General features: G+C 40.6%; 3 protein-coding genes and 1 long non-coding RNA gene across 12 annotated transcripts; 3 read left to right on the top strand and 1 right to left on the bottom strand.

Moving 5' to 3' along the window:
• The first annotated feature begins 7,753 nt into the window (after positions 1 to 7,753).
• On the top strand, positions 7,754 to 76,993 carry ipo7 (importin 7). Of its 4 annotated transcripts, none has more exons than XR_013577575.1 (26): positions 7,754 to 8,146; positions 11,792 to 11,873; positions 23,754 to 23,907; positions 25,782 to 25,940; positions 26,460 to 26,616; positions 28,830 to 28,919; positions 30,214 to 30,308; positions 30,937 to 31,021; positions 31,507 to 31,641; positions 39,499 to 39,598; positions 42,428 to 42,504; positions 43,557 to 43,673; positions 45,125 to 45,214; positions 51,223 to 51,388; positions 52,250 to 52,410; positions 52,671 to 52,799; positions 53,901 to 53,967; positions 54,051 to 54,176; positions 55,733 to 55,830; positions 64,643 to 64,738; positions 65,720 to 65,940; positions 68,207 to 68,412; positions 70,545 to 70,748; positions 74,641 to 74,757; positions 75,092 to 75,507; positions 76,682 to 76,993. XR_013577575.1 is itself a non-coding variant. In XM_078549169.1 (26 exons), the coding sequence occupies exons 1-26, from the start codon at positions 8,063 to 8,065 to the stop codon at positions 76,786 to 76,788; spliced, it is 3,147 nt and encodes a 1,048-aa protein (XP_078405295.1). In that variant the 5' UTR covers positions 7,754 to 8,062; the 3' UTR covers positions 76,789 to 76,993. The 4 variants fall into 4 exon arrangements, 3 of the variants coding, with proteins under 3 accessions (XP_078405295.1, XP_078405297.1, XP_078405296.1); XM_078549169.1 differs by having other exon boundaries at positions 75,092 to 75,115; XM_078549171.1 differs by having other exon boundaries at positions 75,092 to 75,138.
• A 13,701-nt stretch (positions 76,994 to 90,694) lies between these two features.
• Positions 90,695 to 185,282, top strand: znf143b (zinc finger protein 143b). Of its 4 annotated transcripts, none has more exons than XM_078549176.1 (16): positions 90,695 to 90,847; positions 125,452 to 125,562; positions 127,884 to 127,991; positions 128,652 to 128,735; positions 130,318 to 130,398; positions 130,485 to 130,681; positions 131,021 to 131,095; positions 148,512 to 148,634; positions 150,731 to 150,806; positions 162,323 to 162,448; positions 169,315 to 169,494; positions 171,060 to 171,284; positions 174,123 to 174,277; positions 179,318 to 179,479; positions 181,119 to 181,301; positions 184,264 to 185,282. In XM_078549176.1, exons 1-16 carry the CDS (start codon positions 90,718 to 90,720, stop codon positions 184,351 to 184,353), a joined length of 2,106 nt encoding a protein of 701 aa, XP_078405302.1. In that variant the 5' UTR covers positions 90,695 to 90,717; the 3' UTR covers positions 184,354 to 185,282. The 4 variants fall into 4 exon arrangements, with proteins under 4 accessions (XP_078405302.1, XP_078405298.1, XP_078405300.1 ...); XM_078549172.1 differs by having other exon boundaries at positions 90,696 to 90,847; positions 127,884 to 127,976; XM_078549174.1 differs by having other exon boundaries at positions 90,776 to 90,847; positions 125,469 to 125,562; positions 127,884 to 127,976.
• On the bottom strand, positions 182,830 to 196,885 carry LOC144684857 (uncharacterized). Its single transcript, XR_013577576.1, has 2 exons — positions 196,761 to 196,885; positions 182,830 to 183,618 (listed from the first exon to the last, which is right to left on the bottom strand). It is a non-coding gene; the product is annotated as an uncharacterized LOC144684857 (long non-coding RNA).
• On the top strand, positions 196,548 to 219,033 carry wee1 (WEE1 G2 checkpoint kinase). Of its 3 annotated transcripts, none has more exons than XM_078549178.1 (12): positions 196,548 to 197,145; positions 201,479 to 201,702; positions 206,676 to 206,745; positions 208,701 to 208,873; positions 209,335 to 209,456; positions 209,623 to 209,769; positions 212,470 to 212,568; positions 215,233 to 215,318; positions 216,636 to 216,806; positions 216,956 to 217,101; positions 218,171 to 218,334; positions 218,505 to 219,033. In XM_078549178.1, the coding sequence occupies exons 1-11, from the start codon at positions 196,684 to 196,686 to the stop codon at positions 218,322 to 218,324; spliced, it is 1,854 nt and encodes a 617-aa protein (XP_078405304.1). In that variant the 5' UTR covers positions 196,548 to 196,683; the 3' UTR covers positions 218,325 to 218,334; positions 218,505 to 219,033. The 3 variants fall into 3 exon arrangements, with proteins under 3 accessions (XP_078405304.1, XP_078405303.1, XP_078405305.1); XM_078549179.1 differs by having other exon boundaries at positions 196,549 to 197,145; positions 206,688 to 206,745; XM_078549177.1 differs by having other exon boundaries at positions 218,171 to 219,033.
• The last annotated feature ends 850 nt before the right edge of the window (positions 219,034 to 219,883 follow it).

Here is a 219,883-nt window from a genome sequence, read left to right as displayed (position 1 = left end):
TATCTGCCACTCTGATGTATTATTGCTTATTATGTTAAACTGATTCTTCTAGTGTTTTCCCATCCATATACCCTTATGCATTTTCTTCTCTCTTCCTCACAATTCAACAATAACTTACATTTATATATCATTTTAACATAAAATGTCCCAAGGTGCTTCACATGAGCATTATAAAACAAAATAGGACACTGAGCAACATAAAAAGATACGAGGTCAGATAACCAAAAGCTTAAGGAGTGTCTTAAAAGAGAAAAGCAAGGTTGGGAGCAGGAGAGCTTAGAGCCTAGACAGTTGAAGCCACCAATGGTGGAGCAATTAAAATCAGGGATGCTCAGGAGACCAGAATTAGATGAGTGCAGATATCTCAGAGGGATGTGGGAGTGGAATAGATTACCAAACCATACCAAACCATGATAGGGATGGGTGAGGGCATGGAAATATTTGTAAACAAGGTTAAGAATTTTCAAATCAAGACTGTGTTTGACTGGGAACCAATGTAGGTCACAAACAAGGGATTGATAGGTGAATGGGATTTGGTGTAAGGGCATGGGCAGCAGAGTTTAGGATGACCTTAAGTTTAAGGAAGGAAGAATGTGAGAGACTAACCATGAGTGTGTTGGAATAGTGAAATTTAGAGGTAACAAAGAATGAATGTTTCAGCAGCAGATGAGAGAGGCAGGGTGAAGTCAGGCAATGTTACAGAGGTTGAAATAGTTGGTCTTAGTGATGGCACATCTATATGGTCAGAAGCTAGCCTCAGGGTCAAATATAACACCAAGACTACAAACAGTCTGGTTTAATCACAGATAGTTGTCAGGGAGAGGGGTGGAGTCAGTGGTTAGGGAACAGAGTTTGAAGCAGATTCAAAAGACAGTGGCTTCAGTCTGCCCAATACTTAACTGGAGAAGATTTATTCTCATCCAGCTCTAGATGTCAGATAAGTAGTCTGATAATTTAGCAATAGTGGAGGAATTGAGTGAGGTTGTGGTAAGGTAGAGCTGGGTGTCATCAGTGTACGTGTGAAACTAACGCTGTACTTTCGGATTGTGTCACCAATGGGCAGCATATAGATGAGAAATCGGAAGGTCTGTGGATAGATTCTTGGGGAACACTAGAGGTAAACAATGCAGGAGGAAGAGAAGCCATTGCAAATGACACTCAGGCTACGATTAGATAGGTAAGAATGGAACCAAGCGAGAGCGGTCACACCCAGCTGGATGGCGGTGGAGAGGCATTGGAGAAGGATGGTGTGGTGAACTGAGTCAAAGACCGCAGACAGGTTGAGAAGGACAAGGAGAGATAGTTTACCTTTGTTACAGTCACATAAAATGTAATTTGTGACTTTGAATGGAGCCACTTAGGTGATGAAGTGATGTGGATATGGTGGAGTCAAAGGTTGGCTTTTTGAGGAGGAGTGATGATAGCAAATTTAAAGGAGTGCGGGACAGCACATGAAGAGAGGCAAGCATTAATAATTCCAGCTAACATGGGGTCCAGTAGGGTAGTCAGCAGTTTAGTGGGAAAAGGTTTGAGGGAGCAGGAGATAGATCTCTTGGACAATATGATCTTGAGAGGATATGAAGGGAGATAGGAGAGAAACTAGAGAAAGATTCTGATTCAGGGCGAGGGCAGGGGATCTTTAGAGTTTGCCCTGCTAGGTTATACTACACTATACCTATATCTTCTATAATAATATCTGAAAATTTGGATAAAATCTGTTATTTCCAAATCATGGTCATTTGTATATGGAGAAGAAATTGTGGGGCATACAATCAATCCCTAAGAGACACCACTATTCATTGTCCATAATTCTGTTGACTTTATCCCAACTTTCCATCTCCCACCTTCCAAGCAAATTCCTTTCAACGATACTAGATTGCATCCAACTTTGTGTAAATTAATTTTAGCCAGTAACTTCATGAAATGCTATCTAAAAATGCAGTAACTCACTAATGTTACTTCAACAGCACCTCTCCTTACAAACATCTACCACAAAGAAGGACAAGACAGTAATGATGTGGAAATGTCATCACATTCAATCTCCCTTCCAAGTAACATATCATCCTATCTTGGACATATGCTGCCCATCCTACATCATTGCTGGGTTGATATCCTGGAATTCCTTAGTTAACACCATTTTGAAAACAAACATAATCAAAGGACTATGGTCGTTCAAGGAGAAGACCCACCACCACCACCACTTTTTGAAGGCAATTAAGGATTGTTTAAAAAATGTAAGATGCCAGGAAGAAAACAAAAATGTTTCTGGCATTGATTGATCCTTCTTTATTCACCATGTCAGTGGCTCATCAAAGAACTCTGTTATGTTAGGCATGACCTGCCTTTCACAAAACCATGCTGATTTCTTCCTAATAGTATACTTCTCCAAGTGCTGACTTATTCTTAGTTAATTCTAGCAATTTCCCTATTGCTGATATTAAACTCACTAGTCTGTAGTTACTGAACTTGGCCTTCTTTCCTTTATGAGTAGTAGTCTAGTGCATCTTGTTTCCCAATCTCCACTAGCCGAAGTCCAGAGATTGGAGTATAACTAATGCATCTCCAATTTCCTTGCCTATTTTTGGAAATTTCGCTTCATCTCCACTAATTTATCCATTGCAACTTTTCCCTTTATGTTAAAGTTGTTCTCTTAAAAACCTAGTCCCTCCAGTAGCTCTAATACAGTGTCATCATTTTTTATTGTGAAAACTGAAGCAAAATATTCATTTAGAAGTTACTTAATTCCTTATTTCTGCTACTGTAAGATCCAAATATGTCCTTCTTGAGGACACCTGCTCCATTCTGCAACAATGTGAAACACTCTGTGGTATGTCATTAATGTTAAGGTCAAATCATAATGTTTTAAAATAGTTATGTTATTCAGGTTATTTTAACTAACATAGATTTTCTTCTCTGGGTTCACAGTACATTGCGTCTGAGAGGAGACACGTTTTTCTTCAAAGGTACAGACTCCTAGTACTGAATCATCTAAGTATTGGGAGGAAATCAGCTGGAGAGCTCCAAGACCAGCACATTCTGGCTGCTTATGGAGGCCTAGACCTAGAAGGCTACAGTGCCTCCAATTATCCTTGGAGGGAGCATACAAAGAAAATTTCACCTGACTTTAGTTTCTAGCCTGCCCCCTGGATTGCCACAAATAATACTCTTACCACTGAGCTAATACTACTGAACCACAGTCGACAATTAAAATCGCAGTTTCACTTCACATTTTTGAGAATGAATACCTCTTAAGTAAAAACTTAAAGGAAAACATTGATATTAGAACTGAATGTCTTCTTTTAACATTTAACAATGATGAAAATCCTCATATTGTTACTTTAAAATTAAATGTTATATAAATGAAGGCAGTATAGAATACTAAAGAGGAGCTTGGATACACGTTGTGCAAAATTAATCACGTATTGTTGAGGTAGAAGGGGGGCATTCCTGACTTCCTAGTTCATCCTTCAATGGATCTATTCTATAAGTATCCCAGACCTAAATGATAACCCCACCTGATTAGTGCCCCTCTCTGAGAAACAAACCGAAGCATGTACAACTCAAATGATGACCCTAACTGAATGCCCCCCTTTTACCTCAATAACATGTGTTTGCCATTTATTTATGGACAATGTCTATCCAAGCTCCTCTTTAGTATTCTATACTGCTTTCATTAATATAAGATTTAATTTTAAAGTAACATTATGAGGATTTGTTAAATGTTAATAGTATTGTGCTTTGATAATCAATTCTAATATCAGTGTTTTCTTTTAAATGTTTACTTAAAAGGTAATCATGCTCAAAGGTGAAGTAAAACTGTGATTTTAGGTATTGGCTGAGGCTCAGTGTAGTACCTTTGAGTAAGAAGGATGAGTGTTCAAATCCCACTCCAGAGACTTCAGCATACAATGTAGGCTGACACTCCAGTACAAGACTGCGCTGTAGGAGGTGCTGTTTTTTTGGATGAGACATTAAACTGAGGTCACATCCTGTCAGGCGGACAGGAAACATCTCACATCACTTAGGGTAGGACTCCCCAAAGTCCTGGCCAATATTTATCCCTCTACCAACATCACCAATAGAATAGATTATCTGGTCAGAGATGCCCATCCCATCACCTCACCTCTCCTCACTATGCTTTGTTTCCACTTGACCACATAGCATTTTCACTGCTTTGTTTGTGATGCTCTTAAAATGCAAAATGTATTGAAAATTATTCCATCCAGATTATTTCTTTTTAATGAAGCACAACCATTGCTGTTTGCAATACAGTGTAAAGACACGTGTAACATTCTGGCACCCCACGAAGTGTATCATTTTAACTGCAACTGTAGAGATTAAATTGCAATGCAAGGATGTCTAACTTCAATACATAAGTTTGTAAACTTACTCACAGAATACATAAAAACATGTTATCCCTTGATGCAATCATCTTGAACCTTCAGGCAGTGATTAGCAATTTTGAGGAAATTAAGAGCTCACTGAGGCTGAACCACAAATATTAGCTTATTCATAATTATTTTGCATGTTCTTTCGTGCTTAAGTAAATATTATAGCAATTTTAACCTATACACTGTGAGAACTTGTGTCATTCAAGATAAAAAATCCTTCAAGTACTACAGGACAGGATAAACAGGGTTGCATTTTAATGTTTTGTCTGAAAAACTAACGCCTCAGATACTGCAGTTCTACCTACACACTCCATTGAAGTGTCAGCCTAAATTATGTGCTTGAGTCCTGATGTAAGGCTTAAACACATAAATTGTCTGATTCAGGGTCTAGAGTGTTACCACTGAACCAAGGCTGATACAAATGGATCTGGAAACATAGGACATACATGTAATGAAAGCAATTTTCATCCAATATGAAATGGACAAATATCTGTATTTTATATTACTTTAGGTAAACAGGATAAATGTAATTTAAAAAATGGTTTTAGCTTGCTGTGATTTTAAAATAGTTCTTTGTTTCTGTATTGGGTATATAACCAATACAGACAATCGTCAAGCCATTTTTATGGTTTCAATAAGAAGCAGCTGGTTTGACTTATTAATTCCGCTGCTTTTACTCAGAAACAGATCATTCGATGTATCAAACCCTAAAAAGTCATTCCCTCCACTACTGATAGCCAATGGTTGCAGTGTGTCCCATCTACATGTTGCAAGCAGCAACGCACCAAGACTTCTTTGGCAGCACCTCTCAAACCCGCAATCTCTACTACTTAGAAAGGAAGTAGGCACATCAGGACACCACCACCTCCAAGTCCATCTCCAATATCCTAACTTTATATACTAAATGTATTGTCCTATTCCTTCATCGTTGCTAGATCAAAATCTTGAGACTCCACATTTGACAACACTTCTTATGTACCTTCAGCACATGCACTGCAGTGGTTCAAGGGGGTGGCTCACCACCTCCTTCTCAGGGGCAACTGGGGATAGATTGTGGATGCTGGCCTTGCCAGCAATGCCTGTATTCCATGACTGAATAAAATAAATCTATGTCAGTTTATTTGACTATAAAGCTGACCAATGGGTGAATCTGATCCTGTCCTCAGTTAATATCAATATTTTCCAGCAAGAGTCACTTGACTTGACAGAGGCACTGAGGCCAATTGTACCAGTCCATTTGTTTTTTTTATTCTTTCCATGGGCATCACTGGCTAGGCCAGTATTTTTATTGCCCATCCCCAATTGCCCTTGAGAAGTGGTGGTGAGCTGCCTTCCTGAACCACTTGATATGACCACAGCTAGTATTAATTGCTGCACAAACCAAATCCCAGAGGGAAACTTGGCTTACGGGCCACAACCTCATTTTTTGTATTCTGAAACCGAGAAGAAAACGTACTGATCTCAGCATAAGAGGTCCAATAACACTTATAGGATTTTAAAAATTAAAAGTAAAAGTTTTATTAACAAAAAATAAAAGAAAACTTAAGCACACAAGATTACAGTTACATGCTTAAGGTTAGCCTTACAAACGTTCCCCATAACTCTCTACTTGGTCAAACCCACAAGTAAACACTTTCCGGGCAACACTCCTTTATAAATGTTAACTATAAAAGAAATCCAGTAATATTACACAGGGCAAACTGCTGTAGTTTCAATAAAGGTGTACCACATGACCTTTACCCTCTTCCACTCTGCAGTGGAATTCACTTAAGAATAAAGCTGCTTGCTGCAGCCCAAGACTTTTCTGGCTTGACTGGATGGGTGATTCAAACTGCATCCTCCTCCAGCCCAGCACTCCAGCTATCTCAACAGCTCAAACAGCTCCTGCTACCTCCAGCCATCTCTAGCTATCCATAGGAACTCTAATATACCTTTTTTTCTTTTTCATCTTCAGTCCATTGTTCTCACACCCCTTTTAAACTCAAACCCTTCCAAATATAAGATCTTTCATCTTGTCTTTGCTTTTGGGTCAATAAAATATCATATCCCCACTACTTGTTTACTTATGGATGTAAACATGTTTCTTTGTACCTTTGACTCTCTTTTGACATTCAAACAAACTCTCAACATTCAAAAGTGTAAATGTTAGATCTAATCTATTTACTTGTATCCCAACTTAACACCTCTATCCTTTTCATGTTTCCAAACCCCCAGATAACCTGACTCCTATCAAACTCTTGCCCAGTTTACTCAAATCACGTGCGCACACACCCAGCCTTCTTTACAGAATAACACAATATGCCCCAAAATATTTAAAAATAACACCCATTTCACATGCTGCAGTCCATGTGGTGTCGGAATACCCACAGTGCTGTTGGGGGGGGGGTGAGTTCCAGAATTTTGACCCAGCGACAGTGAAGGAATGGCGATATAGTTCCAAATCAGGATGGTGTGTAGCTTGGAGGGGAACTTGCACGTGGTGGTGTTCCCATGCACCTGCTGCACTTGTCATTCCAGGTGGTAGAAGGTTGTCAAAGGAGTCTTGGTGAGTTGTTGCAGTGCATCTTGTAGATGGTACATACTGCTGCCACTGTGCATCAGTGATGGAGGGAGTGAATGTTGAAGGTGGTGGATGGAGTGCCAATCAAGCCGGCTGCTTTGTCCCGGATGGTGTTGAGCTTCTTGAGTGTTGTTGGAGCTGCACTCATCCAAGCTAATAGAGAGTATTCCATCACATCCCTGACCTGTGCCTTGTAGATGGACAGGCGTTGGGGAGTCAGGAGGGGAGTTACTCACTGCAGAATTCCCAGTATCTGACTTGCTCTTGTTACCACAGTATTTATATGGCAGGTCCAGTTCAGTTTCTGACTAACTGTAACCCCAGAATGTTGATAGAGGGGAATTCAGCAATGATAATGCCATTCAATGCTAAGGGGAGATGGTTAAATTATCTCTTATTGGAGATGGCCATTACCTGGCACTTGTGTGCTATGAATGTTACTTGACACATCAGCCCAGGCCTAGCTGAACAGGTCTTGCTGCATATGGGCACGGACTGCTTCACTATCTGAGGAGTCACGAATGCTACAGAACATTGTTCAATCATCAGCGAACATCCCCACTTCTGACCTTATGCTGGAGGGAAGGTCATCCAAATGGGCACTCATGAGAAATTGAACTAAGTAGTTCTGGCCGGTGTGCACAGCAGTCCAGACAGTGATTCTACATACTAAGCCAATTAAAATAAAAAGTCACAAGTCCAGGGGACAACCACCAGTTGCAGCCACACACTTGGGTATCTGCGCTCCGAGGAAATGGTGGGGGAACTACATTTCCCAGCTGCCCGCGCAGGCAGCGGCGGCGGCAGCGGCAGGATGTGGGTTGGGGAAGCGGAAGGTGGTGAGTGGGCCGGCTGATGACGGGTGGTCTCGCGCCCCTGTATCCGGGCTCGGCGCGCGACGCTCTTCCTTTGGCGCCGGCGGCTGTTGAAGCGCAGCTTCCATGTGCGCATCGGCCGCTCGCTGAGAGGCCGAGTGAGCGGCAGGAGCGGCCCAGCAGCCACAACAACCGGTTATATAATTAAAAAAATAAAGGAAGGAGAAAAGACGCGACTTAAAAAAATAAACTATTGAACGTCGAATCTCCTCCAGAGTGCGGCAGAGAAACTTCCAATGGATCCGAGTAAAATTATCGAGGCCCTGAGGGGGACCATGGATCCTGCGCTAAGGGAGGCGGCCGAGCGACAGCTCAACGAGGTAACAGCGGCCAAGGCCCCAGCTCCTTGCAGGTGTCGGTGTGTGTCGAGTTGTGAAATGCCAAGGCTTGCGGCCAGGCCTCGGCCCGAGCGCCAGTGCTGCGTCCGCTCTATGGCCGCCTGCTGCCGGCAGACATGTTACAATGTTTTGCGTTTCTCACGCCTAAAATCGCACGTAACGGTTCGCGATGTTCTTGGAGCCAGTTTAATGACTTCTAAACTGCAGATTATTGCTTTCTCTTTGCTAATCACGATAAACTGAATGAATAGTTAAGGCGTCTGTTGAGTTTGTGTTTACGCCGGGCTCGTGATGTCGAGCTTTTCTTCATGCATCAAGTGGATTGCCAACTTTATCATGTGTATATCGTGGGAATGTGGCTACAGCATTGGTCCCTGGGCCGTAGAAACACAGTCCTCATCTTCCTAATTTGTTAAGCAAATAAAATTGTGGCTGAAACGTTCAAGTACAGAGTTCTTTTGTCAAGGTTCAGAGCCAGCTTTTTTTTTGCGTTTTAGCCTAGTCTGTCTTCACCCTTCCACCTCCACACCACCCCCCATTTATTTTTTTCACTTTTAACTAATGCCACATGTGGCTTTTGCCCTTTGACACTGCATGTTTGAGAGGGGACTGTAGAGCTGGATGCTTTCCTCCACTTTGCGAATGAGTGAAGAATGGAACCTACACTGACCTCTGTAGCACTGATTTACAAGTGCTCGCCCTCAACTATAATGTTGACCTGAGTGTTGCAGACTTTATGGCAGGGGATGGGGGAAATAAAGAGAAGTCTCATAGTTTACATGCAGACTTGGGTTGATAATGCAACCATTAGCTTGGCACAAAACAAATTCGTGCATGCTTTGCTGTAACATTTGAGCAAGCTGAACTTAAATATTAAATCAATTTATTTGTAAACTACAGCTTGAAGTTAACCAAGCCAGTGGATATATGTAGTGTGCTGACTGCCTGATAGTATTTCCTATATAAGGAAGGACAGCATTGATCTGATATCTATTTTGTTATCAATACACTGTGTTCTAATAAATTGTTAAGAAAGCTGGAGCATTTTGAGATAATGTATTTGTTTCCTCTTTGTTACTTTTCTCCCTTCCATTCCTGAAGACACTTTATCCTTTCTTTGGGTTATGACTTATAGATGCCATCTCCCACTGGTACTTGTCCAAGTTTTACGTATATATGCCTCCATGTTACAATAATCTATCATCTGCTGCCTACATACCTCTTTTCAATAGGGACCAGCTATCAGGTGTGAGAAACTTGACTAGTATTTTTTAAGTCTTGGCAGTGACTGCTAGGTTATTGGACCATAGGAAACATCACCTGATGCTTGTACACGCTCAGTAAACAGCGATCAGGGTAGGAGTCCTGCATAGTTTTATTTCTTTCCTCTCGGCTTCTCTTTGTCCTCCAGCCTTCCACAATTGATTCACTTTACATCTCGATTCAGGTTTTGCATCTAGTTTACGCAGAATTAGATGAGTATTTTTAATTTATGATATCAAACTAGGCCCTAGAATATGTTGTTTCACTTTTGAATGAAGTATTTGCTGAAGTCTGTTGGGAAGCACACTTAGTTGGTGTAACTGCTATTAGTGTTTAGTTTTGATTCACTCAACATAGAAACACTTGAGTTCTGCTTTTGGAATTTATGTGCATTTCAAATCTGTTTGGATATTCGGAGCAGATATGATTTCAGGCCAGACTTGCAATAACCATCTAACCTGTGTTTCAGACAACTGAATGTCTTTTACAGAAACCTGTTTTCTGTTGTCACTGATTTCAGAAAATATTTTCATATTATATGGCTACACTGACAGCTCCATGAGCAAGTTAAATCAAAACATAATGGAAAGCTTTTTTTTAAAAAATGCATAAAATGTAAATTGGGAATCAGTCACTGGAAATGACTTTGTTTTATGCCAAAATTTCAATTAGTAGAAATATTAGTCAAAATATGTATGATGCAACAAAATGCTTTTCTGCCTTTGCTGTAAGGAAGGCGGTGATATATGATTGACAAACTTTTTCATCTCTTTCTAAGTACCGTTTAACTTAGTCAACGCAGGATCCTCATGGTGGCTGCAGATTATCTCTGACAGTAATTTTAACTTTTCAATTAAAGATTAAATATTTTGGCCAATTGCACTCATGATTGCTGCACCTATATGGGGCTGAGGTGGAACTGGCTACCCTAGAAACCAGATGTAGTGAAGTTGCACCTTGGGTTGAAATGACAAACCCCTCCCCACCCTATACTTCCTAATTTAAATTAAGTTAGTAATCCAACAGTACTATATTCTGTAATATGAAGTTGACAATTGTGTTATCTAGGACCTTTGGATCTATTGAAAAAGCATTTTGCAAGAAATATGTTATTAAGGATTAGACTTTACCAGTTTCTTTATAAAGAACATGTTTAGTATGAACATTGATTTCAGTAGCTTCACACTTAATGCTGGTTTGTAAATGAAGACTCAGCTAAAGTCCAACATGACTTTCAGGTTTTCCATGTCTCTCATTTCTCCAAGATCCACATATCCATGGCTATTTGCTCATCCTTTGTCTCTTCCATATTTTTCAATTTGTATTAATATGCTTGTCCATGTCTCAGTTTCATAGAGGGTCTGCGCCTGAAATGTTAACTTGCACACATCCTGGTTGATGTGTGATTCTAGCTTTTTCTGTTTTGTTTCATTTCCAAACTGTATCATATTTTGCTATTTACTTGGTCTGTTTTGGTCCTGGGTTTGTGCTGATATAGCTTCCCTCAAACAAAATGAAAGTTGCAATGACTACTGACGACCTTGTCCCTGATTGCTGTCCAGTAAACCCCTACTGAAAAGTATAGGTAGCATGTGAGGACAGGTTTAGACTTAACTAGAATGTTGTCCAATGTTGAGTATTAGTGAACTATTCACACAACTAATGACCACTTGACAGTGCACAAGATTTGATTGTTATAACTATCCTCTAGCGAGAGTTAGCACCCATTTAGGAAAGAAAATTGGAAATGTGACAATGAATGCTCTGAGGATTTTGTTTCTAACATTTTGTACAGGATAATGTTACCATTGCATTGAGAGAAATCAGGAATTTGAATTTGAATTGGAAGATTGTGTTGCGTACTGTTCTTTCATCCCTTGTTAGGCCCACATCAAGATAAACTGATGGAATGGAAGTAACTTTTTCTTGGCTGTAGAAGTTCTGCATGAACTGTGTTTGAGCAATATCAGTCTGGTCCTTGGGAAGGAATTTGCAGCATAAAGCAACATTCAGCAGTAAACTGCCTCAATCGTACTAACTAAAATGATAACTAGTTGGAAGTTCGAGAGAAAAGAATCATACAGGTATTGTAGGGGCTGCATATCTAAGATTAGAGTTAATGTGTATTAAGATTATGACATATTGTAGGATGGGCTACAATAGAGGTAGCTTTGCATTGCATCTTGGCATGATGGAAACACTTGACATCAAATGATCAAACTACAAATGCTTCTCAGCACTGACTCCTTTTGGCTTAATATGAAATTGTAATCTGCACTTAAGTTTTTTTTAAATAGCTTTTTTAGAATAGTTGTATCACTTGAATATATGTGTTTAATAAATTTTCATCTTTGTATATTACAGGCCAACAAAGCTGTTACCTTTGTATCAACTCTGCTTCAAATTACAATGTCAGACCAACTGGATTTGCCTGTGAGGCAAGCAGGTAAGTGATTAACTGTCTAGAAACAATGTGCAACAGGCCCAAGGCAGCTCTGAGTTAGACATTCCATATTACTGCGTATATGTTTTCCAGATGCTGGTATATTACTTCGGGGTAATTTTTTTTTGATCTAGTGTGATTATTCACTGCATTTAGTTTTGCATGTTGCATCACAGAATGGTCAATAGCAAGAAATATTTTGGAAATATAAAAATACAGGTATAGTGCTTTAAATGTCCTGCATATTCAAAATATGCCCAAACAAGTGCATAGGGAAGAGAAGAGATAGTTGGTTCTAAACCATTCCATGCCCTAATACTTGTAAGGTTTTGCTCTTTATCCATCAGCTTGCAAGCCAGGGAAATAGTCTCAAAAATCAGACAGCTTTGTAAGTTAAAATAAGCATAGATACAGTAATTCAGTCAGTAAATATCAGTTATAGCCTTGTTTTAATATAGCCATTTAACTGCAAAAATAATACCATAATATTTTAAGTATTGTAATTTGCCCCCTCTTCCCCAGCCCATTTTCTTTCAGTTCCTATTCTAATTACTTTTTACTTTTACTTTTTTCTTCTTTAATCTGTCTTTTCTAATTTTTCACTTTGAAAATAATTGGTTGCTTTATTTAAGTTTCTTGCTGATTCGCAGTGTCCACTTTGGAGGTGGAATCTACTTTCAAAATAAGTATTCTGGGTGGGAAAAGCTCTTAAACATTTTAGCTTATTAAAGGGATGTCATTGACATTTTTTTCTGAAAGGTTCAAACAGGAAGGGGAACAACTTATTTGAGCAGCTGTGACTGGGTATGGACGGTGCATTGAATGACACAAACCAAGTTTGGTTCCCAGCCTCTAAGTTGGCGGGTTTCAACTGGTGTTTAAATTTGGCAGCTGCAAGTGCATTCAACCCACCGGGTCCAAACTGGTACAAAAACAAAAATACCTGGAAAAACTCAGCAGGTCTGACAGCATCTGTGGAGAGGGATACAGTTAACGTTTCGAGTCCGAATGAGTTCTGATGAAAAGTCATTTGGACTCGAAACATTAACTGTATCCCTCTCCGCAGATGCTGTCAGACCTGCTGAGTTTTTCCAGGTATTTTTGTTTTTGTTCTAGATTTCCAGCATCCGCAGTATTTCGCTTTTATCTTAGGGTCCAAACTGGTGTTTGTTCCCCAAGAGCCTCCTCAGATCCTTCTTCATCTAACATATTATAAGATTCCCTTTTCCCTCGTGTTTATTTGGCTTCCCCTTAAATGCATCTATGCTAGTTGCCTACCCATTGTGATACCATGTTCCCCATTCTAACCTATGTCTGGGTACAGAAGTTCACCTGAACGACCTAATTGGATTTATTAGTGACTACCTTATGTTAATTTCCCCACAAGTCCACCCTATCAAACCCTTTCATAATCTTGAAAATAAATATTAAATATTAGCTCACCCCTCAGTCTTTTTCTAGAGAAAAGAACCCCAGCCTCTTCACCTTCCCTGGCATAACCCCACAGTTCTGGTACCATTTCCATAAATCCTTTTTGTACCTTCTACAGTACCTCTTTTTATGATATGAAGACCAAAAGTGTTCCCAATGCTCCAACTGTGGTTTTCTACCCAAGATTCTGTACAAGTTTAATGTAACGTCTCTGCTTTTCAGTTCAATCCCTCTAGAAATGAACCCAATGCTTTGTTTTTTTATGACCTTATTAATCTGCATCACTGCTTTGTGATTTGATTATCTGCACTCCCAAGAACCCTCTGCTCCTCAATCCTATTTAGACACTTATTTTCCAAGGAATAAACAGCCTCGGTGCCCTTTGGTGAAAGTGTACTTAGCTATTTTGAGCTCCAGGTGCTCTTTCTGCAAAGTCATTTATGTTTTCCTGAATTTTGTCATTCCCTTCTGTATCAACTACACCCCCTAATTTAGTGTCATTATCAAATTTTGAAATTATACATTGGATTCCCAAGTCCAAATCATTTACAGGTCCAGTGTCCAAAATCAGGTACCTTTGGGACTGAGACTGTGCCGGATTTTGGTTTTTATTGGATTTTGGACAAGGGACTTGTAATCAGACCAGCAAACTGCACATGCCTGCTCAGTATCCCTAGGCAGCTGGACGAAGACCATTTTAATTTCAGGCCACTATGACTCTCAGATCGGTGTTGGAAGAAAGTGGTTTTATATTAAACTTCATACTGACTCTCTTATATCTAAGCACATTTAGGTTGTAAACTTGTACGACTTAACTGAAAATAAAATACAATATAATACATAAATGGTGGCCTGGAAATGGGTGTCATTGACCAGGAAGGAGGAAAACGTAGTGATCAGAAATGGGCATGACCAGTAGCCAACAACAGCCTGTGTTAATTCATTCCTTCACTTCCTGGCTTTGTGTTCAGGCACATATTTTTACCTTTTCTGGTAGAGGCTGGCAGTGGCCCGTTTAAAGATTGTTGCTTAAGCTGTGTGTCATCCTTGGTGGCTACATTAAGGGAAAACCAATTGTGTAAAGGGAGCATAAAATAGGCATTAGGCCTCTTGTTGGTAAATGCAGAAACGCTATGTCTGTCTGAGACACAGGCCTTGGGTGCCTCTCTTGATACCTATACCAACATTACATACTGAAATCTACCTCAATGTGTGTGCACTGCTTGCCATATTGGACATCTGCAAAACAGGCGAGCCATCACCCATTTAACTGAATATCAAAAATGTCTGGTTTTCGGGTAGCCAGATTTTGGATCAAGTACCTATATCTATCAATCCCTGTGTGCCACCCCTTTCCACCTTTTGTCTTTTAAACCATGAACCTTGAAAGTTTGCCTTGTGCTGTTGCGAATCTATATTGTGCATGTCTCTGTTGTGGGTACAGAATTTAGTTAACCTTTTAATTTTCCTTTTTCTGGGGCATTGACGGTAAAGTTTAGTCTCCAGATTGAGTTTGTAGACAAAATCAGAAACATCCGAGTAAACTTACTTAATTTACTCTGGAAAGAAAGTGCATGCTATATTAAACTTCATACTGACTCTCTTATATCTAAGCACATTTAGGTTGTAAACTTGTATTTTATTTTCAGTTAAGTCATACAATATAATATATAAATGGTGCATGGGTGCCACCTATAATCATTCCTGTGAGAGCCAAATGGTTGCAGCCTTTAAAACCAGGTGTGCCTCTGCAGATTGATGCCATTGACTAGCGTTGGTGGTAATGAATGTAAAAATAATGTGGACAGAAATTGCTTGCTGGCAGACTACCTCTGATTTATGTAATCTGACTTTTCCGATGTTTTTAGGCTGTAAAATTTAGAACGTCAGTAACTTGTGAAGCATTAGGTCTGATTATAATACTATTTTTAATTGGTTGCCCTTTTAATAATGGAACGCAGCAAATTTGGTTCATATTGTGTCTATTTGCTAAAGTTTATTTATTGGAAAAGGTATGCAGTTTTAGTTCTTTCTAGTTTTTGATGCATTGGTAATGTAGCAACGGATGCTTCAGTGTTACGATGAGTAAATTGGGCCAGGCTTTTTACTTCTGTTCAAATTTTTGCTGCTGCCATCATTTTTTTCTCCTTCCCTAATTTATGGGAGCTGAGCTGAGGTCATTTGAATCATCATTACTGCCACCTTATCTGAAGCCAGCTAACTGCACAGATAATTAGAAGGGCATAGCACAACTTGCATTTATATAGCATCTTTTAAAGTAGTAAATCATCTCAAAATGCTTCACAGGAGAGTTATCAAATAAAATTTGACATTGAGCCACATAAGGAGATATTAGGGCAGATGACCAAAAGCTTGGCAAAGACAGAAGCTTTAAGGAGTGTCCTGAAGGAGGAAAGAAACTTGGAGAGGTTTAGGGGGGGAACCCAAGAGCTTGGGACATAGCCAGAAGGCATGGCTGCCAATGTTGGAGATCTGAAGCTTGTACGGCAAGAAGGGGGAGGTTACAGAGATAGGGAAGGGTTAGGCAATGGAGAGATTTGAAAACAAGGATGAGAATTTTAAAATTGATGCTGGGCTTGGGAGCCAGTGTCGTTCAATGAGCACAGGGGTGGTGGGTGAGCAGGACTTGGTGTGTATTAGGATGTGGGTCATAAAGTTTTGAGTGTGCCTGAATTGGAGGGAGGAAGGGAGGCTGATCAGATGACTAATGGAACAGTCGAATCTGGAGGTAAAAAGTCATGGGTGAGGGTTTCAGCAGCAAATGAACTGAGGCATAGATGGAAGTAAGCTGACTTGGTGATGGAGTGAATATGTGATCAGAAGCCCATTTCATGGTCAGATATAACACCAAGATTGCGATGGCCTGGTTCAGCTTCAGATAGTTGCCAGGGCAAAGGATGGAGCCAGTGGCTGGGGAACAGAGTTTGTGGCAGGGAAACTCTGAAGACCCCAGTAGGTTGTGCCTTTGCAATATTTAAGTGGAAGAAATTTCTGCTTATCAAGTCCTGGATGTCACTTAATTAGTATGACAAATCAGGAACAGTGGAAGGATCGAGCCTAGGATTTCCTTGGTCTGTTTAGCCTAGCTACTCATCTAATAAATTCTAAGGCATTAAAGCAGTTTCTCTTGTTTTGTTTTTATGGATGTAGCTCCTTAGTCAACGTACTTAAATTGGCCTGAAATGCCAGATAATTTATTCCATAGTTTCATGCTGGATTCAACAGTTAGAATAGTGCTAAGCATTGAAAAATAGTTCCTCATTTTGATGAGATTATTACATAGGTTTCATCAAAAGGAAGAGGGGAAGTTATGTTTTACCATATGTGGTTTTAATGGGACATGATGTTTAGCTCTATTTTGCTTGAGAAAAGAGAGATTGAAAGTGAGTTTTGTTAAAACTTAAAAGGGAGTGGATAGGAGGCAGACTGTTTGCAACCACACAACTACAAGTTTAAGCCTGCTGATATAATGGGACCGGTTTTGTATTTTAAGATATTTTGAATAAACTGTTTACTTACAACTAATTGAATTTATGCCTGACGTAATAAAGTAGCACTTTTCATATTTTTAAAGCCTCTGCTTTAAAAGGCATAGATGGTAGATACCAAGAAGAAAAACAGAGGGGGAAGTGTGATGAGTGAATGGGGAGGCTTGATACAAAGTCAAACAGAAAAGCCCTTTGAAGATAGGATGTGGGTATCAAGGTCAAGTTGTTTGAGGAATAAGTCCACAGGGCAGTGCAGGGAGCATTAGCAAAGTGCAGTCTGTCAAAGAAGTGAGGATGTGAGATGGGTGGACTGCTGAAAAGAAATAGCTTTGATAATGTGGAGCAGTGACATGACATGTTGATTTCTTAAAATATTGGGGTCCACTTGAGCTGGGTAAGGGTAGGGATGATCTGGAAGAGATCAAAATTTCAGTTTTAAGTTGTAGCTTGTGAAAGGTGGATTCTAAAGCAGAGAACATTGAGATAGTGAAAGATTTGGTTAGGATTTGAGCACTAGTGGAGGTGCAGTTGGGGTGTGCGTGGACAGTATGAAAAAGAGCAGTCTTGGCAGCCAACAAGGTGTGCAGTTGGCAGGTCAGAACTGGGTTAAACAAGCCCCCAAAGTTGTATATATCTGCAGGGAAAACTGGAGAGGTTGATGCGATCCAAGACCAGAGGCAAACACCAGCAGAGAAAGGGAGCTTCTGGTTTTGCTAAGGCTGAACTTTAAGAAATTTTGGTTCCAGTTTCATTATTGCAGTGTTTGTATTTGCAGAGGTCACCGTCTACCTCCAGAAATGTAGCTGTTTTCTGCATTGAAACAGTATGGTATTTTTAGCAGGCATGATGTGTTGTTTTAAAATTATTTTCTCCCTTTACTCTCCTAAGGATGTCAACTCTTGCAGAGGTGCAGTTTGTTGCACTGGCATTCCTTGATACCTCACCTACGTGTCCATTATTCTTGCATGAGCTTAGTCCTTAATTGTCAGCACACTATTTGATTATAGGGTAGTAAACTCGCCTGATACCGCCCTTGCCCATTGTCCAATGTTCACTTTCCAGTAGAGCTGCCTGGGCAGTGATCAGGAGTGTTACCTTAACTGATTTTTTTTTTATTCTCTAGCCCAAATTGGTTCCATCTTGAGGTTACTGAAAAAGATGTGTGACTGTATATTGTGGATAGTTTATATTTCCCCATTGAATGCAGTTTGAAAATACATGAGGCAGACATGGGTGCTTAAATTACCTAAACTGTGTTGCACCACATTTAACTTCTGGGGATCTGGAAGTGACCAGGTTTATCAAGAGAATTTCTGGAGATAACTCGAAATTAGAAATTTCATTTTGGGTGCAAACTGTTGTATTCAGCCACCTTTTGGTTTCTGCTTTGGCCAAGGAAATGATGTGCAAGCACTTCCAGCTTTGCAGTTTCTTGTTTGTTCATGCATAGTGAGAAAATTGGACAGTAGCATCTACTTAATATCCATTGTCATTTGTCTACCAGTTTCAGTCCCTTGTTACAAATTCAGATCTACATGCCTTCTCTGATTTAGTGGTGTCATTCATTCCCACAAGCAATGGGAGATCTCACACTGCCTAACATCCATTTGCATGATTGCATAACCTAGGGCATAACAATAGTATCCCCCAGTGAACTGAACAATTATGTCTTTAGCATAGCTGCTTCCTCAATCTCTTTGAAGATAGACTGAATAACTACCTTGTGAAATGAAACAATATAAATTGAGCTGCTTTGATTCGCAGTAAGATGAGTATACAGAACAGCAATTATGATGGGACTTGTTTGCTTTCAAAGTACACTTCACAAAACACTAAATAGACCCAAAACTTTCCCACATTAGTGGTTTGTCGTCTTTGATTTAAACATGATAATTTCTGACTGCTTTCTTGCACTCTAAACTTCTTAGAATGAATCATAGAAATTTTAAGACTGAAGAAGGCCATTTGGCCTAATGTGCACGTGCTGACTCTTTTGAAACAGCAGTCTTGCTTAATCCAAGATTCCTACTTTTTGACTGTGACCCTGTAAGTTCCCCATCCTCAAGTCCCTGCCTGATCCCCATTTAAAATTATGTATGAAATCATCTCCCGCTAAAGTTTCAAGTCAGGCATTCCAGATTCCAACTACTCTAAACGGAAAAAAATTCTCTTATCTCCTCTGTAGATCTTTTATGAATGATTTTGAATACATGACTGCTTGTCAGAGGGGATAATTTTTCCCAGTACTCTATTAAAGCCTCTTATCTTGAAAATATCTCCTTTGCAATGATAACAGTCCTACCTTTTCTGTCTGCACCTTTTCTTATGCCTTTACATCTTTCCGGAAGTGTGGTGCCCATGTTTGTACACATTATTCCTGCTGAGGCATAACCAATAGTTTTGGCATGGTCTCTTCGCTTTTGTATTCCTGTAGTCATTGCTTCCTGCCTCTATATGTGTGTTATATTTCTTGCTGCCTGCAACCATTAAGGAGATTGAGGGCTTTCCATCACAATACAAGAGGTGGTTTTCGATTGCTGAGACAGTCCAATAATTTATGTATTATTAAAAATCTATGGGGATATGTAAATGCTAACATCTTAAATATTACCTTTGCCCATTTTTTAAAACCTGAGTGAATGCACTATGCTTTTGTGAACCCAGTGTTAAAAGTAACTTTTCCAAATCCTCTCTTGAAATCAAATGATCAAACCGTGCCTTAATGTGATGCCATAAGAATAAGTAGGATGGACATTTGTACATATGTCACACCTGTTTTGAAATTAATTTGGTTCTGTTTTGTTGAGGAAAATACTTTGTATGCGTGGAAGATTAATCAGACTTCAGAATTCCTTTTTGAAAAAGAAGGTATTAATCATCCAATCCTATCCTTAGCCTGTGCTGCGATGGATGCTCTTGGCCATGGTGATGGTACTAGTGATACAATTTCACTCGGTGCCCTTGGTTAGGAAGGTGGAAATTGGCACATGGTTTCTATCCTGTCAGTTCCTGTTGGGATTGTATTTGTGTGCATTGGGTGAAAATGTGATTGGGCTTGCTGTGATACCCTGACTTTGATTAGTCAGGGTAATCATATTGCAAGTGAATAATCAATACTTGAACAAGGCACTGAAAGGTGACAACCGTTATTGGAAATATATCTAATTAGCAACAAAGGAAAAAAATCAATTTGAAGGAATCTCCTTACTACCAATTGTGTGTTTCCAAGCCAGAGAAGGCTTTTTAATTTTTTTTTCACTGTTATGGCAATTTACTGTTGACACACTCTAACTTATTCCTTTGCAGTTAATGCCTTCTATAAAAAGAGTAGATTGAGTTTTTGCTGTGACTAGTTTAGTTCCTGTTTAATAAAGATATGCACAGACAGAAATATCTCAATTTTCAAATAGTTTCAAAACATTATTGTGTTGGAAAGCTGGGGTTTGCTACTTCAAAGCTACCATGGCCGGAGATGAAATTCATAACTTTTTGTCCTTTTGTGCCAGTTTTGTCTAGTGCTTGACCAAGTGATCATTATGGCTGCATGAGTCTTGGTGGTGAGTGTCAGTGGGGAAATTTGAGGGTGATTATAGCTGAAGCTCTCCTGCCACCTCTCTCTGTTAGGGGTGGAAACCCAGGCTTTGTTCCCTCTACCCTAAACATGAGGCATCACAGCCCATTATTGCACCTCTGCTGTCGCCTCAGCTTAAAGCTGATTCAATACAAATGGAAGATCAAACCTTGCACCTTCCTAGTTTGTGTGTGTCTTGGTGATCATTGCATAAAATTCGGTAGTACAATAAATGCTTATCCTTACCTTGATGTGATGCTGAGTCATATAAAACAGGCATTCCTCTGGTTTAATCTGATCTCTGCTGTATTGGTTGATTTGGTGGGACAATGGCCTGGATTTTGTGGTGGTAATGGTGGTGAAAATGTCAGTATTCATCATCATTACTCCTCTGAAATTGAAGTTTGTTTATCGTCTAGCTTCAGTCTTCAAGTTTATTTTGCTATCTGAAAATGTAAATTAAAAGGATATTAAGTGCTTTTAACTTCTGGCTTGCTATGTGTGAATACTTCATTGTGATTGGCTGCTTACTTGTTTGATGACATCACTTACTGCACACCTGGTGATTTCCTTGACTTGACGCCAGAATTAAACTGACTTCAGGAAAGGGGAATTCTGCATCACAAAGATTCCTAGATCTTTGTGGGTAGCTTTTTTCAAGGCTGGCAGCGAGCACAGTTGCTTCCCTGCTGACTGCAAAATCCAGGCCACTACAACTGATCTCAGCACTTGTGGATTTGAGAGTAATTATCTTTATTATCTGAAAAGGAAAAAAGTGCAGTTCTATGGAGAGAAGGCCAGGGAGTGACACTAGATAAATTGCTTCTTCGGAGAGCCAGCAGACATGACGGGCTGTGTGCCTGCCTCCTGTGCTGTCACTATAGTGATTCTGTATTGATCCTTACGAAAGTGTGTGTGTGTGTGTTTGGTAAAACTGAATTGGCCTGAGCTATGATGTCCCCATTGTTGTGTAACCTGCTGACCTGTCTTGAGTCACATGAATCAGCAAGTTACTAGAAAGCTGCCATTGCCCATGGAGCTGGAACTCAACGTGAATCATTGCTGCTTTCAGGGAAAGGAAATAAAACTTGTATGGTGGGGGAAAGAGAATGTTTTAAAGACATTCAAATTTCAGTGCAGTTTGTAGTAACCTTCACACACAGCGGTTTTAGAGAGCAGTGCTCTCATTTAAAGAGTCTCTTGCAAATTTTACTTTGATAGCTATAGTCTTGTTTTCAACACAGCGGATGTTGGTTATCACATTCATTCATCTTAACATTCTGACCTGGCTGTGTTAAGTTTATCTTGAAGGCTAACTGGCCTCCAAAATAGTCACTCAGGATTGGACTAGTCACTGACAACTGATAAATTGTTCCTGTTGGTTGGCTTTTAAATTTAAAAAAAAAGTTCAATTCTTCCTGCTCAACTGCAGAGGGGCCAGATGTTGCCTGATATTTTGAATGAGTTAATATTTCAAGTCAGTTACTACCTAGATTATTAAATTATTTGATTAAGGATTTTTAGTGGACTGCAGCTGAGTAATTTTAGTTATGTAGAATTTCATAGAATTTTACAGTGGAGAAACAAACTTATTCAGTTGGGGAATGTTTTGAGATTCTTCCTCCTTCCTTATTTATCGTAAATTGTAAATAAGCTCATCCAAACTTCAAGTACTGTGAATACCAAAAATGAAATTTGATTTGAGGAAGGGAAGTGGAGGCCTTAACATATTTCTTTTGCTGCTGCTAGCAAGGGCCAAGTATATTTTCCTGTTGTGAGCTTCATGTGATAACTTTTAGTAGTTTGATACAGAATACCTGTTGTTTAGAATACTGGCTCATGATGCACAGGACTGGACTTTGCTGTAAAATTAATGGTGGAACTAACAGCATTCACTTATCAGGAAACACCATCGACCACACATGCGTGGTTAATGGCAGAAGTCAGGAAGTTGCCCTGTTCTTCCAGAAGCTTTGCAATAATGTTAACTGATGGATACACTTGGTATTGAAGTCTGTAGAATGGCATGAAGTTTCTGTTCTTGCATGATAGATCCATTAAGCACTCAAGAAAAGATTAGGGTTCGTCCATGCCAGTTTAAGTAAATTCTTAATAATGTGACTAGTTTTGATTACTGCGAAACAACCTCCCTGGCACTGGAAATTAATTTTTGAGGGTGGAATCTCATTCCTTCAGATTTTAAATGTTGGAGATTTGCAAAAGTAAAAACGAACTTTTTCTAACTTTTCCTTTCTGGTTGTTTTATTTTGCTCTTAATCTGATAGATCTTTCACTCTTTATTTCTTTACCTGATATAAAATTGAATTCTGTTTGACAATTCCTGTTTCAGATTCTGCATTCTTGACCGTGAGGTTGAAGAATTGTTTAAGGGCTCACACAGTTGCTTGTCTTGTTCAGATAGGTCCCACATACCCTGTAGAGGACACTCCCCTGAAATAGTTCTCTAATCAGAGTGAGTTCCAATGCAAAATTCCATAGCAGTCAGTGGATAAGTGTAATGAATGGCTGGCAACATTCATTTGCTACTCAGTAAATAACTTCAGATGAAGTGCAACTACTTCATTTAAATTTGTACATGTGTTTCACCATGTGCCTGCGCACACACCTCCATCAATTCTGGTGTCAGCCGTGTCTCAGTAGTGGCACTCTTGCCTTGGAGTTGGCAGATTGAGGTTTCAAGCCCCACTCCAAAGATTTGACCGTTTAATCTAGGCTGGCACTTCAGTACTGCGCTGTGAAGAGCTGTCCTTTGGATGAGATACTAAATTGTGTTCTCAGGTAGATGTAAAGATCTCTTGGCATTATTTAAAAAGAGCAGGGAAGTGGTCCTGACTGACATTTATCCCTCATTAGAGACTAAAAATAAATGATCTGGTAATTTTGCAACGCTGAGACCATTTGGCCCAACAAATTTATGCTCCACATGAGCCTCCTTTTAACCTTATTTAAGTCCTATCAACATATCCTTCTATAACTTTTTCCATTATGGAGCCTTGCTGTGCACAAATTGGCTGCTGCTTTTCCTACATTCCAACGGTGACTGTTTCAAAAGTAGTTAATTTGCTGTAAAATGTTTTGGAACATCCTGAGGTTGTGAAACATGCTATATAAATGCAAGTCTTTTTAACTCTGAAAATCAATTAAATTGAACGGTGATTTCAATTCATACTTAAAGTACAGTTTCTTTACAGAAACTGAAAGGTCTGCTTGTGCTAATCAAATGCAAATATTTAGTAACACAAAAATCAGTAAATCTTTCCCAAATTATATATTTAAATCCAGAATTGGGAAGCATCAATAATGTTGGTAACTAATTTGATGCAGTTTCTAATGATTTAATTCTTTTCTTAGGTGTAATTTACTTGAAAAATACAATCACACAGTTCTGGGCTGAGCGTGAAGCTGCTTCAAGTGATGTACCACCATTTACTGTTCCAGAGGAAGATCAACAGTTCATCCGTGACAACATAATAGAGGCTATTATTCAGTCACCCGAGTTGATAAGGTTTGTAATAGGAAAGGCTTTTTTGCTGATAAATGGTTCTGCAGAAAATGGTAAATACCATACGCAAATTAACACAATGACTGGCAGCATTTGCTCTTCACAGACATTGTGAATTTGCTGTAATGTTCTCTAAATGCTTGAATTTTACAATCTTTGACCTCTATTGTTGAGGTCCTTTTCACCTAAGCCTATATCTGGATGCCCTCCCAAATTTTTGCTAATGCTTTGTAACCAGCTGCAAGATGGCCTACAAAAGCAGCTAGGATCAACTTGCATGTGTTCTTTTTCCTTCCTTAGAGAAAACCTTGAGTTTTCTGTTGCTGCTAAACCTAATGACTGTTTTACCAGTGCCTGTCCTTCAGTTTTCTCCCATTGGAGAGGATCAGTGATGCTGAATCCTGGTTCTGCATATATAAGATACTTCAAGTACCTTGTTCAAATAGCCACTCTTTAATATGAGCTTACATAGTATGCGATGGTAGCAAGTCAAGGTAAGGAATTTTACTTTGGTATGGGGCAAGCTGAATCCCACACTGTTGACATGCACACTCTTGAAGTCACTGGATGGTGATCGTGGCCAGGAGTCTGAGTTCTCTCTCCTCCATGTCACTGCTCTCCTCCACTTTCAAGATCCTACTGCACAAGTATGTAAAATTTAGGCCAGTTTTAGTTCCATTACCATTAAATTGCTCAGTGCATTCAGATAATCGAAAGTGGGACTCCGGTTTTGTGTGGTTCTGTCACATACAGGCTTTACTAACTGCTGGCAGTTAAGTTTGTACTAATAGTCTACCATCTAACTTTTTTTATGGTAGTTTTCTTTCTTGTCCTCCTCATATAGTGCCCCTTTTGGCTTAACTGTTCAAATATTTGTAGCTGCTTTACGTTGTATTTTAGTGCTCTTGCTGCCCTGACCCTTCCTGGATGTGGGCCTTGTAAACAGCAGTGTTGGGGATAAGATATTTTCCCCTGTTGATTAATAACCTGTTGGATGCATTAAGTTGATGCCCTCAATGGAAGGAAGAAAATCTGCCTAGCGAGTAGCTGAGCTTTACAGACAAGGAGATTTGATCCTTGGTCTGTGATATGTTAGCTGATCTTTACAAAGTTGGTGGAAAGCTGTATAAATAAAAGCTATTGTTAAAGTTGCACTCAGTAACCCTGGATGAGGAGAGGGGATGAATCACTTTGGGATTCACACACTCCTGATTACTGTGCAGTAACCCATACTGGATGAAAGTGTAAATTTCTCAGGTGCTCATTAAGCTTGGCTGTGAGAACTCATGATAGAACGTTCAGCTAACATAGTGAGGCTTGCGCATGCATAGTGCTTTTTTGAATCGGGTAATTGAGGACAACATGTACGAGAAGAGGCAGAAACTTTTGAGGGGAACATAGGCCATATATGAAGTGTGTAACGTTATGAAAAAAATTCTTACAGGAGTAACGGGAGAAGGAGGATGCATATAAAGTGCTACATTGTCCACCAGCTAAATGCAGATTATATCAAGTGCAGTAGCAAAGCTGCTACTAAAGAGTCATACGGACTCAATGTTAACTCTATTTCTCTCTCCACAAATGTTGTCAGAGCTTCTGAGTTTTTCCAGCATTTTCTGTTTATATTTCAGGTTTCCGGCATCTGCAGTATTTTGCTTTCATGCAGTAGAAAAGTTATTGTACTTGTGTTTGGCATTGTGGCTGTACTGAGTTTAACACTTGAGTGTAACTTGTAACTCTTTTTAAGTTTTAGACATTTGAGTTCAGTAGCATCTGTGATATTTTGTTGCATATTCATTTATAGAACTGTGATAGAGTTTGTTCTGGTGAGTAGTTGCTACCTCAACATCTTGAATTAATACTTTTCTTTTTTTTAGGGTGCAACTTACCACTTGCATTCACCAAATAATCAAGCACGACTATCCTGGTAGGTGGCCAGCAGTTGTCGATAAAATTGGATTCTACCTGCAGTCTGATAACAGTGCCTATTGGCTCGGAATCCTCCTCTGTCTCTATCAGCTGGTGAAGAACTATGAGTAAGCACTTCATATTTTTGGTTTTGAATCGTTTCCTAACTGCCTTTTGGCCTTCTCAGCCTAAGTAAGCCAAATATTTTAAAATCTGCATACTTAAGATGTACTTAAGACTCCACTGCCTCCACCAACACCTCCCCACTTTTCCCCACAAACCTTTTGAGAGTGGCATTTTGATCCAGGGTAGTAATTATTCATGCCTATGTAAAGATTTACTAGGGAAGGAATGTATATGGGAGTATTTTTGTATTGAACGTAAAAGCACAAAAATATTTCTAATATTTAAAAAAAGATGCAAGTGTTCAAACTTAGTTCACTGATGTTACTGATGGGGTAGAGCACTGTGTCCTGAAGTGGCTTGGGCAATTGTAAGGAGGACTGCAACTTGAGAATTGTCTAGAAAAGTCTTAGTAAGGAAACTGATATGAATGTGCCTAACACATGCCACAATGAAAGAACGTGCAATTCAAATGTAGGAAGATTTTTATTTTGACCGGTAGGCTTCATGTTTTATGTACACAGGTACAAGAAACCAGAGGAACGGAGTCCATTGGTGGCAGCTATGCAGCACTTTTTGCCTATGATGAAAGACCGTTTTGTTCAACTTCTCTCTGATCCTTCAGACCACTCTGTCCTAATCCAAAAACAGATCTTCAAAATTTTCTATGCACTTGTTCAGGTATTATAATGCAAAAAGAAGTGTTGTCTGTACTCCAATACTGTATGCACTGGTTCCCTAGTCACTAAGACTGTCTTTGAACATGTCTGTGCTATCCCTAAGCTTGAAGCTTATATATTGCCTAAAAACAAGCTCCGTGTCAACCACATGGAGGCCAACTCTCCATGTCTTGCGAATATCTGCTAGTTGTTGATGAAGTTCAAATTATTCTTGCAGAAATTCTGAAGCCAAGTGTCAAGTCCAGTGATCTCCTGTTCCCTTCTGGTGGACATAACTGCTTATGACCATGACACGAGTATCCTTGCACCCTTGTTCTGCAAGTCAAGTACATGACTCTTGTAGAAGTTCTGCAATGCAGAAGACTTTTAATCATGTCACTAGCACCAATATATCAACCAGTCAGTACACCTTACCTTGTATCAGGTTGCCAAACAATTCTGGAGATCTGAAACTCTGTTCCCTGGAAACAAAGGACTGCTTTGAATTGAGCCTTGCATCAGCACAGGCTGTCTGTATGTTGCATGATGGAGTCTTCTACAAGCATCTCCAGTGTTCTTTGTGAATGTTAATTGTTGCCTTCCTCTTGCCTTACCTGTTCCTTTTTTGGGAGGTTGATGTGAGCAGTGAAGGTTGTCAGTCTAGGTGGTGCTGATGCCAATGCATCTAGAATCCCCTTAATCACAGAAGGGGAAAGCTGTTTGGAGATGCAATGGAATCTGAAATTGAGAATGATCCATTTAACTTCAAAGGAAGGTTAAATTTGATTTAATAAATCATGTAAGTCGGTGTTGTGTGATAAATTAACCACTAACTGCTGGTGACTAATTGGAATTCGGGTGTGGCTGATTGCATTTTTGATTAGAAAATTTAAAAATGATCCATAGACACTGTGTGATCTCATTGTTCGCATTCACATAGCCCATGCATGTTTGCTTTAACCATATTGCTCATTTGTTGATAAAATTGTAAGTCGAAAAGCATGCAGATTTTTGAATTGTGTGCTTGAAACAATTAGCATTAGATGCATTTAAGGGGAAGCTAAATAAGTACATGAGTGAGATGAAATAAGGTTGGAGAGTCTCATGTGATGCATAAATATCAACATAGACTTTTTGGACTGAATTACCTTGCTCTGTGCTTTAAAATTCTATGTAATATGCACTTCATTGATTCCTGCTCATTGGCTGTCTGCTAACATGGTATGACTGGTAACTGAAAATGCTGGACTTTGGCACCAGTGGAAAACCAGCAGCATTGAATGATGGGGGAGCTGTCATCGTGGTCAGCTTGATCCATCATAATTGCTCTAGTCCAGCAGAGGAAAGATCAACTTATAACCAGCGTCTTCAACAGGACATGTCATGTAAAAGGGAAGCAACATCCCAGATGTATTCTACATAGAGAATAGGGCTGTGTCTGGCATGCCTCGCTGAATGAGTCAACGTTCTTGACAATTTCTCTGGACAGCAGTTAGACAAGAGCCAAGAAGCTGGATTAAGATGTGCTGTGTCTTATAAGTTCATCCCAGAATTCCAAGCTTTTGTGAAAGCAACTGTACTGAATGGTGCTAGATATTTAAGTAAATATATCTGTGAAGTAATTTTGTCTCCATGTATTTTTAGTAGTAAAATGGACTGCCATAGTTAAGTCTGTGGCTTGTCAGTAATTTCTATTGAACAGCAATGATATAGTCTCAACCCACTTCTTCTATCTCACTGTGCCAGTTATCTTCCACATATAATGCATCATTCTGTGTCTCAAGGTGTCACGCTTCTTCCACTGCTGTTCAGAAAAATTCTTTGCAGTACTTATGCAGGTTGACTTGCCTCAACTGTTCATTCTGTACCTGTTTTGAAATGCCAGTCCACTTGATTGTACCTTCATGATGTCATGGCTAAAACTGGGGAATCTGCTATGTGAAGAATAGCGTGTGTGTGTTGTTCATATATTAACCTGCTATTAACATGGCTCCATACATCTGAGTGCACCAAGGTCAAGTTCCTGTCCCACTTACTAGTGTTTGCAGTTATTATGTTATACTTGATGGTAACTGCAGTTAGAATTGGTCAATCTTAATTATTGCATGAAATAATTGACTGAATTCTTGTTTAATTTTTGCTAAATTATAACGGCAGATTTTAATTTGAATGAAATGGGCAGTGTAGGCTGAACTTTGTATTTTTTGTTTAATGAATTTTGTTTCCTGCCTGCAGTACACTCTACCATTGGAGCTGATAAGCCAGCAAAACCTTACGGAATGGATGGAAATACTCAAAACTGTTGTTGATAGGGATGTTCCTCCTGTAAGTTTTTCTCTTCTTTTGTCTCCTCCCTTTCTAGTGCTAATTGCCTAAATATATGAGCTGGAAGTTTGCATCCTCTTAACCAATGAAAGTGGTAATAAGTAAATAAGGAAATAAGTAAAGATCAAGTACAATTAAAAGTGCATGTGTTTCTGCTTCACTTCAAGGACACAAGGAATTAGGTTTTAAAGAAACTTGGAAATTCCTTGGAAGGACTTCCGTGAAGTGGATAAATTGGAGAAGTTTGGGTTGTTCTCCTTAGAGAAGGTTGAGTGGAGATTTGAGAGGTGTACAAAATCATGAAGGATCTAGACAGTAGCTAGAGAGAAACTGTTCCCATTGATTGATTGGCAAAAGAACCAATGGATGAACTTCTGGATGGATGAAGATGAACTTTTGTGTAGCGAGTGGTTAGGATCTGAAATGCACTACCCAATGGTGTGGTAGAGGCAGATTCAATTTTGGCTTTTAAAAGAGAATTGGATAAGCCCCTGAAGAGAAGATTTGGAGGACTACGGGGGAGAAGGCAAGGGAATGGAACTAGCTGAGTTGCTCTTGGCAGGGGGCCGGCATGGACATGACCACCGTCTGTGTTTTAACCGTTCTGTGATTCAATGATTCCTTTAATAGGTGCAAGTTGAATTGTGATGTTTTGGGAGGTGATGTTGCAATAGTTTAAAAATCCAACTTGAAATACTGCCAGAAAACTAAAATATTAATTTTAATAGTCTATATGGTAGCTATTTGCTTCCCAGAAAAGTTTCTGCAATGTTACTATTTCTAGAGTAGCCTTTTTATTTAGCCTTATACTCATAAAATGTAGCAATTTTAAATGTTTTAACTTGTTCTTTTTCTGCTCATTTGCATCTCTTATGTACTGAACAATTTTTTAAGTGCTGTTTTTACTTCAAAGTGTTCCTAACCTGCATTTGCTTATCTCTGCCATTCACTGAAAATTAGTTGGTGCATATGTAATGAGCTTGTTGTTCTTAATTGGTTTTAAGTTTCCAAAGCTTTATTGCATAACCCAGTCAAGAGACTGAGCATCTCAATAGACTTGCATCGTGGTGATGACCAGGCCAATGTATGCAAGTCAGACCATTTGCCAGTCCCTTAGTTTGAGAACCTGATAAAAACTGTGTGCATGTTTTGTGTCTGTGTGCATTTCTTGCAAGATATTTCCATTTGTCCACATTTATAATGGAAGTTGTGTAAACCCATAATGCTGTAAGTATGCACTCCTGCTGGTGTGTGTTCACCAAATTTTCACTATTGAATTTGTGCTGTTTTCAAGGAAACTCTTCAAGTTGATGAAGACGATCGACCTGAGCTCCCTTGGTGGAAATGCAAAAAATGGGCTTTGCATATCTTGGCCAGATTGTTCGAAAGGTGAGCGTTTTTCAGTGGTTTGTCATTGGAATTGAGGAACTTCAATTTTCTCTATCTTTCTCCTCTTCTTGAAAGTGTTACTCCTAGGTGATGTTTTGTTCCACAGGTGTCACCTTGCTCAACTGTCCATTTTTCATATGAGACTTGGCATTGGATGTTGACTAGCTGTTGAAGCATGAGAGTGTTACAGCTGAAACAATTCTTACCTTGCGTAGTGCCCATACTTAAGCACGCCCTGCAGGAGTCACTAGATAGTAATCAACAGCCAAAATTCTGAGGCTACCCTTACACATTTACTATCTCTAAAAAATACCTGGAAAAACTCAAGTCTGACAGCATCTGCGGAGAGGAACACAGTTAACGTTTCGAGTCCATATGACTCTTCAACAGAACTAAGGAAAAATAGAAAAGAGGTGAAATATAAGCTGGTTTAAGGAAAAACGTTTTTCCAGGTATTTTTATTTTTGTTTTGGATTTCCAGCATCCGCAGTTTTTTGCTTTTATTTTACATTTACTATCTCTACTCACTTATCCATTTGGGGAGCCACAATTATGAAATTTTCAAAATGTATAACTAAAACTTCAAATGTTCCAATAAATGACTATGAAATATATTTGTATCTACCAGGTACGGAAGTCCGGGTAATGTTTCCAAAGAATACAATGAATTTGCTGATGTATTCCTCAAAGGTTACGCTGTCAGTATCCAGCAGGTACAGTATCATTCTAAGCTCTGGCATTAATGATATGCTTTTGTCGCTGAGCTTTATTGCCCTGTCACCTGTGCTTTCGCTTTTAGCTGAGAAAGTGGGGAGGAGTGGCTTGTCTGGTATGTAGAGTTTTCATATTTCCATTGCAAATGACAACTAATGAATGGAAAAATCATTTCCACAGCATTAGCTATAACTTTGTCCAAAGCATGTGTCTTTGGAGTAAAACTGGATATGGGATTGAGACTTCTTCCAGGTTACTGCTACACTTAACTGTTATAATTTAATACAAATTTATGTAAGATGTATAAAGTCCTGATTATTGCCAGCAGATCATAGAGGTAATGAGTTGACTGTAGTAACACTATAAAACTGTGCTGCAACATCTTTACATTGTGTGTAGGTTTTATATTTCAAATCTTTGGACTAGATATTTTCGTAAGTGCACATATGTAAACTAGCCCTTAATTCAGTATATCTTGTTACAGGTGCTTTTGAAAGTTTTGTATCAATACAAAGAAAAACAATATGTGGCTCCTCGAGTATTGCAGCAAACACTGAACTACATTAACCAGGGTGTTGCTCATGCTGTCACCTGGAAAAATCTAAAACCTCATATTCAGGTGAGGCTGCTTGTAATGCTGATCTAAACATGTTTCGCCAAAAAATTAAGCAGTGTTATATAGAATACATAAAGAGATGAGTTTGTTGCCGTTAACCGTTCTGCCTTTCTGTGGTTTAGTTAGTTTAACAATGCTGTTATCAATATCTGTCCAGGACTCTTCAGTCATATTTATCCAGGTTATCTGCGATCTTATCAGTTGACCTAAACTCAGGCTACTTAATCAATTCAACTGCCTGGTCCTTTACCCATTTTGAAGCGGTTGATACCGTGCAAACGTACTGTTCCGTGGACACTGGTTGCCATCTGATGCTTCACTTGAATGACTGTTACTGATGTGTCCAGAGAGTGATTATTAGTCAGATTTTTAACTGGTTGGGGCAATGCTGTTGAGCCAAGACATATCTTTACAGATATCATTGGATATTTTTCACTGTTTCTTAACTGATGTGGAATCAACAACACACAAGGAGGTCAGTTGTTAAACAGGAATGAGATGCTGGGCTGCTGTCCTCCTTCCCGCTTCTTCTCTCCCTCCTCTTCTCTTTCCCAACCCCGTCCCATAAAAACGCACTGACAGTGATACTAATTGTCGTTTCCGTATTGTCAGCTAATTTGATAAAATCTGAGAATTGTTCAGGTACCCATTGCTTTAACCAGTCAAGCAATCTGGAAACTTTAGAAAAGTTTCAATTCAACCACTTCACATTTTGAGTATAGCAATAGAATACATGAAGGATTTTGATTAACCCTGAGTTGAATGATATAGTTCATAGCTGCTTCTCCATATGACATTCTTGTGTATTTGGAAAATTAGAAAACTGTAACTGATTTTTGAATAAATATTGCCAAGACATTTTTGAACTGAAGCAATAAATAGCTGTGGGGGGGAAGAAATCTGGGCTCCTCTGGGGTTTCAGGTAGTTATACCGCTTTCCCATCTGCCCTTCTCTACCTGCCTGCAGCTTCAACACGGTTAACCACACCATCCTCCTCCAATGCCTCTCCACTGTCATCCAGATGGGTGGGACTGCTCTCATGTGGCTCTATTCTTATCTTCCTAATTGTAGCCAGAAGATTACTTGCAATGGTCTCTCTTCCAGCTACTGCCATTGTGACATCCGGTGACCCCCAAGGCCTTATCCTTGGTCGCCCCCCTGTTTGTCATCTATATGCTGCTCCTTGGCGGCATCATCCGAAGGTACAGCATTAGTTTTTACACGTATGCTGACAACACGCAGCTCTACCTCACCGCCACCTTTCTCGACTCTTCCACTGTTGCTAAGTTATCAGACTAGTTATCCGACATCTTGTACTGGCTAAGCAGAAATGTCCCCCCAATTAAATATTGCGAAGACTAAAGCCATTGTTTGTGATCCTGGCTCCAAATTCCATTCTTTAGCTACTAGTACCTGGAGACAGTCTGAGATAGAAAGGTAGGAGCAGGATTAGGCGACTGAGTCTGCTCTGCCATTCAATACGATCATGACTCGTCATCCACTTCAATGCCTTTTCCCCACACTATCCCCATATCCATTTATGTCATTGGCAGGTTTCTAAATGCCAATCTGCTTTAAACATGCTCAATAACTGAGCTTTCACAGCTCCCTGGGGTAGAGAATTCCAAAGATTCACACCCTGTAAAGTCAAAAAATTTCTCCTCATCTCTGTTCTAAGTGGCTTCCTCCTTATTTTGAAATTGTCCCATTAGCCTAGGCTCCCCAACCAGGGGAAAGATCTTAACGGAATCTACCCTGTCTATCCCTTTAAGCATTTTGTAGGCTTCAATGAGATCACTTCTCGTTATTCGAAACTCTAGAGAATACAGGCCCAATTTCCCTAATCTCTCCATGGGACAGTCCCGCCATCCCAGGAACAAGTCTGGTGAACCCTCGTTGTACTCCACTTATGGCAATAATATCCTTCCTAAGTAAAGGGATCAAAACTGCTCACAGTACTCCAGGTGTGGCCTAACCAAGGTTCTGTACAGTTGAAGCAAGACTTCACTACTCCTGTACTCAAATCCTGCTGCACCTGCATGTTAGCTTTCAATGACTTATCGACAAGGACACCCAAGTCCTTTTGTATATCTACACTTTCTAATCTCTCACCATTTAAGAAATACTCTGCATATCTGTTCCTCCTGCCAAAATGGATAACCTCACATTTTTCCATGTTAAATTCCATCTGCCATGTTCTTGCCCACTCACTCAGTTGTCCAAATCCCCATGAGCTGCTTTGCATCTTCCTTACAACACACATTCCCGCTTAGCTTTGTGTTATCCGTGAACTTGGAAATATAACATTTGACCCCCATATCCAAATCATTGATATATATTGTGAACAGTTGGGGCCCAAGTACTGGTCCTTCTGGTACCCCACTAGTCACAGCCTGTCAACGTGAGAATGACTCATTTATTCCTCCTTTGTTAGCTGTCTGGTAGCCAATCCTTAATTGATACCAGTATATTACCTTCTATCCCATTTGCTTTAATTTTGCCAACCAACCTGTGTGGGGACTTCGTCGAAAATTTTCTGAAAATCCAAGAATATTACATCCACTGACTCCCCTTTATCAATTCTGTTAGTAACATCCTCAAAAAAACTCCAACAGGTTCATCAAACATGATTTCCCATTGATAAATCCATGCTGACTGTGCCTAATCAGATCATTATTATTGAAGCGTCCATTTATCACACCCTTTATAACAGATTCCAGCATTTTCCTTACTACTGATGTAAGGCTAACAGGTCTGCAGTTCCCTGTTTTCTCTCTCCCTTCTTAAATAGTGGAATGACATTTGCTACCTTCCAATCTGCAGGAACCATTCCAGAATCTTGGAAGACTCACCAATGCATCCACCATCTCCATAGTTACCTCTTTTAACACCCTGGAATGTAGGATATCAGATCCAGGGGACTTATCCACCTTCAGTCTCATTAATTTCTTCAGTACAACTTTCGTAGTAATATTAATTTCCTTCAATTCCTCGATTCTCCCTAGTCCCTTGGATCTCTAATTCTGGGAGATTTCTTGTCCTTTCCTCAATGAAGACAGACACAAAGTAATCATTTAGCTTCTCTGCCATTTCTCTATTCCCCATTATAAATTCTCGTGTCTGTCTGTAATGGACCCATATTTGTCTCAAGCCAAACCTTTCCTTTTTACACACCTATAGAAGTTTTTACAGTCCGTTTCTATGCTTTATTCTAGTTTACATTCTAGTTGACTGACTTTCCATTTAGGGTTTTTGTGCCTTAAAGGAATGTATAATTGCTGTGAACTGCAATAATTCTTTAAAGACTATCCATGGGTTGTGTACTGTGGTACCTTTTAATATATTTTCCCAATCATATTATGGTCGCTTATCCCTAAAGGTTCTTTTACAATAAGATTATTAATTAGCCCTTTCTTGTTACATAATACTTGATCTAAAATGCCTGTCCTCAAGTCGGTCCCTTAATGTACTGCTCTAGAAAACCATCCCTAACGCATTCCAGAAACTCGCCCTCCATGGCAATAGTGCTCATTAGATTTACCCAGTCTAAATGCAGATTGAAGTCACCCATAATTACTGTGTTACCCATGCTACATGCTTCTCTAATGCCCTGATTAATACCATGCCCTACGGTACCACTACTGTTTGGTGGCATGCAAACAACTGTCATGGTTGCTGCCCCTTGCTATTTCCTAGCTCCACCCAAACAGATTGCACATTTTGTTTTTCTGATCTGAGACCCTCCCTTACTGATCTACTGATACCATCCCTTTATTATCAGCGCAATGCCACCTCCTTTTCCTTTTTTCCTTTCCTTCCTAAATGTCGAATATCATTGAATATTCAGTTCCCAGGTTCAGTCACCCTGTAAACATGTTTCTATAATAGCAATTGCATCATACCTGTTTATCTCTATTTATACCTTTAAATCATCTACCTTGTTGCGAATGCTGCATGCATTCAGGTAGAGTGCCCTTAACTTTGTCTTTAGATTATTCTGTATTCTAAACCTAGTTGATGCTCACGTTAGTTTTGCCTGCCTTCTAATTTTGCTTGCTTCTTTTCTACTTCCTGTTACCAGCTTTACTTCCTTCCACTTTGGGCTGCCCCTCTGGTTCCCACCCCCCAGCAATCTAGTTGAACCCTACCCAACAGCACTAGCAAATTTCCCTGCTAGAATATTAGTTCCGGTCCTGTTAAGGTGTAACCTGTCCATCTTGTACAGTTCCCAATGCCTCATAAATCTGATATTCTCCCTCCTACACCAATTCTCCAGCCATGAGTTCAATTGCTTAATCCTCCTGTTCCTATGTTCACTAGCACAGTGTCACTGTGATTACTGCTTTTGAGGTCCTACTTTTTAATTTCCTTCCTAAATCCCTAAAATCTGCTTTCAGGACCTTTATTCCTCTTCCTACCTATGTCATTGGTACCAATCTGGACCACAACTTCTGAAGGTTCACCCTCCCTAGCACTCCATGATATCCTTGATCCTGGCACCAGTGTTAGGAAATAGAGATAGTTTAAGTAAGTTTTATATTTGTATTTGTGGGTGTTAGGAATGAAGTTTAATATGTGTTTCTGTATTGGTGTGTTAAGAAAAGGGGAAACTTAAGTTTTTAGTCTCATTTTAAATGATGCCTGCATTCTAATGAGATTTTATGACTCTTGAAGGGGAGTTAAAACAAGCAAGGTAGAAAAAACTGTGCTGTTACTTAGCAACAGTGGTCCAGAGAGGGAGGCCATGCACACACACAAATCGAAAACAGTTTGAGTTCAGTTGGTCATTGTGCTCTAAAGTTGAAAGGAGTTGCCAGCAGAAGCAGCATAAGAGAGGGACAGATAGCAAGTCCCAAATTAAAGTTGAAGCCAGGATTCTAGAGAGACTGGACCCAGGAGAGTGAACTGCAAGGAGCAGGTTCCAAAAACTAAAAGTCCCCAAATCCAGGGGAGTGTAACAGAAAAGGTCCCAAGAGGACAGTTAAGTCAAAGAACAAGGGCTGGAAAAGGTCCTGTTAAGTGAAGTTAAAAGTAGGGGACAGAGAGAAAGGCTCCAAGCTTAAAGGAAGAAAGCTGCAGGAAGCAGTCTTAAAGCAATATAGGCTTGCGAGAAGCCAGAAAATCCAAGGAGACACCTGAAGGCCTGTAACTCTTTACTATGGGCATGTGAAGCAGTGGTGTTCTGTTGACACGACTGAGCATTTGAGAGCGAGTGGGGTGTAGAAGGAAGCTTGAATGCATGTGGCGATCCAGGGGGAGGAACATGAGAAGGAGAACTCGAAACCCTGGAGATGGACCCTTGTGGAAGACGTCTGAGAGAAAGCGTCAGTTTGGGAGAAGATTCTAAAATGAATTCTTTGGGAATGAAGATTGGAAACCCTAGTGTGAAAGGAGTGCAGTGAGACCGGTTGGCTCATGGTGTGACAATCATCTGGTGGGGATAGTTGAGGGAGAGATCCATAGCATCTGTTTGGGGTGACATCTGTCACTTGGTTTCAGAGTGTGGTGTGCCTGACCACAGGTTGCCTATTGGTTTACATGGACTGTGAACATTAGAGTATAAGATAGCTTTTGTAGCTTGTGTTACCATTACAAATCTTTATACATTTGTAAAGGGTATGGGGTGAAGGAGTATTGTAATATCGTTCATCTTTTCTTGTTGAATAAATGTTTTATTCTTTTGCTAAAAATTCATCAGCTGACCCTGTGCCTCTGTTCAGTAGCCACTCCACATATCTAAACAAATAATAAAAGTTAGGATCTATCAAACTGGGTTGCACCCTGGGGTCTGGCTTGTCCAGTAGTAACATCAGCTGGGATTATAACACCAGGGAGGCAACATACCATCTTGGAGTCACGTTTACTGCCACAAACGCCTGTCTGATCCCTTGACTATGAAGCCCATGTCACTATTGCTCTTCCACTCTTCGTTCTCCCCTCCTGTGTTGCCATGGGCTTGCTTCTGCTGCACTCCTGAGGAATCATTGCCCTCACCTATATCCAAAATTTAAAACCAATTAGCAAGCAAGATAAGATAGACTCAGGGGACTCCTGCACTACTTGCCTGGTTCGCTTAGACTGCCACTCCCCCTCTGCCTGTACGCTCCACACCTGTGGTGTGACCACCTCCCTAAATGTGCTATCCATGTAGTTCTTTGTCTCTTGGATGTACCACAGTGATTCCAGTCACCACTTGAGTTCCAAAACCCAGCCAGTGACACTTCCTGCAAATGTGTTCATCTAGGACACATGTTGTGCCCATGACTTCCCAGATACCGCAGGATGTATATTTCACCCGGCTGAGTTGACCTGCCATACCAGAACTTTAAAAACTATTTATTACAATTGAAATAAGTAGAATAAGTTATCAGTTACTCATCAATCAGCTCCTCCTTCATATTGAAATAAGAGCCAACAACTGGAGGCTGAAAAAGGCAGAAAAAGAAAGGGGCACTTCCCTCACTCACTCACTAAACTCCCAGCTTGACACATTGCATGCAAAGCAGCACTCAAGAACCCTGTTTTTATACTTTCTGAAAACCAGTTTAACCTAATTAACTAGCTGCAGCTGCTCAGCTTGTATACCCCTGTTTAAGGCTGGAATAAACTTAATTTTGCTTAGCTTAAGGAGTAATGTTTAGTTGATTGCTAAATGTAAAAAAAAACTAGACTTTAGATAGAAATTAACCCATAAAACTCCTTAACCCCATAACCCCTAAAACACCTTAACCCAGTGTGTTTGCAACCTTGGTGTCACATTTGATCCAGAGATGAATTTCCAACAGTCATGTTTGTGTCATTCCTAAGGTTGCCTATTTTACCTTCGTAACATCACCCAACTTCGCCCCTGGCTCAACTCATCTGTTGCTGAAACCCTCATTCATGCCGTTGTTACCTCTAGACTTGACTATTTCAATGCATTCCTGTCTGATCTCCCACATTCAACCCTCCATTAAGTTTGAGGTCATCCAAAACTCTGCTGCCCATATCTTAACTTGCAGCAAGTCCTGCTCCCCTATCACCCCTGTGCTTGCTGACCCACATTTGCTCCTGGTGAATCAACATCTTGACTTTAAAATTCTCCTCCTTGTTTTCAGTTCCCTCCATGGCCTTGACTCTCCCTTTCTCTGCAATCTCCTCCAGTCCCACAACCCTCTGAGATATCTGCGCTTCTCTAATTCTGGCCTCTTGTGCACCCCCAATTTTAATTGCTCCACCACGTGCCTTTATGTGCTGAGGCTCCAAGCTCTGGAATGTTCCTACACTCTTCTACCTCACTTTCTACCTTTAAGGCACACTTCTTAAACGTACTACTTTGAACAAGCTTTTGGTGAACTGATCTAATACCTCTGTGTTCGGTGTCTGTCTTTGTTTTATGTTCCTGTGAAAAGCCTTGGAACATTTAGTTAGAGGCGCTGTATAAGTACGCTATTGTTAATTGGGAAGGCCTGAGATTGAGTTAGCAAATTATCATCGTTTGGGGTGGAGTGTAGGAACTGCTCCATTGGCTATGGTATCTCTGAGCTAAGGAAGTGGAAGACTAAAGGATGGCTCAAGTTCCTACTCCTAATCCAGTCATTCATGATGGAAAATACATTGTGAGAACAGTGAGTATGATGCCACCCCAGGTTGGAAAGCCTGTAGACGTTCACTGCCTTGGTTCACATGAATGATCACTTGGGTAAAATATCAAAGGGCTGCAACACTTTTGGAAATGCACCCAACAAGAATCAATATCTTTAAGTAAAAAGGATTAATGAAGTTGATAACTGTCCTGAACCAGATATTTTTGAGTCTGAGGCAAATTAGTTTGTTTTGATGAATTATTTCTGTAAACAGATTTTGTTTGCTGTTCCTAGGGCATTATCCAAGATGTTGTCTTCCCCTTGATGTGCTACACAGATGCAGATGAGGAACTCTGGCAGGAAGATCCCTATGAATATATTCGTATGAAATTTGGTAAGAGATGTTATTTTGGCTCGTAGGTAGGATTGTTAATTTAAAAACTCATGTTGTTTCATTTATAAGATACAGCAACCTCATTAAAAGGTAATTTTTTTTAAGTAAAAAAATCAATCCTTGATTTTTTTTTCCCACCAAATCTGAGATTAGTTTTTGATTATGCTAACATAAAGCTGATGCTGACATTGTTGCCTCTGAACCTCTGTGGTTGTTCTTTCTTCCTGCCCACTTCTGTATTAATTCCATTCTGTGCTATGATTCCGCATGCACTGTACTGGTCATGGATATTTCATCCAAGTAGGCATTGTTCGTGTTGAGCATGGACAATGCGTTTTATTTGATTTCAGAGCATTGCAGCTGAATCCAGCCCCATTGGTCACAAGCTTATTTATAGCAGGAGTTATTGGATGTAGATTTTTAAGAGCAAGAGTGGGGACCATGATATATTTTATTTCTTTTCCTTCCAATACCCCCCCACCCAATCAAGCAAGTGCATCACCCTTTAGATTCTCATGGATTACTTAGTACATGAAACTTCTAGTTACAGTAGCAATTAACAATCAATGGTAAAAATGTTTAGCTGAAGTGCTGACATGTTAACTGATGGTTTATGATGGTGTCCTGACTAAAAGTTAGCTACCACGTGAATTACCTAAATGTTTGTTTTGTGTTCAACCATGTGATTTTGTTTCTCTTTCACAGGATGTGGGCATCGCTGGATAGGCCAGCAATTGTTATACATCCCTAAATACCCTTGAGAAGGTGGCGGTGAACCACCACCTTCAACTGCTGCACTCCATATGGTGTAGATATAGACACAGAACTGTTAGGGAGTTCCAGGATTTTTATCCAAGTTGCAAGTCAGGATGGTGTGTGGCTTGGAGGGAAACTTGCAGGTAGTGGTGCTCCCATGTATCTGCTGGCTTTGTCCTCTTTGGTGGTGGGGGTCGTGGGTTTGGAAGGAGCTGTCAAAGGAGCCTTGACGAGTTGCTGCAGTGCATCTTGTAGATGATACACACTGCTGCCACTGTGCTTCAGTGGTGGAGGGAGTGAAGGTGGTGGATGGGGTGCAAACCAAATGGGCTACTTTGTCATGGATGGTGTCAAGCTTCTTGAGTGAAGTTGGAGCTGCACTCATCCAGGCAAGTGGAGGTGTTTCCATCACCCTCCTGACTTCCACCTTGTAGATGGTAGACAGTTTTTGGGGTGTTAGGAGATGAGTTCCTCACTGCAAAATTCCCAGCCTTTGACCTGCTCTTGTAGCACAGTATTTATGTGGCTGGCTCAGTTTCTGGTCAGTGCTACCCCCCAGGATGTTGATGGTAGGTGACTCAGCGATGGTAATGCCATTGAATTTCATGGGGAGGTGGTTAGATTATCTCTTGTTGGGAATGGTCATTGCCTGACAGTCGTTACTTGCCACTTATCAGCCCAAGCCTGAATGTCATCCAAGTCTTACTGCATACGGACACAGACTCCTTCGGTGTCTGGGGAGTCAGGAATGGCGCTGAACATTGTGCAGTCATTAATGAACATCCCCATTTCTGAACTTATGATGTAGGGAGGTCATTGATGACGCAGGTGAAGATAGTTGGGCCTTTGACACTTCCATGAGGAACTCCTGCAGCAATGTACCAGGACTGACATGATTGACCTCCAACAACCACAACCATCTTCCCTTGCGCTCGGCGTGACTCCAACCAGTGGAGTGTTTTCCCCTTGATTCCCATTAACTTCGATTTTGCCGGGGCTCCTTGATGCCACATTCGGTCAAATACTGCCTTGATGTTGTGGGCAGTCAGTCTCATCTCACCTCTGAGTTCAGCTCTTTTGTTCATGTTTAGACCTAGATTTGGTTTTGGACCAAGGATGTAATGAGGTCAGGAGCCAAATGACCCTGGTGGAGCCCAAAACTGAGCATCACTGAGCAGGTTATTTCTGAGTAAGCGCCGTTTGATAGCACTGTTGACAACATGTTCCATCACTTTGATGATTGAGACTAGACTGATAGGGTGGTAATTGGCCAGGTTGTATTTGCCCTGCTTTTTTTGGACAGGACATACCTGGGCAATTTTCCACATTGTTAAATAGATGCCAGTGTTGTAGCTGTACTGGGACAGATTGGCTAGGGGCATGGATTATTTTGAGCACAAGTCGTCAGTACTCCTGCCAGAATATTGTTAGGCCCCATAGCCTTTGCAGTATCCAGTGTCTTCAGCTGGTTCTTGATAGCACATGGAGTGAATTGCATTGGCTGAAGACTGACATCTGTGATGTTGGGGACCACAGGAGGAGGTTGAGGTGGATCATCCACTTGGCACTTCTGTCCAAAGGCTGTTGCAGATGCTCCAGCCTTGTCTTTTGCACTGATGTGCTGCGCTCCCCCATCATTGAGGATGGGGATATTTGTGGAGCCGCCTCCTCCAGTGAATTGTTTAATTGTCCATCAACATTCACACCTGAATGTGGCAGCACTGTATGCTTATAATCTGAACCTTCTAATCTTAGCTGATTTTTAAAAAAGTTTTTCCCCTGTGTATTTGAACTGTAGGTGAACATAGGCTGATATGATTAACTATTGAATGTTTTCTGTAATAAATCTGTAAAAGAAAGCCAAGATGTACAAATTGTAAGGTTATTACAGTTCAGAATGAATTTGAATAATCTATTAATGGCTTTTGAGATACCTTGAGGTTAAATTTTATGTGGGGAGATCAGTACAAATTTGATTTAAATATAAGTATTTAAAGTTCAACTTGCACTTGGGGGGGATTTAGTCATCACTATTGCGATTTATAACACTTGATTCATGGATTTTATGTATAGATGTATTTGAAGACTTCATCTCTCCAACAACAGCAGCTCAGACGTTATTATACACGGCCTGCAGCAAGAGAAAAGAAGTGAGTATTTCACTGTGATCGTCAGATGCTGCTATTAGCCGAGCTTTTGTCTTACAGTTTACAAATGTCCAAACAAAGTGCTGTAATTATTTACTTGCTACTAATTAAAAATATTAGTGTGGAGCTTTTTCTGGTGGCTTAGGTCTTGGCCATGGACCCTGTACAAAATGTGCTGTTTTCTAAGCATTGCAACTGACTACTGTTGGTCACAGGGGAACTTCAGATCATAATACGGTCTTGCAGTGTTGCAAGGCCATTTCAATGGTTGACCAGCCTCCAATTCAATTCAAAGGAACTATGATCCGTGTACTCTAATTGTGTGCCCATGTAATATAAGTGAAATGGCCTGTACAATTCATTTTGCCTGGCTGCACATACTAGGTGGGTTAATTTATATGCAGCCTGCGCAGGAACTTGAGGAAACATTGGTGACCACCTAAATGTCTTGTTGGCGTTTCAGGCATTCTGTGTGTCCAGTAACATGCCTTGTGATGGTGAATTGCCAGAATAACTGTCGTTTTCAAAAATTGAATAGATATAAAAATTGAAGTGGTATGTGGCTTAATTTTAGTTGTTTGGTAGTACAGAACTTGAGTATTGCTGAAAAAAGACATGCCTAAGCTTTTCATCTTGCACTCTCATCAGGACACTTGCAAGAATGCCAATATAAGGGGGTTAACAACAATTTATACTGTATGTGGAGGGAGTACTGATTGGTTGGCAAGCGGCATTGCCATGGAGAATGCACCAATGATGGTGACTGACAGTTAACTGCCAAGCATTGTTTGAAATTTAAACCCGGCAGCTTGACCTTGATTGGTTAAGGCATTGCCCTTAGGGATGAGTCAGTGAATGACTGTCACTTATTTTGTTTAGCTGAAACAGGCTCTCAGTGTATGTATGTGCTTATTCTGTCTGCTTTATTGTTTGAATAAATTAAATGTATGCATTTGTTTATCTAATTACCACTATGTTTTGTGTGCTGCAATGTTGTGAACAATATTGGAGGCTTTGGTATAAGTCTTAATCCACACAAATGTTTCTTTTTTCAGGTGTTGCAAAAAACAATGGGATTCTGTTACCAGATACTCACAGAACCAGCAGTTGATCCCCGGAAGAAAGATGGAGCTTTGCATATGATTGGTTCCCTAGCCGAAGTATTATTGAAGGTGATTATTATAGTGGTACTTAAAGGAACCTGCTTAATTGCATATTTGCACTACACTATATCTTCCCTGACAGGGAATTAGCTTCAATGCTCAACATTAGAAATGTGAGCCTGTGTTTTGCAGTATGTTGTAACCCCAAACTTCACAGCGGAATAGGTTTGTACCCACGGCCCCCTTCCATCTTCCCGGATTAAATGATCTTGGTTAATGCTCTGTGGTGAAGAGGCAAGTTAATATCAGATGTTCGTCCAATCATTTGGGTAAAGTTGACTTATAACAGCCTCTCGGAAGTGGAAAATCTATTAATTGTAGTTGGTGGGTTGCTAAAGAGACAGTTGGAGAGGGAACACACAATTTAAAGAATACATAGGTTCACAAAAAAAAGTTTCTTCCTTTCATGTTTGTTGTTATGACAGAGTTGTTAAAGGCTGAGTTGTTTAAACCTGAGGGAAACTTGAACAACTGTCATAACCTATATTTTCAATTGTTATGTTTGAGATGCAGCTCTGAATTCAGGAATAAGACCACCAAGCCCCAAGAGGTTCTTTATATAAAACTAAATTAAACATTTGTTAATTTAACAAATTAAACACTTACACATGTCTACAAATTACTACCATAATAACTTGTAAACAAGTCCCCAAATTAATCCCCTTCCTAACAGCACTGTGGGTGTACCTACACCACATGGACTGCAGCGGTTCAAGAAGGCAGCTCCCCACCACCTTCTCAAGGGGAACTAGGGATGGGCAATAAATGCTGGCCCAGTCAGTGAAGCCCACATCCCATAAATGAATAAAATAAAATCACTCCCAAGTAAATCTCCACCAAGGCAACAGTAACCCATAGACTTCAAATAGACACCAGGTAAAGCACATTTGACCGTACAAATTAAAAATGAGGTTCCTTGCAATTTGGCTCCTTTGTAGACACATTTGTAGGCTTATAGGCTGGTTATATCTTAAATGCCTCTGCCTTACATACAGTCTCCTTTCTGTTTATACCTAACTTTTCCTTTGAATGTAAATTTTCCATTGTATCATTAGGCTTTTAACGTTACACCTCTTATCCTTTCATTCCACCAATTTTATCAGTAAGCTGAAAAATAAACACATTGCTTGGCGCCTTCAAGCTAGGTGCAAGATTTTACTCCTGCTCTTGAATGCTTTATTCAACAAATGCAAATTTACATTTTAACTTGTATCCTCCTTACGTTTTATCTAATTAACATCTCAAAACTGCTATACATCAAAACACCCAAACTAGCTGGCTTTAATCCAACTAAGAGACACACAGTCAAACACATAGACACAGACCCCACCACAATTCCATTTTAAAAATAATTTCCAGTAACATTATAGACATTAATATCTCTTCATAACATTGTAAGTTGATCTATTGCATGCTCAATTTTAAATCTGTTTAACCAGCTATGTTTGTTCCTCCAACAGAAAAAAATCTACAAGGATCAGATGGAATTCATGTTGCAGAACCATGTCTTCCCACTGTTCAGCAGTGAGCTGGGCTACATGAGAGCAAGGGTGAGTGTGTGTACATATGTTCGCGATTTCATCCCTTTGCAATTGACCTAAAACATTCAGACTAATATAGGTTTAATCTGCCCCCTTTTACTTCCATGTAATGCTTCATCAAATTGTTAATGTGAGAACTGACTAAGGTTACTGACTGAAGCAAACAAGCAATGATAGAGATTGAGTAAATTAGTATTTTACAGAAACTGAAGTCAGTCCAGTTTTATTATTGCTGGGTATTCTGCAAATTTTACCAAAATTTTTGGGATGAACCTACATGATTGTCAGTTTTTATGAAAACAGTTAATTGCGGCCTCTGTTCTATTTTCCTTTGAAAATTGGCAAATGTTGCTGATTTGAGGTAGGTGTTTTGGTGTAGGGGAGTTTTGAAGCAGGGTTCCTGGAGTTAAGCAGTCTTGTAGTGTGTGAAGAACTTGGATGGAGTGGGGAGGAAGATCTTGATCTTTAGTTGGGAGAGGAATGGTGCCCTGGGGTTTAGAAGTAATGAAAAGAAGTCCAAAGGTGTTGGGGATGCTATCTGTTGGTATTGGGAGGGAACGTGTCATGGGTCCAGTGGTACCAGGACAAGGCAGGCCAACAACATTTTACCTGTTAGTAGTTCTTGCTGCCCAGAGTTTCTCAGCCCTTGAATCATTGCTAGCTTATAGCTGGTTTTCATCACTGAACAATGATTGTGTAAACTGCATTAGGGGGCTGGCTTGATAGGCAGAGAACATAAAGTATTGTGTTGACACAGAACATTCAATGTAGGTCAGGAATAATAAGTACAGCTATATGAATTGATGAAAAGCAACCTTGAGGAGCAAAATTGTATAAATTTTACAACAGTTAATTTTTAATAATGTAAAGGGTAACAAGAGGGAAAGAGTTTCTGAAGTGTGCTCAGGAGAACTTTGTCTTGATAAATATGTTTCCAACCAACGAGAAAGAACATAAGAAATAGGAGCAGGAATTGGCCATTTGGCCCCTCAAGCCTGCCCTGACATTCAATAAGATCATAGCTGATCTGCCCCAGGCCTCAATTCCTCTTTCATGCCAGCCCCTCAAAGCCCTCGATTCCCTGATACTTAAAAATCCATCTATCTCCTCTTTAAATACTTTCAGTGATCTTGCCTCCACAACTCTGGGGTAGAGAATTCCAGACATTCACTAAAATTCCTTTGCATCTCAATTTTAAATAAGTGTCCCCTTATTCTGTAACTATGCCCCCTAGTTGGAGATTCCTCCACTAGTGGAAACATCATCTCAACATTTACCCTGTCAAGCCCCCTCAGAATCTTGTACGTTTCAATAAGATCACCCCTTATTCTTCTAAAATCTAATGAATAAAGGCCTATCCTGTTTAGCCATTCTTGATAAGTCAACCCCTTCATCCCATGAATTAGCCTAGTGAATCTCTTTTGAACTGCCTCCAATGCCAGTATATCCTTTCATAAATACGGGGACCAAAACTGTACACACTGCTCCATGTGCAGCCTCACCAACACCCTGTACAGTTGTAACAAGACTTCCCTATTTTTAAACTCCATCACCCTAACAACACAGGCCAAAATTTCATTTGCTTTCTTAATTACTTGCTGCACCTGCATGTTAACTTTGTGTTTTATTCATAAGAGCACCCAGATCCCTCTATGCTGCACTTCTCTGGAGTCCCTCTCCAATTAAATAATCTGCCTATTGATTCTTCCGACCAAAGTGCATGACCTCACACTTCCCTACATTAAACTCCTTCTGCCAAGTTTTTGCCCACTCACTCAATCTATCTATATCCCCATGCAGATTCCTTATGTCCTCATCACAACATGCCCTCCCACCTATTTTTGTATCATCAGTAAATTTGGATACTTTACACTCTGCCCCCTCCTTCAAGTCATTTAATATAGATATAAATAATTGAGGCCCTAGGACTGATCCTTGTGGCACTCCACTAGTTACGTTTTTCCAACTTGAAAAAGACCCATTAATCCCGCCCTTCTGTGTGTTAACCAATCCTCAATCCATGCTAATCTATTACCCCCAATACTGTGAGCTCCTATCTTGTGCAATAACCTTTTATGTGGCACCTTATTGAATGCCTTCTGGAAATCCAAATACACAGCGTCTACCGGTTCCCCTTTATCAATTCTGGCTTGTTATATCCTCAAAGAACTCTAGCAAATTTGTCAAACATGATTTCCCTTTCACAAAACCATGTTGACTCTGTTTGATTGCATTAAGTTTTGCTAAATATCCTGCTATTTCTTCCTTAATAATGGACTCTAGCATTTTCCCAATGATAGATGTTAGGCTGACTGGCCTATAGTTTTCAGCTTTTTGTCTCCCTCTCTTCTTGAACAAGGGCATCACATCAGTGGTTTTCCAATAGGCTGGGACCCTACTGGAATCCAGTGAGTTCTGGAATATTTCTACCAATGCCTCCACTGTCTCTGCAGCCACTTCCTTTAAAACCCTTGGATGCGGGCCATCAGGTCCTGGCGACTTGTCTGCCTTTCGTCCCAATAGTTTGTCAAATACTTTGTCCCTCATGATAGAGACTGTTACAAGACCTTTCCTCCCTTTAGCTCCTTGCTTATCTGATATCTTTGGGATGTTCCACTGTGAAGACCGTTGCAAAATATTGGTTTAAATTATCTGCCATTCTCCAGTCATGTCCTCCAAGGGTCTCATGCTCACTTTTAGCCACCCTCTTTTTATATACCCATAGAAGCTCTTGCTGTTTTGTTTTTTATATTTCTTGCCAATTTACTTTCGTAAGCAATTTTCTCCTTCTTTATTAGCTTTTTAATCATCTGTTGGTTAAAAAATTCCCAATCCTCTGGCCTACCACTAGTTTTTGCCGCTTTGTATGCCTTTGTTTTTGATTGTATTCTCACCTTGACCATCTTTGTTAACTACGTGTGGTTCATTCTTCTCATTGAGTCCTCCTTTTTGACCGGGATAAATTTTTTGCTGAGCATTATGAAATATCTGCTTAAATGTCTGCCACTGCTCATCCACTGACCTTCCCCTTAGTCTATTTTCCTAGCCCGCTTTAGACAACTCTTTCTTTTTTTCATACCTCTGCAATTACCTTTATTTAAGTTGAGGACACTGTTTTGAGACCCGAGTTGCTCGTGCTCAAACTGAATTTAAAATTCTATCATGATGTGATCGCTACCCCCTAGAGGATCCTTAACTACAAGATCTCTTAATAATCCTACCTCATTACGCATTACTATACCTAAAATAGCCTGCTCCCGAGTAGGTTCTGCAATGTATTGCTCTAAGAAACAATCCCTGATGCACTCTACAAATTCGCCTCCCATGTTACCCCTGCCAATCTGATTTGCCCAGTCAATATGCAGCTTAAAATCACCCATGACAATTGTAGCATCCTTACACGCCTCCATTATTTTGCGATTGATAATATCCTACAGTGAGGCAACTGTCCGGGGACTCCCACTTGCGATTTCTTCCCCTTCATAATCCTTATTTCCACTCAAAACTGATTCCACATCACGATCTATTGCATCTATATCACTATTCACCACTGCACTGATACATTCCTTTATTAACAAAGCTACCCCACCTCTTTTTCCTTTTTGCCTAATTTTCCGGAACATCAAATACCCTTGAATATTGAGTTCCCAGTCTTGGTTACCCTGCAATCACATCTCTGTAATCGATATCAAGTCATATTCATTTATTTCTATTTGTGCCGTCAGCTCATCTATCTTGTTACAAATGCTGCAAGCATTCAGATAAAGAGCCTTAAGACTTTTTAGCATTATTGCTCATTCTGGTTCTAATTTCTGCTGCACTCTTCTGCTTATATTTTCTGCCTCTTCCTGTCACACTTTGATTATCATTCGCCTCTTCACTACCCTGTACCTCTGCTCTCTCATTTTTTTGGATTTTTTAAACTTCCCTTCAATTGAACCCCGCTTCTCTCTTTCCACCCCCCCCCCCCCCCCCCCCCTCCAATTAAAGTCCAATTTACAACTCTAGATATACAATTCACCAGCCCACTGGTCCCAGCATGGTTTAAATGATGCCTGTCCCAATAGAACAACTCTGGTGCCTGTGCCCCATGAATCGGAACCCATTTCTCCACACCCATCTTTGAGCCATGCATTTACCCTATGCCAACTTGCTCGTGGCTCAGGTAGTAATCCTGAGATTATTACCTTCATGGTTCTGCTTTTTAATTTAGCCCTGAGCTGCTCATAGTCCCTCAGCAGAACCTCTTTCCTATTCCTACCTATGTTGTTGGTACCAAAGTGGACCACGACAACTGGACCCTTCCCCTCCCACTCTCCCAAGTTTCTCTCCAACCCTGGAGAGATGTGCTTAACCTTGGCACCAGGTAGGCAACACAGCCTTCGGGACTCTGTCTTCACTGCATATGGCCTTATCTATTACCCTAACTATGCTATCCCCTATTACTACTACATTTCTCTTTTCTCCCCCCACTTGAATGGGGCTCTGTACCACAGTGCTGTGGTCAGTTCACTCATCCTCCCTGTGGTCCACACTGACAAAACCAGTGCTAAATCAGGTTCTGGAGAATGAGGTAGGTCAAGTGGATCAAGTGTTAGTGGGGCTGCATTGAGAGAACAGTAATCATAGCATCATAGCAATGTTTAGATTAGCTGTGGAAAAGGACATAGAGTAATCTAAAGTAAAAACACTTAATTGAAAGGGACCAATTTTACATGAGAAGATACCTGTCCCGGGTAAATTTGAATAAAAGAATTAGTGGGGAAAACCGTGCTCAAGCAATAGACTTTTAAAGAGGAAATGATTTGGATACAGTTGAGATGAATTCCCGCAAGGGAAAAAGATTGGGCAACCAAAGCCAGATCTCCCAGGATGACAAAAGTGATAGAAAGTAAGATGAAACAGGAAAAGAGGGTGTATGACAGATGTCAGATTGATAGTACAAGTGAGAGTCAGGCTGAATACAACTTCAGAGTAGAAGTGAAAAAGCAAACTAGAGGCAAAGAGAGAGAGTATGAGAAGAGACTGGCAGCTAATGTAAAAATAAATCTAAAAGTCTTTTATAGATATATGAATAGTAAAAGGGTAGGTGCAAGAGGAGTGGGGCTGGTTAGAGACCAAAAAGGAGACCTACCTGTGGAAACAGAGCATGGTTGAGTTGCTAAGTGAGTAATTGGCATGTGTCTTTACCAAGGAAGAGGATGCAGAGCTTATAAATAGAGGCAGAGCACAAAAACAAGGAAATTATAGTGAATCTTTATAAAATGCGGGTTTGACCACAACTGGAGTATTATGTCCAATTCTGGACACTACACTTTATGATGTTTTGAAGGCATTGGAAAGGCACAGAAAAGATTTATGAGAATGCTTCTGGGATGCGTGACTTCAGTTGCATGGATAGATTGGAGAAGTTGGAGCTTTTTTCTTTGACAGAAGATCTGATAGAGGTGTTCAAAATCATGAAGGGTTGAGACAGATAGATAAAGAAAAACTTCCCATTGGAGGAAGGTTCAAGAACCATTGAACAATGTTTTACGGTGAATAGCAAAAGAACCAAGGGTAATATAATGAAAAGCTATGCAGTGAGAGGGTTGGATCTGGAAAGCACTACCTGGGATTGGTGGAGGCAGACTCAATAGTAGTTTTCAAAAGGGAATTGGATAATTATCTGAAGAGGAACAAAATTGTAAGGCTATAGGGAAAGGGTTAGGAGAGTGGGACTAGGTGAGTTGCTCTTGCAGAAAGCCGTCATGGACATGACAGGCCGCCACCTGTAATGTAACCTATACTATGATTCTATCTTGTCAGGGCTAATTGTCCTGGTAGTCGCACTTTAACAAGATTTGAACAGCAGAGTCTACCTGACATAGGCATGGTGCCTCATACCGCCTTATCATTAATGTAAATAGCTAATGTTGGTTGCCTATTTTAAACGGCTGGCCACGTTAACCATGGGTAATATAAGAGATGAGGACTATAACACTGACTGTAAAACCATTTGACTTTTATCATTTCAGGCTTGTTGGGTCCTTCATTATTTCTGTGAGGTTAAGTTCAAGAATGACCAGAACCTGCAAACTGCACTGGAGCTGACCCGAAGATGCCTGATTGAAGATAAAGAAATGCCTGTGAAAGTGGAGGCTGCTATAGCTCTTCAGGTCCTCATCAGTAACCAGGAAAAAGGTAACAAAAGCCCGTTCGCAGCTTTAAGACAAATGGTATATTGGAGGAGGCATTTAGCTCTTTTATATTTGACTTTGAAAGAAATATTTTTTTCAAGGTGAAATGTTGTGAATTCCCAATATAGGTAAATATCCTTAAAATTGTTGTCCTTAAATATTTCTAAATTAACTCAACACTAAACTGAATTTTTACTGTGCCAGAAATGCTGACGTGGTTGGCTCAAGTGCAAGTTTTCCATCCAGAGTTTTGCACTTGCTCATCACCAAATGAGCTGGACATTTATCTCATTTTCTGTTCATGAAACCTTGCTGTGAGAAATTTGGCTGCTCCCTGCTTAAGTGATTGCATCTGTGAGGACTTTGGGATATTCTGAGGATGTTGAAGATGCTGTAAAAATGCAACTTTGTCTTCTTGGCTAAGGAAAGTAAAAGGAAGGGCCTAACCTGTCAGGCAGGAAATAGACTTCAATGGAGAGTACAATCTTGTAGGGTATAAAACAGGCGGTTGACCTGAACCCGTCTCTTTCTCACCATGTAGGCTGGGTTAACATTACTCCCCGTCTGTTTGGGGAAATCCTGTGACCCTAGCCCATAGTGACAGAGAATTTTCCCTAATTATATAGTTTGAAGCAATCAGATAGTCAGACATTATATTGTTGGAGAATTTTGGGGCTTTACGATAGGTTGTTTAAGGAGTTAAAACCAGCTTGCCACCTTTCCTTTCGTCTGGTGTGTGTGTGTGTGTCAGTCATAGGGAAAGATTAAGTAAAATAATGGAAATGTCTAAGTCTTTGACCTCCAGTGTAACAGATAACAGATCATTCTGAGAAAAACTAACTTGTACATTCCTTTTACTTTGTAGCCAAGGAGTACATCAAGCCTTTTATTAGACCTGTGATGCAGGCCTTACTGCACATTGTGAGAGAGACTGAGAATGATGACTTAACTAATGTGATTCAGAAAATGATTTGTGAATATAGTGAAGAGGTGACTCCCATCGCAGTAGAAATGACTCAACATTTGGTGAGTAGTTTGATTGTTATGTTAGATAAGCTTGCAGATGAAATAACATTATTGTGCCTATGACATCTGCATCATTTCAGATAACTCTACCTATGTTGCATTTCCTTGTGTGCATTACTCCATATTTAACTCACTATTTGTTCTGTGCAATTGGACCATTGCTTATTTTAATTGTGATAACACTAAACTGAAAACAGGCAGTTCATTAAGTTGATGTAAAGAAATTTGTAGTAAGATTAGAGCCTTTGTTTTTATTCTAGGCAATGACCTTTAACCAAGTCATACAGACGGGTCCAGATGAAGAGGGCAGTGATGATAAGGCGGTAACTGCGATGGGAATTCTTAATACTATTGATACTCTCCTTAGTGTTGTGGAAGATCACAAGGAGGTTAGTTCTTCAGGTGGTCAATTTCTGTTTGAACCTCTAATATTTGTTAGTTAACTGGATTGTTCATACTGTTATGACGTGGCAGGTGATGTATGCCAGGCAGACCAAATTCACAAGGGAAGTTTGGCCACGCTATGACAACATTTTTGCAATTTGTATTTACTACGAGAAGATTTGTGCACTGAATTCAGAAGTAATACGTCCACTAACACCTTTGGAAATTTTAAAAATTAAATTAAAACGTTTATTAACAAAAGAAAGGATTTCAATCAGGTACGTAAGATTACAGTTACTTAACACAGTAACAAATCTCAAAATTCCTAATTAACCCAACTACACACCCACTTTTAAGATGGCAGTCCAAAATAGATTTTAAGTTTGAATAGTAAGCCAGCAAGTTTACTACAGCACCCACTCGACAGTGGAATTCCAAAGGCTTTCCTCCACCTTTGGTTACTGGACACAGCAAACTTCTGCTAAAATAGCTGAAGGCTTCCCCAAGGCTGTTTTACACGTCCTCTTAGATCTTACATGGCCCTCAGCATAACCTTCCATTCCTCTTTATATATGTTTTCTCTTTAATTTGTAAATTCCATTGTTCTATTTGTCTTTGGAAATTTACTTTTCCCATAATATAAAAATCTTTCATGTTGCCAATACTGTCAATACCTTTGGGGAAAAATAAACACACTGCTTGGCCTTGCTTATCTTGTTAGTTATAAACATCTTATCATCCCTTTGAAACCTAAACAACCTCTTCACTTATCTAAAAATGCAAATTTCCTTCACAACCTACAACCTAAGCCCTCATCCATGTTTACTCATTAGCTTTTCAAAGATTTTTTTACCCCTAACTTCTTTTGATAGATTGCAGGCTTGAAATTATCTGACTCTAATTCAATTAAATCATACAGACAGACCCATCTACACTCACCCCCATAAATCTACTTTACAATAGTATAATGAAAAAATGTTAGTTTCATGACAATATGGTATTTAACCCTCAAAGGAGAGTTTTGCACCCTTATCTAGTTTTGCCCCTATTGAAATCTATTACTAAACCAAGCTAATTGGATTTCAAACTTTTACCTTCAACTTTAGATCACACAGCAGCTGGAAGGCATCTGTTTGCAGGTTATTGGAACAGTTTTGCAGCAGCATGTGTTGGGTATGTAATGACTTGTTTCTTCAATGGTAGCACAGTTAGATTGTGCATTAGTGAATTACTGATTCCTTGCTCTTTTATTTCAGAATTTTATGAGGAAATCTTGTCTTTGGCACATAGTCTGACTTGTCAGCAAGTCTCACTACAGATGTGGCAGCTCTTGCCTCTTGTGTTTGAGGTCTTCCAACAAGATGGTTTTGACTATTATACTGGTAAGAAAAAGACACAGCTCAAATTTATAATGCATACAAGACATCGAGAGACTTGCAAAGTAAGTTTGCTAAAAATAAAATGTGAATAGCAAATAGCTATGCATATCTACACAATTATCATGAGTTCAAGTAAGTAAAAATAGCCCAATAACTTGAAACAGTTGACATCTAATCAAGGGAGTTAAGTTCATATTCCTGTTGTCAATTGTTCTTGTCTACCTTCGTTTGCAAATTCTTGATCATGATGTTCAATTACAGAAGCCTGCAACATGGAATTGTGTGTTGTTAGCTGATTGTAGCTATGGAGATGTTTATAGCCTTAACGGTCTCACCTGGATGAAGTTGATTCTACTGAACTTTTCAGAAGAAGGCGGTCATATCATCAGCCCCTTATTTGTGTTGAGCTAGTTGTTTTGGTAAGATGGCTAGAATTGGCGGAAAATCAGGCAGGCTGCTTCTAGTAGCTGTCAAGTCATCTCTTGTGGAAAGTACATTCATGTGAAAATTAAGGGACAGGTAGATTGGCTGTGATAGAGCCTGCTGTCATGAATACATAACATGCTCATTTAAGTGTAAGTAGCTGTGGAATTGTACTTTGGCATAATCCAAAGTTTAAAATGTTGAGAGGGAAAATAGTGAGTGGGGAATAAAGAATAAAAGGTTGGAGGAAAATGCACATTGCCAGTGAAAGTGGGTGTAATAAAGATGTTTCCAGTATTGGGTAATAAAATTTGTTAGTTTTTAATTTAGAAGTCAGTCGTTGTGTTATCTTTGGATCAGTAGTCATTTTCGTTACTCCCTGGTCTGTGTAGCTCACTACTACATGAGGGGGATGTTTGCTTGCAGCCTTTGGGAGTTTTGAAGTTAAATAATCCTGCAAGCATACTCTTCTATTACAAGATACTTCAGTTGCTTGGGGAAGGGAATAGAATTGAGAGGTGGGATTGTTAGCTATTAGAGCAGTATGTCTATTTGTACTCGAGTACTTTCACAATCCTATATTATTTTGTCTTAAAATTCTATTATTCAAAAATCATATTATTCAGAATTGTTGCGAATTAAACGTAAGTCAAGTACAACTTAACGTTTGATAATAAAAACAGAAAATGCTGGAAAAACTCAGCAGGCCTGGCAGCATGTGTGGAGAGTGAAACAGAGTTAATGCTTCAAGTCTGTATGACTCTTCAGAGCCCTGAAGAAGTCATATGGACTCAATGTTAACTTTGTTCTTCTCTCCACAGATGCTGCCGGGCCTGTTAAATTTTTCCGGCATTTTCTGTTCTTATTTCAGATTTCCAGCATCTGCAGTATTTTGCTTTTACAACTTCTAGTTTCTTGATTCAAAGATAACTAACATTTTAGAATTCTGCTATTTTTGAACTTAAAAGTAGATAATAGAAATAATCAAATAATGTCAAATGTATTAGTCACTTTCAGATAATGATCAAACTGCTCTGCATTTACAGAATTTTCTGTTTGATTTTGTACATCAAGGAGATGAAAAAACTCATGAACTTCATAAATTTGATTGTTCAAAGGATTTTTTAAATTTGCAGATATGATGCCTCTCTTACATAATTATATAACAGTGGACACAGATACGCTATTGTCTGACACCAAATACTTGGAAATGATTTACAGTATGTGTAAAAAGGTGAGTCACTTTGTCATACATTAATTGTGTAATGCTTTTTCCTAACACAGAAACACACAGAATTTACAACATGGAAACAAGCCATTCAGCACAAATAGTCCACGGTAGTGTTTACCTTGCACGTGAGCAATAGGTTGAATCACATTAACCCACTCTGCACCCTTTTTCCTTCATCCACCTATCCAATTTGTTAATGGGGTCTGAGCATTACTGGCGGGGCCAACATTTGTTACCCAGTCATAAGTGAGTTTGAGAAGGTAATGGTGAGCTGTCGTCTTAAACCTCTGCAGTCTTTGTAGTAAAGATACACCCACAGTGTTGTTAGGGAGGCAGTTCCAGGATTTTGACCCAGCAATAGTAAAAGAACGGTGATATAGTTCCAAGTGAGGATGATGACTGACTTGCAGGCAGTGGTATTCCCATGCGTCTGTGTCCCTTGTCCTTCTAGATAGTAGAAATCATAAGTTGGAAGATTCTGTCAAAGGAGGCTTGGCAAGTTGCAGCATTGCATCTTGTAAATAGTACACACTGCTGCTACTGTGTACTGGTTTTAGAGGGAGTGAGAGTTTTAAGGTTGTGGATTGGGTGCCGATCAAGCGGCTCCTTTGCTTGGATGGTGTTGAATGTCTCGAGTGTTGTTAAAACCACACTCATCCAGGTAAACGGCGTATTCTATCACACTCCTGACTTGTGCCTTCTCGATAATGCACAGGCTTTGGGGAGTCAGGTGGTGAGTTGCTCACTGCACAGTTCCCAGCCTCTAACCTGCTCTGAGCCACAGTATTTATAGCTTCTGCTGTGGCAGTGTCTAGGGATGATGACTTGATTGTCCTCCAACAACCACAAATATCTTCCTTTGTGCTCTGTATAATTCCAAACAGTGGAGAGTTTTCCCCTGATTCTCATTACTTCAATTTTTCTAGGACTCCTTGATGAGTTGATATGTTAGATGAGATGAGGAGGGAAATCATTTCAAAAAATTCATGTGGAAAGCTGGTTGCTTGTTGATGTGATATGATGTAACTAAATATTGGAGTAACTGACATTCAATCTTGATTGTAGGATGAAAGCCATTCAGTAGCCTAATCCTATACCTAAACAGGTATTCACCTGTGCATTTTTCAGGTCAAAAGGGAGGAATGGAGGATGAAGTATGGCCAATTGGGAGGGAAGTGATGATTGGAGAGACTGAGGATGGGTGAAAAGGCACCTCAGAGTTCAAGGAGCTGGGGGTGGGGAGGGTGTGTCGAGAATGGAAAGGGGCAACAGGGTAGGTTAGAGGCCTGATCATTATAGACTCTTAATCAGTTCTTCATAGCTCTACCACATTTCTAGACTGAGCTGGGAGAACTTCTTATTTATTCTTTTTTGGGATGTCACACTCAAGTCAAATGTTGCCTTGATGTCAACAACAATCACTGTCCACTCAACTCTTGAATTCAGCTCTTTTGTCCATGTTTGGACTGAGGCTATAATAAGGCCTGGAGCTAAGTGACCCTGGCAGATCCAAACAGCATCGGTGAGCAGGTTATTGCTGATTCAATGCCACCTTCTGTCACTTTGGTGATGATGAGAGTAGACTGGGGTGATAACTGGCAGGATTAGATTTGTCCTGCTTTTTGTGCACAGGATATACTTGGGCAACTTTCCATATTGTCAGGTAGATACTAGTGTTGTAACTATACTGGAACATCTGGCTTTGGGTGCAGTTAGTTCAGGAGCACAAATCTTCAGTACTGCTACTGGGAATTTGTCAGGGCCCATGGCCTTTGCAGTATCTGGTGCCTTCAACCATTTTTTATCAAATGGCATGAATTAAATTGGCTGAAGACTGGCATCTGTGATGTTGGGGAACTTGGGAGGAGGCAAAGATGGACCATCCAATTGGCACTTCTGGCTGAAGATGGTTTAAGTGGATTGACAGGACTTCAGAGCTTTGATCTGATCCATCATTTGTGGGATTGCTTTGCTTTGTCTAATGCATGCTGCTTCTGCTATTGGCATGCAAGTCACCCTTCACCAGGTTGACACTTCATTTTTGGGTGTGCTTGGTGCTCCTGGCTCTCCTCACCCCTCAGTTGATCACCTGTTTTGATGGTCATGCTGGAACAAGAGATATTCTGGGCCATGAGTTTACAGATTGTGGTTGAATACAATTCTACTGCTGATGGCCAACAGTGTCTCATGGATGGCCAGTTTTGGGCTACAAGATCTTTTCTGAATCTATTCCATTTTGCATGATGGAGAGTATCGTCAGTATGAAGATGGAATTTTGTCTCAAAGGACTTGTGAGGTGGTCACTCCTATGATACTTTGAGTTTTGAATGTTGATATGGTTTCTGCTTCCATAATTAACGCTGGAAGTGAATTTCAGATCCTTTCTTGTCTCTGTAAAGGAGTTTCTATTGCTGTCTTCTAAATCCCTTGCATTTAACTGTATATCTATAGTACCTCAATCCTGACCTCTGAACTACTAAGAACTTTTTTCTACTTTGCTTTTTTTTTTGAGAAGCTGAGAGCCTCTTTCTCCCCTGTCATACCCTTTTAAAGTTGACAATACTTTTTTATCATATCACAGAATATTCTACATTGTAATATAAAAGGCCATAATTTTTAAAGCCTACATTCCTCTTTCTATTTCATACCAGCAGCAATCAAGTGAATCTATGCTACGCTCTCTAGTTTCAATATTCTCCCTATCAGGAATGTGAAATTTCTGCCATTTGGCAGAATTCCAACGATGGGATCATGAAATTCTGCCCTTTAAATTTTTTTCCAACCTTTGCTTCCACAGAGATGTATTTGAAATATATTGCGCTGTAAATATTTTAAAAGAAGACTCTGGTTCTGAGCTTACAAATGCAACAACAGAAAGGGAGCACACTTGCTGTTAATTTTGGCAGAGGGGGGATGTGTGTACAGTGTGCCTGTCCCTGGCCGCCTGTGCAATATATTGACTGTGTGGTTTTGCAGTTATGGTGCCGAGCACGAGCTGCTGGGTGAAGAGGGAAGGTTTGAATGCAGCGTGTGAACGTCACCAAGTGTGGGGACAGTTTAGAGATCAAGTGTGGCCCGTGTTCCACGAGGCAGTCAGACGGGTGCGACATGCCTAAGCATGCCTGCTGATTGGGGGAAATCAGGCGATAGGCAGCTGACTTGCAGAAAGTGCAGTTCGCAAGCATTGTGCAGCAGTACAACTGTGCAGTTTTATTTCCCATTTCCCCTTGCCAAAGGCACCTACTTTAAGATAACCAATGCATTAAAATATTTTTGAGTTATATATATTTAACAATAACACACCATAACATCAAAAAAAAATTCTACTACTTTGACTCTCTTCAATAAAATTTTATACAGAAGATTCATCTCCTTCCAAAGCCTGTACATTTCAGATTAACAGGTTAATTCAGAAATCCTAAAGCAATGCTCAAGTAAAAACCTGAATGATCAAGTATTTCTGAGCAAATTCTGGAGATCAAGAGGTTCTCAGGTTCAACAAATGGACTCTACTCATTTATGTCATTTGAGGTTCAGTGTCCCCAGGCTTGAGTGAGCAGAGTTCCCAGTCTTGATCATTATCCACTGTCAACTTCCAGGTCACACCTGCCCTGGGCAAACTTTTTTTCTCCCCAGTAACCCCAGCCCCTCTGTAGGCAACTATTGGCAAGAGCTCTCTTTCAGACTGTTGTGCACCCTTAGCCTGAAGGCATATCTCTCAGACCAGTATGAGCGTTCAGGGGTAGGGAGTGGTTTTGCTGAACTTTGTATGCCAGACTTTTTTTTTTGGTTATAAAACTGAGTAGCAGGCCGTTCTTCTCCTTGTGCTCTAACATTTGTATTCTCTAAAGCTGCTTTGCTTTATTGATCAGGGAAAGTTGAACACAATCGCAAGATTGAAAATCAGCATATACAATTGCGTTGACAGAAAATATAGAGCGTTCAGTTTGTAATTTTATTTTAGCAAACCTTGTAAAACAAGTCCAAAATATGAATTTTAGAAACTTAGCCTAAATTAGTTTGGAGATTTTGGCTGCCAACATGTGCAGATAAATCAGAAAGTGATTCAAAGTTCTTATGTGCACAACAACAATTTGTATTTAGAAAGGGACTTTAATGTCATAAAACGTCCCAAGGTGCTTCACAGGAGATTTATAAAACAAAGTATGACACTGAGCCAAAGGAGATATTTGGTCGGATGACCAAAAGCTTGGTCAAAGCAGTAGGTTTTAAGGCATGTCTTAAAGGAGGAAAAGTGAAGTAGAAAGGCAGAGAGATTTAGGGAGTAAATTCCTGAGCTTGAGGCCTTGGCAGCTGAAGGCACAGCTACCAATGGTGGAGCAATTAAAATTGGGGCCGCTGAAGAGGCTGGAATTTTAGGAGTGCAGATATCTCGGAGGGTTGTGGAGCTGGTGCAGATTATAGAAATAGGGAAGGGTGAGGAGGCGAGAGATTTGAAAACAAGGATGAGAATTTTAAATTGGAGGCACCGTTTAACCAGGACCAGTGTAGGTCAGCAAGGGGTGATAGGTGAACTGGACTTGATATGGTTATGGATACAGGCAGTAGAGTTTTGGTTGACCTCAAGTTTACAGAGGAAAGGATTTGGGAGATCAGCCAAGTATCCATTAGAATAATTGAGTCTATAGGTAACAGACGTAGGTGAAGTTTTCAGCAACAGATGAGCTGAGGCAGGGGTGGAGACGGACACTGTTACAGAGGTGGAAATAGGTGATCTTAGTGATGTGTGGTTAGAAGCATATTTTGGGGTCAGAACCATCTGGTTCAGCCTCAGAGAGGGATGAAATTGGTGGCTAGGGAATGGAGTTTGTCATGTTTATTGAAAACAATGGCTATAGTATTCCCAATATTTAATTGGAAGAAATTTCTGCACATTCAATACTGGTTGTCGAACAAGCAGCCTGAGTTTAGAGACCATGGAGGGATTGAGAGAAGTGATGGTGAAGTAGAACTGGGTGTCATCAGCGTACATGTAAAAACTGACATGTTTAAAATATAATTGATGTAAAACCTCATTTAAGCTTGCAATTTACAGCATCTGCCTTTGGAACAGGAGCATGTTTGACTGTCTAAGCTAATCTATAAAGTAAATCAAATTCAGTGCGTTAGATCATGGCCTGGAGCTTCCTCCATGGACACAATTGGAAAGTTAGATCCAAAAATGCCCCTACTGCCACCCATTTTGCCAATGTCAAGTTACTACCAAGTATCCTCCCAGTCTTATTAGACCATGGCAGAATTTAAAATAAACATAAATCAGGTTAAACAACTGGATCCCAAGGTAAGCCCCAAATCTGCACCGTATATTTTATATTTCTTTAATTGAAAATGTAAGTATCAACTCCTTTAATCATCATTTATGTAGAAGATGGAGAGATGGAAATAGGTATGTCCTGGTGTTAGTACATGTATTGCAGGTTGAAGTAAATACTAACTGCATTAAACACCTAAAATGATGAAATTTTATACAAATGCACTGGTCCAGAGTCTTGACAGTAATAGAAGGTAAACAAAAGGAAAACTAATGTTTCTACCCACTTGTAAGTCTAATAATTCCACCCATTTGAAGTGACCTAGGAGCATTTGCATTCACTACAGATCATAAGTGCTATAATTACATGAAACACTGTCACAAATTTCCAGACGTTTTTGTCTTTAGCCACTTATTCTGTCGATATAATGTGGATCTCAATACTCTGTACACTACCTCAGCTGACATCTTATTGGCCTAGATCTTCCGTTCCCTGGATACGCTGGGGGACCCCCTCGGAAGACCCCATGCAAGGATTGCATGGAAATTTCCCAGAAGTTTCAACTTCCGTTGGATAATTACCCTGCACCTGGAACTCTCCAAAACTCCGATTTTAAAGTCTGAGACTTCGGATGGCTCCAAATCTCTTAGCAGAATAGTTACCTGGGAAAAATTAGGATTAAAGCCAGTTCGAATTCCTGGGTAACTATACGACTGACACCCACCTGACTACCTCCCAACCCCTGACCTATCCTATGCTGACCTGCCTATGCCTTCACCCACTTATCTACACTTAGCTTCTCTCTTAGCTTGTCAAAATGGCTAGGATGTTTAAACCTACCGGTTTATGGCTGCTAATGCCATAAAGGGGGGGCATGGCTTTGTTCTCCCCTGATGATCATGCACTGCACTGAAGGCCTCCTTGAGCAGCTGAGCTCCACATTTTTCAGCATGCGTGGTTCAGATGTCTGGGCAAGAAATGTGGAGTTCCAGATTAACGTATGAAAATAGAAGCGAAGTAGCAATCAGACACTGCCACTCTATGGAAAATTCAGCCCAAGGTTTCATAAAGGCTCAGAATAACATCCCTTTGTACTCTTCATTTCATAATAAAACCTAGAATTCCATTAGTTTTGCTTAATCTTATTTAATCTTGTCAACCTGAGGAATATGTTTAATGCCCTGAGAGCCTGTATGTCCAAGTTCTTCTGGTGAGCCACAACAAAACACCTACTTTTGTTCAGAGTATTTTTTTTTTTAAAGCCCATTTCACCATCTATTAATAATCATTTGCGATTCCATTAGTCTTCTAATATAGACTAAGTCGTATTTTGGTGTTGCACTCTAACCCCTCAGTCCAGAATGCCTGGGACCAAGGCATTTCTGGACTATGGAATTTTCTGGATTTCAGAATAATGTTAGAATGCCCAACCACGAGTGTGTGAACCAGATATAAATATGTACCTGAAACATAAAACGGTGACCAAATGTTATAAAGAAGTAATAAAAATTGTTTTATTTATCCAAATACTGTATTTTATATCTTTCCAAAGTACTGTACTCTTTAGCATTAGAAAACACATATATCAGTGAATGCTGTGTGTGGTGGGAAAGGGACAGGGGCTGATTACTAAACCTATCTCTGCCTGTCCTCAAAAACTTCTTTGGAACATACGGTCTTTGACTGCATCCTCTTCTATCCCCACTCCTCCTCCTGCTTGGATATGTTAGAGGCATTTGTACTTGACAAAGGCCATTAAAGTAGTGCCTTAACAACCATTAGGGCCATAACGTTTATTCTGTTGCAGCACTGTAAGTGACTATTTCTGGTGTTGCCTGTGTGCTCAAAAAAAAATTTCAGACCGCTAGTGTTTCTGGTTTTCAGAGTTATGGATTTGAGAGGTTACAGCGTATCCTCAAACTTCAGCTCTCAGAAACTGCCATGGCTCCTACTTCCAAACTAATTTTTAATTCAATGTGCTAGCTTCGCCAGTTTCATTGTCCTTAATTTAATTTTGTACATTGTATCCAGTGAATTCCACCCCCAACCCCACCATGTCTGTTACCACCTCAAGTAATTGGGGTTTGACGAGCACATTTGCCTCTTTTGAACTGCATGCTTATAGCTTCTGTTTTCTCTTTATCTAGATAATTGGTGATTTCATTTTTTAATTAACTAAAAAAAAATTTCCTTCCATAAATGTTAACTAGCCTGTATACCTTGAATGGCTGTGTCTCCCTTTTTAAAAATGGGTATTACATTGGCTACTGTCCAGTTCTCAACATGCATCCACAATCAATAGAACAACAACAGTATACATAGCACTTTTGACATAATAAAACTATTAAGGTTTTGCAATGTCAGAGCCTGGATCTTTTAGTCCCAATAGCGGTGAATGTTGACAAGTTAGCTGCTACTGAGTGCTGCAACAGCACTGCAACTTCTGGGGAGCCCACTTAAGCTCGAATCCGAGTGACTGAAAGGATTCGGTTTGAGGAGGGTGGGAGGACCCTAAGCTGAGGGTCCTATCGGGACCTGTCAATGTATAAACTTGGGCTGATTGCCCTGGACTTGCCCAATGGCTGCTCCTAGCTCATGGAGGCCACTAAGAAGCACAGACCTTTGAATCAGCAAGAGTGTCAAAACACTCCCTCACCCTGGCACCTTAGTCCTGGCTGATTTGACAGCTTCTTTTGATTGTCTGTGCCCTGGCTCTGATGCTTGTTTCTTCAGTCAATTGAATGGCATGGATTGAAGGTAGATATGACCACCAGTGCCAAAGAAGTGCCTTGGGGATGGGTGTGGTGGGGCAGATTGTAGGTTAATTTTGGTTTGGGGGGGGGGGGGCCTTTTAATGTTATCTTACTCAAGAAGCCTTATTTGTGTAATACTGCAGATGTTTCTTTCAGATGTAATCAAACCATGATTGATAACAAGAATGGAGTTGAAATTGATCTTGAGCAGTAGTGAAAAGTGAAGAATATTGAATTAGAAGCCCATGTACATCTTAGCTTATTTTCTATTCCATTGAAATCAGTGAGGAAATAGATATCTGGCGAGTCTAAAATAGGCTACTGTTTCATATTTCCCTATTTTATACTACATTTTGAAGACGGTTTCACCCCTGATATGTCGGGTTCTTAATTGGTTGTGCCACAGAGCAGTGTGACAGATTGTACCCTGAAAGTTGAGTTTGCAGTTCTATCTGTGTCATCAGAGGAAGGTAGCATTAAGGCATTTTTTTTAAGAAGAGGACCATCCTCTTCTGTAGTTGTGAACTTACTAGAGTTTAAAAGCAATTTTTGCAAATTTTTGGAGCGAGTTGCCTGGCTGCACACTTAGGAGAGGAATGGTATGCAGACTGGGATATATGGTGTGGAAGACAAAAATTGAAGATGATGTTGACTGTCTTGAAGCTTCAGGGATTCTGCCAGGTAGCAACCATTCTGGTGCCTTGTCATTTTTAAAGCACTAATTCTTGAACATATCACTTCCCTTATGCTATTTTATATAGAGAAAAGTTCAATTTATTTTGTTTTTAGGTATTAACAGGGGATGCAGGAGAGGATGCAGAATGCCATGCAGCTAAGCTGCTAGAAGTGATTATTCTACAGTGCAAAGGGCGTGGAATTGACCAGGTTAGTGAAGTACAGTTTTGATTGAATTTAGTGTTCAATAAATTTGGCTTCATACATTGAAGACTATTTCCATCTCCCAAAATGAAATGCTCAGAAGGCATTTTTCACTTAAAATGTTCTGTGTTGTAGCATCTGGTTAAATATTTTTTTAGAAATATGATTTGTGGTCATTCGTTTTGCTTTAACACTAATGTACTAATACTTTTGAACAATATAAACTGAATATGAGCCTTATAGTTACTTTGTTGCAGAAGTGCTCTTGAGTTTATATTTAAAAAGCAAACAGCTAATGGTGGCAAAATCAAAAAGTTTTATCAATCCTTAAATGAATGCAACACTTCTTTGAATAGCCATTTTGATTTTTTTCCAATTGAAAATAAACAGATTCAGCTCCCTGCTGATCTATTGGGTAAAAGCATTACCTGGTGTAGAAGACGTAAGGCCCCAGGTTTGTTTCCTGTGCTGTGTTAATGATGTTGGGGCAGCTTTGCTGTCAATACAGTTGGTTATCTCCCATTGCTACCACGGATGACTGTTGGAAAGACAGGCAGATGTTTAGTGAAAACATAATTGAGCTTGCCTATGATGCCTTTCACAGTCTGAATACTTCCTAACACTTGGTGTCAAGGTGTCCATATAAAGAGCAACCACTTGGGCAAGATACCAGAGTTATTTGCATCTCTGGTAGGGTGGTGTGGGGGAGACTTAAACAAAAATACAACTTATTGTCCACATGTTTGACTGTAAGTAGTCACCGAGTAACTTAATATTTTGGTAATTGCCCAAATCTCAGTTAATTTACTTAACACTAAGAGTGCCTGTTTTGCACCACATCTGCAAGCTCTCAGTACAGATAATTGTTGCCCAAAAACTTGCTATTTTGGAGGACAAGTTGTAGGACATTCTCTTAAATTTTGTTCCTTTCCTTTAAATATACTTCACCTTTGAGGTTTGCAAAGTGTATTTTATTTTTTATTCTAGTGTATACCTCTGTTTGTGGAAGCAGCACTTGAGAGGCTGACCAGAGAAGTCAAGACCAGTGAACTAAGAACTATGTGTCTGCAAGTTGCCATTGCTGCTTTGTACTACAACCCACTCCTGTTACTGAATACCTTGGAAAACCTCCACTTTCCCAACAACACGGAGCCAATCACCACACAGTTCGTTAACCAGTGGCTGAATGATGTAGACTGCTTTTTAGGGTAAGGCTTGCTGTACCACAAAATTTAGAGAAAATAGAATGGGTGTCCAATGTTTTGTTGAAGCTGTTAAAAGTTGTGAAAATATTGCACCATAGTGTACTATTTGAGATTTAATTGCCTGTGTGCAACTTGGTCACAGTGAGTTAGAGCATTAGATAAGCATCCTGGGATGACAAACTAGCTGAGTTTTCAACATTTGCTTGAGTAGTCGGGGAATGCACTGCTTTTATGTGAAAGAGAGGCTTTGTTACAATTACTTATGAGTAATATTTAATTGATTAGTGGGGCGAGGCATAGGTAGAATGCAGGACAGAGGATTGTGTTATTGGCTGCCACAAATGAGAGATGTCTTTTGGAGGTAAATATTAAGAAGCCTGCAAATTGGTGGAACATAGATCTTGTAGATCTACATTTTTCAATTAACGTGTATTTTCTTTTCCCCTTCTAAAACAAGAGTTTATGTACAGCAATAACTTAGAAACAGCCAGAGGGACTGATCACACACCAAGTGGGAACTGGGAGGTTAGTCTAATTGTTCAGCTTTTGAGATTGGGAGGAGAGCAGGATGGAGTGGAGGTGGAAGGTGGTGGTGGGGGAGAAGAGGACATTCGGAAGAGAGTTCCAAATAGCAGAGCTGAAGGTTTTGATGTGAGTGGACTATATAGAAGACATGCAGTGGTCCAGAATCCAAACACCACAAGGTGAGACATTAGAGGAGGTTTCAAAAACAGGAAGCTGTAAATTTGCGGAGGGAATTATACATCAAATGAAACACTGGAGTTAATAAGCCAGTGTATCTGGAGCATGGATGACAAGAGCTTGACAAGACATAGGTGCCAGCCTCCTTGATGACCTAGAGTTCCTCTAAAGCAGAGACCAAAAGAATGCTGCTAAAGTCACGTAGAATAGTGTGCATGAAAGTTTCAGCAGTGGACGGAAGAGTTTCCAGAAGTGAAGTAGGTAACCATAGTGTTGTTCAGCTGAGGGTTTCAAACTTAATTCAGGATTAAGTGGATATTGAAGTTGTGCTTGGTTAGATTCAACCATGGGGAGCAACCTGAGGAAGTGGGTGGAATTAGGCTGTGGTAGAGCTTTTCATGATATTTAGGTGGGGAAGGAGGAGGAAGAGAGATTGCAGCCCTTAGCTCCATTTCTCTGAACCTGAGGGCGCTGACAAAAGATTGATTGTGCCCCAGTTGATATGACTAGCTGAGCATGTAGCTGGGATAGTCTTCAGAAACTGTGTCCAGGCTTTCACTTGAGCATATGGAACAAGTTTGAGTGCCTGTATACTTTTGATCCAAAATTTATAGTTTAAGACTTTGTTCTTGATATTGCAAAATATAATGCAACAGCAATATGCAATAAAAATGAGTCTAAGACTAATGATGAATTGGACAGCAGAACAGTAATGGTACTTTTTACACTGATCATTTACTTCAAAATGATACTTGTGCAGATATGGCAATTTTTTTATTCTACTAAGTCCTGTATGGTTTTTTTGGCAGTGCCACCCTGAGCACTCTATTGGTGTGGATCTCTGCCAGTATATTTCTCCTGCTCCACAGCAGCACATTGACCAAGAACCTCAGTGGAAGGAGCTGAACCATCTTCACCACCTCCTGCATCCCGTTGCATTGATGCTACAGTTGACCAAAAAGGCACCATAGCAAAGAACAATTCTGTTCATGCACATATAAAAATAATACCAGGATCACTTAATATTGATTAGAATGGTAACCTTGTCTTTTTTCCTCCTCCGGCCATAGCCCAAATTCTAGAACCTGAGCTGAGGTGTGATCCAGGATAAACCTGAGAACTTCAGCTGGTATGACTTTATACTGCTCTTGCCATTTGGAGCCATAGTTTCTAATTAGTTCAGAGAAATAAAGGTCAGTGCTAATGGAGGCATGGTTTTTGGGGTATGACAACTTTCCTGAATAGTGGAAGATCACATGGATTGGAGGCAGAAAGTTGACATTTTGAACTTCAACAGGTGGAGTTGCATTACTTGCCTAAGTCACTTCCTCACATTTCACTACTATAATGGGTTATAGTGCTTTTGATCTACATTTGGAATGTGTAATGGTTTAGATCTATACACTCCATTGATTAATTTAGTTGTAGGTGAAGTCAATGTTTCATCTGATTATAACACTTGTTTGAGGAGTTGCAACTCCCTGACCCCTATTTAATTTTGAAATAATGAACTAATTATCTTCTATTTTTAATAGAGATTCAACAATCTCTTTTCCCTTTTATCCAGTTTACATGACCGGAAAATGTGTGTCCTCGGTCTCTGTGCATTGATTGAACTCGAACAGAGACCACAAATTGTGAACCAGGTTGCAGGACAGATTTTACCAGCTCTCACTCTTCTCTTTGGTGGACTGAAGAGAGCCTATGCTTGCCGTGCAGAGCATGAAAACGACAGTGATGATGATGATGATGGAGAAGATGAGGATGAAAATGGTATGACCATAATTTGCGATTGAATTTATAGTTTCTGTCAGAATTTTCACATCTATTTGGAATAATGAATACCTGGGAATGAGTTATAAGACTAATCAGTGATTCTGACATTATTAAGAACTGTGGCAGCTTCATGCTGATGATCCGTTGTTATCCTTGAAATTCTGGGATTGGTTTAATTAAGTCCAACTCCATGTATTTTTCAAGAGCTGTACATTAAAGAAGGCTCATATCTTGATTAGGCAATGGCCTTCGTCTAATAACAATGCATTAACGGGAGGATTATAGAAAAGCTAAATCCGGCCTTTGGAAATCAAATGACTTGGCATGTGTTTAAAGATGGTGTCATAAACCAAGAAAGCTAAGCTTGAGAAATCTTATGAACAGCAAAATGTTCGTGGTGATTCAGCACTTTATGCCCAGACTTGCAGGCTAATATTTGCCAATAAATTTATTAATATTTTTCCCCCTCATTGTAGCTTTAGAACTGTGTTTTGAGTTACATGATGGCCAGTTGTGAGGGTTGTAACATACTTAGTTGATGGGAAGCATTTCACTGGAAAGAACTATAGGTGAATATTACTGTCTTGGTATTATTCAGTGTATTTTTGCAAATATATTTTTTAATTCTCCATTAATTTTTCTCCCCTGCTTTATGAACATGGATCCAAAGGAACTGAGTTTTCCTTGGCACTTTGACCAAATGGCTATTGAGATACAAATGTGATTGACTATTTTTCTGTGGCTGGTATGCATTTCAACTGATTTGGTAGGCCTCATCATAGCATGTAGCTAGCACGGATAGTCAGCCAATGTTTTTTCTTTTCTACATTTCCCACCCTCTTTGAGGACACTGAGCTCAGTTCTGGTGTGTCCGTTCTTGTCTTCACTAAATCAGCTTAGGTGAAGGATTGAACTTGAGATCTTCCTGGCTTGTATGGCTCATAATGCTCATTGAATAAACTTGCTTAACCAGCTGGAAAACAACCTGACATTCTTCAATATATCACTATATACCTTATTACTCCTAACATTACTCGGTATATAAATATGCATCTTATTACTCCTACCAGTACTTTACTTGAAAAATTGGTATACAGATGCAAGCAAGTTACAAAATCTTTAAATTGTAGAATTACTTCACCCTTTTGACCCGGTTGACTTGGGTAACCTTTCTATTGTCTCAATCACAGACAAGCTTATCATTGATCACTTCCTTATTCTTTCCCATTGACATCCCACTTCTCCCTTCAACCCCACTCTCTGCATCTGTCCCTGAAAAAAAAAGTCAATCGATGTGCTGAATAACCCCGTATTCCCCTAAAGCCCATACTCTCTCCCTAATTCTGCTCTGGGGTGAGGAGGTGCTTTTTTTGTAATGTGTTGCTTAAGGCAAAGGTGTGATATTCAAAATGATTTAACAGGAAGAACCCCATTGAAATAAGATGTTCATATTGTAAGGGTTGAGCACCCCTTTTACTGGCTACAGTAAGTTCTGGAACAATCTTGTGGGTTGATCTTCCTCTTGCTGTATTGCATTTGCAACATCAATGATTACAAGTATTCTCTATTAGTGGTAAGAACAGTTCATTACTAAAAGTTAATGGTGAACAAAGGCAAAATAGAGAATGAGATTGTGTGAGCATATTCAAGCATGTATTTGTAGTTAACAGTAAGCAAGCATCTACTGCTTCAGCAAATATTTGTTCAAAATGGAGATGGGGGAAGAAAATGAAATAAAAGGTTGTTCAAACAATTTAAATTGACAAAGCAGTCTCCAAATTCCTAATGCTGTGTAATGGACTCGCTGAAAGAATTCCCTTAAACTATCATCTTAGTGGCTTTGTCTTCTTTGGGGGATTTTACGGGGGACTCCACCAAATGCACTAGTTATGATTATACCTCTTCAAAAAAAGTTGTTAAAAGAAAATGCAACTGGCACATAAAATCAGTGAACCTCATTCACTTTGCTATAAACAGAAACTAATACTGATGTGTAGTGAGTTTCAGCTGCACTGATCAAAATCTACAACTGAACCTTATTACTGAGCAAACCAATTAAATTGGTTTTTAATTGTGTGAATGTTCTTGATCTCATATGTTGGAGAAACCGCAATTTTTATTTTTGACAGAGCTGGGCAGTGATGAAGATGATATTGATGAAGATGGACAAGAGTATCTAGAAATGTTGGCGAAGCAAGCTGGGGAGGATGGTGATGATGAAGAATGGGAAGATGATGATGCAGAAGAGACTGCTCTTGAAGGATACTGCACCATTGTTGATAATGAAGACAGCAATATTGATGAATATCAGATATTCAAAAGTGTACTGCAAAGTATGAATAGGTTTTGCTTTTGATTTTATTCTATTTCATTTGGTCATTTTCCATGTGTGAGCCTTGATGGTAAATGTTAGCAAGCAATTGGACCAACGAGCATTATAGTGAGAGACTGGTTCTGCCATCAGTCAAAGCTCACAAACTCGCTTTCCAGTATGAGATGGTTGATCAGGAGCAGAACTACTGACTGGGTCTATCATTCCATATCTATGGACATTAAAACCAGTTGTAGTACCCTAATTGGTGACTCTTTTGGTATATATAAATATAATTTAGTCTTAATTCAAACTTGCTAAGTCTGCTTTTTATTGAGACTATTGATTATCTGTCCTAAATATAGGAATTGATCAAAGTCACAGCTTAAAAATATCAAATGTGCAAGAACGCATTTTAATTGTTAATTAATTGGAGTTTTATGCTGTTTTAGTTTTCACAAAAATCTGCAACTAGAAAAGTCAAACCTGTGGCCTTCAAGTACGAGCAACCTGGTCATTGAAGCTCAAGCAACTTGGTCCTAAATGCACATATTTCTTGCTGATTTACCTTGTCTTCATTTTGTGCATCTAGAGATAGGAAATGGCTGTAATGTATCTGTTGCCTTGATAAATACTCATTTACAATTTCAAGTAATAGCAGTAACTTGAGAGATATGTAAATTAATGGGGGACACTGAAATAAACTGTGACACCTGAGGTTCCTCTGTAATCACTGGCCCACAAAGACAAACCAGAACATTCTGGTTTAAACAACTCAAGAGCACTTCAGTGATGTGTTGGCCCACTAACCCTCTGCACAAGAGGCTGTTCGGACATGTGGGCACACTCTCAACTGGTAATGTGGAGAAAGAAAATGTCTTATCAATTTGTGACACCAACATAGTATATTCAGTGTTGTGGAGGCTTAGGAACAGAATGGTTCCATATTGTGCTGTGACCTTCATGATTTATTTTTTAGTGACAGGTACTCCAGGGATGTATTTAGATATTCCATTTTGAATATTTATCACCTGACTACTTATTATAACTGTTACAGACAGGAGGGGTTTAATTTAAACAGTCCTGACTCCTCTCTCCACCTGTCCATAAACAAAGGTACTTTGATTTTGATTCCCCCCCCCCACCTGCAACCAAACCCCTTTTATAAGCAGTGGCTTATTTACCAACTCCTCAGTTTTGGTGTGATCCAGTTTCTATTAATAACCCCACAGCAATCTCAAGATAGGGTAAACTCAGAGGGGTAGTTTATTCACACGCACGCTCAAAATGCAGGAGGGGTTGTCTCTATGTAGCCCTCTGTGTATTCATGCATTAAACGAGGGATTAAGAAAGAGAGATTTTCAGGGCAAAGACCACAGAGCAAAGAATTATTGTTTCACGTGAGTCCAGAATCAAAGTCCAATAGTGTATTCCTTCAGATGTTGACAGGCTGAAAACTGACATTGGATAATTCAATGGAAGATGACTTCCACGATGAGAGGGGCACACAGGGATAAATTAGTCTTGTAGGCAATGGTATAGAAGCTCCAGTAGAAACAATATTGATGGGGGCCAGGCATTCAAACCTGGATAGAGCCCCTTTTCTGTGCTCCTGCTTGGTAGATGGAAGATGCAGACTGATTTGCTCAGCAAGACCATATAACTGGTTCTCCCAGCTGGGAGGGGGGGTGTCATGTCAAGTGACTTCCACCTCTCCTCTTTGGCTTTGACTAAATCCCTTGGTCTGGGTTCCTGACATTTTAATGTTCCAAACATTAAGAACTTGAAAGGAAGGTTGAAGGGCTCTTTGTCCTCGCAGACTAGTAGACTCCGATGGTCAGGCCTGGCTTATGAAGTGTAGATGACCATTGTATGATTCAGTTTGAATTTGGTCTCTGCAGCTCACAGGGGTTGTTAGCGTCTCTTCAGAGATCACAAGGCACAAATTTCTTTGATACTGCCGGATTAGCCCCTGTTGTTTGAAGGTCACAGCCAGTCATGGCTTTAGTCATTTTAAAAGGTCATTATCCAATTTTAAACTTTTAGGAATTAGCCATGATGATTGATGTACATATTTCATAAAAATATGGTGTAAGATCTTAGCCCCACCACAATAACCAAGAATACTAATGGAGTTTATAGACTTTTCAATTGCACTTAGACCATAAGACATAGAAGTAGACCATTTGGCCCATTGAGTCTGCTCTGCCTTTCCCCATAATCCTTGATTCCCTTGCTGATTAAAAATCTGTTTATCTCAGCCTTGAATATACCTAACGGCCCAGCCTCTACAGCCCTCTGTGGTAAAGAATTCCACAGATTCACTACCCTCAGAGAAGAAATTCCTCCTTACCTCTGTTTTAAGTGGGTGTGACCCCTTACTCTGAGATTATGCCCTCTGGTCAGAGACTCTCTCAAAAGGGGAAACAACCTCTCAGCATCTACCCTGTCAAGCTCCCTAAGAATCTTATATGTTTCAATAAGGTTGCCTCTCACTCTTAACTCCAACAAGTACAGGCCCAACCTACTCGACCTCTCCTCATAAGAAAATCCCACCATACCCAGGATCAACCTAGTGAACCGTCTCTAGACTGCCTCCAACACCAGTATATCTTTCTTTAGTTAAGGGGACCAAATACTGTTCACAGTATTCTAGGTGTGGTCTAACTAGTGCCTTGTATAGCTTTAGTAAGACTTCCCTAATTTTATACTCCATTCCCTTTGAAGTAAAGGCCATCATTCCATTACCTGCTCAACTTGTATGCTAGTTTTTTGTGATTCATGCATGAGGACCCCCAAATCCCTCTGTGCTGCAGCTTTCTGCAGTCTTTCTCTATTTAAATAATATTCAGCTTCTCTATTCTTCCTGTCAAAGTGCATAACCTCACATTTTCCCACATTATATTCTATCTGCCAAGTTGTTGTCCACTCACTTAACCTGTCTATATCCCTCTGTCAACTTTGTGTCATTCTCACTGCTTTTCTTCCCACCTATTTTTGTGTCATCTGCAAACTTGGCGATAGTACATTCACTTCCCTCATCCAAGTCATTAATATATATTGTAAATAATTGGCATCAGCACTGATCCCTGTGGCACTCCACTAGTTACAGGTTGCCATCCAGAAAATTCCCCCCTTATCCCAACTCTGTCTTCTATTAGTTAGCCAATTCTCTATCCGTGCTAATATACTACTACCCCCAACACCATGGACTCTTTTGTTATTAAGTAGCCTTATGTGCAGTACCTTATTGAATGCTTTTTGGAAATCCAAATATATTACATGTACTGGGACCCTTTTATCTCTTCTAATAAATTTGTCAGACATGATTTCCCCTTCATAAAGTCACGCTGACTCTGCTTGATTAGATTATGAAGATTAAAATCACCCATGATACTGCCTTTTTTAAATGCCCTCATTCTGATTTATCCTCTGTCCTATAGTATAGCTACTGTTAGACTACTCCCGCCAGTGTTGTCTTCCCCTTGTTATTTCTTACCTCCACCCATACACACTCACACCCACTACATCCTCCGATCCAAGATCATTTCTTGCTATCATACTTATTCCATCTCGTGCTAACAAAGCTACCCCACCACCTTTTCCTTCCTGCCTGTCCTTTCGAAAAGTCTCAAACCCCTGAATATTTAGTTCCCAGCTTTGATCTCCTTGTACCCATGCCTCAATAATGGCTATAAGATTATACCCATCAACCTTTATTAGTGCCATTAATTCATTTATTTTGTTACGAATACTATGTACTTCTGTTTATTTCATTGAGAATAGGACTGACTGCAGCTAGGATTTAAACCGTATTATTTAATCTTTCATTACTGTTGGTAATCACTGCAACCGTATTAGTACAGTTCAAATGCCATTGTAGCTGTTATCAATCTGATTTTTTTCCTTTCCAGCTATTCAAAACTGTGATCCAACCTGGTACCAAGCCCTAACCTGTAATCTTACTGATGAGCATAGGAAGCAGTTGCAAGACATTGGAACTCTTGCAGATCAGAGACGAGCTGCTCTAGGTACTTAAGTAATCTGATCTTCTTAAGGGGGTTCTGCACTCATTTGAATATTGCCTATTATTTTACCACTGAAATATGTTGGAAATCTTTGGTCCTTGTTCATAAAATCACCGTTCCACAGTGATGGCCATTCAATTTGGAAATGTTGTGATATAATTGAACAATATAGAATTGTAGAACTTTTTGTACTTTTAATTCCTGAGCATTGGAATTTTTAAAAATCAAATATCTGATACTTATTCCCACTTCGAGTGCACTTACATTTTAAAACATTGGGGCCAATTAATTCCAACGGAAAACTTATTTGATTTTTCTCTTCTTCCTCTTATTGCAGAGTCCAAAATGATTGAAAAACATGGTGGATACAAGTTCAATGCTCCAGTAGTGCCAGCTTCATTTAATTTTGGTGGTTCTGCCCCGGGAATGAATTGAGTTCGCTTTTGATTCATTTGTACTGTGTGACTGGTTGTAGTGAAAGCTTGTGTTGTTCCTTCCAGTAGTGGTTCCAAACAAAAAAAAAATCAGTTCTCATCATCCACAAAATCCACTCAACTTCCTACTACATGGAATGGACAAAATGACCAGAGAAGTGAGAATTTGATCATGAGAGCCCTCTGGAAAAGAAAAACAAAAGTTTCAGAGGAACATCGGCCTGAGAGAGAGACTAGTGTTAACAAAAAATAAACCATAGGAACCTGAAAAGCGAGGGGAAATGTCATGTTGACAGCTTATTCCTTGATTTGATTTCAGGCAAGGAAATCATTGGCTTCTGGGATAATTTCAGCACATCTGTAGTTTAGGCTAGCAGGCGCCTCCAGTGTTTACATCCATGATAGTGTTAGTATTAGTCTGGTTTTCCACATTTCAAGTTCATTTTTAATGTAAATAAGACACAGCAGGTGGGTAACTCACAAAAATCGTCTCCAAATTTTCCTGTTCATGCCAATATTAAAAATGATTGTATTCAGATGTAGACTATCAGACACAGAACATAACACTACATAATGGCAGATGTGTATTTGTAAATGCATAAATAGCACTTTGATATTATGAAAACCTTCTAGCCTTCTGTATTGAATAGCAAGTTTATATGCTGTTCTACAAATTCAAGGGATTTGTGATCTAAATATAAGTGGAGACATTAAGTTTAAAAATTGAGGTGTCTTGCCTGTAGCCACCACCTCTGGTTTTGATTGGGATTTTGGCTATAAAAGAGTCAATGATATTCCATTGCTGCTGAAAATGGCAATGCCCTCAGTGCCCTTTTTTAAGCTCTCTATGTACAAGTCTTTTTTAAAAAATAATAAATTTGGATACAGTGAAATTGTAAGCACTGGTGAGACTAATTCAGTAAGAACAAAAACCTAATAGCATGTAAAATTGGACTTTAACATAAAGCTCTAATATCCAAGCAGAAAAAACAAAGTACTGTAATTGGTTGAGTGTATGGATGAGCCATCTGTATATGCAACAAACTATTAAAAAGAAAAAAATGGGTTGAACTTTGCTGTAAAAAATGGTCTTTGTTTAACTTGTGCAACGTTAAGCTTTCTCTTGAAAAGGGCCTTCGAGGTTAGGAGTAAAATACACTGGTTATCCTTTTCCAGGCAGTTGTTTTCTCATGAGTAACCAGTTCATCATTCTCAACACAATTTAAATTGCAATGTGCACTGTTACAATGCAGATCATTGCAGATCATAGTTGTACTTGTGCTAATAAAATGCACAGTGTGACTTATATGTAAAATGTGTTAAAAATGAATGATCATCTATTCACTTGGGTTGCAAAACAGTTGTGGCTGCTCTATTTAGTTAACCTTTTAATGTGCTTCAACAAAAATCAATATTGCATTATGCTGCACTTTTTTTAACAGCTTGTGATCAAAGGTGTCATGGTTGAGCAATGGTGATTTTGTACTTTGCAGTAGTGTGGCAGATGACGACAAAGATGGGAAATGAAGGAGCGGTGTTTGGAGTGCAGAAAATCACACTGGAAAGCTGGGGAACTGGATGGAAACACCAAACTGGCTGAAATTGACACAGAAGCTATTGTAAAAAAAAAATCTGGAAAAATTCAGAACCAAGGATGATGAAGTTGGGACCTTGAGTATCTACCAATAAAAACCACGTGGTGGTCTGGCAGAAGAACATTAATATTTTTTGCAAATTCCTGTAACCCTGTGGTGATATTCTGTTACAGAACTTTAATAAAAAAGAATTGAGGACTCAGTACCAAAGTTGAAAGTTAATTCTACTTTATATGCAATCAGGAGTTGGCTGAATTCTGAATGATGCCTGAATACACTACGAGTGTATCTTGAATGTAACTATTACAAATATGCATTAAATTGAACAGTTTCACTTTTTGAACCTCCACTTGACTTTTAAACAGAAGGTAATTGATGTATTATATAGCAAAGCAAGACGCAGGAGAATATTTTGGGTCAGGAGTGATTAGCTTATTTAACTATTAGAGCCTTAACCTACATTTTATATGCTGACAATAATGCATAAAGTTGTGGGAACTGGTTGGTTTATGGCATTTAGTGGTTTATTTCAGTCTTTCCTCTACCCTCTCCTTGATGATTGAGATTAAAATCATTATAAATCACCAATATTGAACAACTAAAAGTACTCTGAGGCATAATAAAGGCATTATTCATTGAGCACTATGAAAAAAAGCTAATGTACTTATATTCTGAGAAATTAACTAATTTTTAAATGGGTAAATATTGAAAGGCATTTTGTACAAAGTCGGATTCGATAGAACTACAAAGTATTTTAAGCTAAAGCAAAATGAGGGAGCTGTTTTAATAACTTAATCTAATGATGAGGAATTGAGTTTTGCAGATCAGTGGTCTAAGCTGTTCACATAACTGCTGTATAATTGACTTTGATGCTTTTCAGTTTGGCAAAGAGGGTTAAAATTGACCATGGTTCTACCATATGATTACTACCCAATAACTGCTGGAAGTCTTTGGAATGCTGTGATGTATTCCAGACAATAAGTATGTATTCCAGGTTCTCATGAGTAATCACTATCTCCACAAGATATCAAAACATGCCTTATGGATATCTACCCCAAATCAACTGCCCCCTTGCCCTACAAATGAAGGATTGCCTTCCTGAAAGGAACGAAAGCAAGCAAATTGGTAAGGAAGGTATTTTAAAAGTAAAATGCAACTACCATTGGAAACTGAGTAATGTAAATAAGCACATCATCCATTCCACCTCTGAGCTCAAATCTACCCCATACAGAAAATAAGCAAATCTTCCTCCTCAAACATTTCATTCCTGATGACAATGATGCATTTCCAAGTGAGATCCTAGAAAACCATTGTTCATGTCAGCCTGCATAATTAATGTTGGTATATTCTCTTGATTATTAAAACCATTCAACCAAACATTGATTCTATCTTTATATATCCAGAAGGGTTCAGTGCATAGTGACTTGCAGCAGATTCTTCCATTTTTGTCCCTTTATGGACATATTTAAGTACATTCTTAATTCTATATAATTTAATATAAATTGCTTCTATAGGGCTACACTATTGTAGTCTTAAGTAGTGCTGTCCAGTTCTCTGTATTTTTTTGTAGGTGGTTGTGATGGGGGATGGGGAAAAGAGACCATCATTTATCTAATCAGCCTCCAGGATTAGGGAGCTACCAAATGGAATATTCTGCTTTTTTAGAAAAAATCTTTAGAGGAAATTAGAATGTTGGCTGAAACAAGTGCTGAGCCACCTTGAGCGTATAATACATATTCCAATTTGTGTAAATGGTGTAAACATGTAACTGGTTTTCAAGCCTGTCTTGAGGTGCTTCACGAGTTAGAAGGAAGGTAACCAAAATTTGGTTGAATTTGTGGAATTTGCAACTTAGTGCCAGCTGGCATGACAGTTGTGGAATTGAGGGGTGGTAGTACAGCAATAAAACTAAACATGTTTATGGGCAGTATTGAGATGCAGTCTGTGAAGGTGAGTACAAGAATGGAAATTTGGAGCATGGGAGGAAATCATTGTTGGAGATACGCTGGTTATATCGGGGTATCTGCAAATAGAACACTGAAAAGACAGTACTATGGAGAAGTGGTACTAGAGAGGAAGACAGTGGTCAGCTGTATCAAATGCCTGCAGAGATGAGCAAGAACATGACATGGTTGCAGTCACAGGATTGATTTTTAACCAGGGTTCAGTGCTACTAAAACCAGATTGATCACCAGTCTGGGTGCTCAACTGGCAGCAGAGATGCAGTTTTCCCGACTTAAGTTTATATTTGGTTGTTTTAAGTAGCACAAGATTTTCATGTCGTGAATCAGCAGCACCACTGTAAAGTAAAAGTTACTGAAAAGTCCTTCAGGGGAAGTCAGCACTTCATGAATCACTGTTAATTATGAAAATTATTTTTGGCTATGGCTTTATAATGTAGAAAAATATCCCAATTTTTACAGGTAAAAGTAAAATTTAAGAAACCACAAAAAGTAAATAATTTGGCTAAAATACATATTTGTACTGCTAAAGTTATTTGTATCCCTTGCAATTTTAAAGGGGCTGCAAGAGCAGAGGGACCAGGGGTATATGCACACATCATTGAAGGTGTCAATGCAGGTTGAGAAAGCTCCATAAGACATGGGAACCTGGGTTTGATCAATAGAGGCATAGAGTACAAAAACAACATTGAACCAGAATTGGATGATTATCTGCAGAGAAAAGATTTGCACAACTACAGGGAAAAGGGAGATGGAGTGAGATTTGGGTGATTTGCTCTCAGAGAACTGGTATGGAGTAAATGGCCTCCTATGTTGTAACCATTTTGTGATTCTAATCTATGATTTTTTATTATTTTGAGTTTTGCTGCCCATTTATACAGTCAAAAGGTGTCCAAAAATTGCAAGTGCTTGCTATCTGAGCAAGCTAGATGTCCCCCTATTTCCTTTGAGGTTGATTTTATGGTTCTTTTATCCTTCAGTAAGTTTGATTCTTTTTAATTGCTCTTCTATATTGATGCTATCATGTATGTTCAGCTGTAGTGTATGCATTTGTACGATTTGCTTGCTATTTTCCTTAAGATGTATTTTCATTTCCTTTTGGCTCTTTGATAGATTTGAATGAAAAATCTATTGTTTTTTTTATCTAATTCATTGTACATTTTATCTCTACTGATGAAATGATGTGCAACATTTTGGAGCTGGAGACTGGGTACAAGTCAAAGACAGAAGTGAGCTGATGAATAGTAGCTAGTTGATCAGCTGCTGCACAGCCTAAACTCCTCTGTTCCCAGGATTTTTGGAGGTAATATGTTATTGCATTATTTTTACAGAAAAAAGGATAGGCATATTTAGATTATTAACTAAATTAGCTGGTAAAAGTTAATTATGTTATTAGGCTTTTGTTCACCATGTTAGGGTGTGCAAGGAAAAGTCTGCATCAATTTAAAAAGGTTAAGTATAGGGCATACATCAAATGTTTTGCACAGCAAAGCTATGGTTTGGAAAAAGCAATGATGGGAAGTAACACCATGGTATGAAAATATGTTACGTCATCATTTAATGTTCCCACTTAGCTGTGTGTAACAGCCAAGAAGGTACTGCACAGTCCTTGTTCGAGTTAAACACTGCAGAAAAAAAATTAAAAGTATGGCATATTGTTTGCGGTCAATTTTCTCAATTCAATTTTGAAAGAAACATTGCCCTCATCCCTATCTGGCAATCTGCTCATAAGAACTGAGGGGTCATAAAACACCCAATAGGTTGGATGCAGCAGGAATTAGAAAACAGTTTGAGGTACAAAACTTGACTCAGTTTGGTTTGGATAATGAATTTACTCCTAGAAGTTCTGTGCACAAATGCTTTCAGATATGGGGCTAACGTGAGATCTATACCGAATGAAATGTTAAATGATCAATGTTTTAAAACAGGAATTAATAAGTTAATTCTCAGACATATTACTCAACAAACAGCATCTTGATGGTTGTGGATTGGGCAATGCTCAAACCTAACATTCTGCAGAATAAAACTATATAATTATATGACATGGCATATGCTTGCCAACAGCCATGATGGAAACCAACTTACCAGGAATTTTTTAAAGACCCTATTAAAAATGTTTCGATGTCATCAAATTGAAATTAAGATAAATTGAAATTAGGAGAAACAATTACTTTTTTGGGAATGATTGATAGGTTTACCGTACAGAGAGGCTGTTAAATCCACCAAGTTTGTGCCAGTTTTTTGCTACAGTAACCCAAAAATAATTGCATTGTCCTCTTCCTCTGCTTCAAATATTTATCTGATTTTCCCTTTAAAAGTGCAATGGTCTCTGTCTCAACTCCTCCCTGTAGCAACCATTCCATGCTCTAACAATTCTATGTTAACAACCTTTAGTGTCTTTCCATTCCTTTTATAGTCCATTCCTTGTTATTTTTTCTTCCAAAATGTATATTCTCCCTCTTATTCACATTAAATTGCCTCTGTCAGTGTCTGCTAATCTGCCTACGTATTGCTGAAGATCTTGAATGTATGCTCACTATTTGCCAAACAGTATGATTTTATGATATCTGAAAATTTCAGGATAGTGATCTGTGTACTCGAGTCTCAATCATTTAGTAAATGCTGACCTGTGGCATTCACCTTTTCCAATCCTCTGGTGCAAGTAACATGCAGTTATTAAAACGCTTCATTTTAGTCATTTAACTATTTTCTACCCTAATTCCTCTTTGGTCACCTCCGTCCAAGAGTGCAGCCTCCAACCATGCTGCTGTAGTGCTGGCTGCAGGCAGTTGCACAATTGCCAAGATGATAGGCAGTCTGATTACTTTTCCTTTCCCACTGGGAACGCACTTTTAGTCCCTTCCTATTATATAATAGTTGAGATGTGCATCTTGCTGTGAGATTGAATTCTTATCTCACCATTCTGTGGTCAAATTATTGGCAAATTCATTGGTAATAGCTCCATATGATACAGCCTACACTGGCATCCTTTACAGTTCCAGATGCTGTTCATACAGCATCCAAGCTTAGAAAATTACTCTAGCCTTAATTTTCTCCAGTTTGAACAAGTTTGCTGATTTGAATTGGATGTTGTTATTTCTGATGATTATGGCAATGTAGCAAAACCAGAAAAGCTCCTTCATTGGCTTTAACAGCCATAAAACAACTTGCATTTAGCACCTTAAGCATCTTGGAATGTTTATTATGCTATACATGAGTGAAAGGGGCACCAAGGAGTAAATAGATCAATCGTAGAAGAGGTGACTAAAGACATAATTAATGGGATAGGTTTTGATGAGGTATCAAGGGATTAGAAGCAAGTCCAAGAGTCTAGAGCAGAGGTAACTAAAGATTCTGCCACCACAGATGGAATGTTGGGAAGAGAGATTGCAAAGGAGGTTGAAGATGGAGGGCATGCGTTGGCATACTGAGCTGGAGATAACAGTGTGTTGAGGCAGATCATGGAGGGATTTACAAATATTATTAAGGATTTTGAATTCAACGGTTTGGTTGCTGTAGAGTCGATAGGAAATTGTGGCTAGGGGCGAAATGGCAGTAAGACTTAAGTGCGTGAAGATTAGAGTGGAAGGATTTTGAATGACATTTATGTAGGGTGATTATGGAAGACAAGTAAGAATTTTAGAGAAGTCAAGCCTGTAGGTAACAAAAGCAACAATGGTTTCTTAGTGGTGACATAGAAGTAGGAAGTGTTGATACTGGATGAAGTCTGAAGCTCAGATCAGGACACTGAGATGGATTCAATTTGAACTAGCAGCTGGGGAGGAGGTTGGAATAGAATGGCTAGCATGTGAAGTTTTTGAAGGTGCTGAATGGCAAGACCAAGCCACCTCACTCAAACCGAGGAAAGTTCTGGTTCATAGACAATGATGTTGAACAAGCAATCAACAATACAATGGTGGTCGTGGACTTGACACTAATGGCTAGGTGTTAGTGTACCTGTCTCCATGTCTAAGAATGATGTCACTAACGGTGCAGTATACACAGAAATTAGAAGTGGATCAGGATGTACCTCGGTGCACTCCTGAGGTAACTAAGTTTTGTAGGAGAAGCCATTGATGGAGACATGCTGGCTATGCTGTGAAAGAAAGAAATTGAACCAAGCAAGAATGGTGCTCTGAAAGTAGGCAACAGCAGATATTTTGGAGGAGCATGGTGTGATTGAACATTTTCAATAGCAGTGAGGAGAATTAAAAAGTTAAAGCATGTCACCATAGCATTTACAAAGGATGATATTGGGGATTTCAATCAGTCAAATTTGGACAAAATATTGGTCAGTCAAATCTCCTCAAATGGATGAGTATGTTTTTTCAGTAGCAGGCAGTATAGATAGATATGAGTTTTGATCCTTGGTCTGTGTTGAGATGGCTGATCTGAGCAAAGTCAGAGATAATTAGAAAGGTGTAGAACTTGGAGGGAAATTTGTAGGTGAATGTGTTCCCAAGTGCCTTCTGCTTTTGTCCTTCTAGGTCAGGCTTGCCCAACCTTTTCATGTGGGGGTCCACATTTCAATTTTTCTCACATTCGGTGGGGTGAGGTGCGATGAGCAAATTTCAGAAAGATAAGGTTTCGCACAACTTTAAAGTTAAATTTCAAAAAAGAAGCTGGTGTCTGAAAAGAAACAACCTACTGAGCAAAAAAAGTCCCAACAATAAATTGACAATTTTTTAAAAATGTGAAATAAAGATGATAATTAGAATGTGAAAGGGCGAGTGTGTGTCCAGCTCACTCCCAGTCTCAGGGTGCTCATTCATTCACCCTTACCCACTGTGTGTGGGGATGAGGAGTGAATGAGAGCCCGGAGAGTGGGAGTGAGCCAATCTCACAATCTCCCATCCTTCTTACCCCCATCGCTTTCTCACACACACAAAACCATTTGCCCTTCACTCACACACAAAACTATGTTCCCCTCACATACACCCACTCTCCCTACCCACTAACACATAGCATTTTCCATAATTGCTTTGTGGGCCGCATAGTGGGGCTTTGTGGGCCGTGAGGTGGACAAGCCTATTCTAGGTGATAGAAGTTGTGGATTGGGAGGTACTATTGAAGAATCCTTGGCAAATTGTTGCCATGCTTCTTGTATATTATGTACACTGTAGCCACAGTGAGTTGGTGATGGAGGGGGCAAATATTTAAGGTGGTGGATGGGCTGTCAATCAAGTGGGTTGCTTTGTCCTGGATACCGTTGAGTTTCTTGAGTGTTGTTGGGGCCGCACTCATCCAGGCAAGTGGAGGGTATTCGAACACACTCCTGACTTGTGCCTTGTAGGTAGTGGAAAGGCTTTGGGGAATGGGGAGGTGAGTCTCTTGCCACAGTATACCCAGCTTCTGATCCACCCACAGTATATCTATAACTGGTCCCGTTAAGTTTCTGGTCAATGGTAACCCCAGAATTTTGATGGGGATTCGCTGATGGTAATGGCTTTGAATGTCAAGGGGATGTTGTTAGATTCTCTTTTTGGAGATGGTCAATACCTGGCACTTGTGTGGCACAATTTTTACTTGCCACTTATCAGCCCAAGCCTGAATGTTGTCTTACTGCATTCAGGCAGGGTCTGCTTCATTATTTGAGGAGCCTAGAATGGTACTGATCACTGTGCAATCATCAGTAAGCGTCCTCATTTCTATCCTTATGTTGGAAATCATTAATGAAGTAGCTGAAGATGGTTGGGCTGAGGACACTCCCCTTCTGCAGCAGTGTCCTGGGCAAAGATGATTGCCCTTCAACAGCCACAAACATTTTCCTTTAAGTTAGGCATGACTCCAACAAATAGAGATTCCCATTGACTTCAATTTTATTCGGGCACTTCGGTGCCATACTCGGTCAAATGCTGCTTTAATGTCAATGACAGTCACTCTCACCTCACCTCTGGAAGTCAGCTCTTTTCTCCAGGTTAGGACCAAGGTTGTGATGAGCTCTGGAGTGAGGTGGTATTGGGGTAACCCAAAAAAGCATTGATGATTAAGTGACATGTTAGTACTAACGATGTTCCATCCCATCACTTTGCTTATAACTGAGAGTAAACTAGATTGGATTTGCCTTGTGTTTTGTGGACAGTACATATCCCAGGGCAATTTTGGCTAGAGGCATGGCTAGATGTGGAACACAAGCCTTTAGCATTATAGCCAGGATGTTATTGGGGCTTGTAGCCTTAACTTAGCTGTTTCTGGATATCACATAGAGTGAATTGAATTAGATGAAGACTGGCTTTTGTGATGTTGAGGACCTCAAAAGGAGGCCAAGATAGACCATATACTCAGGATTTCTAGCCGAGGAAGCTTGCAACTGCTTCAGCTTTGTCTTTTGCACTCATGCTGGCCTCGACCATCATTGAGGTTGGGGTTGTTCATGGACCCTCCTCTTCCTGTTAGTTATTTAATTGCCTCCTGTCATTCACAGGATATAGCAGGATCGCAAAGCTTTGATCTGATCCAGTAGTTGTGTAACTGCTTAGCTTTATCTATAGCACGTTGCTTCCTCTGTTTAGCATGCAAGTAGTCCTGTGTTGCAGTTTCATCAGATTGGCACCTGATTTTTAAGTCAGTTACTCTTTTCATGCTGATCTAATTCTTGTTGAACCAAGGTTGGTCTCCTGGTTTGATGGTAATTGTAGTGTGAGGGATATGCCATGCCATGAGGTTACAGAATGGTATTGTGGAATACTATTCCACTTATGATGGCTTACAGTGCCTCATAGATGCCCAGTTTTGAGCTGATAGAACTGTTCTGAATCTGTCCCATTAAGCACAGTGGTGGAATGCAACGAAGAGTCTTCTCAGTGAGAAGATGGGACCCTGTTCCTGCAAGAACTGTGCGGTGGTCATTCATGCTAATCTTGTCATGGACAGTTAGATGCATCTGTAACACGTAGATTGGTGAAGATGAGGTCAAGTAGGTCTTTCCTTTCTGTTGGCTCTCTCACCACCTGCTGCAGGCCCCATCTGGCAGCTATGTCCTTTAGGACACAGACAGCAGTGGTGCTACTGAGCCACTCTTGGTGATGGACAAAGTATATTCTGTGCCCATTACCTTCAGTGCTTCTTGCAAGTGGTGCTTAACATGGAAGAGTACTGATTCAGTCACTGGGGCAGTGACAGTATGTGGTAATCAGCAGGTTTTCTCGCCCATGTTTGGCCTGATGCCATAAGACTTCATGGCATCTGGAGTCAATGTTGCGGCCTCCCAGGGTCACTCCCTCCTGACTGTATACCAGCACCTCTGGTGTGTCTGTTGAACATAACCAGGTTTGGTGATGGAGGAGTCTTATATGTTGACAGAAAGGTACAAATCTGTGACTATGAATTTGTCAGGCTGTTACCAATCTGTGGTACAGCTGTCTCAATTTTGGTACTTCCTCCATTGACAAGGAGGACTTTGCAGGATCGATTGAGCTAGGATTGCCTTTATTGTATCCAAATCTGGTGGCTGCTCAAAGTCAACTTTTATTCTCATTGTACCTTTTCCATAGTGTTTTGATACTACTGGATGGTTTGCTCTGCCATTTCAGAGGACAGTTGAGAATGAAACACATTGCTATGGGTCTGGATTCAGATAGAGGCCAAAAGGAGTAAGAGCAGCAGATTTTCTTCTCTAAAAGACACTGGTGAACTGGATGGGTTTTATGACACTGGTCACTGTTGTTGCTCCTCACTTGTTCTAGGTTTATTTATAACTGAATTTAAATTCTCCAGCTGTCCTGGTGGAATCTGAATTCTTGTCTCTGGACCATTAACCAGGTCTCTGGATAACAAATACAAAACTAAAGCACTGTGGATGTGAAAATGTGAGTTAAAAATAAACACAACAAGTCAGGCATCATATGTGGAGAAAGAAACAGAGTTAATGTCTTAAGTTAATGATCTTTCATCAGAACAGGGAAAACACAGTAATGGAGCAGGTTTTAAGCAAGTTGGGAGAGGAAGGTGGAAAATAATAAAAGGGAAGGTCTGTGATAGGATGGAAGACAGGATAGATTAAATGACAAAAGAGTCAGTGGTGCAGGGCGTGGGATAAATAAGAAAAAAGATGTCTTGTGGAGGTGACATGGCAGATTGATGAATGGCTCAGGGCCAAAAGCAAAAGCAGGAGCAAAACTGAAATCTGCAAAGAAAAAGGAAGCTAACTGGGGAAGAGATTCTGGTCTGAAATTGTTGAACTCGGGGTCCAGACGGCTGTCGACTGCCTAATGGAAAGATGAGGATCTGTTCTCGAGTTTATGTTGAGTTTCACCAGAAGACTACAAGAGGCCCTCCTTTTTCTGGTCACAATTATGGCATATTGGACATCCCCTGGCATGCTCTCCTCCTTCCAGATGAGGGAAATGAGGTCATGTATTCATGTCAAGAGTACTTCTCCTCCATATTTTCGTATTTTGGTGGGGATTCAGTCTGCGCCGGTGGCCTTGTTGGTTCTTAGCTGTCGAATGGCCTTTTCAACCTACTGTCGGGCTGGGATTGTGCTGAGGTGGTGGTGGATAGCATGCTGTGGGACGTGGTCAAGGGCACTCACGTCAAAGACTGAGTGTCAGTTGAAATCCTCAAAGTGCTCCTTCCAACAGGTGCCGATTGCCTCTCTGTCCTTGATGAGTGCTGCCACTCCGTTCTTAGTTCTCATTGGGGTAGGTCCTTGGTTGCTTGAGCTGTAAATGGTTTTGACTGCACTGAAGAATCCACACGTGTCATGGCTGTCAGCGAGTTGCTGTACTTCCTGCACTCTTTCCACCCATCTGTTCTTTGTCACGAGTTTTTTGTTGGACTTCAGCCTTCATTTTTCTGTAAACCTGCTTTCTTTCTCTCAAATTTTGGCAGTATTTTCAGTTCAGGAATGCCTTGCACTTGCGATTTAGTAGCTCATGGACCTCCTGGTCGTTCTCTTCAAACCAGTCTTGATGTTTCCTGGTGGAAAAACCAAAAGTATCCTTGCAGTTGCTGATTATGGTTGATTTAAGGGCTGACGAGGCACTCTGGATATTCTGTGGTTCCTGTTCGTTGAGTGTCGCGAGGTTATTTATGAGGCGCTGTCTGAGGTGAACTGCTGCTGCCGTTTTTGGGCCAGGCTGATGGAGATAGTAGCCTGAATAGGACGATGGTCAGTCCAGCAGTCGTCAGCTCCTGCTATGGTATGGGTGGTGCAAACATCCTTGCAGTCTCTCGCTCGGATGAAGATGTAGTCAAGCAGGTGTCAATGTTTGGAGTGAGGGTGTTGCCATGAGGTCTTGTATTTGTTTCTCTGACGGAAAAGGGTGCTCGTTATGATCAGACCATGTGCTAGGCATTTCATCAGAAGGAGAACTCCTTAGGCGTTAGCAGCAACCTCTATTCATGGCCTTCTTTAACCTCACAAAGGCTTTCGACTCTATCAACCAGGAGTGACTGTGGAGCATCCTCCTCAAATTTGGCTGCCTGCAGAAGTTTGTCACCATTCTCCAACTGCTGCATGATGTCATGCAAGCCATGATCCTTACCAATGGATCTGCCACAGAACCAATACAGGTGCAAACTTGGGTCAAGCAAGGCTGTGTCATCGCACCAACACTCTTTTTCATTTTCCTCACCGCAACACTCCACCCCATCTCCATGAAGCTCCCCGCCGGACTGCAGTTACTCTACAGGACGAGCGGGAAACTACTCAACTTACGAAGCCTCCATTCCAGAACCAAAATCACCCCAACCTCTGTCATCAGGCTGCAGTACGCTGACGACACTTGCATATGAGCACACTCAGAGACCGAGCTCTAAACTATCATCATGCACAGAGGTGTATGGAAAGAATGGGCATTAAGCTAAACTTCCGGACAACAAAAATCTTCTACTAGTCTGCTCCTGCTACCCCCTATCAAGATAAAAGCAAAATACTGCGGATGCTGGAAATCTAGACAAAAACAAAAATACCTGGAAAAACTCAACAGGCCTGACAGCATCTGCGGAGAGGAATAGAGTTGACATTTCGAGTCCGTATGACTCTTCATCAGAACTCCTGAAGTTTTGATGAAGAGTCATACAGACTTGAAACATCAACTGTATTCCTCTCCACAGATGCTGTCAGACTCCCTATCAAGATCCATGATGAACCACTGAACAACACTGATTATTTCTCTTACTTTGGGGGCATCCTCTCAGCGAGGACAGATATCAACAATGGAATTCAACATCACCTCCAGCATGCCAGCGCAGCCTCTGGCCGTCTGAGGAAAAGAGTATTTGATGGCAAAGACCTCAGAACTGGCACCAAGCTCATGGTCTGCAGTGCTATCTGCCTCCCTGTATGCGTGAGAGATGTGGACAACGTATAGCAGGCACCTTAAATGCCTGGAGAAATATCACCAGTGATGCAACCACAAAATCCTGCAAATTCAATGGCAGAATAGGTGCTCCAATATCAGTGTCTTCTCTCAGGTCAACATCCCCAGTATTGAAGCACTGATTGATTATGGTTAATCAGTTACATTGGGTAGGCCACATTGTCTGCATGCCTGAGACAAGACTCCCAAAACAAGCTCTCTAATCTGAGCTTCATCACGGCAAGTGGTTACCAGGAGGGCAGAGCAAACATTACAGGGCCGTCCTAAAGCCTCCCTGAGAAAATGCAACATCCTCACCGGTTTATGGGAATCTTCTGCTAAAGACCTCCTAAACTGGAGAAGCATCGGCGAAGGTGCCAACCATTTCAAACATCTCCGATAGGCCCAGGTAGAGGCCAAATGCAAACAGCAGAAGGAGCGTAACAAAATCCGAGCATCTCACCCATCCACCTCATCAAACACTACCTGCCCCACCTGTAGGCAGAGTGTGCAGACCTAGCATTGGTCTTTTTAGTCACTTCAGGACCCACAACCCCCGATGGACTGCCTAAGAAGAAGCAGGAGCCTGAGGACAGAGAGCTCAGCATGAGAGCAAGGTGGAGAATTAAAATGTAATGGTAGCTCATGGTCATGTTTCTGGACTGAACAGAGATAATCTGCAAATAGGCCACCCGATCTTTGTTCAGTCTCCCCAGGGTAGAGACTGCATTGTGAGCAGCAAATGCAGTATCCAACATTAAAAGTGCCTGCTTTAAATTTAATCTTTTTCCCATTCATTAACACCTTTGTGCGTTATTGCTGTAACATGTCAGCTATAGCCCAGTTGGTTGCATTCATAACTATGAGTTAGAGGTTTGTGTGTTTAAGTCCCACTCCGTTTTCCTCCAGACACTGACCGACCTGCTGAGTTATATCCAGCTGTTTTTATGTTCGGATTACTGGTCCAGTAATAAAACCACAATGGTTTAATTTCGCCTAGATTGTATTTCAGTTTTAACCTTTTTAAAGTATCTTTAACATTTTTTGGAATAAAAAGTCCTATTTCAAGGATAGTTCTAATTCAGAATAATTTTTAAAGATGAATGGTTTATGATTTTGCTTCATTTTGTATATTCTCAAGCTGTTAGTTGGTGCAGTGCAGCCTGTAGATAAGCAGTCACTAGGGGGCGCAGTACTCCCCCTACTGCAGCGCGGTCTGCGCATGACGTCACGGACAGAGGCGGTGCTCGTGCTCTGTGACCGGGAACCCCGGCAAGAAACACATTGGTGCCGTAGCTTTTTCTTCCCATTGAATGTTCCCCTAAGCCACAGACACAGCCTCCAGAGGCTTTAAATACGACGAATGTGAATCAAAATCAACCGTTCCCAACCCTGTAACGTTAAAAACAATGGCGTCGGGAGGTACCCGGGAACATGAATAATTCTCAATAGCCATGTCGTCGCTTCCTGCGGCGACCGTCAGGGGGGGGGAAGGGCAGAAAACAAAACCTCAGTGACGTTTGGGCGATTGACGCGGAGGCTGAGCAATGAAAAGTGCGAACGGTTGGCCGAGGGGTGTGGGTTTCGGTCGAATGGGAGCACGGGAGAGGCGGGACTGGCCGGGTGGGACTTGTGCTGTCAATCAGGAGGCACTGACCAATGGGAGGAGATGAGGGGGGCGGTGCTGGCGGACAGGGTGATGCGGGGATTCAGAGTGCGGGGCCGGCACCGAGCGGCCGCCCTATGTTTCCGCTCCTGGTGCATGGTGGGCGAAGGGAGGAATTGTTGGAAAAAAAGAGGTTAGTAATTTTTTTTTACCCAGTATGCCCTATTTCTTTTACCCAGATCAGCCAAGGTTTTAGTTGTGATGAGCTGGGGTGGAGGGGACTAGTGTCGGTCAGGCAAAACATCGACTTGTTGGTAGTTTACTAACCATTTGGAAGTTAGTTTCTTCTGGTAGATAATTAAGAGTCGCTTCCCTCCCTCTCTCTCTTCCCCCCTCCCCTCTCTCTGTTGTTTGGTGCTCGGTACATGTTCAGTTTTGTCATACGTTACCAACCGCAGGAGCTGAGCGGGTGTTGCTGTGGGCCACCGACCCTTCTCGTTTATTGTATATTTATCTCTTTTCCTTACATAAAAGGATTATCTGGCTTTTGTTGCCTGACCTTTACCCACATCGTCAGTAAAAACAGTTCAACCGTGACATATGGTTTTGTGTTCTGTTACCTATTGGGTCTTAATGAGCCTGGCTCTCCTTTGCAGAGTTAGGCACTGCTAATATTGTTGATGTGAAATAATAGGAAACGTTGATAATATACATTTGGGGAATCCTATGAACATATGAAAGAGGTTGTTCGGAAGAAGGGTTCTGAATCCGAAACGTTAGCCCTTTTTTTCCAGATGCTGGTTGATCTGTGATGTTTTTCTATCAATTACTGCTGTCATTCTATTGTATTCTTAGTAAACTCCCTTTTTCATTTAAAAACGACAGTGTGGCTGGTGTAACTGTAAACTGTGTGAAAGTAGGCCCTGATCACTAAACCCTTTACATTGGAATGTATGATTTATTAGTAACAGTTTTGATACGCTTAAAAATGCAGGGTGAAGCATTGACAGTTGTTCTTCCTTTACCATAATTGGCCTTATATTGATATTACTTAAATTGCATCCATCTTTGTGCATGTTAACACTTTTCATTTGTTTGTCATCTGAATCTATTCTATTATGGGTTTGTTAATAGTTACATAATATTGCCTTCAAGATCACAATATAGCAAAGAACTGTCCAAACTTTTTATTGCATAGCATCTGTCTTGCAGTCTACATTTACAAATAAAAGAGAAAGTTCAAGGACTAATATGTATTAAAACATTCGTCACAAGCTAAATACAAACCAAAGCTTACTCATGTTGCCAGCCTTTCTCAGTTACAAACTATCTTTAGGAGAGTAAGACATGCTGTCTTAAGAGTCTGTAGTTTAGAGACCTTTCTCTTGGTACTATCAGTAAAGATATATGTATGGCTAGAGGGATGTTTTTTTCTCTCTGGGCTGATTACTGGGGTTTCTGTATGAGGAGACTTGACAACTCGTGCTGTTTTCTAGTATCAAACGGACATAGCAAGCCTATGAGCCATATTCCTTGTACTGTTTATTGCCAGTCAACCATACTCACATAGAAGTAGAAAATGCTGGAAGGACACAGGTCATCTATAAAGATTTTTTAAAAATTAATGTTTTGTGTATAATCCCGGTCTACTTATACCAAAGTACCCTGTTGCGATTATATATTTTTTAAAAGTTGCAATTTTCACCTTATTGTGGCAGGGTCCCCAAGGTAGACTCTATGGATTCTGTAAGGTGGTCCTCTATTTGTTGTTAGATTTCATTTTTTTATTGACTTATTATTTTTGGTATGTATTTGTGTTTTTTATATTATATTTGTTCTTGCATGATATTACTTTGGATAGCTGTCACTGTCCAATGTTTACAGTAGTCTTGTCTGAACAAACAGCAGGAGGCTTGCTGGTGCTCTGCTCTGGTATGCTATATAGTTTTAACTAGTTAAACTCCACTTTTACTCCTATGCACCGCATAGTTGTGGGGTCTATAAGCCTTGCCAAACTCTGCTTAAGCTCTGTTGATTTTAGTAAAGGTGTAATCCTACAGGGAGATTGTGCTTTGCACAGCAGGAAACAGAAGCTCTTGGTAGTTGTGCAGATTTATTGGTAACTTGGTTTCAGAATTTTAAATAATGTGAGTTTCCATGCATTTCAGATCTCTGGTTCACCATGGAGAAATAGCTGATATTTCTCCTGGACGTCAGGATGGAGTACCTGAGATAGTATTTTTTAAAATTTGTTTCTGCCAGCTCCAGCATGACACCGAACACATTTTTCTCTCCCTTTCAGCCTTCCGAAGAGACCATTTCCTCAACTACAACTTGGTCCTTCCTCGATCACCTCCAACACCTTTTCTCCTTCTCAAGGCAACTTCCCATGGAACATTTAAATTAGGACTGACAAATGGCAACTAAGATTTGTGCTATGAAAGTCAGGCTCAAACAAAAAAAAAGCCCAACAATCTCCCCCTGACATTCAATAACACCACCATGGTAGAGTCTTTCATCATCAATGTCTTTGGGGGTCACTTTGACCCTAAATTTAACTAGACCTGCCATCACATTTTTAGTTATAAGGGCAGGACCAAAGCAGGGTGTTTTGATGAGTGGCCAAACCTCCTGAGCTTTACCATGATTTATGAAACGTAAGTCCTGAGTTTGATGGCATATTCACCACATACTTGGATTCGTGACAGCAGTGTTCTAGATTGGCACCCCTCCTGCTGCACTGAATATCCACCATCAGCACACTGCTCTTATGGCATGTATTATCTAGATGATGCATTGCAGCAATTTACCAGACTCACTTCAACAGCACTGTCCAATCTCCTGTGATCTCGATCACTGGGAAGACGGGCAGCAATGTCACAGGAACATCATCACCCCTTAAGTTCTACTCTCAATATTCTGATTTGTACATATATCACTTCCTTCATTGTTTCTGTTTGAAAATCTTGAAATACTGTACCTGACCTCATAATAGGATCATTGTCACAAGGACTGTAGAAGATAGCTCGAATCGATGGTTCATCTACTCAAGCAACTGGGATGGTCAATAATTTGTTGTTCTCTTTGCAGCATACATCCTAAGAACAAGTATAATTCTCAGTAGCTTCATTCGATGCTACTTTATACCTTGCTGGCAGAAAAGAGCTACCTTCGGCTAAAATACGTTGAAAAACTATGACTCTATTTCCCCCAACTTAATTATTTGTAGAATAGTTTTTTTTGAAGATATTGGTACTGGAGGTATTAGCTTCAATTGGGCAAGGGTTACTTAACTACAGAGTCAGCTTGGTTCAATAGATAGCACTGGTCTCGGAGTTAGGAGGCCGTGGGTTCAAACTCAACTCCAAGTCCTGAGCATATAATATAGGCTGATATGTTAGTGTAATACTAAAGGAATCTTGATTAAAGACTCGGCCGTTTGAAGCTGAACCATGCATGTAAAGGTCCTAAGTTCAATTCCCCATTTTTGCAGAGTTAATTGATCTCAACCACGACGGACACTGGAACCAGCTCATTGGTTAAGGAGTGGAAAATTAGCTCAAAATTGAAGTCAAGTGACCTCAGCTGAAAAACTTGAATGTCTGAATAATTGGAGACTCAGAATCGGGTTCAGATAATAGAAAAAAACCCCAGAACCTCTGGAATCATACACCAATGAGTCAAGCCTTTCAGGAGAAGAGGAGGATGGGTAGGAATAGTTTTGCCAAAATAGAGGAAAATAATTTTTAAAAATTGTTGAAACCTGGAAAGTATTAAATGTATTTATAGACACTCTGGTAATTTGGTATTTCCATGAATATGTATTTTCTCTCTTCTGCTCCCAGTGGGTTGGATTGATTGGTGTATTGGGATTTCCTCTAGGCCCTGGTGTAAATCTAGCCCTGAATGATTGGTTGAATGTCCCTTCTGCTGCTAACATGGGACTGTGTGAAATAAATTTGAGCAAAATCAATGAAGTTCCTTTTGGAGATATAACTGCAGTACAAATCTGCCATTAATTTAACTAAATGTCTTTAGGATTATGAAAAGATTAAATGTAGCGAAGATGTTTCCACTTGTGGGAAGACCAAAAGTTGGGGCCATAACTAAGACAGTCAGTAATAAATGCTTAAAGATGTAATAAAACATCTAGAAACCAAAAATGTAAAGAATAATCGGCAAGGATTTCATAAGGGAAGGTCATGCTTGAACAACCTTATTGAATTCTTTGAAATAGTAACAGAAGGTTAGATAAGGACAATGCAGCAAATGTAACACATTTGAATTTTCAAAAGAACTTTGGTAAGGCCGTCATAAAAGGAAATCAAACATTGGGGTTCATTTCTATAGGGGTAGAATTGAAAAGCAGTGAGGTTATATTGTTAAACTTGTATCAATCCTTGATTAGACCATACTTTGAATACGGTGCCGAGTTCTGATCTCCATATTATAAAAGGATATAGAGGGTTTGGTGAAGGTGCAAAGAAAATCACAAAGATTCTACTAAAACTGAGGATACACTTATTAGGAAAGGCTGAAGTATATAGATAGTCACTACCAATCCAATACAGAATTCAGGAGAAACCTCTTTCTCAAAGAGTGGGAATGTGAAATGTGCTACCAAAAGGAATAGTTGAGGTGAAAACCATAGATGCATTTAAGGCAAAGCTAGATAATTACTTGAGGAAGAAAGGAATAGAAGGATATGCTGACATGGTTTGATGATGTCAGATGGAAGGTGGCTCATGTGAAGCATAAATAGCTTATCCACATATACACTCTATATACTAGCTGCTCTACAGAACTGTCCTTGGCTTAATTCACTCTTATACATCCTATTCCTAGTGATCTCCAGCATTGGTTTCAACACTCCTTGTCATCTCTGGAGTGGGATTGAGTAAAATATGTTTACATCTTGACAGCTGTTATTCTCCCATTGCAGTTCGTTGAGGCGAGACTTAATCTGACAACATGCATTAAGACCACAATAGAAGATGTAGATGTAGACATTGGCATAAACAACCCTCATCAGACCAGGTGGTTTGGAGCGACAAGCAATGATTTCAAGAAACCATTCTTGACACCTTGTCTTCCTCATCCACATCCTGTTCTTTGGTGACATCATCAATAGGACGGGGTCATTATCCATACTGATCACCCCCCATGGGAGTATATTTTTTATTCTTTCATAGGACGTGAGCATCACTAGCAGGGCCAGCAATTGTTGATCATCCTTATTTGCCCTTGAGAAAGTGGTGGTGAGCCGCTGCCTTGAACCACTGTAGTCCATCTGGTGTCGGTACTCCTACAGTGCTGTTAGTGAAGTAATGGCGATATAGGCTCAAGTCAGTGTCGTGTGTGCCTTGGAGTGGAACTTGCAGGTGGTGATGTTCCTGTGCATCCGCTGCCCTTGTCCTTCTTAGTGGAAGAAGTTGATGATTTGGAAGGTGCTGCAGTACATCCTGTAGGTGGTACACACTGCTGCCACAGTTCTTTGGTGGTCGAGGGAGTGAATGTTTAAGGTGGTGGACGGGGTGCCGATCAGGCATGCTGCTTTGCCCAGGATGGTTTGAGCTTTTTGAGTGTTGTTGGAACTGCACTTATCCATCAAACCCCTGACTTGTACCTTGCAGATGGCAGACAGGCTTTGGGGAGTCAGGAGGTGAGTTACTCTCTGCAGAATTCCCAGCTTCTAACTTGCACTTGTAGCCACAGTATTTATATGGCTGGTCCAGTTCAGTTTCTGGCCATCCTGGTAACCCCCAGGATGTTGATGGTGGGGGATTCAGCAATGGTAATGACATTTGAATGTCATGGGAAGATGGTTAGATTCTTCCTGGTTGGAGATTGCTATTGCCTTACATTTGTGTGGCATGAATGTTACTTGCCTGAATGTTGTCCAGGTGTCCCTGCTAATGGACACGGACTTTTTCAGCATCTGAGTCCTGAATTGTTCTGAACACTGTGCAATCATCAGCGAGCATCCCCATTTCTGACCTTATAATGGCGGATGGTCATTGAAGCAGCTGAAGGTGGTTGGGTCTAGGACACTACCCAGAGGAACGCTTGCAGTGATGTCCTGGGGCTGGGATGATTGGCCTCCAACAACCACAGCTGTATTCCCTTGTGCTAGGTATGATTCCCAACCAGTGGAGAGTTTCCCCCCCTGATTCCCATTGACTTCATTTTTGTTAGAACTCCTTGATGTCACACTTGATCAACTGCTGTCTTGATGTCAAAGGCAGTCGCTCTCATCTCACCTCTGGAGTTCAATTCTTTTGTCCATGATTGGACCAAGGCCATAATGAGGTCAGGAGCTGAGTGGCCCTGGCGGATTGGCCGGATTGGATTTGCCCTGCTATTTGTGGACAGGACATACCTGGACAATTTTCACATTGTTAGATGCATCTGTACCGAATCGGCTTGGTTAAAGGCGTGGCTAGTTCTGGAGCACAAATCTTCAGTGCTATTGCTGGGTTGTTGTCAAGCTCCATAGCCTTTGTTGTATACAGTGCCGTCGTTTCTTGATATCACCCGGAATAATTGGCTGAAGATCGGCATCTATGATGCCAGGGACCCCGAGGAGTGTGAGATGGATCAAACCCTCAGCACTTTGGGCTAAAGATGGTTGCAAATGCCTCAGCTTTGTCTTTTGCACTGATGTGCTGGCCTTCTCCATCGTTGAGGATGGGGATATTTGTGGAATGACCTCCATTCAGTTGTTTAATTGTCTCTGCCACCATTTCATGACTGGGTGTGGAAGGACTGCAGAGCTTAGATCTGATCTGTTGGTTGTGGATTGCTTAGCTCTGTCTATTGCATGCTGCTTCTGCTGTTTGGCATGTATGTAGTCCTGTGTTGCAGCTTCACCAGGTTGGCACCTAATTTTTAGATGTGGCTATGCAGCTCCTGGAATTCCCCATTGCACTCCTCATTGAACCAAGGTTGATCCCCTAGCTTGAAGGTAATGGTAGAGTAAGGGATATGCTAGGCATTGAGTTACAGATTGCAACTGAATACAATTCTGGTGCTGCTGATGGCCCACAGTGCCTCATGGATGCCCAGTTTTGAATTGCTGGATCTGTTCTGAATCTATCTGTTTAATAAGGTGGTAGTGCCACACAACAAGTTGGACGATATCCTCATCGTGAAGATGGGTTTTCATCTCCACAAGGACTGTGTGCTGCCAATAGTGTCATGGACAGATGCATCTGCAACAGGTAGAATGGTGAGGAAAAGGTCAAGTAGTTTTTTTCCCTCTTGTTGGCTCCCTCAACACCCGCTGCAGACCCAGTCTGGCAGCTATGTCCTTTAGGACTCAGCCAACTCAGTCAGTAGTGGTGCTACCAAGCCACTCTTGGTGACGGGCATTGAAGTCCCCCACCCAGAGTACGTTCTGTGTCCTTGCTACCATCAGTGCTTCTTCCCAGCGATGTTCAGTATGGAGGAGTGCTGATTCATTAGCATAGGTGGTAAACAGCAGGAGGTTTTCTTGCCCATGTTTAACCTTTCAAGTGATGAAACTTCATGGGGTCTGAAGTCAATGTTGAGGACTCCCAGGCTACCACCCTGCCAACTGGGCCGCTGCCTCTGGTGGTTCTGTCTTGCTGGTGGGATAGGACATAGCCCGGGATGGAGGTTTTTGGGACAGTGGCTGGAAGGGGTGATTCAGCGAGTCTGTCAGACTGTTGCCTGACTAGTCTGTGGGACAGCTCTCCCAATTTTGGCACAAGCCCCCAGATGTTAATAAGAAGGTCTTTGCAGGGTTGATAATGTGCTGTTGTCATTTCCAGTGCCTAGGTTAATGTTGAGTGGTTTGTCTGGTTTTGGACTTTTTTGACTTTTAAATAGCAGTTAGACACAATTGAGTGACTTGCTAGGCCATTTCAGAAGGCAATTAAGAGTCAGCCACATTGTACGGTTCTGGTGTCATATGTAGGCCGGACTGGGTAACGATGGCAGATTTTTCTTCCTGAAGGACATTAGTGAACCAGATAGTTTCATGGTCACTATTATTGAGACTAGCTTTTAATTCCAAATTTATACACAAAATGGAAAGATACTGAATGTGATAGATGACAGAAACCTCGGGTTTCAGATAAATAACTCCCTGAAAGTGCGAATACAAGAGGATAAAATCATTAAAAAGCCAATTGAAATTTGGATTTTATAAATAAGGTCATTGAGTATTAAAGAAAAGAAGTAGTGAGAAATTTAATAAAACACATTAAATAAACCGCAGTTGGAGTACCGTGTGGGGCAGCTTTTGCAGTCCCAGTATACAAAGGAAATCAAAGTTTTGAAGAGCATACAGCTTCGGTTCACCAGGATGATGCCAGGGATGAGGAAATTATAGTTGTAATAGGGGGTGTGTGATTGTGGGTTGATTTCCACTGGAGCACTGAAAACTGAGATTGAATATCACATGAAATAGGAGTAAGAGTAGATCATGTAGAACCTGCTCCGCGATTCAATACCTTCATGGCTGATCTTGGGCTTCAATTCCACTTTCCCACCCGCTTCCCATATCCTTTGATTCCCTGAGATACAAATAATCAATCTATCTCAGCCTTGAATATATTCAGTGATGGAACACCCACAACCCTCTGGGGTAGACAATTCCAAAGACTCACAACCCTTTGAATGATGTAATTTTTTTCCTCACCTCAATCCTAAATGATCAACCCCTTATCCTGAGACTGTGTGTTCTAGATTCCCTAGCCAGGGGAAATAACCTCTCGTGTCTACCTTGTCGAACCTTTTCAGAGTCTTGTATGTTTCAATGAGATCACCTCTCATTCTTCTCAACATCAAAGAATATAGACCCAATTTACTAGGCTCTCATCACAGGACAACTCTTTCATCCCAGAGACCAATCTATTGAACCTTAGCTGTACAAGGGATGAGAAATTTTCACCATTTGGCAGAATTCTGACTTTTGGATTATGGAATTTTGTCCTTTAAATTTTTTTCCAACTTCTGCCTGGCCCAGGAGATCCGTCACAGCATTTATCTCTTTAATCTGCTGCTAATTCTGAACTGGCTTTGACTTGCTTGCTGTACCCCCAGTAGCTGTTGCTGACATGTGCAGCCTGCAGAGCATCTTCCTGCACTGAGCCCTCTTACAGGCGCTGGCTCCGCTGCGGGAACTGCTGCCACTGGCAGAGGCTGGCTGGATCATCCTGTCCAATCAGAGCCCCCATTACCCCATAAAACCCCCATAGGGCAACTCGGCCCCAACTTAACTGCAACCTGCTGTTCGGCTTCAAGCTCCGGCCCTGGGAGGGAGAGAGATACCAGCTAGCCACAGTCTCGTCCATACCCATCCTCAGCAGTTGCCACTTTCTGCCGCCTCTGGCTCGGCCTACTCGGGACCCCAGCGCTACCCAAACACCAGTGATGGAAAAGACAGTGTCCTGCCAGAGAATGAGCCCCCGGGCCTGAGCTCATCTGTCCCGGAAGGCAGCTTGCCCTTCCCCCAGCACTACGGATCCAAGTGGTGCTGGCCAAGCAAGAGCCACAACTGCCCACTGACGGGCAGTGATAAGTAGCCGAGTCCGAGCAAGGTAGAGAAATCTAGATGGGGGAAAGAAGGGTTGAGTTGGTTAGGGGCTGAGTGGGGAGGGGCATGAGTGAGGGGCTGTGTGGTGATTGGGCATGAATTGGGGGACTAAGTGGGGAGAGGGGGCATGAGTGAAGACGGGGGTTTGGGAAAAAGGGAGACGGATTGGGAAGATTGGGTGTGTGTGGTGAGGGGTGAGGGGAGAGGGGCTGATTAAAGACTTTGTTTAATGATCAATTTCAGCACTTTCTCACCGACTGATGTCTGGCTAACTGGCCTGTAATTCCAGAAAATGCTGGAAAACTCAGCAGGTCTAACAGCATCTGTGGAGAGAAAAAAAAAGTTAACGTTTCAAGTCCGTATGACTCTTCTTTAGAGCTCGTACGGACTCAAAACGTTAACCCTGTCTGTTTTCTCTCCACAGATGCTGTTAGACCTGAGTTTTTCCAGCATTTTCTGTTTTTGTTTCAGATTTCCAGCATCCTGGAATGTTTGTTTCCCAACCTTGGTCACCATAAAGCCATGTCTCTGTAATGGTGATTAGATCTAAGCCATTTATTTCTATTTGTGCCACTAGTTTATCTATCTTATTGCGGATGCTTCATGCATTCCGATAAATGAAGAGCCTTTAATTTTCTTTTCTTACTACTATTCTTTGCATGGACTTTATTCACTGATGCGCTGATGAATGAAGGATTAGTAAAATTCGGAAGGGTTTTACTGCTTAGTAAGGAAAGACTTGTATTGACTCTCCAACTAATTGAAATTCTAGATCTAACCGTCACTGTGATGATGAGGAAGGAGGTTAAGAGAAAGTTATTGTCACAAAGTTCTTGAGAGAATGCAATGCTTTGAAGCAGACATTATTGTATCCTTTTAGATAATCATGTGATGCAAATGAAGGAAAATGGTTAAGGGGAGAGAATAGGGCAGTGGAATTAGTAGATAACTGTAGCAAAAAGGTTGGCAAGTATGAAAGGTTGGATGGTCTCCTTTGCTGCTATCAACATTCTTTCTGTGGTTCCCTTTTTAAATTTGATCTTGCGATGCGGGTGACATTGGCAAGGCCACTTTATAACCCATTTTTAGTTGCCCTGAACTCGAACAGCTGTAATCTTTGTGACATTCTCACAATCGTGTTAAGTATGGAAGGGGTGGCATTATGCATCTAGTCAGAATGGCATGAGACTTGGTGGTGACAAGGTTCCCATGGCCCTCCTGTTGTGATCTCCTTTGAGGTAACTGTTTTAGGGGAGGGAGGTGCTGTAAAACTAACATTGGTAACTTGCTGCAGTGCATCCTATAGCTTGTACATGGGTGGATGTTGAGTTCTGGAGCAGGGATGCTGATCACTTGAACTATTTTGACCTGATTTATTTTGAAATTCTTAAATACTGCTATAGATACACTTATCCAGGTAAAGGGTGATTATTGCACCCTAGATATTCTGCATTACACCCTTGTCTTGCAGAAGCTAGAGAGGTCAGGAGGTGACTCAGTCACCAGAAAGTATCCACCCTCTGCCCTGAATTGTAACCACAGTGTTGATATGGTTCATCTTGTTAAGCCTCTGGTCAAAGCTGATCCTCAGGTATTGATGTGGTGCTATTGAAGATGAAGGAGAGCTGACTTGACTCTCTTGTTTGAGATGGTCATTACCTGACACTTATGAAGGGAAGCACCTGGCTCTCAATTTACCATGATAATATGTCTAAAATCAGGATTTTGTTTATGAGGAATCTGTAATTTACAGACTTTTGATTAGGTAGATGAATTTGTGGTTCCTTTTAGAAACTGAAGTACATTTTTAAATTGTTTTTTGGAATACAGCGGGGTGTGAAAATAATAAGAATGTTCGTCTGTAGAGTTATAAGAGCAATAGTTACATTTTATTGTAGTTTAATTTAAAAATGCTCCAAGCTAAATACAAACCATCAAAAAAGCGCAGATGTTCCTGCAACAGGAACCAATTACAATTTGTGACTCAGGTGCAGCCATATACACAAACAGAATAGCTTTTAAAAGACCAGCTGCATTATTGTTTTCTCATGTTTCAGACAAGCACTCCCAACTACAGTAGATTTGATGGTGTTCTTTGGGATGTAACATTAACACTTAACCTGCTGAAGTAAGTGGCACAGCATTTAGTCAGTCAGCAAAATGCCATGTCAAGTATTTTTAAGTCAGTGCGAATAATGAAGACAGGTGATTATTAACTTTTTCTGGTTTGTTGCTCACAGTGGAATGAATCTACAATTAGAAGAGGCAAAAGGTTTACCATAAAGGGATAAATTTTCAGCTTAGTCTGTTTTGAAACACCTTTCTTGTCAAGGATTTGCTGAGTTGTCTGTAAATTAATAGCACTCGCTGATGCCATGTCTATATTTAAGAAAACCCTGAAGTTGTATCAGAATATATATTTTGTGAATTTTTGTCTAAATTCAGTCTTACTCTATTTTGTGTGTTTTCAGAGAGGGTACTGAGTTACAACAATTTTGCAGTTACACGAATATAGCTCTGAGAAGCAGAGTACAATCTTAGCAGTGATAATTGGAATGTATGAAAATTTGAGCTGAAGTGGTGAGGTAATCTTGTCACTTTGTAGATAATTAGTGCAATTGCACTTAGAATGCTGTGTACAGTCTTGGTCAATATAGTTGACAAAAGATATTGCAGCTCTTGAATAAGGTACAGTGGAGAGCTGACAAACTGATGCAAGGATTGGATTAGGAGGACCAACTGTGTAAATTAACCAGGTTCTCACAAAAAAAAGAGAAGATCGACTGGGGATGTGATAGCTCTTTGTTTAGGGTTCTAAAGGAACAAGATAATGTAGACCATGGCAAGCTGTTTCATTTTGTCCAAGAACAGTACAATTAGAGGACATGGTTTGCACTTGAAGTGGCAGGGAGGGTGGGGGGTGGAAATTCAAAACTAATCTGCGGCAGCATTATTTCAGTGAACTAGAAGTAAATCTATGGAATATGCTTTCTAGGGGGACAGAAGTAGATAGTATTGATTTCTTCAAATGTAAATTAATTTCTTTCAGAAAATAATATTTTGGGATCTCTGAGTAATTTGCAACATTACATTCCTTAAATGTGCCATGCTTGGGAGGAAAAGGATGACTTTTGGATCCATGGTTCCCAAAAGTGTTCCACCATAGGAGCTTTCCTCACTTCATGTTTGGGCTTGTTGTAGACTAATTAATAGGGATTCATTGTTACAATTAGTTGATAACATAATTATTGTATTATGTGACTACTTGGATTGTATCAGGTGAGTAGGATGAACCTAGGTCTTTTTTTTGTCAAACAGTTCCTTTGAGCTATTGATTTGTGCTATAGTACATACAAAAATCAAAATCAATAAACATAGTGCTGAAGCAAGCCGTGCCATATCGTCATACAAATTGCCTAACCTAGTATCATGTCATTAAATCACAAACTTATGTAATTAAGAAAATCTTTTGTTCACATTCAGCCATATTTCAGTGTGGCGTCTGCCATTAACTAGACTTGTCTTGGGAAGTTTAGGTTTTGCATTTTTTTGTGTGGCAAGTGCTAAAAGTATGAGAGCTGTTAACGTTGCAGCAATGGAAACGGGGCAAACAGCAGTAGCTGTCTAACCAATCAGATTGAAGGATTGTGAAATTAACTGTGCAAGAACTGAGAAGAACATGTAAATTAGAATGGATGAATTCAATGTCAAATTGGATACAGAAAGAGAAATAAGAAGAAGGAAAGAAAAATTGGTTAAGAGAGAGAGAATAAAGTAAGAAATGGAATATAAAATGACTTTTAAATGTCAAGAAATGTGAACTTACCTTGTTCCAGGTGGAGGCTGGGAGCTCCATTTCCCACTATGCCCAAAAGACCTGGTGCATGCACGGACTGTGACAGGTGACAGGCCGAATATGCTTGGTTTTCAGTGTTCTTTGGACAGCTGCAGGGATTGGGTAATGCGTCTGCTTGGCACGAAAAAAATAACAAGACCCAGTTTTGAGGGCCATGCAAAGGGAGTCCCAGGTCCCAGAGATGGAACCCAGGGAAAGAACTCAGTGAGAGGACCCAGAGAGGGCGAGAGTCTAGAGAGGGAGAGCTCCAGGAGGAGCACAGAAGAGGCTCTAGGCAGCAAAAACTTTGCTGTTGGCAGGCTCTAGGTACTGAGGGCTTGGGGGAAGCCCGGGGAAGGTCAGTGACTCCGTGCTGCTGGCCATTGGTGCTAAGGCGTTCTGCTTGGCGTGGCTGAAGAGCTGGAGTTGTGCCTGTGAGTTGGTGCTGGAGTGCAGCCTCTGGAAGCCAGTGAGACGTAGTGTCAGGAGAAGAGGTTAAGCCATCAGGAAGTGAACAGTCGTTGAGGCAGTCTGAGTTGGTGTGACTTTTGGAGGAAATTCAGAAGCTAGACCTTTGAAAGTGGCAATCCCTTGTGAGGGAGTCAGTGTTTTAACAAGATTGTGTAACTTACAGTGGACGCTGACATCTGATGGGTTGCTGAGAAATTGGTGCAATCTGTCTTGTTTACTTCTACCATTTGTGCAGTGTAGTGTGTTTGATCACAGTTTGCCTGTTAATTCATGTGTACCTCAAGCTAATTCTGAAAATTAAAGTATAAGATCAATTTTGTAAATTGTTTTACTTTTCTGACTTTGTATAGTAAAGTTTATTTTTTCTGTTTAAAAACTATGGAATCTTGTGGCTTTTTTCTCTTAGTAAATATCTGGGATCTCAAACTTTGTTTACTTTAAACAATAAGTTACTGGCCCCTAATTGAATCATAACATAAGCTTGACATTTTAAATTCTCCTAAGACCAATTAAAACCTGAAGGGATGAGACTACATATTTGTAATAGTAAATTTGCAGTGCTGGAGAGGTTGTTTTACAGTATTTTATACTTACCTCATTGTCAAAAGGATGCTTAGGCAGGAACAGGCAAGACTTAAATTCCTGTGGTGAGTTGGTTTGTACCTACTGCACTAATCCAGCAACTTCACACCATTCAATGCATTTTAGTGGTGGGTTAGACAGCAATATGCATTTTTTTGCAAAGGTGCAGGAATGGTGCAGCTTGGCAGCAACTTTTGGATATTGGCAAAATACTGTGGATGCTAGAAATCTGAAACAAAAACAAAAAATGCTGGAAAAACTCAGCAAGTCTGACTCGAGTCATACAGACTCAAAATGTTAACTTTGTCTTTCCCTCCATAGATGCTGTTAAACCTGCTGAGTTTTTCCAGCATTTTTTGTTTTTGTGTGTGAACATTTGGATATTGAAGTTTAAACATGTAGCAGTATTATTTATGCATAAATAACAGTGAGCACCATTATCCTCAGCATTATTTTGACAGCAAAATCTGGACCATCACCGTAGGTCCCTACCATAAATTCAGTTCCCTAACCACGATCTCTATCCCTCCCCCTGGCAACTATCTGAGGCTTAACCAGACCGTTTGCAACCTTGGTGTTGTATTTGACCATGAGATGAGCTTTCGACCACACATCTGCTCCACAACTAAGACTGCCACCTACTTGCACCTCTGAAGCATCTTCCCACGCCACCCCGCTCAGCTCATCTGTTACTGAAAAGCTCATCCAGGCCTTTGTTACCTCTGGACTTGTCTTGCCATCTTGGTCAGCCTCCCATCTTCCACCCTACATAAACATGAGCTTATCCAAAATTCTGCCGTATTCTAATTTGCACCTAATTCTTGTTCACCAATCACCCACTATGTTCACTGGCTTCTGGTCAATAATGCCTCAATTTAAAAATTGTCATTCTTGTTTACAAGTCCCTCCATAGTCTCACCATTCACTTTCTTTATAACTTCTCCCAGCTCTGTAAGCCTCTGAAATGCAATTATGTGGGATTCCATAGTCAGGGTACAGACAGACATTTCTATAATTGTCATTGTGGTTTGTTGCCTCCCTGGTGTGAGGGTAAAGAACATCATAGAGACCGTGCAGAATTTTCTGCAGGCGGAAGGGAGTGAGCCAAAAGTTGTGGTACTTGCCAGTGGTAGCGACATAGAGATAGCAGGTATTGAGATTTTCAGGAGCTAGGGAGGAAGTTTAAAAAGTAGGACCACAAAGGTGAGTAATCTCTAGACTACTCTCTGTGCCACATGCTTGTGAGAGTAGAAATAGGAAGATAGGGAGGATAAACGTGTGGCTTGAAGCAAGGTGTTGGAGGGAGGGCTTCAGAATTTTGGAGCATTAATATCAGTCCTGGGGTAGGAGGCACCTATTCACCTGAACAGGAACAGGGCCTTTGTCCTTGGTGGGGAGATTGATTAGTGTGGTTGGAGTGGGTTTAAACTAAATTGGTAGGGGGAATGGACAACAACATACAGAAGTAGAAAAGGAGAATGAGATGTATAAACTGAGAATGTTAGGCAGTACTTGAGAAAGGAGTACTTCCATATTAGTTAGGAGCGAATTAAAAAAGGACTATGAGAAATACAAAGACAGAGTATGCTGAATAAGGTGGGTGAGAATATAACATAGTGGCAATAACGGGAACATGGCTTTAAAAATGGTGAGGACTGGGAGCTTAATATTCAAGACTAATAAGTGTTCAGAAAAGATGGGGAAGGTAAAAAGGGAGATGGGTGGCAGTACTGATTCAGGAAGATGTTGTGTTGTAAAGAGTGGATGTCCTTGAGGTGACAAGAACAGAATCCATTTGGTTAGAGTTCAGAAGCAAAAAAAGTTATTCTAAAAGCTTCCAAATAGTGAGAGACTAGAACCATAGAACACTACAGCACAGAAAACAGGCCGCTCGGCCCTTCTAGTCTGTGCTGAAATATTATTCTGCTAGTCCCATTGACCTGCACCTAGTCCATAACCCTCCAGACCTCTCCCATCCATGTATCTATCCAATTTATTCTTAAGAGTGAGCCCACATTTACCACGTCAGATGGTAGCTCGTTCCACACTCTCACCACTCTCTGAATGAAGAAGTTCCCCCTAAACCTTTCCCCTTTCACCCTAAAGCCATGTCCTCTCGTGTTTATCTCTCCTAATCTAAGTGGAAAGAGCCTACTCGCATTTACTCTGTCTATACCCCTCACAATTTTGTAAACTTCTATCAAATCTCCCCTCATTCTTCTACGCTCCAAGCAATAAAGTCCTAACCTGTTTAATCTTTCCCTGTAACTCAACTCCTTAAGACCCGGCAACATCCGAGTAAATCTTCTCTGCACTTTCTCAATCTTACTGATATCCTTCCTGTAGTTAGGTGACCAGAACTGCACACAATACTCCAAAGTTGGCCTCACCAATGTCTTATACAACCTCACCATAACATCCCAACTCCTATACTCAATACTTTGATTTATGAAGGCCAGTATGCCAAAAGCTTTCTTTACAACCTTGTCTGCCTGTGACGCCACTTTCAGAGAATTATGTATCTGAACTCCCAGATCCCTTTGTTCCTCCGCACTCCTCAGTGCCCTACCATTTACTGTGTATGTCCTACCTTGGTTTGACCTTCCAAAATGTAACACCTCTCACTTTTCCGCATTAAATTCCATCTGCCATTTTCTGGCCCATTTTTCCAGTTGGTCCAGATCTCTCTGCAAGCTTTGAAAGCCTTCCTTGCTGTCCACAACGCCTCCAATCTTAGTGTCATCAGCAAACTTGCTGATCCAATTCACCACATTATCATCCAAATCATTGATATAGACAACAAACAACAATGGTCCCAGTACAGATCCCTGAGGTACACCACTAGTCACAGACCTCCAGTCTGAGAAGCAATCATCCACTACCACTCTCTGTCTTCTCCCACACAGCCAATTTCGAATCCAGTTTACAACCTCTCCATGGATACCAAGTGTCTGAACCTTCTGAACTAACCTCCCATGTGGGACCTTGTCAAAGGCCTTACTAAAGTCCATGTAGACAACATCCACAGCCTTTCCTTCATCTACTTTCTTGGTAACCTCCTCGAAAAACTCTACAAGGTTCGTTAAACTCGACCTACTACGCACAAAGCCATGCTGACTATCCTTAATCAGCCCTTGGCTGTCCAAATAATTATATATCCGATCTCTCAGAACACCTTCCAATAATTTACCTACCACTGATGTCAGGCTCACTGGCCTGTAATTACCTGGTTTACTTTTGGAGCCTTTTTTAAACAACGGAACAACATGAGCTACCCTTCAATCCTCCGGCACCTCACCCGTGGCTAAGGACATTTTAAATATTTCTGCCAGGGCCCCTGCAATTTCTACACTAGTCTCCCTCAAGGTCCGAGGGAATATCATGTCAGGCCCGGGGGATTTATCTACCTTTATTCGCTGTAAGGCAGCAAGCACCTCCTCCTCTTTAATCTCTATATGTTCCATGAAACTACTGCTTGTTTCCCTTCCTTCCTTATACACTATGCCAGCTTCCTGAGTAAATACTGATGCAAAAAAACTGTTTAAGATCTCCCACATCTCGTGAGGCTCCACACATAGACGACCACTCTGATCTTCAAGGGGACCAATTGTGTCCCTTACTATCCTTTTACTCTTCATATACTTGTAGAAACCCTTCGGGTTTACCTTCACATTACCTGCCAAAGCAACCTCGTCTTTTTACCTTCCTGATTTCCTTTTTTAGTATTTTCTTACATTTTCTATACTTTACAAGTACCTCATTTGCTTCTTGTTGCCTATACCTGCTATACACCTCTCTCTTCTTAACCAGATCGCCAATATCCCTTGAAAACCAAGGTTCCCTATGCCTGTTAACTTTGCCTTTAATCCTGACAGGAACATGCAAACTCTGCACTCTCAAAATTTCGCCTTTGAATGCCTTCCACGTACTGAACACATCCTTGCCAGAAAACAACTTATGCCAATCCACTCTTCCTAGATCCTTTCTCATTTCCACAAAATTGGCCTTTCTCCAACTTAGAATCTCAACTCGAGGACCAGACCTATCCTTATCCATAATTAGCTTAAAACTAATGACATTGTGGTCACTGGACCCAAGGTCACTGGACCCAAAAGGCACGCCTACACATACTTCTGTCACCTGACCTGTCTGGTTCCCTAATAGGAGATCAAGTATTGCATCCTCTCTCATTGGTACCTCTATATATTGATTTAGAAAACTTTCCTTCAAACAAACTCCAAGCCATCCAGCCCTTTTACAGTATGGGAGTCCCAGTCAATATGTGGAAAGTTAAAATCTCCTACTATCACAACTTTCTGTTTCTTACATCGGTCTACTATCTCTCTACAGATTTGCTCCTCCAATTCTCTCTGACTATTGGGCGGTCTATAATACAACCCTATTAGTGTGGTCACACCTTTCCCATTCCTCAGCTCCACCCATATGGCCTCTGTAGATGAGCCCTCCGGGCTGTCCTGCTTATGCACAGCTGTGATATTTTCCCTGACTAGTAATGCCACTCCTCCCCCTTTCATCCCTTCCCCTCTATCACGTCTGAAACAACGGAACCCCGGAACATCGAGCTGCCAGTCCTGCCCCACCTGCAACCAAGTCTCACTAATAGCAATAATGTCGGAATCCCACGTGCTAATCCACGCCCTAAGCCTTTCCGACAATACTTCTTGCATTGAAATAGATGCACCTGAGAACATTTCTATCACATACGGACCCTTGATTTCTGTCTATACATGCAATCCTCGCTTGACCTTTATCCTCCTCCACCTCACTATCTGCTCTAACACTCTGGTTCCCCTCCCCCTGCAAATCTAGTTTAAACGCCCCGGAGCAGCACTAGCAAACCTACCCGCAAGGATGTTAGTCCCCCTCCAGTTCAGGTGCAAACCGTCCCGTTGGAACAGGTCCCACCTTACCTGGAACAGAGCCCAATTGTCAAGAAACATGAACCCCTCCCTCCTGCACCATCTCCTTAGCCACATATTTAGCTGCATTATCTTCCTATTTCTAGCCTCACTAGCACATGGTACGGGTAGCACTCCTGAGATCGTAACCCTGGAGGTCCTATCCTTCAACTTTGCACCTAACTCCCTAAACTCTCTTTGCAGGACCTCCTCCTCCTTCCTATCCACGTCATTGGTCCCTACATGGACCACGACATCTGGCTGCTCACCCTCCCTCCTGAGAATACTGAGAACTCGATCCGAGATATCGCGGACCCTGGCACCAGGGAGGCAACAGACCATCCGGGATTCTCGATCTCTCCCACAGAACCTCCTATCTGTCCCCCTAACAATCGAATCCCCTATCACTACTGCTCTCCTCTTTTCCCTCCCTCCTTTCTGAGCTGAGGGTCCAGCCTCGGTGCCAGAGACGCGACCACTACAACTTGTCCCTGGTAGGTTGTCCCCACCAACAGTATCCAAAACGGTATACCTATTGTTGATGGGAACGGCCACAGGGGTGCTCTGCTCTTTCTGTCTATTCCCCTTCCCTCTCCTGACATTCACCCAGCTGCCTGCCTCCTGACTTTTAGGGGTGACTGTCTCCCTGAAACTCCTGTCTATTACTGCCTCTGCCTCCCGTATGATCCGAAGTTCATCCAGCTCCTTTTGCAGGTGTAGTCATCAGGGACAATTGTGCTGTCCATGACTTCCCACATGCTGCATTCGGAGCACTCGACTGCCCCAACTGCTGCCTCCATTACCTACTCCTAATTTACTTAAAAGGAACTTACCCGGCCCTACCCCACTAGGAGCAAGCTCGTACTCAGCCTCTGCTCGCTTAAGCCTCTCGAGCCAAAGCCTCAAAGCTCCACTCCTTCACTGGGCCACTCGCCCACTGGCCGCTCACAGGCTGGCCGCTTCTCTTCAGCTTCCCTTCCTTTTATTTTCAATCTCCGTGCTCTTTTTCAACTGACCTGCCTTCAATCTCTGCGCTCTTTGTCATCTGACTTGCCTTCAAGATCTGCGGTCTTTTTCAAATGTTGAGTGCAAGAGTCCTTCTCCTCGATTCCCTCCTGAGTTGTGGTGATGGCGCTGACTTCTCCCAGAATGCTTCAGTCACTTCTCACCAGTGCCCTCTGTTGGACTAGTGAGAGATGGAGAAGTAAATCTGCAGGGAAATACAGAGATGTACAAGAATTATAGAGTGGGGGACTTTAATTACTCAAAGTATCGATTAGGATACTGTTAGAGTATCCCAAGGAGGAGGGGGAATTTCTGAAATGTTTCCAGGAGAGTTTCCTTGCCCAGAAAGTTTTCGGTCTAAATTGGAAGGAAGCATTGCTGGATCTGGTGCTAGGGAATGAGGTGGGCCAAGTGCCTGTGAGGGAACCCTTGGTTAAGAGTGATCAATGTATCATAAGGTTTCGACTTGTGCAAAAGAGCAAAGAACAATCTAAAGTAGGATGTCTGAATTGGAAGAGGACCAATTTAATGGAATGAAAAGGGGTCTAGCCAGGGTAAAATGGATCCAAAGACTGACAGGAAAAACAACAGTGGAATAATGGGTGATCTTTAAGAAGCAGACGCTTCAAGTACAGGCTAGGTACATTCCAACAAGGACGAATGGTAGATGAGCCAGAACTAGAGCCCCTTGGATGATGGAGATAGAGAATATGATGACATAATAAGAAAGGGTGTATGATATGTGGCAGGCGAAATCTTCAAATGAGAACCAGTCAAATACAATGGGTTGAGAGAGGAAGTGAAGAGGAAAATAAGTCTGGCAAAGAGAGAATATGAGAATAGAATGGCAGTGAATATAAAAAGGAAGCCAAAAATTTTCTCCCAGCATGTAAATAGTAAGCAGGTAATAAGAGGTAGAGTGGATCCTATTAGGAACAAATGAGTGATACGTGCTTAGAGGCACAGGGCAAGGCTAGAATACTTAATGAGCACTTTGTATTGGTGTTTACTAAGGAAGAGGAATCTGACAAAATATTGGTAGAAGCGAAAATGGTAGTGGTAATAGATGGTGTGGAAATTGAGAGGCAGGAGGCACTGAGAAAAAGTTGGCTATACTTAAGAGTGAATAAAGTGTTTGGTTCGTGAAGGACTTGCCATAGCCTTCCAATCTTCCCTAGATACAGGGGATTTGTCAGAGAATTGGAGAGTGGCAAATGCGGCACCTCTATTCTAGTAACTGCAGGCTAGTCAGTTTAACATCAGTGGTGGGTAAGGTCTTCAAAACAATGATCAGAGAAAACATCAACAGATGTTTGAAGAGGTTTGAATTAATTAAGGATAGCCAGCATAGATTTGTAAAAGGCAGATCGTGCTTGACTAATCTAACTGAATTTTTTGAAGAAGTTACAGAAAACGTTGTTAAAGGGAGTCCAACGGATGTTGTCTATATGGATTTTAAGAAAGTGTATGACAAAGTACCACATAAAAGGCTGGCTAACAAAATTGAGGCTCATGGAATAGGAGGGTCAGTGTCAACTTGGATAAAAAATTGGCTTATGGACGGAAATCAGTGAGCCGTAGTAAATGGTTATTTTTCAGACTGGAGGATGATAGACAGTGGTGTTCCTCAAGAATCAGTGCCAGCACATCTGCTTTTTTGAAATATATAAATGGCTTGGATATTGGAATACTGAGTAAAGTTTCAAAATTTTCCAATGATACCAAACTTGGAGGAGTGACAAACAGTGAGAATGATACTGATTGACTGCAGCAGGGCACAGGTTAATCGAATGGGTAAACAAGTGGCAGATGGAATTTAATACAGAGAAGTGTAAGGTGATGTATTTTGGCAGAAGGGTTAGGAAGAGGCAATATAGACTTAATGGCACAGTTCTAAAGAGTGTACAGCAACAAGGAGACCTGGGGGTTCTTGTGCATTGATCATTGAAGATAGCCGGACATATTGAGAGAGCGGCTAGCAACGCATATGGGACCTTGGGCTTCATAAATGGAGGCATTGAGTATAAAAGCTGGGAATTTATGCTAAACCTTATAAAATTCTGCTTAGGCCACAATTAGAGTATTGCTTCCAGTTCTGGTCACCATGTTTTAGGAAGGATGTGAGGATGCAGAGGAGATTTACAAGAATTGTTTCAGGGCTAGGGGATTTTAGCTGCAAGGTTAGGTTGGAGAAGTTAAGGTTGTTTTCCTTTGAGCAAAGGAGATTGATGGGTGATTTGATAGAGGTGTATAACATTATGGCAAGTTTGGATAAGGTAGACAAGGAAAAACTGTTACCATTACAAAGACCAGGGGATGCAGATTTAAGGTTTCGGGCAAATGATGGAGGGGGAATGTGAGGAAGATTTTTTTACACAGTGAGCCATAATGACCTGAAACTGATTGCCCACGAGGGTGGTAGAAGCAGAGGCGATGAAGGATTTCAAAAGTAAATTGGATGGGCACTTGAAGAAAATAAACTTGCAGAGCCATGGAGACATGGCGAGGGAATAGGACTGACTGGATTCCTCCATGGTGAGCTGGCATGGTCTCGATGGGCCAAATGGCCTCCTTCTGTGCTATAAATGACTATGATTCTGAGATGTATGTACTGCTCTAATTCTGGCCTCTTGCACATCCCCAATTTTAATTACTCCACTATTGGTGGCTGTGCCATCAGTTGCCTAGGCCCTGAGCTTTGAGTTTCCTTCCCTAAATTGCTTTGCCCCTCTCTCCTCCTTTTAAGGTGCTCCTTAAAACCCAACTCTTTGACCAAGTTTTTGGCCATCTGCCCTATTATCCCCTTATGTGACTCAGTGCTGAGCTTTATTTGATAATATAGCTATGAAATGCCTTGGGAAGTTTTACTATGCCAAAGATGATATATAAATGTAAGTTGTTGTTGCACTGGCATCTAGCAGATCAATAAACTCAGTACACTATGGATTAAATTTAGGATTGTTCATGGCTTGTACAGGTTGGCATCACACCATAATGCAGAAATGAACTAGCTGAGCACAGGCCCTGAATTAAACCTGATCATTTTATGGACTTTACCACTCAGCACCACACTACGCTATTTACTGCTGATGTTGACTTGATTTTCCACGGCAATTTCTGAGCAAAATAATTGTCTTTATACAAGGAAGTAATGGAGTTTCTCTGCTGAGGAATGTTGCTCTCAACCACTTCACCTTGGAACTTCCCTTCCCCCCAACCCCTTTCAGTAGTCACTTATAAACCCACTGACCCAGACTTTCTGGAGCGGAGCATGTCACGATGTGCCCTGGGTAGTTACAGTTTTGCCTCTGAAGCATTTTCAATGAGATTTAGAATTGAGAAAGCTACAGAATACATAATAGAGGAAGAAAGTGATTGGAGTGATTAAATTAGAATCGAATAAAGTACAGAAAGATAAATAAAGAGCAGGAAAGAAGGATTTTGTTAAGAGTGAATAAAGAGACAGAAAGGAAAAAGTAAGACAATTTAAAACGTAAATTTTAAATTAAAATTTCTAACAACAATTTACTATTTGTCGGAATGAGACTCCACAATTTAGTTTGTTTCCTTTATGAGTTAGAGCGGTTGGTTGACGTTGCAGCAAATTAAATCTCCACAGTAAAAAGTTATTTATGCTGCTCAGGACTCACCATAGCTTTTTGTGGCAAGTTTAATAGGTAATTAATACCACATGCAGCAACTTCATGAAACTCATGGAGATTGAGGGCGTTTTTACAAGGCTAATGGTGGATCGGCATAAATTGTCCAGCAACTTGTGGTGATTTGCTATTCACTTCTTCCTTGCCATAAATAACTGCACATTAAGAATGGCAACACCATTCAATCCACCATTACTTTGGGAGCAAATTGCGAACCATTGTTGCAATAATTTTTTTGTCCTGCAGTTTCCTAAATTCATTCTCATTTGTCATTCTGGTACTTCTTTCTCCTCTAATTCACAATGAAATAGGTGTTATGCAAATACATGTTGGTGGTAGTGACCTTTTTATCTATGTGGGTGCCCCATCACCAAGCTAGATCCTTACCTACTATTCATGCAGGAATTATTTTCTGCAGGAGTTAGTCACCAATAATCAGAAGCAACCTTTTTCCTCAGTTCATGTGCAATGTCAGACTTGCTATTATCTGGTCAGTCTTGGGACGAGGAGTTATGGTTATGAACAGGGACTTGAGAAGTTCGGACCTTTTGCTCACTAAACCTGAAAAAGTTAAGCAGTGACCTGATAGAGATCTTCAAGATTATGAAGAGTTATGACAAGTTAACAACAAAGAATTAAAGGAGTGGTTAGGGGAAAAAAGTGTTTACAGAGAGTGATTAGAATGTGGAATTCTCTTTGCTGAAGCAAAGTTTATAATTCTTTTGAAATATAATTAGTTGCTTAAAAAAGAGTACCAAAAACAAAGGGTACTTGTATTGCAAATCAAAATAAGGGAACGACAGAATAGTTGAATAAGTACTCCTGACAGTCATGACAGTGGAGGAAGAGGATAATAAACCTGACACTTTAGGGGACATATTATTAATGGAACATATTAAAGTTAATGTAAGCAAGAAGAAGTATTGAAAATAAATAATGGTGCTAAAGACTGGCAAATCATCAGGACCTGATGGTTCTTACCCCATGAATTTTAAGGGCAGTATGTGATGAAATTGTAGATACTTTAGCTCCAATCTTCCAAAGTTCTGTCAATTCAGGAGTTGTCCCTTTAGATTGGAAAATTGCAAATGTACCTCCATTATTTAAACACACTGGGAGACAGAAATGAGAAAATCATAGACCTGTTAGTTTAACGTCTGTTGTGGGGACATTATTGGAACTATAAATAGAACGGAGAATCTGAGCATTTGGGAATTTGAACCAATTAGAGGGAGCCAAAATGAATTTGTGAAGGGTAGGTCATGTCTAACATGACAAGACTAATTGATTTTTCTGAGCAAGTAGACAGTGGAATATCTATGGATATAGTTCTGTGGATGGGTATGAGGCCCACTTGTCCTCATCTCCCCAGCTCCTTGACCCCCCCCTTGCCCACTGACATACCACCAAACCCCCTTTCACTCCCCACACCCACTCACCCAGTATCCAATATGTACAGGACTCTTGAGCCCTATAATAACATTGGAAAGTATTTAAAATGCTCATAAACTGTCAAGATAAACAAACAGTCATTCACAAATAATTTCATGAAATTAATTCTATTTCATGGTCATAAAGCTGTCAAGATAAAATAAAAACTGAGTCCCCTGGGCTGAATCCATTAGCGGAGTTTGGAGCTCAGCCAAACATTCATAACAGGATTCCATTGCACAGCTGTATAAGCAAAACATCCAGAGCTGAATACATTAAAACCTTTGAAGTCATTTGAAGAGTTCGGCCATCTGTTCAATTTTAAAAGCAGGGGAACAGATGGCTGAGCTGTCAGTTAAAGAGCTCAGCCTGCAGTCTTGCCACATCCAGTCATGAATGATGGTGGACAATTAAACAGCTCACTGGAGGAGGAGACTCCACAAATAACCCCATCCTCAATCATGGGGCAGCCCAGCACATCAGTGCAAAAGATAAAGCTGAAACATTTACAATAATCTTCAGCCAGAAGGGCCGAGTGGATGATCCATCTCGGCCTCCTCCAGAGTTCCCCAGCATCACAGATGCCAGTCTTCAGCCAATTCCATTCACTCCACGTGGTATCAAGAAACGGCTGAAGGCATTGGGTACTGCAAAGACTATGGGCCCGACAATTTTCCGGCAATAGTACTGAAGACTTGTGCTCGAGAACTTGCCACGCCCCGAGCCAAACTGCTCCAGTACAGCTACAACACTGGCATTTACCCGACTAATTGGAAAATTGCCCAGGTATGTCCTGTCCACAAAAAGCAGGACAAATCCAACACAGCCAATTACTGCCCCATCAGTCTACTCTCGATCAGTAAAGTGTTGGAAGAGGACATCAACAGTGCTATTAAGTGGCATTTGCTTAGCAATAACTTGCTCACTGATGTCCAGTTTGGGTTCTACCACGGCCACTCAACTGCTGACCTCATTACAGCCTTGGTTCAAACATGGACAAAAGAGCTGAACTCCCAAGGTGAGGTGAGAGTGACTGCCCTGGACGTCAAGGCTGCATTTGATTGAGTATGGCATCAAGGAGTCCGAGTAAAACTGGAGTCAATGGGAATCATGGGGGAAAGCTCTCCACTGGTTGGAGTCATACCAAGCACAAAGGAAGATGGTTCTGATTGCTGGAGGTCAGTCATCTCAGCTCCAGGACATCACTGCAGGAGTTCCTCAGGGTAGCGTCCTCGGCCCAACCATCTTCAGCTGCTTCATCATTGACCTTCCTTACATCATGAGGTCAGGAGTGGGGATGTTCGCTGATGATTGCACAATGTTCAGCACCATCCGCGACGACTCAGATACTGAAGCAGTCCATGTCCAAATGCAGCAAGACCTGGACAATATCCAGGCTTGGGCTGATAAGCGGCAAGTAACATACGCACCACACGAGTGCCAGGCAATGACCATCTCCAACAAGGAGAATCTAACCATCGCCCCTTGATGTTCAATAGCATTACCATCACGGAATCCCCCACTATCAACAACCTGGGGGTTACCATTGACCAGAAACTGAACTGGACTAGCCATATAAATACTGTGGCTGCAAGAGCAGGCCTGAGGCTAGGAATCCTGCGACGAGTAACTCACCTCCTAACTCCCCAAAGCCTGTCCACAATCTACAATGCACAAGTCAGGAGTGTGTTGGAATACTCCCCACTTGCCTGGATGAGTGCAGCTCCCGCAACACTCGAAGCTTGACACCATCCAGGACAAAGCAGCCCACTTGATTGGCACCACATCCACAATCATTCAATCCCTCCACACAGTAGCAGCAGTGTGTACCATCTACAAGGTGCACTGCAGGAATTCACCAAGGCATCTAAAAGAACAAGGCTGGAGATAGATGGGAACACCACCACCTGGAAGTTCCCCTCCAAGTCGCTCACCATCCTGACTTGGAAATATATCACTGTTCCTTCACTGTCACTGGGTCAAAATCTTGGAACTCCCTTCCTAATAGCACTGTGAGTGCACCTACACCACATGGACTGCAGCGGTTCAAGAAAGCAGCTCCCCACTTGCCTGGATGAGTGCAGCTCCCACAACACTCGAAGCTCAACACCATCAAGGCCCATCCCTAGTTGCCCACCTCCTTGAGGGCAACTAGGGATGGACAATAAATGCTGGCCCAGCCAGCAAAGCCCACACCCCATGAATGAATTAGAAAAAACCTGTTCAAGCTTAAAAGCAGTGGAACAGATGTCTGAGGTGTCATTCAATGAAAATATTAAATCGCAGGGGACAATTGACACAGTCAAATCTGAATATCGCTGTTGTTCAATGCAAAAGAGCACATTATCCAATGGGTAAGATACTCTAATACATCTGAACACTTTTTCACTTTCACAATGCTGGTCAATTTCTTTTTTATTCATTCATGGGATGTGGGCTTCGCTGGCTGGGCCAGCATTTATTGCCCATCCCTAATTGCCCTTGAGGCGGTGGTGGTGAGCTGCCTTCTTGAACCGCTGCAGTCTATGTGGTAAATGGAACGGTAAATTAATTTGGTTAATGGTCCACTTTTAAGAATAAAGCCCCATCATTGATTACTGCATTAAAACGTATTTAACTTATCATACAGCATTACATTATGACCTGAAGTTGACAGCAACTTTTGAACTAACCTGTTCAGAGGTTCCTGACACCAGACTAGACTTCCTTCATGATTCATGACTCCTCTGAGCTGCTGCGAAGTACGCCTCCTTCAAAAGCCGGCCTGCATCCATCAAAATTGCTGAGAGTCTGAAGTGTGTACCCTCACAATGGAGTCGGCAAGGTCACAGAATCTTAATGGCACAAAAGGAGACTATTTGGCCCATCACGTCTGCGCTGGCTCTCCAAATGAGCATTATGACCTAGTGCCATTGCCCTGTCTTTTCCCCCTACCCTTGCACATTATTTCTATTCAAATAATCATCTAATTGAATGCCTCAGTTGAACCTGCCTCCACCACACTTCCAGGCAGCGCATTCCAAACCTGAACCACTTGTTGTGTGAAAAAGTTTTTTCTCACGTCACGTTTGCTTCTTCTGCAGTTCGCTTTAAATCTGTGCCCTCTCATTCTTGGTCCTTTTACGAGTGGGAACAGCTTCTCCCCATCTACTCTGTCCAGCACCCCGCATGATTTTGAAAACTACTAGCAAGTCTCCTCTCAGCCTTCTCCTCTCCAAGGAAAACAGTCCCAATCTATCCTCGTAGCTGAATTTTCTCATCCCTGGGACCATTCTTGTAAACCTCTTCTGTACTCTCTCCAATGTGTTCACATCCTTCCTATAATATGGTGCCCAGAACTGTACACAATATTCTAACTGAGGTCTAATGAGGGTCTTACTTAAATTCAGCATAACCTTCCTGCTCTTGTACTTGATGCCCCTATTAATAAAGCCCCGGATACTCTATGCTTTATTAACTGCTCTCTCCACCTGTCCTGCCACCTTCAATGATCTATGCACATGTACAGCCAAGTCTTTCTGCTCCTGCATCCCCTTCAACATTCCACCCCTTATTTTATATTGCCTATCAATGTTCATCCTACCAAAATGCATCACCTCACACTTATTCGTATTGAACTTCATCTACCAACTCCACCAACTTGACAATGCCCTCTTGAAGTTCCACACCATCCTCCTCATAGTTCACAACAATCCCAAGCTTTGTATCATCTGCAAACTTTGAAATTGACCCCGCACACCAAGATCTAAATCATTAATATATATCAGGAAAAGCAAGGGTCCCAATACCAACCCCTGGGGAACTCCACTGCAAACCTTCCTCCAGCCCGAAAAATATCCATTGACCATTACTCTCTGTTTCCCATTTTTGAGCCAATTTTGTATCCACATTGCTACTGTCCCTTTTATTCCATAAGCAATAACTTTTCCCACAAGCCGGTTGTGTGGCTTTGTGTCAAATGCCTTTTCAAAGTCCATGTGCACCACACCAACAGCATTACCCTCATCAACCTTTCCTGTTACCTCTTCAAAAAACTCCAAGTTAGTTAAACACATTTTCCCTTTTAGAAACCCATGCTGGCTCTTCTTTATCAACCCATATTTTTCCATGTGACGACTAATTCTATCCCAAATAATTGATTCTAGAATCTTTCCCATCACTAAAGTTAAACTGACTGGTCTGTAATTGCTAGGCTTATCTTTACAAACTTTTTTGAGCAAGGACTCAATGTTTGCAATTCTCCAGTCCTCTGGCACCACCCCCCCCCCCTCCCCCGAGTCCAGGGAAAACTGAAAGATTATGGCCAGTGCCCCTGCAATTTCTACTCTCACTTCCTTTGATATCCTTGGATGCATCTCATCCAGTCCCGGTGCCTTGTCAACTTTAAGCACTAACAGTCTATTCAACACTTCCTCCTTATCAATTTTGAACCCTTCTAGTGACAGAGTTTCCTCACCTGTCATCATGCCCTGGGGAACATCTACTTCCTTGGTAAAGACAGATGCAAAGTATTCATTTAATATCTCAGCCATGGCCCCTTCATCCATATGTAAATTCCCTTTTAGGTCCCTAATCAACCCTACTCCCCCTTTTACCGTCTAATATGCCTATACAAGAGCTTGGGATTCCCCTTTATGTTGGCTGCCAGTCTTTTCTCATAATCCCTCCTCGCTTCTCTATTATGCTTTTTCACGTCCCCACTAAACCTTCCGTATTCCTCTTGGTTCTCAATTGTATTTTCTACCAGACACCCATCATAAGCGCACTTTTTATTCTTTATCTTAATTTCAACCTCCTTTTTCATCCAGGGAACTCTGGATTTGTTTGCCCTTCCTTTCCTTTTTATTCCTTGACTGTGCCCGAACCAATTGTTTTTTTGAAGGTAGCCCATTGTTGAGCTACAGTTTTTCTTGCCAATCTTTCATTCCAGTCTATCTGTCCCAGCTCTGTTCTTGCTCCATCAAAGTCAGCTCTTGTCCAGTTAATTATTTTTACCCTGGATTGCCTATCATCCTTTTCTATCATCATCCTAAAGCGTACAATACAATGATCACTATGTCCAAAATGTCCCTCCACTGACACTTGTTCTACCTGGCCCAACTCATTTCCAGGAACCAGGTCCAACAGTGTGTCTTTTCTTGTTGGATTGGATACATACTGCTGTGGAAAATTCTCCTGAACACAATCTAGGAACTTTTGCCCTTCTCCACCCTTTACACTACCACTGTCCCAGTCTACATTCAGGTAATTAAAGTCCCCCATTATAACTGCTCTTTAATGCCTGCATCACTCTGTAATTTCCCTGCAGATTTGTTCTTCTACATGCTTCTCATTATTTGGCAGCCTATAGACTACACCAAGCAAGGTATTTGCACCCTTTTTGTTCCTTAGCTCTAACCAAATTGAGTCTGTCCTTGAACCCTCTGGGACATCCTCTTTCTCCACCACTGCAATGCTCTCCTTAACTAATACTGCCACCCCTCCTTTCCTTCCTTTCCTATCTCTCCTGAACACCTTGTACCTGAGAATATTTAACACCCAGTTCTGCCCTTCCTTGAGCCAGGTCTCTGCTATCACTACAACATCATATTTCCACATGGCAATCTGCGCCTGTAACTCCCCAATCTTATTTACTATAATTTGTACATTCAGATACATGCATAGTAACTCTGATTTATATTTTGTTACTTTCTCCCTTACCCCGACTTTACCTATTAACTTACTATTCTCTGTACTAGTGCTATCTGTCCCTCCCAGTATTTTGTGCACCCTGGTGTTCCTCTCTAATATTTTTTCTTGGTTCCCACACCCCTGCCGCATTAGTTTAAAGCCCTCCCAACAGCACTAGCAAAACGCCCCGCAAGGAATTCAGTCCCAGCTCAGTTCAGGTGCAACCTGTCCGGCTTGTACTGGTGCCATCTCCCCAAGAACCAGTCCCAGTGTCCCAGGAATCTAAAGCCCTCCCTCCTGCACAATCTTTCCAGCCACGCATTCATCTGCCTTATCTTCCTATTTCTGTACTCACTGGTACGTGGCACTGGGAGTAATCCGGAGATTACTACATTAGAGGCTGGGAGTATTGCATGTGGTCTTGTTAGCCACACCACTAAAAATTACCAGCAATGAGAAGGAGCTGCGGGAATCCTGGAATCGGGATCTGTCCACCGTTTTTAAAGCTTGCCCATCTTTGTTCCGATATGAATGGAAACATGAAAATCCAACCCCTGGACTTTAGTTCTAATTAGGCAATACACCCTTATAAATATGCCAGAGATGTGCAAGCTGCATATGATACTGACAATAGATTAATGGGATATGAGAGACGGCGGCATGGTCAGTATTTATTGCCCATCCCTAATTACCCTTGAGAAGGTGGTGTGGGCTGCCTTTACTACAGCAGGATGTGTGGTGTAGGTTCTCCACAGTTTCTCTTGTTCATTCTTCAAGACGAAGATGATCATGGGGTGTATGGTAGGATTGCGGTGGGTATGTAGGTGACTGCTGAGATCGATCTGTATCTGGAAGGTTCTGTGTGATAGGAAGAATGCCCTTTTGGACTGACAGCAGCATCCTGTTAGTGGAAAATACCAGTTATTAAGTCGTTTTATGCTGCTACTATGCAGTGGCTACATGAATGGTATTTTCTGCTAACCGGATGCTGCCATCAATCTAAAAGGAGTTCTGCCTACCACAATTGAGCAACATAGTGTCTTAATTTCTGTGCTGGTGTGATGCCACGTACATTGGCTGTACATCCTGGCAATTGGTAGATCGAATCAAATAGCATGTTCCTTCAGTTCGTAATAGGGAGAGTACAGACTGTAATCTGCCAGTCTGTGCTTTGTTATGACTGATGCAGTTGGTAAAGCAGAGTTATTTAAAAACCCCAGAGGGAATCTTTAAACAACTGTCATAACCTATAACTTTAAGTGTTATGTTTGAGATGCGACTCTAAATTCAAGAATCAGACACCAGTTCTTGAGGTTCTACATTAAACTGCAGGAAACATTTTATTAATTTACACAGATTAAAAATATATATACACATGGCTACAAATTACTGCTATCATAACTTTTAACAAATTCCCAAACTAATTTCCATTAAGGCAACTCATAGACTTAACCAAGCAACAGGCAAAGCATTTTCACCTTATGAATTCAAAATGAGATTCTTTCACTTTGGTTGCTGTGGAGCCAGTTGGAGGCTTGCAGCTGCCTTTTGATCTCCCATTGCCTCTGCTCTGCGCACCTGAAAACTACTGAAGTTATACCTACCACCACTGATTGAATTCAAATTCTCATTGTCTCACCAGCCTCTTTGAACTTCACTTTTTAACAATGAAACCCATTTCATAGTATCAATTTTATTAATAATATAAATGTTTGTTTGGTAGCTGCTAGAAAGGTGTCAGTTTTCACCCCACTTCTTGAATGCTCTGTTCAAAAAATGCAAATGCACGCTATCTCCCTTACATATCAAAACTAGTATCCATCAAAGCACCCAGACTATCTGGCTTTAATCCAGTTAAGATACACCTGCAGACTAAACCTCTATTTTAAAAGAAAAATATTTTTCAAAATATTATATACATTAATAACTTCATGACAACTTGCAAAATCCAAAAGGAAACGTTTACTGTTACATGTGCTTCCATGGTTGGGGAGCACTTACAGAACAATCCTGACTGTGCTAATAGCTACCCTAACGAGCAATTTAAGGTAATCAAGCTCATAACACGGCTCATTTACGCTCGTTTGAAGCGACATACCTTCATACTTCATCCCGTTCTTGGCAAACAAAAGGAATATGTTCACACTTTGCACCCATTTTGGATTACTTGGGAGCTTGAGGTGCCTATAGTTCTCTGTTGCTTTCTCTATGGCGATGTCTCGGCCTATCAGAGTCGACTTGCCAACCAATCATCTCCCCTTCTATAAATTGTTGTGATTATTTAAAATTTGGCATTCTTGCATTTGTCCTGATGAGTGCAAGATGAAAAACTTCAACAACATCCCCTCTTTTCAGCAATCACTCTTCTCTCACCAAAATCCACAACTAAGGAAACTTTTTTCTTGTTTTACACAAAGGGATTATAACTAACAAAGAGTTAATAATAAAGAAATTAGAAAGTGCTATGGGAAAAGGATGTGCAACAGGCTGCATGATTCGAAAAATTGAGTAGAGCATGAAAAACTGCATTTTGTAGGTTTTTCTTTGCTTTATTTGCTTCGTAAAGTAATCCCGTGTTGGTAAATTGAATTACCTATCATTGGTTCCAAGCAGTAAAAATGAATTTGTGACCTGTTCTGCTGGTCTTAACCAAAGCTGCCATGTAGTAATCAGCCTTTTTGAAACAAAAGCTTAAGAGATTAGAAAAAAGTTTGTAAAACTGCAGCTGTGTGCCAGAACAATTTATTTTGGCGCTTTTGATCATTTTCAGAGAGCTGAAGTTTAAGTAATGCTGTTGTAAGAAAATTTATTTTAGAAGCAATTGTGACATTCTGTTAGGGTATCAATAAACATGATTAAAGTGTAAAACACCTATATGGAAATTTAAACTTTGAAATAATAATTTCAGTTTAACAGAATATTGTTTAATTTGGCATATTATTAAAGCCCCTTGCTACTTGTGGGAATTGCAAAATATGTTTTAATGATTTGAAAGAAATCAAGTTGTTCTGTCTACAGAACTTAGTTATTTACTTGCCTACTACGTCTTTAAGTAACCTTACCCAGCATATGCCATTCCCTGACTGGAGGGTGGGCAGTTGTTCTATCAATGCTGCTGTGAGCTGACCACTAAGCAATATGCAGAAGTGCCTGGTATGGCTTTTTATGCATCCATTTCTTTTTTCCCCTACCCATGTACCACCTCAATGTCTGCTAGGTACTCCCCCTGATGGCTTAGCTGAATGTATTGAACCTCTCCATGTGGGGAATCATAAGTGCTAAATTTTGGTCTATTATTAGATTATTTCTTTTAGTATCCTATATCTCTTTTTCTTCAATTTCACTGTGTAGGAATGTTTCAGAAAGAAAGCTGAACATGGTGATATTTAGCATGAGACATCTGGTTGAAATTGCTGCATGAGCGCTCTTGTTATACAACTAGCAGATTTTTTAAAACTACAATTGAAACCTAATAAACTGCAGATTTCATAATCTGTTTTATCCTTGTAACTTTTTAAAGTCCAGCTTTATTCCTACTAATTGATGATATGATTTTAACAGAAATCTACATTTTGTCTTTAGTTGACTACTTGTGATGAGATTTTGTGTTCCTGTTGGAAATAGGTGATGCCCATTAATTCTAATCATATGTCATTTCATCAGATATGTTATTGGCACAGATAAACAGAGACACCCAAAGTATGGCAGAGTTCCAGGGAGTGGGCGATGGTCAGCATGTCACACTGTGCCTAACGGAAGCTGTGGCAGTAACAGGTAAATCACTACAAGTATTGACCTTTGTTATGTTACAGTTTTTATTTTTGCTATCTTTTAAACATTTTTCAGGTTGAGGTTCACTCCAATGATTTGGAAGAAGAATAGGAGGCAACTTTCATAACCAGTATGGTGTTTTCTTAAATAACCAATGTAACAACACAATAGGCTTAATAAGTAAACAGAAATCAGTGAATGAAACAGTGTGATTTCTACCAGGTAAAATATTATTCACTTAGTTTCACTATTTATGTCTGTGTAATTTAAAGCAATGACTGCGAATTTGTCAGGCCGGTGGTGGTCTCACCCACTGGTCACCGAACCGGTGAGGAGCCCTTATTAGTTCTATAGGGGAGGACCAACAGAAGGGCACTTTATTGGCTGTCATCAAACCTTCCCTGTGACTGAAGTCCTCGTCCGCTGAGAGTTGCTGGCCAATCAGAGTCCAGCAGCTCCTCATGCCGCCCGTGCCAGCGGAAGCAATGGCTGCTGCCGGCACTGCACCCACCCAAGGTTCAGGATCGTGGTCTCACGTATGTGAAGGCGGGGTGGGGTCAGAAACGAAGGGAGAGGGAGTGGCTTTCCGCAGCCATCCCTCTGCCTGTTGCATGGTCCCTTGATCGAGCACAGAGTTCCTGATAGTAAGGGAGCCCCAATACCCCATCCCAGAAGGCCACTAGCAAACCCAACAGCTTTTGCTGGGCGACCTTCCAAGGTTGAGGAAGACCCTTGCACCTCCATTTAATCCCTGAGCCACCACTAAATTCCAGTAGGTTCAGGGATAATGGTTGGCAATTAGTTCATTAATGGGACTAATTGAGAGCCCACTGCCAGTGGCTGGGAATCCCCTGTTAGTTCCTTTCCCCTTGGACTTAATCGAGGGAGGTTTTCCCGCCACCGGGAGACTGACAAGGGGCCATTCTCTTGATTAAGTGGGCCCGGCCACCATGGTTCCTGCCACAATGGGCTGCATAAAATTCAACCCAGTGTTTTTTATTATTATTCATTCATGGGATGTGGGCATCACTGGCTAGGCCAGCATTTATTGCCCATCCCTAATTGCCCATGAGAAGCTGCCTTCTTGAACTGCTGCAGTCCATATGGTGTAGGCACCATACACCTACAGTACTGTTAGGGAGGGAGTTCCAGGATTATGTCCCAGCAACAGTGAACGAATAATGATGTATTTCCAAGTCAGGATGGTGTGGCTTAGAGGGGAACTTACAGGTGGTGGTGCTCCCATGTGTGTGCTGCCCTTGTGCTTCTAGATGGTAGTAGTCATGGGCTTGGAAGGTGCTGTCTAAGCTTTGGTGAGCTCTTGTCTCAGTCTTATTGTTTCCTGTGGTATTGTAGAGTCCTTTCAAGTATAATGTGCACCACATTTCCTCTTACATCTGTTTCCAGTTGCCTGGGCAAAACGGTTAACACCACTGTGAGAACGGATGAAAGGAGGAAAGGCAAAACACCATTTGTTGTCAACTCTGTGTTTGACTCAGTTATTGGTGGGGGGTGAAGAAAAGATAGGGATCAATTTTTGCACTTATTTAATTAAAAGATATTGCCCTAATTTCTGACATAAATTCTTTGTTGTTCTAAGAACGCAAATATTCACTAATCTCCCATAGAAAGAACATGGAACGACATGATTACAAGTTCTGACAGTACTAATTGGCAGATATTTTAGTCAGCGTTTATGTAAATGATGCAAGCATTGTCTCAGACAGTGTTTCATTTGTATAGTATAACAGTTGATGAATTCAGGTATCCTTACACAGAACAGAAGATAACCAACCCACTAAAGCAAACTAATATGGATTTATTTTTGAAATTTAAAGGGATGCTACAGTGGCTAGCTTTGTGGTTCAAGGCACTTCGCTATGGTATGGTAGCCATAGATTTATGCCTGCAGATTGATTTCAGTGAAGTATTCCGGGGAATATGTTGAGTTTCCCTTTGTGTAGGAAATTAGCGAGCACAGTACTGTAGACTATTCTCTCATCCTTGGACTCCATGTCAAAAATGGCACTGGCAAAATTAGAGGTATGCTGTGTAGTAAAGATCTACCTAATAGGGAAAGAAAAATAACATTTATTTTTGAAAGTTGAAAGGGTACAGAATCACAAATGTTATGGTAATACACTATAAATCAAGGTGTTTGTAAGCATTGCTGCTCAATTTCTTCCAATAGCCTTTCCCTCAATGGCCCTATTACTGTATGACTGCTTGTGTATGGATGTATGTAGGAAGAAGATTGTTGAATTTATATACAAAATTGCCTTATAATGTACCTGTTCTGGACAGTAATATGTCTTTTTATTTAGATGGTGATCGATTGGAAAATATGGACGGTGTGAGTTTACAAGCTGTTACTCTTGCAGATGGGACTACAGCATATATTCAACACAATCCTAAAGGTGTAGACTTTCATGGTGAATTTCTAACTTTACAGCAATTCTGCTATTTAATCAATGTGTAGTTTGCATAATTTGGCCTTTTGACATAATTTTGCTTACAGCTCTAACTTTATTCTAGAATGATGTTAAACGCAAGACTTTTAACACCTAAGGAACTAAATGTGTACCAGTTGTATAAACGTTAAATAGTATTCCCCAACCCTCCACCACCACCTCCCCGCCCCTCATCCACCCCCCACTGCCACTTATGATTTTTGTCCACTTTTCTGTCCTCCTCTGTGAAGTACTGGATACAATTCCACAGGCACCCGTTGCCCTTGAGTACCTTAAATTGAGTGAATCTGTACATCAAATGTACGCAGGCTATTTAACAATAGTGGGCATTAAAACACACCTGGCATCTCCTCTCCCTTCACCAACTTTCCAGCAGGAGTCACTGATCATGAATAGGAAGGCTTACTGATTTTCTTCTAGTCATTTTAGCCTAGGAATACAGTGGCCAATTTTAACACCCTATTGTTGCTCTGATTGAAATCAGGTACCTGAACCAGGTTAGTAGCTGGAGCATTCCTGATAGTTATTGCTCAACAATGCAACCACAGGTAGATTTACGTACTGAGCGCTTGAAAGAACCTGCATTTTCCAACATGATGAGAGATACTTGATGTGTTTCAGATGGGAAGTTAGTTGATGGTCAAATGATTCAACTAGAGGATGGTTCTACAGCGTATGTCCAACAAGTTTCAGTACCAAAATCAGGTGAGTGATGATTAACTAATGCATACAAAATGTTGGTTAAATTATCCCAGTCTTGCTAGATATCAACTTAAGTTGACAGCAAACTGATTGTTAGCTGTGAACATTTTTTCAAATAGTCAAAACCAGAAGAGAAACTGACTCAATATTTCGAATATAACCATAAGAATCATAATTCTCCTAAACTCTACATGACAAAACATAAAATATTACACTAATTCTATGCAGTGAATTAGAAAGTGAAGGACTGATGGCTTAGTTAACATAAGGACGTAGCTTGGAATACAGTAATGAATAGCAGATGACTCTGGAGATAGTCACTTGCCAGCTGTTGTTGTTTGGGCCAGGAAATTGTGCAGGAGTCAAGGGGGAACCTAAAATGAGGAAAGATGAGTAGTCATTGGTTTTGAATTGAAGTCCAAATTCTGCTACCAGATACCTTGCACCAAGCAGAGGTAACGTTTCGACTCCTTCAGAGACTCTTCTGAAGAAGAGTCATACAGCCTCAAAACGTTAACTGTGTTTCTCTCTCCACAGATGCTGCCAGACCTGCTGAGTTTTTCTAGCATTTTCTGTTTTTATATGACATCTTCCTTTCCCATTGGAGATGCTCCCATTCAGAAAACCTAAACACACACACAGTGCTGACGTTAAATTGTTGCAATCCTCGCTGTTGTTAAAACTAATCTCGAAAGATAAAATGTAGAATTTATAAATTTTTAAAATGTCTTTCATGGGATGTGGGTGTCGCTGGCAGGGCCAGCATTTGTTGCCCATCCTTACTTGCCTTCGAGAAGGTGGTGAACAGCTGCAGTCTTTCTGTCGTGGGATGGTACAACTTGAGTGGGCCACTAGGCCATTCCAGAGGGTGGTTAAGAGTAAACCACCTTGTTGTGGGTAAGGAGTCACATGTAGGCCAGACCAGGAAAGGATGGCAGATTGCTTTTTAACAAAATTAATAATAGTTTCATGGTGACTATTACTAAGACTTGCTTTCAATTCCAAATCTCATTAATTAATGGAATTCAAATTCTGACAGCCTCCATGGTGGGACTTGAACCCCTATCTCCAGAGCATTATCTTGGGCCTCCGGATTAATAATCCAATGATACTGCTGCTACACTGCTGTCTCACCTGTTGATAATTTGAAATGGGGTAGGTACTTGGGACCATTACATGGGTGTCAAAAAGAAGTCAGTTTCAATATATTTATGTAATGGACAGCCATTTTTTAGCCATTCTTTACTTTTGGGTCCAGATAGTATGTATTGGTAAGCTTGTTGGCTGTGGAAGACATCACGGTGGATAACAATCTTGTCCTACTTGCATAACACACATGAAGCTTTATACTAGATATTATTGGATAGCTACCTGGAGCAGATGCACAAGTTGACTTTTTTTCTTCCCTGTAGCTCAATTGCATTAACATATACAATGATGACACATGTGAATGGCTTAGTAACAGCAAAGCTGATACCTTTATCTGCTGAGTCATTGTGCAACTGCCCCATTTATATCGTAATAACTCAAAATAACTAAAATAAGTTATTAAAAAACTTCTTGTGCTGGCTTTGTCCACTTGCAGGAGATTGTTTGCGTTTTGAGGACGGACAGGCAGTCCAACTAGAGGATGGATCAACTGCATTTATTCATCATACACCAAAAGGTAAATTATTAAACAATTTACAGTAAAGTTGTTATAAGAGGAAAATATGGTTACTCACTACTGCCTTTCTTGTCTTTATGATTAAGATGGCTATGATCCAAATGCAGTACAAGCAGTTCAGTTGGAAGATGGAACTACTGCCTATATTCACCATACAATACAAGTTCCACAATCTGATACCATCCTTACCGTTCAAGCTGATAGTACCCTGACAGGACTACACACAGGAGAAACCACAGTAGATCCTGAGACCATCAGTGCACTTGAGCAGTATGCCACAAAGGTAAGTGTCTGTTTAAATGTCAACTTTGTAACATCACTTGATGTCTCAATCTGACTTGCATTAAGGTTGTTACATACTCCTTAATTTTTAATGTTTGGTATAATGTTCAAAAATATGTTTGCAGTCTTGAAGTAACCTGCCAATATTGTTCCTGAGAAGCACCATTGAAACTCCTGAGTCCAAGAGGAATATTAGTATTGTTGGGTACTGAAGGAGTAAGATAGCAGGAAGCTGGGTAGATATCAGTAGTTGTGAGAAGTAAAAAAATTAGACATAAGTTATATCATTGTTTAACCATTCTTAGCATTTTATCCAATTGCATTTGATGTATTTCTGTAGGTAACTGCTGATGGAAGTGAGAGTGTCAGCAGTACGGGACTAGTGAATGAGAGTGATCATGAGAAAAAAATGCAGGTAAGGCATTTATTACTGTGCAATAAGCACTGGAGTAATAACAATGATGGGTTCTGAGAAATTCCATTTTATTTTGCTCTTTTCATTGATACTGCCCCTCTCATAACTTTTCTCGCACCTATCTAGTGTACAAGACTCACGATCTGCATGATAGCTAACATACAGAACATACAAATTAAGAGCAGGAGTAGGCCACTTGGCCCCTTAAGCCTGCTTCGCTTTGTGGTAAGATCATGGATGATCTGATTATGGCCTCAACACCACTTTCCTACCTACCCCAATACCCTTTAACTCCCTTGTTCATCAAGAATCTCTGCCTTAAAAATATTCAATGGCTCTACCTCCATCGCTGTCCAGGGAAGAGAGTACTACAGACTCGCAACCCTCTGAGAGAAAAAAATTCTCCTCATCTTCATCTTAAATGGGAGACCCTTTATTTTAAAACTGTGTCCCCTAGTTCTAGTCTCTCCTAGGGGAAACATCTTTTCCACATCCACCCTGTTAAGCCCCCTCAGGATCTTATTTTATGTTTCAATAAGGTCGCCTCTCATTCTTCTAAACTCCAATGGAGTTCAATCTGTCCAACGTTTCCTCATAAGATAACCCTTTCATCCCAGGAATCAGTCGAGTGAACCTTCTGTGAACTGCTTCTCACGCAATTATATCCTTTCTTAAATAAGGAGACCAGAACTGTACATAGTACGCTCAACGTGGTGTTATGGCACAGCCGATGGTAAATGCTGAGTTGTTCAAATCCCAAAGGGAAACTTGAAACACTGCCACAACTTGTTTTGCAATTTGTATAAATTTTGAGATGCGTGCCCTGAATTCAGTAGTAATAAGACTACCAAGTCTTATGGGGTTTTTACAACACCAGATTAAACATTAATAGAAGAAATGACTTTAAATACATACTTAGATCTACATGTTACTACAATGATAATTTCTAAACCCCCTAATCAATCTAACTCCCAGTTACACTTGCGTTAAGGCAACAGTAAGACACACAGATTTTAAAAGACCCAGGCAAAGAAACACGATACCCTGAACAAGTCGACTTCCAAGAGAGTTTTCTTAACTTTAGTGTTTTGAAGGCAGCAGCTTGAGACATAGATGCTAAAGGCTTTTTCACACACTTGTAAGATCTTAAAAATGCCTTCCCCTACACACAGCCCTTGCTCCTTCTTTATACATATCTTCCTCTTTGAATGCAAATACCTATTGTTTCGCTATGTCTTTGGACTTCATCTCCCTGATAAACCCTCTCAAAGCACTTAGTTTCACCAGCAATCTTTGGAAAAAAATAAACACACCGTTTCTAAACTTCATCTGGCTAGATGACACATTTCACCCCTCCTTTGAAAACAACCTAGCCTGATTTATTTCAAAATGCAAATGTACCCTTGACACCCATGTTTCGAAACTTCCACATATTTATCTAATTAACATTTCAAACCTAACCTCTCTCCTTAGATCAAAGCACTCAGACTAGCTGCCTCTAATTCAACTAAATCTCTCTCACACACACACACACACACACACATCCCACTATTACTCTATTTTACAATAAATTCCAATAACATTATGAGAATTATTATATCTTCTTGACAGTGGTCTCACCAATACTCTATACAACTATAGCAAAACATCCCTACTTTTATATTCCATTCCCCTTGAAATATTCCATTTGCCTTCCTAATCACGTGCCATTGTAAATTTTTGTGATTCATGTACTAGGACACCCAGATCCTCTGTGTCATTGAGTTCTGCAATCTCACTCCATTTAAATAATATGCCGCCTTTTTATTTTTCCTGCTAAAGTGAACAAGCTCACATTTTCACACATTATGCTCCATCTGCCAATTTTTGCCCACATACTTTCCTATCTATATCCCTTTGCAGACTCCTTATGTCCTCTTCACAAGTTACTTTCCTGCCTATCTTTGTGTTATCAGCAAATTTAGCAACTATACATTCGGTCTGTCATCCAAGTCATTGATATACATTGTAAATAGTTGAGGCCCCAGCACTGATACTCATAGCACTCCATCTTGTTACATCTTGCCAACCTGAAAATGACCTATTTATGCCCATTCTCTGTTTCCTGTTAGCTAGCCAATCCTCTATCAATGCTAATATGTTACCCTGTACACCATGAGCTCTTTCTTTGTGTAGTAATCTTTGATGTGGCACCTTATCACATGCCTTCTTGAAATCTAAGTACGCCACGCCATAGGTTCCCCTTTATCCACGCTGTTTGTTACTTCCTCAATGAGCTCTAATAAATTAGTCAAACATGATTTCCCTTTGACAAAACCATGTTGATTCTGCCTGATTGCGTTGAGAATTTCTATGTGCCCCTCTATAACCTCCTCAATAACAGATTCCAGCATTTTCTCTGTGATGTTAAGCCAACAGGCCTGTAGTTTCCTGCTTTCTGTCAGCCTCATTTCTTGAATAGAGGAATTACATTCACTATTTTCCAATCTGAAGGGATTTTTCCAGAATCTAGGGAATTTTGGTGCTTAACAAATCAAATGGCTATTTGTTTGGACATGAAAAAAATTAAATGGGACTACTAAATGGGAATGTATCTACTATCTCAGCAGCCACTTCTTTTAAGAACTGAGGATGAAATCCATCAGGCTCTGGGGACTTGTCAGCTTTTAGTTCTAATAATTTTCTCAGTACCCTTTCCCTAGTGATTGTAATTGTTTTAAGTTCCTCCCTCCCTTTCACCCCTTGATGCGCACTTATTTCTGGGATGTTATTTGTATCCTCTGCAGTGAAGACAGATGCAAAATATCTGTTCAGTTCATCTGCTATTTCCTTTTTCCTGATATTAATTCTCCAGACTCTCTCTAGAGACAGCATTCACTTTACTTACTATTTTCCTTTTTAAACACCTGTAAACTCTCTTGCTATCTGTTTTTATATTTCTAGCTAACTTTCACTTGTACTCTATAACTTATCCCTTCTTACTAACCTTTTAGTCACTGTTTGCTGTTATTTATAATCTGTTTCTGACCTGCCACTAATCTTCACAGAATTGTATGCTTTTTCTTTCAATTTGATACTATCTTTTACTTCTTTAGTTAACCACTGATGGTGCATGCTTCCCCTAGAGTCTTTCTCACTGGAATGTATCTTTGCTGAGTGTTATGAAATAATCGCCTTAAATGTCTGCCACTGCATCTCTACTGACCTATCCCTTAACCTAGTTTCCCTGTTCACCTTAACCAGCTCTGACTTCATACCTTCATAATTGCCCTTACTTAAGTCTTCTCTCCTTCAAATGGAATGAGAAATTCAATCATGTTATGATCACTGCTACCTAGGGGTGCTATTTCTATGAGGTCATTAATTAATTTTGTCTCGTTGCACATTACCAGATCTAGAATAACCTGCTCTCTGGTTGGCTCCAGAATGTGTTACTCTAAGAAACTGTCCTGACAACAATCTAAGAACTCATCTTCCAGGCTACCTTTGCCAATCTGATTCATCCAATCTATATGTAGATGAAAATCACCCATGATTATCGCTATGCCTTTCTCACAAGCCCCAATTAATTCTACTCTCTGTCCCTTCCTGTCACACTCTGATTATCATTTCCCTTATTGCTACCTTGCTCTCTTGTCTTGTCTTTTCTCTTTAATTAATCATATATATTCCTACACATCATCCCTTGCCCCCACTATTTAGTTTAAAGCCCTCTTTACCGCCCTAGTTACATGATTCGCCAGAACACTGGTCCCAGCACAATTCAGGTGAAGACCATCCTAACAGTACGGCTCCCACTTTGTCCAGTATTGGTGCTAATGCCCAATGAATCAAAACTCATCACTCCCAAAGCAATCTTTGAGCCACATGTTTAACTCTAATCTTATTTACCCTATATCAATTTGCTTGTGGCTCAGGCAATAGTCCAGAAAGTATTACCTTTGAGGCTCTGCTTTTTAATTTAGCCCCTAACTGCTCATATTGCCTAAGCAGAACCTTTTTCCCAGTCTTACCTACATCGTTGGTACCTACCTGGACCATGACAACTGGCTCATCCCCCTCCCACTGCAAGTTCCTCTCCAGCCCAGAGCAGATACCCCGAACTCTGGCACCAGGCAGGCAACACCGTCATCTGGACTCATGCTCTCGGCTGTAGAGAACTGTGTCAATTCCCCAGTTTGCTACTACCACTACGTTTCTATTAACTCCCCCGGCTTGAATGGCTTTGTGTACTATGGTGCCCTGGTCAGTTTGCTCCTCCACCCTGCAGCCCCCGCTTTGATCCATACAGGCTGCAAAAACCTTGAACCTGTTAGATAATTGCAAAGGCTGAGGCTTCACTACCTGTACCTTCTCAATCCCCTTAGTGCCTCACTCAAAGTCACATCCTCCTGTCCCTGACCATTGACCAAATCAGAAGACCCTCCCTGAGCGATGTGACTGCCTCCTGGTACAAAGTGTACAGGTAACTTTCCTCCTCCCTAATGCAATGCAGTTTCTGCAGCTTGGCCTCCAGCTCAATGACTCTGAGCCAAAGCTCCTCAAGCCGTGTATACTTAGTGCTGATGTGTTGCCCCTCATTCACACTGGCGCCCAGGAGCTCCCACATTCCGCAGCCACAACACATCACCTGCCCTGCTATCTTTATTATGCATTAATTAATTTATTATTTTTCTTAATTAATAAACCCCACCACGCTCAATAAGCTTTATTACTGTGAAATAATGTTTCAACTACTAAAACCTTACAATTACTATTACATTACATGACCTTTGACAGAAACAAGTAAAATATTCACCAACCAATCACTTAGCTGTGATGTCACACTTTTTTTTCCACAAATCAGTTAGCCCTCAGACTGAGACCCACAGCTGTCTCCCTTCGCCTCGTTGTTTAAACTGAAACTCCCGGATCCCTCTCTTCACCTCGCTGTTTAAATTGAAACTCCTGGCTCTCTCTTCACCTCACTGTTTGAACTGAAACTCCTGGCTCTCTCTCTCTGCCCCTCACTGTTTAAACTGAAATTCCCAGCTCTCTCTGTGCCCCTCGCTGTTTAAACTGAAACTCCGGCTGTCTCTCTGCCCCTCGCTGTTTAAACTGAAACTCCCGGCTCTCTCTGTGCCCCTCGCTGTCTAAACTGAAACTCCGGCTGTCTCTCTGCCCCTTGCTATTTAAACTGAAACTCCCAGCTCTCTCTGCCCCTCGCTGTTTAAACTGAAACTCCCGGCTCTCTCTGTGCCCCTCGCTATCTAAACTGAAACTCCGGCTGTCTCTCTGCCCCTTGCTATTTAAACTGAAACTCCCAGCTCTCTCTGCCCCTCGCTGTTTAAACTGAAACTCCGGCTGTCTCTCTGTGCCCCTTGCTGTCTAAACTGAAACTCCGGCTGTCTCTCTGCCCCTTGCTATTTAAACTGAAACTCCCAGCTCTCTCTGCCCCTCGCTGTTTAAACTGAAACTCCCGGCTGTCTCTGTGCCCCTCACTGTTTAAACTGAAACTCCCTGCTCTCTCTCTGCCCCTCGCTGTTTAAACTGAAACTCCCGGCTGTCTCTCTGCCCCTTGCTATTTAAACTGAAACTCCCGGCTGTCTCTGTGCCCCTCACTGTTTAAACTGAAACTCCCTGCTCTCTCTCTACCCCTCGCTGTTTAAACTGAAACTCCCAGCTGTCTCTCTGCCCCTCGCTGTTTAAACTGAAACTCCCGGTTCTCTCTTCACCTCCCTGTTTAAACTGAAACTCCCGACTCTTTCTCTGCCCCTCGCTGTTTAAACTGAAACTCCCAACTGTGTCTCTGCCCCTCACTGTTTAAACTGAAACTCCCTGCTCTCTCTCTACCCCTCGCTGTTTAAACTGAAACTCCAGGCTTTCTCTGTGCCTCTCACTGTTCAAATTGAAACTCCCGGCTCTCTCTCTGCCCCTCGCTGTTTAAATTGAAACTCCCGGCTCTTTCTCTGCCCCTCGCTGTTTAAACTGAAACTCCCGGCTCTTTCTCTGCCCCTCGCTGTTTAAACTGAAACTCCCGGCTCTCTCTCTGCCCCTCGCTGTTTAAACTGAAACTCCTGGCTCTCCCTTCACCTCACTGTTTAAACTGAAACTCCCGGCTCTCTCTGTGCCCCTCGCTGTTTAAACTGAAACTCCCAGTTCCCTCTCTTCACCTCGCTGTTTAAATTGAAACTCCTGGCTCTCTCTGCCCCTCGCGGTTTAAACTGAAACTCCCGGCTCTTTCTCTGCCCCTCACTGTTTAAACTGAAACTTCGGCTGTCTCTCTGCCCCTCGCTGTTTAAACTGAAACTCCCGGCTGTGTCTCTGCCCCTCGCTGTTTAAATTGAAACTCCCAGCTCTCTCTCTGCCCCTTGCTGTTTAAAGTGAAACTCCCAGCTCTCTCTCAGTTCCTTCATATAAATAAGATTCTCTCAGCTCAGGGATAGCATACCCTGTTTAATTTACTGAGGTCTGGGTAAATTTCTTTTCGGAAAATCAATAGAAGTAGGTTGCTGATGGTATTTTGCAGTGTTCATACTTGTAGAAGTGTTGTAAGGAACTAGAAATACATTCGTCCAACAGAGGCACAGTGTATTAATCTGATGGGGTTGGTATTAAGAATGAAAGGATAGAGTTATAAACTTTTTAAGGTTGATGTTGATAGGTAGGTAGGTAGAAAAACGTTGAACTGTGTAAGTAAACTTTTTAGTGATGAGAAAATCTTTGAATTAAGTTTTAAGATTGCTCATTTGCTGCCAGCCTTTTGGAGCTGATTTCCTGTATAAGAAAGAGAACTTCTGTGTGAGTTCTGCTTATATGCTCGATCAGAACATTAAAGGTTGCAACAATACTAAGTTTGGTGTGAAAATGTGAAGTTAGGAAGGGATAATGCAATCTAATCACCATCACAGGCAATGCTATTTGTGATGCTTCAGTACTGTGGGAGGGATCACTAATTCATTGGAGAGATTCAAATAGAATTGTGAAAAAGATAGGTATAGATTCGAGAGGTGGGAACGCATTCAAGAACTTTGGAGTGGAAGGGGAAGTTGGAGTGAGGTGCAAGGATTGAGGTGTTGAGGGTGGGTTTTTGAGGAGGGATTTTGGAAGATAGAGGGGACCATTTATAATGTCAGCCAGCAAGGGGGTCAAGAAAAGAAGCTGGCTGGTCAGGAGTTTAGGAATGAGGTCAGAGGAGAAGCCAATGGGTCTCATGAACAAGAGTGCAGAAAGGGCATGGGGGGTTACGGGTGAGAAATGAGACAGAGAAAGAGGCAGAGAGAGAGACAAGCGTTCAAGACTATTACAGGGGAGCCAGTGGAAATTTTGGTTTAGGATTCAAGAGCAGGGCCGTTGTGGCAGGGGACGCTGCAGAGGCAGTAAAATTATTGTTTTCAAGTAACAAATAAGTCCATGATTCTCCTACTTGTAGGTTAGTGTGAAGGTAGCAGGAGAGAGTTTTAATGAGACAGATGGTAGTGGAGATAAGAAGCTTGGTTGACCCTGGAGTCGTGGACATTTTTGGCAAAAGAGAATGTAGCCTGCTATTGCTTGAAATGCTCTGATAGTGGGTGGTTGGGAGCTGAGGTAGCAAACATTGGACCCACACAAAGGAGACTGGCTGGAATGGGAGAGAGTAAAGATTTTGGTCAGGACAAGGGCATCAAAGATGAATGTTAGGGAGTGATGGAGTAGAATAATGACTGATAACATTTTGTGGAAAATGGGAGAAGGAAAGTCTGGACAATTGGAATTTAGTGCATTTGTAAGTGGCTTGGTGGATGGGGGAGGTGCTTGTTAGTTGGAAAGAGTACAACGAACTGCTTGGTGAAAGCTTAGTCTACAATCAAGATGATGGGAGTAGAGAGGCCATGTGAGATATCACAGTGGAAGCAATGGCTATATAAATTTATATACAGGGTTGGGTATATGGACAACAGGAAGTAATGAGTTAAGAGAGTAGGCAAGAGGAGTTGAAATGAAGTTTGAAATTGCTAGAGTGAGGAGTCAGTGTTGAGGGAGGAAAGGGGGAGGATATCCTAGTAAGAAACAATGGGTCAGATGTAGAGAGCAGGATTTTAACAGAGTTATTTGGATGGTACATGGTGATGTGCTTGAAGGAGAAGAAAGTAAGCGAGGTGTAAGGGGAGGGACCACGGCGTAATTTGGTAATAAGGGCCACATCACCCGCCATGGTGGTTTGGGTAAGGGCTATTGTGAAAGATATAGCCAAGGTTTTAGTAAGGGGCAAAATGTTGTTATTTATGAAGCAAGTTTCAGTTAAAGTCAGGATCCCAAAGCACTAATCCACACTAAGGCTGTGGATGGCAAGTGCCTTGTGTGTGAACAGACATTCTGGAGGGAACTGTAGAGAGGGGCAGTGATTACTGATCTACTGGTAGAATTCAAAACACCAGTGGTTGGGGTTGGAATGGGATGGAAAGGAAATTTAAAAGATTAGCTGTCCCCCTTCCCCCAGACATGCTGGGCAGGGAGATTGGTGGGAGAGGAGGAGGATGATGGTGAACTTTTGGCACTTGGAAGAAGGCAATGATGTGTGACTTGTTGAGCCTACAGAGAATACCAATAAGCTGCACAGGAAATAACTGTGAGCTTATCCAATGGTTTTTTCAAACCTGGAATAGTAACAGAAGAGTTTTATTGGCCATAACATTCAAAGCCTCTTTAGATACAGAAGTGGTGCCAAAGGACTGGAGAACTGTAAGTGTTACACCCTTGTTCACAAAAGGGTATAAGCATAAGCCCAGCAACTACAAGCCAGACAATTTAACCTCAATGGAGGGGAAATTTTTAGAAACAATAATTTGGGACAAAATTAACAGTCATTTGGACAACTATAGATTAAGGAAAGCCAGCATGGATTTGTTGAGGGCAAATCAAGTTTAGCTAGCTCGATTAAATTTTTTTGATGAGGTACCAGAGAGCCTTGATGAAGGTAATGTAGTTAATGTGGCGTACGTGGACTTCCAAAAGGCGTATAGTTAAGTTCCATTTAACCGGCTTGGAATACAATGGAGAGTAGCAGCAGGGATACGGAATTGGCTGAGTGACAGGAAACAGGGAGTAGTAGCGAACACTTGTTTTTCAGACTAGAGGAAGGTATGTGGTGGTATTCCCCAGGGGCTGGTGTTAGGACCTCGACTTGGGTGTACAGGGCACAATTTCAATATTTGCAAATGTTATGATCCTTGACCAGAAGTTGTTGGTGAGATCCAGTTAGCGACCAATAACGTTTTTAAAGTAGACAACCTTAAGATTCAAGACACTTGCTCAGTGAAGAAAGCCACAAGATTCCATGGATTTTGAACAAACAAAAATAAACTTTGCTATAAAAGGTTAGAAAGATAAAACAATTTACAATATCTATCTTATACTCTTAAAATTCAGGGTTAACATGAGGTGCATGTAAATTAACAGGCAGCTGTGTTCGAACACATCACACTACACAAATGACAAATGCAATCAAAACAGATTCCACGGATTTCTCAACAACACACCCAGATGACAGTAACGCAGTGAGTCAACAATCGCACTGAAACTTTGTCTTTCTCATGAGGGTTTCCCATCTTCACCTTCGAAGATATTGCCTTGAGATGAGAGTGACTGCTCTTGACATTAAAGTAGCATTTGAACTGAGTGTGGCATCAAGGAGCCCTAGCAAAACTGGAGTCAATGAGAATCAGAGGGAAAACTTTCCACTAGTTGGAGTCATACCTAGTACAAAGGAAGATGGTTGTGGTTGTTGGAGGTCAATCATCTCCATTCCAGGACATCACTGCAGGAGTTCCTCAGGGTAGTGACCTAGGCCCAACCATCTTCAGCTGCTTCATCAGTGACCTTCCTTCCATCATAAGGTCAGAAGTGGGGATGTTTGCTGATGATTGCACAATGTTCAGCACCAATCACGACTCCTCAGATACTGAAGCAGTCCAGGCTCAAATGCAGCAAGACCTGGACAATATCCAGGCTTGGGCTGACAAGTGGCAAGTAACATTTGCGCCACACGAATGCCAGGCAATGACCATCTCCAACAAGAGAGAATCGAACCGTCGTCCCTAGACATCCAATTGCATTAACATCGCTGAATCCCCCACTATCAACATCCTGGGGGTTACTATTGACCAGAAACTGAACTGGACTAACCATGTAAATACTGTGGCTACAAGAGCAGGTCAGAGGCTAGGAAACCTGCAACAAGTAACTCAGCTCCTGACTCCCCAAAGCCTGTCCACCATCTACAAGGCACAATCAGGAGTGTGATGGAATACTCTTCACTTGCCTGGATGAGTGCAGCTCCAATAACACTCAAGAAACTCGACACCATCCAGGACAGAGCAGCCCGCTTGCTTGGCACCACATCCACAAACATTCACTCCCTTCACCACTGACGCACATTGCCAGCAGTGTGTAACATCTACAAGATGCACTGCAAGAGTTCATCAAGGTTCCTTCGATAGCACCTGCCAAACCTATGACCGCTACCATCTAGAAAGACAAGGGCAGTGGATACATGAGAACACCACCAACTGGAAGTTCCCCTCCAAGCCACTCATCATCCTGACTTGGAAAAATATTGGCGTACCTTCATTGTCACTGGGTCAAAACCCTGGAACTCCTCCCTAACAGCACTATGGGTACCTATACCACATGTACTGCAGTGGTTCAAGAAAGCAGCTTACCACCATCTTCTCAAGGGCAATTAGAGATGGGCAATAAATCCTGGCCTAGCCAGCAATGCCCACATTCCATAAATAAATTTTAAAAATGTCTCTCCAACTCAGACAGCATTAACAACGGCTCACCTCGCAGGGTTACAACATCGCCTCCCGAGCTTCTGTTCATCTAGATTCCCGAGTCTGCACTCAATCACCAGCTCACAACAAATTTCAGTTCTTTAGCCGGGCTACGCAAAACACTGCTCCAAAGGGTACCTTTGCCCCAACAGCCTGCAACAAAGAGTCACCAACCATCAACTGCCTTCTTGGATCTTCAGGGCATCTCTTAAACCCTCTTCAATTAACATTAACAACAGCCCATCTCGTGGAGTTTCAATCTCGTCTTCCAAGATTCCATTCCTCTGGGCTCCCAAGTACCCATTCAGACACCAAATTACCGGCACAACTTCAGATCTTCGATCACGCCGAGCAGAACGCTACTGCTCCAAAGGGGTACCTTTGCCCCAACGGCCTGCAGCATGAAATCACCAACCTTCAGCTGCCTTATTCACTAGCAGTCTACTCACTGCAGCGTTTTTCCTGTTTGGAGCCTGTTTCTCTGCACTTCTCTTTTTCTTTAACTTCACTGGGACCTGTTTCTGTCCCCTGCCTCTGCCTCAGATCAGCCATGATCTTATTGAGTGGCGGAGCAGGCTCGAGGGGCCCGATGGTCTACTTGTGCTCCTATTTCATATGTTCATATGTCTCTTACCTGGGACTTCCTTTTGGGACTTCTCCCTATTCCCTCTCCCTGCCCCCTACCTGGGACACTTGCTGACCGTGGTGCGCCGCAGCCGGTCACCTGACCCGCACCTTTTTATTTTAGGCACAAGCTCACTGGGCTCCAAAGAACATAACAGTGCCGATGTGCACATGTACAGCCCATTCCCAACCCGCACATGCACAGAAGTTTCGAGGCCCGTCGGGAATTGTTCCCAATCTCCAAGCTCAACCTCAAGGTAAGTTTGATTTTCATAATACAAACGACACAAAACTTGGAAGAATTGTGAACTGTGAGGAGAATAGTGATAACCTTCAAAAGGACATAGGCTGGTGGAATATGCAGACAAGTGGCAGGTGAAGTTTAATGCAGAGAAGTGAAAAGTGATTCATTTGGTAGGAAGAGTGAAGAGAGGTAATATAAAGTAAAAGGTTAAATTCTGAAGTGGGGTGCAGGAGTAGAGGGACCTGAGATATTTGTGCACAACTTATTGAACGTGGCAGGCAGGTTGAGAAAGCAGTCAATAAAGCTTGCAGGATCCTGGGCTTTACAAATATAGGCATAGAGTACAAAAGCAAGGAACTTATGATAAACCTGTAGCAAACACTGATTCGGCCTCGACTTGAGTATTGCATCCTGTTCTAGCCACCACACTTTCTGAAGGATATGAAGCCATTAGAGAGGGTGCAGAAAAGATTCATGATAATGCTTCCAGGGATGAGGAACTTCAGCTACGTGGATAGATTGGAGAAGCTGGGCTTGTTCTCCTTAGAGAAGAGAAGGTTGAGAGGAGATTTGATAGAGGTTTTCAAAATCGTGAGGGGTCTGGACAGAGTAGGTAGAAAGAAACTTTTCCCTTGGTGGAAGGATTGAGAATGAGGAGATCAAATTAAGATGATTAGCAAAAGAAGCAATGCGACATGTGGAAAAACTTTTTTATGCAGCGAGTGGTTAGGATCTGTGGGAGGACAAATTACTGGACTGTATGGCCCTTTGAGCACTGAGATCTGCACCATGATGGCAGCAGTATGAGCTTGCATAGCAGCAAGCATGAATCTCGTGACCTCCATTTGAGCTTTCACTGCAAACTTAGACGTTGAGTAATTTCCACCTGTGATGCAGTGGAAACTGAGACATCAGCCACCAAATGCTGCATTGTAACTGGATCCAAACCACCACTTCTTTAGTGGAAAGGATGGGCTCCAAGCTTTGTGTGTTGCCCTGTGCCACGTTGGAGCCAGACTCCTCCACACCCCTTGACAATGACAGAAGACTGTTTGGCACACCCATCAATGCACTAAGCATCTCAGTGTGCATGTTCTCGGCATTCTTGTTTCGAATACCCCGTCACAGTCCCCATCTGTGTCCCCTGTCGCAGAACTAATTTGTGATCTTGCCTTCTGGTGAGCTGGCACACAAGTTATCTTCTACCTCCTGGCTCAGCTGCAACCCACTCATGCTTGGTGACACCACATTCAGTTCCCGGCTCTACGTAGCCCTCTAAAGTTCATACAGTGTAGTATTTGAGCTGGTGGCTGTGCGTGCCAGATCAGTTGATGGTGCTGCTTCATCAATGGTAGGCTGTTGCTCTCACCCTTCTTCCTGAGGCTGCTGTGATTGGCCAGACAGCAGTTCTTGAGTGTCGGAAAGCAGAAGAGGAGGACTGAGGGTAAAGGAAAGGAATAGATTGGAAAGCAAAAGGTCTCTGGTTATGCCATCAGCAGCTTGCACTTCATGCCTGATAGCTGGATGAGGCTGAGGTGGGATATGAAAAGGGGCATAAGGCAAGAACACCCCATCATCTGTAACATTCTCAGCAATGCCCTGTCTCACAGTTGGTCCATAATGTAGAGCATCATCTGTTCAGTAGGACTCAGGAGATGCGAGTGTGCCTGGCCCTAGCCAGTTCCGCATTGTTCCCTGAGATTGTGTACAATCTCATCTTGTAAGAGAGAAGGAAGAACATCGGTGATTGTGTTACGCTGTGTTTGGATGATCTGCCTGCCACAGCCAAGTAGCTGTGGAGGTTGTGATAGGTGGGTGTGAGGCCGGCAACATTGGAAAGCTGTGACGGTGAGGTGGAGCATCTGAAGGCTGGAGCTCTGACTGCTCGGGGTTGCTGAGTGAGTGATGGGGCTGTGATACATTGAGTCGCGTGAGAGGTTGGTGGTACAGTGGGTATGAGATGTACTTTGAAGATACATTCACTGACTTTGACCACCCTTGTGAGGCCAGTGAACGTATTGCAGCACAGCAGCCATGTCCTCAGGATGAGACTCCCAAGAGCTGTCCTCCCTTGCCACCTGCTCCCATTCCCACTAGCGGATGTTCTTTGCGGATTCCCTGACCCCACTGCAGAACATGTCCCCTCTCTTCCTTTTGACTGCTATTACTAAGGCCTCCAGCACCGTAACAATGAATCTGGGAAACACTCTCTCTTCCCTGGTGCTCCATTTATTCAGCTTCTCCTTGCAACAAATTGCAATTCTGGCAGTCAGCAGTGGTTTCTTTCTACAGAGTACAGCTCCATTTTAAGGGGGGAGGCTGCCTTTAAGATTTGCAAGCTAGCTAGAACCAGCTAGTAGCCCTGCCTGACTCAATGGGACCGGGTGTGGGCAGATGACAAATCATGACACCATCACCACCCCCCGTTTGAAAACAGAAGGAACCATATTTTTAGCTCCCTATATTCGTATTTAAGTTGGTGGAGGTTAAGACATACTTTTTACAGTGCCTTTTTTTTAGATCACCGGTTGCTAGGAGTTGAGTTCTGTCTCATACAGTAAATATTGGGAAAAAGATTTGAAAGTTAAATATGCCTGTTGGAGGACAGGGTAGTAGGGAAGATAAGGCAGTAAAATAGTCATCAGCTACTGTGTGTGTGGAAAGCAGCAAGTTTTTTTAAAAGACTAATGAACACAAGTGCATATTTTCAGGAAGATAAAGTAGAGAAGAGTGAGACAGGATGACTAGAGAACAGGAGCAAAATACTGCAGAAGCTAGAAATCTGAAATAAAAACAGAAAATTTTGCAAATACTTAGCAGGTCTGGCAGCATCTGTGGAGAGAGAAACAGAGTGAGAAATATAGCAACGTTTTTTTTTAAAGGAAAGCACATAGACATAGACTGGTAGCAACTTTGAGGGAGTGTGGCAATACTGAGTATAGTTGTGGTGTTATGAATGTTGGTAGAGTCCATTAAGGTCCATGACCAATATCAGACAGCTACAGTGAATGAGAATGGGATGTTAGGATGTATAGCTAGGAAGATACAGTACAAAACAATGGTCGCCAACCACACTGTCTTCATAGAAGACCTTGGTTCAGCCCCAACTTGATTACAGTAAGTCACCATTTTAAGTGGCCTCATTCAGTGTCATTCTGATTTAGCATCACAGCTATAGTTAGCATCAGGACTTCCGCTTTAGCATCGTTTGGTGCTGGGGCGTTCATAGTTTCACATGACTCAATCGGCACCATTTTGGAGTGGCTAATCCTGCTTGTCACCTCTCACCCACTTGCCAACTCTCTCCTGTTCCCTGATCCTCCTGCTTGCTACCTTTCTTGCTCGCCACTTCCCTCTGCAACCATCCCTCTCGCCGCTTCCCTCCCCAACCCTCCTGCTCGCCTCTTCCGTCCCGGTCCTCCCACTTATAGTCTCCCTCACTCCCTTGTTCACTTCCTCCCTCTCGCTGCCCCTGTTCTGAGCCCTCATTCACAGCAAGGGCTTGAGAGAGGGAAGCAGCGAGCCAGTGGGAGAGGCTGTGAGTGGGAGAGAGAAGTGGGGAACAAGAGAGGCCAGTGAGTAAATGGGTTGCCCAGCAGGAGAAGCAGTAGAAAATTAGCATATTTCTTTTATATTTTTAAATTTATTTTATTTTAAAAATTATTTCGTTCACAAATATAGTAATTTAGGAATGTACAGTATTTCAACATACAGGGTATAATGTTTTAATGTAATTTTTTCACAAGAAAGATCAAACTACAGATTTAACATTGGTTGGAATGGGAAAATCTGATTCACTTAAAGTTGTTTCACTTAAAGTTGCATTTTGCAGTAACGCGACTACAATGTTAAGTGAGGAATCACTCCTGTCCCAGTCTTGTCCCTTCACGTGCTGAAAGATATAGAAGCCCCAAAAAACCCTCAGAGAAGAGGTACTAGTGTGAAAATCCTTATTTCAGGATCATTTTACTTTAGAAAAAGTTTCATTGAAGTATTTAAAATTATGATGGGACTAATCTGTGCACAATGGAAAGATTATTTGAATGAGATAAATTAGGGAGAATAAGGAAATATACATAAAATCTACATAAAGACAGAACTAGGTTGGATGTCGGGAGGATTTTCTTTTCCCAGAGGATTATTGAAATTTAGAATAGATTACCTGCGTATTTAATGGATGCAGATTTGCTGCAAAATTTCAAAAGGGAATTGGACAAGTTCTTGAAGGAGGCTGATGTGACCGCCTTCAAAAGCTAGATGGTATGTTGCAAAATGCATCTATGATCATTATTATCTACTGGAACTTATTAGGATTTTTTGGGAGGGAATGGGAGAGGAATTTCCCAGAATTATTTTCTCCCTGAATTGATCTTGGTTTAAAAATATATTTTTGATTCTCTTAGATTACCTGGCTGCTGGTAGGTGGGGAGAATTGAGAGTCAGGTTCCGTCATTGCAATATGACTGAATGAGACCAATATGACAGGCTAACTGTTTTATTTCCTGCCCATCCTTTTTGTATGTTTGTCATAAGAAGGAGGTGTTATAAGAATACATGCACTCCTTTTACTCCAGTTTGAAAAGTTAACAGATGCTTAGATTGAAAGAGTTTTTTTTCAGATGATTTGGGGATCATGATTTCTAAGCAGAACAAAGAACATGTGAAATGCTTTTTGACAGGAGAAAGCAACCCAGGAAATGTGGCTGAAAAGCACCAGAAGATGATGGGCTTCGGTTGAACTTTATCAACGTTAGAATAAGTTTAAGGGGAAATTCTAGAGTTATTGAAGGGATGTTAGACTAATAATACCTTCATTAATAACGTGTTCTTTAAATATATGAGGAATAGTATAAGGGAGGAAAAGGGATTTGGAGTCTTACTACAGTATTCAATGTTGATTTGTAAAACTTTGGCAGGATCTTGACCTCATACTTAAAATACGTAATCTAACAAATTATCTACCCCTATCAGAGTATGAGTTTGAAGTGAATAAATTGAGGACTTTTTGTTGAATGGTAGTATTGATAGTTGGGAAGAGAAAATGTTTCCAACACTTGTGATTAGTCTGACTCAAGAAAAGGCATCTCATAAGGTAAAACATGAATTTATAATTTAGCTGTTGGATTAATTAAATCTGGAAAAGGACTTTCTTTTTTGGATAGTACAAGTAATCTGTCCAATAGAGTGTTAATAACAGACGAGTTGTCAAAACAAGTATAAATTAATTCCAAGTGAGACAAGGTTGGCCGTCATCTGTTACTGAATGTAATTTGTTTGAAATCTTCATGCAAGTCATTAAAGGGGAGAAGTAAAAGGAAAAATGAAGAGGTTGAACTTGTGGCTCATGTGGACTGTGTGGTGATTTTAGATGGAGGTAATTAATTATTCCTGCTGTGGTCCAGACCATTTCTCTTTGTGGAATGGCATTCTGTTCCAAAATAAATATTAGAATGAGGCTTTGTTTCTAAGCAAATGGCCTGCAAAATCTAACATAGAAAAATGTTTTTCATTGTAAGGAAAGAGGTTCAAAATTTGTGTTATGTAATTAAATGTCAAGCATAAACTAAAACGTTTTTTGAAAAGAGGAATTTAGCATTTATATTTATGTAATTTACAAAGACAAAAGGCCAAATGGCCTCCTTTTGTGTTGTAAATTTTCTACTTTTCTGTATAAGCAAATGATAAATTAAAAAACAGCAGAATAGCACAAAATTCAGCAGTAAGTTACTTATCAATATATTTTCTATTTCCTAAGATTGTTCTTCAGGGTCACGTAACCGCACGAGTGAGTGCCAAGGCTCAACAGCTTGGAGAAAAGGCTTTTCGTTGTGAATATGAAGGTTGTGGAAGACTGTACACTACTGCTCATCATCTCAAGGTATAGTTCGAAGGTGCAAACTTTAATCATTGCTTTAAAGAAAAGGAACTTGAAAAACACTTGCAATTGTTTAGATCAAAAGCAAAATATTGTGGATGTGGGAAATCTGAAATAAAAGCAAATAAATGCTGGAAATACTCAACAGGTCAGGCAGCATCTGTGAAAAGAAATAATTAACATTTCAGGTCGATCATCTTTCATCAGAATCTTGTTTTTATTGCAATTATATTGTGCCTTATTATGTTCTTGGGGTATTCCAAAACATTTTTCAGCCTGCGATGCTTAATTTCAAAGTATATTTACTGCTGTTATGCAGAAAAACATAGCAACCAATTTGCATACAGTCAGGTACCACAAACTGCAACTAAATGAATAACTCAATTTTTGATGGTGGTGGTGGTTGAAGAAGGAATGTTAGCTAGAAAAATAGGAAAATTTCCTGCTCCACTTTGAACAGTGCCATAAGGTGCCTTATGCACAGCTGAACAGGTAGTCACAGACATTCAAAATAAAACACCTCCAACTGAAGAATACTTCCTTTATATCTGGCTAGAGTATATGCCTAAGTGAACAAGTTTTGTATAAATGAAATCTATACTAAATACAGAGTCTGTGCTAAATTTGGAGGATGGAATTCTAATATAGCTTGCAGTAACTTTTTAAACCCTTGTTAACTTTGGCAGGATTGCCATTTCCTCTCGCCAAAGCACTACAGGAATGGAGATCAAGTGGGCAGCTTCTTGGATTAATCGGAAGTGGCTTTATACCCACAGCTTCCTGTGTGATTAGTTACAGGTAGCAGCTGCAGTGTGATGAGGAAACTCTAAGCAGAGACCTACAAAGAGGGGGAATGGAAAGGGAGTCACACACAGCTCCTTTGAGCGTGTTATAGAACCATTTCTTCACAAGAGGATGAATTTACCTTTAAACTTTTCTTTCCCCTATTTCATCATTCTTTTTGCTCTCCCTTGCTCAACTTTCCTGGCGGTATTAACTCTTTACTACACTGCAGTCCATGACACCAATTGTCTGTGATTCCTCTAGTACCCCAATCAATTGGCAATTCCCCATGTGTGTCCTGATGGTCAATATTCATGTAGCTTCCACATATGCACTTCTCGTAAGAGTCACTGGACAGTGAACAAAGCCAGAATTGTAACGGATTATTTTCTGCCTTTTTTATAGGGTGTCGTTACCATGGGCCGTGATTTGAACGCACTCAAAACACGTTCCGTTACACAGAATTACATGACTCTGACTGAAATTGGCTAACAGAGCACTGACTAGGGTTTGAACTTGGGACTCTCTAGGCCTGTATGGTGCACTTGTTCACCACCTTTACAAGATAAACCATCAGGATAGCTGTTATTTCCCTTTTTTTTGTTGCCTGTTGCAGCTAAGTTTCAGGCACCTCTGATTTCATTTGTAGTAATATGGAGCTTGAATTAATAACTCCTTAGCAGTTGAAATGGTGACTACAGCTAGAATATTAATCATGGTTGGCATCGCCAGTGATTAGTACCAAATAGTGGATTGGACTGTTTCAAGTCCCAATCTGTTTAGTTTCTGATTAGAGCTACATTGAGCAAGGAGACACCAAGCAAAGGATGAACACCTCCCAGCATTGTGGAAAGAAAATTGGAGGGAACAGTCACAGTTGGGCAGTCGAAACCTGCCCCCAACTCCTTCGCCACAGCCCATCCCCCCCCCCCCCCCCTGCCAGCAGCCAGCTGGAGAGGACATTAGCTGTGAAAATGCCCTCTTATTTGATGGTTGATGAAAAAGAGAAATTAGAGAAGGGAAACATACCTGAAATACTCAGGAAAGAAATAGACTAATTTCTTGGATGAAGTATTAGAGGGCTGCCAGCACCTAGTGCATTGTAGCAGAAGTCGTTGCCTTTAGGAGAGTGGGATAAGTTGAGAGAAAATTGGAATGAACATTTCATCAACATGCCATCCCCCCCACCCCGCCAACATCACCTAGAAAAAAATACAAAAAATATCTGTCCAAGCTGCTGTATAATTAAAATATTGTTTGTTGTTGATGTATTTGATATTTTCTAATCCATTTCCGTTTTTATTATGTGATCACAGGTACATGAGCGGGCACATACTGGGGATCGGCCATATAGATGTGAGCATCCAAGCTGTGGAAAAGCTTTTGCTACAGGTACCTTTTGATGTAAATTCGTTCTTTACTGTGAGGATATAAAATTTATATTATTAGAAAATTTAGCACAGAGAGAGGGCATTTGGTCCACCTTGATACTACCACTGTTCACTCCACATTGTAGCTACCCTGCACCATGCAGGGTTGCGTGGCGAGTGGAAAAAGAACCTGGGCATTATAATGCACAAGTTATCAAAGGTCTATGACCAATGCCAAAATGTCATTTTAAGAGCAAATAGAGTGTTAGGATTTATTGCTGGTACAGGGCAGTGAACAGAAAACAAGATATAATGATCCTATAAGGTCATCATCAGACAACATTTTGAATATTGTCCTTTCATGTGATAGCTATCAAAATCCTTGAAAAATTTCATAGGGGACCACTAGATGGGTACACAATTTAATGGGCCTTAATTGTCATAATAGAGTTGAGATTTTTTATGCAATAAATGTGGAGATTTGATTGAAGTATTTAAAACAGACTCAGTAGAGCTGGGTTCGCTATTGAGCAACATTGGTTAGGGAGAACCATCAGATCTAAATGTAAGATACCTAAGCAAAGAACTCACTTAGATGATGGGAGGCACTTTTTTCATAGAAACTTATTGTACTGTCAAATATGTTGAAAACACATCCATCAAGTGTGGATTTACTGGAGGATTCAAAAGTTGCTGGATGAGTTAAAATATCAAAATATTGAAGGTTTAGGGATGATGGCACTAGCTTATAGGAATGAACTCCATTCCTCTGCCACTGTGATATTGAAATAGAAATTCTATCTTCTGATTCACAACTACAGTTCTAGTTACTGCTATGGGCTTAAATTTTATTTTTAAACATTGACATTTCTCACTGACCCATTAATTATCCAATCTCATTCCCAATGTTACTCATCCAAATGCAGAAGTTCTGGTCCATGGACTATGGTCAAGTTGTATATTTTTAAATTATTTTACCGATAAAGCTTCATATTCAAAACTGCTCTGCATTTTACATAAACTACAAAACAAACTACTCATGCTGATAAAAGACTCTCAGTACCTGTCACCAGTGATAAGTCCTCTTTTTGATGCCATTTGGATTACTGATTCTTTGCAGATAGAGGTATTCTACTCTTTTTGTCCTACAGTCAATCTATTACAGTCTTTTGAAAATGCTTTCTTCAATTTTTTCTTTCCTTTATTTTCAAAATGACCACCTTTTAGCAGATGCATTCACAAAAGGGTGTGCAAATAATGGCCCATAACTTCTGAGCTCCGGGGGGTACTCCTAAGATGTGCTGAGGGATGTCCCCCCGCCCCAAGAAGTGCCCACACAAGTATTGCATGTCATTTGCCCAGGAAGTTCAAATGTCCATTGGGCATTTGCCCTGCACTGGGAACCATTGGAAACTCCAATTTAAATCACAAACTTCAGATGGTTCTGACTGTGGTACAGCATTAGTTACCCAGAAACAGTTAGAAGAGTTAAAACCACTTCTGACTCCTGGGTAACCAACGTACTGACCCACCCTCCTCCACCTAACCATCTATAGGACTTCCCGACTACTCCAGAACCCCCCACAGGAGTCCCCCAACTATCCCCCACCACCCCTGACTACACCCCCACCCCCATGGGACTCCCCCGACCTTCCACAACACCCCACCCCTGACTAGCCCCCATCTCCACCACCACCACTACCCATGGTGCTTCTCCGATCCCTTGACTTCCCACAGAGAATGGTGAGAGTGTGGAGCCAGCTACCATCTGACGTGGTAAATGCGGGCTCACTCTTAAGTTTTAAGAATAAATTAGATAGATACATGGATGGGAGAGGTCTGGAGGGTTATGGACTAGGTGCAGGTCAATGGGACTAGCGGAATAATATTTCGGCACAGACTAGAAGGGCCGAATGGCCTGTTTTCTGTGCTGTAGTGTTCTATGGTTCTAGGACTTCCCTGGCCCCTCACGGGACAACCCAACTATCCCCATCACCCTGGACTACCCTCCTGACCCTCCATGGGACTCCCACAGGCCCTATTCCCAACCGACTACCCATCCCACCCACAGTACTCTTTCTCCACCCCCCCCCCCCACCAAATCCCTTGACACCCCCCGCAGGATCCTCTGACTACCCTCATTCCCCAAGCTACCCACCCTACGCCCTCAACTACACCCCCTCCCGACTACACCTCCACCACCCAAATATCCCCACCACTTCTCCTGCACAACTGACCACCTGACCCTCTCCACTGACCACCTGACCCACCCCTCTGATCGCCCCACTGACCACCCAACCCTCCCACTGCCCTCCCCCGACCCCCTGACTGCCCCCTATTGACCACCTGGACCCCAGCCACTGACCACCCCACTAACCACCTGAACTGTCCCCTACCTCCCCCCACTGACCACCCCCTTAATCATCCAAACCGCCCCCCTACAGATCACCCCCCATTGATCACCTGACCCCCCCACCCCACCCCACCCACTTACCTTTTCCCTGGCTTTTCAAAGTAGTTGTACCTTGAAACCTAACTGCTTTATGGCAACTAGTGCTGTAAAAAGGAGGTGTTGTTTCCTTACCTTTGACTCAACTGCCCTTGACACAAGGCCTTAGGAACCATCTGCACTGCACCTTTCCCACCCAGCCTGAGTCAGAAGGTCGGGTGAGAAAGATGCAGCAGCATTTCAGGGTAAGTAGCTAAGAGTGGAGCGGCAATCGAGCTGTGATTGCCATTCCATGGAGGTTACTGCCTAATGTGTGTGAATACTCACCAACCTTTGGAGCCAATGGCTTGCGCTGAAGTTGATCCACTAGCGGCCTTCAGGCTCTTCATCAGTGTAGCCACACTTTGTGTGTAAGCCTGGGTGTTCAGTGGGCTAATTGAATGTGGAGTAGTCCAGCCAACCCCAAACCTGTTTTCACTCACTGTTCATACCTGCACTGTTCTTCATTCCTTAGCCATGGATGCTGAGGTCAGTATTATTCCCCACTGTAGCATAAATCAGCTAACTTGAATAGCTTGAGGATTTAGGACACTTCAACTTACACACTACACAAGCCACACGTATAATGCATTTATCCACTGAGCCATTAGGCAGGCAGAGGCTGACAGCACCTCAAGCCTGCCTGCCCTATTTGCTTTTCCCGATTTCCCTTTCCCTAATAAACTAAAGTTGCTGACTCATATCCTATAAGGAAATAGCTTCAGTTGAATCATTTCTCCCCTAATAAAGACCCACCATTTCTTCTTGTATGCAGAAATGTTCTGATGTCAGCAGGTAAGGTTTAGTAAAACAACTGCTCAACTGTCATATTCACAACTCAAAGCTTTGGGCTGACGTAGATGTTGATCCAGTGACCAGCAAGCTAGGAAAAATTGCATACCACTGGGGGATAATTCTGTAACTTTACAACTGCCCCAGGTGAGATCAAATAACTTAATGCTGATTAGGGCAACTCAACTTTTCCTTTCCTAAGTTTTGTAGAAAATAATTAATTCCTTACTACTGCTGCAGCTTCTCACTACATTTTAAAAATTAAATAAATATTTGCATTTGTAATAGTGCCTTATCATAAAAACAATGAAATAGCATGCGTTTACATAGCACCTGTAACATCCTCAGGATGTTCCAAAGTGTTTTGAAGCAAATTAATTACTTTTATAGTGTAGTCATTGTTACGTAGGCAAACATAACAAGGCTCCATAACAGTAACGAGATAGTTCATTCATATTTTATCTGTTTTGTTGCTGTTGCTTGAGAGGTAAATCAGGTGTAGATATGTCCTTAAGCTTCAGCAACACCTGGCATTTAAATGGCACCTTTACATTGTAAAATGTCCCAAGGTACTTCACAGGAGCATTGTCAAACAAAATTTGACACTGAGCCACATAAGGAGATATTAGGGCAGATGACCAAAAGCTTGATCGAAGAGGTGGGTTTTAAGGAGCATCTTAAAGGAGGTAGAGGTAGCGAGGTGGAGAGGTTTAGGGAAAGAATTCCAGAGCTAAGGGCCTAGCCAGTAGTGGAGCAATAAAAATCAGGGATACCCAAAGACCAGAATTGGAGAATAGCAGCTATCTCGGAGTGTTGTATGGCTGGTGGAGGTTACAGAAATTGGGAGGGGTGAGCCCATGGAGGGACTCGATAAAAGGATGAGAATTTTAAGACACAGGTGTTGCTTCAGTGAATTACTTTTGAAGTGCATTGACTGTTATGAGAATGGGGTAGTCTGGGCACAAAGTTGCTGATGCCAATGATGCTGCATGGTTATTTGATGATATAGAAATGACCGTACCAGTTTTTATTCTGTCCCATTTCTACTCTTCTTGATTGAATACTTGGCTATCCCAAAGTTCTCCATCTAGTGGCTGACTGAGAGCTGGGAAAACCTATCTATTAAAAGGCATGTGCACCTCTAAAAATGGAATCTGTCACTGTAGCAGTAGTAGAACAAAAGCAATTACTTGCATTCTGTAGTGCCTTTCACATTATCAGGGTGGCCCTAAGTGCTTTGCAGCCAATGAAATACGTTTAAACTGTAGTCACTATTGTAATATTGGAAATGTAATGCAATAGTGGCAGCAGATAAATCTGATCAATGTTTGATATTGGGGGAAGGGTTCTGTTTAAACTTTTAAGTTGTAAGCTGTGTTTTGCTGCAAATTTCTATGCTGCATGAGCCTCCACACAATGTGTTCAAGTCCTGTGAGACTCTAGTGTCCATTTCCTTCTAAATTTTCTTTATACTAGGAAAACTGCAAACACCTCTGAATGCTACTTTTTTGTCCATGGGCTGCATGAGTCACTGAACTGTTGCAAAGTAGTGAGCTATCTGTTTATTTCATGTGTGGCGCATTGCAGATTGCTCGGCAGTCATTCATGGGTGCAACATAAGAGGGAACATTGCTCTCTTCCCACTGGTCCTATTCTCCCTCTCTTCAAAGGTCCCTTTCCCACTCCACCTCTAACTGGTTCCGTTACATTTCTACCATCACACATCTCAATCCACCTTCCCTCTCTCTAGTTCCATTCTCGCTCTCTTCTCTCTAATTGTATTCTAGCTCTCTTCTCAAATCTACAACCTTTCATGTCCCATTCTACCTCTCCTCAGATGTCCCATTCCACTTCTCAAGTGTCCCAATCTCCCACTCAAAATCCATCCCTTTCCACCGTTTCTCATATGTCCCATTCTACCTCTCCTCAAACTCCCATTCTACCTCTCCCCTCATACATCCCATCCTACTTCTCACATACATCCCATTTTACCTCTCCTAAGACAAGCCTTTCTACCACCCCTCATATGTCCCATTCTACCTCTCCTCACATTTCATTCTACCTCTATTCTTACATGTCACATACCAAGTCTCCGCACATTTAAAAAAAAATTCTTCCATAGGATGTGAGTGTTGCTGACAAGACCAGCATTTGTTGCCCATCCCTAATTGCCCTTTAGAAGGTGGTGGTAAGCCTCCTCCTTGAACTGCTGCAGTCTCTGTGGCATTGGTACACCCTGGATCCAGAATTTTGACCCAGTGATAGTGAAAAAGCGATGATATAGTTCCAAGGCAGGGTGGTGTGAAAATTGGAGGGGAACTTGAAAGTGGCTATGTTGCAATGGTTACATTCTCCACCTCACAGGCATCATTCTACCCTTCCTCACATCTGTCCTATTCCTCTACCTCTCACGCATCTTACAAGTGAACTGTTAGCTCCCTTTTCTCGAAGCAAGAGCTTGCACTTTCAAGAGAGTGCATGAAATGCCAATGAAATGGAGAAGATGCGCACACATTGAAAGTCTGGGCATAGATCATAAACAACCTTAAAAATACATTCATCTCACCAAACAGTGAAATTAAATTCATGTAATCTGGTCTCTCATCCATTATCCATTAACCTAGACAGTTTCAATTCATTTGCCATTTCCAGGCTGTTAAATGTGGCTGAATCACTGCTTAAGATAGGTGTTCGTTGGACATATCCATATATGGGATTAATAACCCAATTTGCATCATAAATCTGCTCATCAAAAGACATTAGGTTCTCCTTGAGATTAAATCCACTGATAAACTTCACCCCAGATGTGAGAGTGATTTGGCCATAATTGGCAGTGCTCACTGGGCTTGTGACCTTCAGTTGCTTTTGGCTTTTCTGGACCATGCATCTCTAGGTTGAGCCCTGGGCCATTGAGAACTGCTGAATGGGGAGTTCTCTGAAGTCTCGCTCAAACACGGGGCTGACAATCAGAAGCTCCCTGGGTCATTCACTTTCACCTGGCTCAGCCCTTCCCCTCTCAGGCCAACGGGCTACTGGGGAGTTTTCCTTTGTCTCCTCCCAGAAACATTGACTGATGAATCTGGAGTGCCCTTATCTTCTGAAACTCAATCTCTCCCGTGATCTTGTTCAGCTCCTCTCTTCCCACCCTTCTCACTTCCTCACTCTTGTCCACTCCACTCACTCCAGCTTGCTGATTCTCCAACCACAGCTGCACTTTTTAGTGCTGTCTTCAGCTACCTGTGCTTTTACTGCAGGGGTTTTGATGCACATGCGCAAGGTGCACATGCGCAAGGTGCACATGCGCAAGGTGCACATGCGCAAGGCGCACATGCGCATGTCCCCCCACACCCACCCCCCATCCTCCGCATGAACTCGCTGTTGTGAGCAGCCTGTTTATTTAATTCCGTAATACATTCCAAATTGCTATGCAGCTGTGCATACATGCACTTCAGACCTAACACTGTTGGTGACTCGTGAGTAAGAGACTACCTGTACCTACTAAATCTCTCCATTGTTCTTTCCAGAATCTGAAATTTTTAATTAACCAGGTGTCTGACACAAACCTGTCACCCTGCTTAAAAGCTTTTGATCTAAGTTACTGAAAAATGCAAATGTGGATTGCATACCACCTTCTTGGAGGGAAACACTCCACTTAACAACTGTTGTTTTTAGCAGATGTATGGCTGCCATTTTGAGTAACTCCCAGCAGTTTTATATTGGTTTGCGGCCAACTTTTAAAGTTTAAAGTCTTGCACTTCTGGGACTAATGTGGGTTTTATGTAATATTGAAGTAACAACTGAGCCAGGCTGGTTTATCAGTCATCAACATTGCCCCGCTGAGCTATCAACTTATTGAGTCAAACTTTTTAAAAACCAACTCTTCTCATCAAAAACAGAAAACGGTAGAAACACATAGTAGGTTAGTCAGCATTCATGCAGTGAACAGACAAGTATAACTCTTGATAAGCACTGAAAAAATGAAAAAGTATTAAATGCAATCAGAACAAAGGGGAGAAGAAGGCTGAAAAGTAAACAAAAACATCAGAAAGTATCAGTGGAATGAACTATTAACCACTTAAAAGAATAATGTGTTGTTATAAATAATCCTGGAAATTCTGAAAATACTCAGTGGGGGAGAGAGAAACGGAGTTAATGTTTCAGGTTGATGACCTTTCATCAGAACAGCTGTTAAATGGCTGAGATAATCTTTTCTGATGTTACAATTCTTCCAGCCATCTAATCAGTTTTAAATGGAAAAATAACTGAACGTTGGGCTAAGATTTATGCTCTGTTTCAATGTACTATCTCAGTGTTGTGACCCAACAGTTGGTAAAGCTGAGTTATTTAAAATCCAGAGGAAAACTTTAAATAACTGTCATAACCTATATTTTTAAGCGGTATTTTTGAGATGCAACTCTAAATTCAGGAATCAGACCACCAGTTCTCGAGAGGCTTTTATATCAAATTACTTGAGACATTTATTAATTTACACAAGTTAAATATATACACATGGCTACAAATTACTACTATCACAACTTTTAACAAATTCCCAAACTAATCTCCATTAAGGCAACAGCAACCCATAGACTTTAAACAGACACCAGGCAAAGCATTTTCACTTTACAAATTCAAAATGAGGTTCCTTTCACTTTGGTCCCTTTGCAGACATAATGGTAGGCTTACAGGCTTTGATCTTACATTGCCTCTGCCCTGCACACACACAACTGCTATCTGCCATACCTAGCACATCTCATTGAATGTAAATTCTCATTGTATCACCAGCCCTTTTGAACTCCATGTCTCCTAACAATAAAACCATAGTACCAATTTTATTAGTAATATAAACATTGCTTGGTCTCTGCTAGCTAGGTGCCAGATTTCATTCCCCTTCATGAATGCTTTATTCAACAAAATACAAATGCACTCTACCTCTCTTACATCTCAAAACTAGGATACATCAAAGCACCCAGACTAGCTGGCTTTAATCCAATTAAGAAACACCCACAAACTAAACCTCCAGTTTAGAAGAAAAATAATTTCCAATAATATTATATACAATAATAGCCTCATGACACTCAGCACATAGAGTCTACTAATAATTCAAGAGTTTATATATTCTAAAATAATTTAAAAACCTATCATTTAAATTTGATAAATTCAATGACACAGCAAAGTGAGAATTTAGTGCTTTAAATTAAGGGACGCTTGTTTTAATATGGTAAAAATGTTAAATTTCTGTTTTAAATTTGAAATATAATAAATCCTAAAAAAAAAAGGCTGTGGACTATTATACTGTAACACGGAGCTTTCACACATTGACTGCACTGTTTCCTTGAAGGTGATAGTCCAGTGATCAAATATATATTCAATAATATACTGAAATAGCACCTACAACCAGCACACTGCCCCAGAATGAAGTGCGCTGTGAATACAGTGAAATGGGACTCAAACTACCTACCAATACAGCCTGAACTCTGTGCCATTAACTGGTACATCAGACAGTAGATACAAACAAAAAAACGCTGAAAATGCTCAGCAGGCCAAGCAGCATCTGTGGAGAGAGAAACGACTAACATTTCAGGGCGAAAGTCAGATGATCTGTAATGTTAACTTCATATCCCTTAACACAGGCTTGTAAAAAAAACTTTTTGCTCGGGAGGCCACATTTTCATATTTTTCTCACTCAAGAGACCGATGAGCAAATTTCAGAAAGATAAGGTTGGGCACAACAATTAACTGAATTTCAAAAAACAAGTTGAGGTTTTAAGGAAAGAAACAATTTCTGAGCAAAAATATAGCAATGTCATAGCAACAAATTGTTAATTTAAAAAAGAGTAATTAATAAAAATGACCAGACTGTGAGCGGGCCTACATGTCCAGCTCACCCCCAGGCTCAGGGTGCTCACTCACGCTCCCTCAACCACTGTGAGTGGGTGCATGTGTGTGTGTTGGGATGTGGTGATGAGAGCGAGTGTGAAACCTAAAGCTGGGCGCAAGGCAGACTCACACTTCCTCCCCACACACTCAGTCACTCAGCCTCTAACACTGGCCCCTCTCCCCACACAACCCCCCCACCCCCAAAATATATGTAGTCACTCATTCACAATTGCTCCCACACACACACACAAACTCGCAATCCTCCCCAGTGCTTTCAGATACACACTCTCACTCCCCCACATGCACTCTCAAACACACACTGTCACTCCCCCACACACTCTCAGACACAATGTCACTCCCTCACTCACTCACAGACATATTGTGCCACTTCTCTCCTCCCGCCCCCCACGACACACACGCTCACTCTCTCACTCACACACACACCACACATGCTCACCCTCACTCCCACATACTTACCACAACACCGTCTCCTCCTCAGGTTGACAAAACTTGGCCCTCCACAGGCCCGACCTAGCTGGCTCCCCGGCCTCCAGCCCCGCTGCTGCTTGGCTCCCCGGGCTCCAGCCCCGCCGCTGCTTGGCCTCCCTCAGTCCGGCAGCCCTCAATGCACTCACCATTGCCAGTGTACACTGCTTTTCCAGTCAGAGACTGACTCTCTCCCTCATTTGCTGCTGATAGGCTCACCTGTTTGACCGGAATTTTGAAAACTGGCTCCAGGGGCTGCATAGAGGGGCTTCGCAGGCTGCATCCAGCGCATTGGCCATTTGTTGGACAAACCTACCCAAATACTGTTGGTTAGCAAAAATCTATTAATCTCCGATTTAATGTTAGCAATTGACTTAGCATCAATTACTCTTTGTAGAAGAGTTCTGAAATTCTGCCGCCTTTCTGTGTAGAAGTGTTCCCTAAATTCACTACACAAAGATCTAGCTCTAATTTTTAGGCTACGCCCCCTACTGTTAGACTTCTCACCAACAGAAATAGTTTCACTCTGTTTTCCTTAATATTTTGAAAACTATGATCAAATCACTCTTAACTCTCAATTCCAGAGCATTTAGTCCAAATGAAAAGATTATATAGTGCAAGGGAACTATATGGTACCAACCTAAATCATCCTTTAAAGAGAAAGATGGTGTTCTCCCTTTTCCTTTTCACCCCCACAAAAAGGTCACCACTTCACTGCTCCCTTCTCATGCTGAAAAGACCAAGCATTCCACTTCTTTCCTCATAACTCAAACTGTCGAGAAGAGACAGCCATCTTGTGACTTTTCTCTGCATTGTCTCCAGTGCCAGAATGTCGCTCTTGTTCTCAGAGATTAGAACAGGATGCGTTTTGCAAAATTTGGTCTAACCAGAGCACTGTAAAGTATTGCCCCTTCCAAGTTGCACGTGTGTATGGCTGTGCAGCAACCTGAAAGTACTGCAAAGGTCACTCACGAGTTGTCCCATTAAGCTACCATGCATGTATTTAAAAAAAAAAGTTAAAGGTATTGCGCATTGAAATGAACGAGCCGCACATGACAGAAACAAAAATTAGAGGGACATTGGTGTACAGGTTGATCATAACTTATGCTTCATTGATTTGGCTATGTCATTTAACATAGTTGATTGCTGCTCTGCACTGTCAGACATGTTTAGTGCTGAGTCTATAAAACGACACAGTCTCTTTCAGCTACTTCAACACCATTCATCAAAAACATTTTTTAATGTGAAAGGCTTCTAAATTTTCTCTGTTAAATTTCATTGTCATTATTCAGCATGCAGATTTACTTTGTCAAATTCATTCTGTCATTCCTGAGCTGCTGCTTCTGATTCTACTGTCCCTCCAGTTTATCATTTGCAAATTTGAAACTTTGCATTGAGTTGTCAGGCCATTTTTCTAAATTTGAAACAAGTAGAGGTCCTAACAGCAAGTAAAGGAGTACTCCACTTAGTACTGCAGCTTGCCCCACACCCTGACATAACTCCTCTGAGTAACTTAGTTTCCACCCCTCGAGTAGTTTCTTATCCATTCCCAGGGTTTACCATGAATCCCCAGTTTTGAGTTTAATGATTGGAATAGACAAACAAGTGTCCATATTGCATTCAAAATGCAGACAGACCGCAAGCTACAGAAAATAGTATCGATTGAAACATTCATTCAAAAATGCCAACAAATATTAGTCACATTCCTTTCCATTTGTTCTGCAAAAATCCTCTGCTGCCACTGTGGCACCCTATGTCAATAAGCATGAGGAAACTGCTTTGCTGAGGTTTTTGTTAGTGGCACATCTGCAATCCAATTAAAAATCTGTTTGCATAGTTCAATGACTGTTCAAAGTTCTATTTTCCTCTTATTAATGCTTGTGTTGCCTTTTCAGGATATGGATTAAAAAGCCATACAAGAACTCATACAGGAGAAAAGCCATACAGGTGCCCAGAAGAAAGTTGTGACAAAGCATTTAAAACCTCAGGAGATTTACAGAAACACATCCGAACTCACACAGGTAAAACAGGATATAAATTTATATCACCTTTCCTTCACTGTCACTGGGTCAAAATCCTGGAACTCCCTCCCTAAGAGCACTGTGGGTGCTACTGCACCACATGGACTGTAGCTGTTCAAGAAGACAGCTCACCACCACCTCCTCAAGGGCAATTAGGGATGGGCAATGAAATTGCTGGTCCAGCCGGCGACATCCATGTCCCGTGAAAAAACATATTTAAAAAATGAATGTGGTTAAGGAAATTGATTTTACCTTTTGTTTAATCTTGCCAAAGCACCATCTCCTGTTTCTACCCTCACATCCTCGATTAAAAGTGCAAATTGATGTAGCTTACTTTTTAGTGGACCTTTCAGGGAAATACTTATGTCTTCAGTAAAATATTAATGCCTGCAATCTTATAGTGATTTGCTGTCAGGGCAACTTGAGGCACAAAGCTGCAACCTACTTTTCTATGATACTATAGGTTGTATCTTTATGACTATTTTCTCTAAATATTATGGTGTTATCAATAGATACATTAATTCCAACTGCTCCCTTCCCCCAACCACCCGGCCCAAAACCAGCTGTTGTTTACTTTCCTGATTCTTATAAACATCATAATGTCAATGTAATTTCCACATATCTACTCATGTAGGCTGCCACAGTGACACATCAACAATATGCATTTATGTAACACCTTTAATGAAGTAAAATGTCCCAAAGCACTTCTCAAGAGCGTTATCAAACAAATTTTAATAACAAGCCACAGAAGGAGACATTAGGACAGGTGAAACTAACAGTTACTCAGAGGACCAAAACAGAAAATGTTGGAAAAACTCAGCAGGTCTAACAGCATCTGTGGAGAGAAAGACAGAGTTAACGTTTCGAGTCCGTATGGCTTCTTCAGAAGAGTCTGCTCTGAAGGAGAGTCATACGAACTCGAAACATTAATTCTCTCTTTCTCGCCGCAGATGCTGTTAGACCTGCTGAGTTTTTCCAGCATTTTCTGTTTTTGTTTCAGATTTCCAACATCTGCAGTATTTGCTTTTATCTTAGTTACTCAGAGGAGTTATGTCAGGGTGTGGGGAGCTGCAGTACTAAGTGGAGTACTCCTTTACTTGGTGTTAGGATCTCTATTTGTTTCAAATTTAGAAATTGGCCTGATAACTCAATGCAAAGTTGTCAAATTTGCAAATGATAACTGGAGGGACAGTAGAATCAGAAGCAGCAGCTCAGGAATGACAGAATGAATTTGACAAAGTAAATCTGTATGCTGAATAATCTTTTCTCAGTCAAAGAGGGAGATTTTAAGAAGTATCTTGAAAGAGGAGATGGAGGCAGAGAGATGGAGGAGTTTAAAGAGGGAATACCAGAGTTTAAGGCCTAGGAAGCCGAGGATGCCAATAGTGGAGTGACTAAAATTGGAATGGATAAGAAGCCAGAATTGGGGGAGCGCAGCAATCTTGGAAGGTTGTACGGCTGGAGGAGGTGGCAGAAATGGGGAGATGTCAAACCATGGAGGGATTTGAAACAAGAATGAGAATTTTAAAGTTGAAACGTTGCTTAATCTTGAGCCAGTGTAGGTCAGCAAGCACAGGAATGAGGATGAACGAGAGTTGGTGTGAGTTAGGATATGGCAACAGAGTTCCAGATGAGCTGAAATTTGTGTAGAGTGGAAGATGTGAGGTCAGCCAGAAGATCGTTGAAGTAGTCCAGTCTAGAGGTAATAAGGGCATGGATGAGGGTAACTACAGCAGATGAGTTGAAGAGGGGTGAAGTTGAACAATGCTACGGAGGTGGAAGTAGGGAGTGTTTGTAAGGAGTGGACATGTGGTTAGAAGTTTATTTCACTCAAAGAAGACACCAAGGTTGAGAACAGTCTGGCTGCTAGGGATAAGAATGCAGTTTCTGGCAGAGACAGAAGACAATGACTTCAGTCTTCCCTAAATTTAGTTGGAGAAAATTACTGCTCCTACAGTACCAGATGTCTGACAATTTAGAGATTGTGAAGAAGTCGACAGAGATGTTGATGTAAAGCTGAATGCCATCAGAAAGCAGGAGGAACCTAACGTGCTTTCAGACGATTTTAGTAGGAAGACAGCATGTAGATGCAAGATAAGAGAAAGCGGAGGATAGCTCCTTGGAGGACTCCAGAGGTAACGGTGCAGGTTTGGGAAGAGAAACTATTGCAGATAATCCTTCTGCTACGACGAGATAGATGAGAGTGGAACCAGGTGAGTGGAATCTCACCCAGCTGGATGACAGAGGAGCATGATTTGTCAGCCGTGTCAAAGGCTGCAGGCTGATTGAGAAGGATGAGGTGGGATAGGTTACCATAGTCATAGTTACATAGGATGTCAGGATGACTTTTGTGACTTTGTATTGGACCAGAAACCTGATTGGAGGGATTCAGACATGGCGTTTTGAGAGAGATTGGCACAAATTTGGGAAGTGATGGCACATTCAAGTACTTTGGAGAGGAAAGGAAGTTTGGATAAGGGGTGGTGGTTTGCATGGACTGTGGGCTCATTGGTTAGTTTTTGGAGAAGTGGGGTGATGATGGCAGACTTGAAGGACACCAAATAGTAACTGAGGAGAGAGAGCAGTTAACAGTATCAGATAAAGTCAGGGTTGTTGCTCATAAGAGGCAGCAACGAGGGCCTCGGAGAGCTCTTTGGGAGGATGCCATGAGAGGCACAGAGAGAACCTTTGATTATTTAAGAGGGAGCCAAGCCTGGGATGACAGGAGGAGGTTAGGAAGGTTGAGGAGAACTGAAGTGTAGCGGTATGGATTTGGGAGGGCAGACTCCCCAAGAAGGGGAAAAATGAAAGGAGAAGTCTAGGAGAAGTAAAGAGAATGGAAGGAAAAAAAGGGGGAGAAAACAAGTGGATATAGACGTGAAGCGGAAAAAACAAGTGAAAATAGAAGTGATAGGCTTGGGTGCAGAGTGGTAGCCAAACAGGCTTGCAAATGGACACAGGAAATGTGTCTACTCTGTACCCGACCTATCCCTCTTTGAAACTATTCCAGTATTCAATTACTGTTTTGCCTACCAGTTCTCGATTCCAATCTCCCTGGGCAAGATCTTTTTTCAACTCACTGAAATTAGGCCTCCACCAATTAGGCAGTTTTATGCTTGATCACTCCTTATCCTTTTCCATAACTATTCAAACCTGATGATGTTATGATCACTATTCCTCAAGTGCTCTCCCATTGAAACATACTCCACTTGTCCCATTTCATTCCCAGATCTTCACCCAGCACTGCTTCCTCGTTGGCCTGGCAACACACTGCACACATTTCAGGAAATCCCCCCCCCCCACACTTTTTGCCCTTTACACTGTTACTATCCCAAGCTATATTAGGATCACTGAAGACCCCTATTTCACTGCTCTGTAGTTCTTATATCTTTCTGTAATTTGCGCAAATTTGCACTTCCATTTTCTTCCTAAAGTCATTCTTGATTGTGCCATTTTTATGAGATGCTAAATTTATACATTGCCTTTTTTAAGTGTAATATCATTTTGATAACTTTATCAATAGCTACATAATATTAATCATTTGGGAGAACCTGACAGTCTGTGAAAAATGAGCAATTTGCTTATAAGACTTTCAACAAAGCTTTATTACTATGTCAACCAAATCTGTCCTGATAACAAGAGTCACATAGTTACCTGGCTTTATTACCAACAATTGCAGAATTATGTGCAGGATTTGGATTTGGCTGAGTTAGTACACAACTTTTAATATATAATTAAAAAAAAAACCACCAACATAATTCACCAGTTTTGAAGTTTATAGACAGTTTGTGGCTTTCTCAAATGGAGTTACTTATTTAGCCCTTCTCTCCTTTTTCAACCAATTTTCTTTGCCCATGGTATTAACTCCTTGCTGGGACATTATGTGTCCTCCAATGCCACATACAAATAGCCATTTTATGTGTGAAACTAGATAGCTACTGTTGGGCTGTGGCATCTTTTATGTTGTCTTCACCTAGTGACGTCATGTATGTATAACTTTAGCTTGAAGATATGACACTAAAAGTGAAGAGATGGGTGGTACATCCTGACTTGGAACTATATCGCTGTTCTTTCACTGTTGCTGGATCAATAACCTGGAACTTCGTTCCAGCAACACTGTGGGTGTAGCTGCACCAGATGGACTGAAGCAGTTAAAGAAAGTGGCTCACCACCACCTTCTCAAGGCCAGTTCGAGATGGCCAACAAATACTGGCCTTGTCAGCAACACTCGTATCCCATGAAAGAATTTTTAAAAATAAGGACAAAATTGTTGAATTTGTTGTGTTGAAGGAAAGACGACCAGTGAAGGTTGGTGAGGAGGTAGAGGAGCCATGCTTGGTGAGAAACAGGATGTGGGCAGTGGAGTTTTGAACAAATGGTAGTTTATGTAGAGTGGAACTTGGAAGGCTGTAAGGAGACCATTGGAGTAGTCAATTTTGGAGTCAATAAACGCATGGCTGAGGATTTCAGTTTAAGTGGGACAAGCTTTTGCAGAAAAGAGTAGCGCAATTCAAACAGGCGTCACTCGATAGGTGGTCAAGTTTCCCCTTCGTAATCCAGAGAATTCTCCAGTCATTGAACCTGGGATCTTCCTTTTTTTAGGCCAGCATTTGTGGCTCCAAGTAGTTCAGCTACTCACTCGATAAACTTGTGCTGCATTTGGGGATATGCAAGTTTGCTGCTTGGATGATTCCATTGCTGTTGTCCACTTTTGGAGTGGGTTGTTTTTTCATAGTGCACAATTTGTATTGTGAATTGAGGAAATTCACGAATAAACAAATTTTAACAAAAAAAGCTACTGTCATCCTTATATAGCAGGTAGTAAACGAACAACACTGGAGACGGAGCAAAAAGAGGAAATAAAGTAACATGATTTCAGTTTTATTGAATACATTGGAGAGAACTTGCACTGGAAATCAAGTCAAATAAAAAAAACTTGAGAGAAAAATAAGCAATTTTAAAGAAGATGCAAATATGGAAATTGAGATAATAAAGTGGAATAAAGCCAGAATAAATAAATAAAATGCAGGAATGAGCAGATGGGAGTACAACAGAACTAAGATAAAAGTGAATGACATAATAATAATGTTTTCAAAAGGGAATAAAACAAAAGTAAAAATAGCAAACCTGATCATTTTAATGTTGGTACTTGATTCTGAAACAATAGCAGTCAAATAGAGATGTGATCTCTGAACTCTGCTTTTGTCTTCATTTACTGCTTTGTCAATCTCAATTTGGATCAATAGAAAGAAAGACAGTGCTTTGAACAATGTATCACTTTTTGGTCCTGCGCTGTCAACTTTTCTTATGTAGTTCTGTCTTGAAGTGTACTTTGAACTAACAGTCTTCTGCTTGAGGTATGAGTGCTACCAACTGAGCCAAATTAACACTGAAGAGTCAAGTTAAATGCTAGAATGACTCAGCTACATTGAGACAGCAACTAGCCATTTATTGCAAGGAAGCCTGTGATCCACTTTGAAATGCAAACCAATCCAGTAGCTAAGATCTTGTTAATGTGTGGTTACTTCATTATACAATAAAAATAATGTATGTAACATCTCTTTGAAGATGGCTTAGTGTGAAACATGTTGGTTTTCTGCCTAGTGGGCTACAGAGCGATATGTGACATGTTCCCCATGTTCCTTGCACAGTTTCTGAACTGCACTGTGCTATACAAGTAGAGATTGAGTCAATGCCTGGAATTGGAGGAAGAATCATCGGTCCATTGGGTTTTAGAGCAGTGTTGTTGGTCTGCTTTTGCCACAAAGGTAAACGAGCATTCCATTGTACAGAAACTACATTGTGAAAATGGACCATTCGGCCCACCCAGCCCAGTATTGGTGGGAAGGCCAGCATTTATTGCCCATCCATAATTTCCCTTGAATTCCAGGATTTTAACCCAGTGACAATAAGGGAACGGCAATATATTTATTTCCAAGTCTGGATGGTGTGTGACTTGCCAGGAATCTTGACGATGATGGTGTTCCCGTGTGGCTGCTGTCTTTTCCTTCTAGATGGTAAAGGTCAAGGGGGTTGGGTGGTGCTCTCGATGAAACCATGTTGAAGTACATCTTGCACATGAGCAGTTATTCTAATTTGATATACTCTCCATGTACCCATATCCTTTTATTGATCTTTCACCAACTATATAATCTATTCTTAAATGTTGACATGATCTCTGCTTCAATTACTAACTTTGGTATTGCATTCTACAGCCTCACAACCCTCTGTATAAAAGGTTTATTCTGCTTTCTGCCCTACTTCTTTATATTTAATGTTATATCTATCAATGTTCCCTCATTCTAGACATCTTAATCACTGAAAATAGTCCACTTACTCTGTCTTATCGCTTAATAATTTTAAACACCTCTATTAAATCACTCTTAATCCCCTCTGTTCTAAAAAAGTTCAATTTTTCAAATAATGTCTTCTAGTTTTGTAACATGATAAATATTTCAGAAGTTTTTATTTTTTTCAAAATTAAGAAGTAGATGGCAGCAATTTTACATGCATTTAATGGTCTAGACAATTAAATATTAACAAAAACATTTAGTTATCTGGCAAAAAAGACGTTCAAAATAAAATGTATGCTACTTTTTTATATCCTTGTTTTACTGCTTTGACCTTAAATTGTATTTTGAGGAGGTTGAAATGTAAGTAAATCAAAAATGCCTGGCATCACATGTCTGGCAGAACTTTTGTGCTACAGTTTCTTCACATTTTAAGTTAACTTTCAAGTATACATATGTATAACTATAAATATGTTAGCCACTATAATATGTTGACCAAAAATTGCAGATGTTTTACTTGCACGGTATTGTGCCCTGTTTTTGTTAAAACCAAATTGCATTATATCTGGCAAACAGGCGAAAGACCATTTAAATGTCCTTTTGAAGGCTGTGGCAGATCGTTCACTACGTCAAATATTCGTAAAGTGCATATTCGGACTCACACAGGAGAAAGACCATATTTCTGCCCAGAGGCAGGCTGTGGAAGAGCCTTTGCAAGTGCAACCAATTACAAGAACCACATGAGGATACACACAGGTATCAATCCGAATAAAGTGCTGCTAGTCATTTCCTAATAGGATCAGCCATGACCATGTTGAATGACCATGCAGGCTCGAAAGGCTGAATGGCCTATTCCTGCTCCTAGTTTCGATGTAAAGCTTGATTATTAGTGTATTATCTAACAGAGTATATTATCTATTTAGTTGTCCATTTAAGCTATTTAGCTATTTAGATTAAAAAAAAGTAATTCTTCTTGAATGCTTCTTCGAGGTAAGGTGGTTCCACTATTTTTGTAAGAGTTTTGAGCCCTCTTTTTGTTTCATCTCAGTCTTCCTAGGTCACACATCACCTATAGGTGAGAAGGTGAACGGCCTACTCTCAGGCCTCAGCCAGTTTAAACCAATGAGTCACTTACTAAGAGGCACAAGACAGCAGCCCAGGGATAAGATGTGCTTGAATTTGAAACCTCCCTTTCACTCAGTTTCTTTGTTTTGTTTAAAGTTTGGATGAGATTTCTTTTTCAATTGCAATGCAAAATGCAGGGGTGTATTTTCAATCAGTAACCACAGCATAGAGACTGCAGTGCTCACTCAAGAATTTGCCAGAATTTAAATCTGTGATTTAATGAGATAAGAGTTGCATCTCATAACTCCCTTGTAGAGTAACCTGCACAATGTCTGAATGTCAGATTTAAGCTTTTGAATACAAGACTAAGTACTGGAAAGGGGGTGATTACTAAAACAAGATCAGGAAGGATGTCCTATTTACACGAATAATTACCCTGCACAGTTTGCTTATGCCTATTGTGGGTGAGATAGTCCTTTTTAATCGAGCAAAGCTTAGAAACACTTGGCAAAGTGCCTATAAGTTGAATAAGAAGAGTTTGCAGCCTGGATTTGACCTCTGGACCGCATGTTGGACACCTCTGATACAAGGCTGCAAATCTGACAACTCTGTACAGTTGCAACAGTGCTACAGTAAGCTGCTTTTATTTTTGTAATAAAATGGAAGAGAAAAATAGGACCTCTTACCACAAAATACTAATTCTGCTGAATTTATGACCCTTAAGGAGAAGATGATGATGTAATGGTAATGTCACTGGACTAGTAAGCCAGAGGCCCAGGCTAATGCTAATGCATGGGTTCAAATCCCACCATGGCAGTTAGTGGAATTAAAATTCAATTAATAACATCTGGAATTAAAAAGCTAGTCTCAGTAATGGTGACCATGAAACTATCATTGTTGTAAAAACCCATCTGGTTCACTAATATCCTTTAGGGAAGGAAATCTGCCATCCATACCCAGCCTGCCCTACATGTGACTCCAGAAATGTGGTTGACTCTTAACTGTCCTCTGAAATGGCCTAGTAAGCCACTAGGACAATTAGGGATGGGCAACAAATGCTGGCCTTGCTAGTGACGCCCACATCCTGTGAATGAATAAAGAAAAATAAACTGCTTTCAGGCTATTAAATGGCATAAAAGATTTTATAAGAATGTGATTTATTTTGGCAGATTACCTGCAACATTTTACATGAGGTTTTCCTTTTTATTGTTGAATTTATCTTCATTATGTAATTGTGACTTATTTATAATGTGCAGGGGAGAAACCTTATGTATGTACTGTACCTGGTTGTGACAAGCGCTTCACTGAGTACTCCAGTTTATATAAACACCACGTAGTTCACACACATTCCAAACCTTACAACTGTAACCACTGCGGCAAAACATATAAACAGACTTCTACGCTGGCAATGCATAAACGAACTGCACATGGGGACAGTGAACCAACTGAAGAAGAAGAGACTTTCTTTGAACCACATGATGGTGAGTACAATTTTGTTATGCTTTTGTCCATGAGCAGCGTCACGGGTCAACTCGTAATATTTAATAATACTGATGACTCCTAAAAAACCTGTGTTTATTTGCAAACTTTGGAAAAGTCTCATTGCAACATAAAAGTTGACACCTTAAACATGCAGACTTTTTTTTTCCAAAATAGCACTGTAAATACGCTCCATGAAGTCTGATATCAAGGTCTTGAGTATCTGTGTTGATAGTTCATCTGTTCAGATTCTATTTAGTATTCATTTCCCCAACCTGTGAAATGTCAGTACCTCTTCTGAAGGTGCAGACTTGCACTAACTATGGGTTCACAGGTGCTGGGTTGTCTTTGTAGCAATTCTTCATGTGTTAGCCTCAATAGTGCGTATTGAGCTATTGACCACAATGGAATTCCACGTTGGTGCAGTTTCTGACAGGAGTCCATGAATCATGATCAGGAGTGGGAATCTTGGCTAATTTTCTTTCCCCCTTTTCCAGCTCAGAAGTGTGAAAGTCAGTTGCTGTGCTCTGCATTCCAACTCAGATCAGTTAGGTCATACAGCAGTGATCAAATCTGGGACTTGGTTTATATGGCTCGGAACTACATAAGGCAGATTGAACTCCTTCAAACACAATTTTAAAACATAAACTGAAATTTCAGTGTGATTCTATCACTTTATTTCTGTGCTTGGATTTAATGCTCCACAGTGGTAGTATTCTTCAGCAGTCAATAGTCCAGTCCCAGGTGAGGTGTTGTTTGGAATGTTGCCCTTTGAAGATTGCATTTTATTGCGTTCTGTGGAAGGAATTTTAATAAAACAAAACTGTTAAGTGTACCTGTTAAAACACGTTTTATGGCACTGTATGGCTTATTCATCAGCTTCTTGTAGTTTTCTAACTCCACAGTTATGGTAAAGGGAATGAACACACAGTAGATTTCGCTGAAAATCTGATATTTGCTATTGTATGACAGACTCAGCTGCACGACTATCTCTGTCTTTTTGTTATCTGGTTGGGCATTTAGCCCCTTTTGAGTTTCAAACCTCCAATCACAGGTGTATAGATAGCAAATTGGAGGTTTACTATTGGGTAGCTAAGTGTGAATAAATTGTAATTATGACATCAATATATATTTTATATAATAAATATCTTAACTATAGTTGTGTCTTTTAGATCTGAGAAGTTGTACTAATACAAATTGTACTATGCAAATGTGATCAAATTCACACTCCTTTGATCATTCTCATCCTCTCGTTAAGGTGGTGATTTCTGCCCCCCGACTCAGGTTGTTGGTTTGGTCATGAATTTCCAACTAGCATCAGCACAATGTAAACTGGGACCAAATCTCCTTTCTACTTCAAACTATTTAACAACATCTTGAAACTGACTTTTTAAATGAATTTAGCACTGGCTTGCATCAATTCTCATACTGTTTTTCCAATCAAGGAATTATTTGTGTCTGAGACTAATGAATCACCCAATATGAATGAGTTTCTGTTCTTTTAGAAATTTGTGTCTTGTCAGTTGTAGTTTTAAACAAGTCAGCATTGCCACTCAATGAGAGAATGTGAATTTGTATTTTCTTTAAATAATCACAAACCACAGCTAATCACTGTATCACCTGCCACCATACTGGAACAGGACATTGGTGCCATTGATGTCATTAGTAATATCTCTCTGATGTTAGATGCTGCAGCAGAAGGCACAAAATGTTGCTCAAATCACCTGATTCGTATGTTGGCAAGGTGATTTCACCAAACAGTGAGAACTGGAAAATTTTGCAGACACTATACATTATGAATTTGTATAAATCTGGTGTTATTGTTAATATCTGCTTTCTCTTTTTAAAAAAAAAAGCTACTTTCATGTCAAATGATGTCACATGGTTATATAAATTTATTTAACTGAGCTCACAAAATATACACAATGTTCCAGTGAAGCTCAACGCAAATTGGAGGAACAGCACCTCATCTTCCGATTAGGCACTTTACAGCCTTCCGGACTTAACATTTGAGTTCAACAACTTCAGATCATGAACTCTCTCCTCCATCCCCATCCCCTTTTTGATCCCCCTTTTTTCTAATAATTTATAATTAAAAAAAATATATATTTTTCTTTTCCCACCTATTTGTATTTTTTAAAATTTATTTCCATCCATTGTTTTATCTCCACCTTTTAGCCCATTTCGATCCCTTCCCCCTACCCCACTCCCACTAGGGCTATCTGTCACTTGCTTGCCCTGCTTTCTACCCTTAATGTCACCATTAGCACATTCCTTAGCTAATATCACCACCGTCAACACCCCTTTGTCCTTTTGTCCATGACATCTTTGGCAATCTCTTCTTTGCCTCCACCTATCACTGGCCCTCTATCCAGCTCTACCTGTCCCACCCCCCTTAAACAGCTTTTATTTCACCTCATTTCTATTTTTCTTTAGTTCTGATGAAGAGTCATACGGACTCAAAATGTTAACTGTATTCCTCTCCGCAGATACTGTCAGGCCTGCTGAGTTTTTCCAGCTATATTTTTTTTTACAAAAGTGTTTAACTTATTGCACAGGGGATTGATATAACATCACTTTGCATTTTTATGGTATTATGGAATCATAGAATAGTGTAGCACAGAAGCAAGCCATTCAGCCCATCAAGTCTGCGCCAACTGTTCGAAGAGTAATCCAGTTACTCCCACTCCTCATTCTATTCCCATATCCCTGCATTTTTTTCTCTTATAGATATAGAGGTTAGTTTAAAACGAGTAATGTCGTATATTTTTTTCAGTGAAACACTCCCAAACTAGAAATGGGTGTTAACATATTGTTTATATCCTATTTTGTTTCAAAAGTTACTTCTGGGGATGAAATCCTTAAGGGACAACCAATTACCTATGTAACAGGAGTTGAAGAAGACAATGGGTTATCTGGACAAGTTACTACAGTTGCACAAGCAGACGTAGGTCAACATATGGCCCTTATTGCGCAAGATGGTACTCAGCAACAGGTAAGAAAAAAACTAAACTGCAGTATTTTTGCAATGAGACCATAGAAGTAAAATTACAAAAGTATTATATATATTAAAATATGCACAATTTTCAACATCAGTCAGACTGCTGAGAACGGTAAATCGATTGTCAGCGTAAATCTTAGCACACTGAGGATTATTTAGCAAATGTTGCCCAATCGAGGAACCACATCTAATGTTGGACATTGTGTTTTGAGTTTTGCAAGCACTGGCTGGTTGGGTACGGTCTGTACCTTGCCCATTGCGGATAGCGGAAGGGACATGCTGTTTGATATGATCCGCCAGTCTTTGGATGTATGGCCTACATATCCTGGCATCATACTGGTACTGAAATTCATACACCACATTACTCATTTGTGTGATAAGCAGAACGTCTTTCTGGTTTGACGGCAGCATCCTGTTAATGGTGAATACTACTCGTGTTGTTACTGCATAGTAGCAGTGTGAAACAGCTAGCTTCACCTGTTGCTTAATTTTTTGAGATACCTTGCCCTTCCAGGTTAATCTGAGGTAGACTGGGCACTTTTCAGGGCCGAAAGTGATGGCCTTGGGCCCGCTCATGAGTTTGCGTGATATACAGAATGAAATGATCTGATCAGAGTAGCCATTATCTCGCAGGATGTCTTTGATGTGCCCTATTTCAGATTGTATGGTGAGCAAATGGCTCAGGCCGTTTGAGCAACAGGTGAAGCTAGCTGGTTCACGTTGCTACTATGTGGTAGCAACATGAGTGGTATTCGCCACTAACAGGATGCTGCCGTCAAGCCAAAAAGACATTCTGCCAAACAAATGAGTAATTGGTGTATGAATTTCGGTGCCAGTGTGATGCTAAGTACGTAGGCCGTACGTCCCAAAGACTAGCAGATTGTATCAAACAGTATGTCCCTTCTGCTTCGCAATGGGCAAGGTACAGACTGTACCCAACCAGCCCATGCTTGCAAAACTCAAATCACAGTGTCCAAAATTAGGCATGATTCCACGATTGGACAACATTTTCTAAATGATCCTCAGTGTGCTAAGAATTATGCTGACAACCAATTTAAGATTGTTAATCAGGCTCGCAGTGTGGTACATTTGCGTGCACTGGAATCTACATATCTTAATACACAGGGCCCTGTTCTTTGCAGACAGAAAGAACATGTACACACATTGCGCCTGTTTCAGCGAAACAAAATAAGTGACAGCCTTTTGCTGGTTCATTCCCCAGGGCAATGCCTTGACCAATCAGAGTCAAACTGCCTGGTTTTAAATTTCAAACAGTGCTTGGCAGTTAACTGAGAGCCACCATCAACTGGTGCATTCTCCTTGGCAATGCCTCTTCCATACAAATCAGCACTTTCTTCTCATACAGTATAAATATGTTATTTCCCTTACATTGGTATTTTCTTTTGAATTGTCCTGATGAGTGCAAGATGAAAAGCTTCAACAACAAAAAATGTCTGAGGCTAGGAATCCTGCAGTGAGTACATCCCCTCCTGATTTCCTAAAGCCTGTCCATCATCTACAAGGCACAAGTCAGGAGTGTGATGGAGACAGATGAAGGTATGTAACTCTTTGCTATGGGCATGTGAAGCAGTGGTGTACTGTTGATGGCTGAGTCAGTGAGAGAGTGTGGAAGACTGCATGAATACATGTGGTGATCCAGGGGAGAGGAACATCAGAAAGAGAATTTGAAAACCTGGAGGTGAACCCTTGCAGAAGACGTCTGAGAGAAAGCGTTGGTTTGGGTGAAGATTCCAAGGCAAGTTCTTGGGGAGTGGAGATTGGAAACCCTTGTGTGAAAAACGGAGTTCAGTGAGACTGATTGGCGCTCAGTGTGACAAGCATCTGGGGTAAGTTGAGGAGAGATCTAGACTATCTGTTTGAGGTGGCATCTGTCACTTGGTTTCAGAGTGTGATGTGCCTGACTATAGGTTGCCAATTGGTTTACATGGACTGTGTACTTAAATATAAACATTAAAGTTAAGATAGCTTTTAAAACTTGTGTTATCCTTACAAATCTGTATATATTTGTTAAGATATAGTTATGGATGAAGGAGTATGGTAATATAGTTCATCTTTTCTTGTTTAATAAATGTTTTATGTTTTTATTAGCTGACTGGTGACTTTGTTCAGTAGCCCCTCTCCATGTATCTAAACAAACAAATAAGTTAGGATCTATCAAGTTGGGTTCCACCCTAGGATCAGGCTTGTCCAGTGGTAACCTCAGCTGGGGACCATACCACCACCACCTCCTCAAGGGCAATTAGGGATGGGCAATAAATGTTGGCGTAGCCAGCGATGCCCACATCCCATGAATGAATTTTTAAAAACTTGTAGAAGCTTTTACTGTCTTGTGTTTATATTTCTTGCTAGTTTTCTCTCATGCTCTAATTTATCTGACTTTATTCATTTTGTAGTCATCCTTTGCTGTTTTCTAAAATTTTCCCTATCTTTTGGCCTACCACTAATTTTCGCAGCACTGTATGTCTCATCTGTCAATTTGATACCATCCTTAACTTCCTTAGTTGGCCACAGATGGTCCATCCTTCTCATTGAGTCTTTCTCAATGGAGTATACAACTTCCTTAATTGTGCAAAGTTTCTTGTTGTGGAATTTTAGTGCTGAGAGTGGGCCATCCTGCTTGAAGTGTGGCTGGCTAGGACAGTCCCCCCCAACCCTGGCCAATTTTCCTGTAATTAGTCAAAATGCCAACTTTGTGCCAATACTGTAGCATGATTACAACATACCTTTCTTAAGTATGATCATCAGAACTAGACTCTAAAATAACTATAGTGTTCACTTAGGAAGATTTTAGATTATGACGTCAACATCATGGTGAGGTGTTTCACTATAAATCTGGATTCACGGTCAGCTAAGAGCTGACAGTTTTACACTTTTGGGTTTGATAACTGCTGCTGAACGCTTCAAACATTTGAATTTTTAACTGCTGAGAAGAGGGCTTTATGTACAGAGATTGCATTATAAATGTCACATTACACCATGCCATGATAACCACTGCCTTCCTATGCATCAACACTTTCAAGATCTGAGCAACATATATGTTCTCTGTGGCCCTCATTCCTTTTCAACATTTGTTTTTTTCTTGACCCAGGGTCCTTAATAGATGAATCTGCAGAATTCTTTTGATCTCTCTCAGTCCCTTTTTTATCACTGTCTCTTTATTTGTGTGTCCATTTCTGTTGATCACTTTCTCCATACTACCACTTTTGTTTCTTGGACTTCACTTTTAGTCCACAACAGTTCCTTGAAGTGGACAATTGGTATCCTGGATTCTGTAGTTAGGTCTCAATGTAAGTATAATGTCACCCGCGTACCTCACATAATTAAACTTCCTCTCCCCTAACTGTACACTAATTTCAATATTATGAGGGCAGTCTTGAAAGACTTTCAAGGAGATAAATGAGTTCTGCATCATGTTTCCCTGAACGACATGATTTGTTGTTGTGTTTCTTGAGGAGTCCTGCAATGTGTTTGCCAAATTCCCTCTGTTTGATTCCACTCGAACCTCCATTCCACTGGATTCCTTGCTGAGTTGAAGGCCTTTTCATAATCTAGATTAATACAAACTATGTAAATTCAACATGACTGTGCATAAAATTCTTGGAATACATTTGTTTCACTGACAAAACAAGTTATGAACTCCAAAATTCAAAAATTATACATGGTGGAATGAAACTAATTGTGCCTTCAGTTTACACTTTGGGGATTTTAGTGTTTTTTTAATATTCAGTGCAGTATTATTATCTGGGTTTGTTTACCTCGCCTCTCAAAAAAAGTAAGTATTTTAGGCAAATCGTTGAATTGCTGTAGAATAAACTGCGTAAGTGTGTCAAACCAGTTTGCAATTACACTGGGCCAGAAATGCAGAGTTATCCTGGTTCCAGAAATGTGGTGCAATTGAAGCTTGTAAAGAGCAGTATTTGTTTACAATTAATTAACACTTGTTTCTAATGCTCTTTGTAGTTTGTCCAAAACGTACTAGCTAGGAATTATGTTAACCATTGTACTTGATTTTTTTTTTTGCTATGCTGGGGTAAAAAGGATTAACATTTGAGTAATTGGGAGTACAGTATGTATAGTCCATAATCTTCAAAATCGTTTTATATTGCAGGCATTTGCATTGTATAACTTTACTCTCATAGTTTTAAACTTTGTTAAGCAAGCAAGTTTTAAAATTGACTTTCATTGCTCTCTCTGCCCTCTCTCACCCACACCCCACAACCTTCTTTGCTTCTGCAGTGTATGTTATGGGTTTGGGGGAGGGAAGAGATTCTCAACTAAATTTTGTACGGTAGGATAGCAAGGGGAGTAATTAATTCAGTGTATGATTCTCTAAATATATATGAATTCTTGGAAAAGAGCATTGGAATTATTTCAAATTGTTGGAAATTGCTGTGCTATTGTGACCCTCAATGGCGATGAGCATCTTGGCATTTGCCGCTATTAGGAAAGGAAAATCCAGGCTATTAAATCATGCGCGTAGTGTGCAATTCCTGTGCTTGCAGGAAATAACACCATTACTTTCCCTGTCCTACTGTTCATCATCTCAGCTGGGACCCATTCAGTTTTGATTTCTTGTCTGTCTTTATCCTATTGTGGATTCCTACCTTAAGCATTTGAGTTATTGTGTTTTAAAAAAAAATTAATAAGTAAATTCAGGCTGATTCACTTAGTAACCCAGCTTTTCAGACTCCTCTGCTCCAATCAATGTTATTTCTTTGCTCTCCAAATTGTTGTAAGCTTTGCTATTTAACTGTAAGTAATGTACAATTAAAGTATAATGTAATAATGACGACAGCATAAATATTACACATAAATAAGGACAGAATATGAGATTGAAATTGCCTGAAATACTTATAGGAACCCTGGTTACATTATTCATTACCCTCTACCCACCTGAAGACTACATTTGGTCTTCACTCCACATTTACAATATTCTCAAGAGATCAAGTAGTAAAAAAAATTCTCTGCTTTGCATGTTAAAATTTGTAATCAGCTTTATTTTGTTTGTTTCAGGTCAATATATCTCAGACAGATCTGCAAGGGATCGGCAATACTATAACAATGGTAACACAGGATGGTACTACCATCACGGTCCCAACACACGATGCAGTTATTTCCACACAAGATACGCACTCGGTTACAATGGTGACAACAGATGGTTCAGATGGTCAACAGGTAAAGGAGTTTTGTTGTATGTTTAATATTTTTAAGATCAGTGGCATTCAGGATAATATTTCATTCAAACTGTTGATACCCAAGGGCCAGACATGCTCACACGTCATTTAGATCTTTTCTAATTTTACGCAATTTTGCAAGATCTCAATTTTTTTTCTAAATCCTCTTTGTATTTTTTTTCTCTTACCACATTCTCAGAACAAAATAAAACTACCATATCCACATATATCTATGGGTGTACATATTTGGGGTCCTTTCACACTGCATGCTTAAGCAATGTGGAAAAAGATTAATCTGATTTCTCCTCTAACTGCTGCATTGGTCTGCTGTAAACAAAATAAATTTTGAAAACAAAGACAATATGAGACTGTGCATCTTTAACATACAAATGAATGTGGATTATAGACTTAAGCAGTGGCAAGTTCATGGGCATCATGATAACCCCCCAGTCATTCTGTGATTGGCCCATGTGAGGTTACCTCCATTTCACTCCCATAAACCTCTGTCATTGACTTTTAAAATGTTTTGGGACATCCTTAGGTTGTGAAAGGCACGATATAAATGCAAGTATTTCTCTTTTTTGTTATTTATCTTTGGCCTCTAGTTTGTAAGTCAGTCTGATTCCTGGTTCGGCCTTAGGACTAGGCATGCTGGCATTTCCCAGTTCACAGCTTGGTCCTCCTCTTGCAAATTTGGCCTCATCTCAAATTTACCCCTCCGTGTCAGTCAAGCCTAGCTCTGCCACTGGACTTGGATGAGAAATAGGAGCAAGAGTAGGCCCTTTGGCCCCTGGAGCATGCTCTACCATCCAATAAGATCATGGCTGATCTGTTTGTGATCTTAACTCCACTTTCCTGCCTGTACCACCCTCCCACCCCCAAACCCTTGACTCCCTTGTAGATATAACTTGAAGCATTTAACTATTTATAAAGAGACTATTTGACTTTTTTCATTCTTATCTTTTCTTTTTCAAGCCTTCCCAAGTTCTCCTTATGTCATGTAATTTTTCCTCTTAAAAAGGCTGTCTGTAGACCAGCTCCCAAGCAGGTCTGTGAGAACATAACAGGGTCACTCTTCCTCTTCCTTTTGCAAATTGTTAAGCTTCTGTTTGTCTAATAGCCGTGAGAACTTAACTGAAAATTTGTGTAGGTGAGAGTGGTACAAAACGGTGGAGGCACGTTATGGAATTCCAACATGACTTACCAGTATACTACCTGCTTTAGTATCTTTTTCAAAAAAACAGCTAAACACTGTCTGTCTTGCTCACTGTTGTGAAAGTGATTTATTTACTACATTTCAGTAGATTAACGAACAATACTTAGGTCAATAACAGATATAATTGCTATGTTTTATTGTAACAATATCATTATAATCATATGTAAAATATTCTCCAACCACTAGACCAGATGCCCCTAGATAAGTCACCATTGACTAACAGTTGACTGCGGTAGGCAAATGATGCTCTAGTTAAATTTCTGTTAAAATATCATCAGTTAGAATTGACTAATTGACAGCACTATTAAAAATAATCTTCTCAAGATCATAATTGAACGACATATATTAAATGGAACAAACAAATTCTGAGAGTACATGCATTGTAAATTTTGGCATTTAATTAAAAGCATCTGCTTTCCTAAAGGTGGCTATAGTGACACCAGATTGTGTGATGAGAGGTGAAACTACTATAGCTGCACTACAGGCTGCATCTGTTGAAGTGGAAAAAATGGTTACCCACCAGAATCATGAGCATCATTTAGTGACTGGAGGAGCACGACCTGTTACATTACTGGCTACAGCAAACGGCACTCAAATTGCAGTGCAGGTGGGTTTTGAACATTCTACCTGTACATGAATAAATGTTTATAATGTACACAATGAACCTTTGTAATTATTTGACATCAGTTTTGATCAGAGTAAGATTAAATAAAATTGTCCAAAAACAGGAAGACCTGACAGTTTGTATTGTACTGCATATCCTTGTGTGCTGAATGCTGTTAATGACTGATATTGAAGTCCAACGTTCGTGTTTATTCATAGTTTTGTCTCTTCTCAACCCCCTTTAACTTTGTTCTTATATCTTTAAAACCTTGTTGCTTCTTTGACATTGAACACTTGCCAGTAATTTGACTGTGGAGAGGGGAAAAATGAATACTTATATTGTATGTTATGCACCAATAAAGTTTGATATGCTTTGTTTATTGCTTACTTTCCTTCCAAATCAAAGGACTATCGTTATCTGACTGATACTGCACAGTAGTTTATTTCCACTCTTATTGCTAGTGTTTAGTGACTCGTGGTTGGTGAGTTGTAATTAAGAGTGGGAATTGGAAAAAAAATTCAAAACTCTGTCTCATAAGGGCATGCATAATCAATGATCCGTTTTTTAGTTTGTTTCTTTCTAAATGCAAAACCAGCAAATTCACGAACCAAATCATCTGTTTTTATGATGTACAGTTCCTTATTGAAACTGAAACTAAGTTATGTTTTGGAAAGTAAGGAGTTGAAACCAAGTCAGATTAAGGGCTGAATCTCCTCAGTACTTCTCCTACTCCACTACTGGTAGTTTGGCAGTAACTTCACTCACATTCTAAATAGGGTTTCCACCAAATTTCCACTGTCAGGTTGGAAGAGGTTCTATCAAAATTCCCTGTCTTAGTTGTTTCTCTAGCTATTTAAAACAGTTTTTTTTCCCTAATTCCCCCTCTCCATTTTTCCCCCTGTCTTCTAAAGAAGCTTGAAACTTGTTGATGTATTGTTCATGGTGCTGGACTCATCAAAGGATGAAGAGAGAGACTGAGGTTGATCACATGCGACCCTGGTGTTCTGTTTAACCCTGAGTTTCAGTCTTAACATCAAGCTGGTTTATTTCCATTTTCGTATCATATCCACCTGTGGCCTTTTTTACTGCAACTGATGCTGAAGTCCTTATCCATTCTTTTTTCACCTCCAGACTTGATTATTCCAAAGCTTTTCTCCCCACCCTCCTAAATTCTATCAATCCCAAATTGCGATTCCCCATAAACTTTGTTGCCTATATCAATCTCATAATGAGTTCCCTTCCGCTATCATCATGTCCTACTCTGTGTTTATTGGTTCCCCATTCTGCAACACATTAAATTCAGAATTTCTGTATTCATCTATAATTTTCAAATATGATGTATTTATGGATTTAATCCCATGTATTTTCTGAATACTTTTATCATTCATTCTCAGGATATGGGTATCACTGGCACGGTCAGCATCTATTTTCCATACCTAGATGTCTTTGAGAAGGCGTAAATCTTGTAAATTGCAAAAAGAAATTCTCCATTGGTCTGATGTTCTTTAAAAATATAACACTCACAGCAAAGTACTGTTCAAAATTATGCTTAAATCTTTTATTGCAAACAATCAACATGGAATGGGATGGAACGTGTCACTTTAGCCTGTACCTAGAATAAAGTTTATAAATTCATGCTTACAGCTATTGTTTTCACTCTGAAATACAATAAAAATGTAATCAAGGGTAAAATTGGAACTAACCTTTTACACTGACAATACACCATTAATGAAAGCTGATTGCACCCAACAACAGAAAGGAGACGCACTCAGCCTCTGATCACTTGGATGCCCAGCTTTTACATGGTTCTGGGAGCAGCATTTGTGACAGCAGAGAATTAGCTTCTTTCTATTATCTGTCCTGTGGGTCACATAGTTACCAGCAGTAGGCTGCCAAATTAAAAGAGGAGATTGAGCTCTGAGGCCAAAACATTTGTTTGAGCATCAATGCAAAAGTGTCTTTTGCTCTCCCTGTCTCATCTCCAAATAGTACAGAATATCAATGCAAATGATTTTGTGACTTCTAAAACTGTAGCATTTAATGTTGCTGTTGTTAAAACAACATTGTTTATAATTCCAGAGAATGGTGGTTGCTACAACTTTCCTCTGTATTTTGCAGTTGTTTGTGTATAATATAAATGCAATAGGACTTTTTTCCTTAGAGTTTATATTCTAATTTTTTATTAGTTCCTGGTAGTCTCTAAATGTTGGTGGCACGTTTAGTCATTTGAATCAAGCCAGCTGCTCCATGTAGGTATAAAGCCATGGTGATTCCTTTGGCAAAGATTGTCGCCTTCTTTCATCTTGTCCTTGCTTTCAGGCTAGAGAGTAGATAACAAAAGAGCAAAGGTGAGAAGAGGTTGCAAGGATGGATCATGTAACAAAATTAATTTGGATTTTTCCTGAACCGCAGTCATTAGCAAGGTGGTTGTAAGCAGGTGACGATCTGATCATTCCATCGGATGCATTAGATTAGCAATCTCTGTTACGAGTCGCCTGAGTAAAACTTTCAATTACCTAGATAGTTATTGAAGTTTTGAAACATGGTAACTGATGATCTACCACGTGCAACACCCTGTCTGATACCACTTCTGCAGGACACATGGAGATCTTTGGGGTTGCAATAGGTTATTTCCAATCCCTACCTAAATCCCTCTGCCTTTCCACTTGCCTTACCTAATATCTCCTCCTTTGGTTCAATGCCCATTTTTGTTTTATGATGTCTCTGTGAAATGCTCTGGGACTTTTTCTTACATTAATGGCATTGTATCAGTGCAGATTGTTGTTGCTACCTGTGATTTAACTAACTTTACTGTCCATTACCAGTGAAGCTGTTGTGAGTATGGTTTGACTGACAGAACATCTAACAATCATTGGCACAATGTTGTGAACTGACAAGTGCACTTTTGTCCATAAGGAATAATACATTTTACAAATCATCATATTTAATTATGTTTTTTTCATAGCTTGGTGAGCAGCAATCACTGGAGGAGGCGATCAGAATAGCATCTAGAATACAACATGGTGAAACGCCAGGGATTGATGAACATCAATAAACAAGTAATTGAAAACAATGTAAGGGAAGCAGTTCTGCTTATTTCCAACAACAGTTGTACCATACATAGTGCACAGACTGTATCACTCACAGGCCCTGTGTAGCTTATAATCATTTTTAAAGCTGCAATATATTGTGAACATTATGAATTTTTAAGCCTTCATTTAGAGTACTAGTTGAAGATACGTTAATGAAGCAAAATTTATGACACTGCAAACTAGTTCTGAGAGTTTGAGTATTAATTTATCTCCACTTTTCGCTTATGACATGTTGTATACTATTCTAATTTATTTTGTCACTGCTCAGGTGCATTAGATACACCACACTTTTTTTTAAAGTATCTCTGCAAACCAGTGTTAGAGATGGATGTATGAATGGGAAGAGTATTTACTGTACTACTGATTTTCAGTTTAAAGATGTTGATTCTTTATTCCAAATTAACTTTACTAGACACATATACATTTACCTGTTAGATAATTTTTGCTAAAGCTTGTATAAACATGATTTTTTAAACCTTTTATGATATGTTGCAGCTTTAGAGTGGAATTATCACTGCCTGTTGACTGTGTACAGTTTGGAGTAGACAAATCAGGTTCTTGATATTAAGGTACTTTTAAACTGTAGGCCCAAAAATGTGGAGTGCCTAAGCACCTACATGTATTTCAACACCTGGGAAATCTAAGTGATAGAATATTATATTCTAGTATAAGCATTAATGAGTTGAACATATTTGGGACTACAGTTTTACACTTTTATGGAAATTTATTTCATACTACTAAAAGGTGTTTGATCTTCTGCTTGTGACCAATTACCTGTAAATACGTACTAATGCCACAGATGTAACCTACATTTTACTTTTTACATATGATCATGTAAAAAAATCAAAAAGAGGAGCTTTGGTTGTGCAATATTAAAGACATACAATCTAAATTTATGTTGCTTTATTCAAAAATAACACACTTTATTCTTTTTTGTGTTAGGTGTTATTCTGAACGCATTTTAACTGATTAAAACAAAAGGAAAAAAACACATTGTTTGAATGACTTGCTGAATTTATAATAAAGGTGCATCCTGTGCATAGGGTTTTAAATCAGATATGCTTAGACTTGGGCAATAATACCCATCAATAGAAAGGGTGATTTATTAAAACATAGAAGCCACTTTTGTTAAGGAGATTTCAAACAAGTTCTTGCTATTATGCTATTTTTTTATTAAAAAAAATTAGGGAAAAATTTTAAATGTTTACTTTTTTATTTTGAAGTAGTAGTTTAACTTCTTGTCAGCAGGTGTTGCCAGGGAATATTTTTTAAGTATATTAAAAGAAAATATTTTGAAATTAATTGCTTGTGAGGGTTTTTATTTGAGTTTTTAATGTTTAAAAACCTCTATGTCCTTTTACATTACTTTCATTATGCATTCTAGCTGAACTTGGACGCCGGCCTTACTTGGTAGCACTCAGGAGTCAGAAGATTGAGAGTTCAGGCTCCAATCCAGAACTTGAACATATCACAATATCTTTACAGTCCAGAAGGAGGCCATTCAGCCCATCAGGTCTGCACTGGCTCTCTGAAAGAGCATTCCATCTAGTCCCACTCCCCTGTCTTATCCCTGTATTCTTGCACATTTTCTCTTTTCAGGTAGCAATCCAATTCCCTTTTTAATACCTCAATCGAGCCTGCCTCCACCACCCTTTCAGGAAGTTTGTTCCAGACTCCAACCACCTTGTGGGTGAAAGAATTTTTCCTCATATTACATTTACTCCTTTTGCCAATTATTTTGAATCTGTGCCCTCTAGTTCTTGATGTTCTCTTGAGTGGTAACAGCTTCTCACTATTTACATCATCCAATCCCTCAGGATCTTGAATACTTCTATCAAGCCTCCTCTCAGCCTTTTTTCCCAAGGCAAACAGTCCCAACCTCTCCAATCTATCCTCATAGCTACAGTTCTTCATCATGGGAATCATGTGAATCTCCTCTACTCTCTCCAATGCCTTCACACCCTTCAAGTATGGTGCCCAGAATTGGACGCAATACTCCAGATGAGACCTAACTAGTGTCTTATACAAGTTCAACATGACCTCCTTACTCCTGTACTCGATGTCCCTATTAATAAAGCCTAAGATACTATATGCTTTATTAACTGCTCTCTCTCAACATGCCCTGCCATCTTCAATGACCTATGTACATATACACTGAGGTCCCTCTGTTCCTGCACCCCCTTTAGAGGCTCTCCCTCTATTTTATACAGTCATCATATTTTTCCTGCCAAAACGAATCACCTCTTAATTGAACTTCATCTGCCACTTGTCTGCCCAATCCACCAACATGGCTATGTCCTTTTGAAGTTCAAGACTATCCCTATCACAGTTGACAACATTTCCAATCTCCGTATCATCTGCAAATTTTTAAATCCACAGTCTACATCATTAATATATATCAGGAAGAGCAAGGGTCCCAACATTGACCCCTGATGATGCCCACTACAAACCTTCAATCTGAAAAACAAGCATTTATCACTACTGTTTCCTGTCACTCAGCCAATTTCTTATCCAAGATTTTCCCTTTTATTTCATGACCTAGAATTTTGCTCACGAGTCTGTTGGGGTGGCACTGAATCAAATATCTTTTAAAAATCCATATACACCACATCAGCTACATTGTCCTTATCAACCTTCTCTGTTATCACCTCAAAAAACTCCAGCAAGTTAGTTAAACATGATTTTCCCTTGATGAATCCATGCTGATTTTCCTTAATTATCCTGAACTTGTCTAAGTGATTATTGAATTTATCCCATACTATCGTTTCCAGAAGTTTCCCTACCACTGTCAAACTGACTGGTCTGTAGTTGCCAGCTTTATCCTTGCACCCCTTTTTGAACAAGGGTTTTGCAGTTCTCCATTCCTCTGTGTCTAAGGAAGACTGGAAGATTATCACTAGTGCCTCTGCAATTTCCACACTCACTTCCCTCAGTAGCCTTGGATGCATCTCATCTGCAACTAGTACCTTATCTATTTTAAGATAGCCTTTCCAACACTCCGTTCCTCTTGATTGTAAGTTCTTCTAGTGTACCAGTTACCCCCCCCTCATCTCGGCCTGGGTAGCAAGTTCTTCCTTTGTAAAGACAGATGCAAAGTACTCATTCAACACCTCCGCCATTTCTCCAGCCTCCGCATGTAAGTCCCCTTTGTTGTCCCTAATCGGCCCTGCTCTTTCTTTTACCACCCTTTTATCATTTACATGTTTATAGGAGACCTTGGGGTTCCCTACTATGTTCACTGCCAGCCTTTTTTCATGCTCTCTCTTTGCTTTTCTTATTAGTTTCTTCACTTCCACTCTGGTCCTTCTATATTCAGCCTGAATATAATTTAGGTTGACATCCCAGCAGTGTATTAAGGGAATACTGCTTTGTTGGAGTGTCATTCTATGAATGAGATGTTATAAACTGGGGCCATCCCTAATTGTTCCATTGGTTCTGCTGGAAGATAAGGTTCATATGGCCATATTCAAAGAGGCAAAGGGAGAGGGCCTGCCCTACTGGCCAAAATTCTTCAAGCAACACCACCAAAATTGCATTAATGACTCATTCTTCACTGTACTCCCTTGTTCAAAATGGCTGACATGTTTTGCTTGTGTAGCAGCTACTGGAATTTTGAATAATTTTGACTACTTTGACATTTTTCTGATAGATATGATGAGACATTCTATAAATCCCAAGCGATTTTAGTTATTTTCTAAAGTTGCAAAGCTTTAATGAATTCGTGTTTTTAGATTGAGTGCTAAACCTGTTGTATATTTGAACATTGTTAGGAGTAGGCCATTTAGTTTCTTGAACCTGTTCTATCATATAGCACCCCTGGTTAATCAATGATTATATGCAAAAATGGAAATTCATTCAGGCTAATCAGGTTTTATTTTCACACAAAGAAACTTGCATATCTATTGTCTTTGGCACTTTAAAATGTTCAGTTAGTTATCCAGTTGAAAGAAAAAGAGGCTACACAGTCAGGAACAAAAGGGTTTCTTTGCCTGCTCTTACAGTCCTCTCTCAAAGATTGTGATTAACATGCTTTTGTAAATGGCATCAGTTCTCCAGATCATTGTCCGAGTTGGAAAGGCAGTTGGACTGGTCAACCATGGGGCCTCATACCATGCCTAGAACTGTCACCATGTTTACACTTTTGAACCCTGACTCGCAATCAGGAGTGGAGACCTGGGTTAGAAACAGTTCAATTAATAGGGAATGATTCTTCGATGCATAATTTGCTGATGCCAGAAGATTAATGAAACTTCATTGTGTACTTTGATAAACATTGGCAGATATTGAGAACTGACAAGATCTTGCTACAGATACCCTGGTCAGTATGTTTTTAAACTGCAAGCAATAATTTTCCTTGGGAACTAAACTTGGGTGTGCAGGACACAATTCCAAAATTTGTTGATGGCAAAATCTGGAAGTATAATAAACCTTGAGGATGATTGTGTTAAACTTCAAGAGGAGATAGGTTGGTGGAATGGGCGGATAAGTGGCAGATGAAATTTAATGTGGAGAAATGTGAAGTGATTCATTTTGGTAGGAAGAACAAAGCAATATAAATGAAGGGTACAATTCTAAAGGGGGTGCAGAAGCAGAGGGTGTATGTGCACAAATCATTGAAGGTGGCAGGGCAGATTGTGAAAGTGGTTAATGAAGTATAAGGGATCCTGGGCTGTATAATTAGAGGCATAAGAGTACAAAAGCAAGGAGGTTATGGTAAACTGTTATAAAACACTGGTTTGGCCTCAACTGGAGTATTGCATCCAGTTTTAGGCACCACACTTTAGGAAATATGTGAAGGCATTAGAGAGCGTGTAGAGAGGATTCACGAGAATCATTTGAGGGATGAGGAACTTCTGTTATGTGGATACATCAGGGAAAAAAAGAAATTAAGGATAGTATTAGAGTCAAAGAGGAGTCATATAAAGTTGCTAGAAAAGTAGCAAGCTTGAGGATTGGGAACAGTTTAGGATTCAGCAAAGGGGGACCAAGAGATTGATTAAGAAGGACAAAAATAGAGTATGAGAGTAAATATGCAAGGAACATAAAAGTAGACTGTAAAAGTTTCTGTACGTATGTAAAAATATAAAGATTAGTGAAGACAAATGTAGGTCCTTTACAGTCTGAAAAGGGAGAATTTATAATGGCAGGGGTCTAGAAACAATCTCAGGATATGGGGTAGGCCATTTAGGGCTGAGATGAGCAGAAATATCTTCACTCAGAGGGTGGCGATCCTGTGGAATTCTCTACCACAGAGGGCTGTGGAGGCCAACTCACTGAATGTATTTAAGAAGGAAATAGATTTCTGGACTCTAAAGGCAACAAGGGGTAGGGGTAGAGTGCAGGAATATGGCGTTGAGCTCGAGGATCAGCCATGATCATATTGAATGGCGGAGCAGGCTTGAAGGGCCCAATGACCTACTCCTGCTTCTATTTTCTATGTTTAAACAAGGGAAGAGACGGTTAAGAGATTTGATAGAGGTGTTCAAAGTCATGAGGGGTCTGGACGGAGTAAATAGGAAAAAAATCTTCCTGTTGGCGGAAGGATAGAGAACCAGAGGATACAATTTAAGGTGATTGGAAAAAGAAGCAATGGGAACACAAGGAGAAATCTTTTTACACGGTGAGTGGTTAGGATCTGGAATGCCTGAGAGTGTGGTGCAAGCAGATTCAACCAATGCCTTCAAAAGAGAGTTGGATAATTACCTGAAGAGAGATCATTTGCAGGGCTACAGGATAAAGGCAGGAGAGTGGGGCTACATGTGTTGCTCTTGCAGAGGGCCAGCCAGGACACAATGGGCTGAATAGCCTCCTCCTATGATTCTATTAAATTATGATATTGGTCAATTGGAGAAACAATATTTGGTAGAAATTATTTCATACTTTTCATATAATAAAAGGTAAACACCCAAGTCAGTGACTTAAATGAAATAATATGTATAATAATTTTCATTATATTGAATTATTAAATTAAATTTTTTAATTACTTATACTTTTGTGATACTTTGTAAAACTCTCTGCACACAATGCTAGACCTAGTAATGAAAAGCGAACTGGGGAGACGATGGCGTAGTGACATTGTAGCTGGACTAGTACTCCAGAGACGCAGGGTAATGCTCTGGACCTGGGTTTAAATCCCATCAGAATTCAATAAAAATCTGGAATTAAGAGATGACCATGAAACCAGTTGCCAATTGTCGTAAAGATCCATCTGGTTCATTAATGTTCTTTAGGGAAGGAAATCTGCAGGCCTACATGTCATTCCAGAGCCACAGCCATGTGGTTGATTCTTAAATGCCCTCTGAACAAGGGCAATTAGGATGGGCAATAATGGTCTAGCCATTGACGCCCACATCCCAAAAATGATTTTTTTTAAATGAGCAAATAAAAGAGGCTAGCGTCTAGAGAACACCTAGAGAGAGGTGATCATGGTTTAAGGTTTAAGATAATAATTGAGCAATATATAAATAGTACAAAGACTGGAAAAAAGCGAACTCTGAGGGAATGAGGATAGAAAAATGAACTGGAGAAAAGTATTGACAAAGAGGTAGAAGGAATGGGCACCCATCAGTCCTAATCATGCTCTTGTCCTAGTAATTGTAAACCTGCCCTGATTACTATAAGTGGTCTGAATTAATTTGATGATTACATTTTTTTTAATGCTGTCAAAGCCTCTGCAAGACGATCCCCAACCATGAGGACCTTTGATTTAGTAGGATTTTAATCATAGTAAATCCATTGTAAGGAGAAATAAAGAGTTCAGTGCAATATATTCCATTAAAAAGTAAGACAAAACCAGCTAAGAATAAAATGCCAAGGATAAATACAGAAGCTAAAATTGAATCTAAAGAGAAAAGCATAGGAAAATTACATAAATAATAGAGAATGATGACAAAGGGGAATATGATGATCTTAGGAAAGAGATTAAAAAGACAATTGGAAAGGCAAATATAAAATGAAAATATTACAACATAAAAAATTAAGTTTTCTCTTGGTACATGAGTAACAAAGGAGAATTAAGATTAGACCATGGCTATTACAGAATGAGCAAGATAAACTCAGGAGATAATACTCAAATGTTAGGGTCACTGAATAGATACTTTGCCTCACTTTTCATTGATGAGGCTTACAATGAGATATGACAACATCATGAGGGTTATTAGAACAGTTAAGATAGAATAGGAGATACCAGACAAATGAACCAAAGTTAAGGGGTGAAGACCCCGGATCCACATGGATTACACCTGCAGGTACAGAAACTAGTGAAGAAATAACAGGAGGCACTAGTACCCATATGTAAAATTCAATAAGAAAAGGGATAATGCCAGAGGACTGGTGGACAGAGTGGGATGGAACTATAGTCTAATTAGTTTAACGTCAGTGGTAGGAAAGATAATGAGAGTTGTTTCTTTGAGAGAAAATGGAAAATAATGTTCTGCAGGGATTTGTGCTGAAACTACTGTTGTTCACCATGGGCTGCATTTTATGCTCCCCCACCAATTGGGTTTGAAGGTGGCGGGCATGTAAAATCCAGCAGGTGGCCTTTCTGCTACCTAGCCACCTGACTCGACCTATCTAGTATTTTACGGTGGGGGATGCCCAGGGAAGACATCGGGCAGCCTGCCTGCCCTTGGTTTAAGTGGTCAGTTGAAGGCCTCATCTTATCTCTTCTACTCCCGGTATTTTACCCATGGCAGGGGGAGGGCCACGACAAACAGGAAACCCAGCTGTCGGTTGGGGTATAGGGAACTGTTTTGCAGGTTCTGTGGGCCCATTGGAGCACCCCACCCCCCTCCCATCCAATTGGCCAACGGCTCTGCTGGGCAGGACCTCAACCAGTAAATGGGGCAAAAAATTAAAGTAATTAACACTGTTCCCAGCATTTGGGATTGTGAACAGGCTCCCTCTCAACCTTTTAGCTGGGGTGGACAGGGACCACGGTGCCCCATAAAATCCAGCCCTGAATATATAAGGTTCAAATTGGAGGTATGGGGCCTGATTTTAACTCTGAAAATTGGTAGGTTTTGAATGAGTTAAAATCTCACCCATGATATCAAAATTTACAAATACCGAAGAGGGGTTCACCTAATAATGTGGAGGACTGCATTAAAATCAGAAAGGCAACGCAGATTCGCAGAGCGGAAGGATAAATAGAAAATTAAATTCAATGTAGTGAAATGATTCATTTTTGTTAGAGGAATAAGGAGGCCATTTACTCCTTGGAAGTTTAGAAACCAAATGGGATAGAGGAGCAAAGCGATCTGGGAATACAGATACATAAATCGCTAGAAGTAGCATCACAACTTGATGAGGCCATAAAGGATGCAAGCAAATCACTGGGGTTCACTTTTAAAGGAATAGAATACAAAAGCAGGAGGTAATTTTAGATCACATTTGAAGTAGTGCACACTGTCCATGCTACTAAAGCAATGTTGAAGCACTGAAGAAAATAGCAAAGTTTACAACAACAACTTGCATTTGTATAGCACCTTTAACATTGTAAAACATCCCAAAGCACTTCACAAAGGCATTATTAAACAAAATTTAACACCAAGCCACATGAGGTGATATTAGGGCAAGTGACTAAAAGCTTAGTCAAAGATATAGGTTTTAAGGAGCATCGTAAAGGGAAAGGGAGATGGAGAAGGGCAGGGATGTTTAGAGATGGAATTCCAGAGTTTAGGGCCTAGGCAGCTAAAGGCACAGCCAGCAGCATTGGAGCAATGAAAATTAGGGATGCAGAAGAGGCCATGATAGGAGGACTGCAGTAGGTTATTTGAAGGAATTTTTAAAAAAGCTTCGGAATTTAAAAATCGAGGTGTTGCTGGATTTGGAGTCAATGCAGGCCTGTGAGTACAGGAGTGATGGGTGAAAGGAACAGTGTGAGTTAGTATATGGGCAGTAGAGTTTTGGACAGCTTAAGTATACAGAGGGTGCAAGATGAGTGGCCAACCATGAGAGCATTGGAATTTTGTGTCCAGGGAAACAAAGGCATGGATAAAAGATTCAACATCAGATGAACTGAGGAACGGGCAGAAGTAAGTAGTGTTACTGAAGTAGAATTAGTCAGTCTTGGTGCATATTGGGCTGGAAACTTGTCTCTGGATTTTTTTAATTCATTCATGGGATGTGGGTGTCACTAGCTTGGCCAGTATTTATTGTCCATCCCTAATTGCCCTTGAGAAAGTGGTGGTGAGCTGCCTTCTTGTTCCAGTGAAGCTCAACGCAAACTGGAGGAACAGCACCTCATCTTCCGACTAGGCACTTTACAGCCTTCCGGACTGAATATTGAGTTCAAGAATTTAAGATCTTGAACTCTCTCCTCCATCCCCACCCTCTTTCCGTTTCTTCCCCCTCCTTTTTGTTTTTTCCAATAATTTATATAGATTTTTCTTTTCCCACCTATTTCCATTATTTTTAAATGTATTTCCACCCATTGTTTATCTCTACCTTTTATGCCCTTTTAGTATTATTTCACCCCACCCCCACTAGAGCTATCTGTACCTTGTCTGTCCTGCTTTCTGCTCTTAAAAAGCACATTCCTTTAGATAATATCACCACCTTCAACACCTCTTTGTCCTTTTGTCTGTGACATCTTTTGGTTATCTCCACCTATTACTGTCTGCTTGTCCTAACAACCCCGCACCCCCACCGCCCCCCCCCCGCCCCCCTTAAACCAGCTTATATTTCACCCCTTTCCTATTTTTACTTAGTTCTGTTGAAGGGTCATGAGGACTCGAAACGTCAACTGTGCTCTTCTCCGCCGATGCTGCCAGACCTGCTGAGTTTTTCCAGGTATTTCTGTTTCCGTTTCTGTTACAGTGAGTTACTCAATGCAGGATTCCTAGCCTCTGACCTGCTCTTGTAGCCACACTATTTATATGGCTGGTCTAGTTCAGTTTCTGGTCAATGGTAACCCCCAGGATGTTGATAGTGGGGGACTCAGCAATGTTAGTGCCATTGAATGTCAAGGGGCGATGGTTAGATTCTCTCTTGTTGGAGATGGTCATTGCCTGGCACTCATGTGGCGCAAATGTTACTTGCCACTTGTCAGCCCAAGCCTGGATATTGTCCAGGTCTTGCTGCATTTGGACATGGACTGCTTCAGTACCTGAGGAGTCATGAATGGGGCTGAACATTGTGCGATCATCAGTGACCATCCCCACTTCTGATTAACTTGGACGCCAGGATTAACTCAGATGCTAAGGTAGCAAATGGTCTAATTCAACTCAGAAGGTGGCCAGGGAGAGGGATGGATTCAGTGGCTCGGGAACAGAGTGTGTGTTGCGCATGTAGACCATGGTTTAGGACTTTCATTATTTAATTGGAGGAAATTTCTAGTGATCCAGGACTGAATGTCAGATGAATGCACCAGCAGTGCTGGGGTCAAAAGAGGTGGTGGTGAGGTAAAGTTGGGTTTTTGCCAGAGTCCATGTGGAAGCTGATGTGTTTCTGGATGATATCACTGAGGATCAGCATGTAAGTGAGAGATAGGAGGTTACCAGAATTGAGACATCGTCAAAAAATTATTTTATCCCACTGTGGTTCAGTTATATAATGTCATAGCAAAATGAAACTATTCAGAAATTGTGAGCAGGATGAGGATCTTTTCTCTGGAAATGACAAGACTAAGAAGAGATCTGTTAGAGGTCAGTAAAATAATTAAGAGGTTTGATGGGATGGACATAGATAAACTGTTTCCACTTGCAGCCCAGAATAACGGGAAATCAATATGAAGTAGCTGCTAATAGATCAAAAAAGAGGGGAATTTCTTTAAACAGGGAGTGGTGAAAATGTTGAATTTGCTGCCATATGGAGTGAATAAAGCAGACAGCAATAATGTATTTAAGGTAGGGTTGCCAACTCTGGTTGGATGTATTCATCACCTGACCTTCTACCTTGATCTCACCTTTGACGCCACAGTACTGCCATCCATCCATCTTCCACAAGCACTGCCTTCCCACAAAAATTGGAAAGGAAGCAAAGACCTTGTTAGCTAATTGGTTTAGCGATTGATTCGGTTTTAGAGTCAATGAAACAGCCTTTTGCCTCATCTCCATATTTTTATAGCTAAGAAGTGAAAGTGTTCAAAGAAAATGGAAAAGAAACAAAATTTTCTTTATAGCTCTAAGTTTTACCTCTGGGTTGCTTGCTGTAGTATTTTCCATGGAGATTAATCTTCAATTCCTGGTCACTCCAGGACAATCCTGGAGAGTTGGCACTGTATTTTAAGGGGATGCTTGATTAGAGAGAAGAGTGTACAAGGATAATGGTAGGATGTGAAGAAGTAATTAGAGTGGGAGGAGGCTTCTGTGGACTATCAACCAGTGGCATGGATCAGTTTCTCTGCTTTAGACGCTATATAAAAGAAAGTCTATGTTGAGATGTCGTCAGAAGTTTATGTCCCAGGGTTCAGTTACACAATGTTAACATTTCTTTTGATTTAATGTTTAGCAAGGGATTATCCAGTCTCAAACACAATTCACCATCACTGAGTTCATTGTTTGGAAATAAAGATGATTTATTTGCAAATGACAAGTGTGTTGATAAGGTTAGGACATAAATGAGAATATAAAATCACAGACAAACCAATATTTGATTAACTTTGAAACAATATGCAGTAAGCTTTGTCAATTAGCTCTTGATTAGGTTTATCATATTTAATCTGATCAAGTGCCCTATTCAGTGGATGCTTTAAAATGAAACGTGCTAAAACAAAATACAATATAAACCTAGTTTGATTTGATTAAAAACTACATTGATTGCTAATGTAGAAAAAGCTTTTTTAAAAATATGTTTCAGAATTCGGCAAAATAAAGCCCTGGAACCAGCATGTCTAATAACCCAGTGGGGGAGGGGCAGAGGAAAGATTAAATGAGGTCAGGGAGAGTTTGGCGCGAAAATGACGCGAACGGCGAGAGTGCGCGCGCAACTGGGCCACCTCAGGTCTTGTGACCGTGTTTTTGAAAACGGGGATAGCGCTCGCTATTGGTGTAAAATGGACACGTGACTAACGGTCGCGGGAAAGTTGCTGTGTTGTGGGGTGTGCGCGCGGAGCAACGGACAGCGGAGCGGAGAGGGGCTGAGTGAGGGCAGGGTGAGGAAAAGAGGGAGCGGAGTGAGGGCCGAGAGAGGAGAGGGGGGCGGAGTGAGGGCCAGGAGAGGAGAGGGGGGCGGAGTGATAGCCGAGAGAGGAGAGGGAGCGGAGTGAGGGCCAGGAGAGGGGAGGGGGCTGAGCGAGGACCGGGCTGCCCCCAGTTTTCTGGTTTACACTGGCTTTGCGTTTTCTTCCGGCCATGAGTTTCCGCCGAGTGTGCCTGAAGGCCGGTACCAGCCCCACTCCTGCCTTAACCTTCCCGGTACAGAAGCTCACCTTCGCGACCAGCGACGAGGAGGACGGCGGCAACAGCACCGAGGACTCGGCCTTCCAAGAGTCGCCGGACCCCGAACGCAAGTACGGCGGGGGCGCCGAGCTCGGCCAGTGCGACGAGGAGCTGGGGAACCTGAGCTGGGAGGACGGCTTCGTGAGCAGCCCGTCCCCGCTGAAATCCCGGGGCCATTACCGGGAGCGCCGGGACCTGGAGGAATCCTCCAGTTCCCCGATCCGGGAAAGCGGCGAGAGGGAAGAATGCAGCTCCCCGATCCGAGAGGGCGGAGAGCAGGAGGAGTGCAGCTCCCCTATCCCGGACTGCCCCGATACACCACCTCATAAAACACTCCGAAAACTGCGACTCTTCGATACCCCGCACACCCCCAAGGTGAGAGCACACTGTATGTGACCCCGGCATGAGCTGCAAGCGTTCAAACATTTTCCCCTAGTACCAGAGCTTTAATAATCCTATTTTACCAGTGTGCGATCCAGTTGCCCAGCCCAGGTGTAAAATGGGATATTCTATGTTTTAAAAGTTTGTACTTAATATATTAGCAGTTGAGAAGTGGGTGGGGTCTATTTATCAAACCCAGGGGCAGTGTTTTAAAATGCCCCCTGCCAATCACTTAACAGATGTACGCCTTTCTTTGCTGAAGAAAGTTTGATATTCGTGCTTTTTCTTTTTTGGCAGAATTTTCTTGTGTAAATGCACAAGTGTGTTGTGGCTGTAGAAATGGAAAGGTGATGGTGTGGCATCAGACCAAAGTTTTGAGTTTATAGCTTTTCTGATCAGTAGTAGACCATTATAGTAGCCAAGCTTTTGTTTTTGTGGGCTGCATGAAGCATCAGGAACTATATATGAAGTTTGAACATTTTTTTTCCATTAACCTCAAGCTAACTGGATAATATAACATAATCAAGTTGTCAGGGTTTTGGATTGCTTCTATTCCTATTGGGTTATCAGGCAATATTGGCAAAGGTGCCCAACAGCAACATAACATATACTATTACTTTGGCAAGTGATGAAGCTAGATATCAAGTAAATGGTTGTCCCATAAGGTCACATGCAACCATTTGGAATAAGGGACTCCTGTCAGCTGTTTTAGTTTTGAACATTTGTTGCAAATTAAAATGGAAAATCAAGATATGTCAGGATCTTTAAATGTTGAAAGAGCATTTTTGCCTCTGGAGTAATCTTGTTTTGGTGGTTTTATGCTACAGTTAGAATTAATTTGCTTTCAATAGCAAATAATCAATCTTGGGGAAGGCAGAATGCATTAGTGTTTTGGAGGGTTATGCTTAACTGCTGTTACAGTCAGTAACATAAGGCACAAAAGTTTATGGTAGATTTTCTACCTGATTGGTGATTTCATATTATTTGGATGTGTATTTGCACAATTTCCGAAGGCCCACATCCACATTTGTTTTGGATCACAATGTAAATGCATTTTTTTATAAAAACAGATTAGGTAACTAAACTGTTTGTGATTTGCTGCCATCTCAAAATTGAAATATTTGAATTACTTAAATTTCTATGAAATTATGGTATCCATAAATTTCCAGTTGATTTGTACATCAGATACTGAGGAATGTAGCCCAGGAATATCCCAAATCTGGTGTCAATTTAGTATTGAGTTAGCTAATCTTAATCTGGTAGTTACAATTGAGAGCACCTGGTTATGGGGGTGGAAAGCAGAAAAATGACATTGGGTTCACATTCCAGTAGAAATCTCAGTACTTTTTGGAGTGGTATGTTTAGACAGTGCAGTTTGGGATTGGGTTTGACCATGAGTCCCCTTGCAGTCAAATAACCTGCCAGTAGTTGCTGTCTAAATTCACAGATGAAGGCAGTATGCCATAACATGTGAGATTGATTAACTGATATCACTCTCTGGCTTTATAATCATGTATTAGATGGGGTGAGATGGGAGAATGTTGTGATTTGGTGGTGAATGCAAGTAAAATTTCATTTCTACAAAAGCCATCTAGATTTATATAGGATGTTCAATATAATAAAACATCTCAAGATACTTCACAGGAGCATTATCAGATAAAAATTTGTGACACCAAGCCATGGCAAGATGTTTGACCAAGCATTTGTTCATCTGTCCTAAGAGGTGGAGAAGTTTTTGGAATTCGAGAGCTTCGTACTAGAAGTTAGCCTTTTTATATTAAATAAAAATGGGAAATACATAGTCTCACATCATCTATGGAGAGAGAAAAGTGTTAATGTTTTGGGTCCAAGACCTTTTAAGCCAATTTGTTTTAAATCATGTATATTTTAGGCATATATTAATATGGGAAAAGTGGCTATAGTGATTATAAATTGATGTAGTTATGCATCCAGAGTTAAGTTATCTTTTTGTTTTAGGCAATTATCATAAATATTTTAATTTTAGCTGACTTATTGTTGCCTACTGGAACATTGAATTTGACCTGTTATAGTTTTTTTTATATATATATATTTAAAAGTAAAACATAGCCAATCAGTCTATGCTCTTTAGTATCCTTTAAATTATCATAAACCTGCCAGCAGTCCCTCAAATTACCAAAGATTATTTTATCTTTAAGGAGCTTCCTCTGATGTCTGCCAAAGCAAACAGGAAGAAGTTCAGAGAAGTTTACTAGGTTAATACCTGGAATGGGCAGGTTGTCTTATGATGAAAGGCTGGACAGACTAAGTTTGTATCTGCTGGAGTTTAGAAGAGTAAGAGACGACTTGATTGAAATGTTAGACCCTGAGCAGACATGACAGGGTGGATATGGAGAGGATGTTTCCTCTTGTGGGAGAATCAAGAACTCTGGGTCACTCTTTCAAAATAAGGGTTGCCCATTTGAGACATGGATGAGGATTTTTTCCTGAGGGTTGTGAAACTTTGGAATTCTCTTCCAGGTGGTTGAGTGGCAGCTCTTGAATAACTTTAAGACAGGGGTAGATAGATTCTTGATACGCAATGGAGTGACCAGGTTGTAGGCAGGAATGTGAAGTTGAGATTAGATCAGCCATGACTTTATTGAATGGCAGAGGGGCCGAGTGGCGTACTGCTCCTAACTCGTATGTTAAGGAACATACGGTTTATAAGTAAGAACCTTGTATATGCCTATTTAAGAGGACGGTTGCTTAGAACCCCAAAGACTGACCAAACGTTTTATCTAATATTCTTAACCTTCTTCCCACTGCTTCTGTGTTAATTCCACGGTCGAGTTTTCTTATCTACTGTGATTCGGAATTTTAATAGGACCATTCAGTTCTGAAGTCGATATGTGGGACTGGGTAATTGCTAATCCTAAATTGCTTTGCCTTTGCAATTTGAAATCATTGAAAGAGAAGACTGTGCTACTGCTATAACTCCGTAACTGTAACCTTGTGGTTTCTTTTAAGTAGCTGGTAGTTTTACATATTCCACCATTGAATCCAATTTTGTTCTTTTCTCCCAAGCCTGAAGTTGCGCGCACCACTGTCGGTCAGACAATGTACGTGTACAGACTTGTTGCTCTGTTCCACATAGATTTACACTGCTGAAGAAGCAGCAAGTCAAATGTTTATTTGGCGGCGCTGTTAAGTAAGGATTGCGCTTGCACACTACAAGCAATTTGAGAGCTAGTGTGTGAATTACGGTAGAGCAAATCTTTGTATTATACAGTTGGTTGGACTATTTCATTTTTTAACTTGATGCTTTCGTCTTGGCGTGTTCATACGCATTGGTAATCGACCGGTTCCCCTTTTATTTTTCTTTTATAGAAAGGGCGGGTTTCTTTCTATATTTGCTTGACTCATTGAGCAACTTTCTAGCCGCTTGTGGAACTTTTGCACATGACGTGTTAATGTTTATACATAATGTTGGTGCTAATGACTAAGGTTTGTTTGGAATCTAGAATTTGGCATTTACGTAACGTTACTTTTCACGACAGTGTGTACGCATTCTGTTAACACTTGGAATGGATTTTTAAAATTTAAAACATTTACGGTAACGTTACAAATTTGCGTTTTCTTCGCCCCAGAGATGTCCCAAAAGCCAGTGCAATTCTTTTGAACTGCTGGCACTCATGTAAACACAAATGACAGCCAGTTTTCGTACAGCAAGGTTTTTGTTTTATTCGTTCACGGGCTGTGGGCTTCGCTGGCTGGGCCAGCATTTATTGCCCATCCCTAGTTGCCCTTGAGAAGGTGGTGGTGAGCTGCTTTCTTGATCTGCTGCAGTCCATGTGGTGTAAGTACACCGAGTGCTGTTAGGAATGGAGTTCCGGGATTTTGACCAGCGACAGTGAAGGAGCCTCGGTATATTTCCAAGTCAGGATGGTGAGTGACTTGGAGGGGAACTTCCAGGTGGTGGTGTTCAGCTGCCCTTGTCCTTCTAGATGGTAGTGGTCATGGGTTTGGAAGGTGCTGTCTAAGGAGCCTTGGTGAATTCTTGCAGTGCATCTTGTAAAAGGTCCCATATAAAGTTATTAAAGGACCAGATAATCTCTCGGTGCAATAGTGCCATATTGCCCAGAAGACCAAAAGCAGCCAGTTTTTCCAGTAGGACTGCGTGATGTGGGGCTACCCAAGCAGGCTTCTATTTAATGTCTACAATGTCCATAACACTCAATTTAATTGAATGCTCTCAACTGAGCCAAGCAAAAAACTTAACATTTTAATAATTAGAACATGGTCAAAACCTATAGTTGCTGATGAGTTAAAGTAAGGATAATAATGTATTTCATGTTTGTGTTTTCAGAGTTTGCTGTCCAAAGCAAGGGTTAGGAGTTTCCTGAGTTCCAGCTCAGTAAGACGCCGGGGAGGGCCCCTCTTCAGGAATGTTGAGCAGTCTGAGAGAATGCCATGCGATTACAACAGGAATAAACCCCCACATGTCAACATTAACCCCTTCACTCCAGACTCCATGTACATCCATTCTTCGTCTGCACAGTGCCGAAGGAGGAAGAGGACATATTGGGATGGGTACATATTGAGCTGTTTTCCAGTTATGATTTAATACAACTGTGGTAAATTGCAACTTCTAGATTTTGCGCATCTGAAATTCTCAAGATTCAGAAACTATTTTACCTGCCATGACCTTCTGTTCAAAGTGAATTTAAACATTATTGCCTAATGTTATCTCTTGATATAAAACTGTTAACAGATATTTTAGATGTAAAAATATAAGGCTAGTTGATATGATCAGTTCAACATTCTGTTTTGCTTGGCTATGACATCTTAAGTGGCATTTTATATTTGCTAAATTGATTTTTAAAGCACTTTTAATGCACTCAGTAGTTACCTCTTGTGTTGATGCTCAAATGCATGTTTTTTTAACTGTTCTGCACTTGATTCCAATTGTTCTCCACTTCAATTATTTTTCTATTTTTCCCCCCTCATTTTCTCAGTTAACTTAATGTCTCTTGCTGTTGAATTTTTGTACTGTCTGCCACTCCTTTCTTTTAAAGAAAATAGGCTTTCCCATTTAAAATAATTTATAGTGCCTGTGGCATTGGTGAAGTCATAGAAGGAGGCCCATCATGATTGTGCTAGCTCTTGGAAAGTGCTAACCAATTAGTTTCTCTCCCCTCCACACACACACACCCCCCCCCCACCCGTAGCCCTGCAAATTTTCCATTTTTGAGTTTATCTCCATTTCAATTTTGAAATTAGATATGAATCTGCTCTCACTACCCTTTCAGTCAATGCATTCCAGATCATAACTTTTTGAATTCTCCAGGGCTTTTTCGTCAATTATTTTAAATCTATCGTGGGGAGTGGGGTGCTTTTATCTTAAATCTGTCCTCTGGTCACTGACCTTCGACCTAGTGGACATCATCTGCTCTGTCCAAATCCCTAAATTTTGAACTCCCCTAAAAGCCTCAGTTTTTCAGTTAGTGGCTCGCAGCTGTCCCCAAGTTTTCCCTGGACTTTGTGCAGAGACTTGTTCTAATCTTAACGTTGGATCCAGTTTCCACATTAACAAGTGAGATTAATTGCTAGAATTAGACAGCTACTGCCAGAGTCAGGCTAATCATGGAGCAGAGCATCAATGCTGAGTCTGGAGAACTGGGGAGGTCAGGCCTGTTAGATGACTAGTGACATGGAGAGAGACTAGAGAACATCAAGATGGCAAGTGATCTTTTAATGAGGAGGAATGTCTTAGATACAATAGAATTTGTGACCTGTGTATGATAAATTACATAATCCATCATGGGATAAATAGACCTTTGTGCAAAACTTATTCCATTTATATGAAGCAATAATACATTTATGTAAAGCTTTTAGCATAGGAAAACATCCCAAGTTATTTTAAAGGCAAAAGTGAGGAGAAACTAATGTTGGAGTTGGCAAATGCTCGGTTCTGGGGGTGACGGGATGGGTTTTCAGCTGGCTTTAAAGGTCATGGAGTCATTTTGGCACAGAGGAGGCCATTAAGCTCATTGCATCCATGCCGACTCACTAGAATAATCCAATCAGTTCCATTCCCTTGCTGTATCCTTCTAGTCCTGCTAGTTTATTTCCTTTATGTGCACTTCCAATTTCCTTTTGAAATTTTTGTTCATTTCTGTTTCCGCCACCCTCCATAGGTAGTGCGTTTCACATCATTACTGTGTATATAAAAATTCTTCCTCACATTCTCCTTGCATCGCTTGCCCAAAATCTTAAATCTGTCTCCCTTAATCCTGTACAATCAGCTAACGAGAGCAGCTTTTCTTATTGTACCTTACCTAAACCTGTCATTAACTTGTACACCTCTCAAATCTCCTTTGCTCCAAGGAGCACAACCCCAGCTTCTCCAAACTAACCTTGTAATTGAGATTCCCTTGTCCCTGGAACCATCTGGTAAATCTCCTCTGCACCCTCTTAAGGATTCTTGCAGCCTCCATAAAGTGTGGTGACCAGAGCTGGATGCGATACTCTGGTTAGGCCATAACTAGAACTTTATAAAGGTTCAGCGTAACTTTTGTTTTTGTACTCAATATCTCTGTTTATGAAGCCCAAGTTCCCACATGCTTTGCTAACTATTTCAAATATGACTTGCCACCTTCAACAATCTGTGCACATAAGCCCCAGGTCTCCCTGTCCCTGAACACTCTTGAACAAGCCATTTAAGTCTATATTGCCTCTCCCTTCTGCCAAATGCATCACCCCTCACTTCTCTCTACTAAATTCCATCTGTTACTGTGGCTGCCCATTCTGCTAGCCTATCTGGTATCGCAGTCAATTAAAGTGCAAGGCAAGGCTTAGAATACTTTAGTATGTTAAATATTATATCATTTACTAATGAAGAGGGTGCTGCTCAAATGTTGGTAAAAGTGGAGATGGGAAAGAGAATTTACTGTGATGGGCAAAGTTCCAAGTCATTTGTAAATATCGAATAAAACAGTGGACCTAACATTGAACCTTGGGGAACACCTTCCTACCATTCTGAAGCCTGTAAAGCAACCGTTTACTATCACTCAGTTGTTTGTTCTTAAGCCGATTTTTAAAAAAAATCCAACCTAACACCTGGTCCTACAATATTTCATTAACCTCAATTTTCAGCCTTTATGGACTTTATCGAATGCTTTCTTGAAATCCATACAGACGACATCCATTGAATTCCCTTCAACCTTTTTCCTGTTACTTATCACAAAATTCAATTAGATTAGTCAAGCATGATCTGCCTTTTACAAATTTGTGCTGGCTCTCCTTAATCATCTAAAATCTCTCCAAGTGCCTGGTGATTTTTTTTTTCTCCCAGATTGTTTCTTAAATCCTACCCATCACTGATTTTGGAAGTGACTGCAGTTAATAGGAATGTCCTTAGACCTTGAACAATGATGTCACGTTTGGCACGCTTAATCATCTGGTACCTCTGCCTGTTTCTAGGGAAGATTATGGCAAGCCCTTCCACTATCTCAGCTCCCAATTCCCTTAGCAACTTTGGATGCAAGCCACCTGGACCAGATGACTTATTTATTCTTAAGTATAGGGAGAATGTACTGGAAAGACTGGCTACCAATTTTCACCCCATCCATTTCCTCTCCCGTCTCTACTTACTGACATTGCCAGCATTCTCTTCATTAGTAAACGCTGGTGCAAAGTACTTAAGTATTTTAGCCTTGCCTTGTACTTCTAAACATAAATCACCCCTTTTGCCCCTAATAAGCCCCCCCCTAACTAACTACCTGCTTACTATTTGCGTGCCGGTAGAAGATTCTTGGGCTCCCTTCTTGTTCACTGCCATTCTATTCCCATTCTCTCTTTGTCAGTCGTCTTTTTCTCTTCCCCTTATTTGCTTGAAGAATTCACCTGACATACATCATACCGCCTTTTCTTTTGTTTCATCATATTCTCTCTTTTCTTCGCCAAGCAAGGAGCCCTGGCTTTGGTTCCCATAATTTTCTCCCTTTTTGAACGTAACCGAAACATTTGTTACTTAAAGATTACCCTTTTTTTGGTTACAGTTTCGTGTTAGTCTTTGGTTTTGTTTTACCCTGGCTAGATCCATTTCATCCCATTGAAATTAACCCTCTTCCAATTTGAATATTATACTGTAGATTGTCCCTTGCTCGTTTGTATTGCTAGTTTAAACCTTATCATAACAATAAATGCTCTCAACCAAATTCTCACCCACAGACTTTTGGCCCACCTCATTCCCCAGCACCAGTTCCAACAATGCCGCCTTCCTTTTTTGGTGGAAGTTGTCCTGAACACATTTTAGAAATTTTTCCTTGCCCTTTACTGTAACGGGATCCCAATCGATAGTTGAGCAATTAAAGTTCTCTAATGCCAGCACTCTCTTTAGTTCTTGCACGTTTGAGTTTTCCCTGCAAGTTTGCTTCCGTACCTGTGGTGCATTCTTTGGAGGCCTATAGAATACCCACAATAGTGTGATTTTTGCATTTCAATTCTAACCAAATGGATTCTGTCCTTATCACCACCACCCCTGCACCCCAGGGCCTCCACTCTTTTTCCAACGCCACAATGCCCTCAAATCAGTATTTACCACCTCCCATTTTTCTTTTCTGAACACTTTTTGTATCCTTGAATATTTAGCACCCAGTCCTCACTCCATGTTTCTGTAACTGCCCCTACATGATCCCGTATAGCTATTTCTGCTTGTAGCTTACCAATCTTATTCATCACACTTTGTGCATTTACGTGCATGCACTTTTACCCTGTTTTTTTATTCTCTAATTATTAGTTCATTCCTATCTGATGTGGTACCACTTCCTTTTCTAGCATTATCCAACAGTCTCACTTCATTATATACCTTAATCTTCTTTTCTGCTTCTGCATGCTCATGCGCAAGCTCCCCCCACCCTGTCAATTTAAACCCTCCTCAGCCACACTAATCAATCTGGTTGCATGGGGGAGGGAATGGAGTTTCAAGTGAGTATGAATTTTTGAATAGAGGGAGATTTTGGAGAAATTGAGACAAGGTGACAAAAACATGAATATGATGAGGTAGGGATGGCGGTAGATGGGGTTGTGTAGGTAGAAGCTGTCTTGATGTGGATAGAATGTGATAACCTAGTCAGAGTTGCATATCTTTGAACCACTGATAATGAAAATATTAAAACTTGTCTTTATATAGTGATCTTCATGACCACGGGATGTCTTGAAACACTTTACAGCCAGTGAAGTATTATTGAAGCATAGTCAATTGTTGTAATATAGGAAATGTGGCAGCTAATTTGTGCAGAGCAAGCTCCCACAAACAAGTGTAATAATGACCAGATAATGAGGGGAGGTGAAATTCCTGCATTTTTGCACCATTCCAAAAAAATGGCTTCAACAATGACGAGTGATTTATGTGTACTATACACATTTTACAGCATATACAGAACAAAGCTTATTTCAGGTTTATGCTACACATAGCCTCCTTCTTTATTTTATTGTTCATGATAATCATGCTTGTATTATAAATTTCTGGATGGTTCTGGGTTAAAACCTAATTGTTTTAGGTTTCCATGCAGAGATATGATGGACGGAAGTGATGGGGAACTTGATGATGAAAGCATTCGGCCAGCAAAGGTAACAGTGAAATGTGTAATAGATGTATCATACTATGTGTAAGTTCAGTAACTCTCAAAAATTGTTGTTTTAAAGTTCAGTCAGCACATAGTAGCGATGGTGTAGCTGCTGGACAATTTTTTTAAAAAACAGAAAAGGCACTGCTATTACATGATCAGGAGACAGTGCAGTCCGTGTGACAGCCTGTGATGATATGTTTTGTTATGATTACGTAGAAACGTAGAAAATAGGAGCAGTAGGCCATTCGGCCCTTTGAGCCTGCTCTGCCATTCAGTATGATCATGACTGATCCTCTATCTCAATGCCATACTCCCACTCTCTTCTCATACCCCTAGACACATTTAGAGTCCAGAAATCTATCTCTTTCTTCCTCGAATATATTCAGTGGCTTGGCCTCCAAAGCCTTCTGTGGTAGAGAATTCCACAGGTTCACTGCCCTCCAAGTGATGAAGTTTCTCCTCATCTCCCTGGGTGGAGGCAATGGCGTATGATATTTTCACTGGACTAGTAATCCAGAGACCCAGGGAAATGCTCCGGGTTTGAATCCCACTACAGATGGTGAAATTTGAATTCGTTAGAAGGTCTAATGACCATGAAACCATTGCCGATTGTTGTAAAAACCCATCTGGCTCACTAATGCCCTTTAGGAAAGGAAATCTGTCGTCCTTATCTATTCCGGCCTACATGTGACTCTTAATTGCCCTTGTTCAGAGGGCATTTAGTGATGGGCAATAAATGCTGGCCTAGCCAGTGATGCCCTGCATCCCATGAATGAATTTTTTTTTTTAATGGCCTATCCTATATCCTGAGACACTGACTCCTTGTTCTTGAACTTAGCGCAAACTTGGCAGATGAAGTTTAATGTAGGAAAATGTGAGGTCATGCACTTTGGTAGGAAGAATCAAAAGGCAGACTATTATTTAAATAGAGAGACTCTCCAAAAAATGTGCACTACAGATTTCCTGGGATGAAGGAGTTGACTTATCAAGAACAGCTAAATTGGTTAGGCTTTTATTCATTAGCGTTTAGAAGAATGAGGGGTGATCTTATTGAAACGTACAAGATTCTGAGGGGGCTTGACAGGGTGGGTGTTGAGAAGATGTTTCCACTAATGGGGGAATCTTGAACTAGGGGACATAGTTACAGAATAAGTGGACACTCATTTAAAATTGAGTTGGGAAGGAATTTCTTCTCTGAAGGTAGCGAATGTCTGGAACTCTCTATCCCAGAGACTTGTGGAGGCTAGATCACTGAAAGTATTTAAAGAGGAGGTAGGTAGATTTTTGAGATATTTGAGGGCTATGAGGAGCTGGCACAAAAGAGGAATTGAGGCCTGGCGCAGATCAGCGATGATCTTACTCAATTGCAGAGCAGGATTGAGGGGCCGAATAGTCTACTCCTGCTCATATTTCTTATGTATGTGTTGTTTCAAATGCCTATGCAATTTTGGGGAGTGAAAATTATACAGTGTTGGAAAACTTTGTTCGAGTCAAGCTGCAGTGCTGTGTCCAAAACTTCGTATTGTGAAATCTGGTCAAAGAATTTAAAGTGATTCTCAAAATACATAAACATAACTTTTGATTTGTATTTCACTGAAGTGTCTTGCATTTGATTTGAAATAAATGCAACAATTCATAATTGACAAATTAAAACCTTAAATATTCATGCTGAAGTTGATGCCTAATCTCAATTGTGAGCCAATTTAAGTTTCTAAGTTAGTATCAGAAAAGATTGACGCGTGTAGATTAGAAATTTAGGTCAAGATTGGATTTGTATTGATATTGCCACATCTTTAGAATCAACCATACATAGATGCTTCAACAGTTTTCACTTCATTTACACAGTAAGCAGTAATCCAGTTGAGTTTAGCCTGACTATTGCTCATTTGCTACCAGAGTAGTACAATATTTCTGAAGTTTCTTGCTTTTGTTTTATTCCATACTTTTTTAAAATAGAGAATCCCAATCACTGAAAGTAATATGAAGTCACGATATACAACAGAATTTCATGAATTGGAGAAGATTGGATCTGGAGAGTTTGGCTCGGTTTTTAAGTGCGTGAAGAGACTTGATGGTTGTATTTATGCAATAAAACGCTCAAAGAAACCATTAGCAGGTTCAGTTGATGAGTAAGTAACATAAATGTTTGTGTAGTTCAAAATTTGTGGCAACTCTGCCTATTTAGCAAAAAAATTTACATTTACCTAGATTTGTTCTGATACCAAGCTTCTCAAACAAGAAAAAAGGAGAATCCCCACTCTGGTTAATTTCCCCCTTTTCTTGAGTGCTGCTGAACTTTTTCCGTCAGTGTTTTAATCATTTTAACATTTCATTTAACATTTGATGGTATTGGATTTTTATGTTGATTTTTGAGGAATTCTTACTGCCATGAAGAAAACTAATGATCCATAAATGTATCTCCTTTTTCTCACCTTTCTAAATGTTTGTTTATCTTGGTCTTCAGCTGCATGAAAGATAAATACCTGGAACACCATAATCTATCCTTTTTTTCCCTCTTTACTGATGCTGACTGCAATACTGTATATTTCCCGGATTTGCTATTTTGATGGCGCTAATTCTTTTTCCACAGACAGAATGCTCTAAGGGAAGTCTACGCACATGCAGTGCTGGGACAGCACACCCATGTAGTTCGTTATTATTCAGCCTGGGCTGAAGATGACCATATGCTCATACAAAATGAGTACTGTAATGGTAAGTCTTTTTTTTAAATTAAAATATCATGTTAACTTAGATGAATAATTTAGTACTGAAGAAAATGTGCCTGTTTACATGCAAGAAAACTTAAATCAATTGTAAGTTAAGCTTCTATTAAATTGGGACATTCCAAACAAGAACATTTTACATTTTGTTTTGAAAGGTGGAAGCCTATCGGACGCAATAGCCGAAAATTACAAGAACCAACAGTATTTTAATGAACCAGAACTAAGAGACCTTCTATTACAAGTTGCTCGGGGACTAAAATATATTCACAGTATGTCCCTAGTGCATATGGATATAAAGCCAAGTAAGTACCTAGATCCCTTGATATTTTTAGTAAGTCCATGCTTTACTACAATTTGTATCCACATTTAACTCACTTGCCTATAAATAAAGGAGGAAAATGGCAAAGTACAATTTTACAGAATTTCTGTTACCTTTTTTGGAGAGCTAGATAGGCATAAACCTGAGTTTATTAAAACTGCTACATGTATTTGAACACCAACTACCACAGCGCCCCCAACACCCCACAGGGATCGCTAACCTACATTAACTCCTTGTCCAGCAACATTTCATATATGGTTCTCATCTATCTTATCCAATCCCTCAATGGTCTCTTCCACATCCCCAATTTTCACTGCTGCATCATTGGTGGCCATGCCTTAACTCTCTAGGCTTTGAGTTATGGAACCTCTTCTTTCATCCTTCAAAACACTTCTTAAAACCTGTTTTTTTTACCAAGTTTTTTGTTCCTTGTCCTGATATCATCTGATATGGATATCAAGCAATTTGAGATGTTTTATTATGTTACAGGTGCTATGTATTATATATACTCATGTAAGTCACCCAGTACTTTGCCTAAAAGTGTATTTTTTTTCATTTACCTTGTGTAAGTTGACCATAGTTCTTCAAGGATCAGGAAGTCTGAAAATTTAAGAACCAAAGTGGTGTTTATAAATCGCAGCAAAAACCTCATACCTTGTTCATTTAAAAATTCCACTTATGGTTTTTCATAAGAAATAGGAGTAGGCCACTCAGCCTATCAATTCTGCTCCGCCATCATGGCTGATCTAATTGTGACCTTAACTCAACTTTCCTCCCTACCCATTGTAGGTCAAAAACCTGTCTTAATTCCCACTTGTCAATTAAGATGGGAAAAATGTAGATTAATAATGATTTTTCGGGGGTGGGGGGTGGGAGAGGAGAGAGAAACTGACAGATCAGAGGGGAGAAACAAACAGCGCACAGGATGCAGTAACCAGCTCCAGACCAAATGTTAGATAAACAAATGCCTGGGCCTTGTGTCCTCAACTATCACTTGCAGCTTTCCTAGGGAGGGGAAGGAAGACTCGGGCCTTGTCAATTGATTCTTGCAAACGTTGACTTGGTGCAATCCCTAGTCAAGGGCCAGGGCCTGTTAGCATAGTATTTTCCAATGTTGCAGCCCTTCCCTTCATTTTTTCCCTTCAGGTGTTTATACAATTCCCTTTAAAAGCCACAATTTTTAATCTGTCTCCATCACTTTGTGTATCCCAGATCAAAGTCACTTGCACGTATATAAAAGAAAATTCTTCATGTCATTGTTCTTTTGCTAGCACATGATACCTCTGTCCTCTGGTTCTCAACATTATTTCCAATAGAAACAGTTTCTCCTTATCTACTTTGTCTGGACCTGTCATGATTTTGAAAACTATCAAATGTGCTCTGAACCTTTTCTTCAGGCCCAACTATTCCAATCTCTCAATGAAACTGAAGTTACTCATTCCTGAAGCCATTTCCATACCCTTTTCTGCATCCTTTCTAAGCCTTTAGGCTCTTCCTAAAGTGTGGTGCCCAGAATTTGACAGTGCTTCAGTTGAGTCTTTTATAAAGGTTCATCATAACTTTCCTTACTGTAACCTGTGCCTCTATTTCTAAAGCTATATGCAGTTGAGTTAAGTAGCATACATTTGAGCCCTAAATTGCTCCAGGGATTGATTCTAGACTTGTTTGCTTTTAATGTTTTTATATTTTAGCATCAATGTTCTTCCATTCAAGAAGTGTCAACTCCTGCTTAAGTACGTTTCCAAGGCTGTGGGTGATTTCCAGTATCCTCCTCAAATGCCCATTCGTCATCTGAGGTCAGGTGTGAATGTTGGCTGGCTATTTAACCATGGAAAGTCTCATATCTGCACTGAACCTTATCAAATTATGACATGTGCTCCTACCAAGTGACCTCTGCTGGATGAGGACAATTATTCTGATTGTGTGTTCTCCTCCAGACAATCTCCCCCCTCCCCTCCCCCCCCCCAAAAAAAACAAGGGAACATCCTAGTGCCCCAGCTGAGATCAGATAACTCACAAAAGACCAGGGGCCTTCTGCTGTCCACCAATCCTGTTTTGTCTTTTGAAGAAATCTAATTGGGAATGCAGTTATATATTTCTGTGGCCTGGGGGAATTTTGTATTTCTATGTAAGATGTGTGCAGTGCAGCCCCTTTTCCATTATCTGAGGGGGCTGCTCCTCAATTTCTGGTTGCACTTCAGCCCCACATTCTTGATCTTTGGCCACCCAGTATGGAGGAGAGTGGAGGGCCTCCTCCTGGGGCTGCTGCTGAACCCAGATGAGGTGGGCACCAACAGGTCCAAGGCAGCAGGTAACCAGCGGGAGTGGTGAGGGCTGTTCAATTTGACTCTGTCTTGGGGCTACTTCCGTTTCCAGCTGTGTTGAGAAGGAGCACATGGTGTCTGTTGGTACGCTTCAGGCCTTATGCATCCAGGGAAGATTTGAGTACATCACCCATGGGAATATCACTTTAATCTGATTTAGGTAAATTCCCTTTTAAAGCTTTTAGTATTTGTTACAGTATTTTAGTGGTGTCCCTTTCAAAAGAGGTACTTGGTTCCTCTTATTGGCAATCTTCTGGTTGGATCAGAAGAGATGTATACATCTGTACGGATTGTTCAGCTTCTGAAATATCTGTTCTTAATGGCCTGTATGTTAATATTGCTTATCCTTTTATTTTCAGGTAACATTTTTATATCCAAAAAATTTGTTACTAATTCGGCAGCAGATGAGATGGATGATGATGACAACATATTGTCAACAAATATTGTATACAAAATAGGTATAATCTGTTGCTTAGTAACTTCTTTTGATAAGTTGGGGATTTTGAATCAAGAGAAGCTCTTTCCACTGATGTGTAGGGCAGTAACTACAGAGCAGAGATTTACAGTGATTAGCAAAAGAACCAGAGGCAGATGATGAATAATTGTTCTTACTCAGCAAATTATAATCTGCAGTGTCCTGCCTGGAGGGTTGTTGGAAGCAGATTCAGTAGTATTTTCAAGGGGAATTTCAAGTCTATATTTGAAAAGGAAAGATTTACAGGACTATGTTGAAGCAGTGAGAGAGTGGGATTCTTTGGGCAGCTCTTTCAAAGAATCTGGGCTATGAGTTCTACAAATTTAAATTTGAGGATTGCTGGAAAAAGACTCTTTTGTTAAAGCTTTGTCTTGCACTTGGAACAATTTGCAAGAATACCATGTAATGGAAACAATAAGTTTATACTGAGAAGCGAGTACTGATTGGTTGGCAGGCGGATCTCCGGTAGAGTTTTGCTGTGGTGCATTAGATAACTGCCAAGCATTGTTTGAAATTTAAACCAGGCAGCTTGACTGAGGAGTGAACCAGCAAATGGCTGTCACTTGTTTTCTTTAGCTGAAACAGGTGCAATGTGTGTACATGCCCTTTGCCTGCGAAGAACAGGGCCCTGTATTAATATATGTAACCTCCAGTACATGCAAATGAGCCATGCTGCGAACCTGACTATCTTAAATTGGCTGTCAGCATAATTCTTAGTGCACTGAGGATTATTTAGCAAATGTTGTCCAATTGTGGAATCACTTCTAATGCTGGACACTGTTTTGAGTTCTGCAAGCATGGGCTGGTGGGGTAGGGTCTGTAACTTGCCTGCTATGAACAATAGAAAAGGCATGCTATTCGTTATGATCTGCCAGTCTGGGACATATGGTCTACGCGCCTAGCATCACACTGGCTATGAAATTCATATTTTCACATTACTCATTTGTTAATGGCTAATACCGCTCGTGCAAGGTGGCATCAAGGAGCCCTAGCAAAACTGGAGTCAATGGGAATCGGGGAAAACTCTCCACTGGTTGGAGTCATACCTAGGACAAAGGAAGATGGCTGTTGGAGGTCAGTCATCTCAGCTCCAGGACATCACTGCAGGAGTTCCTCAGGGTAGTATCCTCGGCCCAACCATCCTCAGCTGCTTCATCAATGATCTTCCTTCCATCATGCGATCAGAAGTGGGGATGTTTGCTGATGATTGCACAATGTTCAGCACCATTCGTGATTCTTCAGATACTGAAGCAGTCTGTGTCCAAATTCAGCAAGACCTGAACAATATCCAGGTTTAGGCTAACAAGTGGCAAGTAACATTCGCACCAGGCAATGACCATCTCCAATAAAAGGGAATCTAACCATCACCCCATGACATTCAATTGCATCGCCATCACTGAATCTCCCACTATCAACATCCTGGGGGGTTATCATTGACCAGAAACTGAACTGGACTAACTATATCAATGCTGTGGCTAGAAGACCAGGTCAGAGGCTAGGAATCCTGCGACGAATAACTCCTCAAAGCCTGTCCACCATCTACAAGGCACAAGTCAGGAGTGTGATGGAATACTCATCGCTTGCCTGGATGAGTGCAGCTCGCACAACACTCAAGAAGCTTGACACCGTCCAGGACAAAGCAGCTCGCTTGATTGGCACCACATCTGCAAACATTCGCTCCATCTACCACCGATGCACAGTAGCAGCAGTGTGTACCATCTACAAGATGCACTGCAGGAATTCACCAAGGCCCCTTAGACAGCACCTTCCAAATCCATGACCACTACCATCTAGAAGGACAAGGGCAGCAGATAGATGGGAATACCACCACCTGGAAGTTCCCCTCCAGGTCATTCACCATCATGACTTGGAAATATATCGCCGTTCCTTCACTGTTACTAGGTCAAAATGCTGGAACTCCTTTCCTAACAGCACTGGGTGTACCTACACCACATGGACTGCCGCAGTTCAAGAAGGCAGTTCACCACCATCTTCTCAAGGGCAACTCGGGATGGGTAGTAAATGCTGGCCCAGCCAGCAAAGCCCACACCCCATGAATGAATAAAAGAAAAGTGTATCAAAAAGTTGAGTAATACAGCTACTATGGAGTTGCAACACAAGTGGTATTTGCCACCAGCGGTGCTGCCGTCGAGACAAAAAGACGTTCTATCTCTCAATTGAGCTTATTTAAGATTTAGTTGGGCCTGCAGTGTTGCACGTTTGAATGTACTGGAACATACATACGTTAATACACAGGGCCCTGTTCTGTACAAACTGTGCATGTTTCAGCTAGACAAAATTCAGTGACAAACATTCGTTGGTTCATTCCTCAGGGCAATGCCATGACCAATCTGAGTCGAGCTGCCTCGTTTAAATTTCAAACAATGATTGACGGTTAACTGTCAGTCACTATTAACTGGTGCATTCTCCGTTGCAACCCCTTTACCAAATGAGTCCATTTGCCAACCAATCAGCACTCTCTTCTCATATTGTATGCATTAGTTGTTTCCCTTAGATTGGTATTCTTGTGTATTGTCCTGATGAAAAAGCTTTGACAAAAAAGTTTTTTTTCAGAAATACTCAAGTTCTGTACTACTAAACGACTAAATTTAAATTTGATTTGTAATTCATTTATTTTTATAATCAGGTGACCTTGGACATGTTACTCGTGTATCCAATCCTCATGTCGAGGAGGGAGATAGTCGTTTCTTGGCCAATGAAGTACTGCAAGAGGTAGTGTTTATGCTTGTTGCAATAGATTTGTAGAATATATATTTGACAGATTATCACTTCCCTTGCATCTCCCCTAATCAAAAAGGGTCATGTGGACTCAACGTTAACCCTGATTCTGTCTCGACAGATGCTGCTAGACCTGATGAATTTTTCCAGCATTTTCTGTTTTTGTTTCAGATTTCCAGCATTTGCAGTATTTTGCTTTCATATAAGAATATGTACATGTTTTTAATTCATTATGCAATTACAAATGAGAGTTTCCAGCACTTGTCACCAGATTTTTTTTGAGGGAGAGTTCAGCGAAGATGTTATTTGGTATATCTGCTATGTAGATTTGAGATCTCTGAACAATTGATAACCTACTCACACTACCAAGCTTATTTGAGGAGGCTAACCCTTCCATCAGTTCAAATGAAGTTGCATGAAATGTTGAGTAAACAGCCAAAGCTGTTTTTGTCGATTTTGTACAAACTCAGTTAATCATAGCTTTTTGATTTGCTCGATGGACCCTGTTGCAGTTCTCAATTCGTTATCCTATATCATGTAAACATCAATATTTGAAAGTGAGATTGAGTCTAGTAGTATTAATTCACCTTGTACATATGTTGCATTGTTAACCTAATGGTGCTATTTTGCTACTGAATTTTCCCTTCATATGTAAAGTGATGGTTTTAGCTGTAATCTTCTATATTGGAGGTTGTTTGCGTTAATTTATTGTAGTAACCAAACAATCCAACACGTGAGCAAATAAGGAGAGCTACAAAATATTTTACATGACATACTTTCAATACAACTTGAAAAATCTCTGGTCTTCAAAATAAATGTAATGTGATTGTTTTTCCCTTTTTTATTTGAAGGCAGAGCAGTGTGAAGATAGTTCTGACAAAATGGGCAATTCACATACTTTCTCTAATGTTCTTTTGTAGGCCAGGGAGCTGGGTTTCTCTACCACTTCTACTTTTCTGATTCAGAGCTGGTATCTTATTTGGAAATACTGATCAATATATTGATTACAAATGAGAGTTCAAATACATGGTTTCCGTTTCCAATGATTCAGTAAGTTTAGGTAATGAATAATTCTGTCTTAGATCAATTTGGTATGTTTAGTATGCTGTTTTCCTTTTTCACCCAGAGAATTGGTGAATTGTGCAGGTGGGTCTTAGTGAGTTCTATCAGCATGATAGATTTAAATGATAGTTAATATTTTAGTGTATAGTTTCTAACTGCACATATCTTTCCTTTTTACTCTGCTCTCATTTCCAATTGAGTCTTTTTCTGTGCAAATGTTTTTTCATATGTTTTGTGTTTCTATTTCAGGATTATAGACATTTGCTAAAAGCAGATATTTTTGCTCTTGCACTCACTGTTATATCTGCTGCTGGCGCAGAGCCATTGCCAACTAATGGGGAAAAATGGCATGAAATTCGCCGTGGAAAGCTTCCCACAATTCCACAAACACACTCTCAGGAATTTATGGATTTATTGAAAGTAAGGAAGATGTATAACTAGCAATTTTTTGGATTCTGATTTGTCTCATGGCTTTATGCTGGGAAGGTGAATTTTTAAATAAGAGATGCTTGTCTAAGTTGCACTCTTGTGAAAAATGGATGCTTACTTCAGACTTTTTGTTTTTAAAGTTGATGCTCCATCCAGATCCAGAAAAACGACCTACTGCAAGTGCTTTAATCAGACATTCAGTGCTGCTTCCAACTGCGAGGAAGAGTGCAGATCAACTTCGGTTAGAACTGAATGCAGAAAAGTTCAAAAACGCACTTTTGCAAAAGTAAGTTTTTTTTTTCTCCATAATAGGTAGCTAACTGTATTTCATGACATTTGAATTCACTCCATATGCAGAAAGTATTATATAAGTTGCCTAGAAAAGGATAGATTAACATAGTTTCAACTATCAAAACTGTAATCCATATTTGTAGATCTTATCACTACTCTATACTTTTATAGCATAAATGTGGAATGTGTCCTGCTTTTCTGATTCAGAACCAGTCCCCTATTTGGAAATACTGATCAATATATTGATCATTAATGGGAATTTTAATTTATGGTTTCAGTTCTCCAATGATTCAGGAAGTTTGTGTGTAATTGAACCAAGCAGATCAGAAGTATGAGGATTAATCTGTGTGTTGAATTGGCTTATTTTAAGTTGTGTGCTGGGTACAAGTCCTATAGTCAGCGCAGGGTTTCTGTCCCTGATTTGCTATCCCTGCTGAAAATGCATGTTCAGATCTGAATAGAAAAGAAATGTCAAAGCTCGGTCATTTTTTTTTTTTCTTTGCAAGTTTCCTTTGCTGTTCTGATTCTGATCCTGCTTTTCTCTGGTTTGCTTTTTCTCAAGCATTCTCATTCTTTTACAGTTTTTCCTGCCACGCCCTGCCCAAACCAGGCCATATGTATATGTACCAGTAGTAAATTACCTTTTTTGTCGTACCCCAAACTTCACTATTCTTAAATTGGCCTGTTTTCTTTTTTCCATGTCTGTATTTTCTTGCTTTTTTTTTTATATTTCTCCCTCCCTTCCCCTCTTCCCTCAGTTTGATACTTTATATTGGACAGTGAAGTATAGGAATGCAACTGATATTTTAGGCACAAATGAATACTTTTTTTAATGACTTGTAGAAATTAGAGCAGCATTATAGTTATTTTGCATTGTGTTGAAGGATAATTGTTTATGGATTGTTTTAAGTGGTGTGTCAGAGTTATTTTCTATCTGTCCTTGTCTGAAGATATTGATCTGCCAATTTGTTGTCTAAAAAGGGAATTGTGAACACTTGTTCTTTTCTGTAAAGCTGCTGGATTTGAGATGCTGCTTTAAATGATGAACTTTTTTATTATTTCAGAGAACTGAAGAAGGCACAGCTGGCAAAAGCAGCAGCAGAAGAGAGAGTGTTGTTCACAGACCGAATGACAACTAGGTCTACCATGCAAAGTAACAGAAGTACAAGGATCATTGGGAAAAAAATCAACCGTTCTGTTAGCCTTACAATATATTGAAACCTTAGAGGTGAATGAGCTGATTTTGTTTTTTCTAAACTGGGGATTTTTTTGAGTTGTTGCCAGTTTAGTTACCACACAACTGTAGGACCCATTGAGAATATCCTTGTGTCTAAAACTCGGTTAGGCTGTTGCATTTCTGCTGCCTTTATGGTCTTAACTTTTATTTTTTGATTTTAGTGTCCATTTTGAATAAAGAGGACAAAGATCGGAATATCGGGACATTTTATTGAGTGGTTCATGCACCATGAATTCTGTAAATCTGACTAGTTTCAGGTTTACAACTCACGTTGTGTACATCTGGAGGATGTAATTGAACCATGTTATACATTGTACTGGGAGCACTTTGTGGACATTGAGAGTTCCATGGCAGATACCATGGATGAACTTGTCTTGGAAAAATTGCTGCTATATTAGTCATTGTACACTTGCTGTAAAATTCAGTTAGCATTATAAACAATCATTGCTGTACTAGAAATAGGCTTTTTTGGAGAAAAATACTTTTTAATTATGTGAATTAAATGAAATAACAGTTGTTCACTGTTTACTGCTTGTTTGGAGCAGGTTTTTTTATTAAGCTAGTGCATTGTAGGGATACTTTGCACCTTTGTTTTTGCAGTTTGTACTTTGTGTATTTTTTTTAAATGTAAATTGTGGTTTGTCATTTAACTGTCTTGTCCAATAAATTTGTGTACATTTGTAAATGTAATCTTTGGTCTGAAGTTGATTACTTTTATATGCTTAATTACATAAAATGACTTGCATGGAGTTTGGTTCTTGAAAATCCAGTGGAAAACTGGAGCTCCAAGCCATAAATGGACACTCAATAATGGTACTTACAGATTACTTGGATAGGGGTGATGGTGGTGTAATGATGTCATTGGACTGGTAATCCAAAGGCCAAGGCTAGTGTTCTGGGGGCACAGCATGGCAACTAGTGGAATTTAAATTCTATCAATAAATCTAGAATATGAAGCTAGTTTCAGTAATGGTGACCATGAATTTAACATTGTTGTTAAAACCCTCCTGGCTTGGTAATGTCCTTTAGGGAGGGAATGTGTTGCCCTTACCTGGTCTGGCCCACATGTTAGTCCAGGCCCACAGCAATGTAGTTGACTCTTAACTGCCCTCCGGAAATGGCCTGGCAAGCTGCTCAGTTGTATGAAACAGTTGTACCAGATGGATGGTAGCAGTTCAAGAAGGTGATTCGCCACCTCAATTTGGGATGAACAACAAATGTTGGCCTTGCCACCAACACCCACACCCCATGAAAGATAAAAAAGAAATAGTAATACTCTTAACTGATGAAAGAAATATATCCATCTTGTTCTGACCTGTTAAGGCAGAATTCAAAGTACTTGTGACAATTTTGATTTCAAATATTAATTTGCAATTAATCTTGCATAACAGCTAAAGATATTAAATCTGCAGATCCAGTATAGTATATTCATTAGATTTACTTCTGGGAGGAAAGAACTGAACTGAGTGTAATTGTAGATGGGAAATTTAGGTTATCTTTAGAAGCAATTGAATTCTAAATAGTGAAAGCTTGCATAAAT

The sequence above is a fragment of the Cetorhinus maximus genome, chromosome 9 (assembly GCF_964194155.1).
Source record: "Cetorhinus maximus chromosome 9, sCetMax3.hap1.1, whole genome shotgun sequence".
Classification (NCBI taxonomy): Eukaryota; Metazoa; Chordata; class Chondrichthyes; order Lamniformes; family Cetorhinidae; genus Cetorhinus; species Cetorhinus maximus.
This window is presented reverse-complemented; position numbering and strand designations above follow the sequence as displayed.

Bases quoted from the DNA above. Each gene is read 5' to 3' on its own strand.
- znf143b (XM_078549176.1), top strand. From the start codon at position 90,718: ATGAGGGGGGCGGTGCTGGCGGACAGGGTGATGCGGGGATTCAGAGTG. The intron at 127,992-128,651 runs GTGAATTTCTAA...GATGTGTTTCAG, and splicing joins TAAAGGTGTAGACTTTCATG to ATGGGAAGTTAGTTGATGGT. The intron at 150,807-162,322 runs GTACCTTTTGAT...TTGCCTTTTCAG, and splicing joins TGGAAAAGCTTTTGCTACAG to GATATGGATTAAAAAGCCAT.
- ipo7 (XM_078549169.1), top strand. From the start codon at position 8,063: ATGGATCCGAGTAAAATTATCGAGGCCCTGAGGGGGACCATGGATCCT. The intron at 28,920-30,213 runs GTAAGTTTTTCT...GCTGTTTTCAAG, and splicing joins TTGATAGGGATGTTCCTCCT to GAAACTCTTCAAGTTGATGA. The intron at 70,749-74,640 runs GTATGAATAGGT...TTTCCTTTCCAG, and splicing joins ATTCAAAAGTGTACTGCAAA to CTATTCAAAACTGTGATCCA.
- wee1 (XM_078549178.1), top strand. From the start codon at position 196,684: ATGAGTTTCCGCCGAGTGTGCCTGAAGGCCGGTACCAGCCCCACTCCT. The intron at 206,746-208,700 runs GTAACAGTGAAA...TTTTTAAAATAG, and splicing joins AAAGCATTCGGCCAGCAAAG to AGAATCCCAATCACTGAAAG. The intron at 208,874-209,334 runs GTAAGTAACATA...CTTTTTCCACAG, and splicing joins TTAGCAGGTTCAGTTGATGA to ACAGAATGCTCTAAGGGAAG.